Consider the following 288358-nt stretch of genomic DNA (forward strand, 5'->3'; position numbering starts at 1 on the left):
CATAGCAACATGAACACACAACAACGTCGACGCATGCGTCTCGCTCTTCAATTATTTTAAAAGTGTTAAAACCAGGGCCTTGGTTAAAATTATGAATGGATATACTTGAATTAGAATAAACTAGAACTAGATATATTCCTTTACATTAATGTAATACTATAAAATAATAATGTAATAATATTAATTATAAAACTAGCATGCAGTATTCGAATCCTGATCGCTGATTTGTCGACGAAATATTTCTCAGAACGCATAGATATTTTCTTGTAAATATGCTCAATATTTCGTTGAACACATGTGGAGCATATGTCTACGGGTATATGCTCAACATATTTCGTTGAACACATGTGGAGCACATGTCTACGTATATATGCTCAACATATTTCGTTGAACACATGTGGAGCATATTTCTATGAAAATATGCTCAACACATCGTCTGAACATATGCTGGAAATATTTCGAGCATATGTTGAAAACATGTGGTATTAAACATCTGCTGAACATATTTTCAGCATATGCTAATGTTGTGTGCAAAACATATTTCCCTGACATAATCTGAGCATATGCTCAACATTTCTTGTGCTACTAGGGTAATAGCACAGTTACTTAGTTTGTAGTTAAATTAGTTTATAGTTTAGTAGGTTAGCAAAGTTTGGCAGAAAAAATATATTAAACGCAATAAAGTTACGTCGGCATTGTAATTTTTTAATCCCTAAGCCTTATCTTTACTGACTTTGACTGATCATTTATTTATTTAGGACCTAAAATTTTTAATTATTAACCTAGTTCCATCAAACAGATAAAGAGTATAAAAACTTTTTGTAAAAAGGCTAAACATTGGTGGTTATCCTATCATAACATTAATGTTCTTTTTCGATGCGTGCGTGAATATACATATCGAAAGAAATCACACGGTGTAGTCCGATTTCAAAGAATTAATAATTTACGTGAAACCTATTAATCATACATGCGTGTTGCAAAATCCCCCGGTTACATGCAAATACAATTCCTAGTTATATTTATTGCCAAGAACCCTACTTGATTTGATTTAGGAACGGAACCAAACGGACCGTTTGGACTTCAAAACAAATTCAGCCGTAGCCTACGTTATCAAAACAACAGGTTCTATTTTATACGCTAGCACTTACATTATTTCCTATACGTTCTCGCGTACAGAGACTATAGTACAAGAACTTCCACTTTACATTATATCATGTAAACAAGGAACAAAAGCGAAAATTTCACCATGAACAACGGAAAAAGACGCTACCTTTAGTTGCCAAGTAACGGTTTTACCCAGACGGTCATGTTGTTCCAAGCAGAGCCATATTTTTCCTCGAGATGTTACAGGCTGAGTTATAAGAAATATAAGGAGCATGCGGAAACACTATACTGCCGCCAGTGAACGCCAAGAAAAATTATTTAGATGTCACATCAAACTTACTTGGAATTCAGCTGCGTCTTTGTAACCGCCAAACCACCATGCTGTCTCCAGTATTCCGTTCCGGTTCCTCTGTTGGAAAGGAGGAACGGAGGAATGTGGAGAACCATGGGAGAACACCTTCCTGTATCGCGGAGTAGCGGTAGATTCAAAATTCGTTCGCCACCAAAAAAACTAGAATTTCAATATAAAGTAAAGGTACGGCAGTACTTACCTTCTATTGCCTATCCTTAAATTGGACAATTACAATGTCTAATCTGGGAATGAGGCCATCGATGCCGTGATAATTTTAGGAGAATTCTTACCATTAAAAATTAAAATAAATTTAAAGCGTTATATGTTTCATTAAAATACTTTCCAATCAATCGCCTCTGAGATTTTTTAATCCCTAGAGAGTAAATATTAATAAATCAATAAGTTGAAAGAGTTCATTTAACCTGTAGGAATGGAATGTCCCCGAGACGGCTACGCGACGTCCGCAGGACATTGGTACATAATATAAAATTTCAGTAAAAATCGATAAATTCCATTATTCCTGTTGTTAATTTTTGTAAAAGTTGCTAAATTTGTTTAAATTTAAGTAATTTTTATAATCATGAAAGAGTACGGGTTTATTGTTCATCCAACGCTTCTCAATCGTACAACATGCGGAAATTTTTAATTTTTTGAAAGTTGCTAAAATTGTTGCTAAATTTGTTTAAAATTTAAAAATTGTTATAAATAATGTAGAGAATCATAAGTTCGTTCAATTGTTGTTGTTCAACCCGTAAGGCATGTAGAAATTTTTAACGCTCGTAAATGTTACTTAAATTGTTGCTAACTTTGTTTAAACTTAATTAATTGTTATAAACAATATAAAACTTAAAAATAGCGTACATTTGTAGTTCTTAAACTATAGAAGCGGTAAAAATGTCAAATTTTATTTTTCGTTAAATAGTTTATAATTTCCTCCCAGAGTCCACACTCCAACAAGAGGATTACATTTGGTTACCTAAAATAATCCTCAAAATATCTCTTCCTCCACGAAAAATTTCCTCTTCCTCGATCGGGAGGAAGTATTCTGGCTTCAGAAACGAGAGAGAGTTTTTTTTCTTTCTCCCTTCTCCTATACTCCCTACTCGGAGGAGGATCTCGAGACTTTCTCTCGGAGTTCCTCCTTGAGGAGGTGAGTGTTTTAAGAGGAAACCAAAACTCCCAAACCCTGCATAATGGGACACTAGCTGGACGTCCGCTGGACATCCGAGATAGGACAGTGTGCGGACAGATGGCCAGGACAGCCGGCGGATGTCCTCTGGCTGTCCTGAAAATCCGCGGACACTGAGAGGACGCGACGGACGCGCAGCGGACGTCCTCTGGCAAAGATGTGCTGTGTGGGTTGTAGGACCAATATATGAAATCTCGATTTTATGGGGTTATGCCGCCACCCAGCCAAGGATGGCGGCATAACCCCAGAGTGATGTGGCGGCATAACCCCGGTAAGACAAAATGGCGTAGATGGCTTGTTTAGGGGAAGGTAGCAAGCCTAGCGTCCAAACTAACAACTTCAAAACATAGCCAAATAGTTGCTCTTTTCAACTATATATAACTGATTTATCTAACTTAAGGATGACAGTCACTTACCTCTTAGTTTCAGAAGACGCAAAATTAGATGACACTCACTGAAAATCGTATTTTTTGTTATAACTGTACACCAACACAACGCACGGCCATAAGCGTCTCTACTACCCAGACGGCACAGGAAGTTTTCGTACCTGAATACGAGGGTGGACCATCAAGATACAAAAATCGCGCTTAGGAAGTTACTAAAAAGGTTTTGTTTCTTTATTTCCTATAATGACGAAAAAAGATGCAAGAGGACTGGCAAATTCATATGCATCGATAAAATTGTATCTCATCGATAAAACTGTATTCGGTCTGGGACTATTTTCTTTCGCGGGTGGTGCCATCTGGTGCCATCGTGCCATATCCTCCTAGAAAGATCACATGCCTTCACAAGCTGGCACCAGCCGTTGGAGATCGCATCGTTTACGTCACGTCTCACCACGTTTCAGGAATTTTTGTGGTTAAGTTTGTGAAAAATAGAGTGTCTGGTAATAGTGAAGTTTCCCTTATTCTTTAATTTCATTCACTGGGCTTCAGAAACGTGTTTGTGAGATATTTTTGTTAAAAATGCCTTTCGTGTGTTTATTGTCGGGATGACGTAATGGAAACTCCGGGACATGGTTCAAGGTTTTAGCTTTCCAAAAGATCCTGAGTTGAAGAAGAAGTGCATTTGGGCGATAAGAAGAAAACATTTCACCCCTACGAAAAGCTGTGAGGTATGTACTCTTTCTCGCTGTAATTATTTTAATGTAATTTTAAGTTAGAAGTGGCTTCGGGATGTTGATGCATCAACATCCCGAACTATTCAGTACTATAGTACTATTCAGTACTAAAAATGGTGATTGAAAATATTGTAGCAGCAATAGGGAAATTGCATACTTTTTATAAACAGTATGCTGATATACTACAGTAAACACTTAGTACCGCAATATACTTTTTTCCGCTTAAAATTCAGTTTATACCCAAGAAAATGACTCCCAAAAGTCGCCCGAGTTTCGCGGGCTAAAAAATACCGCCCCCACTAATCTTTGGCTGTGACGTCATAGTTCAGTACGAGTCCAAGATCCAAGCCCAGTAACTGCAGGTTTGGAAGAGCCACGTTGCGTTTAAAGGAGAATATGGGTGAAATAAGGAAAAATTACAACTGGTGCATTGTTCCTCTGTGCAATAACACCCAAGAAAAAATTTTCGTCTGCATTCCCACGGAGGAGATTAGAAGAAAAGCCTCGATGCATGCCGTCTGTCGGGATGAGCGTTATGGAAAAATAAGAGTATAATAAACGAAATGATAAACCCGTGTGCTATGTGAGCGAAGATAACTTTATTATAAATAATATTTCCATATTTCATTGACTGAATAACTTGAAACTGAGATTTTTCGATAATTCGGCCGCCGTAGAATAAAAACTCAACTTCCGAACAAAAATCGAGATAGGTGTTTCTCGATGGCTACGATCGTTACGATGGACTCAAATTATTAAGGCACTTGTTCAGTTTCAGTTACATAGAAAATTCCATGATGTTTAAAATCAAGGGAGGAAATATGAAAATATAGAGCAACGTTGATCCTCATGCATTCGAGTGCCAGCCAAGAAGACAGCGTTTTCTTCTACTATCGGCGTCAAAATGATGTGCCGCTGTACTTTGCAAATTTATATCCTGGCTTCACTGCATGCTATAATAATGAACTATTCGTCATTTTAAAGGAAATTTTATCCTAAATTCTGATTTATTCTATTACAAAAAATTTCAACAATGTAGACACGGCCAGTGCAATAAATGACTCCGCGTACCGAAAAATTAGCCGTTCTGTCAACTTCATGAACTTTGCAACTCAACCTAGGGAAAACTAATACGTCTACAGCATTCATCTTCCACATTAATTTACACTCATTAGTGCGGATTAATAAAATGACTTTTGGGTATTTTTAGAACTTATATTTTGTTATAAATTAATGAAAATATTTAAACATTATCTTGTCCCATAGTTTATCCCGAAAGATAAAGGAAGTTGTAGATGGAAAAAGAATGGAATCCAGAGGTGGTCACAAAAAATTAATCGCAGCATTCTTTGATTTTATTCTACGCCGTTGCTTGCTTTTCAGAAAAAGTTGAGTCACAAGAGGAATGTTCCGCGGCCCTTGATTTGGAAACTGTGGAGATAGAGGAAGACGTGTGGATCAGCAATTTCCATTTAGTTGGTTGTCAGGATAAACCAAGGATCCATTTAAAGGTTGTCAGGCCATCGTGTAAAGATAGGGAAATGGGGTGTTTGAGGGAAAGTCAAACCCGAAGTTGCCCAAAGAATGTGCAGTTCTATGTTGCTCTTTCCCCAGTTAAAACCAAATAGAAATTGGATTGGGATGATATTTTCACCACGGGTTCCAGTGATAGTGAGAGTGGAGGTGATCACGGACATCGTCGAAGGTCATCCCTCTAGGATTTCCGATACGGAATTTTTAAGTGACAACCGATCGCAATGACGATGAGCTCGCCTTTAGAGAAGGTTTCAGATATATCGTGAGAAAAGCTCCCAAAATGTATTAAAGACTCTGTTTGGAAAACATGCACATTTTAATGCTAATTTAGGAAGTATTTCATTTCAAAAGTAACTCATTAACACCTGAAGACGTTGTGTTTATTATATTGAGCGAAGGGCGGTTGACCGATTCTTTCTGCAGAATAGGAAGTGGCTTCGGGGTTTTTAGTCACAAGATGGTAGATTGTGTTGAAAGTTCGTCTATATTATCGCTACTAAATTGAAACATTAATAGTCTGGCTTCCTCAGAGCTTCCTATCGCCCTCCAGGCAAGGTATTTTTAAGTTGAAAGTATCATCGACAGCTTCGAGGTGGAAATAAGTTCACCATAAGACTCTACCGGACTGCCAAAAGAATACACATTTCGCATGAGTATACGCTTTCGCCAATATTATACGCAAGTCTCACTTTGTTATGAACTATAAAACATTACAGATGCACATCAGCTACCTTTCCATTTCTCGGCATCGACTTTCCGAGCCGACGAAGTCTACAGTTTCACTAAAATTCCCTGTTATCATGATGGAATCAGTAACAGGAAGCTTGCAAGGATCAGCCTAAGAATAACCATATGCCTTCATCTTTACGCAATCTATCGCTTTCAATGGAGGAGAAATAGATCAAATAATAGCCCTGAAGTCACAATGAACAACTCCGATACGTCTGCACTTCAATAAATGAATCATAACCTCGCCGTCGCATTTATTCAAGTACGCAACTACGGCCGTGCCGCCGTGCCTCGTACTGAACTATGACGTCACTTTTCTACCAGCCAATCATCGGGCGTTTTCCCTTCTCACTTGCATTTGAAAATTCTCGTGATCTTTGATGCATTAAATATCGCAAACCACGTCATAAAATAATAAAAAAACTTTCACCGAGGTATGCAAACATATATTTTTAAATAATTTTGGGGCTATTGATTATATCTGAGATATATGCAAGTTCCCTATTCTTTTGAAAATTCTTGCATTTTAGTTGTCTTTTTTGTATTAATTCATTCGGTGAACGTGTGGTTAAAAGGAGAAACTAGGAATAAGCTGCCAAGTTTATAGGATCGAATATTGCTTCTTAGCTTGCCCTATGGTGTATTACACGTCGGCTTTCATCATTTCAAATTATCTTATGCTATAGTATAAAACAATAAAAATATCAGGCATACAAACATTTACTATATTTACGAGCCTAGTAATTTGATTTCTCATGCAGAAATACCAAAAATTGGAAATGATTTGACCTAATAAGTTACATGGTATTTTATTATTTATTAATTTTAGGTGTGTGAGCTTCACATCGCACCATTGTAATATCAGAAAGTAATCTGTGGCCTTGGACGAGAAGACGAGGAGAAAATTCTTGCTGAATTGAAGGTGCCCAGATTGGAGGAAGGTACCATTGCTTCACTGTTACCTGTCGCCAAGAAGACAGACATTGTGGCAGAAGTGACATATTTGTGGATGTGGATTTGATTTGTGCAAGTTGATGCTGTGATAGTGGACGTTCATCGGAGAAAGTATTGAAGATAGTTTTTATGTATCGACCAGTCCTCTTTTAAATAATTTTTTATTCGAAAGAGAATAAGAGTAATTGTTTCGCTAAATTAGATGTGGGATAGAAGAGAAAATTGGAAATATTATTGTGGTTGACAATAGAAAATACATAATACAGACATTGTGGCAGAAGTGACATATTTGTGGATGTGGATTTGATTTGTGCAAGTTGATGCTGTGATAGTGGACGTTCAGCGGAGAAAGTATTGAAGATAGTTTTTATGTATCGATCAGTCCTCTTTTAAATAATTTTCTATTCGAAAGAGAATAAGAGTAATTGTTTCGCTAAATTAGATTTGGATAGAAGAGAAAATTGGAAATATTATTGTGGTTGACAATAGAAAATACATAATATATGTATTGTATTTCTGTGGGTTTTTTCTTTCCTGCCTCTTTAAAATTTCTTGTGGTGGTGACTTCATGCAAAGTAAGTATAAAATCGGAGGTGTGATCTAAGAGATACCATGTTTTATTTTACAAGTGTTTATGCTGGTGATTTGGCAGGACTTTCATATTTTTAATAGGTTGATACATTTACTGCAGTGACCTAGAGACTTTTACTCATCCCAAATAATTTTTCAAATACTTTAGCGCCTGATATGGGTAAGTTTTAGTAGCTGAGACTGAACTATACGTTAATTTTTGCTTGCATTTTGATGAATTCGATCATACTAATGGCAGATGTGTCAGCAATCCTGTTTTATCGGCAATTTTTATTTAAAAATTTTATTTCGTCAGGCTGTACCCCTAAGAAAAAATTGTATAAACCTGTTTCAAAATTTTATACAATCTTATACATTGCCATGGCAATTGTATAAATTGTATAAAATTTTGAAACAGGTTTATACAATTTTTTCATAGGGGTAGGGTAAGCTTTTTAATGCTCGTGGGCTATGTGATGTCTTATTTAGTGTCAAAATTAATAAGAATTTACTCTTATTAACATCTCAAGGTTTCCAAGTAAGTACGAGCCACTTAAGAATGCTGGATGCTGGGGATGCGTGAATTAGCCTTGAGAATCTCATTTTTCGCAGTTATTTAAGTGGCCGAATAAGTTTTGTAAGTTCTCAATGGGTAAATAATACTATATCATGAATTCTAATTACCATGAAAAACTCACAACCGACAAAAACTTTGTCGGTCGTGAGTCTTTCATGGTAATTAGAATTCATGATATGGTGTTATTTACCTATTGAGAACTTACAATTCATAATGATTCGTATCAAGGTTCTCGCTACGGTCGGTAGCTATCGATTGTGTTGCGTTCGATACATTTTTCGATCGTGCGAGTTACGATATCTAATTTCGACCTAATCGATTGAGATTAGCCTGAGTGCCGTGTTCCTGCGCGCTTCGTATCCAATCGTACGTGCTTAGTAGCGGACATTCACATGCTGCGTACGCGCTTCGTCGACAGGCCGCGAATGGAAATTATCCATCGACGAAAAGCGACGGAGCGGCACAGTATCCCCTTAGTCAATGGGTACTATGTACATACGAATTAGATACGGAGGGTTCTGTGCCGTCTGGGTACTGATTGTTGTGTTTCCCGCTAGGGGTCAGCACTCACAGCCCCCCTCCACACTCAACCGCTGGCGAGATACAAGGGGTGGCGGCATTGCCCAGTGTGGCGCGATTCCCCCGGTCTCCCCCATCGATTAAATCATTGAATGCCAGCACTTACCTGAAATAACAGCCGTGGGTTCTAGAGTTGACACGGGAGCTTGTAGCACAGATGACCTGAGAATCTATTAAGGCTCACTAAATATCGCAGAATGGTAGGAAATAATACAGTATTTCACTGTCGCAGCCGTAGTTTAACAACAACGAAGAGTCCAAAATCACAACGAAGCCGGGGTCAAAATCGTGAGAATAGTCCAAACCAAATGAAGCAGGGGGCAAAACCAAGAGAAAAAGAATCCAACACGGCGAGGGGTCAAAGCAATCTATAAAGCGAACCAGAAAATATGAAGAAGAACTCTATCTACCTTCTCAGCACTTCTCATAACGAGGTATCAGGAAAGTGAGTTTTAGCAAGTTCGACGATACGTATTCCATCGTTCTTTTGTTTTCCGGGCGGGTCTGTATACAAAACGTTTGAATACAACTGTAATACAGTTGTATTACAAAAATCGGTACAATTTGTAAGGGTACAAAAGAGTTACCATTTGTATACAAATGGTTGTGCTGTCTGGGTAGTTATCTGAGTTAATGCGTCCAGTAGCTGGTTTTGTAATGGTATCCAGGAAATGATTGTTGAAGTAGGTGGCAATTTGCTCAGGGTCATGAATTGAAATGTTATTGTGGAGATTTGATTTGGTAAAATTAATGTTTTTGGATTTCCCATAGGTATTATTAATAATGTTCCAGGCGGTTTTAGATTTGTTATTGGAGGAGGAAATTGATTTGATGTTAACATTTTTCTGGTGCTGTTGATCACACTGGAGCAGTGCTTTTTAAAGTCAATATACAGGCATCCCACGAGTTACGTATGTCTCGACTTACGTAAATCCGTACTTACGTAAGTGATAACCGTATTTCAAATGATTACGTTAATTTTCGAATGCGAGCGCGAAAAAGTAGATATTCGCTCGTACAACCTATGGTAGAAAAAATATCGATTAGTTATCGAGTTTTTTACGTGCTAAAAATAACAAAGTGACGCATATTTGTCATTCCTCGAAGGAATTTTCATTAATTTCTGTAGAAAAATTCGCTTGTAAATCCCAAGTCAGCAATCAACGTGAAAATTTTCGGTTCTAGCGATGGATGTGGTTGCGCTCATTCCTGGACGATACAACTAGTTATACAGCATGCACACCCGAACTGCGACTTTCAACTATTTAAAAATTGTATCCTTAAGTTTGGACATTTCCATCTGTGGAATCAAAAGAAAATGAAGTTCAAGCAGAAATCTTTATTGCGGAAAAGAATTGTTTAGTACCCACGTAACGGCATAGAAATTTTGAGTGTTGGCAATGAACGCCGCGAAAAGTTAAGAAAAAGTTGACACACGATATTAATTGCGTAATTGTTTACATGTTTCTGGCGGAAGATTTTATTAAGATGCATTTTCTCGTTCTCTCATATTGTGTGAAACTGTAAATGAATATTGCGTCATTGAAAGCTTTTCCCCACTAACTTTGTTTCACGTTAATGACGGAGTTGGCTGAATAAAAGCTCACTTTTAATTAACTTCGTGCTTTGGAAATACTCTTCGATGTTTCCAGCGAAGTAAATATTCAAATGATGATATTTTCACGTTATTTTATTGAGATATGAGAGAATGAAAGTATGTTTCCGTGCATGAAAGATTGAATGAATGTATCTAAGAATATAGCAATTTACTGGTATTTTTTGTGTGTCATTTGCTTGTAATCCTAGACACTCCTTCTACGTGCATTATCTGTGACAGTGAAACCACCAGATTCATCGATAAACGTAATATATAAAAGGCAGAAGATATTATGATTATAGGTAGGTAGACAATGCATTCTTTGGGCCCTTAGATCGCAGTATAACATAATGAATCAATTTAAGTATTCTGTTCAGTAATGTAGCGTTGAGACACCGTACTTTCCCGAATCCACGCGATCGGTCAACTCTGGGAATAATATTACGCATTTTGATTGGCAATGCTCGAGTTGCAACTCTCAGACTATATTAATGTTTATCGATTTTGTATCTAATAACGTAAGAATACGCGGTAGAGTTCATGAATATCGCAGTGAATTGAATGAAACTTCACCGAGAATTTACCGCCCATTTCTCCGCTGAGAATTTCACCGTGCCGATCGAAATATCTGAAGCCCTAACGCAAAGGTTCGACTTACGTAAATTTCGACTTACGCAGAGTCTGCCGGAACGCATCTCTTACGTAACTCGGGGGATGCCTGTACTGATGTTTTAATTCACTATCATTTGTAGCTTTATAACTAACCCATAGAGATTTGAGAACTTGTGCATTATGGATAATATCAGGAGTAATCCAAGTTTTACTAGGAGACCTACTTGATTGAGAGTACTAATTAGTACCCAGTCAACACAGTTTTCGTAATGAGGTACGTCTTATATGAACTCATACGTAGGACTCCTTTAAGATTCCACATTAAGAGACATGAAAGGGTCTTAAAGACCTCAAAATTTATGAGGTCACATGAATGAGGTCTTAAGCCGATGTCCCACGGTCAAATTTGCGTCAAAATATTTTGATCAAAATTTGATGCAACTGACGCGCACCCTGTCCCACGGTCAAAATGTTGTCCAACTGGCTTTTGGTCCTATCGTTTGTACAAATCACCGATTTGTACAAATGGATAGGACAGGTTCTAAATTTTCATCCAATTGGATGAAACCAACCAATCACAGGGCCTTTGACAAAAAAGCATCGCCAAGCGCTGACACACAGGCCAAATACGCTAAACTTATTTATCGTCTGCATCAGTATTTTAATTAATAATTATGTATATTATGGACACAAAAATAAACTTTGTTGTATTCCACACAGTATGCATTAAAAACCCTACCGGTTTCCACATTTTCAGGTCGTTATCTTAATCGTAAACCTCCAGATAAGGACCTGAAAAGATCGAAACCGGTTGAGTTTTTTCATTAGTATTGTATTGTAGCGGTACGGACCGGAGCCGGCCCGACGTATCATGTTTAAACATCGCGGCTGGGGGGGTTACGTCTGCGCGCACACTCACAATTTTAGCATTTTTTTTGTTTAAGGAGTTCTATACTAGATTTATGTAAAGGGTTTATTATTTGTGTTTATTGTAGTATATTTTTTTTGTATATGAAATTGTGTGAGAGTGGATTTCCGGGAGAGGCGACGCAGTGGTTCTCTCCCGGAATACGTTTGAAAACCCGCCTTTCGGCCGGGGAAAAAGAGGGCGTTGTGGTGCACCAGAGGTGATTGTGGGTAGTGCAGAGTTTATAAAAGGGAGAGACGAGAAGGATAGCTCTCTCTCTCCTACGGTCTGACACGAGATAAGTCAAATAGTGGCGTTCAGTGACAAGCAGCAGCAGCCAAGCTACGGCACGTGGTGGAGGCAGATACGAGGACAGCTCTTCAGGGGTGGCGAGAACATCGGATAAAGGAAGTAAGCTTGGAAATTACCAAAGCCCGAATAGATCCTTTTGTGTCCAGATTGTTCCCTCCTTTGAAAGTCCCAAGTGTGCTCCCCACAATAAGGCCCTAGTGAATTTACTGTTGGCTGATTTTTAGTCACGGCCCTGCAAGACTTAAGTGCGGCACGTGGTGAAGCTTGAGCATAATATCTGAATGTTAGTGTCACTTGGCGAATCATTGAGCCCGACTTCAAGACGGGTGGCCACTTGAACAGACTAACGCCCAATTTATACTTGCTTTGCACGGAAAGTTTTTTTTGTGTAAGTTTGATGTCACTATTTTTTACGTTGCTTATTCGCCAAAGAGCGTGGGTATATTTTGTTGTTGGAAACATCAATTTTTTATAATCATTGAGAAAGTGCTTTTGTAATTTTGAAGGAGAAGCCGAAGGTGAATATTTCATGTTGGAGGTGACGCCGATGGATTTTGGAACGGGGATTTATTGTGTGTGTTTGGGGAATGCTTTAGTGTCAGTGTAAATTTTGGAACCTATGGTAGTTCAGTTATTAAAAATCAATTGTAAAAGGGATGTCATTGAAGTTATTTGTTTTGCTATTGCCACGATTTCCTTAAATCCTGTTGTAAGTGAGTGTGCGTGCAGGCACGAACAATTGGGGAACTTGATTTTAAGCCCGGAAACGGTAAGTCTCCGTACGGGCAATTTTTTATTTTGGGGGAGTGGAGAGTTAACAATCACATGTACGGGGAGATATCGAACGAGAGGCGAGCGGGCGGCTCTCGCGGTTTGAACCGTTACATATGAAAAATGGCGCTGCGGACAGGATCCCAATTCATTCATTCACTTTTAAAAGGACAGGATCCCAATTCGTTCATTCACTTTTAAACGGACAGGATCCCAATTCATTCATTCACTTTTAAAAGGGCAATTGAGGAAATATTTTCTGGCAGAGTTGATTCGTTATGGCAAGCGAATAGTTCTTGTATAAAAATTTTTGTTTCAGTTACGGAAAGACTATTTGTCAAGTGTGGAGTGCTGGGCTCATTCAGGTTCCTAAACCACGGATGCATCGTCGGCGCGGAGGGTTCTTTGGTGAGGCCTGGGCACGCTTTGTAGGGGGTGTATTTGTGATTAGTGTGGGGGAGAAGTTGGTTTTCGACGGGGACGTTTTGAGAAAGAACCAAATCGTGTTAAGATGGCAGAGAGGAGTCAAAGGGAGGAAAGGTTCATGCTCAATCGTAATGTAGGGGATTTGACTGGGTTGGCCATTATGGAGGAAGTGGAACGGGACGCAGAGTCACCGGTTGGTCAAACGGAGTCCACTATAGAGTCGATTTACCAAACGCCGATCGCGTTGAACCCGGTGCGTGAGTTATTGGAGGAAATGCGAAGGGAAAGGGAGAAGGAGAAAGAGGAAATGCGGGAGAGGGAACTCCTACGGGAGATGGAGAAGCAGGAAAGACGTAAGGAGAAGGAACGAGAGAGGGAACTCTTATGGGAGGAGGAGAAAAAGAAGGAACGGGAGAGGGAACTCTTACGGGAGAAGGAGAAAGAGGAAAGACGAAGGGAGAAGGAGCAGGAGAAGGAGGAATTGCGTAAAGAAAGGCAATCCCTTCAGAGCGAATGTTTGAAAATGATGGGGGCGGTCAATAACCGAATTTCCCAACAGGAATCTACATTAGTAGAAGTTAAGGAAGTGACTATCAATGTCGGGGAGCGGATGAACAGAATAGAGGGTGAGGTTGAAGTTACGAGGGAACAAATAAAGGAGTCGACGAAAACAAAATTTGAAGTGTTGAAGGGGCGCTTGGAGCGTTTAGAGCAACAGGGGCCTACCTCGGTAGTGGGTGGAATCACATGGGCGAAGGACGCAATTGTAATGCCTACGTTCCGAGGATGTACTTACGAGAATCCGATTACTTTTGTGAAGGAAGCAGAAAGGTATTTTACAGCGGTATCTTGTGGGGAAAATCAAAAAAGTATAATTTTTGTTAACATGTTACGGGAAAAAGCAAGTCTGTGGGTAAAGACATTGGAATCCATCGATGAGGGATAAGAGGACTTGAAAGGGAAGTTTTTGGGTCGATATTGGGACTTGAAGGCCAGGTGTCGATCTCGAGAAAATGTAAGTAAAGGGAAATATTATCCCGGGGGAAGGGAGACAATGGAAGAATATGCGATGAAAAAAATCGTATTAGCGAAAGATTGCGAGCCACCACTAAGTGAGGAGGGGATTATTTATTTTTTGAGCCGTCAATATCCCATTGGGATACAGAATTTGTTGGGAAGTGCGAAGGTAGCGTCGACCCATGGGTTACTGAGTATGTTAAGAATCTACGACTCAGTGAATGACGAGGAGAGTAGGTCGGGGCCCCAGGCAGCCCAACAAAACAGGCGAGTGGCGTCTATAAACGTTTCAGAGGGAAGAAGGGGAGCCGTAGAAAGGAAGGGTGAGGGGGAGTTGAGAGGGTCTGAGGCAAGAACTCCGGTTTTGCCCACTTTTACAATCCCACCGCCGGCATTAGGTAATCCCCAGAGAACGAGAAGGGAAGCCGAGAAGGAGGGAGAAATTAGTAAGGTTGTAGGTGAGACGACCCAAGGTGAAGGCGCGGGGGTTAGAAGCATTGAGACGATACCGTTAAACGGGCAAGGTCCGAGGCGAGTGATTCCGTCGGCTCGGAAGGAAAAAAAGGGGAATCACGAGAAATAATAGCTACGTGCATCCTAGAGGGTAATCCATTAGACGACTTATTGTATGAGGAAGAAAGACAAGTTATGAGGAGAGAATGTCCGGAGATTCAAGTGGAGTGTGGAGGTCATAGGGTAGGGGCTCTGATAGATACGGGTAGCGAAGTCTCAGCGATAGACGAAGCGTTATTTGAGCAGCTGTTAGCTAAAGACCCCAAACTTCCAATATTTCCGATGAAAAAGTGTTTTTTGGTATGTGCTAATAGAAAGAAATCGCACGCAATTACCAAGCAAGCGTTAATTACGGTGCAAGTGGGAATAAGAGAAGTTGACGTAGTGTGTCTCGTGGTGCAGAATTTAATTCGTCAACTCATCTTAGGGACAGACTGGTTGGCGGAAGTCGGCGCTACGATTGATTTTAAGGAGGGAAAAGTACAATTTAAGGTGGGAGAAGAGGATGAAGTAGAGGCTGAGTTTCCCGTGTGTACGTTGACTTTGGGCGAAGAAAAAGGGAGAAAGGGCGCTACTGTCACGGACAGCGAAATTAAAGAAACAGTCCAAAGCCTCAATCATTTAGATATTGATCAAAGACGATCATTGGGTGCTTTATTAAGTAAATTCCAAGGGATTTTTTCTGAGGAACCGGGGTTAGTTAAAGGATTTACGCATAGGATTCAGTTGACGGAGGAAACGCCTTTCGTAATGAAGTCTTACCCCATTCCTCGCGTGTATGAACCCTTGGTAGATGCCCAGATTAATGAGATGGTGGAAATGGGAATCATTAGGAAGTCTCCTAGCCCATTTGTAAATCCACTGGTTGTGGTCAAGAAGGGAAAGGGAAACGTGAGGTTATGTTTGGATGCTCGCCGTTTGAATAAAGTTACTATCCCTGAGCGTGATAGGCCACCGCAGGTGGAGCAACTTTTGAGAAAATTTCATGGGAAGAGTTTTTTTTCCACCACTGACCTCACGTCTGCGTATTGGCAGATGAAACTCCATCCTAATGACCAAAAATATACTGCATTTTTGCATAAACATACTTCTTATGTGTTTCAGCGTGTCCCCTATGGATTAAAAAATAGTGGAGCAGCAATGACGAGGTGTATCGATGGGATTATAGGACCGGAAGCCGAGTCATTCGTAACCATGTATGTGGATGACGTTTTAGTGGCGTCTAGTTCGTTCGATGAACACATGGAGCACCTTAAGGTTCTATTTGAAAAATTCAGAACTGCCAATGTAACATTAAATTTGGGAAAATCTCGTTTCTGTAGATTGCAAGTTCCATTTGTAGGGCATGTTTTAACGCCTTAGGGAATAAAGGCAGACGAAGATAAAATTAATGCGGTGCAGCGAGCTCCTGTACCGACGAATCAAAGGGAATTACGTGGGTTTTTGGGTTTGTGCAATTACTATGCGCGCTTTTGTGAGGGTTATGCGCACCTCATAGTACCACTTCTTTCCCTCCTCAAGGGAAAAGCTGTGTGGAAGTGGACTGCAGAGCATCAAGAAGCGTTTGAATGTGTGAAAAGAAAGTTTTTAGACACGGTGATGTTACGCTATCCTGATTATGATAGGCCAATGTATTTGCAGACAGATAGCTCACATCATGGGATTGGAGCTGTTTTATTTCAAAAAGGGGAAGATGGAAGGGAGCAAGTGATAGCTTTTATTAGTCGTACATTGAAAGGCGCCGAATTAGCGTACACAACGACCGAAAAGGAGGCGTTGGCTATTATTTGGGCCGTTCAGAGACTCCGACCTACTATATTAGGAAGTGAGTTAACCATAATTTCGGATCACAAAGCTCTCACATTTTTGAAGAGATGTAAATTAAATAACAGCCGTCTGACAAGGTGGGTGTTAGCATTGCAAGAGTACTCTTTAAAAATTGAATATTGTCCGGGGAAGAAAAATTTAGTTCCTGACTGGCTTAGTAGAACGGTGACGGTGGGTCAAGGTGAGGCAACGGAGAACTTTATGGCCGCTGCACTTCGTGTAGAAGTCGCGGAATTTCCTAAAGAATCAATTAAGGATTTAGCGCGTCTGCAGAGAATAGATGGGGAGTTAGGACCACTGTATAGGAGGATAACAGGAGAAATGCCTACGCATGATCCGAATTTCCTTCAGGCGACCAGGAAAATACAAAGATGTCGCGTGATAAATGGGGTTCTATATCGGAGGATAGGAGAAGGTGAGGACGGGTATAGAGTATGGGCTCCGAGAGCGGTTTGGGTGAAGTTAGTGTGGTATGCCCATAAAAGGTATGGACATTGTGGGAGCTATAAAGTCATTCGTTGGTTACAAGCCAAATACCACTGGGTAGGTATAGGAAAGTTCGTAAGAACTTTATTAAGAGTGTTCTATACCTCCGAGAAAAACGGCTCTGCAGACTTCAGTTTGCTCGCCATTTGCTCGCTTATTATACACTCTGGAGAGAACTTGTTTTGGATATGGTTTAAGCTAAGATTATTGTTCTCGGCTAGTGAAAAAGAAAATTTTGAAAAGCATTTGTTATTTAGTTTTTGGCGCTCTAAACACCATAAAACGCCTGTTTTCTCGATGTAATTCTACCACGTAGACAACGCGATTTGAATTTTTTTTTTCGGTAGATGAGAACATTCATCCTTCTTCTTGGAAATAAGATACGTTTCATGAATCTCATCTTAGTAATAACTACGCTGTAGCTCAAATTCCAGAGCATGTTTTCTCAACGTCAAGCGCTTACGATCTTTTCTTCCATGGCGCTGCTGTGTGATCCCCCACTCTCGAGGAAAGAGCTTCCCACCCCACTGCAGTCTCTCTCACTACTTCCCCTCCAACGTCTCTTGTGTCCCCTCCTCTCTCCTCTCTCACCCATCGTCGGACCCCAGCAGGCCAACAGTTTTTTTTCTTTATCATCCGAAGCCCTGTGTTGTGTTGCGAGCGGTGCGTTTGAAACGGGGGGAGCGCGATTTTTTCAAGTTTTCTGTTCTCATGCAAGGAAAGTGAAAGGAAATCTAAGAGGAAGAAGAATATGAAAACCAATTGAGGAGGAAAGAGGAAGCATATATTTTGTGGGAAGGTAGAAAAGGAGTACTAGGAATAATCCTTTTTAAGTGTGCTACGTTATTAACAGTTTTTATATCTTTAGACACGTATTTTCATCCACGTAAAATCTGTAGAAACGTGATGCAGCTAATAAATAGTCTATCAAATTATTTAAACTATTTTTGGCATTCCAAACCTACAACAAAAGATGCTATTTACACTGTAGAGGGAGAAACTGCTTTAAATTAATTACTTCTCGATAATGTATTGGCTATGACTATAATATATTAATTTTTTGTATCCAAGCATTGAAAATAAGATGAATATACTGCACATTATCAGTTAGGTTCTAGGTTACACCATTGCCTTTTAAGTTCTTGCCGACGCTAACCAAGAATAAATATTTCACCGAGTAGGTAATATATTGTGCATACCTTCATTTCGTGTCTAAACATTTTCAAAAGTAACCGTTATGTCATCAAAACACGATATGAAAAGTATCACGTTGGTTTATTTGTCTCGCATTTCCGACGTATATGTTTCTCGATAACTTGCAACCGGGGGAGAAAACTTCGATAAGTTATTTTCTTATAAAAATATTCTTATTATTAAAATTACTATTATTAATTATTACGTGAGTCACCCAAAAGAAAGAATTTGAACTTGAACCAACGTATCACTAAGCAGGGGTTGATGTTTGGTCGATGTAATACAGCGATGACGTCTAGATGACCAAATTTAATCGTAAACTATCTCCTATTTGCGTAAATATGCTTTTTGTAAGCAAAATTAGATACATGAGATCCAATAAACCTGCGAACCAGTTTTACAAGTATAAGACAATAATTTTTCTTGTGTAGCGGGAGTGACGAGAAAACAAACAATACACACGGATAAAACTCGAATTTGGGATATATATTTCGCTCGAGTGAAGTTATGCAAACTAACTTCGCGTTATATTTCTCACCAAAAACCTGTTTCACGTGCTGCTTACACTCTTCTGAGCGACTGATTCTCTCAATGAATGGTTCTCACTACAGGTCGTAATGAACCGAAACTCTGATGATGAATGCAACATTTCTCGGAAGTGGGCGGCAACTTCCGCGATTTTTCAATTCTAATTTTTGTGAGAATGACTGAACGAGGTAGTTAGTTTTTTTTACCCATCCATCGACCGAATTATTAACTAAAATTACGATTTCGTGTCAGAGTAAACGACCACATTGCGATATAAATATGCGAGACTTCATGTAAAATACTAGTGCGCAGGATCAGGTAGACTCATTTAATTTAACTGTTGAAATTCTTCGGCATAATAATACGTCTAGAAATTTATGGCAACTAAATGTAATTTCATTATAAATTCTTCAGTTTAAAATGATACTAACATCACCGCAGAGCGGTTGTAGTCATTGGGAAGAAACTAAAATTTCTCACGAGCATTACCAGATCAATTTTTCTCTACCCCTCAGTACACTGTATGACCCTTCCGGGATGGCACCCTGCACTGAAGTTAGGTCTTGTACTTGTTGTTTCCCATTTTTTTAATTTCGAAGGGAATTTTTGTTCTTATACTCCACTATTATTAAACATAAATGAGAATACATATATACCATGACTGTTATTTGCCACGAAAAAAACATTTCGCTAAGCCGGGATTCGAAGCAAGATCCTCCCGATTTCCGGTCAGTTACATTACCAAGTAATTTTTTTCTAGGAGAATCTTAGACACAAGGAAAAAGAGAATCTCATATTCAAGTAAAAAGGTTGCTTCGCTGTATAATTGGTAGCATATTTGACCGGCCATCGGGGATATCCGGGTTCGAATCCCAGGTTAGCCAAATGATTTTTTCATGTCGAATATCACACTTGGTGTATTTAACTATGCAAACGCGCGCGTGACTGCGTACAAAGCTGCTTGTTCGATGCAGTACTTTGTATGAGTGAGAGCACAAAACCTTTTGCATGTGACGCTGTAATATCCTCTTTCATAAATAACTCTAACCACTGAACGGAAGATAATATTTAGTTGCCGTTCCATGCTTAACAACTTTATTTGGTAGAATGATTAATGGTTTTCAAACGCTCTACATTAAAACATATACTTACTTCAATTTCCAAATAAAATCCGAAGATTCAAACGTGATGGAGCGGAATTTTTCAATATTGAAATAAACACTTGCAATTTTCCACGGTTATAAGAAAAGTTATTGTGGCCTGGATTTCAATGTTATAACAACATCTTCAACGTACAAATGGTATGTAATTAATTCAATGTATCTTCTTGGGACCAAGCCATGTCTGATTACGAACTAATGGATTCGACTTTGCCAACATTTGGCCCGCTTTAATTTCGTAGGGTAAATTATTTCTAATGCCTTTACTAATTTACTTTGAAAAACTGCGAGAAATATTCCTCCTTCCGTTAATTATATAAAAGATAAGGAGCATACGATTGAAATTCAGGGAAAAAGGTTCCGCCCTAAATAAATGGATAATTATGGTAAAGCTAGAGACTAAGCCGGTAGATACCGTAGTGGTACAAGTTTACATATCTATGACGGACTACTAGGATGAAGAAGTCAAAGGCGTCTACGAAGATATCACAGCAGTAATCAAATAGGTAAGAGGTGAAGAAAACCTTATAATTTTAGGCGATTGGAATCAAGGAGAAGGCTTTGGGTGTCAATATAAACGGAGAAAAATTAGTATGCTACTATTCTCTGACGACATAGCAATCATAGCCGAGAGAGAGAGAAGAATTTTAAGAAGCTTTGACGAATATAGAACGGAATTTGGAATCGTTTGAAAATTAACAAAAGGAAGACTACGATATTAGTATGCAGCAAAAGAGAGGAGGCTAGGACAAACATTAGGCTAGTAAATCAAATGCTAGAAGAGGTGAAAGCGTTTTCTTACCTGGGAAGCCGAATTACCAGCGATGGACGGAGCAAGAAAGAAATACACAGTAGAATAGCGCAGGCGAAGAGGGCTTTCTACAAAAAGAAGAATCTTCTTACAGCTTGAGATTACAAGAAAAGAAGTAAGGAAACAATTCATCATATGCTCAGCAGAGAAGTCAAAGAGTGGAAGCATTCGAAATGTGGTTCTACCGAAGAATGATGAAGATAAAATTGATCGAACGTGTAATTAATGAAGGAGTGCTAAGAAAGTGGGAGAAAAAATAAGTCTTTTAAAAACCTTGAGCAGAAGATGGGACAACTTACTTGTCCACATTATGAGACATGATGGCCTGATGAAAACCATCTTAGAAGTACAGGTGGAAAGGAAGAATGGCAAGGGACGGTCCCGAATGAGTTACATTGGACAGGTTATAAAGGATGCAAAAGAGAAGAAATATGTCGCTATGAAGAGGCTAGCGGATAGGAGAGAAGATTGGAGAGCTGCGTCAAATCAGTCTTAGGATTGTCGACTAATAATAATGATTTCATACCTATAATCCCTTGGTACCTAGAAGAGCAGAAATATTCAGAAGCATACTAGTCCAACGACGTTTACTATTGCCCAAACGTAGCAGTATGAATTTTGTCAACACATTGGCATTAATATCTATTATTGGAGTAAGAGAGGGATTCTTCTGTAGGACAATATTGCATGTAATTATTTTTTATTTTAAACTACATTTTCATAGCATTACAATTAAAATTCTCTCTCATTTCACAGGCCTGTATTGTCGCCTTTCGAACTCAAAAGGTCTTGTTTATTGAAGTGAGGAACAGATATCTACTGCTGTATTTGTGCGAGAAGTCAGGATACAAAGTCAGAGGGCTATGCTACAAAAATTGGAGCAAATCCTCGACAGCAATGGAAGCTGACATATTAGTCGAAGGGTTCGAACAGCAGCGTTACGAAGAAATTGTTTGAAGTACTGCCCTACGGTATCAACTGCCCAGTAGTTAAGAGTGCATAAATCATTTATAGTGCAACTACTGCAACAGGCTGAGGGACATCGCAAAGAAATCAATCATAATACGCGAAGGGTCGCTTTGCGTCAGAAAAGGGAGACAATATCCCACAGAAAGGAACACCTTTTCGTTCTTCGGCCGACACTAATTTGAGCAAAGCTGATCATTTGAATCCACACCCCCTTGATAGTATTGTAAAATGATACATTTTGTTACCACTTGAGGCAGTAATTCTTGCGTCATGGATAATGGTAGAAATAAGTACTTCATGGATTTTATTGAAACGTAGGTATTACAACGCGGAAGTGTCGGGAGTAGAGCCAAAAAGGGAAGGAAGGATTTAAGACAAGGGCGTACCCAGGGTCATAACTAGGGGGGCAAGCCATGGTCTAGACTCCTACAGGGAGGGCAAGCCAAGTTGTGACATTTTAGCATGGAAAAGGTGAATGAAACAAATATTTTAAGAAAATTATAGCAGCGCTTTTTTCGTTTATGATATTATTTCCTAGAAAAAATATTTTTATTTTAATTACATATCTTATGCTAATGCATATAATTTTCCATGGGTTAAAAGAAAAGTTGAATACTTTCGTTTTAATTCAGTACTGATTTTTCTTAAAGACATTTGCGATTTTTGCTTCTGGAGGGGGGGCAGCTGTCCCCCCTGCCCCTCGTCCATGATGTAAGGTTCTATTTTTTATTGGGGGAAATTCAGGAGGAACGTCTGCTTTATTCTTACTCATCGTCATTACTATAGCCAATCTTTTTTGAAGAAGTTCTACTGCTAAAGGCATGCTGGTACACCAACTGTCAATGGTAATATTTCTTCCTCTGCATTCAATGGGCTCTGCTAAGCGTTTGACAATTTCATGAGGTGAATTGGATTCTTTGAAAGGGCATCTGACTACGTGACCATATAAATTTCAATTTTTAGGTAAGATTTCCTAGCATCCACTACAGCAATGACTTCAATACCATATTTCTTTGGCTTTTGGATAGATACTGCGTTAAAGGACATCGGCCTCGAAATGGTATAAGTTGCTCAAGGATCGTGATGTACTGTGATGGTGTATTTGCAAATTCAAATTTGTTGGATATTTTATTTAAGAACTCAGTAACTGCGGCTTACTAGTCACTTTTCTTACTTTCTAGTCTAGGTGCTGAGGTCATAAAAACTAATGGACCGTAGAAAAAATCTGATAGCTCAGTGTACGGGAAAAACATTGATAGACTTCTTTGCTCCACATCTCCCTAATATCAACATGGGAAATTTTATACGCACCTGAAAGAAAAAAGAGACCAATAAGAGTCAGTTATTCATCTTCACTCAACTGCCTAGTATCACGATCCTTTGCATAATTTCCAGAAACAGAATTAAAGTAGAGATTTGTGATTTTCACAATTATAACTAATAATTCTGCGCAAAATGAGGCGAAATGCTGATGATTCATTACACACACTTTGCACATGGATGTATTCCAGAAAGATGAGTCATCGGCGATTTCATCAAGCCAAATGCGAGCGAATGAATTTTAATCGTCTTCACGATGGATCGGAAGAGAGCATAAATTGTAACACTTTCGGTCGCATCGGGTCAAAACGTCGGTTGCAGCAAAACTAGGGAACACTTTGAATATTAAACGTTACTTCAGTCAGAATTACAAGAAATTAGAGATCAGAAAAACTCTAGTTCGAACGGCATCATTTTGTTAAAAAAACATCGAAGAAAAAGTCAAACTGACCCGATGCGATATATTCAGGGTTATTGGCTTTATTAAAGCTGTGTGTGATGTCTAATGCAATATGCAATTTATGATTTTATTACCATATAAATCAATAAATATTAAAGATGATTAAAAATCAATGTTCGTTCATTCATTATTTGTCATATTTCTCATTAGTGTTCTCCCTGTAGCGCTATGATTACCGAATAAACATGTTTCGGAAAGTAAATGTATTGAATACACGTTTTCAAATGGACGTGGGTGATTACTATTTCATTCATACTGAGGAATAACGTAAAAATGTAAAGTTGTACGTTTAAAAAAAGTTTCACTAAGTACGCGCATTTCGGTTAGCGTAATTGACTTTTACCATGCTTTGAATAGCACTTAACAATTTTGTGATGTGAACGTTGACTAGCTCTCCCCTTCGAGGAGAGTCGAATAAGGAGAGAACAATGCAAGTAATCGCCTTTCTTCAAAGAAGCCGGACGTACTTCCCAGCCTCGTCGAGAGCGTGCGTATTTGGATTCTTCCGAGAAACGTCAACCGAGTGGCTGAGATGGGACTAATGCCACTAGAGAGCAAAAATTACCCTCCGAATCCCGACCACTCTCAATATCGCACCTCCGCAGTGAAATTTGATACAGCGCCGGGTGTTTTTTTTCGGTCGGAGCGAAGCTCGACCCCTCGTCCTTTCCTTTTTTTTCCTTCGAACAGCGACTACTCCCCTCCACCCAAGGAGGCTTCCCATTCCACTGGCCGTAGCGGCCGACTTCGCAACTAAAATCCGGCGACGGTTGAATTTGGATATTTGAATCAGGATAGAACACCCTTAAGGTCATGTGATTTGTGTCAGCGGACCAAGTATCCTAATCGGAGTTATGAGGGTCCGATGTTTAATATTATTCCGGAAGAACCGAGGGATTTGTATGCCGTAGATTTGTACGGACCTCTACCAAAGGGAAAGGGGAGGAATAGGTATATTCTGGTAGTAGTGGATGTTTTTTCTAAGTTGGTGCAGGGATATCCTTTGCGTAGACCAACAACGAAGAATTGCGTGAGGGTATTAGTCAATAATTATTTTCCGTGGTGCGGAGTTCCTAGGCGAATATTGACAGACCACGGAAGTCAGTTTACGAGTCGCGAGTGGGTGGAGGCTATGAGAGAAAGGGGGATTTCAGTGGTCTATTCCTCCATTCGCCGGCCACAGACGAACCCGAGTGAACGCATAATGAGAGAGTTGTCCCGGGTATTTCGAGCTTATTGTTCGGACGATCATGGAAAATGGGTGGAAGTTATACCATGGATAAATAAATGGTTTAATGAAATTGTGCATGAGAGTACGGGATTAACTCCTATGGAAGTGCATTTTGGGGAAAAACCATCCCGGGAGGATGATGAATTAGTAAAAGTACCAGGCCAAGCTGAGTATTCACGGGCTGATGTGACGCATTTAGTGCGAGGGAGACTGAAACGAGCCGGTCGCATTCGTCGGTCTAGACAGAAGGGGAAGACTCATAAGTTTCAAATAAATGACCGAGTCTTGATGAGAACCCCTCGTCCTTCGGACGCGAAAACAGGAAGGTTTCATAAATTCTTTCACTTATTCACGGGACCGTTCCGTGTCTCAAAGTTTGCGGGTCCAAATGCTTGCCATCTCGAAGAAGACTCAGGGGTGTCAATTGGTATACATAATGTGGGAAATTTGAAACCATATTTTGAACTTCCTCATGGGGAGTAGTTAGTCTACTGTGGGGATGAGACGATTGGGTAAAGTGCTCAATCAGTAATTAGTTTGTTGGATTCGTGTTATTGTAGGCAAAATTTTTGTTTTTTGGGCTGGTAAACTAACCAGAGGGTAATTTAATTGGAGATACCCCGTGTTTAGTTTAGTGTGGGGGTGTGTAGCGGTACGGACCGGAGCCGGCCCGACGCATCATGTTTAAACATCGCGGCTGGGGGGGTTACGTCTGCGCGCACACTCACATTTTAGCATTTTTTTTGTTTAAGGAGTTCTATACTAGATTTATGTAAAGGGTTTATTATTTGTGTTTATTGTAGTATATTTTTTTTGTATGTGAAATTGTGTGAGAGTGGATTTCCGGGAGAGGCGACGCAGTGGTTCTCTCCCGGAATACGTTTGAAAACCCGCCTTTCGGCCGGGGAAAAAGAGGGCGTTGTGGTGCACCAGAGGTGATTGTGGGTAGTGCAGAGTTTATAAAAGGGAGAGACGAGAAGGATAGCTCTCTCTCTCCTACGGTCTGACACGAGATAAGTCAAATAGTGGCGTTCAGTGACAAGCAGCAGCAGCCAAGCTACGGCACGTGGTGGAGGCAGATACGAGGACAGCTCTTCAGGGGTGGCGAGAACATCGGATAAAGGAAGTAAGCTTGGAAATTACCAAAGCCCGAATAGATCCTTTTGTGTCCAGATTGTTCCCTCCTTTGAAAGTCCCAAGTGTGCTCCCCACAATAAGGCCCTAGTGAATTTACTGTTGGCTGATTTTAGTCACGGCCCTGCAAGACTTAAGTGCGGCACGTGGTGAAGCTTGAGCATAATATCTGAATGTTAGTGTCACTTGGCGAATCATTGAGCCCGACTTCAAGACGGGTGGCCACTTGAACAGACTAACGCCCAATTTATACTTGCTTTGCACGGAAAGTTTTTTTTGTGTAAGTTTGATGTCACTATTTTTTACGTTGCTTATTCGCCAAAGAGCGTGGGTATATTTTGTTGTTGGAAACATCAATTTTTTATAATCATTGAGAAAGTGCTTTTGTAATTTTGAAGGAGAAGCCGAAGGTGAATATTGAAGGTGAAACGGATATCCTACGGATATCCGTTTCAGGTCCGCTATGTCCTATCTAGATCCTCCGGCAATCAGGATATCCGTCGGATCTCCCACGGATATCCGAAGCCGGATGATCCGAAAAATGTCCGAATGGGATGATCATAGGATATTCTGTTACAGAGCTATAATAACAATAATATACAATTGTAACCATTATTGCTTTCAGATTTGCACAATACCAATGCAGTTGTACCATATTCATTGATGAAAACTAAATGAATACAAATAACAACTCTGACTGCAAAAAAATATTCGAGTTAACATTTGAAGTTTTTCCTGCAATTTTTGGTTTTCGCTCATTTTTAATGCGGGTTTTCTGTCGAATGCAAGCATATAGCAATGCAAGCAGAATATCCGTTTCAGGTCCGCTATGTCCTATCTAGGTCTGCCGGCAATCAGGATATCCGTCGGATCTCCCACGGATATCCGAAGTCGGATGATCCGAAAAATATCCGAATGGGATGATCATAGGTTACAGAGCTTTAATAACAATAATATACAATTGTAACCATTATTGCATTCAGATTTGCACAATACCAATGCAGTTACAGCAAATTCATTGATGAAAACTAACTGAATACAAATAGCAACTCTGAATGCAAAAATTATTCGAATTGGCATTCGAAGTTTTTCCTGCAAGTTTTGGTTTTCGCTCATTATTAATATAGGTTTTCTGTCGAATACAAGCACCTATAGTTTGTAATTGGTGATTATAGCATTTACAAATTTCCTCCACAATGATAATTATTATATTTTTCGTTGGAACCATTATATTACGTACTTATCTAATAATAACGGATTAAAAATCGTATTTCTATTCTAGCGAAACTAAAATCTGCTCTAGAAAAATTTGCCCTTACATTTGATAAAACAAATAATGCACTGTTAAAAAATCTTTGGGACTACGAACCTCCGCTGAAACCAAAATACCGCCTCCCCAGATGTGCCCTCAACCCTTCCCATATCCCTATCCCCTAATTCCCTGTCAAGTATTATTATGCCATGACTCTTTTAATCTGTAAAACGTGATAAACTAATCTGCCTGCATTATTACTAAACGAACCCCCCAGGAGACAGCTGCAAAGCTGGGAACAGCGGAAAACAACCACGACAAATATACTTGGACTTGGAAAATCGTATTTCGAAACTTGCGCCATAACGACCGGCGGCCATCTTATATAACATGTGACTTACAGCGCCCACAGCCATCGCCACTAGAGTTGTGTTTACATTCGTAGGTACTGTATTTTTGACTTTGTGAATTTAGCTGTGCGGTAAAATATTATTTTACAAGCAAATTTACGTTGACGTACGCCATGGAAGAGGAAAATGATCCCTTTTTTGCAGTGGAGACTGGCAAAAAGGGATTAGAAGAATACAGTTTGTCAGCATCATTGACCCATCTACTGTTTACTGACCATTTAAATGTAAGTAAACGGAAAATTTTTCTCTATTCGATAGTAAACCAACGAACTTGTGTGTATCTAGCCTTTCAGAACTAATTTATTTCTCAGTGTAATTCATATTTTGTATGATCTTTGCGTGATAAAATACAATCCATTCAGACCGATTAAGTTTAAATATCAGTTCTCGCAGTAGAATCCATTTTTTAGCTGTTCTTTATGGCATTTAAGTATTATCTCAATGAACTCGTATATGAAGGGTTTTTCTCACAAATGAATAACTATTAAATGAATATGTCGAAGAATTATAGTAATTAATGAGCAGTTCAGGACATAGCCATCAATTAACTCTCTCCGATCATTATCATTTACGTATTGATTTACGACTTTAGTAAAATATTCTCTAATGCCTTACAGTTAGGAGAGGATGCAGAAAAATACATCTTCTGGAAAATGACGTGAGGTCCTCCGAGGATAAAAACAACAGTGTGAATGCCGGGATCAGAACATTCCAGTCTCTCCAGACCGCCCCGTAACTAGGAAGAGAAAAATTCTATAGCTACTGCAGGAGCATGAAGAGCCCAAGGAGGTGCAAATGTACCATGTAATCCCTGGAAATGGTAACGAGGAGGTTGATGAAGATAATTCGTATCTATTGATCCACATTCTTCCTGAAGGCATGTTTACACTGTACATTAACTCGTAGGAGTCATTGTCTAAATGTATGAATGCATCAATTTACTCGAAAATGCACCATGTTATAGGCACCCAACTTGTGTGAAGTTGTGTGCCTAACCATTGTGTGTTAAAAAAGGTAACGTTGGAATAGAAATACTTTGTCATTCCTCTTACTCAGGTGTTTATTATTTCGTTGTTTATCTCATTTTAGACTATTGTGCATTCCGTGAAAATAATCTACAAAGCATTGCTCTGCTCACATGTTTTCGCACTGTATTTACTTAGTCATAAGTGTTTTGGAGTTCAGAGATTAAGTGAATTCATTGGTCTTATCTATATGGACAGTTTATTTTGTGCCAATGTAAGCATGAAATTTGTTTCCATGTTATATATGTTTCCATAACTTATGTATGTTTAATAATTTTGTCTTTTAAAGCCATGCATGTTGTATTTGTTCACAGAGAAGTGCCATTTTTGTTAATTTTATAAGCTGAAATTTATATGATGAATCAAACGATTGTTTTATCTGGTTCTTGTCAGTATTCAACTGTAACCAAGTGGTAATCATTCTTAACTATTGTTTGCTACAATTTTTCATTAAGGTTACTTTACAAGGTTGAATTTATTCATTGATACGGAAATGCAAACCCAGAAATTGTATCATCTCAGGTTTATTAGTAGGCATAGTTGGAAGCTTGGGTATATAGATTTTACCTATAAACAATGCCATTGTTGATGTGATTCTTCAAACCATTGAAATCTCAAAGCATAAGATGTTACGTCTTCCTTGGAAATCATTTTTCTGAACTTTCCGGGTATGACCTGTTCCATTCAAATTCTTGGATTCACTAAATTTAAATTGATCCAATTCCTAAGAAGTAACATTAATTTTGAAAGTCAGTTTGCTTGAATGCAATAACTCAAATCATGTAAAAAGGCCTTACAAATGACAAAATAAGAAATATTAAATAGTTTTTAATGCAAATTTGTTTCTTTTCATTTAATCAGTAGTCACTAGTTAAAGCATTAATCATTCGAATGAAGGAATCTATTTGGTGTATATTGTTGCAACAATATGCAAAAAATGGTATTAATATCCGGATGGGGACGTCCTATGGATATCGGATTTTGGGACATGCGGATGGGCCACGGATATCCGAAGGAAATCCGGCGATATCCGTCGGACATCCGTCGGATATCCATAAGTCCCAAAATCCGATATCCATAGGACGTCTGCTGCTGGATATTAATACAATTTTTTGCATATTGTTGCAAGAATATCGGATTTGGGACATGAAGACTCTTCCACCTTGTTTTGGGTTGTCTATCATGTGCAGGAATCTTTTTGGTGTATATTCTTGCTACAATATGCAAAAAATTGTATTAATATCCGGCAGCGGACGTCCTATGGATATCGGATTTTGGGACTTATGGATATCCGACGGATGTCCGACGGATATCGCCGGATTTCCTTCGGATATCCGTGGCCCATCCGCAACGTCCGCCTTGGATATCCGACGGACATCCGTCGGATGTCCATGTGTTGTTAGGGTAGTGTCACTGTAAATTTTGGAACCTATGGTAGTTCAGTTATTAAAAATCAATTGTAAAAGGGATGTCATTGAAGTTATTTGTTTTGCTATTGCCACGATTTCCTTAAATCCTGTTGTAAGTGAGTATGCGTGCAGGCACGAACAATTGGGGAACTTGATTTTAAGCCCGGACACGGTAAGTCTCCGTACGGGCAATTTTCTATTTTGGGGGAGTGGAGAGTTAACAATCACATGTACGGGGAGATATCGAACGAGAGGCGAGCGGGCGGCTCTCGCGGTTTGAACCGTTACAGTATGGAATACTAAAAGGTTTAGTTTTAAATTTATAATATCACCATACCACGAAGTGAATTCACAAAATATTATTTCAAATATTCAGACGTTCGTGATCGTCTATTTCATCGCCTGCTGTGGCCCTAAAGGTAAATATGAGCAAACATTTGTCTTAGTGATAGGCGATGGAAGCTCTCAACTAGGAAATCCGTAATAATCAGTTGATCTTAAATAGAAAGGAAGCGATCTTTAGAATCGCAATACCAGGAGGGATGTTCTGGAAATAATAAAAGATTTACTTAAGGTATCGAGGCCGAATTTTACGCTTTATGGAAGGCATACAATGCGAGCGAGCAGCTGGAGAAATGACTAATATGAACTGACGATTGTACCTGTGAAACACTACAGCTGCCCGTTTCTATTACTATGATTATAGGATAAGGACCTTATTTTAGAAACTGCTAGATTAGGAGAGAAAAATGTGATTTAAATGCACGCTTACAGCACTATTCATAACATCTCCTCAACCACAATGTCCATCATTTATTAATAACATTTTCCTCGCGGGAATAAACTGCCTCACGTTTGTATCCTGGCGTTTTATTCTGCCCTCAACCTTGCTGATAAGGGACATGAAAATATCCTGACTTGTCGTCAATTATTATCGATAATAAACGGGAACATCGGCGACCAACTCCTTCTCCAACATGTTTAGCATGCTTATTCCAACGCTTTCATACCCCTTTTCCAGCCAAGGCCAAGTTCAGCATACCTTCTGTTTTCTTTTTTTCGCATCTTTAATGTTCAAGAGGCCTGTTCAAACAATTTCGCCTGCTTAAGAAGAAAGAATCCTCCACCTCCACAAGTTTCCTAGTTGTTTACATAAATATCGTCTTTCGTTTGTTTTTGATCAAAATGAGATGCATCGTGGGACACCCCCAGTCCAGTTGTATCATAATATTTGCATCAAAATTTTTGGACAAAAATTTTGATCAAAATATTTTGACGCAAATTTGACCGTGGGACATCGGCTTTAAAGACCTCATACACCATGAGGTCACATGAATGTCTTAAAGACCGCATACTTCATGAAGTCTTGAAGACCACACACTTCATGAGGTCTTCAAGATTTCACACGCATGATGCCTGAAAAATCAAGTCATGTATGTGATAATGAATTATAATTTCAATCGTAATTATATATTTCTGCGTATATAATATTTTTTAATCTTTCAATTAACTCTTTAAATTGGAACGGAACCAAACGGACCGTTTGGACTTTCAACAAATTCAGCCGTAGCCTACGTTATCAAAACAACAGGTTCCATTTTATACGCTAGCACTTACATTATTTCCTATACGTTCTCGCGTACAGAGACTATAGTACAAGAACTTCCACTTTAAATTATATCATGTAAACAAGGAACAAAAGCGAAAATTTCACCATGAACAACGGAAAAAGACGCGATGAGTTCGTAAACTTCTCCCTCCGATTCTATTAAATAAGCGGACACTTCCACTTTCCGCTAGGTCCGCCATTGTGTTGTCTTGTTATTCTACTGCCTTGAGCTCAGACGCATAGTTTATGATTAATATAGTGTGTACTCCATGGCCTAGCTCTTGCTCGTGTTTTTCCTTGTGTCGTCGAACGTGAATCAGGATTCCATCAGATCTGAGATCGGCACGAACATTGTGGACATCATGATGTGTTACGTGCACGGAGACTTGGAAGGTAAGTTTCAATGATTTTGTGCGTACGATTCTTTTTCCACTTGTTAATGAGAAAATTCATTAATATTACTATTTTCCAAGCTGGTTAAGTTCATGCTTATCATTGAGTATCGGTAAATATTCATGTAAAATATTTAGGTGGAACAAGTTTTGTAACGTGCTTTTGTTGTTGTTAATGTTTCATTTCATTCATTCATCGTAGGTATCCTTATAAATTTGCTGTTATCACATTTTAAATTATCTCCGCTAATATGCACTATCTCGGGTTCATAAAACAGTTTTCACCAAGATCATTGAAGTTTATAAACTTCTCATAATCATGACGTAAACAAAGAAAAGTGCTAACCGATTTTTAATTTGCTTTCACTTCGTAATGTAACTAATGGAACGATAAAGCATGGAAATAACGTTCACAATGTATTTAAGTTAACTTCTAAGTGCATTCTAATGCAAAAGTAATGTAATTAAGTGTAAGAGTTAATCAAAAGTAGTTCACGGTTACTCCTAAAATTAACCAAGTTAAAACGGTCATTTTCGGTGTTAAAACTGGCCCTGGGAGTGTTCAATGTTTTTTTCAGCCTCTGTTATGCAATGGAACCCATCATCAGCAAGTAGTGTCGCCTTGGAGAGAGTGGGGAGGCAGTGGCAGCATCAAGCGGAGACCGTGTAAAGTATGCAGTGAGGAAGAATTAAAAAACTCGTGATGTTTGTTTATTGACTTAATATTATGAAGAATAAATTGATAAATATCATGAATTTGTCTATTCCATTTTGTTTTTTCTGCCTTATTTCCACCAATGGTTCACATTTAATGTATTATTTTGCTTTATTTGTATTGGAAACGTCAGATACTTATGTCATCGGAGAGTGTTTTCTTAAATTAGGATGCGTAAAGTATTTTGAAATTTTAATAAATGGGCTGGTAGGGGCCCCGGCGTTTTTGTAGGCTATTTCAAAGCCATCTATCGGAATTATTACGAAGTGGGTCATTTTTCTGGTTCTCCAGGTAGTTCCATAATCAGACACGTGGAGGCGCCACATTTGCGCCTACGTCGCATTGAATATCGTATAAGAGTCCTTGAAGACCGCTTGTATGAGCTCTTTCAGAGTCTTGGGAGGCCTCAGCCAGATTTCCTATACGGTTGCTTATGACCTCACGGAGACGACATTATGAGGTTATGTGGGACTCATTTGCAGGAGTCGTACAAATTCGTTAGACTTCTTAATGAACTCATGCATGAGTCCTACGTGTTTACTGGGATAAGTAATGTAGTATCTAAGTACATACATACATATAGTCTCCATGGTACCTTGGAAAATGGCAGGAGAAGAGGTCAACTCAGGAGGCACTCTCAAAACATGATTTAAACCCTTGTGTGAATTTAATGTAAGAATCTTTGAAGAAGCTTCTTCAACACAAAACTGCAAAAATACTTCAGCTAAATCAATTTTGGCATACCAACTGTCACCTGCCAACTTACTTAGCACCTCATCAGTGGTAGCAAGAGCGTAAACCTGCCTCATACTTCGCAGATTGACTGTTGTACTATAATCGCCACAAATTCTTATAGATTTGTCCCCCTGAACAACATTGACAATGGCTGTTGCCCACTCAGAATAGTCCAGGACCCGGTTTACCATCGAAATTATTGTGATGGAAGCAGCCCTAGTAGCAATTGATATCTATACAATATCTATAATATCCAACTATAATATCCAAAGGATATCCAATTTTCATCCAACAACATTGCTTAGATATCCACATAATATCCGAAGTTGCCGCCAAATGCCATCCATATAATCTCCAACTTGGATATTACCTAATATCTAATTTTCATCCAATAACATTGTATGAACATCCACATAATATCGAAGTTGCCACCAAAAGCCATCCATATAATATCCAACTTGGATATTAATCCGATATCTAATTCTTATCCCTCATGGATATTAACCAGATTGGGGTCCCCATCCTCCTCTTAGGAGAATTTGCAATCAGGATTAAAACTATCAGTAACATGTGATCACTGTGCCAAATATTTTTAGCCTAAGCTTTTAACCCAGATAACACAAAACATGTAATACACCTGTATTACATGCATTATACATGGTGTATAGCTGATGTATACATCTGTAATACAGCTGTATTACACGTGTAAAAGTAGCTCAAAAGTCCTGCCATACAGCTGTAATACACATGTATTACAGCTGTATATGTACATATACACATGTATTACAGCTGTATATGTACATATACACATGCATTACAGCTGTATATGTACATATACACGTGTATTACAGCTGTACATGTACATATACACCTGTATGTAGCTGTATATCCTATGTATGGATACATCTAAATTATGTTTCTTGCTCAATAGTATTTATTCATTAGCTGACCTCATTATCTTAAACATGCTGATTCTTCTAATATTAGCTGCTCTGGGAATTAATAGAAGAATTTTCTCTGACTTATAAATGTAGTCAATGGAAAAATTACTAATCTGACTAAACCTTACTTATGCTGTGTATTTCTAATTTCACTTGATCACACATCATCTTACCAAGGCTACTCTAAGTAGCAGCTGTACTAGTTCAAATGCAGAGGCCCTCAATCTTCCTTGATAAAACGTGATGTCCCTCAAAACCTGAAGATCGAACATCATTGAGAATATAAAATGGACAGCCAGAAACAAATTTTACAGAGTAGTAAAAAAAGGAGGACCATATAAGATACCAGAGAGGAATAAAATGGATTGGAAAAACCCTGAGTGCATGAATAGCAAGATTGAAGGGAAAATGGAACAGTTCTCAATGGAAAATTTTTATGAAGTTCACGGATAAAAGAAAGGGAAGTACATAGGATGAGTTATCAAGCAGTGAGGACTAGCACAGGGAAGAGTGGAGGTTAGGACAATGAAGTAGTCAATCCTAGCAATTCCTGACCAATGACAAAGTGAATGTCATGCTGGGAATCCTGAATTCCATGAGAAAGGAATGCATCCAGTAACCATTTGTAATGCAAATTAAGAATATAGAGAAGACAAAAAATTCCTTCTTTTAAATTATCATTTAATGCACAATATGTGCATCATTAAATATAACAGGAACTATACAAATTCTTTCATATAAAATTATCATTTAATGTACAATGTATACATTATTAAATATCACACAAATTGTGCATATTCTGTCATTCGAAAATTTTCAATTAATTTAAAGTTCATTATATACTGAAGGAGGTACATCATAAGAGTCTTGGCTTCCGGGCATTCCTCCGCATTGAGTTGTCCATAGGTGACGACAGTTTCTCCAGCCATCCTGCTGGCATCTTCAGGTCAGAAGTAGCAATGCATAAAATTGGGAACCTGCATTCGTAGCAACAACATGCAAGTGATCATGCAAATCAAATTTATTAATGTATACCAATGGTAAACATAACTAATCACTAGAATATACCCAGTCAACACAGTATTCGTAATGAGGTCTTATATGAACTCATACGTTGGACTCCTTTGAGATTCCACATTAAGAGACATGAAAGGGCCTTTAAGACCTCACACTTCATGAGGTCACATAAATGATGTCTTTAAGACCGCATACTTCATGAAGTCTTGAAGACCTCACACTTCATGGGGTCTTCAAGATCACACACACATGAGGCCTGAAAAATCAAGTCATGTATATGTTAATGAATTATAATTTCAATCGTAATTATATATTTCTGCGTGTATAATATTTTTTCTTCCTTCAATTAACTCTTTATATTAAGAGATGGGTTCGTAAACTTCTCCCTCCGATTCTATTAAATAAGCTGACACTTCCACTTTCCGCTAGGTCCGCCATTGTGTTGTCGTGTTATTCTACTGCCTTGAGCTCAAACGTCTAGTTTATGATTAATATCGTGTGTACTCCATGGCCTAGTTCTTGCTCGTGTTTTTCCTTGTGTCTACGAACGTGAATCAGGATTCCATCGGATCTGAGATCGGCACGAACCTTGTGGACATCATGATGTGTTACGTGCACGGAGACTTGGAAGGTAAGTTTCAATGATTTTATGTGTCCGATTCTTTATCCACTTGTTAATGAGAAAATCCATTAATTATACTATTTTAAAAGCTGGTTAAGTTCATGCTTATCATTGATTATCGGTAAATATATCCATGTAAAATATTTAGGTGGAACACGTTTTATAACGTGCCTTTGTTGTTGTTCATGTTTCATTTCATTCATTCATCGTATCCTTATAAATTTGCTGTTATCGCATTTTAAATTATTTCCGCTAATATACACTATCTCGATCATATCTAGTGCGTGGTCAAGCAATGTTTTTATTATTTCGGGTTCACAAAACAGTTTTCCCTAAGATCATTGAAGTTTATAAACTTCTCAGTTCTCAAAATCATGACGTAAACAAACAAAAGTGCTAACCGATTTATAATTTGCTTGATTTCACTTCGTAATGTAACTTATGGAACGATAAAGCATGGAAATAACGTACACCATGTATTTAAGTTAACTTCTAAGAGCATTATAATGCAATAGGAATGTAATTAAGTGTAAGAGTTACTCAAAAGTAGTTCACTAATTCGGTTACTCCTAAAATTAACCAAGTTAAAACGGTCATCTTCGGTGCTAAAACCGGCCCTGGGAGTATTTAGGGACTGCTAATGAGATAAATAGTCTTTATCTGGTTTATTTGATGTTATTATGTTATCAATTATAACTCTCAACAAACTTAAGTTCAATGTTTTTTTTGCAGCCTCTCTTATGAAATGGAACCCGACATCAGCAAGTAGTGTCGCCTTGGAGAGAGTGGAGAGGCAGTGGCTGTATCAAGCGGAGACCGCGTAAAGTATGCAGAGAGGAAGAATTCAAAAACTCGTTATGTTTGTTTATTGACTTAATATAATGAAGAATAAATTTATAAATATCATGAAGTTGTCTATTCCATTTTGTTTTTCTGCCGTATTTCCACCTATGGTTCTCATTAAATGTATTATTTTGCTTTATTTTAATTGGATACGTCGGGTACTTATGTCATCGGAGAATTTTCTTAAATAAAGGTGCGTTAAGTATTTTGAAATCTTAATTAATGGGCTGGTAGGGGCCCCGGCGTTTTTGTAGGCTATTTCAAAGCCATCTATCGGAATTATTACGAAGTGGGTAAATTTTCTGGTTCTCCAGGTAGTTCCATTATCACACACGTGGAGGCGCCACATTTGCGCCTATATCATATTGGAACTGTTATAGGAGTCCTATAAAACCTCTTGACTGAGCTCCTTCAGAGTCGTGCGAGACCGCGAAAAGAATTCCCATACGAGTGCATATGACCTCACGGAGACATCATTATGAGGCCATTTGGGACTCTTTTGTAGGAGTCCTACAAATTCGTCAGACTTCTTTATGACCTCATGCATGAGTCATACGTGTTTACTGGGTAGGATCAATGCAAAATGAAATGGCAGAAAATCCCCCTACAAGGAAGGATAAACACCATAAATGGATTTAAGAGTACAATATCCAAGGTTTATCACAACATGTCGCTAAGAAATGCCTTAAGAAGTTTTAATTGCACATGAAATCTCCAAAATATCAATAAAACCATAATATTTTCACACAACACCACATCAGGTCTTGAATAAGTTATATCTAACCATTAACAATAAGCTTCCACTCTTCACAATCACTATTTACATGGCATTTATAAAAGCACACTTAAACACATAGGCTTAATAAAAGGAAATCTATAAGTAAAACAATAAGTCCTAGAAAAATGTATATGAAAAATATACACTGACAATAACGTTTTGAAATTGAAATGATGTACGAAGAAATAATGAAAAACTCCTAGTTTTCCAAAGCCATATTTTTATAATGACTCTACATTTTTAGGCATGAATGGCATCGTCCTCTTTGATAATCACTGAAACCATTTTTAAAAAACCTAATTAACTGTAAAATTTCAAATCTTATAATTAGTAACTATGCTCGAATACGTACCACAAGTAATTATTCGGCCAAAGATGTTGAAATTTCAAGTACACAGGAGCAGACAGCAGCATCAGCCCTGGACTACGACAAAATTTCGGTGTTGATGTATTTTTCCGTTTTAACCAGCCGAAGGAATGTAATCCTATTAATACAAAACTGGAATTAAAAAATTCGGAATGAATCAAGGAAAAGATTCGTCGCAAAAGCGACTCGTCGAGATTTTAATTGCATCTTAAAATTTAGCATTCATACTACTTCGAAATATGATAGTCAATCTTCTCATGAACAACACACAAATAAAGCAATGAAAAGCGAAGTTTCATCCATTAATATGTATCGGGATATACAGATTCTAGTCAAAAAACGTAATTGCCTTTATTTGTTGTAAATGACCGAAAGATTACTTCATACCCACACAGCACATCGTTGCCAGAGGACGTCCGCTGCGCGTCCGTCGCGTCCTCTCAGTGTCCGCGGATTTTCAGGACAGCCAGAGGACATCCGCCGGCTGTCCTGGCCATCCGTCCGCACACTGTCCTATCTTGGATGTCCAGCGGACGTCCAGCTAGTGTCCCATTATGCAGGGTTTCGGAGTTTTGGTTTCCTCTTAAAACACTCACCTCCTCAAGGAGGAACTCCGAGAGAAAGTCTCGAGATCCTCCTCCGAGTAGGGAGTATAGGAGAAGGGAGAAAGAAAAAAAACTCTCTCTCGTTTCTGAAGCCAGAATACTTCCTCCCGATCGAGGAAGAGGAAATTTTTCGTGGAGGAAGAGTTATTTTGAGGATTATTTTAGGTAACCAAGTGTAATCCTCTTGTTGGAGTGTGGACTCTGGGAGGAAATCATAAACTATTTAACGAAAAAAAAAATTTGACATTTTTACCGCTTCTATAGTTTAAGAACAACAAATGTACGCTATTTTTAAGTTTTACATTGTTTATAACAATTAATTAAGTTTAAACAAAGTTAGCAACAATTTAAGTAACATTTACGAGCGTTAAAAATTTCTACATGCCTTACGGGTTAAACAACAACAATTGAACGAACTTATGACTCTCTACATTATTTATAACAATTTTTAAAGTTTTAACAAATTTAGCAACAATTTTAGCAATTTTCAAAAAATTAAAAATTTCCGCATGTTGTACGGTTGAGAAGCGTTGGATGAACAATAAACCCGTACTCTTTCATGATTATAAAAATTACTTAAATTTAGCAACTTTTACAAAAATTAACAACAGGAATAATGGAATTTATCGATTTTTACTGAAATTTTATATTATGTACCAATGTCCTGCCGACGTCGCGTAGCCGTCTCGGGGACATTCCATTCCTGCAGGTTAAATGAACTCTTTCAACTTATTGATTAATTAATATTTACTCTCGAGGGATTAAAAAATCTCAGAGGCGATTGATTGGAAAGTATTTTAATGAAACATAACGCTTTAAATTCATTTTAATTTTTAATGGTAAGAATTCTCCTAAAATTATCACGGCATCGATGGCCTCATTCCCAGATTAGACATTGTAATTGTCCAATTTAAGGATAGGCAATAGAAGGTAAGTACTGCCGTACCTTTACTTTATATTGAAATTCTAGATTTTTTGGTGGCGAACGAATTTTGAATCTACCGCTACTCCGCGATACAGATTCTCCCATGGTTCTCCACATTCCTCCGTTCCTCCTTTCCAACAGAGGAACCGGAATGGAACACCGGAGACAGCATGGTGGTTTGGCGGTTACAAAGATGCAGCTACATGTATTCCAAGTAAGTTTGATGTGACATCCAAATAATTTTTTCTTGGCGTTCACTGTCGGCAGTATAGTGTTTCCGCATGCTCCTTATATTTCTTATAACTCAGCCTGTAACATCTCGAGGAAAAATATGGCTCTGCTTGGAACAACATGACCGTCTGGGTAAAACCGTTACTTGGCAACTAAAGGTAGCGTCTTTTTCCGTTGTTCATGGTGAAATTTTCGCTTTTGTTCCTTGTTTACATGATATAATGTAAAGTGGAAGTTCTTGTACTATAGTCTCTGTACGCGAGAACGTATAGGAAATAATGTAAGTGCTAGCGTATAAAATAGAACCTGTTGTTTTGATAACGTAGGCTACGGCTGAATTTGTTGTCCGAACGGTCCGTTTGGTTCCGTTCCTAAATCAAATCAAGTAGGGTTCTTGGCAATAAATATAACTAGGAATTGACCCACATCTCGTGATATTAAAATATATATATATATATATATATATATATATATATATATATATATATATATAACTAGGAATTGTACTTACGTGTAACCGGGGGATTTTGCAACACGCATATATGATTAATAGGTTTCACGTAAATTATTAATTCTTTGAAATCGGAGTACACCGTGTGATTTCTTTTGATATGTATATTCACGCACGCATCGAAAAAGAACATTAATGTTATGATAGGATGTTAGAGCGTAGGTTTCCGCGGCGATGGTTTGATCTCTGCATTTCTCCAGGGTTTTCTTCCGCGTCAGATTGTTGGTTGACAACAGTTTCGCTGGCTATCCTGCCAGCGTCTTCAGGTCGAAGGGTTATGATAGGATATGGCGATTAAGGTTATGATAGGATAACCACCAATGTTTAGCCTTTTTACAAAAAGTTTTTATACTCTTTATCTGTTTGATGGAACTAGGTTAATAATTAAAGATTTTAGGTCCTAAATAAATAAATGATCTATTATGTCAGTAAAGATAAGGCTTAGGGATTAAAAAATTACAATGCCGACGTAACTTTTATAGCGTTTAATATATTTTTTCTGCCCAACTTTGCTAACCTACTAAATTATAAACTAATTTAACTACAAACTAAGTAACTGTGCTATTAGTCATCCATGCATTTAATTTAGTGGAAACTATAGGACGACTGTAAGAAACTTGGGATGAATCTAAACAAGGTCTAATTATAAGTGATATATTGTGTTAACAAACCTTACGGCTATGTTACATGGTTCATTTATTTGCTCAAACTGCTGCATGAAATCTTATACCCAGAAAATAGAACTTGTGCATCTTTTCGTACAGCCATCGGTACACATTTTGGTGTAGAGTATCGTGAACCTGATATATTTACCTGGAGGCATTTACTGACTATAGCTTTCATGTAGTGGAGTTGAATAAAAATACCTTATCTGTATTTTATTTAGTTCCTATTTCTATTTATAAGTTTGTATGTCTCTCTTCTTATAATTGTCTGTATACTTATTTGTCTTCATTCTTTACAGATGTTGCTCTGAACCAGGACGATACAGCCACCAATTCTAGTGTGGAAGTTACAGTGAAGAGTTGGCTGGAACATGCTAAAGCAAGGCATGAGAGAGAGGTGTAAGTATTCGTTTGATTATTATATAGGTTTGGGCAAGGAGGAATAATTTTGGTCTGGATACTTTTTTCGCAAGTTGCTCCTGTTAAGGGAGCTCATATAAAGTAAATTTAAATAATTATTGAACATCTTGTAATACAAGGTTCACCCTTCCATGCTAAAGGTAGAGAAAATAGTATTGTTATGTATTATTTTCAGATGCAGATTCCACTACCAAGTAATTCAAACATTTGAAAACAATTTTTGTTCTGCATATGGCAGGTATAATTACCAAAAACATGGTTGAAAAGGATCTCATGCTCTATAAAAGTTCGATGTATAACACCTGTAGAACTTAAGAATGGGATAACTTATTCAACAGGGATGGTAGTTGCACAGTACTACAGAAGCTACTATTTTCTAGTAGCTCTAGCTAACTAAGATGTTTTGAAGTAGGTGTTGTTGTAGGAGCTATAGAAATTTCAGTAGCTCACAGCAGGCTTTAGCTGCTATTCACCTGTTATGTCTCTGTCGAAATGTGAATATTGCCAGTGAGCTAGGTTTTCACTTTTGCCTCGATACCAGACTACATTAGAAGATCTATTTTAATTATTAAGATTGGAAGAATTCGGAGATCTAAATCATGGAATGGCCTTAACTACAGCAAGTTTTTGCTAGTTTTTCAAAGTTTCTATTTTTTTAAGTTGCATCTCGGCCAATGCAGCTAAGTGGTTTGTGTGCCAAATCAGTGTGGCTGTTTTCACACTAATCCCAAGAGATCTAGTCCACTTAAACTTCCTCCTTTAAATTTTCTAGTTTCCTTTACTCCTATATCATATTCAGCTCCTCTGCATTAGTCTTCCTTAGCTCCAGCTTATGTAACACAATTCACTCTAGTGTAGTCATAATCTTCAAGCAGAGACCAATTGTTCAGAAATATTATCCTCCATTTGAATGCTTTTTCCAATATCTTTTTCGAGACCTCTACTTAGCTGTCTGGCAAGGATGGATCAAAGAATTTTTTTCTAGATGGTGCACCAGGGTCTAACAGGCAAACAGTCTTCTCATATTTGGGATTAAAATCTAGTTCAACAATTGTTCTATGAAAAATGTTCTTAATCATAATGTATACATTACTAACATATTAATATTTTTACTCAAAATCTTTTCTTATTTAAGAACAAGAAAAAGTTAAAGAAAAGTTTGTAAAATGTATTCAGCCTGTAATGGACAGGTTTCCTAATTTTGAAACCTTAAGAATGTTAAACACGTGACTAATAAGACTGTAGCGTCCTGTCTTATGTAATCTGCTTGTTACGTACAAGATACAATTTCTTGCTACAATGAAATGTTTATATACTTCATTATTACAGGAGCAGTGCAGGAGAGCATGACCGCTGAAAAAGATGTGGAGGTTGCCATCCAAAACTGGCTAAGGCACGCCAAGGAGCGGTTGCAGGGGAAGAAGAAAATTAAATAATATGTATGTAGTTTCTTGCATTGTATTATTTTAAGAAGCCAAATAAATATTGTGCATGGAATTGATGCCTTATTTATTTAAATTCTTGTCTGGACCTATAATTTATTTGTATCGAACAAAATGCAATCCTAACCTAAACGTGTCCTCAAGGTGTCCAGAGCGGACAATTTCAGGTCGTCCATAGGCCACCTTTTTTACTGACATGCGGACTTGCAGCGGACATCATTTTGTATGAATTCGGCTGTCCGTAGGATGTCCATAGGCCACTTGGCGGACAATCACCGGATGTCCGAAAGGTGTCAGTGTGCTGTGTGGGTACCGGCATTGACACAAACAAATATTTTTATTGAATACAAAAGTAGCATCATTAAAAAGTTATTGTTACACTTTCTGGTACCTACGTAGTAAACACTACGACAATCATCTCAGCAACCAAGACTAAATATTGTATTTTAATCACAAAATTTCACACATTGTATTGATGAATAGAAAACAAAGAAGCATTAAAACACTCGTCAAGAACCTCGCCGGATTATCTGAACCGGAATACATATTTTTAAAAATTACTACTTGTGCACAGTTCAAACCAAATGATTGAAATACGTGGATCAACACTATTAAAAATTTAAGGTAATTGTATTCAAGGAACCATTATGTGTAGAAAAACTTACCTCACGCAAGCGGGAAGACGTTGTCGGGTGCCACTTGTCCCTTCGGCATATTTGAAGCCATTTCGCTCTTCTTTCAGTATTTTGAGGGAAACTAAAATTTTTAAACCCGTCCTTGGTGCTAATGGAGCAATTAGGAGCCGAGCTACAACATATTGTGCCGTATTTCTTCTACAATTAACGGAAAATCTTGCCGAGCAACTGCCGGCCACACTTACTTTCACAACGTAAACAACGAGTGCGGAGAAAAAAAGACGACTCTGTCTAATAATATGGCGATTGAGCGCAGGAGGCCATGGCGCAGTATAGTACGTTAAGCATATTAATTAACAACAAAACATTACCATCAGCGTTCATATTTAAATATGGGTTCCAAAAAGGGTGCCGGCATTATAAATACAATTATAGATCGAAAATAAATCCTATTATGAAATGATTATTACCTGAATATTTGTTCAAGAATATTAGAGGCGATGATGACTTCATACTCGTGTAATTCAGCTGTATTTGTACATATGTAAAAATACACATGTAATACAACTGTAATACAGCTGTATAAATACATATGTATAACTGGTGTATACGTACAGCTGTATTACATATGTATGTTATTTCCACATGTAGAAATACACGAAAAATACATTTGTAATACAGCTGTATAGATACATATGTATAACTGGTGTATTCTTACAGCTGTATTACATGTGTATCATTTCCACATGTAAAAATACGCGAGTAATACATGTGTAATACAGCTGTATAGATACATATGTATAACTGGTGTATTCTTACAGCTGTATTACAGAAGTGTGTGTTATCTGGGAAAGAACATGAACAGAGTTGCTGACCTATAAAAAATATTGGGGGCCCATTCTGGGGGTCTTGCCCCCCTGATGAACTCCTCCTATTGTTGCAATCAATATTCAACCATACAAATTGTGCATATAATTGCTCTACCTAATTTTTAAAGTCTAAATTATTTACAGCGAGTGTGTAATGCATTTTCAAGAGGGAGATTGAAAATATATATTTCACTCTCTCACTGGAAAGAATTTGACAGGAAATACAGAGGACAGTAATTATATGCACATAATTTATATACGGTTCCATATTCAAATGAGAAATTCACTATAAATTAAGTAATGAACCCAATCAAGAGAATATAAAGACCAATTTCTTTGAAAAAGTCATGAGAAACTGGCATGGTTAATTTTAGACAGACTCATTTGGTTATTAACACAAAAATAAATTCTCGTATTTTTATGCATTTATGTAATCACAAATCTATTTATTTTCTAATGTATCTCAATTCCCAAAATGGAACAACCAAAGAAATAAATTTTCTAACAGAATTTTAAAACAAGCTAGACTAATAAACAGCACACTAAAGAATACTTCCACAAAGATATAAAATTTAACATTAAAAAGGAAATTTAATATTGTCATTCAATATAACTTAAAAGTTAAAACACCAATTGACGTAATATGGGAAAATTAATTCCACACTATTGCCACTAATAAGTGAGAACTGCAATATTGATTAGGATGATCAATATGATGGCCTTTCCTCTAGGCATCCCTAAATTTGGCAATCCTTTATGTAATTTTCTGGTTCCTTAGATGAAGCACTTAGGTGGTAACGTCGAACTGCATCTGTAAAAGAAGAGGTATTCCCTATGACAATGATATCAACAACATGTAGTCCAATTAATCATCACAGGTAATATATAAAATTTTTGGAGGAACAATTTATTGGAAAATAAGGAAGAGATAAGTAAAACAATAACTTATGTAGTGGGGATGAAGAGCTAAAGAAATAAGCCTTACTGAAGAAAGGGATAGATGTTTGTTCGGGCGTTTTCACAAATAAACATCCTTTTGATTTAGAATTGCCCCTGCACTATCTACCCTCTCATCTAATGATGAAAAAATGTAATATAAAACTTACCAAAAATTATTGCTTTCAGGCCAAGCTCAGCGAAAATACTCTTTTCTTTTTGTAGCCCATCCGGCTATAGTTTGCTGACAAGTTGTCTTTCATGACATACCGGAAAGTTCGTACAATCATTTCTTTAAAGTGTTGCCTCCAATGAGGGCCAACTCTGAAATCTGCAATGAAATTAACAAAGTAAATACATCCCTGTAAACATAAATAGCTGCTGAAGCGCTGCAGCAGCGCTACACCGTAGCGCTGCAGACGGTGCCCACGCGCTGCTGACGCGCGACAGCAACCTTCAAATTTCCGTTTTTTGAATGCCACACGCGCTGCTAGAGCGCCACTGTAGCGCTGCAGAACAGCTGCGGCCGCGTAACGGAGGAGCTTCACGAGCGCTGCTGAACAGCTGCAGCAGCGCCGTTCAGTTGCTGCAACAACCGTCTTGCAGCGCTGTAGAAATGCATTAGCAACGCTACACCAGCGGTGCTGCGGCGCCCGAATTTCGCTTTAATTGCGTACTGAATCAAGCTTATCCTTGCCAATTACTACCCGGTGGCCTATCCCCAAAAGCAATTCCATCATTCATGTGCAGGTCTGAATTATCATCGCTGCTATGCTCGTAGATATGTCTACTTGTCCGGGCACTAGTCAGCCTGGATGGTGAATGAAGAAATAGCTATTGGGCATACGCTATGAAAGAGTACTGAAATAAATTATTAGGTCTTGATTGAATTACGCAGTTCAATCAAGACCTAATAATTTATTTCAGTACTCCTTCATAGCTTATGCCCAATAGCCATTTCTTCATTCACCTGCCAGGTTGACTAGTGCCCGGACAAGTAGACATATCTACGAGCATAGCAGCGATGATAATTCAGACCTGCACATGAATGATGGAATTGCTTTTGGGGATTTACACTGAAAGCATACCATCAATGAAAAGGTCCGGAATAACCTGCATAACTATGGCCACAGGGTAGTAAACCAAAACGAAATTACCTTGACAAGAAGTTTGGCACACAGGGTAGAATTCTATGACGGTCATAACCTAGAAAGTAAAATTTCCATAGACTTTCACTCTAGGCTTACCATCAGTACTTCACTCAGCCAAAACAGCATTAGTTCTCAAATCTCGAATCAAAAAAAAGAATGCAAAATTTAGAACTGGTAACCACTCCATACAAAGCGTACAACAATCCTCAGAATAACTAAGCATACCTTAAACACAGATACTTACTCACCATTCGCTATATAGCATTATCCTTACAGCAGCATGAGTTTATGGTAGAAGAATGAAATCGCAAAAATTCAAAATATGCTTAAAAAAATTTATTTTCAGTGCATCTTTTTATTTGCATCCCAAAAAGTTACAGAACAAAGAGACAGTATGCAAGGCCAGATTAAAATAGCAATTAATGGCAGTGGAAGTTTCTCTGCCCCAACATGGCTAGGTATCGTTCTCAAAGAAGAGAGGCTCCTCGGAGACCCGTGGAGAAAATCATCAAGGATTGCACTCCCGTAAATATACCAGTTTGCCTTGTGAACAAATTCTTCCAGCTGGAGCTGTAAATGTGTGGGTTGCTGACACCATTGGACCAAACTTCCTTAGAAGTAAGTTCTTTAAAACAACTATAATCCTATTAATAGCTGGGCCATATGCCATCACTGGTGCTTCGATGAATCACCTAAAAGGCCTTAGTCTAAAAAACTGCCTTTTATAAGGTCTTAAATAATTTTCTTGGGGCCGATTAAGCTTTGGACAGAGTATAATTACAGGTTAGTTATTGTTTCGTTGGTTATTGCATACACAGTAATCTCAACACTAATGAAACAATGAAAGTCAAAACAATAGTGATAGTAAATTAATGGAGAGGATAAAGATATTTCAATGCTTTTATGCTTTCTCCATCCTTCATTTTCAGACTATGCAGAACACTACGCGAGAGCCGGAAATATAAAGGTGGAAGATCACAGTTATGTGAAGAAGCAATTGTACACGAGATTGTGCGAAATTCGAAAAAAGGCAAAGGCAAACTTAAATACGTCTATTTAATGAAATATTAATTCTTAATTACTATCTTTTTTGACCATATATCTTTCTATGTAACCGAATTATATGACTTTAAATAAACCTTTAAAATGTTTTTTTTTCAATGCGATTATTTTATTCGAATTTGATTATAGCACTAGGCCGGAACCAGCCCAGTACCGCTTGGAGCTGGCCCGGTACCGGCCCAGTAATTGCCCAGAACCGGCCCAGTAACGGCCCGGAACCGGCCCAGTAACGGCCCGGAACCGGCCCAGTAACGGCCCGGAACCGGCCCAGTAACGGCCCGGAACCGGCCCAGTAACGGCCCAGTACCGGCCCGGAACCGGCCCGGAACCGGCCCAGTACTGGGCCGATACTGGCATTTTCTTGCCAATTTTGGAAGTATCCCAGTACTGGGCCAATACTGGCCCAGTACTGGGATTTTTCCACATGGGTATAATAGGCAAAATATGTAACTTAGGTATTTATAACGCCAAATATATATTTCTCATGGTTACCAAAAGTTACGAAAATACTTGCTTGCCCCTGTTTTCACTTTTTGTTGCCTAAATTATATTTGCATTCCTTTTTCATTGCAACCATAGTATACATCACTAGCGCAGCGAGGGGGGTTTGGGGGATAAACCTCCCTACCCTTAGAGCTTAGGGAAATTTTAAAGTTTAATCCATTTCTTTTAATTTGATTAATATTACTGATAGAATATATAGTGTGAGCGATCAATAAAATATCCCTCAGAAAGCCGTAAAACTCACCTTTTGAGACATTTATCTGAAAATTATTCTAGGGGAGGGCCCTTGCATATCCCACTTACCCTAGCGGGTATTCCAGACCCTCAGATCCCCCAGTGTTAGTTGCGCCTAAAACCATTTATTCCTGGCTGCTCCCCTGGTGCACAATGTATTCACTAATTATGTTCAGGTATGTTTGAATGGAATTAAAGAAATGTCTATCATTCCCATTAATATCCAAAAGTCAATAGAAAATTAACATCATTACAATATCCACACAATATTACTTTTGGATATTATGCTTTTTCAAAAAGCCAGCACATATCAATATCCTCACAATATCCATACAATATTACTTTTAGATATAATGCTTATTGGATATTGGTAACCATCTATGGATATTATATGGATATCGATTGCTACTAGGGAGTGGCTTCTTGGTGTGATCTAGAAGGCAATGGAGTTGCACAGCTACTTTCTTATGTCCGCCAAGGGAAAGGTTGAGAAGCGACATATTAATAAATTGTTTTACAGGAGAGGATCACAATGGAGTCCAGCACATGATAAACAGTACTCAGAGAGCGACTACTATCCACTTTTCATCGATGAGCCTGCAGTGACTCCGAATACAGCCTTAAATGGTACATACTAGGTGAGAGTGACGGCAGTTCAAGTGCGGGAGAGGAACAACCATCTGCTCCCACTACAAGATGAATGGTTTCTCCTCCTCCTACTTGTGCAAGAGAAGCGGCTTCGAATAAAATGCTTGGAACAGGTAATGAAGGATCTGAAAGAGAAAAACTCCGTGAACATTTAGAAATTGGTTAATCAGTGAACTTACGGGATATATTTAAGGATTGTTGGCCGCTGATATATTTTTAGGATTATTCCTTGGAATTGTAAATTTTTCCAAAAATTAAATGAAGATTCCTTGATGGATACTCACATATCTCACTCACCCCTAAAAATTCAGCAAAGTCATTGGGTAAAATTGATACGCGGAGTTTTTGAAGTTTTCACCACGCCGGTACCACAGTGCACATGACAACCTCGTCGATTCGAAGGCGCGCCACCATAGTAAGCACCGTCACTACGCCGCAGCGCTCGCCAATGGTCCTTTTCCCCGGTACTTTTGAATCACCTTCAGCCAGCATAAGATTTTGAACTCCTACACCAAGAAATTATATTTTCGTCGGCCTCCACCAAATAAAGAAACGTATAACTAATAATTGAAATAGAAGAATCGCACACTGAATAAATGTTGTAAATAGTTACTGGGGGGACGATGGTTTTAGATTCAGGAGGAGTGGTAAATGAACACGACCACACGTGTTGAATAACATGGCGAAACTGCAATTTATTAAAAGAACAGACTTCCGGTGAAGAACAGAAAAACAAATGAATACAGTAATACGATAGTTGGGAGATTACCAGCCATATTCAAACAAAAACAATCACAACACTCTCCCTTAATCTACCAACTTTACATTGCATTTTTACAATTAACCATACCCAGAGGAATAATGCACTTGCGGTGTGCAGTCACATTAAGTGCCTTAGTAAACACATCGGCAATCATTTTTTCAGATTCCATGTAATTGAGGACAACCTTCTTATGCTTAACAAGTTCCCTGATGTGATGAAACTTCACTTCTATATGCTGAGTGCGAGCATGCAATCCATTGTCAGAGGCTAATTTTAGTGCACTCTGGTTATCATTCCATAAAAGAATTGGCCCCTTCCTACCACATAACTCAGAGAGTAACCCCTTCAAGTAAGTGGCCTTCCTACCTGCAGAGTCAATGGCAATATACTCTGCCTCGGTTGAAGACAAGGCAGTTACACTTTGTTTTTTACTCTCCCAGCAGATTGGTCCACCAGCAGACACAAAAACATACCCAGTCACTGATTTTCTGTTGACGTCATTAGCAAATGACGCATCAACAAAACCACAAATATCCGGATTATTCTCAGTCCTTCGGAATTCTATTCCTGCATCAATTGTTCCTTTTAAATACCTTAACACTCTTTTCACACACTGCCAGTGTTCATTTCCATAGCAGTTGTTGAACTGGCTGAGGTAATTGGTAGCATAGGATATATCAGGCCTGGTACACACTGATAAATACAGTAAACTTCCAATCACTTGTTGGTAAGGTACACTATCACACGTTATCGATTCACCCTTGGTCAGTCGAGTGCCAGGAACCATAGGGGTTGACACAGACTTACATTCTGCCATCCCCACCTTACTCAGCAAGTTCAAAATTACCTGTTTTTGGTTCAACTTTACTTTACCATTACCCATTTCTACCCTCATTCCCAGGCAATCCACGACTGATCCTAAGTCTTTTACCTTAAAACAAGAGTGGAGCTTTTGTTTCAGTTTCTCAGCTTGAACTTCATCATTAAAGAATACAAAAAAGTCATCAACATAGACACATATTATAACCATGGATGCACCATCTCTCCAAAAATAAACACAAGGCTCATGTTGAGATTTCTTAAAACCAACACTTAATACGACTTCATCCATTCTCTCATACCAGGAACGCGAAGCCTGTTTCAGGCCATAAATGGCCTTCTTTAACTTATACACTTTACTTGCATCTGAAACAAAACCTTCCGGTTGGTACATGAAAATGTCTTCACTTAGTGAACCATTCAAAAAGGCTGTGGAAACATCCAAGTGATGTACATGCAAACCATGAGCAACAGCAATTGAAAAACACAATCGTAAGGTATCATGTCTCACCACAGGAGCAAAAGTGTCAAGATAATCAATACCATAACGCTGAGAGAAACCCTTAGCTACCAGGCGAGCCTTATACTTGTCCACTTCTCCCTCCCCATTCCGCTTCAATTTAAAAACCCATTTGCATTGCACTATATTTCCACCCTTAGGTCTGTCTACAAGATCCCACACATCGTTATCCTGAAAAGAACTGATCTCTCTTTCCATAGCTTCTTTCCAATGAATTTTATCAGTACCATTTAATGCCTCGGTAACTGATGTAGGTTCTACCTTTTCATCACATGCTAAATATAACTCAAAACCAGGAAATTCCTTCCTTTGCCTTTCCCTCATAGGATACCTCCTTTCACCTTCATCGACATTATTTCCAGGATTTATTTGCACCTCATTTGCATCCGCAAAAGACAGATTTTCAATATCATTCTCTGCTCCATGAATGTGATTGACATTGGCATTTGTTTCACTCTGACAATGAACATCATCACTGACATTACACACTGAAGTAAATGGCAAATCATCATCTAAGTTTACAGGCACAGGCATACTGAAAGAACCCTTCTTCCCTTTACCAATAGCCTTAATTGCAGTGAAACTATTTTCAATGAATTTAACATCACGAGCAACAAGAATTTCTCTCGGGTTTTCAGGATTAAGCAAACGATACCCCTTGGAAGCTGAAGAGTAACCCACAAAGACCATTTTCTTGCTCCTAGGATTTAGTTTATCCCCCCTTATTTCCTCAGGGATTAGAGCATATGCATCAGAACCAAACACCTTGAGCTGATCATAGCTGACTTTCTTACCTGACCACAGGACCTCAGGGACATTGTCAGGGACACTCCTGTGGGGGCTTCTGTTTAATAAGTACACAGCAGTGTTAGCTGCTTCTGCCCACATCTCCTTAGGACTTCCTGCGTGAAAGAGCATGCATCGCACTTTCTCCAGAATGGTGCGATTCAGTCTCTCTGCTACACCATTTTGCTGTGGAGTATACCTTACAGTTCTCTGATGTGTGATTCCTCTGCTTTTAAAGAAATTCTGTAACTCATCACTCAAGAACTCAGTTCCATTATCAGACCTGAAAATTTTCAACCTTTTACCAGTTACATTTTCAGCCATATTTACAAAATCAATCACTCTCTGCTTGGTTTCAGACTTGCTCTTTAAGAAATAAACAGTCGTTCTGCGAGAGAAATCATCTATCAAAGTAAGAATGTACCTTGACCCACTCCATGACTTTACATTAGAACCAAAATCACACAGATCAGAGTGAACAAGACCTAGTACCTCATCTGCCCTAGTACCTCCTTCCTTAGGAAAAGGATTTCTGTGCTGTTTTCCAAGAACACAAGCATTACAATCATCAGCAGGTTCATACTTGAAATCAATGCAATCACTTAATTTATCCCGCAACAATATCATATTTTGCATACCCAAATGACCCATTCTTTGATGCCACAATTCATAATCATTAATATTGCACACAAATGCCTGCTTTGATTTAACATCCAAACGGTATAACCCATTACTCGTTCTACTTGCAGTAGCTAGTTCTGTACCATTACAGACAAAGTCATCATCATACATTTTACAACCCTTTTTATCATAAACAACAGTGATCCCTTTGTCGGCAACTTGACTTACAGAAATCAAATTTTCTTTCAATCCAGGAACATGCACAACATGTTTAAGTTCACAAATGTGATCACTTACATTTAGGTTCACAGATCCAACACCTCTGCTTTTAAGCTTACCGTTATTTCCGACAGTAATCTCAATATGACTGTCAACGTCACGACAATAATCATGCATACGGTCTTCATGGGGTGACATATGCACGGATGCTCCGGAATCTACAAACCAATCTGAGTCACACGATGCAGCCGACAGGGCACACAGAAGACTTCTCAGCGGTTTCCTATTTTCTCCTTTCTTCTCTCCCTTAACCTCGGCTCTGTTCTCGTTCGGATCCCTCTTCTTCTGCGACTGCGGGCATTGTGTTTTAAGATGCCCCTTTTCACCACAGTTCCAGCACTTCCACGCCTTCACAACTGATGAACTCCCAGCCATGGTCGAAGAGTTGTACTTCTTGCCCTTGGAATACAGGGCAGTGGTTTCGGGAACACTCGCATTTTGACCGGCACTCACGCTCTTCCGGTAGCTTTCGTCTAGCAAAATCGTCTTCACACGATCCAAATTTAAGACATTCTCCCCACTCGTGATGGCCATGACAAGATTGTCATACGAATTTGGCAGCCCCTGAAGCAACATTGCTGCAACAAAGTTTTCCGCCATCGGCTCACCGATACCCTCGAGCTTGTGTGCCAACATTATCACCTCGCTGATATAAGTGTCCATGGTTTCAAACTTTTCGAGCCTCATTTGGCACATAGAACGAAGCAGGGATACATACCGCCACTTGCCTTTATCCTCATATGCCTTGGATAAAGCATTCCAGGCATCCTTTGCCGTTTTAGCTGGCCTTACATGGGGATATACCACAGGCTGCACCATAAGGCAAATGTCTGCTAAAGCTTTCTCGTCCCTACGTTCTTTACCTTCGCCATTATCACTTCCCTGGACACAACTCCACAATCCATTACGACGTAAATAGTTCGTCATCGCGAACGACCAGTCATAATAGTTTTCCCGCCCAACGAGTTTTTCGAAACCATACGCCTGCGAAGTGACCTGAGATTCTTGCATCTTTGCTACCACACGGTTTACCACAAAAATAAAGAAATCTGAATTCAGCAGCGCAGTGGAAAGTGCGCTGGGCCCATAACCTGTTGTAAATAGTTACTGGGGGGACGATGGTTTTAGATTCAGGAGGAGTGGTAAATGAACACGACCACACGTGTTGAATAACATGGCGAAACTGCAATTTATTAAAAGAACAGACTTCCGGTGAAGAACAGAAAAAAAACAAATGAATACAGTAATACGATAGTTGGGAGATTACCAGCCATATTCAAACAAAAACAATCACAACAATAAAGCATCGATATCGTTAGAAAATTGACGATAGTTTTTGGGGAAAGAAAAACAAAATAAAAAATAAGTATTTAGAGTGAAATAAATGCAATGGAAACTGGAATATCTTTCTACTTAAATACATGTAAATAAACGCAAGTAAATAATATGACGATAAAATGCAGGCGCAGCGCACGCACACGGCCTGCAAATAGCACTGCCTGTACTTTAGAGTTAAAATCGATACGACAATGGCGTGATTTCACACGATCGAAACTCACTCCCATTCCATTCTCATCTCGGTTTCCGCTTCGAACCAGAGCTGAAGCGCTGTAGAGAATCTTCCGCGGCTCGTCTACGGTAATTTTTAGCGTATGACAGTTCCCCTCGTTTCCCTGTAGACGCCGTCCTCACGGTTTGGCGTATTCGTCGCTATTAAAATGATGACGAATGCGCAATAGGGAAATTGCATACTTTTTATAAACAGTATGCTGATATACTACAGTAAACACAGTACCGCAATATACTTTTTTCCGCTTAAAATTCAGTTTATACTCTAGAAAATGACTCCCAAAAGTCGCCCGAGTTTCGCGGGCTAAAAAATACCGCCCCCACTAATCTTTGGCTGTGACGTCATAGTTCAGTACGAGTCCAAGATCCAAGCCCACTAACTGCAGGTTTGGAAGAGCCACGTTGCGTTTAAGGAGAACATGGCTGAAATAAGGAAAAATTACAAGTGGTGCATTGTTCCTCTGTGCAATAACACCCCAGAAAAAAATTTTCGTCGGCATTCCCACGGAGGAAATTAGAATAATAACCTCGATGCATGCCGTCTGTCGGGATGAGCGTTACGGAAAAATAAGAGTATAATACACTGAATGATGAACCCGTGTGCTATGTGAGCGAAGATAACTTTAATATAAATAATATTTCCGTATTTCATCGACTGAATAACTTGAAACTGAGATTTTTCGATAATTCGGCCGCCGTAGAATAAAAACTCAACTTCTCAACAAAAATCGCGATAGGTGTTTCTCGATGGTTACGATCACAGTCTAAACATGTTTAGACTGTGGTTACGATGGACTCAAATTATTTATGGCACTTGTTCAATTTCAGTTACGGAAGGACATAGGAAATTCCATGATGTTTAAAATCAAGGGAGGAAATATGAAAATACAGAGCAACGTTGATCCTCATGCATTCGAGTGCCAGCCAAGAAGACAGCGTTTTCTTCTACTGTCGGCGTCAAAATGATGTGCCGCTGTACTTTGCAAATTTATATCCTGGCTTCACTGCATGCTATAATAATGAACTATACGTCATTTTAAAGGAAATTTTATCCTAAATTCTGATTTATTTTATTACAAAAAAATTCAAAAATGTAGACACGGCCAGTGCAATAAATGACTCCGCGCACCGAAAAATTAGCCGTTTTGTCAACTTCATGAACTTTGCAACTCAACCTAGGGAAAACTACTACGTCTACAGCATTCATCTTCCACATTAATCTACACTCATCAGTGCGGATTAATAAAATGGCTTTTGGGTATTTCTAGAACTTATATTTTGTTATAAATTAATGAAAATATTCAAACATTATCTTGTCCCATAGTTTACCCCGAAAGATAAAGGAAGTTGTAGATGGAAAAAGAATGGAATCCAGAGGTGGTCTCAAAAAATGAATCGCAGCATTCTTTTGATTTTATTCTACGCCGTTGCTTGCTTTTCAGAAAAAGTCGAGTCACAAGAGGAATGTTCCGCGGCCCTTGATTTGGAAACTGTGGAGATAGAGGAAGACGTGTGGATCAGCAATTCCCATTTAGTTGGTTGTCAGGATATGTCAAAGTTTATGGTACTAAAATTATTGCAATCGAAGCCCTTAGGTTCTATGAGAAAAATTGACAAATCCTATTCTGCACATCAACGGGCACTCAACATAAAAACCACCAAAATTTACTTCAGTGCTATTTGTCTAGTTGCCACAAATATGCCCACCTTGATAGTTTTTGTTGATGAAGTTTCAGTACTAACGCCGTGGAGCACAATAAATGACAATAAGATATGAAAATAAAAGAAATTTATTAAATAAAAATATACTCATGATTATAAACATAAAAATGAAAGTCTTGTTAAGGAATGGCCGCTCAATTCATTTGCCTCTTTGGCTTCCTTCCTGAAATTAAAAGGAAAAAACATTACATACTGATATCTAATAAAGTGTTACTTCAAAATTTGACTGTTTAAGTTTGTCTTAATTTAATTTTAGAGAAGTTGAGTACTTACCTCCAGCAGCAGAGTATAAATAAAGATATGTCTTTTTTTCAACTCTCTCGTGCTTCGCAAGGAGTAGATTGCGAGTCGTCGAAATCAATCGTGGAAAGTTGATTCATCGCGAACCACACGGATTTCAGCAAAATCGACGATATCACTTCACCCGCAAGAAAAATTCCCGGCTAAGTAGCTAATTTTGATGTAATTGAAGTAAAGTTCACTTCTTCATGTTCTTAGCGTCGATCTTACATCGACGTATCCATCGTACAGCGTAGAATTCAGAGCACGTAAACAAGTAATGTTACAACCGGTTCAACACCAATGCTCTAACAAAGATGGCTGAGTATCGGCGGAAGTTGTTCTTTTGACCATACTTTACCAAAATAATAAGCAAGCTGGAGCTATGCATTGCCGCTGTAATGTCAGCATAAATTTTTATATAATTTACGCATTCATATTCTCATGGAAATGATAGTTGATCGTAATATGAAATAATATAGGAAATACTTTCTCCTGTCAATGACTAGTTTAAGTCCAGCCCTGTCGCAGTGGTTTGAGCCATAGTACAGATCCAGTCATGTTTCCCAGCCCAGTCACAGTCCACTTTTAGCCACAGTACACTTCCAGTCATGTTTTCTAGCCCTGTCACAGTCCAGTTTGAGCTATAGTACAGTTCCAGTCCAGTTACCCAACCCAGTCACAGTCCAGTTTGAGTCATAGTACAGCTCCAGTCATGTTACCCAGCCCAGTCAAAGTGCAGTCTGAGCTCTAGCACAGTTCAAGCACAGTGATCCAGCACTGTTACAGTACAGTTCTTCTCAAATTCTAGCTGCCATAGTACAGTCTAGTACAGAAAAGTGTACTGTGACTGTGCTAAACACAGAGTTTAGTCCAGTTACAGTGCAGATTTAGTGCAGTCGCAGCACAGATTTTTTTGTATGGGAATACACATTTCACATGAGTATACGCTTTCGCCAATATTATACGCAAGTCTCACTTTGTTATGAACTATAAGACATTTCAGATGCACATCAGCTACCTTTCCATTTCTCGGCATCGACTTTCGGCGCCGACGAAGTCTACAGTTTCACTAAAATACTCTGTTATCATGATGGAATCAGTAACAGGAAGCTTGCTAGGATCAGCCTAGGAATAACCATATTCCTTCATCTTTACGCAATCTATCGCTTTCAATGAAGGAGAAATAGATCAAATAATAGCCCTGAAGTCACAATGAACAACTCCGATACGTCTGCACTTCAATAAATGAATCATAACCACGCCGTCGCTTGTATTCAAGTATGCAACCTCTACTATGGCCGTGCCGCCGTACCTCGTACAGAACTATGACGTCACTTTTCTACCAGCCAATCATCGGGCGTTTTCGATTCTCACTTGCATTTGAAAATTATCGTGAACTTTAATGCATTAAATATCGCAAACCACGTCATAAAATAATAAAAAAACTTTCACCGAGGTATGCAAACATATATTTCTATATAATTTTGGGGTTATTTGTTATATCTGAAATATATGCAAGTTCCCTATTCCTCGAAAGATTCCTCATTTATAAAAGAGCGACTGCATCACATGAATACTGACGTTTATTAATTAACCATGATCACTCTTCGCAAAAATATTAATGCCTCGACTTCCTAATATAAATGCACAAATACTAACAGAATAGTTATCGTAAACTTGACTGTTACCACAAAATTCGAAATCAAGGTAAAATTTATTAACTTTAATGATAAATTATCAATAATGGCAAGGATGGAAAAATTGCGACACCCATATATACGCTAAATGCAATGAAGTGTGCCTTTACGAGGCCTTAATTATCATCATTGATGCGCGAAGAACATGCGTCGGTTGGATCATATGGACGATATGGACCATTCCGGGATTCCGGATTCCGGTGCGTTTGGGTGCGTTCCACCGGTTCCACCAATGGGAATCAGATGCTTAGTGGACGTTTGCTCGGAATGAGGCTACGTCAAAGTAGGGTGTCTCTCGGTGTCAGGGACGTAACCGACGTTGGAAAAGTTAAAAACATGTCTTCCAATGACTTGATAATATCAAATTAATATGTATTACTTATATTTAAGATTTTATTATCTTACCTTGGAGGCTAAGTTGTCAGAAATACCTGAAAAATAGTAATTCAACATCACAAGATGGCTTCTAACGTGAATCCAAACAGACTACAAAGCCAAGGGACTCCTACTAAATCTCCGCAACACATGCAACAACAACAGAGCTCCGGTTTTGAACAATTGGATAAGTCCTCCAGCAACACTTTAAAGGTATATGGTGCATTTAACTCAATAGAAACGTAAAGGAGGATCAATGACACTCCTTTGCTGAGATCTGTAAATAAGCTGTTTTTTGTGTTCCTTTGAAGTTCAGGGACAATTTGTGGTAAGTTTTTGTACTGTGCACATATTCTCAAAGTCTGCGTCACTATTTAATATTTGTCTCTAATGAGGGGTACTTGATGTACTTAGTTTACTTTAATTGTAGTGTTACATTGAGGAATGGAAATCGGATGTTTACCTTGCGTCCTTAGGAGTAGAAGTATTGTTTTATTTATATATCGTGTCTATTTATTAGGAAGCACATATCGTTTCGAATGGAGCGTTTACGGAATTTGGAGTAGCAGATAAATACTTGTTTTGTGGGTTGCTAGATTTGTCCACCTTAATTTGTTTGTATTTGCGAAGTAGGTTGCTTGGGATGCCGAAGTCATTGTTTTTTTATTAAAATAATGCTATGTGGGGAGTTACAGTTCAAGTTGTAAACATATTCGCATTTATGCCTTTCCTATATCGATTTCTGCTGCTTAACGCATTTTAGTTGGAATCAATTACTACCTGATTGTCACTCACTCTTTGCTCAGTGGCTATGTTGGTAGAATAGAAATTTGGAGCTCTATTTTGGAGAAATTGATTATTTCAAGCTACCGCTTATGAGCGAATTAACTGCATTTTTTAGTCTTGCCGTAGGTTTGTTTTAGTCGATTCGCTTCCGTTACACATAGAAAAAAAATTTTAAAAGTAAGGTAACATGTTAAAGTTGTTGCTAGTTGGGTTATTGACGTTTGTATTCGTCACATCCGTGTGTTCAAATATCCAGGGAGTCTCTTGTAAGCCGTTATGATTAGGATGAGAACGACATCCACTACAATAAACCTACAGTGTGTCAGGTCTCACTGCAGGTTTTATTTTTGATCTCTCTCTAATGAATTGCAAAGGTTTTCCAAAATTAAATCATTATATGTCATTTTTGAAGGATATTTGTTGACATAAACAATTCATTTCTTATTTTATGGTACACTATAGAAACGATCATGTTCAGAGCATTCTTGTGCCATGCCTATAAACCTGAATTATCATGATTGATATATATGTATAAATTTAATACCAAATTTTGTGAAAGAATATTGATAGTGGTATTTTGGATAGAAAGAAATGTGTAAGGTATCGTAACCGAGCTAATCGCTTGAAAATCACTTCTAGTTAGCTAGTCAATCTTCCTGTGTTAAAGAAAAGAAAGAAAAAATTTACTCATTTTACAAGGAAGCAAGTACTATGCAATCATTAAATAAGGCGCATAAAATATAGGCGGGGAGAGCCTCCCTTGACTGGTGCAGGGGAACCAAGTTTTCATGATTTATGGAAATAAAAATAAAGGTATGAACACCAAGTATGCATAGAAAAAGAAGCATTTAGCTGACTGAATAGATCAATAATCTTGAATTGAATACAAACTATGGGATCAATGAAGCCTTTTAGTATATTGTTAAATTCGTTGTACCCTTTAGGGTTTAAGTTCAAGTGAAAGAAATGAGAAAATGAATAGACAAGGGTGTATCACAACTACTTTCTTCCTCAACCATTTCAAACGCTAATTCTGTTGAAATTAAAATTGAATATCTTGCAGTTCCTTTATAATACTCATATGTTTACAACTTGGTCTGAGGACTTCACCTATTACTTATATTTCATATTTATTTTCATATGTATTTGTCCATGAGCCAAGACCTAATTGCAAAGCAATATCTTTATAAAATGATGTATGATCTTAGGTTTTCCCGGCATATAAGATGTAGAAAAGTTTCTCAGGTTTTCCACCGGTTAATGTTCTCTATGTCTCCCGACTTTTCGAGCAGCGAATTGCTATTCAATCTGAGGGGATCATTCAGACTGAAACTGATCATTCAGGTGATCCCCTAAGGATGAACAGCAAGTTGCTGCTCGAAACATTAGGAGACATGGAGAACATAAACTGGTGGAAAACCAGAGAAAATTATCTGCACTCTTTATAAAATATGTGGTATCATATTAATGATAACCTAATACATATTGCACAAATTATGAAACCTTGAAAAAACAATAAAATACAAATAAAAACAATCACATTGTAGGGTGACAAGAAGTAAGTAACTGCATGGTAATTTGTTTACAGTGCTCTTGATCTTGATTATTGTGTGCTTAACCAGCTCCCTGCGATTATTTTGTCACTTTACAGTAATACCTTGATAAAAGGTACATAAATATGCAGACTTAATGTAGTACGTTATCCTGTTAATATAAGAATGGAACACCATGGTGAAGAAATAACAATGGTGATAATATTGAGACAAGAGTGTGAACTGTTCTCTAACTTTTGTGTTTAGATTGATGATTCTCCTAAAACAAAAGTCAACAAAGTGTCAAAGAGTGAAAATCCATTGGGAACAAATAGTATGTTGCAATTTGCTTATGACATTACTGTCAGATGTCAGCTTAGAAACAATGAAAGAACTGAGTCTACACTTATTGGCAGGAGGAGAGAACAGACTAAGCCATCCTTGGAGTATGAAAGAAATAATAAAATGACCAAATCAAAGACCTGATTCTAATAAGTAAATATATTTACAGCTCAGATGTATCAAGTGTGGAAAGAAGGATCAAAAATATACATGACGGTACAATTTGAACATTAGATGACAAATAATGGCATAAAATAATGTCTTTTAGTAAATGGGAGCCTATAATTTTTCCTGTCATACACAAGTAGTTGCTTATTTTTCCTAAGGACAGTTTTTGGTAGCTACTTTACTCCCTATTTTTAAACTAATGATCAATTCATTGACATTTTTCTTTGTGTTTGTAGAGGAATCCTAAAATGGAACTGAATAAAGCTGATCTTCTGAAGCTGATGAGCTACCTAGAGGGAGAGCTTCAAGCAAGGGAGATTGTGATTGCAACTTTGAAGGTGGGTTGTCCTAATTGTTTTGAAGCATAACGATTTTGCTCATATAACAGCTTGTCTGTCTGTGTAATCTATTGTTATTCATTTTAAAGTATATCTCAACTGTTATAGTTTACCCATTATTAATGCTAAAAGAGTTCGAGAACTGGAATACAATAAAAGTTCATTCAGTTTTACATTTGCTCAGAAAAGGCAGTAGCTACTATTCCTGTGTGAATGCATTCATTAGTGGTACATTGTGGAACGTCCATGCTTTGTTAATTTTGTAAGGAATTTAAAAGTGAAACCAGCAACTTGAAACATGTGGCTTTTGTTCAATGTTGGGTGTGAGAGACCCTGCTCCTTTAAAGTCCATTGAGTATATTTTTTACCTTAAGTCTTTGGAAGTGAAATGAATGCCAAAGCACCTCTAGTCATGTTTGTGTGAAGCAATATGGAAAATTTTATTCACCCATTAACGCACAGTTCCTTAACTTCATTTTTTAAAGGGCTTGGAATTCTGCAAAAATGCATTAAATATGTTGTGATGGAGGGTACTTCGTAATCAGTGAAAATTAATAGATAAAAAAGTGCCCAAGGAATCTGGTTATTATATCTTAGGGATCATAAAAACTTTTTAAGATCTGTATATGTTTTCAACACCTAATTTTCTTCCATGTTTCTTGTTAATTACAGTGCTACTTTTAAAATTTTGCCCAACACATTGTGTTACTAAATTTCTTTTGTTAGGTCGTGGTGAACTCTACTCATGTTTTTCACCTGTACTCAAATAGGAGTTTTTCTGTCGAGCAATTCTGTTGGGAATTGTGGTAGTAAACCCATCCTGGTGATTTACCTGTAAGAATGGATATAATGGTGCCAGGAATTCTGCTCTCAGCCATTGGTTGTGAAGACATTAACTCAAAACGTTAGAGTAGAAGTCCATCATAATGAGTGCTGAAGGTCTCTGGTTCATTACTTGTTATAACATTAATTGAGGGGGTAAGAAGCTAAGGGGTACAAGTGATTTTTTTCTAAACAGAGTTTGGCACAGAAATAAGGCAAAGAAAACAAAAAATATCAACTTGATATTCAGTGCAGTGGAACCCTGATCTATCGTTCCTGCATTGATCGTTTTCCCGCTTTCATCGTTTGCTGTTTGTGGTCCCAAAGAAAGTTCCATAAAGGCAATGTAATTTTTTCCAGCATCCATCATTCCCCTAAGTATCGTTTTCCCGCATTGGTCGTTTGAAGATCTCGGTCCCGTCGTATAATTTTCCCGCATCCATCGTTTGACTAAAATGAGAGGAAGTGTTTACAAAGTGTTATTTGTGGCTAATAACGACAGGCACCCCCCAGGAGATTTAATTACTATAGGGAGAAGCTGAGTGCCGTGGGATAGTTACATTAGCGCATTTCCCAAGATCCACTATCCCCCTCCATTCATCACTCGCCTCCCCCCTGTGAAGCTTTACTCTTCTCCAAAATAAAAAAAAGTCCCAGCTCACTCAGGGATCTTATTACGAAGACCTTAGATACGAAAAAAATATCAAGTTCCACGAGAACAAAAGAAACGTGTTTCACGCCGCCCCCCCCTTTTCTCACCCACTGACCTTTTTCAGCCTACCTGCTTCAAACTTCCCAGTTTCTGGAGGTCAACTGGTGCATGAATCACCTATTAGCCCAAAAGGTCTCTGACAATGAATTTCGGCAATTGGCATTAAGTATACTTTAATAGATTGAAATATTTGTAAAGTGCACGTAATTCAAAAAGGAATGAGACCAAACACAATGTATTTCTAATGTTATTTAAAGTTGCCCTCTAATTAGGACAAAAAATTTCATGGCACAGTCATATGTTTATGCTTCACCCTCTGCAGTATATTCTGCATAAGACGTACGCGTAGCATCAGTTCTGAACTTCATCTCGCACGAGTGGTTCCGTACTTTCCATGGTGGGTTGACTTCAAACTAGCGAGTGTTTTCCGTGTGGGTTTGATATAGTAAGGTTTCATTTTTATTAGTTTTATTTTTATCCGTCTTTGGACCATCGCCCTTCCGAAGAAACAAGTGAGTTCTTTAAAAGATGGACTGAAAATAATTGAATATGAAGAAAAGCATCCGGGATAGAAGCACGTGAATATTGGAGAACGCTTCGGGCTTTCTGCTAGCACATGATGGTAGGGGTGAGGGTAGTGCGAGCTACCAGGTGAAAACAAGAAGTGGGATGAAGCCGAGGCTCAGGTTGGCGTGCCGCTGACGATTAACGCAACATTGTTCATGTTTTACACATTGCCTAAATTGCATGAAAAATATATTTATTAGACAGGAACATTACAAATACACCCATGTCTCGTATAGCGCAAGGGATGCGTTCCTTGGGGTCTTTGCGCTATACGAATTTGCGTTATACGAGAGCGTTTTAACATTGAGAAGATAGGGATGCGTTCCTGGTAGCATAGGTCTTGGGTATTCAATTTCCTCTAAAACATATATATTCCCATAAATAGCCTTAGAAAACATTAATTATATAAATGTTTATAGTTTAAAACATCTTTAAAGATAGTATGCACGCATTTGAAGACTTTTATTCACGTTAAAAAAAATTCTTACGTGCTTTTGAAATTCCCTCCTGCCGTGCGGGTGGGCTAACATCTGCTATCTCAGGGGTTCGTAATGTATTGCCGGCAGTTGACGATTTTTCAAACCAGTCTAAAAACATCTATTGTGTCACCCAGGCCCTTTTGTCGCTCATCGGAATGACAGGCAAATGCTACTTTGAATGCCATTTCATAGCTAGCGGAGTTAAAGAATGATATATCATTTTAATTTGAAGTCCTCCGAGTCATTAGCAGCTACGTGAAACAGTCTTTAAATGCCTTGAAACCTGACCCAGGTTTTCCTTCCCTGAAAATGAATGAACGAGAAAGCATTCTTTTCCAATAGAATATCATCTCGTCAACACTAAAAACTAGTTGAGGGGGAAAGGAGCCACTTTCAATCACAGCTTGGAGTTCATCAGAAAATGTTGTGGTGACTGCGTTATCAACACTTGCAGATTCACCTGATATCGCCGCACTGAAAATACCTGCTTGCCGTTTAAATTCTGGAACCAACCAGAACTTTCACTAAATGCCTCGGAGCGATTACCACTCTCGTCTTTTTGCACTGATTCACTATGAACTTTCCGTATGTGTAGACCGCTTGGTTGAAGTTGGTGCGGCTGAGGTCACAGATGTTTTAACTTCGTCTTTATTCAGAATAAGGCATCGTGCGTTTAAACTTCCGCACTATATCGCTTTGACGTTCTCCATTTTCAAAGCAATTGACCTATGTCAATTTCTCTTCTGGGTTTATGGTTTTTCTTGATAAATTCTTGATTTTTCTACCGGAATTCCTATTTTTTTCCATTTTATCTTGGTTTTTACTCTGCATGGCTCTATCGACAACACCTTCTACTGCTGAACTGAATTCTTGAGACGCAGAGGGCCTACGACTGCGGGGAGGGAACGAAGCTATTGTGTTTGAGACTCTACAGCGGACCCTCTTATATGTTGATGCTATTCATGCGCAACTCGGCCACCGCTCCATTTCTCCCCCGTGAATACCGATGACCTTGAAGGCTTCAGCGTAGACTCTCTACCTGGAAGTCAATCGCCCGATAACCTATGACGGCAAAAATTACGTCTCAACCAGTATTGCTTAAAAAAACTCATTTCCACTAGCCCCACGCTTAATTAATGATCTAAATTAACTCATTCTGTTAAGGAGACGAGATAAATTACTTCGGTCGGCCGGCTATCTGGACCCAATGACGAGTAATACTTTTGGCCATTGCACAGCAATGGATTTCGATTAATATATAAACAAAAAAGAAGATTTGAGGCAAGCAATAATATTAATATGCGTAAAATGATAGAAATTTCGTGTGTACTTAGCGCAAGTTCACGTTTTATCACGAGAGCGTTTAAGATTTTTGATTAGGCTACACTGCGTTGCAATGTTTCCCCGAGGAACGACTTTGCGCTATATCGAAATTGCGCTAATCGAAATTGCGCTATATGAGACATGGGTGTATGTAATTGACTATTTTTGGCCTATATGATCCATCTCACAACCAATCACTGCACCGGCGAAAGCGGTTGTTTTAGGCATAACATGCACATTGCTCTTGTGAATAAATGTACTGGAAATGGCGTTTCATGGATTTTTACATCAGAGAGAAATCCATAATGGCAGGGTAAATGCCGAGTGGAGAGCAAACATTTTTTAGCGAGTTGGCGTGTTCCTTTAGGATATTTGAAAGAGATATTATTTGAATCAACAATATGACCTAAGTGTCTTGATATAGAACTAGTATTCCTGTAATTGGCTAAAATCTTGTTTGAATCCTTTAACAAATATCATAATCACCAGCCAAAATCCTGCGTTTCCCGGGACATAGGCAACCTAGCCAAACATTCCCACAATGATCGTTTTCCTGCATTCATAGTTTTTTTTTTCATCCATCCCCCTGAAAAACGATTGATTGAGGTTCCACTGTACTACATTTGATTTCCGCTTGATGCCAGCACAACATAGGGATTCACTCATATCCCATACCACCTTGTCCGGTATAATCCTCAAATTTCCACAGAGGAGAATGACACCTCAGTAGCTCAACTGACTTAAGCACTTGACTGGAAAGGGTAGTTTCCTTTATAAAAAAAATGAAAGGAAATATTCATATTCGAAATATTCATATTATACAAATTATTTTGTTTTAGAAAGCACAGTGTAGACGAATGTTAATGGTCAATTTTAACCTCATTTGAAAAAGGCCAGATTTGCGGCCATGTGATGCCACTCCACGTGACGTCACGGGGACCCAGATGCTATAAGAGTAGTCAGGAGTTTTACATCGTCTGAGATTACCAATACATGAGGTACAGAGCTCAAGGAAACATTTCTTAATAATCGCCTAATAAAGTTGCCCATGGTCGCAAAGTTTCCTTCGTTTGATAGGGTATTATACCATTTTTCTGAACTGATGGCGGCTGACCTTGAGCGCGCTCGAAACCCACCCACTCTTCTAGCCAATCACAGGAGAGCGATAGTAGAAAGTTTGTAGGAGCCCGCAGTCTCTCTCCGAACTCCGTGCAGTGCAGATCGCTCTCCAGGTAGCAGTGTTGCCTAATCGAATAGCTCAGCGTTCGTCCGAGAATCTTCCGCCGCCCCCAAAAGTACCGTTATTCTCAAGGCTGGCAACTCCGGTCGGCCGGATGGAGGGGAAAAGGGAAGGGGATGGAGGGGAAGGGAGAAGTGGAAGGGGCAGCGCTTCTGATTGGCTGCTTGCTATTTTCCACCCAGCCGCCATCAGTTCAGAAAAATGGTATAATAATCCTTATTTAAGCCAAGCGCTACCTGCCAGCAGGTTACTCTGCAACCTGCTAGCAGCCTGCATCGTATCAGCGCTCAAAGCCTCGCCCCAAGGTCACCTCACACGCCGCCAGTGGGAACCAGAATGATGTCACATGCGCTTTTCCCGGCATTCATACTTAGCCGTCGCGTTTTTGTGCACTTCAAAATTTTCACTTTTTATTAAATGGCTATAAATAGATATCGTCATTTAAAAATCTATGAGGATGAAATACCTACTCCAGGAGTAATAATCTTTCGATTTAGGCAATAAAAAAATAATAGGAAACCACCCTATTGGGGGATCCAGGTTTGAATTCTGGTCAAGACGAATGATTTTTTTCTCTGTGGATTTTTCGCTCACCTTTACCCCTTGGCTTCTCGCCCCCGATTTTGTTATTGCCAATATCTATCGAAAATCGTATCATTTTGGGTTATTATGTCATGGAGAGCAGTATTGTATTCATCCAGAAGCAAATTAATCTATATTACAACATTAATTTAAAAAAATAATTATGTTTCCAATACAAGTATAGCCGATGTCTTTTATAAATTGCCTCATTAGTAGCTTACAGCAGAGCCAAGAGACTAAATTCAATTTATTTTTGCAGATATATTGATAGATCTATCACTAGTCAGTTGGTAAATGTATTAAAATTCCAATTTAATGAAAAATAACTCGCTAATGAGTTGCTCAACAAAAACTCACTCCTCCTGTCAACTGTTGCTCATCACAGATCTTATAATTGTTTTTCTCATAGAATTAATTATTCTTTCTCTTAGAAAGTGATTATCACAGGAGCAATATATTACACAGCAAATTATCAGCCTCGCTGTCCAGGAGGAATAGGTTGAGAATTATGGTTGAGCTTTTGAATTGTTTAGCAATTCCAGTTGGTAATGTAGCCTTGCTATCTTTTTTCCTCCAAACCATAAAAGACTTTAATAAATATTAGCCATAATCTTGTTTGAGCATGTACTTTTTATATGTAGACGGCTGGTGTCCTAACACCCCCTGCCATACGCCTTTTTAGGCAGCTTGCGGGGTAGTATGTAGATGTAGTGTGGGTTATCCTGAATGTTATGCACCCCGGACGATATCAACGTCGAAATGGACTCATTAAACATGAACTAGCACTCATGCAGTTGTTTTAGACGGATCATTTCCCTATGCTTTTCCATATGGGCCAACGAACACAAACAAATTACTTGCTACACCACTACCCTTGCTAAAGCTGACCTTACTTGTTGTGATAGACTTCTACTGTGTTTAAATTTATAATTTCTCATCCTTTCTGTCTAGTGTTGCTGAACTGCCAAAGTGTTCATTGAGAGCCTATTGCCTTGAATCCTGTTGCTGAATCTCTTATCTTGTGTGATTTCAGTCTGAGAAAGTGAAGCAACTTCTCAATCTCGGTGGATATCGGCCTGCGTCTATCAATGACCCGATGGCAGCTCTTCAGAGGGATAGCTTTGCAGCTACTGAGCCAAGAGTCGATGAGTTACAAATTCGTGCATTAGCTGATCATCAAATGTCTTCATTAGACAACCTAATTTTACAGCAAAGAAAGACGCAACTTAGAATTAGCAGAGTACTCAAGGAAGCAGAAGAAAGACATAAAAAGGTAATTGGCCTTGGAATTAGCCATCTGCTTTTCATGAAGCAATCAGTCACATAAATTGATGCATATTTCCTCTAGTATTGGGAGTAGTTACTTGCATGAACAATTAGGTCATGAAGAATTTGGATCATGCTACTTGACATAAGATTTTTGAAGTGCTGAAGTTTGAAAAAGAATGAAGTATGTGCCTCATCTGACACCTTTTATATTTTGAGACATTGTCATCTGTGGTTTTTACTGTGTTTCTGGTATCTTGATGAGCTAGCTTATACTTACATCTTTCATGCACACAGCTGTTCAAGCTGGGATTTGGCTTGGGTCATTCCTAATTGGAATAATTATTTCTGGAATTCCCCTTCCTACAAATTTATCCATAGGATCTCCTGCATTCCTACTTGAACTTGTCATAAATTATCATCTCCAGTAATTATTTTTACATGAAATTGGGTGTGGAGCATAGGGCATCCTTCTCCCTTAAATGTATTTGAAGTAGCCAACTGGTAAGTATCATTTGGGCCCTGACATGGTTTGAACAGCTGTACACTGTGGCTTGTGGGCACTGTTTTCTTCCTTTTCTCCCTTATTCTCACCCCATCAGTGTTTTTTAATAGTGGAGCTAGCCAGTGGCTGTGGATGGCTTGCATCGTGTTTGATATCAAAAGCAGTGTGAAAAGTATTAAAACCGCTTTTAAAACTTTGAATATTCTATAAAATATTGATACCCTTTCTTGCATTACATTAGTAGGGCTATTCTGTATCTTGGGGGCGCTTTATTGCGCCGCCGCTATTTCCCTCTTTCAAATAGCATCTATTTTGATTCAGCAAATTGTATCGCGTTATATATCGCCGATTTTGGGGGCGTAATATATCGCCTCCGTGAAATCTGTAGTCTGTATGAAAATTAGTGTAGGGCAAATAATACAAGTCGAGTAACTCATTAAGTTATTTATAAATATCTAATTATTAGACATAATAATGATTAAAATATCTTTTTTTTTATTATTCCATCGTTATCTATCGGTCAGCAAAAGCTAATTTTAGGTTTTATGATATTACCTGCAAATCCAAGATCTCCGAGAGCAAGATACAAATGACGGTCGAAAACAGTTCCGCGCATTGGAGGCGATGAAAATTTCTTACAGTATTTATGATCAAGCTCATCAGCAGAGAATGGGGTTTAAAATGAAAATATCTCTCCTACCTTCATAAATGCCCTTGCGAGCATTCTATCACACAGCACAGACAGCACCGCTGCAATTGACAATGCATACAAATATATACTAATAAGTACTTACCGTGATTTCCAACGGAAGAAAGGGGCAAATAAACAGAATGATTGCTCGAAACAAGGAAACATTTAATGAATTATTCATCATAAAACTGCATACATTTCATTTCAACATCATTCCTCCGGCGGCATATCACAAATTTACACTGTACCGCAGTATATTTAGTCCAAGTCATATCAACGCTAAGTTGTTTGAAGTTACATGGAATTGGTATCAAAATGCAAACATGATAACACTTCCATAATCATTGCTCGAGAAATTGGTATTAGAAACCGTAAAGTATGTCACATGAGTTCACAATCACAACACTCGCCATGATTCCTTCCATGACATCCGTGTAATCTAGAAAACAGCTGTTTCCCTCAACGAATGTATTTAAAATGGCCTAAAATGTGATTTCAAGTGACAAAAATGTTTTATAATTAAATAATTACCCTTGTGGACAACTGTGGACATCGTAGAATTACGGCGAGCAATGAGGCAAACGATGTAAACAAGCCATGGCTGAAGATGAACGTACTAGTAAAAATAATTTCGTCACCACTAATCATAAGAGTATAATCATTATAGGCGTAGGTGAACGAATAGTGCGTAGCGGACGAAGTCCTCTTCAAGACAATTATACTTGTAAATTCCGATATATTAAGCTCAAAAATTTGCGATATTCTTCTGTCGGCGACTGTTTAACCCTTGAATATAGACGCTTATTTACTTCGGCTAGAAAATATCCGATAGAAAAAGAGCAAAATCTCCAAACACAAGCCACATCATATTTTTAACTTCTTCCCGGGCTGCCGAGTATCCTGCTGCGTTTTCGGAGTGTCTCATTTGTTTATTGCAAAGAATCGAGAAATATGATTGGACTTGTACAAAACTCCGCCCCTGGTAGGGGCCGCTATCGGAATAACGCGAGCCAAATGCTGGCATTATTGTCGATGCTGTAAAGCGACCCCAAATTCCGCTTAGGGGCCACTATTTTGAGATAGTGAATGGGGGGGCGTAATATTGCGCCAGAAATAGCATCTTCGTCATGATAGCGGAGCCGCTATCTGTTATAGAATAGCCCTGTAGGTGAAGCTACTGATGAAAATTTTCAAGGCAATGGAGCTAACCATTGGGTTGGTTCTTGGGTTACTTCCTTGTTTTTATTTCTCACGCTTTGCTCTAGGTGTCCTCAGGCTATGCTTAACTGAAGATGACTTGAAAAATTAAATAAGGGTGAGGATATTGAATCAGCCATTGCCGAAGGTGTCTCAGCAGAACTAACTCTTGACATAGATTTAGAAAAAACATAGAATTCTGACTGAAGGGAAATATTTTCCAAGGCTAATCTGAAAGATTGTGGAAAAAGATCAAACAGCATGAATCAAGAGGATGGTTACATCCTTTCGAAGTTTGTTTTCTGTGGCTGATGCCATTTCCTATCAGTATCCTATCAGGGTGAGCCCAGGCAGTGGTGGATTCCATGTCAGGGGGTATTGTATACCCTTGTGGCACCCTGGAAGGTAGTGAACTGAAAAGGATGAATTTGTCCATGGCCTTTGTGTCACTCATGTATGCACCACTGATCTCTTTGTGTGGATTCATGTGATTTTTAAGTCATCTCCAATTCAACCTGGCCCGAGAATGTCAACTGATAAGTAGCAGAAACATAGTCATCATGTAAATGGGGGCTTGACACAAAAGCCTACCCAATGGTTTATGCTCTGAAGGTTTAGATGTATTTGTGAATTATTTTATCTCTTTATGGCATAAGAAATTCAGTACACTCATGCCTTGTATAGCGCAAGGGATGTGTTCTTTGGGGTCTTTGCACTAATCAAATTTGTGTTATTAGAAACCATTATAACATTGGGAAGATAGGGATGTGTTCCCGGTAGCATAGATGTTGGGTATTAAATTTCTTTAAACCTTATATATATTCCTATTATTAGCCTTAAAAAACCTTATTTATATAAATACTTATAGTTTAAAATATCTTAAAGGATATTAGGCATGCATTCAAAGATGTTTTTTTGGTAAAAAAATTGGTACATGCTTTTGAAATTACCTCCTTTTGTGCGGGTGGGCTAACGTCTAGGAAAATATTTGTTGCTTATCTCGATGACAGGGAAATGCTGATTTGAATATCCTATCTTTGCTTGTGGAGTTTGTGAATGATAAATCATACCTGGCTTTAATTTGAAGTCCTCCAAGGCATTAGCACAAAGCAGCAATGTAAAACGGTCTTAAAATACAGTAAACTCTCGATTATACGAAGTCAGTGGGACCGGAAAATTGGTACTTCGTAAAATCGAGTTTCGTAATTTCATCATAAGTCGCGAAAAAATGTTCGCTTTTACTTCCTCCGCCCTTTTTTGTCTTTAGTGGCTTTGTTTAAATGTTTTAGGTGGTTATTCAGGGTAGAATTCTTAGAAAAGGCTTTTTGTTATCGATTTATGCTGTGAAAGATCGTTAAATCATACCACCATAAAATTCCCATTTTTTGTATATACTTCAATATCAACGATCGCTTAAGAAATTCCCGACCAGTTTAGAAAACGTAATCAAATAATGAATTGCAGAGTTTATTATAAGAATGTAATGTTATAAATTTGTGGTTAGGAGCGAATAGAAACTATTAAGTAAGCGTAAGATAGATATTTGTTTCCAGTACCCTCGGAAATATTAGCGGCAGCCGGCCCAACCATACCTAACCGCCTATTATGTCGCCCTCTATCGCTCAGTAACGAGAAAAAAAAGAAAAACGAGGGCCTTAACCCGTTTCCAAAATAACCTTCGTAAGTTAATATTTCGAGTTACTCCGTATTTTCAGCTGAATGTACTATCTTTTCAATTAGTTATTTTCATTGAGATTCAGTTACGATCATAAATTACGTAGGATATGATTATCTTCTGGTGAATATTTGAAGTAAATTCTATTTGAGTTCTCCGACCGGCTACTGTGCTCCATCATCTTTGCAGACGTTGGTTGCTATGAAAGACTTTATTCTTCCTCAGGACCATATTCTTCATACCGGGTGTGAAGTGCTATGTTTATATAGTATGTCTCTCTTCTTTTATGCCGACAGGAGCAGGGTTCCAACCGGAAAACGACAGGAGAAACATTTTCCATTATGGGAGAAGTAAAGAGAGAAACCTTATTATCCACATTGATTGTTTTCCTACTAGAGACGTTTCATCATTTCTCAATGTGTGTGAAGTATTGGTTCACTTGCGTGAATTCCCAAAAATGACACACAAAAATCTGTACCTTCACCTCATTTAGTTTTCGTGTTCCTTTCGCCGCCGTATTGAAAGTTATGCAAAGGATCATTGACATAGAGAAAAGATTTTCTTAGTTTTAGCACTAAAAATAGTCGTGCCATAATCCTAAATAAGTATAGTGTGGAAAGAGCAAAGAAAATAGACAATTAGAAGAAGACAACTAGAGAAGAAGAGAGACAATTATAAGCATGGCACCATTTCCCCGATAGTAGAAGATACTTCTTAAGCCTCTCCGGTTAAAAACTTACCCCCGTTGCAGGTAAAGATGAACCATGCCCTTCTCCACAGTCGGAGAACGTTCCCAGTGGGTGGGGTGAATAAGAGTGGGATGAGGAAAGAAGTGTGGTCAGCATAACGAGGGGTAAAGGGGCAGGAGAAAGAAGGGTGGGGAAAGGGCCTTCAGCTCTGCCTCAGTCTACATTTGGGGGGCGTATTTTTTTACGACGCACTGAAGCTCAGTCACCTTAGGGAGGGAGTGAATGGGAAATGCTGGGGAAGGAGGGGTTTGGGATGCATAAGGTCAGCAAGATCAGCAGATGGCTGCAGGAGGGAGTAAACAAGACTTTGGAAAGAAAGATCTCTCGGCATGGGAGAACGGGGAGGCGCGCGAGAAGAAACTTCATGGTTAGAGTTAGAAGTGCGTCTTCTTTACGAGTAGCCTGAAAAATAAGTTGGTGGTAAATAGAGCCCAATACTTAAGTTGCTTATTCAGGAAGGCTAATATATACACAAAAAGATATTGCCCAGAAAAATCCTGTATTTTTTTTGCTTTTTGCCCTTCTCCATCGCCGCTTCCACCTTGGTTTCTCACTTGCATAAATGGGAATTAAATTGGGTATCAAAATCGTTAGCCAGATCAAAATATCTTAATGTTTGGAGGGCAGCGTATTCTTCTTTTTTATTAGGTGAAATTACTTCCTCACTTTAATGTTTGTTGTCACTGCTATTATGACTAGTCCCGGCCGCTGCTTCATCCGACGTAGGTACCGGCGTCGCATTGACGCAAGTCTGGAGATCATCGTCCAGGGCAATATAATCGTCGAGGAAAGGGTCCCGGATTAGGGACCCTTCGAAGTGCTTTGGCGAAAAGTAGGCAAGTAGTCTTCGAAGTACGTTCACAGCAGCCTGCCTACCAGGTACGTTCACAGCAGTGCAAAGGGTTAAGTAGGAGTGTACGAAATACCCCGCGCGACCTTCCTGACATGTTAAACTATGAAGTATTGTCGATGCGATGTTTACGAATAGGCACGTAAATAGGGGCATTATGTCAGTCGCGATATTTTTACTGAACTCCTACTTCCCTTAAATTCCCTTCGTGTGGTTTTAGGCGAACCCTTTCCCTCCAAAATTGCACTATCATTTACAATTTCACAATTTTGATGGACCACAGTCGGAATCTCTGAGTTTTTTTAGCGACATTCACCGGCGTAACTAGTTTTACTGACAAATATTTCGCCGTAGTTCGTATAAACGAATGCCATTTGCTCCTGGGGACCGATCCGAGGTTCGTAATTTCAAAACATTTCGTATAATCGAAACTTCGTATAATCAAATAGCGCCATGTATTTAGCATAGGCTTTTCGCCGGGACCGCAATATCACTTCGTATAATCGAAAACTTCGTAAAATCCTGCTTTGTATAATCGAGAGTTTACTGTACCTTGAAACCTGGTGCACTTTTTTCTTCCCTGAAAATGAATGAATGAGGTGTCATTCTCTTCCAAAACAATCCTGTCTTGTCAGCATTAAAAACTAGTTGAGGGGAAAAGGAGCCACACTCAGTCACAGCTTGGAGTTCATCAGAAAATGTTGCGACGACTGTGGTATCAGCAATAGCGAGCAGCCTCACCAGATATCGCGGCATTGAAAATATGTACCTGCTCGCTGTTTAAAATTCTGGAACCTAGTGGAGCTTCCGCAAAATGTCTCGGAGTACCACCCTCATCTTCTTAAATATATTCAAAGTAAAGCCTCACCTTTTTCACAAATTACTGCCTTTGACTGAGGAACATCACTTGACTGGTTGCGATCAATCCAGGAAATTGGATGTCTTTCCATGTGCGGCTCTTCAAAATCAACATCAACCACTACTATTTTTATTTAATGCCTTTTCAGCACTGCAGGGAATATTTCTGCCAAAAAAGAATAGATAGGGGAAATTGTTGAATTTTTTAAATTAAAATCTGGAGAAAGAACTAGTGGCTGCCTGAGGTAATGTGACATTTTGGTCGATCATGCATTCTTTAACAACATGTATTCAAAACTTTTACTTGGCAAATAAAATTATGGTGATGATCTTAAGTTTTTTTACAGAGCTTTACTGCTAATTTACGTCTTTAGTGAAATTATTTTCATTCACTTCTTTTGGTTGTTCATTTAAATTTACTATAAATTCAGATAATCAGAATTCATCCATGAAACCAAGTATCAAGAACCAAGAACCGATGGGGGAGAACCGGACGGGTAGCGAGAACTGAAAAAATTTAGGAAATGAATCATCCTTAGTTTTAATCTAACAGTACTACCTTACCTCAGTGGCGGATACAGAAAACACTCAAGGGGGGGGGGGGGACGCAAAAGATATATTGAGTTGCATTTAATTTTATCGTGCTAAAAAATAATCATGTCACAGGTAGAGTAAAATAAAATTTTAATTAAAGTAATTATACACATATTTAAGGCAATGCCATCTTATGATATAAAAAAGTCACAATTATGGTTCTGCAATGTTTGGCAATACGGCCGGACCCGCAAGGGAGGGGCACGCGCCCCCTAGGCCCCCCATCTGTATCCGCCACTGCCTTACCTCTTCGTAGCAAACTTTTTGGGACCATGAAAAAATTTTGTTGTACGGAGGTTTTTCCTGTAGAGAGGGTGACCTTTTCTCATGTGCGAAAAAGCTATCTAAGCGAATTATTTACTGATTTGTAATAAATAATTTTGCTTAAGTTCCCTCAGATAAAAAGTCATTGATCAACAAAAACAAGAATATTTAAAATTTAATTTCAAGTGAAATAATTTTAAATTAGCATGCATAGGAATAGCAAGATCATAAAATCTCTGGAAATCTGGCCATTAAGGCAGGATATAAATACAATATGTACATTGATGTATATGCCCCAATAATGTTGTGTTAAAGAGTTACTTGTACATGGTATGAACGTTTGAAAATACCTAGCCTACGGACTTTATGTAATAAGTGTGAATTGTGGACAAACTAAAAGAAATAATGGAGTGCTGACTGACTACATCGAAGGAATGAAATGGTCTATCATACAATAATGCTCACATTCCTTGCCTATGTAAGTAAATATTCAGTGGACAGTTAAACTTCTGAAGGCAGAAAGTATGAAACTTGAAAATACTTATTTAAAGAAATCTATTATTTTCTCCTGGATGGATGGCTTTCCTCCCGTGGACCGTTTTGAACAGAGATGCCTCAGGTGACTGAAGGACACTAGATACTCTCCAGGTACATCTCTTTGAGAAAAAAAGATTCTTCAGTGCTTCAATGGAATTTAGGGCATTATTCGTTCTTCCCTTCAGGGTTTACGACATCATTATCATCACTTTTGGATGAATTGTTGCCTAACTCCACCTATAAAGTATTATAATTTTTTTAATTCTGGAAATACGGGAATTCCCTCATCAGCAGGTATGAAATTGTCAAGCATTATATCTGTCTGTGCCCCAGATCTTGAAATGTGCTCATCCCATACTGCATCAGTGGTGCCACTATCACTGCTTATCCTGGGGCATGGATCAGGTTCTCCCTTACCTTTACAGAACTCGAAATCTGCCTTTCTCCAGCAGTTGCTAATAGTTTGCTCAGTCATGCTCCACCAGCCACATGTCACCATTCCCATCCATTGTTTCACTTTAATAACATAATGGTTTTTCTGTCTTTCTCTCAATGTTATTAACTATTTGTTGTAGTAACCATGGTCAGTAATTCTCTTTCTTCATTTCATTATCAACATCTTTAAAAATGGCAATTTTCTGCTGGAATGTGAATTGCTTTCTTTTTGATGCCATTCTTGAGATGCTGATGCTAAGATGAAAACCATGATAAGGACCTAAAAAATAAGCTGTGAAGCACATTCTGATGATTCATTATTGGTACTGTTGGCATCAATTCTATGGAATTATTATTAATCTATCTCATTATGCACGGGTGACACTTCAAGTAGTTATGTCTGCGACAATGTGGATAAGAATTTCCAGTACAGCCATAGTCTCTAGGCGACTCTAATTCAGTATAAGTACATAATCAAATTGGAATGATGTTGTAGTCAACCAACATATTTATGGGGAAAATGTCTGAGGTAGAAGAAGAAATGTGATTTGAAAGTAGTGCCTCATTGGCAGAAATGATTATTCAATATTTATATCATTTTTATTAATGCATTAGCTATCCTATTTTCAGAAAAAAAATCTGGGCTCTGCGATGGCAATAAAATTAAATATGCTCTTAAATGACGTTAGCTTCCATAGACTTCTGCTGACATTACTATCAGCTTTCAGAGTAAACCCCATCACTTATAAAGAGGACTTATGTGCAATGAAATGCTTCATTATATCAATCTCAAGAGGTGGAAAATTGACTCGGGACTGTAAAAAGCTTTCGTTCATCTGTATTTTTCATAGTAAAGAGGTTTGTTCCATGGAGGTTTTGTTCCATGGAGGTTGAAAATGCATAATTCTTATGGGAGGGAAATCAGGACTTAAAATTTTCATTGTAGGGAGGACTTATGTTCTATTGAGGTCCACTCTGAAGAGGTTTTAACCTTGGAAAATTATGTATTGTCCAAGTAACATTATTTTCTGCACAATTTAGAAATATTAATTACATCTTGTCAGAGGAGACCCTCTCTCTATACATTCACCACATATTTATTTACTTTTTGATTGATGGAAGCCTTCTGCATGTGAGGAATTTTGAGGATGTATGTAGTGCTGATTTTGCATGCTCTTTTCATCATTGAAATTTTGCTGATCATTTTCACTTGTCATCCATTCAGTATCCTAAGCTGTTAGTTGGGTCTGTAGAATATTATTAGTAGAAAATTCATGTGTTTTAGTTCTACCTTGAGAGAATATTTCCATCAATTCCATATTGTAAATGCATAGTATGAAGTTTGAAATTGCTGTAAATTTAAAATACCCTCTGGGTATTCATGGATTTTAATTGGCAAATAGTGTTTAAAAGATTACATTTCATTTGTACCTGCAATGTAGTGTATGCTGTATTGTATTTGAAATTGAAGGTAATCTGCTGCTTATGTCTAGTAAGTTTACCATGAATCAGATTGACCCTTGAACCAGATTACTCCGATATCGCATGTATCTCAGTTCAAATCAAAACATGGCTTGCAGTTCATGTCTACAGTGACCAGTGTAACAAGAACAATTCAGCTCGCTGTCAACAATCTGAATGAATGGGTCAAGAAAAATGGATTTTGTTTTTCCAATGAGAAAACTGTTTGCGTCCATTTCCAGTGAAAGAAGGGCATCCACACAGCACCGGTGCTACGCTTAGGTAGAGGCGAGCTCCCTAATGTGGAATCAGTTCAATTTCTAGGCATGATGTTAGACTGCAGATTGACATAGCAAAAATAAATTCGCTACATGGCCCAGAGGTGCCATTGTGACCTGAATATATTAAGAGTTTTAAGCAGCTCTACATGGGGTGTGGACCGCACCACCTTGATTTTACTTAATCCATCTCTGATTCAGTCTAAATTGGACTCTGGGTGCTTCGTTTACTCGTCTGGATGGTAGTCTTGTCTGTGACCGTTGACATCGGTCTATAACACATTTCTAAAATGCTCCGGAGCGCGCGCTAAATTTACTGCCACGAGTGGGCATCCCGCGGCATTTATACTGCATATAGTATCAAACGTATAGAAACGCGTAGTTTTGAAGGACATACCTGATTCGTCAACATCTGTCTTGCCGAGCAATTTCCATTACGCTGAGCTCCTGATTTTTCAAAAATTATCTTCAGACGCTAATATGAGGATTTTTGCAACTGAAAATTATATTGGTGTCAAAACCTGCGGTTTAAAAAATTCGAACGAGTGTGTTCATTGTTGGACTAGCGCTGAAGGAGAGGTCGAGGGGAAGAAGCGCGCTCCATATTTCAAGCTACGAGGCTATGAGCGAAGGAGCAAGGGAAGAACACGTCCGATCTTGCATGTGACGTCGTTGCCTTTAAAGTGAAGAGGCGAAGACACAGCAATGTGATATACGCAGTTTGCGTTGCCTGAAGTTTCCAGTCCGTCTCGTCTTGTTTGAATGCGCTTATGCTACGCTTGTTTCTTCCGAAATTGTGCTTTTAGGACTAAGTTGAATATTAGTAGCCTTGTTTTAGCCATAAATCTTTGTGTCAATCAATTAGAGCTCAAAAAACTTAAATGCTGTCAGATATACGTCGCGTTAGGTCTAATTCTTTTTATAACCTCGTGCGTGTCATACAATTGCTGAAAGATATCGAGATATATTTTCGAGCTCAGAAGGTGACTCACCTAGCATTTGACCTCCAGAAACTCCGAGAATTGAACCTGGTAGACCGAAAAAGGTCAGTTGGTGAGATGGGGTAGGGATGAAACGCGTTTCCATTGATAATTTCCTATTTTCCTATGGAGTCCCGGAAAGGAAAAAAACGGCCCCTTGCACACACACCGAATTTGGACGGCCGGTAAAATATCGGCCGATATTTTACCGGCAAAGCGATGCTTGCACACACGCCGGATTTTTACCGGTCAAACGATAAGTTGCTATGTTTTTAAGCCGGCGACGGCGATCCACAGTGACAATGGCCGGCAGCTAACCGGCATTTAGCCGGTGCCGGCGCGTGTGCAAGCTCCAATGCTCTCCCATTGTTCACTATTGGAATGTGGACGGCCGATATTTTACCGGCCGTCCAAAATCGGTGTGTGTGCAAGGGGCCTTAAATCTACGACGTGGTTATTATCCTAAGTCGCTGAGATTGCCCCGATTGTTGTCCAATATCTTGGGAAGGTTCATGCTATGTGCCTGTCGTGTTTTGCCTTAAAATTTTCCACGGCTGCAATTCTATTGCAATACTCCTGCGAGAGCTTTTAAACAAAATTGTTCGTGAGTAGGACAAGCAACGTAGAGCGATGACTTATGCGAAAAGAGGATCAGAACTCTTTCTACTCCCTCTTATGCTGCTATTACCGCCGCAATTATCAAAATTTCCTCTTTCAAATAGTACTGAGAGAGGAAATTTCGATAACTGTCAAAATTCCAGGCATACGTCTGCAACACCGCACAATAGGATAAAAAAAAATACCGTAAAATTTTATTTTATTTATAGCTTCCTTCATCAAAATAGGGGTGCGCCTCTTACACGTGTGCGCGTCTTACACAAGCTTATACGGTATATCCATTAGGGTTTTCAAAACATCCACCATGGTATATAACGTGACCAGAATGCCACTTCTTCCTACACAACCACCAGGAATCCCTATCTACACCCCAGGAATACTGGAGCCCGGTTTTGGAATTTCGGCATGTGCCTGTGCTGTATCCTCTGAACATCACAAGACTATCAAGACAAGACTTAATCCACTGTGCAGTATATTCATTGCAGAATTAATGGCCATTAAGATGGCTCTAAGGAATACAAAATGCAATTCCGGTTCTATTCTTATCTCTCTTTTAGCGCTGTGAAATCCATTTCAGCGTATTACCCAATCCACCCTCTCGTCCAGTATATTCAAGGAAGTCTTCTTTCCTTCAACAGCGAGGGAATTAACACTATAAGGACGGCAGGGGTCATTCGATCCATTTTCAGAATTGAAATTTATTTTTCTCTTATTAAAATATTTTTTTAAATTTTGAAACTTTGTCACTTTGTTCATTTTGGTCTATATTTTGATAAATTAGTGAAAATTCAACTATAATCTTTTGCTTTAAATTTTTATGACATGTTATACCTAGAAGGACGGCTGGGGGTCATTTGACCCACAACTTGTTTTCGCGCTATTTTCTACTTTTTGCTTGCCCGTGGGCTCTTCTGTGCTATGTATAGCATATAATTAGCAAGAGGCTAGTGTGGTAGATAATTTGCTTCATTTTGAACCAGCAAGTAACTGGTTCAATGCCAGTTTCATCCTACCTGTATTCCAAAATCAAGGCATAGTGATTTGTTGTGCTCAATCTTTCGATATTTTACGGGCAGCAAAGGGAAATAAAACGTTCTCAATCCTTGATGTGCGTGAAATTCAGGCAATTATGATGTTTTAATTTTGTATTCCTTTTATTGTTCAATTGTATTGTTCATCAGGTTTACGAATAACTGTTTCATTTTTCTGGCCTGATGGCACTGTCACTCGGCATTGCCCCTTTGCAGTGAGTCCAGCCTTGATGACCCCTAAAATAGCCATGTAATCCATTCAACGCGAGTGTTCAAAAATACCTTAGACCATTTTCTTACGTAGAATCAGGGAAACTAGAACAGTAATGTACTTTTACTCAGCAACATGGTCTCAGACGACACTATTTCCGAAACGAATAAAAGAATACCAGAGACCATCCTATTTCATAATATAAAAAAAGCGGGAGTATATGTGATGGATAGCATGTATCAATTTATTTACACGTCTCCAAATCCAACAGCCATATCTCCATGGGCACAAAAAAGAAAAAGGTGCCAAATATCATTGAATCGCACCAATTTCCTTTCCATTTTCCAAATTCCTTTTCATGTGCAAATGGCTGGTGTCCTAACACTCCCTGCCACACGCCTTTAGGCGGCTTGTGGGGTAGTATGTAGATTTAGATGTAGATGAATAAATCGTCCAATGTACGCATTCAGTGCAAAAAAATATTTTGTGGAAACAGCGCTGAAAAAATACTGTGTGAGATTTTACAGCAAAGTAGTAATTTTAAAGAATTTAAATGCAAATTTTGCAAACCCAGTGTGCATATTGTTTAAATATAAATCACAAAATGTGTATATATTGTGCATGTATTTTAATGATTAGATTTGCAATCGACTACTAAATATGGTTTAATTCATGATTTTTTTAAATAATTGTTATTAACTTTTGAAAATGAAAATAATATTTAATAACACCAAATATTGTATTTAATGAACTGATTCAACAATGAATATGATTAACCTGAATATTGGATGAAAATGAGACGTTTTATTCCAAAATACATTTTAGGGGTCAAATGACCCCTGGCTGTCCTTCTAGGTAGCGCGGAACTCCCGTCCTCCTAGTGTTAAGGATCTCCTTTATGTGGGTACCCCAACTTACGGGTATACCTGGTAACGAGAGTGCAGATAAGACATCAAAGGAGGCACTAAATATAGCTGAAATAAAATAGGACATGGTGACTGTGGAGGACCTTGAGGCAGTGTTTCGAAGGGTCATAGTCAGCATATGGCAAAATTAGTGGGATGAGACTGATAAGAGTAAGCTCCGAGCTATAACTAGCGGCAGTATCAGCATGGCCCTCTTCCTTCAGGAGTAACCAGAGAGAAGTTATAATCACATGCCTGAGGATAGGACACACTGCCCTCATACACTCATACCTCTTTACAGAAGAGAAGAACCCTCCTTGGTGTGAAGAACGTGATTCACATTTGAATGTGAAACACATTCAGATGGAGTGTGATAAATATTGGTCCCCTCGAGACAAGCACAAAGTGAGCGTTACCTTAAATCATACCTTGGGTGATTCACCGGAGTGATTCACTTGTCATGAGTAAATGCCCTTTTTTAGGAAATCCACTTTTTTTTAACTGTATATTGATTTAAACAAATGCATGCATATTTTTTTATTCAAAATATTAATACCCATTATAATATGGCTGTAAACACCAAAAATTTGTTTTACATAAGGACGGTTGTGGTGCAAAATGACCTTTGCTGTTGATACACTAAAAAAAAAAAAACAAAACACGCACACACATTTTTTGAAGGTTATAGAAAAGGAATTACAATATCAGCTGCTGTTAAAGTATTACCTTTCTCATTATTGAAGGCTTGAACATCCATTTAAAACTTTATTTTTGCCATTTTTTGCCTTCTCAACGGGGTTGCTGAATGTGCCCAATGGTCCTAGAACAGTTCTACCCCTACAATTGTGTAATCATTAGATAGATGATACATCTTCTTCTCTTTGGAATTTGTAATGCAGTGATTAAACGTTGAAAATTATGCAAATTTTTATCTCTGAAACTGGATATTGATATGTTCTGAAGATTTCAGAATATGGATATGCTTAGTGTCCCCTATCTTAGTGTCCCCATCTATATTTTAAAAACAATGACAATATCTTCATTGCTTCTATTCTTGCACTAACTGAAGTTTTAAACTTTAGATTTGTTGTGTGAATAATTACAAATATTGCTTAAACTCTCATGCACCAATTGTTCAAGTCCTTACTATCCCTCAGATAATCTCGATGTAAAACAGCTTTCACCTCAGCCCTTTTAAGACAGTACAGTTCTCTCCTTAGCATGACTGCTGGACCAGAGACTCTTCCATCCGCTCTGTATGAAACATTTTTGTATGAATTGTGCGAAAAATCCACAGAGGAAAAATCGTTCGCCTTGGCTGGAATTCGATCCCGGGTCCCTCGATTTCCGGCCGAGTGCTTTAGCCAGTTAAGCTACCGAGGCGTCATTCTCGCCTGTGGAAATTTGTGGACTGCACCGGACAAGGTGGTATGGACTGCTGAGCATATTATGCGACTAGCAGTTCAGGTCGTACGCATGGCGCTGCAGCCGAAGAGTAAAGCTCGAACTTTGAACACAAGAGGTGTTCGCTCTAGACTTATTCAAGTATACCGGGACTATCCACGGTGATAACTTTTATGGAGTCACCCGCAATGCACAAATTGTGTGAAAAATCCACAGAGGAAAAATCGGGTAAAGTTCGGGCTTTGCTGTCTGGCTGTGGCGCCATGCACACGACCTGGACTGCTAGTCGCATAATATGCTCAGCAGTCCATACCACCTTGTCCGGTATAGTCCACAAATTTCCTCAGGGGAGAATGACGCCTCGGTAGCTTAACTGGCTAAAGCACTCGGCTGGAAATTGAGGGACCCGGGATTGAATCCCGGTCAAGGCGAATGATTTTTCCTCTGTGGATATTTTCCACAACTTGTGCATTGCGGGTGGCTCCGTAAAAGTTATCATCGTGGATAGTCCCGGTATACTTGAATATTTTTGCATGACAATTTTTAAGAAATGTCTCATGGATAATCACACACTCTTGGAACCAACCTCCTTTGACCCTTCCTAGCTGGAACTCCACTTTATCTCTGACCCTGAGGGAAGTTGCGCTCCCTCCTTTCCAGAGTTTATAGCCCTACCAATAGCATTGATTTGCGGTCAACTTTTGATTTGATTATACGAATTAGCTACATGGATAATTGGGTAGTTACTAGTGATGGGTCGATTCCAAAATTTTAACGATTCCGATTCTGATTTTGATTCTGACATTTCGATTCCGATTCTACCAATGCCGATTCCATCGATTCTGACACCATACGCTCCTAGAAAAATATCACTTAATTCCAGGCAACCACTTAAAAAATTATAACTTATGAGCAACATGACTGCATTTTGGAGTGTCTTGACAATGTACTCCCTGCCTTTGCGCAGGTGTGTGTTGCATCATTATACCACTTTCCTGGACGTGTGATCACACCATATGTGGCATTGGGGGTGTGGTTCTCTTTAACCAGAACCGTCGTCAACTGGCATGCAATCACACCATCACCTGAGCGGGCTGGTGAACAGTGGTAATGCTGCTCAGGTTATAGAGAGTATGACTCCAATTCCCACTCACGACCTACCATAATGCAATTGACAACTTTCGGGGTGGTACTGTTTCTTTCTTTCCGTTCAGAGCAAAATTTTTAATCACCATATGGAATCCAAAATCATCGTACGATTTTGTGGTGCACTCGTGCAACTGTCACATCAGGCCACCATAAATCCTGGCTAGTTACTTCCATAAGCTAGTCACTAATCAGCTGCAGTCTTTTTGAAGTGAAATTTTTTTTGAGTCATAGTATTTAAATTGAATTTTTTATTCGAGTCTTTGTCCCATTTAGCAGCCTTTGGTCTTTTTCGCACGTGAAGTTACAATGCCTATGAAATCGAAAATGGCCCTACAAATAAGGAAGGTACCACTCTCACTGGCAGGTTAATTATCAAGTGGGGGCTGGATTTTGATGCAGTGGTGAGACTAGAATTCAATGGGAACTGCAACCTTAGGTGAATAATGGGTGAGGCAGCGTACCACCTTCCTAACCGATGTTACCTATGGCATGGATGAGAAAATAGTGGAACCTGAGTTCCAACTGTCGTAGCAAAAAAATTAGGATTAAATAATAAGTATGCATCTTTGAGTGAGTAAATTTTGAGAATCCATTATATTATTTTGAGTAGACAAGGCGTCGTGGCATGGGTCAGTTGCTTGTTTCAGTGGACCATAAGCTAAGTTTTCTTTATAAATTTAATTACACAATTAAGTAGAGTTAGTTCTTTCTCTAATGGGTGTACATCACCTTTTTTGCAAAATGAATGCATGAATTATCAGTTTCTCAATCTTGGCTTTTCTTCTATGCATAATATTTCTTTCCTATTTTTTATGTAATGAAAACTTCTGTTTCTACCTTATTTTTGTTTAAAATTTTCAATTATGATTGTGCTACAGTGATAAGAGATGATGAATATAATCCTAAACTCCCCCCCTACCCTATTGGAAGTACAATTGAAAAATATTCAAATGAAGTGTTCAATTGAAATTTGGTGCTTTTTCAATTGATTTTTTTCAATTGAAAATAACATTTCATTTTAATCTTTTTTGACAACTTTTTCAATTGGAAATGCAAATTCATCTAATTTGTAAGGTATACTTAAAATCTCACTTTCATAAATTCCCACTTCTTAAGAAGCAACTTATGTAAATATAAAATTTACAGTTCAAATCTCATTTGAAGGAATTTTAGAAAAAGATTAACAGTGCTTTTCCACATCTTTCATCAGTTCTAACTATCTTGAATAGTTATCAAGAAGCAAATCTGTAGCCATGGCTGCTATTATGGATGGAATAGCATTATGCTATTCTTCATTATTGCAACCGATGTTGCTATAATATAGCGTATTGCAACGCCTATGCTATTTGGTATTACGAACGGTTGCAATTCGTGTTTTTACTACACCGGAAGACGTAATTCTCAGAATAGCATAGGTCCGTTGCTATTTACTATTATGAACGGCGAATTGCAACCGGTAGGCTTGCTATAATATTACGCGGTCTTCGATGCCGAGCAATTCGGTATTGCAACCAGAAAACGTGCGCATTGCGATGTCGAATTGTTTTTCTGAGGTTAAAGTAACCTAATCAAGCATTGAAAAATGGAATAATAGCCAAAAATAAAATGATATCAGCTTTATTTTAATTAAATAATAGTAGCATAAGTGATGAATATTTAACTAGTTAAGTGATTTGGTTAGGAATTAACATTCGAGCTTAATATATGAAGCACAAGCTTGCTTCATCGACAGTACGAAAACAATAAAAATTAATGCAAAGAATTACTACCATTAGCCCAAATTTTACGTGTTTTATTCATATTTACAATTCATAATTTTATTTCATCACTTGACTTGCTACTAAAAATATCCTCAATGTAGGCTATCAGGTCGTTTCTTGAAAAATTTCAAGCTTGTGTGAACACACTAACTCGCCAAATATATTAATAGTTATAGCTTTCAATGAAAACCATATATTACCATAATAATACCATATACTTTGATCAGCCGTTCATTTCCTCAATTGGACAGTATATACAAATACATGCAACGAGTCGAAATTGTTTTCCCCACTATTCGCTGCCTTCTACAATTAAAACTAAAAATTTACTAAATTATAAACACGGGCAGTCGACTTGAATTACTTGCTTGAAAACAAAGGATTTCTCCGAACAGCAATAAAGTTTCCGAACAAATATGATTCACCACAAACGTTTAATGGAATATCCATGCACTACATCATTAATGCAATATATATCATGTGGAATTGAATACAAATTGTTTCCTCTATAGACAAGTAAGTTATTCACACAATTAAGTTTCAGTTTATCGGCACAGTTCAGGGTCTATCAAAAATTTCAGTGAGCACATAATAAAATCAGCTGATACGAAAACAATGATAACTGACACAACAGCACTTTCCACACGATTCACTATTGCTAGATTCACTTTTTCACAGCTGTTCCATCCATCCTCAAATTCACCATCACCTCCCTCTGCTTTTTCCAAATATGCAGCTGAAATATCGATACTATTCCATCATAATACATGAAAGCACAGCTGTGACGTTGCCACCTACTTCATTTCCTAAACAGAGAATGAACACTGAAATTAGGGAGTCATATAATATATAGATAACATTAGAAACGAAAGCTTCTAGTTCATACAGTAAAACGATATCGTCACGAGCAATACAATAAAAGTTGATACATATTAATTCTGATATGCAACAAACAGACTTCGAAGCCTAACACATTTACGAAGAAAATCAAACATATTTAGCTTTCAATGATTATTTCGCATAGCATATATCTCACGGTAAAGGACCGATCGGATATAGGTAAATCATTGAATATTTATGTCCGATAAATCATCATTATAACAACGAAATTATGACCTAACCCACCTGTCTGAAGCCATTGGGAAATTATCACAACCACAACAAACAGCTGATTTCTTAAATGAGATTTTCAAAGCGTATTATATATTTCCAAGGTTTAATATAATTTTTAAATGTAAATAAAGCAATTATTTATAATTTCAAGTCAATATTCCGTAAAATACAGAAAAACATATAAAATATCTTCTCCCTCATTGGTTACGCAAACTGTTCAGAAAGTTTTTCATACGGGAAGAGGCGGAGCTTCCAAATAGCTCGCGCTAGAAATAGCATGCTGCTATTCCGAACAAAATTATTACTACGCTTCATTCATAATACGGGGTCGTTGCTATAATGACCCGCAGAATAGCGTATGCTATTTTTTGCAACGCTTATCCATAATAGCAGCCCATGATTAACAGAATAACCACTACATAAGAAAATATCTCACATGCCTTTATCAAAGAAAGACTTCTTTAAATGACTAATGAAGCCAACATTATATGCATGTTTCACAATGTAAACATGCCATCAATGTTTATACATGAACATAGCAGAATAGCATATGCTATTTTTTGCAACGCTTATCCAGAATAGCAGCCTTAGGCCCCTGGTTTTACGACGCAAAATGGCCGACCCGTTTTTCACGTGAAATTTGACATAAAGTAGACATTAACTTTCGTTTACGAAAAATATAACTCGGAAAATTTGAACCACAATATAAAGTAGAGATTTGTAAAGAGTGCTAATTAGAAATCTAGGAAAAAAAGTCTTCGACGAAGGAAATAAGAGCGATTTTTCAATCGCGCGTCAAGGCTCAGCTACACGCCGCGGAACTCTAAGGCTGCTATTCTGGATAAGCGTTGCAAAAAATAGCATATGCTATTCTGCGGGTCATTATTGCAACGACCCCGTATTCTGAATGGCGTGTAGTAATAATTTTGTTCGGAATAGCATCATGCTATTCCTTGCGCGAGCTATTTGGAAGCTCCGCCCTTTCCCGTATGAAAAACTTTCTGAACAGTTTGCACAACCAATGGGGGAGAAGATATTTTATATATTTTTCTGTATTTTATGGAATATTGACTTGCAATTACAAATAATTGCTTCATTTGCATTTAAAAATTATATTAAACCGTGGATTTATATAATACGCTTTGAAAATCTCGTTTAGGAAATCAGCTGATTGTTGTTGTTTTGATAATATCACAATCACAATGATCACAATGGCTTCAGACAGGTGGGTTAGGTCATAATTTTACTGTTATAATGATGATTTATCGGGCATAAATATTGAATCATTTACCTATATCCGATCGGTCCTTTATCGTGGGATATATTTTATGCGAAATAATCATTGAAAGCTAAATATGTTTGATTTTCTTCGTAATTGTCTTAGGCTTCGAAGTCTGTTCGTTGCATGTCAAAATAAATATGTACCAACTTTTATTGCTTTGATCGTGACGATATAGCTTTACTGTATGGACTAGGAGCTTTCGTTTTTAATACTAACTTTATATTATATGACTCCCTAATTTCTGTATTCAATCTCTGTTTAGGAACTGAAGTAGGTGGAAACGTCACAGCTGTGCTTTCATGTATTACGATGGAATAGTATCGATATTTCAGCTGCAGATTTGGAAAAAGCAGAGGGAGGTGATGGTGAATTTGAGGATGATGGAACAGCTGTGAAAAAGTGAATCTAGCGATAGTGAATCGTGTGGAAAGTGCTGTTGTGTCAGTTATCATTGTTTTCGTATCAGCTGATTTTAATGTGTCACTGAAATTTTTTATGGACCCTGAACTGTGCCGATATACTGAAAATTAATTGTGTGAATAACTTGCTTGGCTATAGAGGAAACAATTTGTATTGAATTCCACATGATATATATTGCGTTTATGAAGTACATGAATATTCCATTAAACGTTTGTGGTGAATCATATTTGTTCGGAAACTTTATTGGTGTTCGGAGAAATCCTTTGTTTTCAAGCAAGTAATTCAAGTCGACTGCCCCTGTTATAATTTAGTAAATTTTAAGTTTTAATTGTAGGTATTTAATGTAAAGGTAGCGAATAGTGGGGAAAATAATTTCGACTCGTTTCATGTATTTGTATATACTGTCCAACTGAGGAAATGAACGGCTGATCAAAGTATATGGTATTATTATGGTAATATATGGTTTTCATTGAAAGCTATAACAATTATTATATTTGGCGAGTTAGTGTGTTAACACAAGCTTGAAATTTTTCAAGAATAGACCTCATAGCCTACATTGAGGATATTTATAGTAGCAAGTCAAGTGATGAAATAAAATTATGAGTTGTAAATATGAATAAAACACGGAAAATTTGGGCTAATCGTAGTAATTCTTTGCATTAATTGTCATTGTTTTCGTACTGTCGATGAAGCAAGCTTGTGCTTCATATATTAAGCTCGAATGTTAATTTCTAACCAATTCACTTAACTAGTTAAATATTCATCACTTATGCTACTATTAGGTATTTAATTAAAATAAAGCAGATATCATTTTATTTTTGGCTATTATTCCATTTTTCAATACTTGATTATGTTACTTTAACCTCAGAAAAACAATTTGACATCGCAATGCGCACGTTATCTGGGTTGCAATACCGAATAGCTCGGCCTCGAAGACCGCGTAATATTATAGCAAGCCTACCGGTTGCAATTCCCCGTTCAGAATAGTGAATTGCTACGGGCCTATGCTATTCTGAGAATTACGTCTTCCGGTGTAGTGAAAACACGAATTGCAACCGTTCTGAATACCAAATAGCATAGGCGTTGCAATACGCTATATTATATCAACATCGGTTGCAATATCGGAGAATAGCATAATGCTATTCCATCCAGAATAGCAGCCTAAGGCTCGGTAACAGGCCGATATTTCAAGTTTTTTAAAACATTAGTCTTGAAAATCGTCATTTAAAGCATGGATAATCGTCTTCATTGACTTAAAACACTAAACTGAGGATGTTAAAAAGGATTATATAGAGATCGACTCGAAAATTTAGCGCATTACTCGAGTGAAAATACTAAGGATTGGATATTTTTCGAAACTATCCCACGCTTAAGAAATATGGCTCGGGTATTGAAGTAAAGTGAAGAGATTGAGTTAGCATGCTTAAGAGAGAGAAAAATGAACTGTTTCCGTGAAAGGCAACAACCGATACCCTTTTTCCCTTTCCACCTTCGCCGAGGTGAGTCGCGCGGAAGGGGGAGTTTTCGCACCACAAGGCTCTTTTAGCCTTTTTTATTACTGCGTCCGTCCGATGTGATATTCATTTGTAGCGTTTAGTTTCTTTTTTGAACTTAAAAAAAGCAAGAGATTTTAAGGTTGATTAAATGACGTGAGAAGTATAGAATTTTTTTGGCTCTACAAAACCAAAGTTTAGTTCTATAGTTCGTTCGCTTCGTCCAATTGAATTCCATGAAGATTCACGATCCAAAAAAATCGTTGATATAATTTTTAATAAAAATTCCAAAGTCTCCATAATCTTGCAATTTTGGTAGGAAAGTACTAGTCCAATCACACAAGTGTGTAGCAAAAGGCAATTATCTGCAGGCAGTAGTACTGTAACATGTGGACGTCAAAACCTGCTGGCTGAGCATGTAGAATAATTGGTTTTTCTGCTTGAGAATTTGTAAGGGCCAAATATTACATGATTCATATATGTAGTATGTAATCTTTATTACAGCTATGAAAATTTCTGTACTCAGGGCTCTCCTTTGTAGTTTGGATACATATATATGGTCGACATATTATGAGTGCCAATATTTTAAAGTAATACCTATCATGTAACACCACTTTTCAGGTATTTTCTGTTTTGAAATTTAGCTATTATATTTTAATTACATAGTAATGATATAAAAGATGCTTTTGTCAACTGACTCTTTTACAGAGTAATATTTTTTAAAGTAGTTTTCTTGTTTCCTGGAATTATGTCATATTTTTCTTGGAGCCTATGGCATCAGAATCGATGGAATCGGTATCGGTAGAATCGGAATCGAAATGTCAGAATCGGAATCGGGATCGGAATCGATAAAATTTTGGAATCGACCCATCACTAGTGATAATGAATTCCAGCAGAGACCTTGTGGGTGAAATTCAATTTAATATTTTCATAGAAATCAATTGAATTTCCTCATAATGAGTTGAATATGATGAAATTCAAGGGAATATTTGGAAATTTTTTCCAATTGCCCCCCCTGGATGCATACCTGCATCTGCCCCATTGTTTTAATAAATTACGATTTTGGGTGTCATTGAACAACCCCATTGAAAAGTTTCCATTGGAAATTGGTGAATACATGTGTTTGGGACTTGCTAGTCTAGCTGAAGAAAAGGAATTTTAAAGGGTTTCCCTTAAGGACCAGGGCGTTAACCCAATGACTAGAGACTTGCTAAAGACAGGTTTATTCTATGGCTAAAAGAGGGGTTATTTTCTCCTGAAAGGGGTGTTATTGTAATGACAATGTAGTGGATGCTAGTTAAGTGCCATCCTCGTGTAGGCACACACATGCTCCGAGTTTCATGTATTATTGACTGGAGTAAATTAAAGAAAAAATCTTCAGTAGAAACTGAAAGCATGTTATAAAATTTTCTTGGAAAAATCGTGAATGAAGGGTAAGTCACTATCCTCTGACTGTAAGTGAAGTAAAAAAGTGAAGGGTAATGAATCATAATGCATTATACAAAGGAATTACAGCATTTACTAATCATTTGATCACCATTTATGGAAATCTATTATTATGTTTACGTGTTTTATGAAATAGCCATGTGTATGAAAACCATAAATATTTCATCATTCGAGGAGAAAACAGCTGACAAGACGGTGGCATACCTTCAGTGTGTCACCCACAGGTGCAAGGTGTAAAAATTGTGCGGACGAATGATCATTTGTCTTAGCTTGGATTCTTACCTGTATCTCCAAAATCTTCACTGGATGTTGTACCACTTGAACTACCGAAGCATCTTCCTTGTTATAGGGTTGAGTCCAAAAACACAATAAAAGTGCATAAAAAAGTTGCTCAGTATTGGCCCAATGAAGCCAATAAATTACATAATTTAAAGCAAACCTTCAATATAATTATTTAATCATCTTCTATTGTTTGAATCGTCCACTTTGCTCAGTAGAATATTTGCTTTAGTGAAGGCCTCTGATGTTTCTTTCTAAAATGTGTCAGAGGTATATTTCCTCCTGGTTGCTTGAAGCAGTTTTGATGTAGATGCTTTTTGAGAAGTGCCGCTTCAACTTGCAGAATGTTTTCCAACATTAGACTTTAGTTGATTTCTCAAAATGTGCTTGGTGCAGCTGTCCTTCCCTTCCCACAAGACAGTAGAAAGTACTGCAAGTAATATTTTGTCATCAGCCCTATATGCCCATGTGGTTGAAATTGTGCTTTGTGTTGTGTTGTGGTTTTTTGCCTACTTGTGATACCTTGAAAGAAGAAATATGCTGTTGACTTTTGTGATGGTAAGGCACTTTAAACACACCATGTCTTTAGTCTTTCCGGAGATTTAAACTTGGAATTTTCTGGGAACCCTTTGATATTAATGTTTTGTTATTTGTGGATAGAAACTCAGAGTGCCAGTTGTCGCAATAATATGAACTACACTGTTAGAAATTACATATTATATGGCAGAAAGTATCTTTTTTTTACTTGAAGTAGTTGCTTTGTGTTAGGCATTTTACTGCCTGTTATTCTTTTACTTAATGTGTCACATCATTATCATCCCCTCGAGAAGAAAGGCATTTGCAAAAATTTGTTTGTGTATATTATTTTACATGGTACATACTGATATTTCTCTTAAGTCCTTATGAATCCATCAGATGAGTTTACCAGTTTTCTTTTGATATTCATATTTCATCATTTGTAGGTATATGTATTTCAAATGCACAGAAGTTAGAGCCTCTCAAAAGATGCATGCTGTTGGCAAAGACAGTGTCTACATATTGCATTCTTTGCTGGTGAAACACCATGAATCACCCAGAATCATTGATTTCTGTAGGAAATTTCTGTTCTTTTGCCAGGTATTATTGTGAAATTGGAAAGAAAACTATCCATGTCCTCAGTGTTAAGGAAAAAAATGGCATGTCCATTATGGCATTTACGAATGTTGAATGTCCCTACCTTTGACTTACCTGTCGGCAGCTCTGACTTTGTTCAAAATGGCTCCGGCCAATGTATCAGCATCTCTGGAAGAAAGGGCTGAAGAGTCTTAATTACCTTGCCTCCCTCTAACATTGCTTCATCAATTTTTTACAATGCAATTAATAATTTTCTTGCTTATTGACTTCGCTTTTGCTATTCACAGCACTGGTGAGTTTCTTTGCTTAACCTCTTAGTATGGCTGGCTGATGTATCAACTTAAGCACCACAAAAAGAACAGTGTACCAATGTATCGTCCTGCCCTCACATATTATTAAACTTAATAACGATGAAATAGTATCAAAAAAGCTTATGAATATATAAAAAATTTCATCAATATTTATTTTCCTAGTGCACTACATTTGATAAGATTTCCATCCTGATTTCTTGCTTGCACCCCAGGTTAGCATTAAAGAGGGTTAAGCAATGTAGCTTGTTAGGGAAGTTGGGTGCATGTCTGGCAGAGTTTCTTGAAGAAAGGATTTAATTTGGCTCTACCTAGTTCTGGCTTCTCACAGAAGAGCCAGGACTTGAGAAGTTTTATAATGTTTAAGTGGAATTTATTTCCGTATGTGAGTTCTGCATGGTAGGCACCACAAGTAAACTATACAATGGAATAAATGCAGTGGCTATGTTATAAGTGTGGGTATTGTGATGCATTGCATTAAGAAAAAAAGAGCCTAAGTTTGTCTCCCCCCACTACACTTATCTCCATGTATCGTCAAGGAAGATTTTTGGATGTGACGGTGAAAATGAGGTGCTATTTCACACTCATTAGGCTGCATGTTGAATACACAATGAGCATATGGGATCCTGGACAGAAAGATTTAATCCACGAATTTAATATAGTACAAAATAAGTTAAATATGTCAAAAACTGCTTTGAGCGAACAGAATGCATTGCACAGCTTTTACATGAATAAGGATGGGAGCCATTAGAGGCACAGAAGCTATGTACTAGGCTTTGAATGCTTGAGAGATTTCAAGAACAGATATCTTCAGAGGGATGCAGAGAACATTTCTTCTTCACTATTTCTTTAGGTCCAACAGAAATGATAAAGTATTTTGCTGGATGGATAGGTGTAAGAATTATAGAGAAAATAGGGTAGGAAAAATATCCCCAAACAATGAAGGGCTTAATTATGTACTCTGTAGGATTCAATAGTCAAATATCTACAATAAACTCATGTTTTTCTTTTTTTTGATGTTTGGTGCCATAACACATTTAGGTGGCTTTCTGGGTAGGATGTAGATGTTGATGTACGTGTAATCCACCCTTGACTAGTACACTTTGCATCACCCTATCCTAATTGTGGGGATTGACCCTGGCTATTTTTGAGAATGTTTCAGTGGAGTCTTCTAGCTGGGAAGAATTGGTTCCCAAGCTCTCTTCTGTGTGCATCTATGTCTGCTGGAAATTGTTACTATTGTGTTTGCTTCTTTTAATCTTCTGAAATGCTATCGCCACTTCAATAGACCAATTATCTCTCTCATTCCTTTGGTGAGAATCTTTTTAATTGGTCAATTAATGAAAAATTCTCTTCCATGGGCTCCGAGAACCTTCACTTGTGTTTTTTGACATTTATGATTTGGCCTACTCTTTGCGTGCTCTATGACTGCTTGGGGGCCAAATTGTTGATTTTTGTCAGCCCTCAGATTTTCTTGAATAGGACATGTCAATGCTGCTGGGGCCTGGCCAGTGGGAGAGTGGTCTTATCTAAATGACCATGTTCATTCCTACAAAATTATGTATCTGTTGGGTGATCTTTCAGTTTCAGGAGGGTTTATTTGGTGGATTTAATCTTTGTTGTTGCTTTTTGTCTTCAGAAAGTGATGGCAGTTTTTTCTCTGTTGTGCCACTAACAGACTAAAGGACTGTGTTTGCTGTGGTGGCTCCTTTTGGTTTCTTTTTCATGGTGACAGTGCAGTCCGACAAAGGATGAGCACTGTCCTCAGTTCTTTCGTTTCTTCCTACTTTGGGGATATTTTCTTACCGGCAATTTTTCTTCTGGAATGACCTCATTAAACTTTTATGTTGTCATCTTCCAATTGACCATGGACTAGTGTTGTGAGAATAGCTTATGACTATGTTGTATCAAAATAAAAGTTAGTTACCTGTGTACAGTACGGTTTGACATGTCTTGGGTTTCTCATCAGTATTTGCTGTCCTGAGTTTGAGAGGCTGTGTCCTCTTTGAGGGGGATGTACGCCATCTCACCTGACTGTTGTATCATATTTTCCCATCCTCCTATCTCACTCTTCCCCCCATCCCCTTACCACATCTTGTTTTACAAACAGTTGCCACTCTGGTCTAATATCTCCTTTGAGTTCAGCTGGGTTTGAAGGTATGACGAAGCTTTCCTCTTTGACTTTCCTTTACTGACTGTACATATCTGCCATTGCATTATAATTCCAAATCGGTTGGAAAGTGTTTATAGCATGTACATATTTATGCATTATTGCCAACATTCAGGTAGATGATAAATAAACCTACATAGCTCAATTTTGTCTGCTAGTGCAATCTGAATTCTACTTTACTTTAGCAGTTGCCATTCGAGGCATTATATTGACCTGGGAGGGCCTCAGTGTTGTTGATGAAAACCGTTTGAGCATATATATACTTTGAAGGAGTAATTTTAGGCTAAAGATTTTTTCCAAATCTAGGGTCTTCTAAATGATCAAGATCTGCTTATTGAATTTCATCTCTCGACTATTAAGGTTTTCATCTGGTTGGAAATAAAATAACCCAGATGATGATTTGGAAATTGATTGTAGAAATTTTTTTGACCAAGTGCAACCCAAGGCAAGGGGAATAGCCCCATTGAAAAAGAAAAAAAAAAGAATTCACTCTCAGAGTGCTAGATCACATTTTTGTGTGATCATTCAATGCATTGTTTTCTATTGTGACCAAATGACTTTGCAAGGAGTTGGGTGCTTTATTGAGTATATTTCTAAGTATGCCAGTATTTTTTGGCTTAATGTCATGAATTCCAGTAGTCTAAAATGGAGGATGGGAGAAGGGATGTATATGGATTACAGTGTCTCTAGCAAGTTATGCTAATGTTAAAATAACTTTTGTATATGATTTTCCATAGCAGTACTCTGGGCATTTAAAAGTTAAGGTTAACTATTTAGTACTCTTGCACCAAAGTTCCTGTTGTGTTTCATACTATGGGGGCTGTTATAAACTGCGTCACAATTATTTGTGAGACATAGGTTTTAGCACTTCAAATTTCATCTTCAGGTAAGGCATGCAAGTAATGTTAGCTCAGAATTACACAAATCTTTGAAGGGTAATTGGGTTAGGTTATGGGACTGTCTGAATCAATGGCCCGTGCATGATGCATACTGTGGCAAAGTTTAGTCAGAGATAGTATTCCTATTAATTTAATATTTCTGAAATCAATCAACCCCTTTACTGAATTTTTACTGAAGGAATATGTCTTACTGTCTGAAAAATAAGGTATGTGAGCTCATCAATATGTCATTCTCATCTAGATCCTCACAAGTCACTGAGAGTTTGTCAATGACCTATATGTGGCTACATTTAATTGTATCTGTGAATCAACTGTTTGAAGTCAGTGGTAATTAAAATTAATTTATAAAATCTAAATGTCTGCTCCCTACAGGTTGTGCAAGAATTAGATGAAGAAAAAAGAAAGCATGAACACGATACAGCTCAGGGAGATGATATCACTTATGGGTTAGAAAAAGAGCGGACGCGGTTGAAACAAGTGGGTATATTACTGCTCTGTACAAATTAATCAGTTTTTAATTATGACTTTATTTGGAGGTGCAAGATGCAGCTAAAGAGTGTCTATAGGTGCCAGGTTGACATAATTCTTGGTGCCAGGAAATTCTTGTCATTGAAGAAGCCCTTCCTTAATGCACTGTTGTTGAGTTGTTGCTTGTTGTAGTGCAGTTAAATGGAATGGTAACCCAGTGGGCTGAGCTTTGGGATAATAACCTGGGCTCCAATGTAATGTAGACCTTGTTGAGCATCTGGCTTGGTCCTGGCTGTGTCATCTCCGCTACCACAACAGGTTGTGGGGAATTGCTGGCAACCCTCAATCCCTTGCGCTGCAAATTTCATAGTTTGCAGTGGAGATAAATCAAGGGTGAGCCCTAATCTCACATTGAGAAGGACACATTACTCCTGCTTGACTCATCTAATTTTGTTTTGATTTCCTGTTGTTTTACTTGTTAAATGATATTGTTATCATCTTGAAATTTTCAGGGTATCTGGAGTTGGCCCTTGTTAATAATCTCCCTTATCTCAAATATTTGACAAGGGTTTACTCAATATAACCTGAACATTTCAAGAAAATGGCATAGAGTTTTAAGCAAGCAATTCAAAAGGAAGCCAAAAGTAAATACCTCAGGTTGGTTGGGAGTTGGTTGGGATCCTGTGAAGATCAGCCTTCAGGTATGAGGCTGTGAGGTATTGCTAGTAAAATCAATGAGTTTTTTAATATGCTGGCTGTTAAATATGTGTATATCAGTGGTGGGAAATCTTGGCCATGCGTAATTGCATCATTTCCACCCCTTTGATGTGTGTGGTGCCCTAAAGTAATCTCTTTGACCACTGTGGGGAATGAATATTTCCTTTCATGATCATCAGTCCCATTCTTTTGAGGATCATTTTCTTTAAATGGAGAAGTTTTTTTGTGATTTTATTTGACTGTAGTATAGTGGTTTTGGTCCAAAGCATAGAGCATAACGCATTCTCAAAGAAGTTGGCTTAGTCTCCAGTGTATCTGTGTTTAATTTTTGCTCCTCAGAGAATCCATATTATCCGAGTTTAATGAGCCCATTTTGATTTCTTCTTCAACCCATTTACCCCCAAAACGTTTCCAATTTTGATGCCCAGGAATATGTGCAGTATGACCTGGTGGCTATTGTCTTGGCTGCTTGGGATTTTAAGGGTTGAAAACTAAAAATTTTCAGGGATGAAAAATAAGCCTGAAATTAGTTCATCATTAGCAAGCCCTTTTTGAAAACACTAGCGTCTCGCTTAGTACTGGAATTATTTGAAGATGCTCCTGGTGTGTGCTCAGTCTTATGGAGTGTAGATTTAAATACATAGTAATTTTTTCATGTTTTTCATCAACCATGGATTTGGGATATGCCTATAATCTTTTATTTGCTGTAATAGCTGTTTAACACCTCATCCTCTTCATTCATCAGTTCACTAAATACTATAGTTTACTTAATTATATTTTCAATTTTTTCCTTTTTTGTATTTTTATCTCAGGGGAAAAAATCCAATGTATTGTAGATAATTTCTTCATAGGCAAAATTTAGCCTGGATTCTAAAATTTTGTACAACATATATGGCATTTTGTGCCATAAACTTAGAACGTGAATCCTAAATAATGTGTTTTATCCATGATAGTCTACTATTTTAGGTGTTACTTGGTGGAATATTGATCCAAAAATAATCCCTGTTAACTTTGGTTCTTTAATAGTCAATTTCATCAATGTTGGCCTTGACTTCTAGGAAATGGACCTATAAGGCATTATGTAAAGCATTTTTAGGCAAAAAGTTGTGAGCTTGCAGAAATAGTTTTGTTGGTCATGAAGGTAGCTTTTCTGTGTCATTTTGATGATAATCATGGATAATTCAGCCAGAAAGCAATCAAGTGAACGTACAAATAGCTCTATTTACTAGATGCTAAAATACCTTATTTAGTAGTTTTTCACTTTCAATCCAATGATGCCCAACCATTCTTCAATTTACTTGGTGTATCTTGAGAGGGAGGACAGCCTGTCTTCCTAATTGTAACCTCCGTTTCTAAATTAGTTTGATTAAAAATTAAGTCATATTTCTTTGACATAATGGTTAAAATGACAATGTTTAAATCCATTGAGTTTTATTGTATGACAAGTATCGATGCAAATTGTGTCAAATCTGTGGATTTATAGTATTTGCAGTTATTACAATCTCATAGTAATCTTTTAGAACATCACGCCGGAAAATATGGAATTAATAATTATTTTGTCTCTCTAAGTCTGTTGATCACAATCTCGGGGTATATCCTTGGCAGAAGCAAGGAAATGAAAGTAGAGAAAAAGCTGTCCTTGGTGCGAGGCATGGGAAACACATGAGATGCAATTGTGGAAGTGATACAGTAAACTCTTGATTTTACGAAGTCAGTGGGACCGGAAAATTGGCACTTCGTAAAATCGAGTTTCGTAAATTCAAACCTTTTTCATAAGTCACGAAAAAAATGTTCGCTTTTGTTTCTTCCGCCGTTTTTTGTCTTTAGTGGTCTTATTTAAATGTTTTCGGTGGTTATTCTCGGTATAATTCATAGAAAAGGCTTTTTGCTATCGATTTATGATGTGAAAAATCGTTAAATAATTATACCACCATAAAATTCCCATTTCTTGTTCATACTTCAACATCAACGATCGCTAAAGAAATTCCCGACCAGTTTAGAAAACGTAATCAAATAATGAATTGCAATGTTTATTATAAGAATTAACAGTAATAAATTTGTGGTTAGGAGCCAATAGCTACTATTAAGTATGCAAAAGATAGATATTTGTTTCTGACATCCACGGAATTTTAGCGGCAGCCGGCCTAACCGCCATTTATGTCGCCCTCTATCGCTCAGTGACGAGAAAAAAAGAAAAACAAGGGTCTTAGCCCGTTTCCAAAATAACCTTCGTAAGTTAATATTTCGAGTTACTTCGTATTTTCAGCAGAATGTGCTCTATTTTCACTGAGATTCAATTACGATCATAAATAACGTAGGATGTGATTATCTTCTGGCGAATATTTGAAGTAAATTCTGTTTGAGTTCTCCGTCCGACTACTGTGTTCCATCATCTTCGCAGACGTTGCCATAAAAGACCTAATTCTTCATCAGGACTGTATTCTTCATACCGGGTGTGAGGTGACCTATTCATATAGTATGTTTCTCTCCTTTTATGCCGACAGGAGCAAGGTTCCAACCGGAAAACGACAGGAGAAACATCTTACAGTATCGGAGAAATATAGATAGAAACATTATTATCCACATTGATTGTTTTCCTACAAGAGACGTGTTATCATTTCTCAACGTGGTTAAGTATTGGTTCGCTAGCGTGAATTTCCAAAAAATGACACGCAAAAACCTGTACCGTCACCTCATTTAGTTTTCGTGTTCCTTTCTCCGCCGTATTGAAAGTTAGGCAAAGGATCATTGACATAGAGAAAAGATTTTCTTAGTTTTAGCACTAAAAAATAGTCGCGCCATAATCGTAAATAAATATAGTGTGGAAAGAGCAAAGAAATTAATTTCAATTGAAAAGTCAGCTGAGAAGAAGAGAGACAATTATAAGCGCGGCACCATTTTCCCGATAGTGGAAGATACTTCTTCCGCCTCTCTCCGGTTAATAACTTCCCCCGTTGCAGGTAAAGATGAACCATGCCCTTCTCCACAATCGGGGAACGTTCCCAGTGGGTGGGGTGAATAAGAGTGGGATGGGGATTGCCTGAGGGAAGAAGTGTGGTCAGCACAAGGACTGGTGAAGGGGGCAGGACAAAGAAGGGTGGGGAAATGGCCTTCAGCTCTGCCTCAGTCTACTTTTGGGGGCAGTATTTTTTTGCGACGCACACAAGCTCAGTCTCCTTAGGGAGGGAGTGAATGGGAAATGCTGGGGAAGGAGGGGTTTGGGATGCGTAAGGTGGGTGTCAGCAAGATCAGCCAAAGGCGGCAGGAGGGAAGGGACGGCTTTGGAAAGACAGAACCCCAGCATGGGAGAACGGGGAAGCGCGTGAGAAGAAAGTTCATGGTTAGACTTGGAAGTGCGTCTTCATTATGAGAAGCCTGAAATATAAATAGGCGGTAAATAGAGCCCAGTACTTAAGATATTTAAGTTGTTCATTCACAAGGGCCAATATATACACGAAAAGATATTATGGCGCGGATTGCATGTATCAACGTCCATTTCGGGATGTTATTAATTTCTGTTCCCATTTATAAAAGTAGCAAATAGATTTGAAAGAATGATAATCATGAATAAAAATATCTAAATCGATATCCAAACGCACATGAGCAAAATAGATGAATGTATACATACCGATCCATCGCAAGTAATACCGCTCAAGCTTCTTCCGGTATAGGACTTTAAAATCCTGGATAATGCCTTGGTCCAAGGGCTGGGACTTGTTAGTCGAGTTCGGGGGTAAAAAAGAGGACTCGAACATTAGCCAATTTTAGATCTTCCACGTATTTATGAACGGTGGCATTATCCATTATTAAAAACAATTTTGCTGTTCTCTCCAGCAATTTTTCTCTGTAGACGTATAACCGTTTGCTGGAAAATTTCTCGGGTCATCCAGCTGTTTATATTTGCATGATAAAAAACGGGAAGGGCTTCCAATTTTACATGATTTAAGCAGCGTGGCCTTTCAAATTTCCCAATGACAACGGGCTTATTTTGTCCGTGCCCGTTTGGTTGACGCACAGCCCCACAGTAACACGCACTTTACTCTTTTTCCCCCCATGGCACCTTTGCCCTTTGAAACCCAGGGTTGCGTCAGGTAATGCATTAAAAAATAGCCCAGTTTCAGTGGCCAGCGAGGGTGAGCTCGTCGAGGAAAGGGTCCCGGATTAGGGACCCTTCGAAGTGCTTCGGCGAAAAGTAATCAAGTAGTCTTCGAAGTACGTTCACAGCAGTGCAAAGGGTTTATTAGGGGTGTACGAAATACTCCGCACGACCTTCCTAACATGTTAAACTACGAATTATTGTCGATGCTATGTTTACGAACAGGCACGTAAATAGGGGCGTAATGCTAGCCGCGATATTTTAACTGAACTCCTACTCCCCCTGAATTCCCACAGTGAGATTTTTGGCGACCCATTTATCTCCAAAGTTGCATTATCATTTACGACTTCGCACTTTTGATGGACCACAGTTGGAAGCGCTGATTTTTTAGCTACTTACGCCGGCGTAACTAGTTTTGTTGACAAATTTTTCGCCGTAGTTCGTATAAACGAATGCCATTTGCTCCTAGGGACCGAGCCGAGGTTCATAAATTCAAAACATTTCGTATAATCGAAACTTCGTATAATCGAATAGTGCCATGTATTTAGCATAGGCTTTTCACCGGGACCGCAATATCACTTCGTATAATCGAAAACTTCGTAAAATCCTGCTTCGTAAAATCAAGAGTTTACTGTATGATTAAAAAGTAAAAGTTGATATTACGCATGGGGTGCTGTGGTGGATTTTCTATATGAGCTCAATGTGAGCTGATGGGAAAGTGGCAATGCTAAATGTAGCTGTAAAGCAAGGAGCAAGCGAACAAAGCAAGAATCCTTATCAGAAAACATGAAATTCAGCGTATAATAATATGAAAGCATTTGTAAAATTTGTATTAATTAGCCTTACGATTTAGCCTGGGCCAGGTGTGGTGGCTCTACTGGTGAGGTGAGGGACGGTGTATGTTTTGCATTTGGAGAAGTTGTTGCTGATACAAATCTGATGAAAACCTCTCCTAATCACTTCTTTTGAGTATTGGGCAAGCTATCTAGTGGGTTGAGTGTCTATAAGCTATATTGAGGTTGGGGGTCTTGAGAGGTATTATCCGTTTAAATGGAAGTAGCTGGTTACACTGCCCAGATATGTAGTTTTGTGCACTTTTTTCCACCAAAAGTACTTAACACCGCACTCACTCATGGCCTTGGTTACTACTAATCTTGCTAATTTTACTTTAAACAATATCTTCCAAATGCTAATATGGTTTTCTAGGTGTACTTGATGAATTTTGTGTTTTTATTGATTATGGAAGGTTCCATAAGCTCTGGTCAGAAATCCAGTAAACAGGCATTTGATGTATAATGGTATTAATCAAGCGTCCTCATTTTTCAATTCAGTGAATCCTGTCTTTAAAGAAGTCATTTGGGCCAGAAAAAAATACAGTTTCATTGTGTGGAATTTCATAGTGCCGGAAATATCAATAGTAGAAGATCAATAATCCTGAATGCTTCGGACTAACATTCCAGATTAACAATATTTCCAGCAAATAGATCAGTTAACCTGGATATGGGCAATACTGTAGTACGAAAAATATTTTTTCCCTGAATTTGCGTTTGTGTCAGCAGAAATGATGCATTGTTGTGTAAAGGGTCAAGTAATGAGAAAAACCTAACCAGTTTCATGACATTTATGATTAAGGAAATGATTTAAACAGATTCAGAACATTTGAAAAAGTTCTTCGTCCATCTATTGCTAAGGCTTATCCTCAAAGTAATCTTGATGAGACCAACTGGAAATGGAAGGAAAATGGCACAAAAGTTTAACAATCTGACTAGAACATCAATAGTTCTTCCATCCATAGTTTTCAACGTGCACCTATCGCAAATTCCGTGGACTTTTCACGACTACTAACATAAACTAATCTATAATTATCAATTCCTCCAATTGGAGGCAATCCCTCTTCGAATACGTTACCCTAAATAATATCTGATTGCAAAATTTAACTCTTAATATGGTGATAGGCCCTTCAGTCTGCGGGCTTTGAGGTGGGGGTAACCCGCTTAATGACCAACTGTAGAATGTAATGTTGGGTGGCCTTTCACTCCTGTCACAGAACTGCTTATCTCAATCCCAGGTTTCAAGCATGGGCCATGAGAAAAGGTTAAAAATGTTTAGAGAACATCTACCGGTGAAAAGTCATTACCACATCCGATATAAAAACTAGTGCAAGGCTCTCGAGCTACTGCAACTGGCTATTTCACTCATGGATTTTCAACGAAAGACGAACTTCTGCTCAGAAAAGAGTGCTTTCACCTAGGAAAACAGCACTGTAGAAATGCGTTTGAAACAAAATATTGATTCTCACTGCTGCAAAATGAGTGCATGAAGGTAAAAGATGTCAGTAGAATTCCTCTTCATGATTGTTGAAAGAAATACACTTAACAAAACATAACCGGATTCAAAGAAACTTGAAAAATTATTTCCCATTTATCGATCCTGAAACATCTAGAATGAGATGCTTTCTCACCTGAAGAATTAGATATTAGATTTGGCCAGTGTGGAAATGATTTTTTTCCTCCTATCCTTCTGTTCCTTCCCTTCCCCCACTGCTAGCGCTTCGTCCTTTCAAATAACCATACGTGTCTATGGATGTCTTTTAACGAATCGAATCGGGCAGTTGACCGCTCGGTGCCCATTTCTATGTGGCCCGGCGGTGCGCCGTCTACGGCGTGAAATACAGGCAGTGCTACATTGAGGCCGCTTTCTGACGAAACGACTTTTTGCCGGCCACCGTTCACGTCACGACGCCGTGAAATTCAGGCCGCTTTCAGACGAGACGACTCTTTGCTACGCTGTGGGCCATGCCGTGAACGGCGACCCGGTCCCAGCCAGCGGCCGTATTTAAGTCAACGAAATTGTTACATTAGACCCACACTCAAGGTTTTCCTGCCACAAGTTATCCAATAACGCTGTCTAATGCGTCGCGGTGAGTCACCGGAATTACTGCTCGGCATTGACGCGTACCGGGCACATGAGCTTGTATTTCCGCTCTTCCGCGGCCGTGTTAAATTTCTTTCCGCTCATTTTTAAGTCATAATATCTAATTCTTCAAGTGAGAAAGCGCCTCATTCTAAATATTTCAGGATTGATACATGGGAATCGAAGAGAGAGGCTGTGATAAATTTAACGGCAAATTCTGGCGGAGAAATCACTATGGTGCACGATGTTATGTGGATGGGTTATGTGCGAGACTAAACGAGCCAATTGATCTTGCAATCGTAATGAGATAGAGCAAATGAACGTCGGCAGCGTTAAACAATGAAGACTTAGGCTTTAATAGATTATGACTCATTAGATGTGATTTTTTCGCTAATCCACCTTAAATCGCAAGAAAACGCAAAATTCCGTTTTTATTTACCGATTTCGCATTATTTCGTGTTATTTCGCCTTATTTTGCAATATCGCGTCTCGCGAAATTTACGGATAGCCAATTTGCTGATGACTGAAGTATTCGATACCAACGTCTACTGAAGTATCCGGTGGCATATTTCTTATTTACGAACAGTTGAAGGTGACTTTGGCGTGTAGTACAGCGCTGCAATGCTCCTAGTGGCATCTCACAGAGTTAAACAAGCAAGAATCGTGTGCTACTTGAAACGAGTGCGCGGGCCGGATGAAAGCCCTCCGCGGGCCCCATCCGGCCCGCGGCCTGTATTTTGGAGACCCCTGGTTTAGATCATACAATTTTTTTGAGATTTGTATGTTATAATTTTTTACTTTATGTGGGCTGCTCTACTGTTAGAGCTGCCAAGGACTTGCCCTGTTTCGAAATGCCACCTAAATAAGACTCCCATTGGCACTTGTGTGATTGGACCAAGTATTATGAATGTGGTAACCAGGAAACCATGCTTAATAAGTCAGCGTTCATACAAAAGAATGAAGATGAAAAGTGAGATACATTATTTCCTGGGGAATTAACACCTGATGCTCCAGTGTAGTAAATGCCACTGATACCTGGGCACCATTTATTCCTAAAGCATTTCATATATCCTGCATTCCATACAAAATGAAAATGATACTTTATGTTGGTATGGATTTTATCATATGTTTGACTATAATGTTCTGATAGCTGTAAATCTTGTTGCCCAATTCCATGCTGTTAAGGCTGAAGAATTTTTTAATTTTCAGAGTTGGATTCTTAGAATATTAATTGGAGAGAATATGTATTTTTTTCACATACAGTGCAACCTCGTTAAAATGAGACCCCACGGTGCTCAAATAAACACTCGCTACAGTGAATTGTCGCTTTACCGGATTTACCGGAAGGTGGAGCAAATAATAGCCAATATACCCATTGTGAACAGAACACAGGGACAGGAGTGGTGTGGCAACAGAGAAATTTCTATCCGATAAACGTAAGCATAAATCCAGATGAAAGGCGATGATTTTTTGCATCTCTAAATTTCCTTACATAACAACTAACTATTCAAATAATTTACAAGTGCCGTACTGAATAAAAATCTTGCAAAGCATTGCTTTGTCAATCATTATGCCAATGCACAACCAGCGAAGCCATTTTTCGATGTACTTAGTGAATTTACGTGATCATTCTATTATATTGGTATCTTCCACTGAAAATTCAAAAATAATTGATAAAACTGTATTGCGGTTATTTAATGCGATATTATGCTGATGTCACTTAAGTAAAACAAAAGCAAGCTCCAAGAAGCCGCGACGAATATAACTCACATCGGTAATATTTGCGACAAAGAAATGGAACAGCATACGCATCTTATGGACCCTAAGGCCAAAAAAACTTCCGATTATGAAGTTATTGATTTAGCATTCTCAATAATGACTGAGAAACATGAAAATAGGAATGCAGAATTTTTTTAATTAAATAAACCAAAAGCGCAGCATCAGCTCTTCTCATATGCCATCTGTGGCGGCACCGAATGCAAATGACATGGTGCCATATGAGAGTCAATTGTTCTTTGAGTTCAGCGGCCACCAGGGGATGCTCAGCCACCTGGGTGACAGAAGAGAGTGCCAGTACGATTCTGACCACGGACACGAATAGTTCACCCTTGTGAATAGTACATTGTGATCGTGACTGTTAATTGTAACCGCAACAGAGAATAAATACGTCCATCCGGACGATACAAACTGAGTATCATTGTATCGTACATCCTACACCACCGCTAAGGCACACTACCTACCTCAGAAGCATCTTAGCAAGAAATACCTCATACTGCAAGGGTTTTGTCGGGGAGTAGGTTGTTAAAAGATTTCTGTTTCGTCTATGTTATGTCACGTGAGGAATACTTCTTAGGATACTCAGGATTGGAGCGTTTTCTTCCACGACTTCGGGTTAACACCGCAGGCATCACCAGCAATTATGACGGGAGATAACGCTTTGATGCTTTGAATTAGTATAACCAACCTTCCGAACTCTTGAAGTTCTCGATTCGCAATCTATCCTTAAAATACTCCGTTATAGGCTTTGGCATAAACCCTTTCTGAGAAGTTCCCGTAGATTGAAGTGGGCAAAACCACCCAAACAAAGCTCCTTCTAACTCTTCATGGTCTGCAGCATTCCTTGGGCACTTTTGTTTTTTTTTTTAATTGTGAAGAGTGATTAGCAAGACAAATTAATTACGCCACTCTCATATTACTCTATTATTTTTATTTTCTTGCTTTGACGTGTTAGGCGTTTTTTGGCCATGGTGTCTACCATCAAATGCTTTCTATTCACGCAACTCACGGACGTGCGGGTATGCTACCGACTGCTTTCTGCTGCCCGAGGAGCAAAAGAAGATCAAGCATTCGCGAATATTAATGCCAAAATATTTTCACCGAAATGAACTACTTATTTATCGAACGACAGTTTAGTACATGAATTTGAGACTGAGCACTCCATGTTAACTTCATTTCTAACAAATCGCCAGAAATTACAGAGGTTGGGGACTCTTGGTGAAGGTTTTCCGGTGATGGAAACTCTCGCTATGATGAGTGCCAACATCAAAAGGGCCTCGTAAAAATGAATTTTTTTTAACATGCTAATCAAAGGGTCAATTGAGGGTACCTCGGCTATCTCTTGTAATAGCGGGGGTCTCGCAATAGCCCGTACTCGCTTTAACGAGGTTCCACTGTATTAAGCTTCAGAATGTGTATTGTAGAATATAAAATTGCCTCCTTATATTAAGTTAGGTCTTCAGAATCATTGAAAATATTGTGTTTAGTAACAAAAATCATGAATTTTACTTAGATTCGCAACTGGGAAGAACAATTATTTGTGTATGCTTGCGGTAGAATATATTACAATTAAGAATGTAACCTTGGTAATCAGCTATTTTGGGTAGGTTAATAGGGAAAAAAGTCTGAAAGCAGTCAATGTCTGATTATATATTTATGATCAGAGATATCGAGAGTGATAATGGATGATAGATATATTTCCAATTTCAGAAGTGGCCTACCTTCTTTGCACCATTCGTAAGCTCTGCTCCAATTGAAACCTTTCCATCTTTGCCAAACTACCACCCCTCTGTGTGTCAGTCTTTCATTTGGTGGCCATTCTGTGCCTTAAGATCTATCCACATCTGCCTCTGTCAAATTTCAACTTCCTCTTACCTACCGCCTTGTCAAACACTTTCTTCTACCTCTTCCTCTATTTCCAACTCACCTTCTCCATGTGTAACAAAACCTTGAACACTTTCAGCATCCTCATTCCTTGGCACCATGCAATGCTTCAATCAATATCAGATTCTTAACCAGCCATTTATAATGTACTCCTTTGCCCAAAATATTTTCTTTCTGACATCACCATGTACTACTGTATCTGTCTTGCAGGATAATACTAAAAAGTGAAATAACTCTCCTTGTTTCTGACCATTTGAATCTAAACTGAAATTTATTTGTGTATATTTAGAACAGGGGTTGAGAAACCTTTTCATGCCCATGGGCTGCATCTGGGCATGGCGACAAGGGATGCTATTTCTGTGCAATACTTAATTAAAATGTGTAATGTTGAGGAATTCCTTATTACCATAAGCTCCTGTATAGTTGAAATCGGTAAAATAACAGATTGGCAATAATCATGCTGACCTCAGGTTGCTGACCTCAGGTTGCTGACCTCAGGTTGCTGACCTCAGGTTGCTGACCTCTATTCTAGAGAATCTGCAAAACATCATTTCTTAACAATAGATTTTAATAATTGTCTGTGGATTTTGTTTGACGTTATTTTCAGCAAGTGATTAAATTACAATCTCATTGTATTTGTTCAACACGGTTATAATGTGTGGGTTTGAAACTTGGGCCGTTTTCCAATTTGCAATTATTCACCCTTCGTGCACTTTTCGATTGTCAACTTACGGATGTGGCAACAGCAAGGGTGGATCCAATTGGCGAGGGTGCAAGGGAACGAAGGGTAAATGAGCAAGGGAACGCGGATGCTCCCTCGCTACCTTCCCCTCGTAGGAAGTGGACGTGGAAATGGCGGCAATGGAAAACTCAGAAATCTTGAACTGGAGTTTGAAGTAATTTTGTGTTTATTATGTGAGCTCTTTTGCGTAATATTATATCGGCATTGTGAATTCTTGCTCTTCACATGCAAAAATATAAGTATAAAGGTGAAATTGATTCTTAAATCAACCACCAGATATTCTAACACTACCCTGTGCGTCACATTTTGTTACTGTCAATAGTTTGCATTATTTCTGTTCACACTTTATGGTGCCAGTATAGCATTAGTAAGGGAGCAGGGTGCAAGGGAGAAAGGGATCAAGGGAATGAGTGCACACTACGTGGATTGGAAAACGGCCTTGCTTTGTTGTAGAAAATGAATTTGAAAAATTTTAAGTATATAATTCTGGGCAAATATATAATACATTTTGTGTATGAAATAATACTATGTAGCTCACTTCAATAATAGGATCATATTTTACCTTAAAGTATCTCCGGTGAAGATAGGCCATCATCAAAAACTTATTTATATTGAGTAATGTGGCAATTGGATCATGTGAAATGATGTGTAATCAAGTTGAATGTTATCTTAAAGTTTTGCATGCCTAAATATGATGTTTTGGTGTAACTTTAGAGCTTTGGTTTACATGATGCATGTGCCAATGCATGTAGAATTGTGAGCACATTCACCTTTGAAACATTTTAAATTGTATCATATTTCTTCATCACATTCCACTCAATGACTCCTTGTTCTTATTCTGAGTACTGGTTTATTTCATTCCATCCTTTCAGACCCTGGTGTTCATGAATGGGCTGGCAGTTCCCCTAAAGTTTATTAAAAACCTCTGCCTGAAAATATGATCCAATCAAGTTGAAATTCTCTATGAAGTTTTATAATAATCACTATTTTAAAACTGTGACAACTAGCTACAGACTAATTGAGAAAAAAACCAGTGTTGCCATCCTTCCAATTGCGTAGTTGCTGCTGAGTTGCCAGTTTTTCTTTCCTCATTGGGTTGGATCAGGAATGCCTAGAAAACTTCTGGAATTTTTTAAAAATTTTTCCATTGAATGGAAATTTCTTATGCCTCATCCCTATGGCCTACTCAACAAACATTTTTTAGGGTAACAAAATTGTGTTGGCTCAAGTTCTTGACGTAAGGCCAATTCTCATGAACAACTCAATAAAACCCCGACCCTGTAAGGGTGAATCTGAGGTCAAGGCTTAAATGTGACTTTTGACATTTTTTCTCAAAAAATCTGAAATATAGAAAAACAACATGAAATAAAAAGTAGATAAAATTTTCCATAAATAAGGTCCTTCTTAATTTTTCTGTTGTTGTAGTTTACGAGTTTCAGAGGATGTAAAAAACCGAAAATGTACAGAGGATATAAAATGCAACGAAATAAGATTTTTTGAAAAATCTTATTTCGTTGTTATTACATCAATGTTTAAAGTAGAGATGTGCGAATAGTATCTGCAAATACTCGAATACCTCGAATACTAGAAAGTATTCGATATTCGAGGTCTCGAATAATTATGCTAAAGGTACGCTCTTAAATACTTCGAATACTTTGAATTTCGCGCCAAACACTGTCGCACACTGTCGTTGGTAGTTGACTCGGAAAATTGTGAAGAACTCAGAATTTAGTGCATGCAGCGCCGTCATAGGCAAGTTGACGAACTACATCAAATTGGTGGATTAGAGCGGTGAAAAGAGTTCTACGTGGGGAACCGAAAATGATTGGGTGAAAAAATCTGAAAATCCCCAGTTTCCCCCACCAGGAGAGCCTCAGTGCTGTGGGATAGTAACTACGTAGCACAGTTCCCAAAATCCGCTACCCCCTCCATCCATCAGCCCTCGGCCCCTCCTCCAATGCTTTCCTCCTCTCCAAAATCAAACAAAAGGCCACAGCTCGCGCGTATTACGAAGACCATAAATCAAAAGCTTCAAAAGAAAATATCTAGTTACATGAAAATAATAGAACTGTGTTTCACCCTGCCCTCTTTCTCACCCACTGACCTTTTTCTGCCTACCTGCTTCAAAGTTCCCCATTTCTGGAGGTCAACTGCTGCATGAGTACCGTGGGATAGTTACATTAGTGCATTTCCCAAGATCCGCTATCCCCCTCCATTCAGCACTAGCCCCCCTCTCTGAGGCTTTCTTCTTCTCTGAAATGAAAAAACGTCCCAGCTCGCGCAGGGATCATTTTATGAAGACCTTAGCTTGGAAAAAAATATCAAGTTACACGATAACAATAGAAACGTGTTTTGCGCCCCCCCCTTTTCTCACCCACTGACCTTTTTCAGCCTACCTGCTTCAAAGTTCCCAGTTTCTGGAGGTCAACTGCTACATGAATCACCTATTAGCCCAAAAGGTGTCAAACAATGACTTTCGGTAATTGATATTACACCTTTATTGGATTGAAATATTAGTAATGTGCGTGTAATTTAAAAAAAAGAATAAGACCAAACGCGACACATTTCTGACTTTATTTAAGCATTTAACGCGAGGAAATAAATGTCAAAGTACAATGGAGACTTGGCATTCTGGCGAGACTCGATATGAGCAGCAGAGCTTCTCCGAAGTTGATGCGGTATTTTTTTCCGAAAACATCTCAAGTTACAATTTATGAGTTGTGCTACAAATCTCTATTGTCACAGTCTCAGACGAAGGGATATTTTCTCAGGATATTTGGTTTCTCCCTGCTAGCAATTCGAACTCATCTTCTTATCTCGTAAGAACTTCCAAAGATGGACTGAAAATAATTGAAGAAGAAGAAAATCCGGTGGAGAAGCGCGTGTATTTTGCAAAACGCCTCAGATTGTCCACTAGCACTTGAAAGTAGGAGTGGGGGTAAAGCGAGCTACCTGTTGAAAATAAGAAGTTTGATGAAGCCGAGTATCAGATGGGCGTGCCGCTGAAATGGCATTTGGTAGATAAGAATGTATACATCAGACAGAAATCTATCGTAGCAGTGTAAATGCCGAGATGGCATGCAATTATTTTTCACGAGGTGGTGTGTCCCCCTAGAATATTTGAAAGAGATGTTATTTGAATCAACTAAATGCCCAATTGTTTCCATAAAATTAAAATATTCCATTAATCAGCTAAATTCCTGTTCGAATCCTTTGAAGGAAATCCAAATTACTCCCCAAAATCTTGTGTTTCCTGCTGCATAGGCAACCGAGTCAAACATCCCCGCATTCATCGTTTAGTATTCAAGGTATTCGAGGTATTCGAATATTCGAGCAATGATTTAATATTCGAATTCGATATTCGAGTTCGAGAAATCTGCCATTCGACCCATCTCCAGTTTAAAGTGAAACGGCCGTATTCATAGATTTCCGCTAAAACACGCTAGTAGGGCGACTAACTTAGTCGGCTACTAAGACCTTTTAGTCGCCTACTAAGATATGGTATTCATGGATTGTATTACGTGAGCTACTAAGAGCTACTAACTTAGTATGCTACTAGCCAGCTCGGCAGCCGATACTCGGTAGCGATTTGGGTTCAACCCGCTAGGCTACGCTTGACAACACTGCATCTGACTCCTCCGCGGCGCGGAAAATTCGTATCACTATCAAACAAAAGAAATTGATTCAGCAAAGTGCATTGAAATTTTTACTTCATAATGGATAATTCGATGTGATATCGCATCTCAGACATATTTTTTTATTGCTGTACACAAAAATTATGCAATACCTTTGGGAAAGGGTAGATTTATGAGTAATACCGAAGCATTTGTATGTTTCAGATGCAGTTATTGCTTTACAAACGGCCGTATATTTATTGATCATATAAATTGCGTATTGCTTGCACTTCCGATATTTGTTTCCATTAGTGAATGCGTGATTAGTATGGAAATACATAACTAGCAACGTCAGTATTATACATATCTGTATTCGGAAAGCAAAAATACACCTCAATGTCGGAGTAGAAACGAAAACTTTTGCAATGCAGAAATGAAACGTTAAGAAAATAACGTTGAGATAAATGTGTGAATGACACACATTTATTACGTTACAAACACCTACGTGCGAGCAATTAGTAACATATGTTTGCAACTCCTAAAGTGTTAGTCAAGGAAACAACAATCTGCTTCGCTACATTTAAATATTTCAAATATTGACAGCGTGTGGAAATATACGGCATATAGTTTACTAGAGGTGGTTAATGTAAAAAACAAAGCATAATTAACGTAACTTGTTTTACTTATTTATTGCTGATCATATCACAAATAGGACTACAACGCACACAACATTTCACTTCACATTTCACGAGCTGTCTTTATGACACTTATAATCCGTACATTCTGAATCAACTGGTTCAATGAAAAGCTTGACTCACACTTAATTTAAAACACTTTAACGTGACTCTAGTAAACAATGATAATCAGTTTTCCAATCACTCTGCACACACCAAAAGAAATAGCACTCGTTGACTTTCGAAAGAATTCTTCATATCTCACTTCCCACTCATCACTAATGATTTAGAATCAGTTGATGTTATTTCACATTAACATTACGTGGACAATGAAATAAATATGCTGAAACAAATTTTTAAACCAGAAATTGTAACATCAACATACTTCCAATCTCACTCTCCACTATCACTCGTACCGTAACCAAAACAAAAACAACAGCGCAACGAAATACGCGAAATGTAAATACTGCCGAAAGCTCACGATAAAGTGACTAGAATAAGTAATATAATCAAACACAAATTATAAGCGTACAAACGAATGAAAATTTATAAGCGTTTCCTGATTCCCTAAAGAACAACTGCTTCAAATATAAAACATATCCCCTTCGCAACAGCTAGTAGATACCTTTGATCGAAATGGTTAAACCAGTATGAAAGAAATAAATCATTTTGTCGAAGCTCATACACTCACAAATCACTTCACTTGTCGCTTCACTCTTTACTTCATCGTCTATATGCAATCAATTCACTTAGGGGCGCACTGAATGTACAAATTGTGTTCACTTACACTAGAGGCACAAGTTCACTGCAAGTCGTAGCTTCCTCGCAGCTACGAAAAACTTTCAATTCCTGTCAACAATTACACTACATACATTGCCTGCCTTGCTTAAAGAATGGATTCTCGTATTCCATTTTGGCACAAATGCATAAAAACTCTATAACAGTATACAAATAAAACCGGAGTTCGATCATCCACAACGGTCCGCCATATTTAGTAGCTCCCTTAAACAAGGCCGGAGGGCGACTAAGAACCAGCTACTAAGATAGTAGCATACTAGGCTTAGTAGCCCTTACTAACGATCTATGAATACCATTTTGCTAGTATGCTACTACTTAGAACGCTACTTAGGCGTTAGTAGCTTACTAAGGAAACTATGAATACGGCCGAAAGAAACTTAGAATTTACAAAAAAATTTCATAAGTTCATGATAGAGCTCCCACTGAATAAAAATTTGGGGGATCCCTGTTTGATTCCGGGTGAGGGCAAATTATTTCTCCTCTTTTGAAATTTCTTACTTCGTGTGCACTTACGGGTGAACCAATAAAGGTTTACCTCTGGTTATTCCATCCTGTTTCCCTATAGTTATTCTTCATCAAACATCACAGTGTTCTGAGCTTGGCTGTAGAGTTGGATCTTAGATTACTCCTGTTAGAAATAAGCTTTGGTGAAGGCTATTCAGGCTCTTTGCCAGTTAGGAATGTCGGCAGATGCTTTCCGTTGCTACTCATCATTCATTCTGAAGGCTATTTTGAACTTCCTATTTGTTGATATGAAGGTGCTGTGTATGTCACGTAGGATAGGTTGAACCCCATTGTTTTGCAGGGAGGCCATTGATCAGCGAAGGGTTAGCTCTTGCATTCTGGTTTCTTTCAAACACTTTACTGCATAGAATGGAGAGTGATATTTTAGATTTAAGAGTTTCAAGATTTTGGATTTAGGTGCATGATCAGCATATTTTTTTGTTGGCAGACTTGTCAGTAAGCTGCAGATTCACTGGCACATTTGGCTGTGCAGTGTGGGTGGAAAAAACTCTAGCCCACTGATTTCACTATGCATCATTTCTAGGGACATGCAAAAGTCGCAAATGCGATAACGCGAATTTTAACGCGAATTCCGGGATTTTCCCGCGAAATACGCGATTTCCGGGGTTTTCCCGCGAATACGCGAATTTCGTGTTAATTGCGATTTTCTCCAATTCATGGGCGTTTTTCACTAACTCAGACGCGATTTTCACCATTATTTTCTTCTGCTCATGCTCCTCCCACGAAATTATTTTTCGAGACGTACATTTAAGCCGTAATTTTTTCACTGCATTGGCCGCTTTCCGACGCGACGAATTTCCATGGGCCGCCGTTCACGGCACAGCGCCGTAAGATGTCTCGTTTGAAAGTGGCCTGAATTTCACGGAACCGTGCCGTGAACGGCGGCCGGCGAAAAGTCGTCGCGTTTGAAAGTAGCCTCAAGGTAGCACGATGTGTATTTCACGGCATAAACCGCGCACCGCCGGGCCGGATTGAGCCTTGACTTGCTGACCGTCAACAACGCCATGCCGTCAACGGCGCGATTCGACTCGCTTGAAGACATGCATTGAGACCAATGGTTATTTGAAAGCACAGTGCCGTGCCGTTGACGACGGCCGGAGCAAAGCAAAAGTCTGAAAGCGGCAAAAAGTGGCTGTGCGCCGTCTATTCCGTGAAATACACACGGAGCTACATTGTGGCAGCTTTGTGCCAAAACGACTTATCGCCGGCCGCCGTTCCCTGCACAGCGCCGTAAAATTCAGGCCACTTTCCGACAAGACGACTCTCTGGAATTTACGGCGCTGTGGCGGGAACGGCGGCCCGCGGAAATTAGTCGCGTCTGTGAGCGGCCAATGCCGTGAAAAAATTACGGCTTAAATTTACGCATCGAAAAACAATTTCATGCAGAGCAGAAGGAAAAAACGATGAAATTCGCGTCTGAGTTGTTGAAAATCGCCCATGAATTGGAGAAAATTCATGGTTTCCACAAAGAAACACCCTCGAGGAAATAAGGCGACTTGTTTGTCCGGATGATGTCTAAACCGAATTCACGATGTCTACAAAGTAGCAAAAATGCCATGGAATCTGATGGTTGACTTAATAAAATTACTGGAGGGTTCAAACTATCCAAATACTCACATTCTATAAAGAGTTAACCCTTTCGCTACTGATGACGAAAATATGCGGCAGGACGTTTCTTGACCCGGGAGACGAAAGGCGAAAATTTTCGTCTGAGATTTTCCTACGCAGGCCTAATGCCGAAAATACGTTTCCTTGCTCTCCTCCTTTTATGACATTCGTGGGTTCGCAAAATCTTAGTTTCGGGACCCAACACAGGCCAACACCATGGACTGGCAAAATCTGTAACTTCCGAAATCCGGAAGCATGAACCTAGACCCTCGTCTCTTATTACCCCTCTTTGTGGCAAGGGACCGCAGTCATACAATTGTTCATTCAGTTAGTTTGCGAAATAAATATATGGTTCTTTCTCAAAAAATATAAACGAAGAATTGAATTCTTTGTCTTTTGGCAGCGTTTACAAATTTTTAAACGAAATTCTACCATAAATATTAACTTATATCTCGATTTCAGTATAAAATCAACATGGAAATTGTTAAGGCATTAAATTCGTTAATGCTGACGGTAGAGCTTCATTCAAAATTTTAAAATTCTCAGAATAAATCGAGGAATTCAATTGAAAGTCTGCAATTTACGTGCAAGCAACAATCATCCATATAGCTATCCACATAAACAAAGCATGAGTTGACAGCGAACCAATGCTGCTGGTAGGGTTGTAAACCACTAAAGGAGGGAGACCAACTACCCTCAGAGTCCAAGATAATGCAAAATGCCCACTAGGAAGGATCAGAAAAGGTTGGTGTTGAGAGTGCTTGATTATCTGCAAGACCTTTCTTAACAGATGTCCAACATAAATGCTCCATACAGAGGGGACCGAAGAGTCTCATGGAGTGCAGTCCCGCATTCATGTTAAGGAGAGTACTCCACCATTTAGAAAGAGTTAAGGAAGTTAAAAATGAGCCTCGAGAAAATTCATAAAGAGTACTTTTTTATAGATAAAACCACTTATTACATCTGCAAAACATGAAAACCTCTAAAGCAGCTGCTGTAAAGTCAATACCTATGCAGATGGCTGAAAAAGCGTCAACCAAACTTAGTTCTCGTATGGTAGAAGACCTAAGCAGAAAAATAGGTATTTGAAAAGATCTCAGTTTTTGATCCCCAAGAAGTTCCGTCTACAGACATGAACCCTGACTTAAAAACAAAAAATTCTTGGCCTGGAATCAATGGAGACAGAGAAGTTGATGTTGGGGTTGGGAGAATTACAGAAACTACTACAAAAGCAAAATTCCCGCGGTTCAGTGGATGTAATTAAAGCAATCCAGGAGCTCAAATGTCTGAGACATCGTTTGCATCTAAGTGCCTTTAAGCAATTTGGATCCCTTCTGCAAACATGGACTGAGAAAGATTTCTTTCCTGCTATAGCACTGTGTTAACAGATCAGACAGAACAGAACATCATCAACAGAAGAGAACAAATGTAAAAGATGACAACTTGATCACAATAGCAATACATATTTCATTTGAAATTACAGACATTTAAAAGTAATTTCTCTCTATGTAAGCTAGATATATGTATACGCGAAGGATAAATATGTAAAATAGGTTAATTCAGTCAATACTCCATGTACATTATTGCTTTAATTATTCCCGATCAATAATATCCTAAATTTAGGGCAATGGGTGGGCCACTGGAAGGATGGCTCTCAATCAACATAAATTACTTTGCAGTTAAAATAACACCGATTTCAGGGCAAAATAACATCGCTTTTGTAGAAAAATAACACCACTTTTGGCTATAAAATAACCCCACCTTTTGCATGTCCCTAATCATTTCCATAAAATTTGCCCTTTCTCCTTCATGTCAATTAGTTACTTGAGAGTTACAGATATCTCATTTTTCTCTTCAACATGGTAACTGTGTCATTATGGCATGTGTTCCTGAACAAGGTCACTTTGAGAATTACTGTGAAATCCTGTTCTCACCCACCAAATTACAAAGATGAATGTAGGACTACCCTAACTTCTGTTCTGTTGATTTTACTTTGCCTAGAAAATCACAGTAAGCCCATTGGTTTTCACTGTGAAAAACTGTCACTGATTTAGCTGTCAGGGAGCAGTATCTCTTAATGCAGTATCTCCTTCAAAAGCTGCACACTTATTTTTGTGAATGAATATTTGACATGGAGATATTGATATCTCAAGAAGCAAGAAAATGGTTAAAATTATCCCTCAGAGCTCTGCCTGCCATCTGCCTCACTTTCTGATCAAATGAAGACAAAATTGATACCATTGAGATACTGTTCAGTAGATCCTGCAACTAACCACGACCCTCCTGTAAATAAGACAGACAGGAAGAATTTGTTTATCGCCATTTTTCAGTTCCCTGATGCACTCCCTCTTTGGAAGAAGTAAATGGTTTCATATCATTGCTGATGCTCTGTAGAATCATCGTACATGGAGTAAGGATAGTGGCAAAGTAGAGCTGCTACTGTCCAACATAGATCAGGGAAGCAGGATGACTTTCAAACCTATTGTTACCCGTAAACAACAATCACAGCTAGAGAGCCCAGAACCGTGCATTCATCATGAGCATTGCCCCTAAAACCTATGAAAAAATTCAAAATTCTGAGGTATTATCTCTAAGTTCCCCACTTTTATAGTATTTTCGTTTGATCTTGCAGGTTGGAGGATCAATTGAAATGTTTATTTATTTTTCTCTTAATACTGTCTAATTATTTAAATAGGTAATTCTTATCAGAACACTTTTTAACTAAGTAAAATTCTAGTGTAGTTCATGATAATAGATGGTGGCAGAACTCATGATAGTAAAATCAGAGGCTGTTGGTGACACATGTATACAATTAAGGCATTGGTTTAGGGTGGTATGGTTGGTTTTTCAGTTATTTGGTCGAGCGTGACTGTTTCTGTTGATCTCTATTTTTTGTATTTTTTTCTTCAGTAGGTGCTTCTCTTTTGTTGATTTAATCATGTTTAGTCACTCAGCTTCTAATGCAAACATGTTTTTTAAGTGATTATTTTGGCTTTGGCGACTGATGATGTAATCTTTTCTTCAACAGGAATTGGAGGCAGAAAGGCAAGCTAAGAAAAAGATAGAGAAAGACTATAAAAAAGCATTAGATTTAATGGAAGAAGAAAGAGTCAGAATGAAGCACATAGTACTACTTCTTTTAGCTGAAAGAAAGAAAATTATTACAAAGTATATAGAAGAAAGTAAGCGGTCAGAAGATCTTGCACAAGTAAGAATTATAATTGAGTATGGTTTTGTTGTTTCATTAAATTTTGCATGAATTGTTTTGAAATGTATTCAATTTTTTAAAGATTTTATCCGAAGAAAAAGGTCGTGTGGATACAATGGCGGAGGGTCTGGAAGAGGAGAGCAAAAAGTCTCTGCAGATGGAAGCGGAGCTGGAGAAGCACCTGGCTCAGTTTGACACAGAGAGGCAGCAGCTGAAAGCAGCTGTTTTCAAGGAAGAAAAAAGGTATCAGTGCCTCCATGGAGGAATTGTCAAATTTGGTTGGCATCTATCTTGCTGTTAATGCTATCGGAGGCATTTTATATTAGCTGTTACATATTTATGGTTTGTTCGATCTATTTTTTATGATCCATGTAATTTGGGTTATTTTCCCAGGACAGAAAATAATAAAAAATAAGTACACCCATGCCTCATATAGTGCAAGGGATGCGTTCTTTGGGGTCTTGGCACTATACGAATTTGCATTATACGAGAGCGTTTTAACCTTGGAAAGATAGGGATGTGTTCCTGGTAGCATAAGTGCTGGGTATCGAATTTCCTCTAAACCATATACAGTCAAACCTCTTTATAACGAAATTCTAGGGACCAAGAAAAAATTTTGTTGTATAGAGGTTTTTGTTGTACAGAGGTATCCCTTTTACAGAAGTTATGACCCATTTTAATGTACTGAAAAGCTTTTTAGCAAATAAAGGACTGATATCTATTCATAAATTCACTTAAATAAGATATGTTACCCACATAAATATGGTAAATTTTCTCAAATTTATTTTAAAAATGTAAAACTTTGATATGACCTCATTGGCAAAGCAAGAACTTAAAGCCAATCACTAATTGAACTCAATCATACAAAGATTTGATAGGAGCACATTTAGGGACAAGTGTAATTGATATTTTTAATTATTTGTGGCGTTAACAAATAACTTCCTTTATTTCACTCACAAAATTGAAGAATTCTTTGTAAATAATAATATGTTACCACTTCAGGTTACTTTGAAATTCAAGAAGATATATCCCAGTCTTCCTGTTAACAGCCAGTTAAGAGCATTATTAAATATTAAAGATAATATCACAATATGTGGGCATTCCATGGAATTTATGGAATTTGTAAAACTAAAGAAAGCTTTAAAACAAGTAACTCAAATGCTCTTTAGCAGACACAAGACTGTGCAAACAAAAGGATAGTAATTAACAAACAGCAAATTGACTTTTTGCATATAAATAATAACATATCCCACTATCAACATAAATAGAACTTAATAGAATTTAGATGGCTGATGCTCTCAAAATTAAAATAAAACTTATTTAAAGAAATCTGGTAATTTTTTCTGAATGGTTCGCTTTCCTTCCAAGGACCATCTCACACAAACATGCCGCAGTTGATCGAGAGAGACTAAATGCTCAACAGGTATATCTCTCTGGGGAAAAAATTTCTGCAGGGCTTCAATGTATGCAAGGGCCTCATTTGTAGTAATTTCTCTCAGGGTTACCTTCATCCTCATCACTCTCAGATGAATCGTTTTCCATAACTTCCTGTAAAATATCCTCATCTGTTACTTCAGGGAATACTGGTACGTCTTCATCAGCAGATACAAAATATTGTGGCGAGTGCGAAACTTTTCAAGCCAGCATGAATGTGATGCGCAAAATCCGTCTTCACCTAAAGTCACGGCCAATTGCTTGGCTTTCTGGCAAATTAGAGGTCCAGTGACAGGGATATTCAAACTTCGTATTAGTAAAAACCATTTAAATGTTGCTTCATCAACCTTGTCATAAGTTGCGGCCCATAATCGCTTCCTCGTGGGATTCACAGCGTTGTACATGGTGCTTATTTCTATTTTGTTTCTCTTTTTTAAAATTGTTGTCAATGAAGACGGCGATATGTCGTACTTCTTGGCCACGTCCAATTTCTTCATTCCTGTGTCAACGTCTTTTAAAATGGCAATTTTCTGCGTGAATTGCTTTCTTTTTGGTGGCATTCTGTGAAGTCCCTACGAGTTGGAGAAAGATTTGATAAAGATCCCCAAAATTAACCATAAAACACATTCTGATGGACTTCTAATGGTACCTTTTAACTTTTCGTTCACTACTATGAAGATTCTGAGACTTGACAATATATTTAACGTCACTTTTAAAAGAGTTATTGCTCCCGAGGACTTTCATCTGCTAACTCGGCGTGTGAAACTTCGCAGAAATAGCCAATATCGTCAGTAATCGATAGGTCGATAGTTTCAGTCGATACCTATGTAATCGATCCACTGCTGACGGCCGTCATGTGAAAACGAAATGCAGACGATGCTAAAATGAAAAATATAGGTAATAGTGCTTTGTTAGCGACAATGATCAATCAACACAACCTTTAACACTAGAACTACCGATGGAGTCATTTTGACTCCTCGCCATTTTTATTTCTCTACACTAACTAAAATATTCTGAATTCCGGCATGAAATTCCGTGACTTTTATTCATTTTTGACACAAAATAAGGTTTTGCGATTAAAAAAGTTCTAGAAATTAAAATATGTAGTACACGTTTTACAAAATTTACCTTTGACTACCAAAGGGAGTCATTTTGACTCTCTAATGTATTTTGCTTGTCTTTTCACCAACTTATTGCGCTTTTTGGCCAATATTTGCGAGACTTTGAAGGCATTTCTTATATTGCGGGTCCGTTTTTGGAACTACAAACCATGTGAATGTCCTGATATTACTGATATCTTGCGATAAAGTGGTGAATATGAAATTCATATTAAGTATTTTCAAATTCATGTGTTTAGAATCCGTCGATTCTGCCCCTCCTCCCTTACCTCTCCCCCCCTTCTCGCCGCCTGTCAGACTCGCTGCAGCGCAATGCTGTGTATTGCACTGTAGCACTTTTATTTCAGCTTTGACTGCGTGGAAGTTGATTTTCAAACCTGAAAAAGTACCTTTGTATCCTTCCATTGATATACTGATGAACCAGGAAAATAAATCAGTAGAATGAAATAAAGTTACTGTCCTGGCATGCTCGGCTCTGACACCGCTGGCTGCCGCTTGCCACATAGGAAAACCGTTCGCTATCCTTTGCATTAGTGAATCCAGTGAACTCTCGAGTGGACAGTAAAACTCCTGTGAAGTAAGGCTTTTATTTTTCCCGACTGGCAGAATGGCTAGAAGAAGTAGGCTAAAGCGTGAAGAAGTCTTTCTATGTTGCATTCTGTACCGAAAGGTGAATTGGAATGTGAAACGGTAGATTATTTCGACTCTGACGAAGGCGAAGATTTTATTCCTCAAAACGTTTCTAGCGAGTCTAAAGATTCACACAAAACATCTGCGAAAGATAAGCAGTAATTTACATTTACTTCCCCTTTCATACGGAGTCACAAAACAAAGATATTATCTACGATTATTTATCGATTTGTTTATACTGATTCACAGTGGCGTAATTGGGAATATGCTTTGGGGGGATGGGATGGCCACCCCCCCTCAAGGCATGTCATTTTTTGAAGAATACTTGAAATATATTTTACATCATTTTGGCGCTAAAGATGTAAATTTAATGAGATGCAGTTACTACAAGTCAAAACTAGACAAAAGAATTAATATTTTTTTATGAAGCCAAGGGGGGGATCTATCCCCCACAAGGCATCCCCCCATAGTTACGCCACTGCTGACTCACATAAGGCGATGTACAATTGTAAGCACGCAGGCAAAATTTGGAAGATTTTGCTCCTTCCGATGAGGAGCTAGATGCATATACAGTAAAACTTTGATTTTACGCAGTTGGAGGGGCCGAAATATGGGCACTGTGTAAAATCAAAGTGTGTAAAATCAAGAGTTGGTATTGAGGAGGAGTATAGTTTTCAGGATAACACTTGCTCATTATTTTTAGAAGGCTTAGTCATACCTTTTTGTACATATAGTTCTGATTTAAGCCAGAACCTGAACCAGAAAAAGTCTCACATGTGAGGGTTTACGGTAAAAGAGCATGAAATCCTTATCAATCGCATCAGATATATGTTTCCCGGATTCAATTACTCAATTGGAGGCAAGAAAATGAAGCCCAATAATCATATTTACTCACAAGCAACACTACAGATGACGTGTTACCTTAACCCATATATGCCTAGTGTTCCATTTTTGGAACACCTGCTGTGACTTTCTAATTTAATGACTACGACTCATTATATACAAATATGCCACGGTTTTTCTTTCTCTACCTCTTTATAAAGATATATTGCATTATAAGGCGGAAAGATTTAGTCAGTTTTGCCAACCCATCGCAGCCAGTGTGTTGAAAAATATCGGTCTTTTTTTTCAAGGCAGTTTTTCTGTGACCATCTCTAATGTTATATTAATAACTATTTGCCATTACGTGCAAATGTTGTAAATTTTTCCCTGCATGTGCAGTAATAGTTAACCTACAGTGCTTATTGAAGACATTTTTGAATCAGCGTATTTTGATTTAGTTATAAGCTTTTATTTAACAGTGTTCCATTTTTGGAACACTAGGCAAATCCACTACTATTATGCGTGCATACATGCGCACTGAAAAATTCACTTTAATTTTAAATCAAGTAAGTAATTAGGTGTGTAACAATTAATTATCTTCCCGGTTCATTGCTACGCGCTTCTGATCATCACATTTATGGTTCTTCTGACGAGAAGTTTTACCTTTTTCTGATACCGGATGGTGATACTATTGAAAATGGCGGTGAAAATCGGCTTCTGCTTCGCCTCAATTTCTTATAACTCAAAGAAAAAACGTAACCAAAGTTGTCCGCAAATGAAAGAAAGCCTATCTGACTGCCCAGCCAGTAGAAGGTAGAGTTTCAGAAGAACAAATCATGAAAATGAAAACCCCTACAGAATATTTAGAACTCTTTCTGGACATTGAAGTGAAACTTGAACTGGCTGTCGGTGTTTTTTGGGAATAATTTTCCTGAGTGGTTACGTCTCTGTTCCGAGAAGAAGTATGCTTTGGGAGCAAAGACCAGATTTGCGTAATTCTCTAGTTAGTGGTGCAATGAGACGTGACCGATTTGAAACAATATTTTCAAATTTGCATTTTGCTGACAACTCTAACGTGAACCACACGGACAAGTTTTCCAAGTTGCGGCCTCGAACTGAGCGTCTGAATGACAGGTGTATGGAATTTGTGCCAAATGAAATATACTTCATCAGCTTTGATGAAGCCATGATTCCGTATTTCGGTCGTGATGGGTGCAAACAGCTCATTCGGGGTAAGCCTATTCGGTTTGGGTATAAATTCTGGTGCGACTAGGCTACATTTGCTGGTTTCAGCCTTATCAAGGAAAAAACCGAACACTCAATACTAATAATATGGTGTAAGTGCTTCAATTGTTTTGCAATTCACTGAGGTACTCACAACGCAGCATCCCGGTAAATACCATTTTGTGTTCGACAACTTGTTTACAAATATTGCACTCCTTGATAAACTTCATTCAATGGTCCACCAAGCAACTGGCATAGCGAGAAAAGATCGCGTAGACAAACCTCCTTTGCTATCTGATGTTACTCTAAATAAAAAAATATTGGGGCACATTCGATTACCGAATTGATGGGAAAGACAATATTGTTTGTAGATGAAATGATAAAAGTGTTGTAACTGTTGCATCTTCTGGTGCCGGTGTCAATCCTTTGTAACAGTCAGTCGTTATTCTCAAAAGCAGAGAGAAGAAGAAAGATACCAGTTACTCAGCCAAATTCGATCAAGGTCTATAATCAGTATATGGGAAGAGTGGGCCGAGCTGATGAAAATATTGACAAGTTTCAAGCATCAAACCGTGGAAAGAAATGGTATTTGAGCCCTCCGGTTATTCTGCTTTGAGCTGGCTTTACAAAATGCTTGGTAATTGCATAAAGACGATAAGAAGCCATTGGATCTTCTTGAGTTTCGTCGCCGTTTGACCTGTCAATATATAGAGACATACAGTAATTCTATTGAGCCTGGTGGGAAAGAGAGACCGTGAAATCATGAAATCTATGAATCGTAAACTTGACTCACGTCATGACCTCATGAATCATCGGAATGTAACGCAGGGAAAGCAAACTCGCTGTGTCCAAAGCAACAAAAATACCACTTTTCAATGTAAAACTGCAATGTTTCCTTCCATGTTAAGTGTTAACCTGGATATCATTCTTAATAGTGGGTTAATAAAAGTCTGAATCAAATTTTTTACATGCTATCAATGAGTACGTCATAGTAGTGGATTTGCCTAGTGTTCCATTTTTGGAACACCTCGTAATTAATAATTGGCAAGAGATACATTATTTTTTCTTTCGGATATTGTGTTCATACGTATTTTTATGGACAAAATGTAAAAATCAGGGTAAAATTCGCATTTTTCAAACCTTCGGCACAAATGGGTTAAGAGAAACAACGTTGCATTCCTGAACAATGTCTCCCATGGTTGAACAAAATGGTTGAATTGCCAGCATTTCTGGCACTAAGATTACTTCTGTTGCCCAGGAGAAATTTCGGAATGGTGATACTAAATGCTCGCAGAGAAGCTAATTTTTGAAAATATTTTCATTAACAGCAGTTTTCAGGATATCCATTTAACCACCTGCAGACAAACAAAGATTGGAGATTGAAGAAATGAGATACCTGAGGATAGTCATCCAAATTAACCCCATTAACAGGGAGCAAAATTTCGCTAATACATCACAAAGGCTTTACACCCTGTGGGCCTGGGTTCAAGTCCTGGCAGTAGCAGAAATTTATCAGAGATGGCCCTATCCCCACTTGACTGTAATGTGGAGAGCACCTCCAGTGCACCACTCTGTCCATCAGATAGGACGTTAAGTCCTGGTCCCTTTTGAGCTTATCATTACAACCTGGCTAATGCCAACATAGGGTTCCTGTTCCCCCAGCCCTTACATCATGGCGCTAATGACCCCAACTGTCAGTTAACTCCTTCCAAATAGCATACCATAGATAATACGGAGCACAGAGGACCCGGGATATTCGGAAATTCAGATTTTTCCGGCGTTTAGATCAAAATTTTTTTAAATGAGCTATTTTAATAACCGCGCAACTACCGTCATGCCGCGAGTGATGAGTAAAATAATAATTAATAGTCCGGAAAAATTTTCCCACTTTATAATATTTACGCATTAAAAAAGCATTTTCCCATGAAAGTTTGGCATTAGTAGATTGAGTCTACCGGGAATGGCTTCTCTGTCGTCATCCTTCCGCGAATTCAGCGCCGGGACCTTCGACTCACAAAAACTCACCCCATATCTGATAACAACACCGGACACCTTTTGTATTTTGATTTAATGGTACTAAGCCATTCCTGAGTTTAAAGGGACTGCCTTATCACTCACGTCTTGAATTTGACTTCAATGATTACATGACGATTGACGACTCGAGTTATTCTCCGAGGGCATTAACTCCCGTTCCGTTAAAAATAAACGCTTGCCACCTAGCGGAGTTAAGCTAATAGCTATTCAAGTTCCAACCATGTAAAATTTAACCCCACTGACAATGAGATACAAGTTGAGTCAGTTCTCATAAGCGCGCCGCGCAAGCAAATTTCCCTCGCCTCCATTCGTCCCGTAGATGTGGGGTTAGCCCGCGGAATGAGGTAACGCATGCTGCTTTTACCATCTTTTTGAATCACCATCAACTTACGTCCACACTAGAAGTACGACTATCTTTTTTGGATCACCTTGGAAGCCAAAATTTTGGCACGGGAGGATTTTTAGCGACTCATTTGGCCGTTATATTTGGTTGGGGCGACGGAAAACATAGCGTTGGCAAAATTCTACAAATTCTTCCCTTAGGGATAGATATTCCACAGCTCATAATTCCGGATTAACGACTGTCTACAGTAATTACAATAAATATGTTATAAACAGCGTCGATCAATAGGTCGAATAATAAACGAAATGTGATAATGTTAATATCTCCGGCGATTATCTGCCTTAATCAAAAGTAGTTACGCATACACGGCGATTGCCGTGTGTTTTAGGTTTCGATATCCTTCTACGGAGAATTTGAACTAAGAGCGACATTTGCGTTCGTAAAGAAGCCTAAAATATTACTTTGAGGGCGCACTGGGAAGCAATAATTATATTCGCGATGCTTTAGTTTCACGCTCAACAGCGCGAGGTCATTTCAACCGTTCAAGTCACCGATGTAAAATGGAAGTTTCACCATTGGAATTCCCTATGCTTTCCGGCCGGACTTCAGTGTCGCTGCGTAAAAACGAGACTTGATGTAAAATCAAAGTGCGTAAAATCGAAGTTTTACTGTATAGCCATATTTTATGCCCGCGGAATATAAGCTACAAATGATTAGTCTATTGCAAGTATTTGGTCAAACGACTGGGGAATACCGTTTTCTAAAACGAATGTCTAGGAACCGGTTTGTAAACATTTTGCATTATCTAAGCTTTGATGGGAAATGTATTCGATTCCAGCGCACAGTGGTCCCAATTGCGAATCTAGCGGGACAAAATTATTTTTCCCAAAAAACTTAGAGCTTTTGTCGTTAAAATATTCAGAATTGCCAAAATATAGACAAAACACAAAATAACACTAACATAGGCCTTTTCAAGGTGGTTTTTACGAAAAAAAATAAAGTTTAATTGACAAAATAATTTCGTGTTACTTAGAAAAATATGCAGAAAATCATTTTAAAAATCTATAGTAATGCGCTTTTCTTAGTTTAATGAACTAATTACGTTAAAAATATACTCATAAACACAGGATTTGCACATAAAATCGTTTTTCACAGAATGTGAACTGCGGAATATTAGTCCTCTTCATCATTATTACTCTACCAGCTCCCTTCATCTCCGAAATTTACCGACTCCACATCCTCCATCTCTTTAACATTACTCATTTCATTAGGTACAGGTAATATTGGTTCCCTGAGAAGCTGTCTGACATCCATCGAGAGGAAACAACAATTCCTTGGGTGCAACGAACTAATACTGGAAACATAAGGATCAGATGTGACTAATAGTAGGTTAAAAATATCTCTCATTGTGTCCTTTCTTGAGTATTTTAGCGCGTGATTTTCTTTTAATTTCCTAATATGCTTGTTTCTTGGGCCTCTTCGGAAAGCATTCCGATGGGAACTGATGCAATGCAATTCAATGGGGGCAATCAATCACTTTTGTCTCATGAATTAGATTTCATGTAGCGTGAAAGGCATATAATACCATGAGTATGACGCATGTATATTTTTTCTGTTTTTTTGAGCATACGTCTCAAATTCACTTGTAGTTATGGAAAACCACAGGAAAGTGCGCTAAGAATTGCTCCAAGTCATTGAAATAATTCCACCTCTACTTCAGTAATGCCTGATGAAATGTCGGGATTCTTTTAACATCAAAATTCTGATACTATGTACAATTTCTTCCGGTTTATTTCGATGACCAAGAGCATCAGTGGAGAGATCTGCGCCTCTATCTTTTGCACTTCTTTCACAGTTATCTCCTAACTTTCATCTTCCAGAAGTAATTTAATGGGTCTACAATGCCTGATCGAAGGTGGCCTGGTATTCTGCCATAAGATGTTGTTTTTATCATTTGATTTTAGCTGAAGAGGCAACATAGAAATGGAAAACATATAGGAATCGTCCACTGGACCTGATTCCTTCCGAAATACAAACCTTTGCTTATATTGCTTGTGCCCATGACTCCCATCTTAACCCCACTTAAATATCATCGTTAGTTTGAATTCATTACCAGACCGAAGGAAAGCGGCCACAACATCTTTCTGAGCCAAAATAGTGTTATTCACTAGGGCCAGTAATTTGACCTCGGCCGAAGTATCAGTAATGGTCAGTTCTTGTGATGGGGGATAGCAAGACAACTTTGAGTTCAAATTAATCTTGTATGAGGGATAAATATCGCACCGTCTCTGGCCTCTCTTCTGATGTTTACGCACTTTTGCTTAGTAGGTTCTTTCCATGTAAAAGAACAAAGCTTTTAATTCTGAATATATTATTGGAATCAAAGGTGAAGACAATTAAGCCTTCTTATAGTTGGTAGCTCTCTTTGGTATGTTTTCAGTTATGTCTTTTATAATTGCAGCCGCATCTTTTTTCCCAGAGCTTGGCAATGAAATCTGGCTTGCAAAACAGGTTCTACTTTCGATATATCCTTCAAAAGAGACTACACACATCTAACAAAATCTGTCTTATTTTCTGGAGCACTGTTTCCACTTTTTATCAAAATTACTTTTAAATAGCATCACAATTTTCCTGACGTCCTTTGGGGTATCTTCATTACAACTTTCAAATGTACTACTCATTTAATAAATCATCTATAGCCTTTTCTTCCTCAGCAATTATAACAATTCCAATTACCGCCGGTACCTTGAATCGCTCAGAATGTGACATGATTTTCCCTATCGATATAAAAATGTAAAAAACTGTAAGCCATGTAATAACTATACCATAAATATCAATAAAAATTTATGCCGTACAAAACTACAATAGTTAAAATTAAAATTTTGTCTTCTCTAGCGAAATTTATCCCGATATTCCAGGCGTCGTCCGAGGAAATGCCCCCAGGCCCGCGTCTCAGCGGCTCTCGTTTGTTAACTTCATGGAAAAAAAAGGGCATTATTGTCAAAAAGCGCAAGTAGGCGCAAAATGTGATGAAAATATCTATAACTATAAGGACGTTTCCACATGTCTTTGTAGGTTTCGCAATCCTACCTCGACATATATTTTTTATAAGTCAATTTAAACAATTGAAGTCGATGAAAAACGATGTTATAAAGACTGAGAGATTGCCATTTGAAATATAGTATTTGAAACCAATTATATTTGAAGAAAATCACTCTAAATAATTCTATATACCGATGGCTATAAGATCCCGTTAGAAATTGTCGTTCCTTGCGTTATTGCTATCTAGCAGGTACGTGTTAATGCTAGCGAGTCAGCTACCGTCGGGGTGTAGGCGGAGGGTAGGCAATCTCAACGCGTGACTTTGCAGCTGCATAACATTGTTATAACTTAAATTAACGTTGTAAAAGTTACCAATCATGATGAAGCATTTAGTTGCGGATATCGCTGAACCTACGGCGACTTTATTTTTAAAAGTTGCAAAACTGACTTTTGTCCCGCTAGATTTGCGATTGGGACCACTGTGCAGCGGCCCAAAACTGTCAAGTTTGCCTTCTTTTCAATAGTTTAGGATAGATTCATAGATAATTACATTGCTTGTTACAAACCTGGTCCATACATTGCAGTTGATTAACAACTTTTCCCCTGTAAAATTATATACATTTCACTCAATACATTCCTTCTAATCCGGACAAATACGGCCATGAATATTGGCTAGCTATTTACAAGGATAGAAAATTTCTTGCAAATGCCTTCTCTTATTTTGTAAAAGATAATTCAACGTTTAGTAGTATTGAAACTAATGCAATCATTTCTGGAAAAGGGTGAAATGTTTCTGTAGATAATAACATTAACTAAGTCAATCTCGCTAAACAGCAATAATGCCAGGGTACTAGCATTGTGGGAAAGGTAAATAAAAGAGAATAGAAGAACCAAAAGAGATGAAATCACAAATATACCACAAGAACATCTACTCAGTGATGGCCTATACCCGCGTTGGAAAATACTCCTGACTTAGCAGGTATTCATGGATAGTGTAAAAGAAGACTACCTAAAACATTTCACGCAAGACGTTTTAGATAAAGCTCGTTACAGAGTTGGCTGATCCTCATGTTAGATGTAAATAAAAGCGTGGCGTGTCCAATGCAGCAGATTCTTCTGATGGGATTTTGCAAAAAAAATATTTCCAGGAAAAACGAAAGTGCAAAAAGAATCGATCAGTTGGAAATTGTATGACCTGCGAAAAATCTTTGTGTGGGCAATGTAAATGAACGACAATAACTGTAATAATAATAATAATTATTATTATAATTTGTAAATGAAAGAGCTATATAGCACCGTAGACAAAAGCGTGGCTTATTGACTGCAATTTTTTTGCGTTATTTAATTATCTTCCCAACTTCCGAGTAGCCTAGCCTAGAATATTTTTGATCATTCAAACAATATGATAAAATATGTTGAAAAATCTGTTTACTGTTTTATCCCATTTCCCTGTGATAATCCTATTAAAACAGCATAACATGTATGAAAAAGAATTTCAAAGCAATACTGTCGAATCTCGCATTTAAAAAAACAATATAATTTCTTGTGAAAACCACGTCTGATATATTGCAATAATAAACAAAAATGATAAACTAAAGCAATGTATCAATATAAACAGAGATAAAATGCAAAACTTAACAATTATAATGTAGGAGTCAAAATGACTCCATTCGGTAGCTCTAGGGGGGGTGTCAAGTCCGGTATTCCTAGTGTTAATCACATCCAAATTATTAAACTTATTTCAAGGAAACAAATTCATGGATTCAGCGATGAGGAAAAAATTGAAATATATACTCCCTTTTCGAAAAAATTAATGCGTCTATCTCGAGCGCAAATGATATCAATGAAATGGAGGATACGTAATCACAAACTTCATTATTTCGCTCTAAAGAGGTAAAATAATTGACTCGGGGCCAAAAGTTTATTTCGTTCTAGAGAAATTTTTGCTGTACAGAGGTTCGTTGTACAGAGGATGAAAATACACATAACTTACGGGAAGAAAATCGGGACCGTAACTTTTTTTCGCTGTAGAGAGAACTTGTCTTCTACAGAGGTTCGTTCTAAAGAGGTTTGACTGTATATATTTATTGAAAAACAAACTAACTACATGGATGTGTCAATCGATAGTGAATCAAGACACTATCGATATATATCGTTTTTGGTTCTAGTGCGGTGTGGGTTTATCACCATGTGCTCAGTCTGCTCAGTAGTCAATTCTGTTTCCTTAGAAGAAGTTCTCATTGTATTTCTTTTGTGTTTCCTGTTGAATCCAATATTAAAACGTTATCACTATCTGGTCGTCGATAATTTCAACAATATTCCCATAAACAGCCTTAGAAAACCTTAATTATATAAATGTTTATTGTTTAAAACATCTTTAAAGATAGTATGCACGCATTTGAAGACTTTTATTTACATTTTAAAAAAATCGTACTTGCTTTTGAAATTCCCTCCTGTCATGTGGGTGGGCTAAAATCTGCTATCTCAAGGGTTCGTAATGCATTGCCGGCATTTTACGATTTTTCAAACCAGTCTAAAAACAATTATTGTGTCACCCAGGCCCTTTTGTCGCTCATCAAAATGACAGCCAAATGCTTCTTTGAATGCCATTTCATTGCTAGCGGAGTTAATGAATGATAAATCATTTTAATTTGAAGTCCTCCGAGTCATTAGCAGCTACGTGAAACAGTCATTAAATTCCTTGAAACCCGACCCAGGTTTTCCTTCCCTGAAAATGAATGAACGAGATTGCATTCTTTTCCAAATCAATATCATCTCGTCAACACTAAAAACTGGTTGAGGGGGAAAGGAGCCACTTTCAGTCACAGCTCGGAGTTCATCAGAAAAATTTTCGGTGACTGAGCTATCAACACTTGCAGATTCATGTGATATCGCCGCACTGAAAATACCTGCTTGCCGTTTAAAATTCTAGAACCAACGGGAGCTTTCACTACATAAATGTCTTGGAGCGATTACAACCCTCGTCTTTTTGTACAGATTCACAATGAACTTTCCGTATGTGTTGACCGCTTGGTTGAAGATGGTGTGGCTGAGGTTACTGATGTTTTAACTTTGTCTCTATTCAGAATAAGGCATCGTGAGTTTAAACTTCCATGCAATATCTCTTTGACGCTCTCCATTTTCTAACCAATTGACTTCTTTCAATTTCTCTTCTAGGTTTATAGTTTTTCTTGATAAATTCTTGATTTTTCTACCCACATTCCTATTTTTTGCCATTGTTCCCTTGGTTTTTACTCTGTATGGCTCCATCGAAATCACCTTCTACTGCTGCACTGTATTCCTGTGTATTCCTGAGACGCAGAGGGCCTAAGACTTCTGGGAGGGAATGAAGCCATTGTGTTGAGATTCTATAGCAGACCCTTTTATGTGTTGATGCTATTCATATGCAACTCAGCCACAGCTCCATTTCTCCCCCATGAATACCGATGACCTTGAAGGTTTTAGCGTAGGCCCTCTACCTGGAAGTCATTTGCCCGATAACCTATGATGGCAAAAATTATGTCTCAAACCGTATTGCTTAAAAAAAACTCTTTTCCACTAGCTCCACGATTAATTTAATGGTCTGAATTAACTATTGTCATTCTGTCAAGGAGACGAGATAAATTACTTCGGTAGGGCGGCTATCTGGACCCAGTGAAGAGTAATGCTATTGGCCATTGCACAGTAATGGATTTTGATTAATATATAAACAGAAAATAAGATTTGAGGCAAGAAAAACTATTAATATGCATAAAATGATAGCAATATTGTGTGTACTTAGCGCAAGTTCACCTTTTATCATGGGAGCATTAAAGTTTTTAGATTAGGCTATACTGCATTGCGATGTTACCCCTAGAAACAAATTTGCGCATTATTGAAAATGCACTAATCGAAATTGCACTATACGAGGCATGGGTGTAATGCAAAATTGGATGATTAAAAGTTTTCGCAAAATCTTGCTTGTAGTGTATTTAGACCAGGCTTTTCATTTGGGCTGACAAGTTAGCTTCTTGTATTGCAAACTTCATGTCATTCTGATTTGCATTAATAAGGCTTTACCTTGTGAATTTTAGTGTTACTATGAAATTTCAGTTAATGTATAAACCCATTGGCTTCGTATTTTTTGGGCGTTTCCCTTACCGAGGATTACGATTTATTTCAGCCAAATTATTTAAATGAATAATATTTTTTATCCACGCATATAATGTTGCTATTTACTTGAAAATTTCACTTATCTACAATGAAACAATTTTGAACGTTATTTAAGTTTTTGTTACAAGAATTTTGAATTTACAAAGCGATATTATTAACAATAGCAAAATTGTAACTTTTTACAACAATTGTTGCAATAATGCAACAAAATGAAATTTTAAGGTAAAATTGGAAAAAGTAATAGTGATATGTGTGTTTTTATATATATTTCTTTTTAACAGTTATCAAGTCACTGATATGGAAACAATCAAACGTTGAATTCATTTCAGGAAATCTGTAAAAAAAATTTGACTTTTCAGTTCCTTGAGTGAAAGTTGCATCGTACTTTGTTTTATGCATATTTAATGTTAAATGTATTTTTCTGGTTGGTAGGTACTCTGAACAATTATATAAATTAATACTATTTAATGTAAATTTCGTTACCTTCATGGTTTTTTGGTATGAAAATCCTTGAAGCATTCGGATATTTGAAGAGCAACACAGCACTGATTACAGAACCACTGACTTTCACTATATTTCAAATTGGAGACAATATCCTGAGGAACTTTCACAAATGTTGTAAAACTTTATCCCAAATCTACCTCTCTTGTTGGGGTTATACTGTCTAAAACTAAGTATGCTGCGAAACTTCATAAGGCTTTCATCAACAGCAAGATTTTGTGAAGGGCAATATATAGACTGAAATTTTATGTTCACGTAGGTACTGAATGAAGGGAGAAATTTTTCTTAGCCTGTCATTTTCATCGAGAGTTGAATTATCAGTGAAATGCAAAAATTTAGACAGCAATAGAAAGCGTCGATAGGGCATTACTTTACCGAAGAAAGGAGTTTCAGTGACCGCTCGCGGACTCCATTACTTTTGAATTTTATTTTTCTTCACCTGTGCCATCAAAACACACAATGCAAAATATGCTCGTAATTCTTCAGCAGTGGTTGGAAACCATTCGCCCGTCAAACTACTTCTGAGATTCATCGCTGCATTCAAAAAAGTTTCAGCAAATCTGTTAGTCTGTTGGCAGATCAATTCCCAAAAGTCAAGTTGCAAAAAAGCGTAAAAAAGTCCCGTTCATTGGCATTTTCCGGTAAGCCGAAGCACTCTTGAGTTTAAGCCAGTTGCACCACAAAAATTAAACTTTTTCACGAGGTTATTACATGTATTCCACATGCAGCTGTTTTCCTTTACTTTTTTTCTTGACTGGTTGACGCTCAACCTCTTCTTCACTAGAGTCCTTGCTACCTGTCTCACAGTCCGCGGTTTCATTGGTGCTCCCCCGCTCATCGGACGAATCTTCATCACCACTACTCATGCTATCACTCTCAAACAGAGCATTCTCGATAACGGTACTCTCACAGTAATTCACTTTTCCGCTTGCCATTTTCGCAAGGAGCACAAACACCGACGAAACAAAGCCTTACGTGCTTCCGAACTGACCATCTGAATGCCAAACCCAGGGTTTATATAGCCGTTGAGAAGAGAAGAATGTCTTACAATGTGATTAGTTCTGATAATGAAACGTGAGCAACAAAGTTCTGAGTAAGAAGGAAATTGATAGTAAAAGCGAACGATAACAAAGTAATTGCTTCTCACCAATTTTCAACCCAGAAAAGAAGGTTCTCAAATAACTGCGTATTATAATGACAGAGACATGAATCCGATATCAAAACACAATTGTCAGCAAAGTATAAAGAAATAAAACACCTGTATAAGGATCAGGTTAGGCACCTGCAGTGGAAGTGAAACACAACACTACGTCAACATTGATAGTAAACCGATAGGAGATTTTGAAAGGGAGACGGGCCTCTGCGGCCATCTGCAGGAGAAAGAGAGGTTCATAATCCGAAATGAACTGCTCACTTGCAAGGCAATAATACTAAGTGAATCGTGAAATTGATAACTAGACATTAAAAAGTAATATCATTACAGTCGTCTGTCAGTCTTGTCATAAACGCACGAAGCAAAATTTCAGTCATTTCAATGGGTGCGTCATATTCCAAGAAAACGAAGTCGTCTCGTTTATGCGTCCTTCTTATAGTCGGCAGAGATGAATAAGCAGTCAAAAAAATCTCCTCCGATAAATACTAAAGGTAATCACTTTGAAAACAATTGCATGAACAGTGAATAGTAAGTGCCTATGAAAGGCAACGGGTAGGCCTTCATCTGTAAGTAAAAATAACTGGCGGATGCACCCCTAAAAAATTGCAGTTATACATTTCGAGGTAAAGAGTAAAAACACTGTAAAATGATGGCTGCAAATGAATTTGACCTAAAGAACAATGTTTCTGTGATACAAATGTTAAGATTTCATCTAAATATTTTATTCCGTTAATTAATTAGGCGTGTTGAAAGACAGCGCTGCATTCAACCGGCGAATCGCCGGCTCTTTAGTTTACGGCAAAGTCCCGCAGGCCGGCGAATCGCCGTCTCTTTAAGCCAATGGGTTAAATGAGATGTTTTTATCTTAAGTTTTCTTTTTTTAGTTTTCAATGAATAATTTTAGTCACCTGAATAGAAATGTTTGTGCTTATAAATCTGCAGTCCATGAAAACACTTCAAACATGAGAGCAAAGGGGTCACATCATACCTCGTTGTTCACTCTTTAAAATGTAATTTGTCATACTTGAATTTTTGTCCAAAAAGGTTTTTTTTATTAATTTATTTTGCTTTGTATTTGAAGAACATAATTTTTATGCATTGTTTCAATACTTGATGGAACGTGAGATGGACTCGCTTTAGATTGGAATTAAAAATTTGCTGCTCGTAGCTCCTTTAAAGACGCTGTATTTGGTTGGGGTTTCAGGGTGAAAGAGTTGGAGGCAGAGTTGGAGAAGGCAAAGCAGGAGGTGGAGAGCTTGAAGAAGCAACTGGCAGAAGCGCATCAGGTGGCCATGTTTGAGGCTGGTCCTCCAAGGGTGGCAAGGCCTGGAAGCACAGCAGCGACCCCACCACCCCCACCTGCAAAGCCAAGCCTCCTTGCATCTCACACTTCACCGAGACCATCACAACCCACAAGTAATTAATGCTCATGTGAAAATGATCTATTAAGCGCAGGGAATGACTGGAGACAGGATGAGCAGAAATTGTGTTTTCATGTCCAAAAATTGAAGTCAAGTCTTGATTCCTATTAATGCAAGAAGGTCATTGGAAATTATTATGCTAAGTATTATGTTATTTTTTGACTGATCATTTTAGGGATGAGTCGATTCCACTTTTTTTCGATTCCGATTCCAATTCCGATTCCTTCAAATCGATTCCCGATTCTCGATTCCGATTCCATCGATTCTTGTTCCTTCTAACAGGTGGGATTTTGATTTATCTGTAGCATTGCTGTCATTAAAATTTAAGAAATAAATAGAATAAAATAACTAGGGATGGACGGATCCAGGATTTTTGGAGCCTGATCTTTCGAATCGGATATTTTCGACTCCAAATGCATTTTCAAATTCCTGCCATTAAACAAAGTCATTATTCAAGTTTATTCTGGGAACACACAATTAATGGAATGCTTTTTAGATTTTCATCCACATTTTAATATTTTTATAAATTAAAAATCTTTTTTATAGGCCTTCATGTTGTTTTTTTTAAAACATCTTTACATGCTCAGGACCTAAACTGTTATGCTTGGGTTTTGAAATGAAAATAAGAAAAATCTTAGGATGAACCACTGACCAGTGGCATAGCAAGATATAAAAACACAATTACTTTCCTTCATAAAAGGAAACAAAATATTTAAAAATTATGAATTTACGAAAATGAAAAATGAAAAAAATGAATATTTGAAAAATGAAGTTTTTTCTATTATGAAGGGTGTTAAAATTAGTTTGAAACCCTCTCCTTTGTACCCTGTTGTTTAAAAATTTTCCCCACTGGTTTTGGACCACCCCTTAACAAAATTCCTGGCTATCCCCCTGCCATCGACTGAATTCAAATTTTCCTCACGCACATTTCCCCCGAATTTTATTTTCTCATTGCATACCGACTTGTATTTCACCCGAAAATGCTTCACTGTGGTGAGGTGGATTAATCACATCCTCGCGATAATTTATGCCACAGTGCAAGCACACGGCATTCATTGGTTCTCTTTATCTCAATGGAAATGTTTATAAACAATGAAAGAAAATTTTATCGGTGTATCATTAAATTAAATTGCAACTGCGCAATCAGCAACACAATTAACAGTATTTAAAACGGCATTAACGTCACGTGCGACGAGGTGCTCAACCGCTCAGCATGAGGAAGGGGTAGGCAGCAGAAGCGCGTAAAGGATAGGTGGAGGGGAAGGAGCAGTGGCTTAGCTAGGAATTTCGTTCGAAGAGAGAATCGGAACTCTTTCCACCATTACGGGGGGTTGCATTCACTGAAGCTATTATTTAAAATTTCGGATCCAGATCCGATGTCTTCCGCGACTTTGGATCCGATGAAGGGCAATATCCGCGGGCATTTGGATCCGAGGTATCCGATCCGACCATCCCTAAAAATAACATTAGCCGCGGTGGCTACATTCTCGTTTGGCCGCGGTGGCTAAACAATAATGTAGCGTTCATGGCGTCGATACATACCAGGGCAGCCTGGCGGGTGCGCGGTGGCGGCCGAACGCAACCTGTCGAGTCCGCCCGGAGGCCGCGGCGGCTTATGCCAAGCAAGTATCAACTTCCTCAAGGGTTGCATTGATGAAACTGGGCTATACAAACGTGAATGTGTCTAATTTTTTTATTATTGACGCAGGCGCGTGTTAGTCTAAAAAAGTTTCATGTATAAAAAAACCGCTCTCAGCGCGTATTTATAAGAAACTTTTTTCACAGGAAAACTCGCTATTATCATCAGACTTCAAATATCATTCGAAAGTAAAAAAACATATTTCGATCTATTATACTTTAAAATTGGTGGTCCAGTTGAGTTCTCCGAATGTGATTCATAATCTTAACAATTTGATTTGCCATGACCAGCGGTTAATAAAAGAACGAAAAACGCATGCAATGCTTCCCGAACCCGTGGTTTCCATTTTTTTTTTCTCTGAGAGTTGCTCATGAACACGCGCCATTTCAGGGTTCGTCGGTTTGTCGCTCTTTCCGACATTTTCATGTTTCCGAGGCCGCTTAGGCATGTTCGTCGCAGCTCCCGCGTGCTGGGCGTATCCTCCGCGCGGGCAAGGCTGACACCGCGGCCGCTTAGGTGTGTGGCAGCATTTATACCCCAAACTTATAGTCTATGCTCAAAACATTTATCTTCCTGGAATCGATGGAATCGGAATCGACTTTAGGCGATCGATTCTCGATTCCGATTCCGTGCCCGAGAATCGGTGGAATCGAGAATCGACATTTGGAAATGACTCATCCCTAGATCATTTGACTATTATGACATGGCCAATTCCACCCTGCTAGTTTTGGTTTTATTAATGTGAGAAAATCTCTAATCTGGTTCCAGTCTGTGTGATGTCTTTCTCTTATTTAAATTTTTTAATTATGCAAAATTAATGTCCTTTTCTTCAAATATTTTATTCTCCTCTTATATTTCAAAGTTTAGTGCTTCATTAGAATATGCATAATTTTTATTGTGTTCATTTTTTCTGTGAGTGTTAAATGATGAGAAAAAATGAGAGGTTTAGATATTGAGTGAACACTTAGAGTAGAAAAAATAAATTTTTTGGATACAGATGGCTTGCATGAAGGTTCACAATACCTCTTTAAGCTCAAAGTGTAAGTTGCCGGGCGCTCTCGTCCTCGTCATCTGCTGGAGAATAAGGAAAGTCGCGCAGAAAGAAGAAGTCACATGTCGGGGAAAATCACACTTTATTCTGCCTTCGTTTGCTTACACCTGTCGACTGCCCCGCGAACTGCCGTCTCCCTCTGGTCAGCGTTTTTCTGTTGTTCTCTCAGGTGCGTAGCATGCTCACGTTCTTAAGAAAGATCTCTTACCTTACGTGGCCATGCGAGCGCTTCCTGTCTACGTTGAGTGGTAGGGGAATCGTGGGAGTGAAAGGAAAGGAGTTATAGCTGAGCTGGTATGGGAAAGGAACTGAGGTAAGGAAGATGGCAGCCGCCTCTTACATCCGCTCCCCCCCAAAAAATTTTTAAATTTACAGGCCTGGAAATTTTAAACACAATCAGGTCATAATAGTGAGTTCTTAAACATAACAAAGAAAATCACATCAAAACCAATCATAAAAAAATGAAACCAACACAAACTATATCGTCCCCTTTTGTTATCACGGTCACATAGCACCCATCAGGACGTATAAAGATAACATGGATCATGTCTTATCACACCATTTCTAGTCCTAACCAATCCTTTAACTATTACACACTTTCAAAATCACACACGAAAAAACAAAGAACACAATTACACTGAGAACTGTAACCACATTATTTTCTGCGGTGATCGATGGTTACCCTAGCTCGACCTTAGTGGATTCAATTTATTAGCACTACTACCCATATAAATCTAACAAAAAAAAGTTATTGACTACTCTACAATGCAAAGCTCTCCTACCTCGGAGAGCACCAACCCATTACTAGCAGCATCTAAGAATTATTATCCTCACCATCGCTTGCCCCATCATCTCTCTCCTTATTAATCACTACGCGTGCATTCCGAGCATCAATAGTCCTCGTACGAGTGGACTTCTTGCCCAACCCATGGCATTTTCCCTTAATACTCGTACAAGTAAGTTTCCAATATATTATTCCCAAAACTACTATTAAAAGTACCCCTAGGCCAACAGGGATCGAGATATGATAGGTATTTCCCGTTGATGACTTTCTTTGCACCTGCTCTATCAAATCGCTTAAACCAACAGTCATTGACCCCTTCGTGACTTCCGCGTCAATCTCCCTTTTGAGCAAGCTTAGGCTGTTCATGTCCATGTTTATCAAGGTTTCTCTTTCCTTCCCAAACATTTCAATTTGAGGGGAAACAAACTCGATTAGACTTTGCGACACTTCAGATCTCCCCTGCCAGGCTGCTATCATTTTAAAGTTCTCACCCGTTTATCGCAATGGCTAACGTTAGCCAGTAAACCACATCCCTCCAATTTGCCTGGCTGGCAACATGGGCCTGGCTTCTCGTATTCCATCATGACACAAAAAGGTGGCGGAGAGTGTAGAAGGAGCAGTAAACACCCACCCCCATTCAACCTTGCGGAAGAAAGGCATTACCAGGCGCATTTCTTCCCGGATACACATTTTAGACCCCCTATCCATGAATAAATCATACTCACAGCTTACCCCTGATCCACTCAACAGTACGAAATCGCCCGGGCATGTATATATAGGTCCTTCCCGACATTTTTGGAGCTCATCCACCCCTGCGATAGCAAAATAAGTTCTGTCTTTTGAGATAAGCAGATATTCCCCCACTCTCCACTGACCATAGACGTCTAATCCAGGGTATTTAATAGGAAAAGTGTGGACTCGATACAACTCCAGAATACCGCCATCTCCAACCGCCGGAATCTTTATTATAACCCTCAACGTCTCACCCACCACTACGACCGTCACCCGTGCAATCTCATAATATACATATAGTGTCTCATGCTCACATGCGGACAACATTCTCAATGGGGGCCGTAAACTATCTCTGATTCATCTGAGGCACTCTAAATATTTATTTGGTGTGATTAAGATGCTACTAAGTCTATTATAAACACTACACTCCAATGCAATTCTCAGCCCGGTCAAGTCAATCCTAGCATTGACTAAGGCGTGACCCACCTGCCTCAGAGCATCTTTGATCATCACCATCTCCCGTAGTTCCCTATAGTTAGCCTCCGACTGATTAAACCTCAGTTGCGACTTGTTCCTGTAATCAATATACTCGTCAACCAAACTCTTCAAGAAGCGCGTGTTATTTGCCACTCGTCCTTCCATTCCTTTCAGAACCAACAATTGAGCACCTATAGCTGCATGAGCATCTCCCCCCTCGCTCTCAAGCTTCCCAATCCTCCCATTTAACTGTCTCAAATCCTCTGCGTCAGCCTTTTGGAGAACCATTTTTAGAAGAGATCCACCTGCATCAATCCAGCCTCTTCTTACTCTCTTTCTTTTTCACCAAATCCACTAAGGTCTCTAATTCCTCTTTCACCCTTGAACACTCCACTTCCATCCTATTTAGTGCAATTTTGTATTCCCTTCCCACGGATACTCCTTGATTTAATTCGGCTTTTTTCCTCAATTCTGCAAACGCATCAATTAATTTAACATACTCCTTCTGTACCTCTCCCAAATCATAATTGATAACTAACGCCCACGTTTTATCAGTTATCACCACGTCTTGCGCCCGCTCAAACACCACTCCACTCCCTGTTGGAATGACGTCTTGCCCACCCACAGAATCCATAAATATAAACAAAACACACATCACCAAAATTTTACACTGTATAGCTGCTCCTCTCCCCATCATGACGGAGGGGGATTCCTCTTGTGCAGGAAGTAACGGGGGGAAGGGGGGTATCGGGAGGGGGTGGCGGTCCAGGTGGGGAGTGAGACGGGGGATGGGATGAACGTGCTCTCGAACGGAGAAAATAAGGGGACCTCTGAGGAAGGGGCGTACTCCAAGTGTCTTCTTCACTCCCAACAGCGGCACGGCCTTGCTCGTTATCAGCAAGGTCCCCCACTTTCTCTCGGCAGCCTCCCCTCCACTCTCTCTCTCCTCGTAGATGGGTGTATCTTGCAGTGGATGCTCACCGCTAAGGGTAGGCGACGAGCTGTCTAGCCCTTCCGATAAGGAAAGAGATCTCCTACAATCCTCTCCCCCATCCTCGGCTCCGATGAAATTCCCGGAAGGCGAAGAGATATCCCAGGAAGGAGATTCCTTCTCAGCTCCTTCAAAGGTGGGAAACACCGTTTGCTTTTTGGGCCTCACCCGTCGCCTCTCACTGGCAGCGCCTGCAACTGCGGGAGAAGGAAGACCAAGATGGTGGGGATGGGGCTTTACTCTATTTTTATGTACAACTAACGTCCTATGAGGGAGTTGCAGCATTAAATATACGGGAGGAAGAACCTTAACAACGCTGTACGGCCCCTTCCACGGTCGGTGGAACTTCTTTCCTACACCTGTCTTCACACAGGGGTCGCTTGAATAGACTAAGTCTCCCACTGAATACGTCCTGTCCTTTCCCTTGGATCCCGCCCCCTTGAATTGCTGTTTTCGTGCTCGCTCATTGTTTCTAGCACACTTTTGCCACATCACTTGAAGTCTATCCCGTAACTGTTCCACTTGAGCATTGCACGCATCTCTCAGAGGTCTCTTCACACACTCAAACGGCGAGTTCATTTCATAACCAAATATTATTTCATGTGGGCTGAAGGCCGTGGAACTGTGAACGGAGCTATTGTAGGCTGTGAAAGCATAGCATAGCAATTTGTCCCAATTGTCGTTTTTAACATTCACATAATGGGATAGAACCTGTGCTATCGTTCGGTGCACCCCCTCTATCCGTCCGTTGCACTCGGGTCTGTAAGGGGATGTACGCAATTTGGTCACACCTAGCAACTCACATACACCCCTAAATAAGTCCGACATGAAATTACTCCCTTGGTCGGTTAGAACCTTGTCAGGGACACCGAATCTTAAGATCCACTCCTTCACAAGTGCAACGGAAACCACCTCTGCTGTCTGATTTGGCAAAGGAACCATTACCAGATACCTAGAAAAATGATCCAAAATTGAAAGAATGAACTTGTTTCCCTTCTCAGTCCGGGGCAACGGGCCAACTATATCAAGAGCGATAAAATCAAAGGGTCTATTGGTGGCCGGAAGGGCTTGTAATGGGGCCTTACACTTCCCATACGGACTTCTCCTATCACACGACACAGTTTTTCACATATGCCTCGCAATCTCTTCCCAGGTGCAGCCACCAATAGCGCGCCGCTACGCGGGCTTTTGTCGATCTGACCCCCAGGTGTCCCGCGAGGGCATAATCATGGCACTGTCTCAAAATGTCAGTCCTTATGCTCTCAGGGACAGCTATCACTCTTCCCCGCGGGCCGATTTTAAAAAGGATCCCGCCCACAACCTCAAATCCTGCCTTGCCTGCCCATTCCGCGCACTCTACGTCATTCTCTTGCGCACTTCCTATATCGACACTCGGCATACATTTAAATTGGCTCACCTTCCGGCTAAGTCCATCGGTGTTCTTGTGCAATACCCCTGGCTTATGCACTACCTCGTAGTCATATTCGGAAAGTTTAAGAGTCCATCGCATCAACCAGCTACTTGGGTCACGCAGGCCAAATAGCCACTTGAGGGCTGTATGGTCACTAACTATCTTAAATTTTTGTCCATACACGTAGCATCGGTATTGCACCACAGCAAACACGACACTGCACAGTTCCTTTTCGGTAACTAAATAATTTATTTCAGCGGAATTCAGCTGTCTTGATGCATATGCAATTGGATGTTCTTCCCTGTCGATCTCCTGAGAAAGCACTGCCCCTATTGGGAAGTTAGATGCATCGGTGGAAATAATAAAAGGTTTGTCAAAATCTGGATATGATAACACGGGGCTATTAATCAGGGAATCCTTTAGTTTCTCAAAGGCCCCAGCGCAATCTTTATCCTAGTTGAACACTGCACCTTTTCGTAATAATTTCGTTAACAGCCTTGCTAATTCTGCGTAACCCACCACAAAGCGACGATAGTAATTCGCAAGTCCTAAAAATGACTGAAGTTCCTTCACGTTGGTAGGGGTGGGAAATTCCTGCACAGTGGATACTTTTCCTGGGTCAGGTTGAACTCCATGCTTTGAAATCATGTGATCTAAATAGTTCACCTTTTCCTCCGCAAACTTACATTTCTCAAACTTAAGCGTTAGCCCGGCGTTTCTTAATCTGTCGAGTACGGCACGCAGCCGTACGGCATGCTCCTCTATCGTTGCACCGAAGATGATCACATCGTCCAAATACACGAGGCATTGTATCGGCTTCAAACCCCGTAGGAGGCCGTCCATCATCCTTTGGAATGTGGCAGGTGCATTCCGCAATCCGAACAGCATCCTAGTGTAGTGGTAATGCCTGCTGTCGACATTAAAAGCGGTCTTCTCTTGATCATCTTTATGCATCGGTATTTGATGGTAACCACTCCTCAAATCCAGCGTTGAAAAAAATCGCGATTTACCCAGATAGTCCAAAGATTCGACGATGTTGGGAATGGGGTACAAATTAGGGACAGTGACCGCATTCAAAGCCCGGAAATCCACACAAAACCGGTATGCAGGTTTTCCATCAGCCGATTTTTTTGGCACGATCACAATTGGGGATGCCCAAGGGCGATCACTATGGACAATGAGACCTGCTTCGAGTTGCTCGTCGACGAACGACTCCACTACGGGCTTCAATTGATGTGGTACTGGATAAGGTCTTCTGTAGATAGGAGGGGCTGCCTGTGTTGATTCGGTGAGACGTCAGGGTGGTAACTGGTAGTATATCCTTCTCTGTGAACAGATCCTCGAATTCTTTTAATAGTGGAAGGATGATCTCCCTCTCATCGGCATCCAGGTGCGCCAACTTTTCGAGGAACATTTCCCCGCTCTTAGCCGATGCTATCGTCCTCACCACCTTCCTGTGAATCTTGCCAGCCCCCGCTTCGTAGGGATCCAACTTTACAGCCATTCCTAACCTAGTCCCTTTATGTAGTACTACCTCCTCGCGGCCAAAATTGGTTACTTGCAGTGTGATTGACTGCTCCTTATCAACGGTGCACAGTCCCCTCGCAACATAACAGTTTTCCAACGTCTCCAATGCAGGCTCCACTAAATATGTCCCTGCACCAACGCACTTATCCACCGTAATTCTCAAAAGCCTCCCAGAGTGTGGCGGCACCCTTATTTCTCCCCCTAGGCACACGGAATATTCTTTACTCCCACCGACATTTACCTCCTTCCGTCTTATATCCCTTGATTGTTGATCCGAAGGAAAATTTAGACTTGGGTCGCCATATCCATGTCGCCTTTGTGCAAAATCCCATTACACACGTCCAACACACCTCGATGTTTTTCCAAAAAATCTAATCCCATGATGCCATCCACTCCGTCCAACTTGTCCACAACTTGCCTTTGCATGGGATAGACGTGATCATCCAAGCGTAAAGACACCACCTTTTGCCCGTATGTCCAAAGCATCCTTCCCGTGATTCCTCTCAGGTGGCACCCCGGCCTTGAGAGCCCATAACGGCCACTTATTTCACTTGATATTAAAGATACTTGCGCCCCCGAGTCAATCAAAAGTGCGCACTCCCGTCCCTCTATGATGCCCTTCACCCTTAAGTCACCCTCCGCCGCATTACAGTCCGTCACAGGGATTGTTACCTGTTTGGTTGTGAATTTCCCAGACAAAGTCGATCCTCGCCACCTGTTGACGATACCACGAATTGTCGGGTTTTCGTTTTGGTTTTGTTTTGTTTTGTCACTCCGAGAATGGGAGTGAATAGTGCAGTCGTCCAGTAAACTTCGCAAGCGCATGGTTGGAGAGCAACCCAAGGAGAAGGAGCCAAGTCGCACCCCCGACGGGAACAGCAGCGGTGAGTGGTATGCCACCGGCACGGCTCGACTTTGATTTTAACAATATACAGTCTACAATTATAACAATGTTCGAAAGTGATCACATGGTCCTTCCGGCCGGATTTTTCGTTGTAGAATCAGTGTTGGTGTTAGAATACTTTTGGTTTTCCCTTTTTTGGTTGGTTTTATTAGGGAACGTTGAAAATGCCAGCGATCGACGATGTAGAGTTTCGTATTGCATCTCTCTTAGCGAAGATGGGTCGTATTGATAATGTCGCTAAAGATTTCGAAAAGAATTCGAGTGATGTAAAAAAGAAGAATTTATTACGAGCTATGACAGACCACGATGATAGTCTTTTGGAGGAATTCAATGAGGGTATTTTGAAATTAGCCTCGTTGTACGCGAAACAGTCCCCTCCTGTCGAAAAGGACAAGGAATTGCGTAAGTCTACGGAGGAGTTCGAGGATATGTTTTTTAATACTAAGGCTATTCTTCTGACATATTTCCCAGATATAGAGCCACACTTAAGGTCAACGGGCCATCCTGCGACCGGTGAAAGTAATTCAACTCATACCGTAGCTCTCCCTAAGCTCGATTTAGTCGCGTTTAATGGCGATTTAATGCAATGGCAGTCATTTTATGATGTATACCTATCTGCGGTTCATGAAAACCCGTTCTTGAGTGACGTGCAGAAATTTTTGTATCTCAAATCTATTCTTAAGGGGGAAGCACATTGGTATGTTTCGTCTTTACCTGTGTCCTCGGCGAATTACTCGGTCGCGTGGGAGAGTTTGAAAGCGTGCTATATGGACTCAAACAGGTTGACTAATGCCTATCTGGAGGCTTTGTTCGATATCAACCCGATCACCCGGGAAGGTCAAGCTATTGGCAAATTTTGCACATTAATTACTGAGTATGTTGGTGCGTTAAGCGCTGTGGGGCACAATGTCGAAAGTTGGTCGGTCCCAATGCTTTTTATGTTGCGCCGCAAACTCAATTCCGTGTTACGGGAGCGGTGGGAAAAGGTAGCGCTCAACGTTGGTGAGCCTTCCCTACAAACATTTTTTGATTTTTTAAGTGAGGAAGCCAAGATTTTGGAAGCAGCCTCATCGTTTCATTCAGATACTGGTCTGAATAAAAGGCCCCATAAGCCAATGCAATCTTTAAGAAAGTCTACTAGTATGGTTGTTAATACTGATAGGCAAAGGGTCCAGAAATCGTGCCCAAATTGTTCGTTGCCGCATTCTTTGGAAAAATGCAGGAAGTTTTTGAAATTGTCAGTGGGATCTCGGCTAAGATTAGTTAAGGCTAAAGGGTGTTGTTTAGTTTGTTTCAGCCAAGACCATTATTTAAAAGATTGTGAATTCAAAATGCCATGCCCCAAGTGTAAATTGCCTCACAATGAATTAATTTGTTTTGCCAATCGTGAGGGCTCATGTTCGAAATTAGATAAAGATAATACTGCGGTAGAGCAGAAGCAGCAAAACCCTCAATTAGTGAGCGCAGACCCAGATGAGACGAAAGAAAATCCAGTTCGAGAGGTGTCTTCTTTCCAAACGTGCACTCATCGGTTGGGGTCTGTCGTGATGCTTGCGACTGCCAGGGCGATCGTATTGGATATTGATGGCAATGGCCGCGTAATTAAACTCTTGCTTGACACTGCAAGTCAGGGAACCTTTATCACGGAATCTTGCGTTCGAAAGCTACGGTTGAATTCCAATAAAATTAGAACTCCTATTTTTGGGTTCGGAAATAATAATTCCGTGATATCATCTGGAATTGTCAGTTTGAAAATGAAACCTTTGTCTGAAAGCATGTTGAAATTGGAAGTCAAAGCTATGGTGGTTCCTCATATTGCTCAATGCCCAAAATTATCAGTCTTTAATAGATCATGGCCTCATATAAAGGGGTTGAAACTTGCGGACCCGAGCTATTACGATGAGGAAGAAATAGATGTATTATTGGGGGCAGAATGGTTTGCACGCGTGGTAGTTAACGCGCCGATAATTGGTCCTCCAGGGACACCAGATATTTTGCCAGCTGTTTTTGGTCATTGCCTAATGGGGAAAATTGAAAATAAAGCAAATCAAATCCGAGTGTTCTGCTCAACACTTGGTGATAATATTGAAGGTTTACTGCGAAAGTTCTGGGAGTCTGAGGAACCTCCTAGGAGATATCAGTGTAGTCCAGAAGATGATGCTTGCGAGCAGCATTATAAGAACAATATTTCTCGTGAATTGAAACAGTATGTTGTTCGTTTACCTTTTATCTCATCTACCCCTGAATTGGGGCAAAGCCATGGTTCCGCGCTGCTAAGGTTCTATATGCTAGAACACAGATTAACCAAAAACTCCGCTTTACGCTCGAAGTATAACGAATTTATGAAGGATTATTTTGAGCAAGGCCATATGATTGTGGCAACGAGTGCCCCATTGAGAACATCCTATTACATTCCGCACCATTGCATTTATTGTTCAAAGGCGGAATTATCGCGATTTAGAGTGGTTTTTGATTGTTCTATGAAAACCACTAATGGCATATCATTGAATGATGTGTTGCATAAGGGTCCCAAATTACCAGTGGATCTAATCGACATTTTGATGCGCTTTCGATTGCATGAGGTTGTGGTGATCGCTGATATACGCCAGATGTATAGAAATATTAAGCTACACCCGGCCGATTATGATATGCAACGAATATTTTGGAGATTTAGTCCCGAGGAAGAGCTCCAAGAATATTGCTTGACCACTGTGACTTATGGAATGAAATCAGCTCCATTTTTGGCAATTCGGACACTTCATCAGTTGGTATGCGATGAAGGCGCAGAATTTCCACTTGCATCTCGAATAATTCGAGAAAATACTTACATGGACGACATAGTTTCTTCAGTTCGAACCAATGACGAAGCATTAGTATTGCAGAGCCAATTAAAGAAGCTTTTCGATCGTGGAGGATTTGAGTTGCGCAAATGGTTGAGTAACCAGTTGGAACTGCTAGAGAATGTACCCGCAGAATTTTGCATTCTGAAGCCCTTTTCAGTATGAAAACCAACCTGCCGCTGAAATTTTGGGTTTGGCATGGAATCCTAGGAAGGATAAATTTTCATATAAGTTTGATGCTGGATTTGGTGTCATCACGAAAAGAGCCATATTGTCGGAGGTGGCTCGCTTATTTGATCCACTTGGATTTATTAGCCCTGTCACATTTTATGGAAAATGGCTCATCCAGCACCTTTGGCATTGCGGACTTGAGTGGGATGACACTCCTCCCGAAGAAGTGGTTGTCAAATGGAAACAATTCCGACATGAGTTACCACTCATTTCGAAATTTGAATTACGTCGTTGCTTGAAAGTAGACTGGGCAATCGACCTTCAGTTGCACGCCTTTGCGGATAGTTCGGAGAGGGGATATGCGGCGGTGGTTTATTTACGAATTGTGAATTCTGACCAGACGGTTGCCACGTCATTACTGATAGCTAAGTCTAAGGTGGCACCGATCAAGCGGATATCATTACCTCGATTAGAATTATTAGGTGTGGTTTTGGCTACTAACCTTATTGATTACGCAAGAGATATATTGCTCCCTCACTGCGTAATTTCTGATGTTGTCGTATGGAGTGATTCAATGGTTGCTCTTAAGTGGATTAAGTCATCTCCTCACCGCTGGAAATCATTTATCGCAAACAGAGTCATTATGGTGCAAGAGAAATTATCTCCGAACAAATTTCGGTATGTTCCATCAGACTCTAACCCTAGTGACATAGCATCGAGAGGAGCCCTTCCTCGTCAATTGATCGAGGACGCAGGTTGGGTGATGGGCCCATTATGGCTAAGTGAACAACCGGAGGCATGGCCGAGGGCGCCCAGTCTATCTCGCCAAACGGATCGTGATGCCCTTGAAGTGGAAGCTCGAACAATTAATCACCATACGGCACTAGAGGAAAACACGCTGACTTGGTTGTTGATGTTTTCCTCATTTTCACGACTGAAGAGGATAGCAGTACATTGGCTGCGATTCATTCATAATTGTAAGCACCCTAACGAGAAACATATTGGTTATCTCACTACTGGAGAGTTGGACCAGGCTGAGGTACGGTTGGTAATCTTAGTGCAGCGAATTGAGTTTCAAAAGGAATTAGATTTGTTACGGAAAGAAGAAGTGCCTAGTCGCTTAAGAAAATTGAACCCATTCATCGATGAGGAAGGTGTCTTAAGGGTTGGAGGCAGATTGAAGCATGCCAAAATTGCATTCAGCCAGAAGCATCCAATGTTGCTTCCAAGTTCTCATCATTTAACGGCTTTGATTATCGATTATTATCATGAGACCTACCTACACCCCGGGTCACTTCATTTGCACTGCCTTATCCAGTCGAAATTTTGGATCATTAATGCTAGAGACGTTGTTCGTCGAAGAATATTGCACTGCATTAAATGTTTTCGTGCAAACCCCAAACCGAAAGAGCAGTTTATGGGCAATCTACCGCCCTCTAGATTGAAAAAAATGAATGCTTTCAGCATATCGGGTGTTGACTATGGCGGGCCATTTGCTCTAAAAATGGCTAAAACCCGAAATGCTAAGATATTAAATGGATATATTTGCTTGTTCGTTTGTTTTGCAACAAAGGCAATACATTTAGAGCTTGTTTCGGATTTAAGCACAGACTGCTTCTTAGCCGCGCTAAAGCGGTTTATCGCTCGTAGAGGCGCTGTGACAGAAATCCATAGTGACAATGGTACAAATTTTGTAGGGGCACAGAGAAGGATGGCGACTTGGAGGAAAGTAACGTCATCAACTGACTTCAATGACAGAGCCGAACGATATCTGGGTGGAAGAGGAATCACATGGAAATTCATACCACCGGGCAGTCCTCATATGGGAGGACTATGGGAAGTCGGGGTAAAATCGGTGAAAAGGCTTTTAGGAGCATCACTCGGCGGTCAAGTGCTGACGTACGAAGAATTTTACACGGTGTTAGTACAGATAGAAGCTGTACTAAACTCAAGGCCTATTACTCCAGTTAGTTCGGATCCTACCGATTTTGAGGCTTTAACTCCTGGCCACTTTCTCCTACAAGAGCCAATTTACGCACTGCCTGAAGAACTGGAGCATGGTAATAGTGGATTGGGGAGACGATGGAGTTTGCTGCAACAAGTAGTAGGGACATTCTGGAAGCGATGGCAAAATGAGTACTTAATGACTCTGCAGCGGAGAGGAAAATGGACCTCAAAAAGTGGTAATATCAAGGAGGGTGACTTAGTTGTATTGAAGGAACCGAATCGTAGCCCATGTAGGTGGAGACTTGGCCGAATAAACCGTTGCTTCTTGGGGACAGATGGCTTGGTTAGGGTTGCTGAGGTTAAAACTGAGCAGTGATTGTTTAGACGGTCAGTAAAAGATTTGTGTCCATTACCTCTATCGGGTAATTAACGTTTGAGGTCAGGATTTCGTTTTGTTTTTTTTTGTAATGTTAGGTTTAGTACTTTGGTTGATAATTAGTGATTCGTATTTGTGAACCTTTCCGAGGGCTACCCATTCCTATTAAGTCTCCTTGATGGCCTCCTTGGAGTGAAGAATAAGCAATCCTTTCCTTTTTGTTTTGTCTTTCCCTCTCCTTACCCAAAGTTGAGGTTGGTTTAGTTAAAGTTGGACTATATGATCACATTCGAAAGGTGAAGTAATATGTGATTGTTTATCTATTCGATATTAATTTAATTGATAATTACTCTTGTTTTTTTTGCTTTGGAACATTGTTCCAAGGGCGGGGGAATGTTTGGTTGTGAATTTCCCAGACAAAGTCGAGCCTCACCACCTGTTGACGATACCACGAATTGTTGGGTTTTCGTTTTGGTTTTGTTTTGTTTTGTCACTCCGAGAATGGGAGTGAATAGTGCAGTCGTCCAGTAAACTTCGCAAGCGCATGGTTAGAGAGCAACCCAAGGAGAAGGAGCCAAGTCGCGCCCCCGACGGGAACAGCAGCGGTGAGTGGTATGCCACCGGCACGGCTCGACTTTGATTTTAACAATATACAGTCCACAATTATAACAACGTTCGAAAGTGATCATTACCTTTAGAGGCACCCGGCGCCCGTGGCCGTGCCGGTGCCGTTGCCGTTTAGATCAGGCCCAGGTCTTCCACGACGTTGGCATTCGCGAGCGATGTGTCCCACCTTGCCATAAGCGTAACATTGATCCCTTCGTGGCAGTCTGCATTCCCGTGCAAAATGTCCAGGTTGGAGACAATTGAAACACTTCCTCTCGTTTGGCGCCCGAAAAATCTTCAGAGGGATTGGCGGTGCCCGCGATGCCACCTTCGCTTCAATCGCCTCAGCCCGCAAGGCACTTCTTACAGCGTCGTCGAGGGTCTTTGGCGCATCATGGCGGCATCTGCGCTCAACCTCACCGGAGAGTCCATTCAGGAACGCGTCCAGCGCCCTCTGCTCGGCTTCAAATAGGGTGGCCTCAAAAAACTCCTGGGATCGATTTCTCTCATAAGTGTTCACGTTAGCATTCCTTATCCGATCAGCGAAAGCCTCTATATCCTCCGTTGGGCCCCGCTTCATCTGAGAGACAAGCTCCTGATAGAACCGAGCGTATTGTTTCCGCTTTTATCTTTCAATAAACACTTTTTTAAAGTCTTCATAAGAGGCGGCGTCACGGCACTCCTGCTTCGAGCGGACGAATTCCGCTGCTCCACCCGACACACGCAATTTTGCAACCTGTAACTTATCCACAACTGCCCAGCCACTAATTACCGCTATTTCGTCTAAACACTCAAAAAATGCGAACACATTCTCGGACTGGCCACTCGTAAACACTCCAACAGACGATAATAACGAGAACTTCTTACTGTCGGGGCCTAAACTGGAATTAAGGGCACTATCGCGTTCAACCAATTGGGATATTAGGGATTGATTTTCACAGGCTAACTCATGAAGCCTCTCATGGACGTCCTCTATCACTTGCTGCAACTTCACCTCTTTTCCGCCAACACTTACTCGCCCCGCCGTAATGATCTTACCTCCTTATTCTGCGACGATATTCCGTCCTCCGGTCTGCTACAGCTAGATGGACGAATCCCACTTCTCGACACCAAGTTGTAAGTTGCCGGGCGCTCTCGTCCTCGTCATCCACAGGAGAATAAGGAAAGTCGCGCAGGAAAAAGGAGAAGTCGCATGTTGGGGAAAATCACACTTTATTCTGCCTTCGTTTGCTTACACCTGTCGACTGCCCCGCGAACTGCCGTCTCCCTCTGGTCAGCGTTTTTCTGTTGTTCTCTCAGGTGCGTAGCAGGTTCACGTTCTTAAGAAAGATCTCTTACCTTACGTGGCCATGCGAGCGCTTCCTGTCTACGTTGAGTGGTAGGGGAATCGTGGGAGTGAAAGGAAAGGAGTTGTAGCTGAGCTGGTATGGGAAAGGAACTGAGGTAAGGAAGATGGCAGCCGCCTCTTACTAAAGTTCCATTTTTATGACCAACTAATTGTTGGTTACATTGTTGAGGTTTTTTTCATTTAAGGTCACTGACGAAGAACTTTCTTAAACAATCCCTCTTCAATTTCGTTCAACTTTGGTAGGATGGTAGTATGTCATGACAAAGGAACAAGTGTTAAATTTCTGTTGCCCTTATGACCTTAGGGAAAAGAGAAACCAGCTTCGTAAGTTCCATGCTCACAACGCATTTCTTGGGGACCCTCCCATAGATTGTCCGGTGCATATATTAAAAAAAATGATCAGATTTCAGAATTCATAGTCTCAAATTGTGCCTATTTTAACATAGTAATATTCAAGTTGACTTTTTGTCTTTGGGAAATTGGTCCTTCCCCACCCCTTTGCTTCTTCCTGTCTCTGCAGTTTGGTTCGCATTCTCATTGTGACCATAGTGACTGGCTATAGTTCTTAGGTTAATGAGAACGTAGCTTCAGAATGAATGAAAATGTTGTCAAAGTTGCGGAAAGACAGTGAAATCGCCCTGATGGGAAGTGTGTTTGAGGTCCTACCACATTCCCTGGAACTACCTATGATGGAATGCGTCCTCAAGGTGTTTTTCTGCCGCATATGGAAGACTCATGATGTTAGGCATGGCACTAGAAGAGCGGTATGGATGGTGTTTGAAGTTTGGCAGTCAGCTAATGTGCCTCTCGTCAGGGAATAAAGGCTATTGAAAAGGTGCTAAAGATACTAAGTACAGTAAACTCTCGATTATACGAAGCAGGATTTTACGAAGTTTTCGATTATACGAAGTGATATTGCGGTCCCGGCGAAAAGCCTATGCTAAATACATGGCGCTATTCGATTATACGAAGTTTCGGTTGTACGAAATGTTTTGAAATTACGAACCTCGGCTCAGTCCCCAGGAGCAAATGGCATTCGTTTATAATAGTGATGGGTCGATTCCAAAATTTTAACGATTCCGATCCCGATTCCGATTCTGACATTTCGATTCCGATTCTACCGATACCGATTCCATTGATTCTGATGCCAAGGGCTCCATGAAAAATATCACGTAATTCCAGGCAACAAGATAACCACTTAAAAAATTATTACTCTGTGAAAGAATCAGTTGACAAAAGCATCTTTCATATCATCACTATGTAATTAAAATATAATACCTAAATTTCAAAATAGAACATACCTGAAAAGTGGTGTTACCTCATAGGTATTACTTTACAATATTGGCTATCATGTTTAAATTTAAAATAAAAGTATCTCCTTTAATATCTATTTTTTTATTGAAAATATCTTATCATTATCAATTATGTCTCACAAATTTAGTCTCCTTTACAGACTTTAAATTTTTTCTCAGAAAGCAAAGCATCTTCACTCTGTCAGGATAAAGCCTGTTGCGTTTTACATCACATATTTTTCCTACCGAACTAAAAAGTCTTTCACTGAACACAGTGGATGGCGGTCTGCCAAGAAACATTTTTGCTTATACTTTCTGCCTTGGGTACCATATACAAGTCTTCCAGTATTTCCCAGGGAAGGAATTTGGTGTTACATTCATCTCTGATAAATAAGCTTCCACTTCAGCTTCAACAGTGTTTGCTATGGTAACTTAGGGTACTTTTCCAAATGCATCACTCTATCTTGACCATATACCTGTCACAGGCTCCCTAATCTGAATTTTCTTCTTCGGAAGATAATAGGGAAGTCTGAGTAGCACTTTTTGATCTTGAGTCGAGTTAAAAATTACTCGCGAGTGACGAGTCGAGTATGATAATTTCTGAACCAGGCGATACAGCAATGCATACTACAATATATTCTACTCCAATTTTCTATGATGAATGTCTAGCGTAGTGTAAGAAGGAAAATATAATGAGGATCGTTGATGGTTATTGTCAGAAGTAGGAGATGAATGAAAATTAATTTGTCTTCAATAGTTCCATAGGCACAGTTGAAATTAATTAACCCCAAGTAATATGTTGACCATTTAAGTCATATATGTATCCAAACTACAAGGGAGAGCCCTGAGTATAGTAATTTTCACAGCTATAATAAAGATTACATACAATGTATATGAGTCATGTAATATTTGGTCCTTTCAAATTCTCAAGCAGAAAAACCAATTATTCTACGGGTTCCAACTATTCAGGTTTTGACGTCTCCATGTTACAGTATTACTGCCTGCATAAAATTGCCTTTTGCTACACACTTGTGTGACGTGGTAAGTACTTTCCAACCAAAATTGCAAGATTTCGGAAACTTTGGAATTTCTATTAAAAATTATATCAACGTTTTAATGGATCTTGAATCTTCATGGAATTCAAGTTCTCCAAGAATTCCATTAATTTTTCTCTCTCTTAAGCAAGCCGACTTAATCTCTTCACTTTTCTTCAATACCCGAGCCATATTTCTTATGTATAGGATGGTTCTGAAAAATATCCAATCCTTAGTAATTTCACTCGAGTAGTGCGCTAAATGATCAAGTCGATCCATGCATAATCCTTTTTAACATCCTCAATTTAGTGTGTTGGGTCAATGAAGACGATTATCCGTGCTTTAAATGACGATTTACAAGACTAAAGTTTTAAAAAACTTGAAAAATCAGTCTCAAGAGTTCCGCGGCGTGTAGCTCAGCCTTAACGTGCAATTGAAAAATCGCTTTTATTTTTCTCGTCGCAAACGTTTTTTTCCAAGATTTGTACTAAGTACTCTTTAAAAATCTCTACTTTATATTGTGGTTCAAATTTTCCGAGTTATATTTTTCGTAAAGGAAAGATAATGTCTACTTTTTGTCAAATTTCATGTGAAAAACGGGTCGGCCATTTTTCAATGTAAAACCAGACAGATGAGAGCTAAAATCTTCAAAAGTCATTGAAAGTATAGGCAAAGCCCCAGGTCAAAGGAATATTGCGTTTTTTATTCCATAAAAATCATACCAACGCAACACCACCTCGAAATTAAATTCAAAGATTTTCGAGGAAAAATGAGATCGCGCGTGGTTTTGAAAAGTTGGTCATGTTTGGGCCATTGTATCATCACTAAGGGCCATTGTATCATCACTAAGGGCCTTATTTATGTAAAATGGCATATAGATTTATATCTGGTAATAATTTATGAGTATTTATGCCAAGTTTCAAGTCTCTATCGCCAAAAAGGTCATTTTGGACTTCATTCCAGCTTTTTCCGATTTCGGACCAGTGTGCGCCGGGTCGGAAGACGATCGGCCGCCGCGGCTGGCGTAAAGGTATTCGGCGCCCACGTTGACAACTATAGTGTATTCGGCAAGCTGAAACTACGAGGCCAAGGCATTAGAATGACTTATCGGCTTTAAAAATTGTATTAATACATGAGTTTCATGATAGCGCTTCCTGTCAGCAGATTGCTGGACCTGCTAGCCTCGAAAGCTCTGTAACCTTAACTACTCGACTCGACATTAGTAATGCTTCTAGAAACGCTCGAGTCGAGTACCAACTAATCGACTCGACTCGAACTTTCGAGTACTCGCACATCCGCAGAAGATAACGTGTTTTGTTATTACGATTACGTGGCGCGAACATTCAAATGACTGTTGGAAACGCGGTCGTATATAAATTTGTGGTTTGAAGTACTACTGGAATCGGAATCGATTTTTCTCCTTGGCAAGTACTCATTTTCGATTCCGGTTCTTGGCCGAGAATCGAGGAATCGAAGAATCGAGGAATCTAACCGACCCATCACTAGTTTATAAGAACTACGGCGAAATATTTGTCAGTAAAACTATTTACGCCGGCGTAAGTAGCTGAAAAAACAGCGCTTCCGACTGTGGTCCATCAAGAGAGTGAAATCGTAAATGATAGTGCAACTTTGGAGAGAAAGGGTTTGCCTAAAACCTCACGGAGGGAATTTAAGGGAAGCAGGAGTTCGGTAAAAATGTCGCGACTGACATAATGCCCCTATTTACGTGCCTATTCGTAAACATCGCATCGACAATACTTTGTAGTTTAACATGCCAGGAAGGTCGCGCGGGGTATTTCGTGCACTCCTACTTAACCCTTTGCACTGCTGTGAACATACCTGGTACGTTCGCAAGGCAGGCTGCTGTGAACGTACTTCGAAGACTACTTGACTACTTTTTGCCGAAGCACTTCGAAGGGTCCCTAATCCGGGACCCTTTCCTCGACGAGCTCACCCTCGCTGGCCCCTCTCCTCGACCATCTGAGCGGGGGCCTCCCTCCCCAAAAGTGACCGCTCTGACTGCATTTTGAAAATCTATCAATCAATGCCATCATCAAAAAATAATTGTTTGCATCGCACTCCTGCCAATCAGACAATCAATTGCGTCTCTGAACCGTGTTTCTGCGATGAGAAATAACGATTTTGTTAACTTTGCTAAAATGGCCAAGTTAATAAAATTGTTATTTTTCATCGCAGAAACACGGTTCAAAGACGTACTTGATTTCCTCCACTACAATCGCAAATTGCTGGAAATCGGCCGGATTCCCTTTGATAGCGCATCATGAGGATGTTCTCGAGGTTGGTAATTGATACAACTAGCCTACTAGAAATTCTACTGCTATAATATCACGGCTGTGGTTGATTCGTTACATTATACCTTCAGGAAGCTGCAGCGGATGAAATCGTGGAGGAGATTAGAGGCTTAAAAGATGATTTTGAAAAATACTTGGACAAAGCAGGAGGAGCACTGTGCGCAACATCAAACTGTTATATTGCCCTAGACGATGATATCCAGGATTGTGACAATGCGTCGCTGATACCTACGTCGGATGAGGCAGCGGCCGGGACTAGTCATAATAGCAGTGACGACGAAGATGAAAGTGAGGAAGTAATTTCACCAAATAAAAAAGAAGTATAAGCTGCTCTCCAAACATTAAGATATTTTGATCTGGCTAACGATTTAGATCCTCAATTTAATTCCCATTTATGCAAGTGAGAAACCAAGGTGGAAGCGGCGATGGAGAAGGGCAAAAAGCAAAAAAATAACGGATTTTTCTGGGTAATATCATAGAGTAAGTATATATAGAGAGCTCACCACACGTACAAAAATCGTATACGTTTTTGGTGTAGTTCTAGAGCGATTAACCAGATGTCACTAGAAGAATTTTGGCAATTTTTTTAATTTGCTCGTTCCACAAGTCTAAAAATATATTCTGAAGCAGAAAGGGTTGCTACATTAAGTGGAGACATTAATTATTCGATTTTGTTTATAACAATTGTTATAAAAAATATTTTCTCGAATTTCGGCTAGTTACTTGACTTTTCCGAGTTTATATTCCTAATCCATTTTCCGGCAGACTGTTCTTAGTATAAAGTTGAAACTTGCAGGAAATGTTCATAGCACATTTTTTTCCATACTAGTAAACTTTAATTTGTTCATTACTCAGTTTCAACGTTGTTATGTGTGTTTATATATCTTTCGGACGAAAAATTTGGAATTTTGCAGGGTAAAAATCAATCGCCTGCTAACTTTCGTATCTTACGATATAGGTCCATATATGCTGCGTATGAAATTTGGACAAAACTATAAATTTATTTTTGGTGAAAGAGTTGTAACTTTATCTCAATTACAAAGGGAGTTATGCATTTTTAATGGCCGCACCTCGTCAGGCTTTCCTTACTGGCCTGGGTCTACGCAGAAAGCTCCCGCCTCCTGAGGAGTTCGTTTTGCCATCAGATAGGTTGGCGAGGCGAGGGTTTTGTTTTGACGAGGAAGAGATTTTCCGTGAGGGAAGATCTTTTCGCTTCAAGAGACAATATAAATCTTATTGATGGTCATCGCATCGTTGAACGATCAACATATCGAATGAAATACATTTCGCGTAGTGTGCTTCAGAATTTCAGATAGGAAATACCTCACTTTGGTGAAGTGTAAATGCTATTTACAACACCAAGTGCCGGAATATTACAATAAAAAAGGGAATGCGAGATTGGATCTCTACACTGAACAACAATGCACTGTTTGCCTTTCGCTAACGGTCATAGCCTCTTCACCACAGTTGGTAACTAAAGCTTAAAAGTATTTGTTAATGAATTCCTAAGTGCGCAGCTTCAAACGAACACAAAGAGGAATGGATCAGCAGTAGCATTTTTGGGAATAGGGGTGGTCGGTGACCTTGATTTGTTTGCTCGATAGCGGGATGAGTAATGGCCCATTCTGTTACCACGTCGAAAATGGAAAGGTTTCTTTCGGCTGTACCAGTTTTCAACTTCAGGTCTTACGTATGGGGCCGGGGATCATCTAATGCATGTTTTTGTCTTTCCTTGAGACCTTATTCTGATCATAGTTGTGATAATCGTCGTCTCGTCAATAACAAGACGCATTGTCGTTTGAGGAAAGTTTTGTTTTAAGCGTTAGCATTGAGTCGAGGTTCTTAAAAGTAAAACAAATAGCGACTGCGATTGGGCCCGGGTTCACTCATTGCTTAAATTCTTGCCTCATTATATGAATGAATCCCTTCTCCCAGGGGCCGAAAAACTAAATATCCAAAGATACATTTTATGCGGTGAGCATTTATATAGCAATATCGAATGGAGTATTTTTGGCATATTCTAATTGTAAGTTGCTGCGGCACTAGAAAAATATGGCGATTCAAAACTATCCGCCCTCCCCTTTTTCGGAATTAAACCTCCTATTATGCAGTTTTGCGTATTGAAACTGCGAGCAAAATTTGCTTCGTAGGCCTCATGGGGAATCCTAATTCGTAGGCTAAAATATGTTATCGCGTTAGAATCTTGAGTTATCCATTCATTAATTGTTAAAAAACATTTGATTCTATGTATATTAGATATTGATTGCTTTTCGTACACATTTTAACAGTCCAAAACCTATTTTTTTATCTTTGATAACAAGTTATTCATTTAAATACAGATTTTCAACACTAATACAGGATTTGTTATAATCATGCAACATAAAGTAGGTTCGAAGATTTTCGCGGCGTTGATCAGATTATCTCTGCATTCTCTTCGGGTTTCCACCGCGTCCGTTGGCTTTTGTCGAAACTGTGCTCGCCAAAAGGCAACGGACGCGGTGGAAACCCGAAGAGAAGGCAGAGATCATGCAACATAAAGTTTTAAGTCCAAACTTCGAACTGCAACCGACCTATTGACGAGCCTTTCCGGAAATACTTCCTCTGAGTGGCTGAAATGTCATCTATCAATGATTTTCCCGTTTTATGATCTCATTTCCTCTCAATGATCTCATTTTCCTCCATTGTTGGGGACTTATGTCCCGACGAGTAAAAACTAGTGATGTGTTTATAGAAGGTTAAAAAACTTCCATCTGATGTAAAAACATTTCGACGGAGTCTACGTGCAAGTAGCCCTCCGGCGCGAGAATGTAGGAAAATAAAATTGTGCAATATATATAATTATATTACCTTTGCTAATCCAAGTACATCTCACCGTATGAAAGTTAATCACTACCAAGTTGATTTTGATCAATCAATTATAAGGTAAACGAAGAAGATTTTATTATTTCCAAAGCAGAAAAAAGGAACAGTGTGCTAATCCGTAATAAGGTCTCATGCATCGCCAAATGTGATGATGTGTTGGAGGATACCTCATTCGTGATTCTCCCCCGTGATCCAACGGATAGATTCCAAAAAAGTGTTAAAAAAGCTTTATCTTCCTGCTGTAATTTTATAAATTAGCCCCTAAATTAAATATCATCTTTAGGCAATTGCCTGGTTTTTCACCAAAATATAATATTAATAGCCCCATCATTTTGCCACAGAAACTTCAACACTTCATACGTCACCATCCAACTCCAAGCTAGTTTCATTTGACCTAAAAAATCTATTTACTTCTGTACCTGTACAAACAACTTTGTTACTTATTGAGAGACCACAATATTAAAATCAGTGTGTCTTGTGAACTTCATTGCCTAATGGAACAGAGTGCCAGCCAAAATTATTTTTTGTACAATAAGAATATTTATCACCAAACAGACGGCCTTGCGATGTGGTATTCCCTTTCACCTGTAATAGCCGAAATATTTACGGACAATTCAAAACGCCAATTATTTGATTCGGGCATTCTATCTCATCTAACATCTTCTGGTACCGCTAAGTATGTTGACTACATCATTTGCCGCTGGACCGGAATTGTCAGACAATTAGATAATTTCACACAATAATATAATATGAATGATAATCCACATTGAAATCAATTTCAATTTCAAATTTCATTTTAACTTTTAGGACCACACCAGGCGATGAAATAGACGATCACGAACGTATATATATATTCGGAATAATGTTTTGTGAATTCACTTCGCGGTATGGTGACATTATAAATTCAAAAGTAAACCATTTAGTGTTCAATACAGTACTAATGAAAAAACTCAACCGGTTTCGATATTTTCAGGTATTTATCTAGAGGTTTACGATAACGCTAATGACCTGAAAAGAAGGAAACCGGTTGGGTTTTTAATGCATACTGTGTGGAATACAACAAAGTTTGCAAATGAGCATTTTAATTAATAAAATATATATTATGGGCACAAAAATAAACTTTGTTGTATTCCACACAGTATGCATTAAAAACCCAACCGGTTTCCTTCTTTTCAGGTCTTTAGAGTTAATTGTATTGTATTCGATCGCTTCTCAGAACGACTTCAATCGCGTTTTGGTAATCTATTGAAGTAAATACGATAGGCTGCGTGCTCTGCTAATGGGAAAATCCACTACCGGCTTCCCTTTCTTTCAATCCGAAGTGGCAAGAGACCCGTTTCCCGAACACATGCCGGACCTTAGGGACGTGGGAAGTGGTCCTTAGTCGGGACCTTTTGTTATCTTAACTTGGTGCACCACCCAACTTGAGTTTATTGCTTTCCTAGGGGGGGTCTGACCTGCAATTGAAGCTTCACGTGTTAATAGGTGAGGTCTTTACCCTCCACCCGCCTCCTTTTGGACGGGTTGTATTGCAGGTCCGCCGCTAGCATGCATTTTCGCACAAAATCTAAACATTTCACATTCTCTTTACGGGGTCCAACCCTACCCCTACAAGTTATCTGGGGGAATGGCCACATTTCCATGGCTCTTCTTTTTAACTCCGTCCAAATAGCGGTCAAAACATTTTGGTACCCTTCAGTTTCTCCTTTTCTGTCGATTTGAACGCATACCCATTACTAATTGAGATGTCCTATTTTGGCCACAGTTTTTGTGTTTAACAGTGATCTCACAAAGAAGTTATAGTGATGTGATAACTAAAAAAATGTGATTCAGTAATTTATTAGTTCCTGACAACCACATAAATAAGGATTATTGAGCAGGTATACTATGTTTCATTTATTTCCGTTTCTAGTTTCCGTTTTTTTTAAATTGGTCTGAGACGAGGCACGCACTATTTTTAATATTTTCCCTTCTATTTTATATTTAAACTTTGTAGAAAGAGGACTGTTGTGTAGCTTTTTACAAACCTGTGTAATTATTGTTGACTGTCAAAAATTTCATGGACATTTACGCGGCGAGAACTGCACGGAAAAATGCTGGAGAAAAAAGAGAAAACCATAGTTGCTCGAAAAAGAATTTGAATGCATATCTAGGGGGTTGTTTCAGATTACACGGAGATGAAAGGCAAAACTTGAGCTTATTAATTTTTTGAACATGAATTTTTTTTATTCTGACGAGAGAAGATGGCGAGCTAGTTCACGATCAATCTCTTTTTTTTAGAGGAATGGCAACTGGTTGAACAAAATTGTTGATTTCCCTGATGTATTTCGCAACCTTCCAAGCACCTCGGGTTCGTATTTTCCTAGTATTTTAATGGTGACATGGGGTCCCCTGGGATATTGTTCTAGTAGTCTCATTTTTTAACAGGTACATCCGATATACAAAGGGGTAGGCCAAGTAAACAATTCACTGACGTTACTACGCGCTCCAAAATTAGGAAAACGAAGCTGCTTGAAGTCAAGTAATTTGCAGGAGTAGAAGAAGAGTTAATCCTTCAATTCTCAACAATTTTGAGATCTCTGTCTTGCGGATTATTGATTGATCCGGTAAAACTTAAGAAGTTCTGCTTAGATACAGCGTAAATATTTGTGAGACATTATGGATGGTTTTACATGCCACCCACGGAGAACAAAGTGCATACATGGTGCATATGTAATCGAGTCGGCTCTTCTTCCTATTGAAGAACTATCGGAGGAGGCCCAGGAATCTCGCAATAAAGATATTAGAAAATACCGCGAGCATTACGCGAGAAAAATATCTCGAATTCATACGAATGAGGATATTTTCCGGTGACTGATCCTGACATCGAACCCTTTTATTAGCACATTAGGAACTGACTGAACAAATGTCGGGGCCTTAAAGATCTTTCGCAGGAGGTTCGTGATCTTGGTCTTGCTAGAGTCTCAAAATTCTACGAGCGAATGCGAAGAGAGGGATGGGTGGGATTGGGAAGAATCTGATGATGAATAATTATAATACATAATCCGTAAAGTAATAAATCATTAACCATGCTTATATGAGAATAAAAGAGTCACTTAAATACTATTTTGACATTTATTTAAAAATTACTTTTAGTCCATACAGAAGAACCTCACGAAATCTGGAAATCGCAACTCTTTAACGTAAGTCAATGAACCCAACAACCCTCTTTTTAGCCTTTTTTATTTATTGACTAATTTCAAAGATCATTAACTCATACTTCATAACTAATTATCATTTATTTTCATGTTTTATCATGATTTGCGTTCGTCTATGCAGTCAGCGTTACGATTAGCCATATAATGAGTTAAAGTTCCACGTATCGCCTAAAATAATATTTTTTCGCAAAAATAACTGCAGAAATGAAAGTAGCATGCCAAAAAACGTGTAGAGAGCAATTTTCAAAGACATCCAACGAAAATATGATTTTGGTCAAACTTTTTCGCGATCTGGGCCTTTGTGCGCCGCCTCTCCTTCTATGCTATCTCAGTCTTCCCTTCCTTCGATGCTTGGGGTACTGACAGAGTTTGGAAGACGGGGAGCGGGAAGGAAAGGGGATAGGCGAGGTGACCTTGAAGAAAAAGACCCTCTCGCCTCTGGCTAGCTACTCTCGTGCCACCTTCCTGCTTTTTGAGAATTAAAACTGTCGATACGATTTCCTCCTATGCCGTGAGCCCTCTATAATATACTTACTCTATGGTAATATCTTTTCGTGTATATATTAGCCTTGCTGAACAAACAACTTAAATATCTTAAGTATTGGGCTCTATTTACCACCAACTTATTTTCAAGGCTACTCGTAATGAAGACGCAGTTCTAACTCTAACCATGAAGTTTCTTCTCGCGTGCCTCCCCGTTCTCCCATGTTGAGAGATCTTTCTTTCCAAAGTCTTTGTTTACTCCCTCCTGCGGCCTTCTGCTGATCTTGCTGACAGCCACCTTACGCATCCCAAACCCCTCCTTCCCCAGCATTCCCCATTCACTCCCTCCCTAAGGTGACTGAGCTTGAGTGCGTCATAAAAAAATACGCCCCCCAAACGTAGACTGAGGCAAAGCTGAAGGCCCTTTCCCCACCCTTCTTTCTCCTGCCCCTTCACCCCTCGTTATGCTGACCACACTTCTTTCCTCATTCCACTCTTATTCAACCCCCCCACTGGGAACATTCTCCGACTGTGGAGAAGGGCATGGTTCATCTTTACCTGCAACGGGGGTAAGTTTTTAACCGGAGAGGCTTAAGAAGTATTTTCTACTATCGGGGAAATGGTGCCATGCTTATAATTGTCTCTCTTCTTCTCTGCTGACTTTTCAATTTTAATTATTTTCTCTGCTCTTTCCACACTATACTTATTTAGGATTATGGCGCGACTATTTTTAGTGCTAAAACTAAGAAAATCTTTTCTCTATGTCAATGATCCTTTGCATAACTTTCAATACGGCGGAGAAAGGAACACGAAAACTAAATGAGGTGAAGGTACAGGTTTTTGTGTGTCATTTTTGGGAATTCACGCAAGTGAACCAATACTTCACACACGTTGAGAAATGATGAAACGTCTCTAGTAGGAAAACAATCAATGTGGATAATAAGGTTTCTCTCTTTACTTCTCCGATTATGGAAGATGTTTCTCCTGTCGTTTTCCGGTTGGATCCCTGCTCCTGTCGGCATAAAAGAAGAGAGACATACTATATGAACATTGCACTTCACACCTGGTATGAAGAATATGGTCCTGATGAAGAATAAAGCCTTTCATAGCAACGTCTGCAAAGATGATGGAGCACAGTAGCCGGTTGGAGAACTCAAACGGAAGTTACTTCAAATATTCGCCCGAAGATAATCATATCCTACGTAATTTATGATCGTAACTGAATCTCAACGAAAATAACTAATTGAAAAGATAGCACATTCAACTGAAAATACGGAGTAACTCGAAATATTAACTTACGAAGGTTATTTTGGAAACGGGTTAAGACCCTCGTTTTTCTTTTTTTTTCTCGTCACTGAGCGATAGAGGGCGACATAAATGGCGGTTAGGCCCTTAGAGTATGGTTAGGCCGGCTGCCGCTAATATTTCCGTGGGTGCTGGAAACAAATATCTATCTTACGCTTACTTAATAGTTTCTATTCGCTCCTGACCACAAATTGATAAAATTAAATTCTTATATTAAATTTTGCAATTCATTATTTGATTACGTTTTCTAAACTGGTCGGGAATTTCTTAAGCGATCGTTGATATTGAAGTGTGTACAAGGAATGGGAAATTTATGGTGGTATAATTATTTAACGATCTTTCACAGCATACACAATAATGACACACTCCATTAGCATGAATCCAAAAGCAATTAAGTTCACATATCCAGCACCTCCCCTCGATCACAATTAATTTACAATACAAAAAAAAGGAACACTTCACTGACACAAACAAAAAAAAAACAAATTAATCAGAATGCAATTATCTTAATCCCAATTTGGTAATTACTTCCTTTATCCTAGGCCCAGTTAAAGCTTTGGTTAGGATATCAGCTAAATTATCCCTAGATGAACAATAAACAAATTTCACATCTCCCTGTTCCACAGCATCTTTCAAAAACATACAATCCTTATGTACATGCTTGGTTCTTTCAGATACCATTTCACGTTTTGTCTGACTAATAGCACCAGTATTGTCAGCAAAAATCCTACATGGCTTAGGCAGAAACCTATCTTGTCCGATCTCCACAAGCAAACTAGTCAGCCAAATGACTTCCTTGGTTGCCTCTATCATGGCCATTGACTCTGCTTCCACTGTGGACAAAGCTACTCTACCTTGTTTAGAAGTTTTCTAACTTACAGCACCACCCGCCAGGATTACAACATAACCACTGAAAGATCTTCTATCGATTCTATTGTTGGCCCAATCAGCATCAACATATACTTCAATAGGTTTATTTTTCTGGGAATAGTGCAATGCCAAGCGCTCGGTATACTTCAAGTACCTAAACAAATGCTTAACATCACACCGATTCTCATTTGCTGGGTTACTGTTATGCTGACTCAGTTTACAAACCGAAAACATGATGTCTGGTGTAGTGGAGTTTCCCAAATACAAAAGGCTACCGATTCCCTTTCGGTAAGTTGTTGGGTTAACCTGAATTTTCTTTTCATTTGGAAGGCCCAACTTATCATGGTCATTCACCACAAGGGGAGTTTTGAGCCCCTTTGCATCTGCCATTCCAAAATGTTCAAGAACACTCTTGGCATAAATTTCTTGATCTAGGTAAACATTCTTTCTGTCACAATAAGTTACTCTGAGGGACAAGAAATTACAAACCTTTCCCAAATCTCTAACTTCCAACATCTTTGACAATTTCTTGGCTAGCCATTCCACTTTGATTTTGGTGCCCCATATCCCAAGATCATCAACATAAACCACCAAATACAAATCATTTTCACAATGATAATGTAAACATGGATCATTTTCTGATCTTAATATACTACAGGATTTTAATTTGTCATCCAAAACTTTTTACCTATTTCTAGCAGACTGGTGAAGCCCATACATGCTTTTGTTGAGCTTGTAATAATAATAATAATAATTAGGGATGAGTCGATTCCAAATGTCGATTCTCGATTCCACCGATTCTCGGGGAAGGAATCGGAATCGAGAATCGATCGCCTAAAGTCGATTCCGATTCCATCAATTCCAGGAAGATAAATGTTTTGAATATAGACTATAAGTTTGGGGCACAAAGGCTGCCACACACCTAAGCGGCCGCGGTGTCAGCCTTGCCCGCGCGGAGGATACGCCCGGCACGCGGGTGCTGCGACGAACATACCTAAGCGGCCTCGGAAACATGAAAATGTCGGAAAGAGCGACAAACCGACGAACCCTGAAATGGCGCGTGTTCATGAGCAACTCTCAGAGAAAAAAAATTTGGAAACCTCGGGATCGGGAAGCAATGCATGCGTTTTCCGCTCTTTTATTAACCGCTGGTCACGGCAAATCAAATTATTGCGATTATGAATCACATTCGGAGAATTTCGGAGAATCACATTCATCTGGACCACCAATTTTAAAGTATAAAATAGATCAAAATATATTTTTTTATTTTCGAATGATATTTGAAGTCTGATGATAATAAAAACGTGCAGAGAGCGAGTTTTCCTGTGAAAAAAGTTTCTTATAAATACGCGCTGAGAGCGGGTTTTTTTTATGTAAGTAAGATTTTAGACTAACACGCGTCTGCGTCAATAATAAAGAAATTAGACACATTCGCGTTTGTATAGCCCAGTTTCATCAATGCAACCCTTGAGGAAGTTGATACTTGCTTGGCACAAGCCGCCGCGGCCTCCGGGCGGACTCGACAGGTTGCGTTCGGCCGCCACCGCGCACCCGCCAGGCTGCTCCAGTATGTATGGACGCAATGAACGCTACATTATTGTTTAGCCACCGCGGCCAAACGAGAATTTAGCCACCGCGGCTATTGTTATTTCTAGGGATGGGCAGATCGGATACCTCGGATCCAAATATCCGCGGATATTGCCCTTCATCGGATACATCGGATCCAAAGTCGCGGAAGACATCGGATCTGGATCCGAAATTTTAAATGATAGCTTCAGTGAATGCAACGCCCCATCAGGGTGGAAAGAGTTCTGATCTTCTCTTCGAATGCGTCGTCGCATGCGATTCTTGTCCAACTCATGAACCGTTTTGTTTGAAAGCTCTCGCAGAGGTTGCGAGTAGAATTTCAGCCGTGGCCAGGATTTTCAGCTAGAAAATAAAAATGGCAAAATACGACTGGCACATAGTGTGACTCTTCCCAAGAGATTGAACAATCATCGGAGGAATTTCAGCGCCGTAGGATAATAACCACGTCAAAAGTAACTACGTCGCAGATTTCAGAAAACCACCCTCGGCCGTCCACCAGCCCGTGCCTCTGTTGTTTTTTTTCGTATCCGAAATCACACGGACCAAAAATCATTGTCTTCTAAGGAAAATATCAAATCACACGAAAACAATTGAAGCCTGTTTCATCCCTAACTCGCCTCACCAACTGACCTTTTTTGGCCTACCTGCTTCAATTCTCCGTTTCTAGACGACAAATGCTAGGAGAGTGACTTTCTGGGCCTGAAGATATCTTGATAGCTTCGAAAATTAGATGATATGCACGGGATTTAAAAAGGAATTAGACCAAACGAGACGCATTCCTGACGATATTTCTGTTTATTTTTCAGCTAATTGATGGCCACTCAGTTTTCTATCTACAATTCTACAATTACACTTTACTGATATGCAACATTGTCCAAACAGCATAATTTTCAAAGAAACAAGCGCAGCATTAACCCCTCAAACAATTAGAGACGGATTGGAAACGCCAACTACATATATCACGTAGCGTGCCCGGCTTCGCTTTGAAGGCAACGACGCGACGTCACTGAAGCAAGATCTGATTTCTTCGTCCGACTCCCTCATTTGTAGCCTTGTTGTTCGAAATACGGAGGGAGCGTGCTCCTTCCTCTCCACCTCTCCTTTACGTGCTCCTTCCCAGTGGCGTAGCCATGGGGAGGGTCCGGACCCCACCCCCCGAAATATAAAAACATAGTTATTGTCTTTCACAAAAGAAAACAAAATATTGAAAAATCAGGAATGTACAAAATTTTTCTTTAACAAATTAAGTTTTTCGATTAGAAAAAGTGTTAAAATTAGTTTAAAACCCATTATTTAGTGCCTGGTTTTTTCAAAAAATTTCCCCCATGGTTTTGAATCCCCCCCCCCCTGGAATGAAATTCCTAGCTACGCCACCCCTCCACCTCTCCTTTACGTGCTTCTGCTGCCCACTTCTTCCTCATGCTGAGCGGTTGAGCACCTCGTCGCACATGACGTTAATGCCGTTTTAAATACTGTTAATTGTGTTGCTAATTGCGCAGTTGCAATTCAATTTAATGATACGCCGATAAAAATGTCTTTCATTGTGAGTAAACATTGCCATTGAGATAAGGAGAACCAATGAATGCCATGTGCGTGCACTGTGGCGTAAATTATCGCAAGGATGTGCTAAATCCACCTCACCATACTGAAGCATTTTCGGATGAAACACAAGTCCGTAAGCGATGAGTAAGTAAAATTCGGGGGAAACGTGCATGAGGAAAATTGGAATTCAGTTGATGGCAGGGGGGTAGCCAGGAATTTTGTTGAGGGGGGATCCAAAACCAGGGGGAAAATTTTTAAACAACAGGGTACAAAGGAGAGGGTTTCAAACTAATTTTAACGCCCTTCATAATAGAAAAAACTTCATTTTTCAAAGATTCATTTTTTTTTCATTTTTGTAAATTCATGATTTTTAAATATTTTGTTTCCTATTATGAAGAAAATTAATTATGTTTTTATATTTATATTCCTCTCGCTACGCCACTGGACAGTGGTTCATCCTAAGATTTTTCCTATTTTCATTTCCAAACCCTAGCGTAACAGTTTAGGCCCTGAGTATGTAAAGATGTACAAAAAAAACATGAAAGCCCATAAAATAATTTTTAATTTATAAAAATATTAAAATGTGAATGAAAATCTAAGAAGCATTCCATTGATTGTATGTACCCCCAATAAACTTGAATAATGACTTTGTTTAACGGCAGGAATTTGAAAATGCATTAGGATTCGAAAATATAAGATTCGAAAGATCTGGCTCCAAAAATCCTGGATCCGTCTATCCCTAGTTATCTTATTCCATTCAATTCTTAAATTTTAATGGCAGCAATGCTACAGATAAATCAAAATCCCACCTGTCAGAAGGAGTAAGAATCGATGGAATCGGAATCGAGAATCGGGAATCGATTTGAAGGAATCGAAATTGGAATCGGAATCGAAAAAAAGTGGAATCGACTCATCCCTAATAATAATAATTTTTTATTCACCGAACTGGCAATATACATTGCATGGTTTCGTCACAAAAATCACTATGATACAAATTACATAAATACAATAATACAAATTACATAGAATCATTTAAATAATCGCTAATATCATAAAAGGCTTTACCTGCTAAAAAATTACATAATTTAGCTTTAAATAGGGAAGGGGGACAGCTTTTCAATTCAGATGGAAGTTTATTAAAAATGATGGATGGAGTGCGATGAGGTCCCTTGAGAGCTAGAGATAGATGGTGACTTTTGAGGTGAACGTCACATTTTGAGCGAGTGTGGTAGTCATGCCATTCATGATTCCTTGGAAAATGTTCAGGATGCATTTTAACAAAAGTGGCACAATTCAAGATAAAAATGGAGGGAAGTGTTAATATTTTTATGTCCAAAAAGATCGGTTTACCAGGAGTCCTCTTAGGCACTTGAACCATAGCTTTCAATGCTTGCTTCTGTAGAGAAAATAATTTTTTTGCATGGTGTGAAATTCCCCAGAACATAATACCATAAGATATATGAGCATGAACATTAGCATAGTAGATAAGTTTGAGGGTAGAAAGAGATAGAAATGGGGCCAGCCTTCTAAGCATAAAAATACCAGTGCTAACTCGATTCATGATGGCTTCAATGTGTGGTGTCCATTTAAGGTCGTCTGAAACCAGAAGACCTAAAAATTTAACACAGTTACTTTGGGTAATGGGCTCATTCATCAGATTAAGTTGGTGATTAATTATAGGTGTAACACTCTTAGGGCGGAAATCCAAGAAAACAGTTTTGTTAATGTTAATTGATAAATGGTTGGTATTGCACCACTCAGCCATCCTGGAAATTGAAGTATTGACAGAATTTACCAGATCAGAAATATTTCTAGAATGTGACAGACATGAAGTATCATCAGCATATAACACAACATCCTGTTGAGGAAACAGGTTTGGTAGGTCATTAACAAAAATAATAAACAGGAGGGGGCCAAGTATGGAACCTTGGGGGACCCCAGTATTAATATCTAAAGGAGAAGAGAATGAGATATCATTACTATACTGTGACCGGCACGTATATTTCACAATTTGTTTTCTACCAGTTAAATATGATCTTATCCAGTCCAAGGTTTTTCCTCTCATTCCAATGTTGGCCAGCTTAAGTAAGAGAATATCATGATTGACTCTATCAAAAGCTTTTGACAAGTCATAAAACACTCCAAGTGAGTGTAAATTTTTGTCTCGGGCATTATAGATGGAATTTAACAATTGATATGCGGCAGTAATTGTCGATCTTGCTTTTCTGAAGCCATGCTGTGAATCATGTAAGATATCTTTTGATTCAAGATAAGAAATGATACGGGAATAGAACACTTTTTCGAAAATTTTGGAAAAAGCAGTAAGGACAGAAATTGGTCTATAATTGTTGGGGTCTGAAGATGAGCCTTTTTTTGGGATAGGAGATACTATGGCTAGTTTCATGCGAGAGGGAAATTCACCACTTAGGAAAGAGGTGTTAATAATATCAACTAGTGGACTTGCTATATAATGGATTACAGTTTTAATGATCGGCATAGGGATGTCATCAATTCCAGAGGACCAATTGTTGGGGAAGGAGTTAACAAGCTTAATGACTTCATGTGCATCAGTGGGCTGTAAGTACATTGAGCAGGGAAAAGGGGTGCGAGATGTGAAGGCCGCAGAATTTATGGTGGGGCTTCGAGGAGAATTACAAAAGAGTTCATTAAAACAATTAGCAATAACATGGGGATCAGATGTGGACTGATGATTGAAATTGATAGTTGTGTTGTTGACACAATGTGAGGTAGACTTAGTATTATTCTTAATAACTTCCCAAGTTGCTTTGGAACGATTTTTCGAAGTAGAAATGTAATTTTCATTGATTACCCTTTTGTGCTCAACCACCTTGAGTTTAAATCTTTTTAGAGCCATATTATATGATTCCATCTGGTCTGGATCAGTTGATTTACAGTGGTAGTAAATATTTCGCAGCGATTTACTTTCAGCCATTATTTCCTTAGAGTAGAAATTAGAGTTAAAAGGTCCATTACATTGTTTGATATGTTTGACTGGAAATGCAGCATTGAAATGGTTGACAAAGGTATTTAAGAAGAGATTAAACTTTTCATTTGCATCAGATGCTGTATAAATATCCATCCAAGATTCATCAGATATTAGTGTCAAGAAAGTGTGTCTGGAAGCAAGGTTGAAGATTCTTTTGCTAACAAATTTAGGCTTATTTTTTAGAACAATAGACGGAAAATTGACCAAGCAGGTTAATGCCATATGATCAGAAAACCCAATATTAAAAGTTGTAGTTGACAAGCAAGAGGGCAGTAGAGTAGTTGCAAGAACATCAATTAGGGTAGCAGATTGAGTAGTAACTCTAGTAGGATCATTATTCAGCACAGAAAGCCCAAAGCTTTGAAATAGATTTGTCAAGTCACATTTATCATGGGAGACACTTAATAGATCAACATTGACATCACCATATAATAAGATACCCTGTATATTGAGAGTAGATGCCAACGTAAGAGCATCATTAAGGGCTTCAAAAAATTCAAATACACAGCTACTAGGTGATCGATACACACCACGGATAACATATTTGTAGTTACCGATTTTCAGAATGGCACCACAGCATTCAAACGTTTTATCAGTACTATGAATTTGATTCAGACTGGTAACACTTACGTTAGGTCTTGCATATATAGAAACACCACCACCTTTACACTGAGTGCGACAGTAGGAGGATATTAGATTGACATATTGAAGTGTAAGAACAGAGATTTCATTCTCTCTTAGCCAATGTTCGACAATAATCACAATATCGGATTCAAGTTCTTGAATAGCACATTCAATTTGATAAGTTTTGTTCCACATTGATTGTGCATTAAAATAGAGAACATTTAGAGATTTTTAGTCACAACGATCATTTAGTCACAACGATTTTTTTTTATTTTCGTTCGCCTTCAATCGCGTGTTTGGGCCTTCTTGATTTCTTGAAGCGTCACTTCCTATTGACGATTGATCACTCACATTGGTGTTGGCTGAAGTTGAGTTTGAGGGAGGATTAAATGGTCTCATGAAGCGAGTGACCACAGCACCAGGGGGCCAGAGAGACAAGTTTTTTAGCTTGTTGCACAAAGTGTAGTCAATACCTATTTTGAAGGCAGCATGGGCACTTTTACCCTCGATTTTTTCGCAAGATTCACATTTTATGTTGAAATAAGCTTTCACGTGTGTAATCACTTCTTCACGTGTGGTCGCGTGATCCAGTCTACCAACATACATGTAGCTAACGATCTTCGCAGCACGAAGTCCATTTATATCATCTTTAAGTAAATCACCATTGCCGATGATACGGAAATTTCCTTTTTTCCTTCTACGACGAGATTCAACAAAACCGTCTTTCTTTTGTAGTTTCTCTTTCACCTCAACATTAGTCTCCGTTGGCGCAATTTGCTTCATAGTCACAGATGATTGATTTAAGGTACCTCAATCAGGAAACCGACTAGGCGTCACTGGTGGTTTCACATGGTTGGCGAGGTGAAAGGATGTACTCTTTTGAGTAGGAACAATCGGCTTAGAGGAGTCTTCAGTTGGAGTGAATTTCACGGAATCTGCAAAGGTGACAGTCTTTTCCTTCTCGGGAACGGAAATTCGTCCACTTTTCAATTCTACTACTTCCCGTTTCAAGATCTCAATGTCAGCGGCCATTTTCGCAACAAGAAATTTAGACGATCGACACGAAAGGCATGTCCAATAAATATCACGCGACTCGTAAAGAGCTTTTAACGATAGATCCTTAAGGCCCGTACATTTGGAGTGATATAAATTTGGGCAAGAGTCACAAGTAATGAACTTATCACAGGAATTTATCAAATTATCGCAGCCGCTACACGAAGGTAAAGTAGCACTGGCCGCCATCTTGTCCGTGTGATGTACACATAATCAGCTCTTTCAATATTCACAAAACCCTTTGGCTGCTCTACATAAACCATTTCCTTAATGTCACTCTTGAGAAATGCACACCTCACATCTATATGTTTAGAGTAGGTACCATTCATTATCTACTCCTAAAGCAATTAACAATCTCACTAACTTACGTCTAATAACTGGACAGTGGGATTCAAAATAATCAGTACCATATTCTTGATGGTATCCTTGTGCAACCAATCTGGCCTTGTATCTTTCAATCTTCCCATTAGCATCTCTTTTAACCTTTAGTACCCATTTAGTTCCTATTACCTTTTGATCTACTGGACGATCAACAAGTTCCCATACATTATTGCATGTGAAGTTTTTCATCTCCTCTGACATAGCTTCATGCCATTTAGATTTGTTCCCACCACTCATTGCCTCTTCATAATCTAATGGATCATTAATTTCTGGAATATCAAAGGTATGACCATGAACTGCACGACAATATGAACATGGCCAAGTGGCCTTTGGGATTCTATTCGACCTTCGTGCCACAACCAACTGATCTTCTCCCAGGTTTAGCATAGGCTGAGGGGGCTCAACCACTGCGATTGACTCTACTTTGGACATTTCTTCAGAAGCTTGACTGTCACTCTCTCCTAGACTACTATCAATTCCAAGTTGAAACCTGTTTTCAACAATTTCTGCCTCCTCCCCTGAATTCATTTACCTCCCAACTAATTGATCATTACCAGACTGTTTCCTAGCTTTGCCCTCTGACCATTCACATGTCTTTGACAGCATAGGAAAAACATTTTCTTCAAACTCTACATCTCGCGATTCAATAACACATTGATCGTCCATTACCCATACTCTATAAGTTTTTGTATGACTTGAGTAACCTAAAAATACACCTAACTTAGCTCTGGGATAGAGTTTATTTTTACTTCTGCAATGTACAAATGATTTGCAGCCAAAAATTCTCAATCTTTGCAACTCATCAATGGGCAACTTCCTTCCAGTCCACAATTCATAAGGCACTTTCCCACCAATAGCTTTGGAAGTACACCGGTTTTTAATAAAACAGGCTGTACTGATTGCTTCAGCCCAAAATTTCATAGGTAAACGTGACCCTATTAACATGCAGCGTGCTAAACAAAGCAATTGTTGATTTTACCGCTCTGATACACCATTTTGTTGAGGTGTAAATGGCTGAGTCAGATATCTCTTAATACCTTCCCTTTCAAGAAACAATTCAAACTCTTTGCTAATATATTCACCACCATTATCGGATTGGAAAGCCTTCAACTTACAATTTTACTGTTTTTCAGCAAAATCCTTGAATCTTTGAAAACAACCCAATACTTCAAATTTATTCTTAATTATATTTACCACAGGATACCTACTAAAATCATCTGTAAAGGTTATAAAATACCTGCCTCCACCAATACTTTCTGGATTAACATAACAAACATCAGAAAAAACCAAATCGAGCGGATGCTCTGACATACCACCCCTTTTACAAAATGGCCTTCTTTTCATCTTTCCAATGACACATACATCACATTTTTCATCTTTACCTTTTGGGATAATCGCAGCATCTGGCAGTGACTTAGAAAGCCCAAACCTCTTATGCCACGTCTCACAACACACAGCTATTCTAGATTTGGCTGCAACCAACTCTTCCTCTGCATCACTTTCACTATTATCATTGGTACCATACCATGAACAGTGGACTTCATACATACCACCATTTGCAATACCTTTTAGGAAAACATCTCCATTATGCATAACATTCAAGCAACCCTTTTCCATCACAGCCTTACAACCTTTCTTGTCAAACTGCCTCAACGACATCAAATTGTCCTGCAAATCAGGTACATACAACACTCTCTCCAATTTCACCCACCACCCTCCATTTTCATCTCTCAATTTTAACTCAGCACTTCCCTTTCCACAAATTTTTAACCCATACCCATTGGCCACATCAACTATTCCCTTTGTATTACCATCAAAATTGGTGAGAATTTCCCTATGAGGGGTCATGTGCTCACTTGCATCGGAATCCACAAACCACTTCATCACTTTCTTTTCATTCCCTCTATCTGTCACCATCAAGGCTTTCACTTTGACCAAACTAGTTTTTGCCAGTTCTATATCACCACCTTCCTTCTCCTCTACTGACGCTTTAGCTTCCCTAATTTTCGGATTGATCTTTGAACAGTTTGTGCCTTTCTTCTGAACGTGTGGGCAATAACTAGCAATATGCCCAATCTCTCGACACACAAAACACACCACAGTACCTTTGCCTTTAGCTTCTAGCGCACAAGGGCAAAATTTCGATATGTGACCTGGTTGCTCACAAATAAAGCAGATTTGAGATTCCGTCCGCGAACTGTTTTGACCAAAACGTACCCTTTGGTGGCTCTCTCCTTAGCCCTTTCAATGCCTTCGGGTGAATATCATCGCACTGATCTTCTCTTTTCAGTCGTTTTTCCTCCGTTTCCATCTTGGATCTCACTTCTTCCATGGTTAACACGGCATTGTTCGTGGTGATTGATCGCACGAATATTTCATATCTGTCCCTTGGGAGACCCCTTAACAAAAATATGGCCAAGGTATCATCATTAAACGTCACACCTGCCTTCTCTACCTTCCGACTCAAGTCTATCACTTTCGCCACATATTTCCTCATTGTCATATCATCTCCCTTTCTAATTATAGTTAGTTCCTCCAAAAACTCGATCTGATTATAAACGTCGAATTTTTCGTGCATATTCTGTAAAACTTTCCATGCCTTCTTAGCTGTCACGCACTCCCCAATATAATCAACGTATCTATCACTCTCCGATAAAAGAATGTGAGCAAGGGCAGAATGGTTCTTCTTCCTCTGAGCACTATCGAGTCCGGCCTCGGAATCTTCCGTGGAGAAGCCAGGATCGACGGCATCCCAACAACCTTTTTGCATTAGAAATGCCTTGCTTTTTACCGACCAAGGGAAATAATTTTCGTCCGTCAGCATAACTCCTTTCTCTAAATACCTATTTTCCTCCATTTTTACTCAAATAGGTATTCACTCCAAAAAGTTTGAATCACTGGGCACCATAACCTATTAGATATTCACTCCAAATTCAGGATATCGGTTACGAGGAAAAAGAAATAAACCATGCCATTCTCCAATCGTTTCCGGTTGCGTATCCAAGAAAACAAAAACGAAACACTTTATTCGTCACAAAAGGAAACAAAACATAATCATAACGTGTACACAATAATGACACACTGCATTAGCATGGATCCAAAAGCAATTGAGATCGCATATCCAACATTATTAAGACATGTTTCCCTGAGCTCTCTGTGCCTCATGCATGCATTGGTAATCTCAGACCATGTAAAACTCCTGTATAGAAACTAGGTCTCTGTGACGTCACGTGGAGTGGCATCGCATGGCCACCAATCTGCCCTTTTTCGAATGAGGTTAAAATTGACCATTGCCATTCGCCTAAACTGGGATTTATAGAACCAAATAATTTGTATATAATGAATACAGGCATCCCCCGAGTTACGTAAGAGATGCGTTCCGGCAGACTGCGGAAGTCGAAATTTACGAAAGTCGAACATTCTGCGTTAGTGCTTCAGAGATTTCGATCAGTGCGGTGAATGTTCAGCGGAGAAATGCACGGTAAATTCTCGGTGAAGTTTCATTCAATTCACTGCGATATTCATGAACTCTTTTGCGTATTCTTACGTTATTAGATACAAAATCAATAAACATTAAGAGAGAGTCTGAGAGTTGCATCTTGAGCATTGCCAATCAAAATGCATAATTTATTCCCCGAATTGACCGATCGCGTGGATTCGGGAAAGTACGGTATCTCAATGCCACATTACTAAACTGAATACTTAAATTGATTCATTGTGTTATACTGCGATCTAATGGCCCATAGACTGCATAATTGTCTACTTACCTTTAATCATTATATTCTGCCTTTTATATATTACGTTGATTGATGAATCTGGTGGTTTCACTGTCACAGTTAATACACCTAAGAGGGGTGTCGAGGATTACGAGCAAATAACACACAAAGAATACCAGTAAATCACTATATTCTTAGATACAATCACACGCACATGCACTCAATCTTTCACGCACGTAGGCATATTTTCACTCTCTCATATCTCAATAAAATGACGTGAAAATGTCATCATTTGAATATTTACTTCGCTGGAAACATCGAAGAGTATTTCCAATGCACGAAGCTAATTAAAAGTGAGCTTTTATACAGCCAACTCAGTCATTAACGTGCAGCAAAGTTAGTGGGGAAAAGCTTTCAATGACGCAGTATTCATTTACATTTGCACACAGTATGAGAGAACGAGAAAATGCAGCTTAATAAAATCTTTGCAAAATACAACATGGTAACCCAGTCGCCAGAAACATGTAAGCAAGTACAGTGCAACCTCAATAAATCGAGACCCCACCGTACTCAAATAAACTCTCGCTATAGCAAATTGTCGCTTTACCGGAGGTGGAGCAAATAATAGCCAATATACCTAATGCGAACAGTTATACAGGAACAGGAGTGGTGCGGTGACAGAGAAATTTTTGTCTGATAAACGTAAGCATAAATCCAGACGAAAGGCGATGTTTTTTTGCATCACCAAATTTCCTTACTTAAACAACAACTAACTATCCAAACAATTTATAAGCACCGTACTGAATAAAAATCATGCAAAGCATTGCTTTTTCAATCATTAGGCCAATGCACAACCGACGAAGCCATTTTTCTACGGACTTAATTAGTGCATTTAGGTGATCATTCTATTATTTTGGTATTTTCCACTGAAAATTCAAAAACTAACTGTTAAAACTGTATCGCGGTTATTTAATGCCTCAAATGCTTCCATTGGTGTATGTTTATTGTCCCCGTACGTTAAGCAGCAATTAAGTGAAATAACATATTGCTAGAGGTCCGTGAAAGTGGTTGAATTTTTTCCTAAAATTCGTTTTAAAACCGTGTGATTTCGGTGTTATAGAAAATCTTGGCGGTGTTATTATAATGCAACAATTTTCCCACGTTTATAGGCGTTTTATTATTTTATGGGGTGCGATTCATGAATACTTATACTTTTATTAAGCATATTACATAAAATTTAACACAATTTGGATTGTACAAAATTTCTGATGAAATGATTTAACTTATATGAAAGAAATGGTTTAACTTATATTGGTTCAAGGTGTATGAATGGTTCAAATATGTAGTCTTCGTGAATACAATCAGCAACCAGCAAATTCCCACTACCTCATATGTGTATGCTTCGAGAGCCATTCCAGATTTTTTGGATTGTCAAGTTTCTCTACATTAAATAAAGCCTTTACAAATGCTTCAGTAGTAGCAACAACAAGCTCCTCCTTTGCTTTCTTAGACTGAGTGACTGTGTGTTCAAATGATAGCTGTGGTTGTGCGAGTCCCCTTTCTTTTGATCATTTTTGTGTATCGCTACTGATGTGCTTTAACAGAGTGTCACATCTTTCAAATTAAAATGTTTTGAACAATAAAAAGTTATGGTTCCTTTTCACACGATGTATTCAATACGACCGGTTTTGTCGCAGAGGCGACATCATCAGGTACAGAAATCGTTATATTAACAGTTATTTTGTCGTTGTTTATCCGGTTGCTAATACGCGTTGGTAGGGGAGGGTTGCGTTGGGGTTGGAGCGTTACACAGCTTCAGGGGAATTTCCAAGAGTTGATAAAAATATTTTCATTCGCTAAAATTCCATTCTTGATGTGCTTCCTAATCTCCAACTCCTCCAAGCAGTCCATCCTTCTTCCCTTTTTCTCAAGGTGGAGAACTTCCGGAACAAAATCGCTCCTGTGGTCACTCTCCCATATGTGTTTCGCGAAAAGCAATTTGTCTATCTCCCCGTTTCTCAAATGCCTTCCGTGTTCCTATGTTCTTAATCGGAACGAACGACCAGTCTGGCCTACGTAACAGGTCTCACAGTCACTGCATTTGAGTTTGTAAATGCCACTTCTGTCATTTATGTCAATTTTATCTTTCGTATTGCATAATAATGCCCTTAAGTTAGATGTGTTATAATATGCAATTTTAAATTCTTCTCTGGGAAAGATGTTTGCAGTTGCCTGTGAAATATTTCCGTAATAACTCAGTTTGCACCAGCGTTTCTTATGCTCATTATGAATGGATGAATGGTATATCATTTTCTGTGCCCGGAGGGAGTATTTCTCCCTTAACAATTTATCTATGACACTTTCTTCGTAATCGTTTTTAACTGCAATATGTCAGATGGTTTTGATTTCCATGGCAAGGTTCTCGGCAGAGAAGGGGATGTTGAGTGCTCTGTTTAACATGACATGAAAGGTGGCTAACTTACGAGAGGGGTGGTGGTGGGAGTCGGAGGGGATGACATGGTCGGTGGTACTCTCTTTCCTGTAGATTTTGAAGTCGTAGCCATTCCCCGTGGTTGAAATAGTGATATCGAGAAAGTTGATACTATGGTCGGATTCTTTTTCACATGAGAACTTTATGTTTTTGGCTTTTGTATTCAGTCTATTCAAATATATGTCCAGTTGCCAAATAGTACCATTCCATACGGCAAACACATCGTCAACGTACCTGTACCAGCAGTGGATAAAATTGGTGTTCACTGAATCTTCACTGAACATTTTCTCTTCAAACTTGTCCATAAATAGTTCCGCTAAAAGCGGCGATAACGGAGACCCCATTGCCAAGCCTTCTTTGTGTCTGTAGAATTTTTTATTAAATTTAAAATAATTCTCTTCCTCACACGCTGTAAGTAATTTCACAAAATCGTCAAAAAACGCTATTTTGGAATTTTGTCCGGCTTTTTCCGATTTCGGACCACTGTGCGGCGGTGTGCCGTCTATGGCGTAAAATACAGGCAATGTTACATTGAGGCCGCTTTTTGATGAAACGACTTTTTGCCGGCCGTCGTTCACGTCATGATGCCGCGAAATTCAGGCCGCTTTCAGGCGAGACAACTCTCAGCCACGCTGTGGGCCGTGCCGCAAACGGCGGTCCTGGTCCCAGCCAGCGGCCGTATTTAAGTCAACCAAATTGTTACATTGGACCCACACTCAAGGTTTTCCTGCAACAAGTTATCCAATAACGCTGTCTTATGCGTCGCGGTGAGTCACCGGAATTACTGCTTGGCATTGACGCGTACTAGGTGCATGAGCTTGTATTTCCGCTCTTACGCGGCAGCGTTAAGCAATGAAGGTTTAGGCTTTAATAGATCATGACTCATTAGAGTTGATTTTTTCGCTAATCCACCTAAAATCGCAAAAAATGCGAAATTTTGTTTTAACTGACAAATTTCGCGTTATTTCGCGATATCGCGTCTCACAAAATTCACGGAACTCTACTTATTATTTATTTGTAATTAATCACAAATATTAATCATGAAAATAAGGATTCTCTTATGGTCATCATCATCATCACTGGTCAACAATCCTAGGATTGGTTTGACGCAGCTCTCCACTCAGTTCTCCTATCAGCTAATCTTTTCACTCCTACGTATTTCTTCTCTTTCACATCTCTCTTTACTTGTTCCATATATTTTGTTCGAGGTCTTCCTTTTCCATTCTTGCCTTCCACCTGTCCTTCGACGATTGTCTTCATCAGGCCATCATGTCTCAAGATGTGGCCTATAAGGTTGTTCCGTCTTCTTATTAAGGTTTTCATGAGGCTTCTCTTCTCTCCTACCCTTCTTAGGACTTCCTCGTTACTAACTCGGTCGATCCATTTGATTTTCATCATTCTTCTGTAGCACCACATTTCAAAGGCCTCTATCCTTGCTTTCTCCGCTGCGGTCATTGTCCATGCCTCACTTCCGTATAGGAGCATACTCCAGATGTAGGTTCTTATAAATTGTTTCTTTACATCCATATTTAAGTTTCCCGCTGTAAGCAGGTCTCTCTTTTGGTGGAATGCTCTCTTCGCCTGGGCTATTCTGCTGATAATTTCTTTCTTGCTTCTCCCGTCACTAGTTATCTTGCTTCCCAAATAACAGAATTCATCCACTTCTATCAGTTTTTGCCTCCCTATTTTAATGTTGGTCTTGACTTCTTCTCTTCTGCTGCATACTAAGATCTTGGTTTTCTTCGTGCTTATTTTCAGTTTTATATCTACTCATTACCCTAACCATATTAACCAGTATATTTTTCAAATCCTTCTCTGTTTCTGCTATAACGGCTATGTCATCGGAAAATCTTAGCATGCTTATTTTTTCTCCATGGATATTCACTCCCAATGCCTTTTCTTTGATTTCCTTAATGGCTTTTTCAATGTAAACGTTGAAAATTACGGGTGACAATGTACAGCCTTGTCGCTCTCCTTTCTTAATTCTTGCTTCTTCACAGCTGGGCCCTGATTTTATCACGGCTATTTGGTTTTTGTATAAACTGTGGATGATTCTTCTGTCATTATAAAGAACCCCAATTTCCTTTAGGATTCCAAGCATTGTGCTCCAATCCACATTATCAAATGCTTTCTCTAAGTCCACAAACGCAACGAATGTTGGCTTGTTCTTTTCCATTCTCTTTTCTATGAGCAGTCTTAGGGCCAATATTGCTTCCCTTGTGCCTTTGTTTTTCCTGAATCCAAATTGGTCCTCATCCAAGTACTCTTCTGCTTTTCGTTCTATTCTTCTATAGATGATCCTTGTCAGTATCTTTGATGCATGTGTAGTAAGGCTTATGGTCCTAAAATCTTCGCACTTCTCCTCTCGTTTCTTCTTAGGAATAGGGATTATAATGTTCCTCTCGAAATCCTTTGGTATCTCACCTGTCGTATACATTTCACTAATGATTTTGTATAGCTGGCTCAACGTCTTCTCTCCTGAATTTTTGATTAGTTCTGCAGGAATGTCATCAATGCCAGACGCTTTATTTATCCTGAGGTCTCTTACAGCCGCATCAAATTCCGGTCTTAAAATTAGGGCTCCCATGTCATCGGCATCCACTTCCCTCTCGTTTTCGATAGCATTCGTTCTGAGGCGACTTCCTTTGTACAAATCTTCCAGATATTCCTTCCATCTCTTCCCTTTTTCTTCGTTTTCAATCAATAGTTCTCCGTTTTTGTCCCTAGGGGTATTACATCTTACGCCCCTTTCCTTAAAGTGGTTCCTCACTATCCTATAAGCGGCCTCTACTTTTCCATGTTTAAGATTGTTTTGCACGTCTTCGCAAATGCTTTTCATCCACGTTTCTCTAGCCTTCCGCATTTTACGACATATTTCATTCCTTATCCTCTTGTAACGATTCTGTCCTTCCTCTGTTTTCGCAGCCTTGTATTTTCTTCTTTCTTCAATGAGATCTAATACTTCCTGTGTGATCCATGGTTTTTTCATAACGACTCTTCTTTTACCAAGAACTTCCTCAGCTGCCGCCTGCAGACCACTTCTAATGGTTTTCCAACTCTCTTCCATTGGTTTGTTGGTCGGATCCTCCCCTATTTTATTTTCTACAGCCTCTTTAAAAGCCAGTTGATGCTGAACCTCCCTCAATTTTTCAACCTGCCATATGTTTTTCACGGCTTTCTTCAACTTTTTAAATTTAAGGTGGCATTTCATCATAACTAGGTTATGGTCACTATCGATATCTGCCCCTGGATAGCTTTTGCAGTCCTTCACCTGGTTCCTGAATCTTTGTTTCACTAGAATGTAGTCGATTTGGAATCTTCTACGGTCTCCTGGCATCTTCCACGTGTATCTTCTTCGCAGGGGATTTTTGAATAAAGTGTTGGCAACCACTAGCCTGTGCTCCGTGCAGAATTCAAGTAGCCTTTCTCCTCTTTCATTTCGGTTACCCAACCCATATTTCCCAGTTATTATTCCGTCTTGACCTTCGCCGACGACAGCGTTCCAGTCCCCTAAAATAATAAGATTTTCTTCCCCTCTTACCTGCTTGATAACTTCCGCTATATCTTGGTAGACAACTTCTACTTCTTCGTCTTCATAATCTGACGTAGGCATGTAAACCTGTACCACTACAGTAGCTACGGTTTTAGTATCTATCTTCACCATTACTATCCTTTCATTAAACTGCAGGTAGCTTTTAACACGCATCCCGGCGCTCTTTCTAAGCATTATGCCTACTCTAGCATTACCATTTAGCGATCCCGTGTGTATCATTCTGTAGCTTCCACTCCAAAAGTCTCCTTCCTGGGGCCACTTCATTTCGCTGATGCCTAATACATCGAGGTTCATTCTTCGCATCTCCACCTTCAAGTTCTCTAGCTTACCGCAGGTACGAAGTGATCTGACGTTCCATGTTCCTATCCGTAACATTCTATCTCGTTTGACCGATGTACCCTCTCGAGTAATCCCCGCCCGGAGATCCGAATGGGGGACTAGTTTACCTCCGGAATATTTTACCAGAGAGAATTCCATCATGTCATTATATAAATTGAGTGGAGTAGCTGTGACTCCTCGGGATGATAATGTGGTGGTTTCCCCTTGCCTTCCACATCGCAGTACTACAGCCGTTAAAGTAAATGTTACCATGCCCGTAGTGGAATGTGTGTCGCTGTACCGACCAGTATGGTCTCCACCTTCGCACATGTGAAGAAGAGCTGCTGCCCTCTTCCCCGGGTGATGAGAGGCATAATTATTGGCGGCCCCCAGTCGCCAAGTCACGGTATCTTCACAGGTTTTGGTATCTTTTAAATGGCCTACCTTACCCAAGGGTAGCCCAATACCCCCTCAGAATACCGCCGCTTTTTGTCCACGACTGCTTATTCGACGAGAGAACTCGCTTATCTCGCAGCTAACCTCTATATCTAAAGGTCGACCCACCATCCGCAACCCGGTGGACGCACTCGGTGGCTTTAAGCTCAGCCGCGAGTCTCTTATGGTATATAAGCATTAATAATTTGAAATTATATATCTTGTAGCGGGCAGCAGTTGGTAATTTTGAGAAAAAGAAAGTATGTGTGTGTGAGGATACCTGCTGATAGAAGTGTTATAGAAACCAAAGTTTAGCTACCTTGCTGAAGTAGTATATACAATGAAGTTAATATTGCTTACATCTTATCTTCCTGTTGCTTAAAAATGCCATGAAACATGAAGCCTTTGAGATTGCGACTCAATAGGGTAGTTTCCTTTATCAAATAAAACGAAAGGCATCGATTGCGATTCGTTACCCACCATTAGTGTATCTATATTATACAAATTATTTTGTTTTAGAAAGCACAGTGTAGACGAATGTTAATGGTCTATTTTAACCTCATTTGAAAAAGGCCAGATTGGCGGCCATGCGATGCCACTCCACGTGATGTCACAGGGACCTAGTTTCTATACAGGAGTTTTACATCTTCTGAGATTACAATGCATGCATGAGGCACAGGGCTCAAGGAAACATTTCTTAATAAGCGCCTATTAAAGTTGCCCATGGTCAGAAAGTGCGGTGCTTGTAGTCTTGCACCAAGGTGGCCTCATTGGAACCAGAATGACGTCACATGGGCTTTTCCCAGCATTCATATTTAGCCATCGCATTTTTGTGCGCTTGAAAATTTTCTCTTTTCATATAGTCATGAAAAATAGATATCGTCATTTCAAATGGTAAAAGCATGTAATACATACTCCAGGAGTAATAATCTTTCGATTTAGGCAATAAAAAAATAGGAAACCACCCAATTAGAAGATGAGTAGTGTATTAAAATTTTGATGTTGCTGTTTATTTAAATTTTGTGCGGTGATCATTAAATGCATGTAATAATAATGATAAACTTTATAGTGCTTGGGAAAGGTTCAACATGGGCACAGCCGGGAATGGCTCACGCTGAGGACTCTGTGTCTCCACCTCCGCCTGCTGGAACACCCATGATGAGCAGTGTGGCCAAAGTGGTGCAACCCACAGCGACTGTTTCCAGTGTTCCTGTTTGTGGCCCTAGTAAGTGTTTAACTTGTATGAATCCTTATGGTCCATATATCTTATTCCCATATTGTGCCCTCAAACATTACAGAAGAGAATCCTCTAATCCAGGGTCTCCAATTTACTAGGCCACCAGGGCCACATTCCGAGTTCCAAATTGCCCTGCGGGCTGGATAGCAAATTTGCCGATGACTGAAGTATTCGATACGAACGTCTACTGAAGAATCCGGTGGCGTATTTCTTATTTACGAACAGTTGAAGGCGACTTTGACGTGCAGTACAGTGCTGCAATGCTCCTAGCGGTGTCTCACAGAGTTAAACGAGCCAGAATCGCTCGCTACTTGAAACAAGTGCGTGGGCCGGATGAAAGCCCTCCGTGGGCCGTATTATGGAGACCCCTGCTCTAGTCGGCCTCCAAATGTGTTGTCACCCACCACGCATTGAAATGGTTTTACAAAAGTCACCACTCGCATTGCTGACGGACAAAGTGATCCAAGTTTCATGGTGAATTAAGGTATAATTGGGTATGATAACCAAAATGCACACACATGGTGATGTGATGTATCAAATTCATAACTTTCCGATGCTATTGCTCCCAATCATAAACATTTAACTGCAAAATATTGGGAGAAAGTGCGCCATGGACATTTTTGAAAACTGATTAAAATGCGAGCAAAGTGACTACAGAAATGAGCCATGTGTGGGATGGGATTTGGTCTCCTCTCTGCATTCCCCTTGGATGTCCCCTTGGATTTAATTGATGTGATTATCATTGCCTCTCCAGCAGTAGAGTGCAAAGTGCATAAGGCTTATGGGGATGAATGGGGAGCGGTAAATTAGCCTTAATGAAGCAGCTGCCCTATTTATCCTAAGCATTCCATAAGTATGTATACATGGACATTGAAATGTGGAAATTAACTACAGTGGAACTTGGTTAGTACGTTTCTGAAGGGACCACGAAAAATGAACGTACTAACCAGGAAAACGTACTAACGAGGAAAGTAAATAATAGCAGTCCGGGTTATTGCAATCTGTGGAAAAGTCGTCATAATTACAATTACTATCGGTAGTTCTCGTAGGATCGCCTTCCTGAACTCTTTTCACATTTAAAATCAAGAAAATGAGCGCTACCATGAAAAACAAACCCTTTTCTGAATAAAAATCGCAATTTTTCATGGACATCCCGGAGACGATTTCATGATTACGGTGTCTATCTCCCGTGATTTATCATATATATATTTACAGAACGAGGACGAGTGAAGCTCAGACAAGTCATTTTTCTTTCTCACAGCGTACTCGGAGAATATAACAACAACCCGGAGTAAGTCAACTGGTTTTTTAAACATCATAAAAATTGGGCAAAATTATATTGACTTTCAAATTACGGCAACAGCCGTAGACATTCGCTTCTGGAATGATACCATTTCGATTGTAAAATCGATCGATATATCGACTGATGACACGCAAGATTATTAGATTACGACGTAATTACAAGAAAATTTTATATTAAACAGTTGAAATTTACATTCAAAATTTGTCTAATGTCGTCTGCTTTCGTTCCGAGATCAAGTATTTTTAAGCTAAGCTTCGCGTGGAGATCCAGAGGATCGTCTGCTCCTGCAACAGTAGTCAAGTAAATACGCACGACGTCGAGTTTATGGAGCAGTACTGCTTTAGATAATGTGGGAATTGTCTAATACCGTTAAGACTCATATCTTCATCATGATAACTCGTGCATTAGCAACAATTTCCCTCTCGAACTTCGTGCGCAGCAGTGGGCACTCCCAAGCGCTCCAAAGGCAACAGAAGGTGAGGAGCTCGTGGTGGGGAAAATTGGGGCTTCTTATTGGCTGTAGTTTTTCATAGTCAGACTCCCGAAAAATGGCCGCATTTTATTATTCAGCACGTCACAAGAATTCAGAAATGCATTTGGATAAATTACGGTAGAAGAAAGAGATGTGGAATGAATGGAAGAATGTTAATATGGCTAATAATAATAAATTAAATCATGAATTCAGACGTTTGCGACCCTTAAGAAGACACTAGAGAACGAATTGCGGGTTGCGTCACGGCAAGCAATTGAGCGTACTAACCAGGAAAGCGCAATTTTTTCAAACGTACTAACCAAATTCTTTTACCTGTATTTTGTTCGGATGGTACCGGGACCGAGGGAAATCGCCATACTAAGGAGGAAAACGTACTAAGGAGGAACGTACTAACCAAGTTCCACTGTATATGAGAATTAAAGTGCATTATTTTTCTGTTATCTATTAGTCAAATTACAATTATGAAAAAAGACCAAAATTGTAAAGATATTCTGAAACAATGGGAGTAAATGATTAATGTGTTAATTAGGGCTGTGTTTTTCAGTGGAGCAAGGTCAAGTGAAAATTGGAAAACATTTGAGAGTTTTAAATTGGAATGAGTGAGATTCATGATTTTCTTTCTAATTTGAGATGATTTTCCTCTGAAGTTATGGTCACTTCCACTTCTCAATAAATAGTAAGTTTCTATCTATAAAGAATATTCTATCCATGTCAAAATTTTGCGATTGAAGAAATGAATTTCAGAACATTTGAAAAAGTTCTTCGTCCATCAATTGCTAAGGCTTATCCTCGAAGTAATCTTGATGAGACCAACTGGAAATGAAAAGAAAATGGCAAAACATTTTTACAATCTGACTAAAATGTCAATATTTTGCCCCTCCATATTTTTCAGCATGCATCTATCACAAATTCCATTTACTTTTCACGACTACTAACATAAACGTATCTTTAATTATGAAATCCACCAATTCGAGGCAATAAATTGCAGAGGTAGATAAGTCGTCAAAGTAATCTTGATGAGACCAACTGTAAATGGAAGGAAAATGGCACAAAAGTTTAACAATCCAACTAGAACAATAATATTTTGCCCCTCCATATTTTTCAACGTGCACCTATCGCAGATTCCATTTGCTTTTCACGACTGCTACTATAAATTTATCGGTAATTAACAAATGCTCTAATTGGAGGTAATCCCTCTTCGAATACGTTACATACTGGAAATAATAACCGAATAATGAATTTAACTCTTAAATTGAATGAGCTGTCACAGATAATCTTACAAGTATAGCAAGTATTTTGGGAAAACTACTTGGCATTAACTTCATAAACAATCTTAGACTAGTCCACATGACTCGTGCAGTGAGATGCCCTTCCGGCTGCGGGCTTCGAGGCGGGAGTCTCCTGCTTAATGACCTCCTGTAGAACATAGTGCAGGGTGGCCTTTCACTCCTCTCATGGAACTGCTTATCTCAGTCTCAGGTTTCAGAAAGGGTTCTAAATGTTCTAAGAATATCTACTGGTGAAAAGGGATTGACATATCTGATATAAAAACTACTGCAAGGATCTCATAGTTGAAGCAACTTGCTTCTTTCACTTGTGGATTTTCAAAAAAGATAAACTTCTATGTATAGATACATTTGCAACTTTTTATGCTGCAATATTTTATCCAAAATTAACTGTAAAATGATTGGATGGCAGTTAACGGCATGGAATTGAGAAATTAATTTTTTTCATCGCTAACAGATCACTAGCAATAGCAGAGATTGAGCACTAATGTTGAATGCTTGCGGAAGATTGTCTCTCTCCCGATGTTGGGTTTATGCTCCAAAAGTGTCAAGCATACTTTTTTACATGCTACTTATGGGTCAATTGGCGGTGCCCCTCAAATCTCTCATTTTGGTGGGGGTCTCGCAATAGGCCAAACTCGTACTAATGTAGTTGCAATTTATTAGGGTTAGCCTGTCTTCCAAATGGCAATATAGTATTTTAAATAGGCTTAAAAAGTAATGGAAATAGCAAAGAATAACATTTGCGACGCTTTATACTTTGACAATGATGCTCAAGTTGCCTAAATAGTTGCTCTTGCTTGAGTATTAGCCCTCCCACTGCCTTTCTCACCAAGGTTTTGGGAAAATAGGGGAGCTGTATTCAGAGATTTACTGTGTTATTAGACATTTATGGGTTTGTGGTTCCTTGGCTGAAAAAATTCTTGGTCTTTGCCATGGACACATGTAAGGAGTATGTAGTTATATGTCAAAAAATTGGTGTCTGACACATAAATTTGCTGTAGTTGCAATTTCTGGTACTTCAATGGTATAAAACTTCTCAATAACCAGCATTTATGTGCTGTTTTGACTTGCCCATTATTTATATGGTTAAATGAATAGGGCCATGAATTATATTATTATTATTTTTACAAACTCCTTTGAAATGAAACTTTGCCAAAAAAATTTACTCACATTCGATATTCATTGTTGGTCTAAAGAGAGAAGCTCTTCTCTGGGCAAAATGAAATAAATCTTTGTCCCATTGTTGATTTTTCACCTCTTCAGAATGAAATAGTAAGAGTGGCTGCTTTAAGACGTTCCCACTTCTGCCATGTGCTATTCATGGCAAGACGTCTTCATTGTAGTAGACAGTGGACTTTGATGGTTGCCTTCCATGCATTGAATTTTCCTGGAAATGGTGCCACAGTATGTTTATCCCAGTGCCCACTTCTATTTGACTCAGTGCTTCACCACTTGTCCCCACCTTGGAATATACTCCGCTTCTACATGCACCAGTGATTTTTCGTCTTACTGTGTTCTCAATCTTGCACCCTCCGGAGTACGTAGAAAATACAGTGGATGGAACTCATTGGAAATTCAGATCCCATAGAAGTGGCTGAAGTAATGATGTTGATTTCGTTGTAGTGGTTTATGATCCAACTAGAATGTGAATTATAATAAGCATGAGTTTCATTGAGAGAGTTTGATTTTTAAATGATCGAAAAATTGGGTAGGATCATATCCTTCAAATGGAATTAACAATATCATATTAATTGACCAAGGTACATGGTGTGGCAACATAACTTCCTTTTTTAAAATGGGTGCCATTCAGTCAGTAGATGTCGTAGCGGAGCGCCAGTGGTCTCGTCCGAGTCGTGAATATGACGCTTTGTTTCTGCAAAATTCAATCGCCATCGTGCGTCGTTCAGTCTGCCCACGCTTCAAGAGCATAGGTGGCTGATTTGAAGGAACACTTCCCTGAGCGCTTCATCGCAACGAGTGAGTGGCCGGCCCTCTCTCCCGATTTGGCCCCTTGCGATTTTTTCAATGGAATCTTTTGATATCTCCTGTTTATGTGCACAGTCCAAGGACCCTGCAAGGCTTGAATACCAACATTCGGGGTGAATTTGCCAGAATACCACCTGATATGCTGGTAACAGTCATGGCAAATGCCAGAAAACAGTTTACTCAGAGTCTGTCGAATGGGGGACGTCACCTACCTGGCTTGGTATTGAAAATGGTGTGAAACAGAACTTTAGATACATGCCTACATTATAAAACCAAGTAAATAATTTCTGATCAATACAATGGGATTTAATAAGTTTTGAAAAAAAGAAATATGTTGGCCCACCCTATTCTAAGTAGAAATTATTGCTTTGAAGAAAGTAATTACATGGTGTCATGATTTTTGCTAATTTTTTCATGTTTCTGAAATCCTTGAAAAAATGAGTATTTACCAAGATAAAACATGTAGATTTGGGTTCCTTCCTGAGGATGTTGAAGTCTTGATCATCAGTGGAAAGGGAGTATCTAAAAAATGGTTTGCATTAGTGGTTGGTCATTGTGAGTCACTTGATGCATTACTCTAGCCAATACTGGCCAGGACAGTCAACATCTTGTGCCTTATAAATTATTCATGAAATGACATTACAGGCAAAGAGGACTGTGCTGAAGTCAAAATAAAATTTCTGGATTGTCTTCAGACTGTGTTAATTTGAGCAATTACATCCGTTCATTGAATTCCTCTCCTCAATATTTCCACTTACCCAGTAAAATATGTTTTTGCATTGTACCTGATCAACCTCTGTACAACAAATGTCTATTCATAACAAAGGTTTTTGCTGATGTCAAGAAGTTTTCTATGGAGAGGTTTGATTGTAGTCTTAATTTTGATTCTCAAATTTTATTGAATTGTAAAGTATGTGTACACAAAGGGTTTTGTTGCTTTCTCTGCTGCATCATTTGCATGGGCAAATATGGAAAATGAAATGATATGCTTAATATAATTTATTGTTACCTTTCTATTGTACCTGTTGAATTAGTACCAAACGAAAGTATCCCATTATGCTTGGTGGTAATATGTGGCGGCAAGTTTATTTATTATTTTGTGAAACTTGCAATCTCATGAATAACAGTTCACTTTTCTTGAGCATTGCATTAAAAATAATGCTGTCAACCATCTAAAAATGTTGGAATTGGGATAGATGGTAGCAGAAGTTAAGGAACCATCTAAATCAAAAGGCACTGGTTTGCTATCTTCAAGTGCTGCTTTTCTGTGTAATTGCCCAATGTTTAATTTTGAAATGTCCCATGTTGGAATTATAGTCAAGAAATCCCTTTTGATATAAAATTGTTTAATTGTCTGTGTGTCTCTTTTAAATCAATGCTAAAATTAAATGTTTATCAAATTGTATTGAGAATGTTTGATTGTCTGGTATGCCTTTTTGCCGATTGAGGGGAAAGCATTGTGTGATGAGATTTTTTCTCTTTGTTCTTCAGCCACGGGCATTGCTCGGTCTGTGTCTCCTGGCCAAGGAATCAGGAATGTAACCTATTCGGCAACCAATCCCACCGATTCTCGTAATATAGTTGCTGGCCGAGATGGAAGCACTTGGCCGCAGCAGCAAACTCCTGTGGAGCAACCAGCTCTTCCTGTGAGTAGCTGTCTTTGAATCGGGTTATGTTATACATTTTGTTGCTTACTAGTAGAGATGGGTCGTATAGCAGATTTCTTGCACTCGAATATCAAATTTGAATATTAAATCATTGCTCGAATATTCAAATACCTCGAATACTATAAACGATGAATGCGGGAATGTTTGACTTGGTTGCCTATGCTAGCAGGAAACACAAGATTTTGGCAAGTAATTGTGATTTCCTTTAAAGCATTCAAACAGGAATTTAGCTGATTAATGGAATATTTTAATTTTATGGAAACAATTTGGGCATATACAGTAGAACTTGTTTAGTACGTTTCTGAAAGGACCACAAAAAATGAACGTACTAACCAGGAAAACGTGCTAACGAGGAAAGTAAACAATAGCAGTCGGGGTAATTGCAATCTGTGGAAAAGTCGTCATAATTACAATAACTATCGGTAGTTCTCGTAGGATCGCCTTCCTGCACTTTTTTTACCTTTATAATCAAGAAAATGTGAGCTACAATGAAAAACAATACCATGTGAGTAAAAATCACAATGTTTCTTAGATTTCCCGAAGACAATTACATGAAAACGGCGTCTATCTCGTGTGATTTATCCTATATATATTTATAGAAAGAGGACAAGTAAAGCTAAGTCATTTCTTCTTTCTCAAAGCGTACTCGGAGAATATAACATCAACCCTGAGTATGACACATGGTTGTTTTTAAATATCATAAAAATTGGACAAAATTATATTAACCTTAAATTACGGCTACAGCCGTACACATTCGCTTCTGAAATGAAACCATATCGATCGATATATCGATTAATAACACGCAAGATTATTAGATTACGACGTAATTACAAGAAGATTTTATATTATACAGTTGAAATTTACTTTTAAAATTTTGTCTAATGTCGTCTGCTTTCGTGCCGAGATCAAGTATTTTTAAGCTAAGCTTCGCGTGGAGATCCAGAACATCATCTACTCCCGCAGCAGTAGTCAAGTAAATACGCAAATACTCCATAGCCCTGACGTCGAGTTTATGGAATATGTGCAGCACTGCTTTAGATAAAGTGGGAATTGGATAAGACTCATTTCTTCATCATGATAACTCGTGCAATAGCAACAATTGCCCACTCGCGAAATTTGTACACAGTGGGCACTCCAGAGGCAATTGAAGGTGAGGAGCTCGGGGTGGGGAAAATCGGGGCTTCTCATTGGCTGCAATTTAGTTAGTCAGACATTCCTAATAAATGGCCGCATTTTATTATTCATCATGTCACCAGAATTGAGAAATGCGTTAGGATAAATCACGATCGAAGAAAGATGTGGAATGAATGCAAGAATTTCAATGGCTAATAAAAATATATTAAATCATGAATTCGGAGGTTTACGACCCTTGAAGATACTAGAGAACGAATTGCGGGCTGCGTCACGGCAAGCAATTGAGGGTACTAACCAGGAAAGCGCATTTTTTTTCAAACGTACTAACCAAATACTTTTACCTGTATTTTGTTCGGATGGTATACTTTTACCTGTATTTTGTTCGGATGGTACCGGGACCGGGAGAAATCGCCGTACTAAGGAGGAAAATGTACTAAGGAGGAACGTACTAACCAAGTTCCACTGTAGTTGATTCAACTAACATCTCTTTCAAATATTCTAAGGGGACACACCACCTTGCGAAAAAATTATTGCATGCCATCTTGGCATTTACACTGCGACGATGGATTTCTGTCTGATGCATACATTCTTATCTATCAAACGCCATTTCAGCGACACGCCCACCTGATACTCGGCTTCATCCAACTTCTTATTTTCAACAGGTAGCTCACTTTACCCCCACTTCTAATGTCAAGTGCTAGTGAGGTGTTTTGCAAAATACACGCGCTTCTCCACTAGATTTTCTTCAATTATTTTCAGTCTATCTTTGGAAGTTCTCACGAGATAGCAGATGAATTTGAATTGCTATCAGGGAGAAACCAAATATCCTGAGAAAATATCCCTTCATCTGTGACTGTGACAATAGAGATTTATAGCACAACTCATAAATTTTAACTTGATATATGTTTTCGGAAAAAAATACGGCATCAACTTCCGAGAAGCTCAGCTGTGAGGATATCTAGTTTTGCCAGAACGTCTCTTTTTATTCTTCTAAGTCTCTTTTTATTTTCTTTTAATTTATTTTCTTGCGTAAAATGCTTAAATAAAGTCAAATACTTCGTGTTTGATAGTATTCTTTTTTAAATTATGCGCACATTACTAATGTTTCAATCTAATGAAGGTGTAATATCAATTGCCGAAAGTCATTGTTAGACACCTTTTGTGCTAATAGGTGACTCATGCAGCGGTTGACCTCCAGAAATGGGGAATTTCGAAGCAGGTTGGCAGAAAAAGGTCAGTGTGGGAGAAAGAAGGAAGGGTGAAACACGATTCTATCATTCTCCTATAACTTCATATTTTCTTTTGAAGCTTTTGTTTTATGGTCTGGGGCCTTTTGTTTGATTTCGGAGAAGAGGAAAGCGTTGGAGGAGGGGCCAAGGGCTGATGGATGGAGGGGGTTGCGGATTTTGGGAACAGTGCTATGTAGTTACTATCCCACGGCACTGTGGTTCTCCTGGTGGGGGGAATTGGGGATTTTCGGATTTTTTCACCCAATCATTGTACTATTTTCACCGCTCTAATCCACGAATTTGATGTAGTTCGTCAGCTTGCCTAAAACAGCGCTGCATGCACTAAACGACTAGATTTCTCCACATTTTTCCGAGTCAACCACCAGCGATGTGCCTGTGACAATGTATGACGCAAAATTCAAAGTATTCGAGGCATTCGAGTATTCACGGATACTATTCGCACATCTCTACTTACTAACCAATACCACAAGTGTCTTTTCATCAATTTTGGGTCTTATGCATTCCAGTCCTTATCAGATTAAATGGCAAATGTGGGTTAGTTTGGATTCCATGTAGCTTTGTTGGCAAATTCCAAGAGAAGAGATAGGCATCCTTAAATGAAGTTTGTTTAAAAGTTATGTTTATTCATTAATGAAGTCATTGTCTTGAATGTAATTACCCCTCCCGTTCTTGCCTCTATCAATGATTAAGGAAATCTTTTATTGAGAATGACTACTCCTCAGATTTTATCCTGAAACTTACGATTGTTAGAGACAAGGGGAAGAAACTTGATTTTATTGAGAATTTTGAAATTTTATTGTGAAATGAGAATTATTTTGTGAGAAGAAATTTGAATGTATATGAGGATGATGTGTTAAGTGGCCTAGCCCTCTCCAACTACTCAACCCTTCTCCTCAGTACTCGTCCCCCCACCACATAATCAGAGAAACTGATCCCCTCACCATCTGCTCACCTTCCTTTCCCTCCCCTGCCCCTGTTTTCATATCTTCTCAATCACAATCTCATCACCGTCCTTGGAAGTTCCACCTACCCCTCCCCTATCCCCTGTTTAATTGTTGTGAGATCCTATTCATGTATATATACCGCCCTGTCTGTCTATCGATTTGTTCATTTATTCTGTTACCTCTTGATGATGACCTGAAAAAGTGGAAACCGGTAGATTTCTATATTACTGTGTAGAATATAGCTACGTTCATTTTTGAATCTATCATGTCACCATTCCACAAAGTGAACTTGCAAACCATTGATTTGAGTGGAAGGCATTCATGGAGTAAACTTTAATCAACAGGTTCCACCAGATAAAGCAGTGAGTGCTAGGATAGTGCCAAGTGTGGACCGAAGTCAGCCTCAGGTGGTACAAGTGACACCTCGGGTCAGCTTGTCAGCGTCACCTGGGACGAAGGTTTTCACGACTACGCAGGGTGGGAAGGTGACGTTCCATGTGACCACCAACTCAGGCGGCTCACCGCTCACACCTCCCCAGGCGACCCAGGTGCCTGCAACTGTGGTGGCAACCCCTGCTGCGGCCATTACATCTCCAGCCATTGTGGCGTCCCTGGCACCGGCTCAGCAGCCCATGGCTGGTGTGGCACCGGTGCCACCAAAAAAAGTGAGCCCCCTGGGCCGTGGTGTGCCACCACCTGTACCCCCCAACAAGCCTGTGGTGCCCCCTAAGAAGGAGACGGTTCCACGGGCACCCCCTGCACCAGATGCATCAAGCGTGGCGGAAGCGAAAAAGGCCGTGCCAGGCCTTAAGTTTGGCACAGTTAAGGAGAAGATTCGGCTCCCAGGAGAGGCTGGCAGTGGGGATGTGGTGAGTGGTGGTGCACAGCGCCCGGGTGCAGCTGGTGCAGCAGTGGCAGAGGCTGGTGGGCGGGCAGGGAGGCGGGAGCAGCCACAGGTGGGTGGTGCAGTGCCGGAGGACGAGAGCCTCGGTGGCTCTGCTGAGGTGGCTGCCAATGGCGGTGTGGCACTGGCACACGTTGCACGACCCCCCGCCTTGCATGCGACACCCGACCTAGACATGCTTGGCCAGGAGCTGGCAGATTTCCAAGATTTACTCTCTAGTATGGTGTCAGGTAAAAAAATGCCTTCTTTATTTCAATTTTTTGCTACTTTAATATAATACTTGAAATCTGGGTGATAATATGGAAGTTGAGGTCATTGGCATGGAATCTCGTTATAAAACTTCAATGTATCATGACTTGTCATTACCTTCACTACTGCCTTAAATTCAAAGTAATATATAGTGGAACCTCGTTAAAGCGAGTACGGGCTATAGCGACACCCCCGCTATTACGAGAGATAGCCGATGCACCGTCAATTGACCCTATAATAAGCGTGTTAAAAAATTCGTTTTTACGAGACCCTTTCGGTGTTGGCTCTCGCCATAGCAAGGGTTTCACCGCCGGAAGACTTTCATCAAGACTCCTTAACCTCTGTAATTGCTAGCGATCTGTTAGAAATGAAGTTAATGGAGTGCTCAGTCTCAAATTTACGTGGTAAACTGTCGTTCGATAAATATAATGATTGACGAAACAATGCTTTGCATGATTTTTATTCAGTGCGGCGCTTATAAATTGTTTGAATAGTTAGTCGTTATTTGAGTAAGGAAATTTAGTGATGCAAAAAACATCGCCTTTCGTCTGGATTTATGCTTACGTTTATCAGATAGATGTTTATCTGTCACCGCACCACTCCTGTTCCTGTATATCTGTTCGCAACAGGTATATTGGCTATTATTTGCTCCACCTCCGGTAAAGCGACAATTCGCTATAGCGAGTGTTTACTAGTGCACCGTGGGGGGTCGTTATATCGAGGTTGCACTGTATATTTGTTACACCTCTGCGAATTATCTGTTTGTCTCTCACCCTATTTATTCTACTTACCCATCTGCCCCATCTTTCCTCATTCTATTTATTCTTTTCACAGCTATAGTTTTAGAAGTTTAATTTAAATTCCTATGAATGTTGTACCTTAAGGATAACATTGGGCATAGCATCTTGTCAAGAAAGGATGTATTACTTCCATAGCCATATAGCATTTACTAAGTTTTTATTTTGAGCTTTGGAAAATCTAAGGGTAGTATATTTTAAATTTCAAAGTAATTCATTTGTAGAGTAATGAGATAGCTGCAAAATTAACGTTTGAAGCTCATCTAGTGACAACATTTGAAATAGGTTTTGCCCTACCTCATCATGTGATAAGCAAAAAAGTAATGGTGGAAAAATAGTTCAAAATTGGACCCTGCAGAATATAAAATGGAAAAACTGAAGAAAATCATTATGACCCACTGTTTTACAGTGATGAGGTTTGAAGATTCAGTTGATTATCTGTCTTCTAATCATCAGATTTACGGTAATTCAGGGTATTTTCTCCTGCCTATGCATAAAATTTTGAAGAATAATATTAAGGCAATAACAATGAGACTCTTGATGTATCTCAATTAGGCTGCCCACCAATTTAACTGCTGTACTTGAAAGGTAAAGCTAAAAATTAAATTTTAGTTTTATCACTTTTCTTTTCTGTTTATTTATATCAAAGTATAAGTGTACTAAAAATGCTGCAAAAGTGGCAAGATTTTGTGCTGTGTTTGACTGGGGTATGGTGGTAGACTTTTGAGGAGTGAAGTCACCAGAGAGTATATTTCTATGTTGCCTTCCTATCCTTGTTGGGAGTGTTGTGAGAATTGCAATGATCACCAATCTAAAATTATCTATACAGGCATCCCCCGAGTTACGTAAGAGATGCGTTCCGGCAGACTATGCGTAAGTCGAAATTTACGTAAGTCGAACCTTTGCGTTGGCGCTTCAGAGATTGCTGTATAACAAGTTGTATCGTAAAGAAATGAGCGCAACCACATACGCCACCACATCCATCGCTAGAACTGCAAATTTTCACGTTGATTGCTGACTTGGGATTTATAAGCGATTTTTCTACAGAAATTAATGAAATTTCCTTCGAGGAATGACAAAAATGGGTCACTTTGTTATTTTTAGCACGTAAAAAACTCTATAACTATTCGATATTTTTTCTACCATAGGTTGTACGAGCGAATATCTACTTCTTCTCGCTCGCATTCGAAAATTAACGTAATCATTTGAAATACGGTTATCGCTTACGTAAGTACGGATTTACGTAAGTCGAGACATACGTAACTCGGGGGATGCCTGTATGTTTGTTGCTCCGCCGATTCTTACATTTTGTTATAATTTTTGATTCTCCTTGTTTATAATTTATCAAATCAAGCTCTATGTTTATCAGAGACTTGGGGTTTGTGTTACATCCAACTTATTAAATTCCAAAGTTATATCTTGAGAAAATGCTGTTTACTCCATATTACATACATATTTTTATGCTTAAACAGAAGATAAAAATGATTTTAAATTATGGGGTGATTTTAAATTAGAATAAAAGAATGTCACTCCAATTAGGTGATACATTTATCAAATGCAAAATCTAGCTCTTACATACAGCAGACTCCCGATTATCCGGCTGTGGTTAATTCGGTTTGTGGATTATTTGTGCATGAGTTCACGCTCCAACGTTTTCCAAGAATTCTATGAAAAATTAAAATCGGGAACAAAAGTACCAGGATATTTGCATTTTAATGGAAGGCTCCACTGGGCTAATCATATCTGTTAGAATCTATAACCACTGCTGCACAATGGCATGATTGCGTGCCCGTCGCCCTCACGGGATTTCCGGGCTCCTTTTTTAAAGGCATCTTGGTGTGCGATCGCGCTCAGTGATCACGGATCTGCGACTCGCAGTAGTTGCATCCTGGCAACTTGCTCGAGACGCGACTACGTGGCGTGTTGCTTAACATTGTAGTTTAGACATAGTAGTCACGCAGTGGTTTCGAAGCATTCGCATAAACCACTTTTCTGAATCCGCAATCCCGCAGCCATGGAAAAACTGGTTTTCGTGCCGCTTCTCTACACCATTAGTCTGGAGAATCAGGAGTAGGTATACTGCATGTCTTTTTGAGTTAAGGTCACAAGGTGCAACGAATTTATGATGTTACGGCCTGAGAATGTACAGTGGAACCTCGTTGAAGCGAGTACGGGCTATTGCGAGACCCCCGCCATTACGAGAGATAGCTGATGCACCGTCAATTGACCCTATAATAAGCATGTAAAAAACTTCGTTTTTACGAGGCCCTTTTGGTGTTGGCACTCGCCATAGCAAGAGTTTTACTGGAGAGATCGCCGGAAAACCTTCTCCAAGAGTCCCTTATCTCTGTAATTTCTTGCGATATTTTAGAAATGAAGTTAACATGGTATGCTCAGTCTCAAATTCATGTAGTAAACTGTTGTTCGATATAAATAAGTGGTTCATTTTGGTGAAAATATTGTGGCATTAACATTTGCGAATGCTTGATCTTCTTTTGTTCTTCGGGCGGCAGAAAGCAGACGGCAGCATACCCGCGCGTCCGTGAGTTGCGTGAATAGAAAGCATTTGATGACAGACACCATGGCCAAAAAACAATGCTTTGCATGATTTTTATACAGTGCGGCGCTTATAAATTGTTTGAATAGTTAGTCGTTGTTTGAGTAAGGAAATTTATTGCTGCAAACAAAACATCGCTTTTCGTCTGGATTTATGCTTACGTTTATCGGATATAAATTTATCTGTCGCCGCACCACTCCTGTTCCTGTATAACTGTTCGCAACAGGTATATTGGCTATTATTTGTTTTACCTCCGGTAAAGCGACAATTCGCTGTAGCGAGTGTTTATTGGAGCACCGTGGGGTCTTGTTTTATCGAGGTTGCACTGTATGTGAATAGGATGACAAGCAATGCTCAACTAAATTGATGGAATAGTGCTCATCATTCTTGATATCAATGCAATTAGATTGGATACTTACCTGAGGAGGGTGTGATGAAGAGCCATAGAGATAAAGAAATGCCACTTGTTTAAAATGCTCTGTCGCATGAAATTTTTGAGAGGCTAAGTTATATCCCGAGAGCAAAGTTTTTATCTTCTCGATCAAAAATTAAATTAATTCTAGCTGGTAAGGAAAAACAAAAAAAGTGACCGGATATAGTGAGAGCAAATCCTTATTCTTAGGGCTAATATTTTGGATGCGTGCTTCATGAGAATCTGTTCCTGGCCTATGGGTTCATCGGTACATTTAAACATATGAATAATGGGTGGAGATCCGCGAAAGTGGTTCTATTTTTTGCTAAAATTTGTTTTAAAACTATGTGATTTTGGTGTTATTATAGTGTTAAAATTTTTGCACATTTATTGGTGTATTATTATTTTTTGGTGCACATTTCATGATTGCTTATACTTTTTTAAGCATTTAAAATAAAATTTAATGCAATTTCACGAGTACAACATTTAATTGAAAATTAATTCCATTTCTTATAAAGATGGTATTCAATTTGATAACTGGCACACATGTGTACAACTTCATCTGTACATGTTGTGAAAGTAAATGGAAGGTTGGTGGAATGACTTGTTTAATTGGCTCAATTTTTTTCACATTCATCTTATGATGACATCAGATGTAACTTGTGATTAAGTAAGATATATCATACTCAATAGTATATTTTCTCAGTCTTTCCTGTGAAATGGTCCTGTTTTGTGTAAGTATTCATGATAAATGCTTCTTGAGTAGTTACTTTTTACTTTTAATTCCATACTTTTGGTTATTATAACGAGATTTTGGGTGATAAAAATAAAAGATCGCTAAGACATCATACCAGAGAAAATTACCTAAAGGATGCTTTTCAGTTCCTTGCATTTTTTTATTTGCATGCTCTATGCACGTGCATCCTTGATCCAGCTTGAGGTAGTTTGATGCATTTGGCGAGGTGAAGCTGTTTGCTTGTACATATTATGTTGTGACTGATGAGATCTTAAATGCAGAATGATATTTCTTTATTAAATGCCTGACATGCTTTAAGCATTCCAACTGAATGCTGTAAATTTTTTGTTGCCAATGTAATACCATTCTTAGCTTGTGGTTAATTTTTTATTTATCTTTTAATCTCAAAGGATTTGCGTATTTTTCATTTTTGGTGTTCCGTGGAAGAAGTGTGGAATTTCAGTGTAATCTTTTGCAGAAATGATGTATTTTTAAAAATTTGTTTGATCTGGACTTCAGGAGCATTTGCTGTGCCATAGATCCAAATAATGTCCAAATAAATTTAGTTTTTATCTTATGATATCAGTTTTGTATGCATAAGTAACCGATTTATATGAAAGTACTGCCTATTACGTTGATACAAATTAGGGTAATAGAGAAAAACAGCCTATTAATTGTCATTCCGCAAGAATATTTTTATTAAGGCTAAATATGACAGGCAAATATTTGATTTTATAAGTTGCATTGGACTATTAACTTGGCTAGAATTCTTTTGTTGTGACTGTTTTTGCCAAAAATAATATATTCATTTTATTACAACATGTAAAAATTATAATTTACAATTTATGTCAATTTTGATAAGCTAGACAGAAAAAATGCAGTGATAAAGAAATATGATGCAGTGATGCAAAAATATATTAGCGAAGGTTTAACTTCATTAGTATCATACTCATCACTCCAATTAGAAAAATCATTTAACGGGGAAATCACCTTTCGCCTTAATGGTAGGTCTGAGAGAAAATCTCATCCAAAATGCTTATTTTAAAGAGCTCAGCCAATATACAGTGGAACCTGTTTAGTACGTTTCTGAAGGGACCACAAAAAATGAACGTACTAACCAGGAAAACGTGCTAACGAGGAAAGTAATAAATAGCAGTCGGGGTAATTGCAATCTGTGGAAAAGTCGTCATAATTACAATTACTATCGGTAGTTCTCGTAGGATCGCCTTCCTGAACTCTTTTCACCTTTAAAATAAAGAAAATGGGCGCTACAATGAAAAACAATACCATGTGAGTAAAAATCACAATGTTTCATAGATTTTCCGAAGACAGTTACATGAAAACGGCGTCTTTCTCCCGTGATTTATCCTATATGTATTTATAGAAAGAGGACAAGTATAGCTAAGTCACTTCTTTTTTGTCACAGCATACTCGGAGAATATAAAAACAACCCTGAGTATGTCAACGGGTTGTTTTTAAACATCATAAAAATTGGTCAAAATTATATTAACCTTAAATTACGGCAACAGCCGTACACATTCGCGCTTCTGGAATAAAGCCATATCGATTGTTATAGCGATCGATATATCGAATAATAACACGCAAGATTATTAGATTACGACGTAATTACAAGAAGATTTTATATTATACAGTTGAAATTTACTTTTAAAATTTGTTTAATGTCGTCTGCTTTCGTGCCGAGATCGAGTATTTTTAAGCTAAGCTTCGCGTGGAGATCCAGAGCATCGTCTGCTCCCGCAGCAGTAGTCAAATACGCACGTACTACGTAGCATTGACGTCGTGCAGTACTGCTTTAGATAAAGTGGGAATTGGATAAGACTCATTTCTTCATCATGATAACTCGTGTAATAGCAATAATTGCCCACTCGTGAAATTTGTGCGCAGTGGGCACTCCAGAGGCAACAGAAGGTGAGGAGCTCGGGGTGGGGAAAATTGGGGCTTCTCATTGGCTGCAGTTTTGCATAGTCAGACATTCCTGATAAATGGCCATATTTTATAATTCATCGCGTCATAACAATTGAGAAATGCATTTGGATAAATCACGGTCGAAGAAAGATATGTGGAATGAATGCAAGAATTTTAATAGCTAGTTATAGTAAATTAAATCATGAATTCGGAGCTTTACGACCCTTAAGAAAATACTGGAGAACGAATTGCGGGTTGCGTCACGGCTAGCAATTGAGCGTACTAACCAGGAAAGCGCAATTTTTTCAAACGTACTAACCAAATACTTTTACCTGTATTTTGTTCCGTTGGTACCGGGACCGAGAGAAATCGTCGTACTAAGGAGGAAAACGTACTAAGGAGGAACGTACTAACCAAGTTCCACTGTATATAAGTGATTGAACGAACTACAGCCGTTGAACAGTTGAAAGAAAATTAATTCCCCAGGGCCGTACTCTTTGGTGGGCAAAGTGGGGGGTGAGAAGTTACAATGCTAACAAGGGGAGTAATACACGAAAACAAGATAAAACACTAAGCGATTAAACAAATGCGCAGCTCAAATTGTTTGTGAGTGGATCACTGTCGTAAGCCGTTGAACAGTTGAAAGAAAATTAATTCCCCAGGGCCGTACTCTTTGGTGGGCAAAGTGGGGGGTGAGAAGTTACAATGCTAACAAGGGGAGTAATACACGAAAACAAGATAAAACACTAAGCGATTAAACAAATGCGCAGCTCAAATTGTTTGTGAGTGGATCACTGTCGTAAGCCGTTGAACAGTTGAAAGAAAATTAATTCCCCAGGGCCGTACTCTTTGGTGGGCAGAGTGGGGGGTGAGAAGTTACAATGCTAACAAGGGGAGTAATACACGAAAACAAGATAAAACACTAAGCGATTAAACAAATGCGCAGCTCAAATTGTTTGTGAGTGGATCACTGTCGTAAGCCGTTGAACAGTTGAAAGAAAATTAATTCCCCAGGGCCGTACTCTTTGGTGGGCAGAGTGGGGGGTGAGAAGTTACAATGCTAACAAGGGGAGTAATACACGAAAACAAGATAAAACACTAAGCGATTAAACAAATGCGCAGCTCAAATTGTTTGTGAGTGGATCACTGTCGTAAGCCGTTGAACAGTTGAAAGAAAATTAATTCCCCAGGGCCGTACTCTTTGGTGGGCAGAGTGGGGGGTGAGAAGTTACAATGCTAACAAGGGGAGTAATACACGAAAACAAGATAAAACACTAAGCGATTAAACAAATGCGCAGCTCACTCACGTACCTCGTGGATTTGCTCCTAGGAACAAATGTCCGCGTAGGACACATGCACACACTCACACAGGTTTGTGAAGCTCTCGCTTACGACAGTGATCCACTCACACACAAGAAATAGACAAATTGAAAAATTAAGGAAAGCAAGGTGCGTGAATGAGAGCGTGTTTCCTTAATTTTTCAATTTGTCTATTTCTTGTGTGTGAGTGGGTCACTGTCGTAAGCGAGAGCTTCACAAACCTGTGTGAGTGTGTGCGTGTGTCCTACGCGGACATTTGTTCCTAGGAGCAAATCCACGAGGTACGTGAGTGAGCTGCGCATTTGTTTAATCGCTTAGTGTTTTATCTTGTTTTCGTGTATTACTCCCCTTGTTAGCATTGTAACTTCTCACCCCCCACTCTGCCCACCAAAGAGTACGGCCCTGGGGAATTAATTTTCTTTCAAAAGCTCAGCCAATGAATTATGATTCATTAAATCATCTCATAACTTGGAAATCAATTCAGTTTTCCATGTTTTATTTCCTGAAGTGAAACTCCTGATCTTTGATCACCAATTCATCAAGTGTAAATCCACTGTATTACTAGAATGCAGTTGAAACATGCGTACAGGCCTGGGGAATGTGGTGGGATTTAAAGGTAAAAAGAAAAATTGATTGAAAAACAAATTTAATTTGTTAGCTAAAAGGAATGGTCGTCAATGAATCCCCCTCGAATTGTGACCGGCTTAAGGAAAGCAACCAGACGTGTGAGATATGGAAAGATAGGGAGTTTGGGTACGTTTTTACTTTGGCTGTGGAGGAAGTGGTCTTCCTGGGATGGCTGTGGTCTTCAAGAAGGTGCCGTGGGTCCATCTCTTGCGAGTGGCTCTTTTGGCATTGAACACTCAAGGAGAGTCTCACCAAAACGAAAATGCTCTACACTTGCGGGACAACGCTGATTTATATATCTTGGGCCCATTTTCCCCCAGTTATCATAGGCCCCTATTAACAGGCGTCTTGCCTGGTACTGTGGTGGAGGATTACACCACCTGCCAAGCTGCTCTAACAACACCCTGAGAGTGAGGGATGACGTACAGTCTCAGGCGGGAAAAATTCATTAAGATGAACAGGTTCACTCACCAGATATATCTATGGACTTCCCTGGCATATTTTTAGTCAGAAAGCAGAGTTCTGAAGTTATTTTTCTGTAATCCAAATGCACAGATGAAAGTTGAAGCAAACACAGTGTTATTCCTCTCTGAAATAGCCTTGATAGGAAAGAAAAGGAGTCAGGTAAGCTTCATCCTTCAACTGTGGATACATCAAGCACTCAATATTGTCAGTGAGTTTTGGGGATTACATTCACTCTTGAAACGGACCCTCCTCCTCCTTAACTGGTAAAAGCTCACATCCTCACCTTTCAAACTCTTTTGCAAGCATGCAGCAAAGAAACTCGTAATGTTCTACACCTACAATTCTAAGAGTGGGAATATCTACAGTAAATATCGCTACATATTTTTAAGTAGTGAGGTAGTGATTTGCCATTAGGTCAGGTTACTCATTTTATGCATGAAAGGTTACTAGTAATTATATGAAACTGAAAAGGTAAAGGCTATGTGTGGAGACCATTTTCTCATTATAATACTTTGTATAAGACTGGGACTTAGCCATCATTTCTGTATCAAGGGATTTATGCTATAAAGAGGTTTAATAGGTCCAGATTTTGCTGTAAATGTATGCCATGGGATGGAGGGAGGATTTTGCAGTGGTAATGCCTGTTGTAAGCAATACTCTTGTTGTCTTTCTGTACCCCACCATTCCTTAGGTATCCCCTTTGGCTTACTGCTCATGCCACCTATCAGGATGCTTAGTTTACTAGTGATATCTATATTTTAGGGATGGGTTGGTTTGGTTCATGGTTCAACCAGGTCTTGCAGACAGAACCCTAACTGGAACTGGTGCTCGAAAGAATTGGTACTGAAATAATTGGTGTGTTAACCAGTTTAAACTGTTCATGTGTTTAAGTAGAGGAATTGCTACAAAACCAAGATATAGAAAAACTTGGACCCATTAAAGTTTCAGCTTATGAGCCAAAATGAGGTTTTAGTTTCTTTGCATTTATTTTAAATACATTGGGATATATTTTAGATGATTTTGTGTGCTGAACATAATTTTCACAATTCTTGCAAACTCACGATTCATTTGTTATCAATCACCAACAGCAATTATGAAAATTTTAAGGTTTCTCTTATGCTAGAAGGCAATAATTGTTTGAAATTATCTTGCAGCAGACATCAGTTGGCAATACTGCTCTCATTCTATTGAAGGCCAAACGTGGCATTAATAATTACTCACGCTGGGTTCACATGGATGGAGGAAGTGGGAGGTGGAAAATGACCCGTGGGACATGGGAGTGCATAGAAAGTAGACTGCTGTTCCCAGAGACATGGAGAGGTTGTGGGGCACGGAAATGAAATTAGATTAAATAAGGTCCTTTGATAGAGAGTATTGTGTCTAGAACAGTTAAATTTTGAGCTAAGAAAGTCATTGACTCTTGATTAAGTAGGTTTTTATATCGATTTTGGTTATGTCTAAAATGGAGTGACTTCAAGGGCATTGAAGTCTCTTATTATATTAGCTTTTATAGGAACGTAATTTGTTAATTTTGCATCTCAGGAATAGTTCAATTGTTCAGTATGATGCTTTCAAACAAAAAAAAGGAATGGACTGAATAAAAAAGGGATTAGCTTTTTAAAATTGGGCTTATGTATGCTCTATATTAGGAACTAAAACCCTGTACGAGAACGGATGTTTGGGTCATATAATGTTGCTAAGTATGTGGCCTATTGAGTGAAATTGGTGCTATCATAGATAAACTTAACACATAGGCAAAAAGTCTCGGGGGAATGAAAATTTTGCTTACGACATACTGAAATATGACATGCTAATGTTAGTGCTGAATTAGGAGCCATAATCAAGAACCGATTTCTTTTGGATCATTATACAGTAATAGGTGAGGTATTGAATGGAAACAGTATTGTTGTAGATGAGCTTAAAATTCAGGAAAAATTGCTTCTTTAGCTATTGAAAATTGAGCATAATTAGTAACAAAATAAAGAACCTGAACTGGGAATCAAAGCCAAGAACTGGTGACTTATGCTGGCAGTAATGCAGTTTCTGACTTGGTGGCGATCTGGAGAATTCTTCACCTGAGCTTATGCATTTGCCAAATTAAGGACTGAAACTGAGAACTGAAGCCAAGAACCGAACGTGAACAAAAAGCAATTGGAACTGACCCATACCTATTATGTATCTTTATGTAATCCCATCTTCTCCTTAGCTAATCTTACTCCCCACAGCTTAACACCCTTATTAACATGCACCACTTGTCACTGGTTTGCATTGGGTCTTTCTATGCAGCGCATGAGCCCTCTTCATGTCCATTCCTTTTGCTAGAAAGATATACATATATTAATAAAAATTTCTATAAAAATGTCAAGTGTTACTTAATTTAATTCTGTTGTATTAATTTACTGTTGTGTAATTTTATTGGTTTGTAAATGAGGTAATCATAATTTCCCTTTGACTTCTCTTATAGGTATTTTTTTTATTCTTCTTTTAATCTGAATTCACTAACCTTATGTTAGACTATGTATTAACATCCTTCCAATTGGCAAGGACTTACTGTGGAACAAAATATGTTAGAATTTGTGATGTCATAAGTACAAACTTATTTCTAGTTAAAGAATGAATGATGGATAAAATAATGATGAGTTTTATGCTCTTGTATAGTCATTCTGATACCTTGCAAAAGAGCATATATATTCCCAAACGGCTAGAAAGATATGAAGGTAGGCATTGATGGTTGTGAACACAAAAGAGCTATGCGTAAGTCATGAGTAATTAATATGTTCTTTTGCAAGGTATCAGTGGCTTACGCATAGCTGTTTTGTGTTCATAACCATCAATATCAACCTTCAAATCTTTCTTGCCGTTTGGGAGAATACTCTTTGAACCCTTAGGATGGCTGTTTAGAAATTTGCAAGCATTGGAGTGATTGTGCTCATCAAAATTACTTTCTCTCTCGATTGACAGGTGCTGACATAGCTTCTAGTAAATCTGCTGACCCTCCCAATTCCATAGAAGCCACCCCTCATTGTGTGCCTGTGTCTTTTAATGGGAATTTCAAAGATAATAATTTTGTGGCTTTGGGGCCACAAAATCAACAGGACGCTGTCTCAAATAAAGCATCTGATTAGTGAGTGTTTTAAATAGTTTCATTTTTTACATATATATATATTGTTTACCGTTGTTAACTTTGTGCCATTGCAAAAAAAATGATTTTAGGTTTTATGTTACCTTCTTTAAATGGCATAGGGTAAGGTTAACTGAACTTTATGTATGATGTGAAATAGGAAAAAAGTGACTTGAACTCTTGCCTATTTTAGCAAACATCACAGATGAATTGTTCAGAATTTAATCTTGAAAAAATACTTATCTTATGTATTAGAGGTCTAAATTGTAAATTGTGACTAGCAGCTATGTGTTAGACTCTGAATACAATCATGTTGTTGTAAATTGTGATTGAGATATTGTTTGAATGTGTGTGGTCACAGGCCATATGGTGCATATTTCTGCTGTTGAATAAATTATTCAAATCTGCTACAGACTAAGCACATCAGTGGATCTGAAAATCATGATTTATTGGACAGTGTGATTATTTTGAACATGGTTCAAAGAGGTAGCTGTACAGGACTGAAGTTGTCTGCAATTAGGGTGTGGATATATGTATTATTTGTATCTGATTTGGTACATCTGCATGCTGTTCTTTTCATGCTAATGAAGGTCATGAGAATCATTTGTATTTTTGGGATCTCAACGTTATCTATGTTTTCAGTAATTCTTCCGAGATGTGGAGGCTGAATGTGAATCCTATTATTTGTTTTCTAGCCATTCTGTTTTGTCATGGCGTCACTTCATCATCGGAATCAAGCACATGGTGCCAAAGAAGATGTGCAACCATATTTGGTGTTGGCCATTCCTGTCCCCTCCCCTCCAAAACTGTATTTTGTCGAGGCTCTTGCCAGCTTGTGTCAAGGGGTTCAAACCCAACCAAAATTTTTGGGAGGATTACATTGAACACCTTTATTCAAAAATGAATCCACCCCTCACCAAAATTATCCCCCCTTATTTTTTTTGGCTCTGGCCTTGTTGAATGTGTCACCCAGTTGGGAGTGTTTTGGGTGTGAGAAGTTAGGGGTTGGTTGGGTGAGTTAGGTAATCATCTATTAGGGCTATAGGGTGGATGGCATGTGGAGTGGGAACCACTGGCTGTCTCAGAATTGAAGTGACTTGAAATTGAATGCTCATATATCAGTAAGGAATCATTATGCTACTATAAAACATGCATCCTCGGAAAGCTTGTTTTTCATGCGAGAGAGTCAACATCTTTATCCCAATTTTATTAATTTTTGCTAAGATTGAAGAAAGATCCATGTTTCTCGGATTAACAGTGGAAGGTTTAACCGTGGAGATGCATAATCACATGACATTACTTGTAGTATATGCCATATAATTCCCTTGTATAATACAGAACTCTTTTATTTTTAATGAGTTATTGTATTTTTAATACATTGAAATACTCTCAAAATAAATTCTAAAAATTTTGTTTGGTATTGAAGAATCAGAAAAACTAAGTTATCTTCATAACTGGTTAGTTTATCGCCATGGGAAAAATGTCTGTCTACCAGGGTAGAATGATTAAATTTAAATAATTATCTCCAAAGATGTATGGTTATCTAAACTTTCATAAATGGCTCATCATTTATGTATGGCTGCATGTAGGTGTATTGAGAAGATTGTTTTTATCTGTACAGATGACATCAAAAATACTGTAAGAAAAAGGTCTGATAGGTACTGACAGGATTTCCTACTGAGATTTAAGTGTGTCACACTAACTGGTATGTATTTCCTGCTTTAATCTACAAAAGTCCTTTTGTAACTGTACTAGTTATTCTAATGCTTTGTGTTAATTAAGATAATGGGGTGGTTATGTTTCAGTAAATGGAGTAGTTGTCATTATAGTCTGTATACCGTAGGGTGTCGCACGGTCCCGCCGGCTACTTGAGTCGGTCATATAGTTTTTATGGTCGGTCCTTTCCTCTCCCTGGTGCTTGCGGTTTGTGGACCGACTCGGGTGGTTGGTGGGACGGTGCGCCACCCTACGCTATACAAACTGTAAGTCTGACAACTAAAATGCTGATGATGTGCCTCTCTCGATAGCATTTATTCTTACTAGTTATTCTATGATTTTTGGGTGCCCAGTATGATAACGCTTTGACTTGTGATCGTTAACTTCCTGCTATGCACCATTGCTATCCCTGCCAACCTTAGGGTTGAATCACTGAGTTGCGCCACCCTTTGGTATACAGACCATAATGACAACTACTTCATTTACTGAAACATCTCCACCCCATTATCTTAATTAACACAAGGCATCAGAGTATCTAGTCCAGTTAAATAAGGAGTTAGGTGGATTAAAGCAGGAAATATATACCAGTTGTGTATGAGGCACTCAAAACCTTAGTAGGAAATCCTGTCAGTACCTATCAGACCTTTTTCTTGATGTGTGTGCTGGCTTCCTATAAAATGGTGCCTCTCTACCAGGACCTTGAAGGCCTGTGCTGGATGAGGAACAATGTCCACAAAGACGTGCGTGCATCATATTAATTGCTGTCATGCTGAAACTGTTAGTTATTTACATCTACATACCACCCTGCAAGCTGCCTATAAAAGCATGTGGCAGGGGATGTTATGACACCATGAACTAAACTAACGTGAGCCATCTACATTTAAAAATTAGATGCTCAAACAGGATTACGACTAGCATTTATGTACCTTTATAGTTCGGGGGAAAAATGAATTCCCATATCTAGCCATCCAGCAAAATATTTTTCTTAATTTATTGCTTCTGTTGAACCTGGAAAAATAGTGATCCTCTTAGATGATGTTCTCCGTTTTGCTCCTAAATATATCTATTAACAATTGTTCAAGCAATCTAAGCCTAGTACGCAGTGTCTGAGTCTCTAGTGGCTCCCAGCCTAATTCGCTTAACATCTCGGTAATGCTATCTGTTCACCCGTTGCAGTTTTTGACAAATTGCGCAGCTTTCCTTTGTATTTATTTAGTTCACCGATTAAATGTTTCTGCACCAGATCCCATATGCTCGCTGCATATTCAAGATTTGGTCATTCTTTAACTTTCTCATCCGAAAATTATCCCACAATTCCCTTGACAAATCCTAACTTCTTCAGGGCTATGCTGCAAAAATTCCTGATGTGTGTGTATGTGATGTGCAGGGAAGGGAACGCAGCTCACCCTCTGAGATTGGAATGCCCTATTTGACTGGTTAAACCTTATTTCCCCATTTCTTAATCTCTTTTTCCTCCTCATGCTATGCAAAGTTTCCGCATTAATTTGCAAATTATTCTTGTGGAATTAAGTTTTTCTGTGAGTGTTGGCGACTGGAAGAAATTTAAAATGGCGAATGCAAATGAGAATAAAAAAAACTTTATGCTCTAAAACTTGTTAATCAACCTTTTTTGCCATTAAAGAATCAGTGATGTGATGTAATGAAGTTAAAGTAATTGAATTATTGTGAACAATTACATATTCGGTTTCTGTTTCTTATAATATACTTGAAAGGTCATGCATGTAACTGTTACATTTTGGTAATCAAAAGTGAAAATTTGTATTCCACGGGCTCTGATTGAAAGGCAGTTCTGGCTGCATTAACCTCATCCCCAAAAATTTGTGGCAGAACATATGTGTATTATTTATGCTTAACCCTTAGGTGCACGCACCTGCAAGTATAGGGCTAGTGCACGCTTGTGGCTTTTTTGCCGCACTTTTACATTTTTGATTTTCCCTAATATACATTCAAATTTGAGGGTGTTTTAACGTATTTGGGTAACTTTTAATAAATAAAAGCACTTTAAATATTTTTCCATTCATTTATAAACAAAAATATCGCATAATTATATGCAAATTTCTTGATAAATACTTAGACTAACTTTTCTAAAGGAATTGCAGACGATAATCTATACACTATCAAGCCACAAAACACACAAAAAAAGGAAATGGATATGCCAAAATGTTAATGCCATCATTAAAATTAATTAAATAACAAACGTTATAAATAAAATTAACTTTTTCATCCATATTGACCATCACTGTCTCTGTAATGACATTTTTTGACGCAGGTGGAATGAAAAGCGTGCATAACTTATTTTTCGGTCACTAGTTAAGTGTAAATAACACATTATTACACCAATGTAATTCATATTTGAGTATGAAGATGATATTTTTAAATTACGACATGTGGTTTGAGGTTGAGATAAATTATATAAATGATAATAATAACAAAATAATAATGCAAATGCTCACAAAAAATATAATAAGTACGAAACAACATATTAACATATTATTGGAAAAAGAATTATGCTTCCAAGTTTCCATGTTAGCGACAGATTATCAGAAGTCCATAGTATCGTGTGAACGCCATCTAGCAGTAAATCACACGAAGTTGTCGTCGTTCTCACTTTGTAAGATTCTAACGCAATAGATGGTCGTCACATTGATGCAAACATATTTCTTGGTAGAGGGAAAAGTATAGAAATAGAATACCAAAGTGTACCACCATTCATCCGTGAGCAATAAACGCGCTATTTCGAATTTTTGAAAAATGCAGCAAAATCCCAGCTTAGCGGGCATGTAAGGGTTAAAGTGCCTGAATGAAACATTTTAATTATTGTTTTATGTAATGACATTAGTAATTAAAATGCTGGTTTGAATCTTAGTACATAGTTGCTTCTTAAGAAAGTATTAACAGTAGAGATGGGTCGAATAGCAGATTTCTCAAACTCGAATATCGAATTCGAATATTAAATCAATGCTTGAATATTCGAATACCTCAAATACTAGATTTGCGCTAAGCATAATAAACGTACGTCTCTTCTTCTATTTCCCTTGATGAATGTATAAATAAAAAGATATCCAGTGGAACCTCGATCTATCGTTTTTCAAGGGGATGGACGAAAAAACCAATGAATGCAGGAATGTTTGACTAGGTTGCCTATGCAGCAGGAAACTAAGGATTTTGGCGAATAATTGTGATTTCCTTTAAAGGTTTCAAACAGGAATTTAGCTGATTAATGGAATATTTTAATTATATGGAAACAATGTGAACACATAGTTGTTTCAACTAACATCTCTCTCAAATATCCAAAGGGGACACACCACCTAGCGATAAAATGATTTCATGCCGTCTCGGCATTTACACTGCTACGATGGAATTCTATCTGATGTATACATTCTTATCTACCAAACGCCATTTCAGTGGCACGCCCATCTGATACTCGGCTTCATCAAACGTCTTATTTTCAACAGGTAGCTCGCTTTACCCCCACTCCTACTGTCAAGTGCTAGTGGACAATCCGAGGTGTTTTGCAAAATACACGCCCTTCTCCACCGGATTTTCTTCTTCTTCAATTATTTTCAGTCCATCTTTGGAAGTTCTTACGAGATAAGCAGATGAGTTCGAATTGCTAGCAGGGAGAAACCAAATATCCTGAGAAAATATCCCTTCGTCTGTGACTGTGACAGTAGAGATTTATAGCATAACTCATAAATTGTAACTTGATGTATGTTTTTGGAAAAAAATACGGCATCAACTTCCGAGAAGCTCAGCTGCGAGGATATCGAGTTTTGCCAGAATGTTAAGTCTCCGTTGTATTTTGACATTTATTTTCTTGCGTAAAATGCTTAAATAAAGTCAGAAATGTGTTGTGTTTGGTCTTATTCTTTTTTAAATGACGCGCACAATACTAATATTTCAATCCAATAAAGGTGTAATATCAATTGCTAATTGTAATATCAATTGTTAAGTCTCCGTCGTATTTTGACATTTATTTCCTTGCCTAAAATGCTTAAATAAAGTCAGAAATACGTCGCATTTGGTCTTATTCTTTTTTAAATTACGCGCACATTACTAATAATTCAATCCAATTTCAATCCAAGGTGTAATATCAATTGCCGAAAGTCATTGTTAGACAACTTTTGGGACTCATGCAGCAGTTGACCTCCAGCAATGGGGAACTTCGAAGCAGGTAGGAAGAAAAAGGTCAGTGGGGGAGATAGAGGGCAGGGTGAAACACGATTTTATTATTTTCATGTAACTAGATATTTTCTTTTGAAGCTTTTGATTTATGGTCTTTGTAATACGCGCGAGCTGTGGCCTTTTGTTTGATTTCGGAGAGGAGGAAAGCATTGGAGGAGGGGCAGAGGGCTGATGGATGGAGGGGGTAGTGGATTTTGGGAACTGTTCTACCTATCTACCATCCCACGGCACTGAGGTTCCCCTGGTGGGGGAAACCAGGGATTTTCGGATTTTTTCACCCAATCATTTTCGGTTTCCCACGTCGAACTCTTTTCACCTCTCTAATCCACCAATTTGATGTAGTTCGTCAACTTGCCTATAATGGCGCTGCATGCACCAAACGACTAAAGTTCTCTACATTTTTCTGAGTCAACTACCAATGACGTATGTGCGACAGTGTATGACGCGAAATTCAAAGCATTCGAGGTATTCGAGATGGTACCTTTAGCATAATTATTTGCCATCTCGAATATCGAATACTTTCTAGTATTCGAGGTATTCCAGTATTCACGGATACTATTCGCACATCTCTAATTAACAGCAACTGCATATTGTACGAGAGCAAAATTAAAGTAATTGTAATGGTTATTATCCTACAGATTACTTTTTCAAAGAGTATTTTGCTATTTTAATTAATTGAAAATTTAACTGTGTAATTGTAACTGGATCTCACTGCATTTTTTAATACCTTTCACATCACTGTAAATAATATACTAATAATATTTAAATCCATTTATTTGCGAAAAAATTTAATTTTTTAATGACACACATAATAGATATGTAGAGTGAAATTTTGAGCCATAGTTGACCGATCAATTTGACATTATTGGCATTCCTCATTCACCTTATATCTTTGCCGCCATGAGTCTTATGAGACAAATGTTTAGTATTTCTGAAATACAAACTTTTTCCTGTGGCTTTCCCAAGACCTAGAGGTTTTGGGATAACTTTAGATTTTCTAATTGTTTGATAACCAACAAAATGTTAGATCTTAAGCCAGTTAGTCTCTAGCCATGGGAAAAAGTCCATCTCCTGGAGTAGAAAAATTGGGGTACATATTAATATTTTGAAATATTTACCTCAATTTTGCGGGATGATTAATCCAGGGATTATTGTATGAAGCAGCACTTGGTAAATGAATGAAACCGTCTGCCTCAGCTGTCTTTCTTCCCTTTTTCCATGCACTCCCAAAACTTGGAGCATGGAAGGCCTTCCATCAGGAAAGTGCTCTGCAGCTTCAAGTTATAGAAATGTGAGAAAAAACCTTTTGTTGATCATAATCTTGCAGACAGACTTTTTCCTGTGTTGTTTAACATAGCAGTTTTGGAAAGAACTTTGTTTTGCTCAGGGCTCTTATTTTAATCTTAGAGCAAAAACATGTAAAACGTAATTAAGAATGGAAAAAATTGACTTAAGCTGATATACATCAAAATATATGTTTCAAAACAAGTTTTCCAATGATCCATGTTTTATTTTTGTGCCATAATATCCTCACAAGATATGCTTTTGGATTCTGGGTTGCTTTAATTTTGAAAGGGAGATTATATCTAAGTTACATTGACTCCCATGAGAATATTTTATGCATCTTAAGTGTAAGCTACCTGTGTTGAGATTGTGATAATAATATCTGTATGACCATTGTCTATGCTTCATCTTAGCAGTACTTATAAACTAATAACTTGCCTGTGAACCATATCAATTCCTATTTCATTTTCTTGGCCTGTTACCAAACTTTCTATCATATATTATTTTTTTTGTATAAAATTGAAAAGAAAATGGAGCAATAATTAATGCTTTTTTTTACCAAAGATAATCTTTAATTACTTTACCTGAATGTGGAAAATACAGGTGTATATGTTTCTGGTAAAATTAATGCCTTAGAGTGTGTATCTTGTAGGCAAGAATAAAGAGCAATCTTGCGATGAAAATATAATTCTGTACAGCAAAATTCTGCGGGTGCCTTTCTTTCTGTAGATTAGTTTAATGCAGTCCTTCATCATGAATCATACTCCAAGATGGTGGCTGTCATTGAAACAGATTTTTGGTCCTTAACTCTTGAATCCATTTACAGCTTACTACTCACTCACCCAATTCATCAACCAGGAGGCTGCTCTGGATCATTCTGAAACTCATGTGTGAAACATTTGGTGTGTGGTGATCATTTTTCATTGATTTGAGAAAAATTCAGTTTGAATTAGTTCTCTGCTTCAAGGATTCACCCAAATGACAGCATACATTTATGCACCTTTTCTGGGATATTACTATGTTGAATAGCTCAAATAATCATTTGAACTTTACTTGTCTTGACTCTATTATCAAGTGGCAGTGATTACTATCCAAATCCATCTTGTCTCTATTAGATCACTTTATTAGAGCTCTTTCAGCCTCTTAGTGCAAAATTGCACATTTATGAGGATTTTACGTGGTGAACAACATGGTGAAAATGATGGGAAAAGCTGTGTGCAAGTGGTGGAATAACAGCTGGCTGGACTGAATAAAGGCTGAACTGAGGGATTCATAAAAAAGTGTAACTTATAATTATAAAACCTCATACAGTGCAACCTCATTAAAACAGGACCCTATGGTGCTAAAATAAACACTCGCTATAGCAAATTGTCACTTTACCAGAGGTGGAGCAAATAGGTAATTGCCAAAAAGCCTATTGTGAACATAGGAACAGGAACAATAGAGGAACAGGATTGGTGTGGTAATGGAGTACTTGTATCCAATAAGCATAAGCTTAAATCCAGAGGAAAGGCGATGTTTTTTTGCATCACTAAATTTCCTTACCTAACTAACAATTGTTATTTTCAATAACTATTAATTGAATGGTTAGTTTGGACTAACCATTCAATTAATAAGCACCAAAATGAATCAAAATCATGTAAAGCATTGATTGCTTTGTCAATCATTATCCCAATGCACAAACTGACTAAGCCACTTTTCTATGTGCCTAGTGCATTTAAGTGATAATTCTATTATTTTGGTATTTTCTGCGGAAAATTCAAACAATTACTGATAAAACTGTATTGCGGTTATTTAATGCCTCCAATGCTTCCATTGGTGTATACTTATTGTTCCTGTAGGTTCTGCGGAAGTTAATTGAAATAATGCATTGCATTTTGTTTCTGCTAATGAATACGGTGGAAGGTGATATGTTGAAGGATCCTGCCTTGGAAGACTTTTTGTATCGTCCAATGTGATATCTTCATTATCTACACTAAAAAATCTGCTAAGCAGCATAATGATGTCATTAAAATTGCCGTTGCTTCAAAAAAGGTCTATTATTGAGTGTAATGCCCATGATGTTATTATTTATTAACATTGTGTACAGTGGAGTAACTGCTTTGGGGGAGATGGGATGGCGTAGGGTGGCAACAGAGGGAAGGGGTCAACGGCAAATTTTTGAACAATGACATGCCTGGAAATATATTTTACATCATTTTGATGCTAAAGATTTAACTTTAAGCAGATGCAGTTATTGCTGAGAGTATGTCAAGTGTAGACAGTGTGTGTGTGGAAACTAGACAATAGCTTTAAATTTTTTTTAAATTGTGGGGCTTTAAGGGGGCCTTTATAGTTACACCACTGATTGAGTGTATCCATGGCACTGCAGAAAATGATTTGAATTAAAATTGGTAATATAAGAAAATGTTAACTTTATATTATTTCACGAAAAATATAACACAGATATTATGCTATTGTCACTAAACTAAAACAAAACCAAGCCGCAAGAATGTGTGGCTAATATACAGACTGTCCCAAGTGTCGTGTGTCATTTTTGACCTGTAATTTTAGTAACTTTCCGTAGAGCTATGTTCATGAAAATTGGCACACTTATGGGAAAAGGTCCTAAGTTTTGTTGAGTGTAAGCAAAATTTTAAAATTTTGACCATTTGACCTCACAATTTGGGTCCAAACCAAAAATTTGAATTTGCCTTATGGGGTTTCAATGTAAAAAAAATCGAGATAGAAAAATGTCTGAATTTCATTGACCAAGGTGTCAATTCTTATGGTTTCGGACCCGAGAAACCCGAAAATAACAATTTTATTTACGAAAATTCAACCGTTGACCCAGTAAGGTCACCGTCAAGGTCATAAGGGTGGCAAAAAGAATAGCATACCGACAAAGGTGTCGATCTATGGGTTTTATAGGGTGCCCAAGTCATTGGTATTGTCCAAATACCCGTATTATTCACTAATTGACCTACGAGGGTCACAATGGGGGTCAAAGGTCATAGCGTTAAACGTCGGGCCATCGTGGCAACTAACGTGTCAAACCATAGGTTTTGAAGGGTCCCAAAGTCGGTTAGGCAGTTCATAGATCAGTATTGTTGGTTTTTTGACCTCCGAGGGTCACAATGGGGGTCAAAGGTCATAGAGTTAAACGTCGGGCCTTCATGACAGCCAACGTGTCAAACCATAGGTTTTGAAGGATGCCAAAGTCGGTTAGGCAGTTCATAGATCCGTATTGTTGGTTTTTTGACCTCCGAGGGTCACAATGGGGGTCAAAGGTCATAGAGTTGAACTTCGGGCCATCATGACAGCCAACGTGTCAAACCATAGGTTTTGAAGGGTGCCAAAGTCGGTTAGGCAGTTCATAGATCCGTGTTGTTGGTTTTTTGGCCTCCGAGGGTCACAATGGGGATCAAAGGTCATAGAGTTAAACTTTGGGCCATCATGACAGCCAAAAAGTGGAACCATGGGTTTTAAAGGGTGCCCAAGTCAGTTTTGCAGTTCATAGTTCCGCATAACAGATTTTTTTGATCTCCGAAATTCATAATGGGGATCAAAGGTCATAAAGAAAATATGCAATGCGCTTACCCCCCTTCCTTCCAAAAATTTTCCATTTCCTCGCAGTGCTTTCCGGCAGGCTTCCCATGCCATCTTAGCTTCATGCCGAAGTTGATCATTTATTTCTCTAAACATCATTTTGATTTGCAGCTCAAAGTGAAAGACAATACTCCGTTTAAAAAGATATTGGCTATGTTCGAAACCATAAGGTAAAACGTAAAAGAAATGGATAAATCCAGCTTTTATTTTGATTGTATCATGCCTTGTGATAAATATTTAACCATTAAAGAGAAATATCATTAAACGACAAAATTAATAGGATTATAAACTGAAATGTGAACATGTAGTTTACATTGGGCTTGTCAACCATCCAATTGCAGAAATGGTTTTGATTGCCATGCTCTTCTTCTCGAAGCTGCAACATTACACTTTCTAGGGCTTCAAGTTTAGAATATTTAAATTTTGTTATATCGCACACCTGAAATTGTCCAGTACACGCTGCGCGGACAATAGTGCTCAGCGGCAAAAGCATCTTAATGGAAAGGCCAAGACATAGCAATGAGACTGTTGGGTGTTATACCCAACCGATTTGCAAGTTTTAATGTGAAGTAAGGTCCTGATAAATTTGCTGCCGGTAATGTTTGCAGGACGAGGGACAGGCATTGGGAATTGAGGTCTTTACAGTCAGACTGGGACTTTTTCTTAACTATATTTAACATATTTTTAGGACTTTCATGGGAAAAACTCGCAACCCTTAACTTGAGTGCTACCAATGGAGGTCTAATACTTAAATGAAAAGCGGCATGAATGGGTTTTGCTATTTGCTTGTTGATCTTTAAAACCAATGGGATTTCAGCGTAGTTATAAAGAAAGTCCTATGTGGCGTTAGACCTCCTTAGGACCTTCTTTGAAGAGAGATGTAGTGGAAGAATGTGGACACAGAGTCGGGAAAAAGGATGTCTAGGAAAATAAATAATCAAGAACGGCGTGAAACTAAGAGGGTAAGGGAGGCTTGTCGGAAAAGGCAGTGGATATGTGTACTACACCACTCACTTGGTCACCCTTCAAAACCTTTAGTTGGGGAAATTATTTTTCCAATTATTATTTCAAAACATACATCTGTGACCTTTGACCCCCCTTATGACCCTCGATGGTAAAAAAATCGACAATATGCAAACTGCTACGAACTGCCACACTGACTTGGGCACCCTTTAAAACCCATGGTTCCACTTTTTGGCTGTCATGATGGCCCAAAGTTCAACTCTATGACCTTTGACCCCCATTGTGACCCTCGGAGGTCAAAAAACCAACAATACGGATCTATGAACTGCCTAACCGACTTTGGCATCCTTCAAAACCTATGGTTTGACACGTTGGCTGTCATGAAGGCCCGACGTTTAACTCTATGACCTTTGACCCCCATTGTGACCCTCGGAGGTCAAAAAACCAACAATACTGATCTATGAACTGCCTAACCGACTTTGGGACCCTTCAAAACCTATGGTTTGACACGTTAGTTGCCACGATGGCCCGACGTTTAACGCTATGACCTTTGACCCCCATTGTGACCCTCGTAGGTCAATTAGTGAATAATACGGGTATTTGGACAATACCAATGACTTGGGCACCCTATAAAACCCATAGATCGACACCTTTGTCGGTATGCTATTCTTTTTGCCACCCTTATGACCTTGACGGTGACCTTACTGGGTCAACGGTTGAATTTTCGTAAATAAAATTGTTATTTTCGGGTTTCTCGGGTCCGAAACCATAAGAATTGACACCTTGGTCAATGAAATTCAGACATTTTTCTATCTCGATTTTTTTTACATTGAAACCCCATAAGGCAAATTCAAATTTTTGGTTTGGACCCAAATTGTGAGGTCAAATGGTCAAAATTTTAAAATTTTGCTTACACTCAACAAAACTTAGGACCTTTTCCCATAAGTGTGCCAATTTTCATGAACATAGCTCTACGGAAAGTTACTAAAATTACAGGTCAAAAATGACACACGACACTTGGGACAGTCTGTGTAACACGCATAGGTAATATGCAACATAGAAATGTAAAACTTATTAAGAATACAAGTGATAGGCTGAAATATTAAACAAGTATGACTTTATTGATTTAAGAGTCTCAATAATGACTGTGAAACATGAGTAAGAATGCAGAATTTTTAAACTAAAAGAGCAGCATCAGGTTTTCAGGGATGTTATCGCTAGCAGTGCTGAAGCATCATTGAAAGAAACACCCAGTGCTGCAAGGGTTTTTGTTAGGGAAAGGGTTGTAAAAGACTTCCATATCGTGTGCGTTATATGCAAGGAGGTTGTCAATATCTGGAGGCGCTGATTCTAAGTTTTTAGCGTAGTCAAAGCTCTGCCATCTTGGTTTGACAATTTTTGGACTTAGTCTCCGATTGGTATTTTGAGGTAGCTAAGTTTTGTTCTGAAAATGAACTACATTACATGAAAAATGCTACAATAATCATAAGAATTTTGCTGGTGATTGTCATCGGACTTTTTTCCATCATTCGCTATACTTCTTTTAGTGTGTATGTAATCTCTGTGTCTGTGAGCCACTTTACTGGTGGGGGTAATCCTTGAAAATATACTTTATTCTTTATTACTGTAATTGTTAGATTTCTGTTCACTATAAAAAAATTAAATACCATTATAAGTGCAGGTAAATGACTAGTTTACTCTCGTAAATTTAATTTTCAACTGAGCTGGTTGTCGAATGTAATCATGATGGTTGATAATTATAATTTTTTCCCAGGAAAAGATGTTTGAGTCATTTATTCGCGAAGCCTACCAATGAAGTAAGAAATAGAAGTGGCTTTACATTGTGCGTTCCATATTTTATTTCAATGTATTAACAAGTTAGGACCTAAAATTTCATCAAATAGTAAGCATTGACCCTTATGTAATTGTCAATGTTTTGGTGAAAGGCTTGTCCTGCCCAAGCACCCCTATTCTGGCCACACATCGCTCCACACTCAGAACCAATTCTGCCCCTCCAGAGATTTACAACCTCCTTGGTTATAACACGTGTGGAATACTTATTAGGATATTCTGCCAGGAACGGAGTCCTTTCTCCCACAGCTTCGAGCTAACACCACAGGCATCACCAGCAGTTATGAAGGGATATAATGCTTTCGTGCTTTAAATTAGTTTTACCTACCTTCTGAGCCCTTGAAGTTCTCGAGTCTCAAACCATCACAGAAATACACTGCTATACAGGGACCTTAAGCCTATAGCCCCTTTCTCAGGAGTTCTTGCAGATTGTAGTTCAAAAAACCACCTGAACAAAGTTCCTTCTGACTCTTCATGTTCTGCATTCCTTGGGTGCTTTTGCTGTGATGGTTCGCCCTCCCACACCACTGCACACCTAATTCTCTCTTTGATTTTTTTATAATTCTGAAGAGCAAAGAATAAGTTAAATTTTTAAATCTAATTTTTAAATGTAATATTCAATTTTTTGAATATTACATTTAAAAATTTCATAATTTCAAAATTTTTTCTCTTCCTAGTGAAATCGCGTTTTCACAAGGAGTTACATTCTTATACATAAATTTAATTTTTTTCTATGTACGCAGGAAAATCGCGTTTATATAAACGATTTTCAATTTTAATCTTATATTATATTTTTCTGTTTTCACGGTAATATCACGGATATTGACAACAAAATGTCATTTTCAAATTTCACATTGAAATCAAGTGTATGACAAGGACTTTTAAATTAATCTAATTTTTATTTTTTTCTTCGCAGTGAAATCGCGTTTACTATAAGGATTTAGTTTTTAAATATTATTTTTAATATATTCACCCTTCGCAGTGAAATCGCGTTTAAACATGGATTTTCGTTTTTAAATGTTAAGTTTAATTTATCTCTCATCGTAGTGAAATCGCCTGCGTATCAAGGATTTTTATTTTGAAATCTTATTTTCAATTTTTTCTCTTTTCGCATATATATATCGCGTTAATAACAAGGATATTCATAATAAAACGGCAGTTTAATTTTTTTCTCTCTTCGCAGTGAAATCGGTGATATGACATGTATTTTTATTTTAAATCTAACTTTTAATTGCAGTGAAATCGCAAAAAATATTTTTTTATCGCAGTGAAATCGCGTTTATAAAAAGGATATTCATTTTCAAATCTTAGTTTTAATATTTTCTCTCTTCGCAGTGAAATTGAGTTTATAAGAAGAATTTTCATTTTTAAATCTTATTTTTAATTTGTAATCTCTTTGCAGTGAACTCACTTTTATATCAAGGATATTCAATTTTAAATCTAGTTTTAAGTATTTCTCTCTTCGCAGTTAAATCGCGTTTGTAACACGGACTTTCATTTTTAAATATTACTTTTAAATTATTTCACCCTTCGCAGTGAAATCGAGCCTATAACAATGATTTTCATTTTTAAATTTCAATTCTATTTTTTTCTCTCTTCGCAGTGAAATCGCGCTTATAACAAAGATGTACATTTTTTTATTTTATTTTTTTTTCTTTCTTCGCAGTGAAATCGCGTTTATGGCATGGATATTAATTTTTTAACCATATTCTTAATTTTTTCACCTTTTGCGTTGAAATCGCGTTTTTAAGATGGGTATTCATTGCAAAATCACATTTTCAATTTTTTCTCACTTTGCTTTGAAATCACATAGATAACAAGGATTTTCATTTTTAATCTCATTTTTATATTTTTTCATTGTACACAGTGAAATCGTGTTTATGACAAGAATTTTCATTTCTAAATTTTATTTTCAATTTTTTTCTTTTCGCATTGAAATCGCGTTTATAACAAGGGTTTACATTATTTAATAATATTTTTATTTTTATCTTAATTCGCAGTGAAAAAGCGTTAATTAAAAGGAAATTAATTTTTCAATCTCATTTTTAAATTTTTTCTGTTTTTCGGAAATATCGCATTTATAACAAGGATATTGATGACAAAATGTCATTTTCAATCTTTTCTCAATCCAGATATAAATAATGTTTATAGCAAGGACTTTCAGTTTTAATCCTATTTTTGATTTTCTCTGTCTTCGCAGTGAAATCGCGTTCAATACGAGGATTTTAATTTTTAAATCTTATTTTCAATTTTTCCGCTCTTCGTAGTTAAATCGTGTTTAATGCAAGGATTTTCATTTTTAAGTATATTTTAAAATTGTTTCTCCCTTCACAGTGACATCGCGTTTATAATTAGGATTTTCATTTTTAAATCTTATTTTTGGTTTTTTTCTATTTTCGCAATGGAATCGCGTTTGTAACAAGGATAGTAATTTTTCAATTTTATTTTTATTTTATTCTCTTTTCGCAATGAAATGGCGTTTATATTCATAATGCAAATTTATTTTTAATTTTTTTCTCTTCCTGGTGTAATAGCGGTTTCACAAGGATTTACATTCTCAAAAATAAATGTAATTTTTTTCTATGTACGCAGGAAAATCGGGTTTTTTAAAAACGATTTTAAATATAAATCTTGTATTTAATTTTTCGTTTTCGCGGTAATATCACGTTTATAACCAGGATATTGACGAGAAAATGTCATTTTCAAAATTTTCTCACTTCACATTATGTCAATGATATTCGAGTTTAAATCTAGTTTTGAAGTTTTTCTCTCTTCGCAGTGAAATCGGTGATATGACGTACTTTTTTTTAAAATGTAACTTTTAATCGCAGTGAAATAGCGTTTCTAAAAAGGATTTTCGTTTTCAAATCTTATATTTATTTTTCTCTCTCTTCGCAGTGAAATCGAGTTTATAAGAAGGATTTTTATTTTTCAATATAATTTTTAATGTTTTCTGTCTACACAGTGAAAACGAATTAATAACAAGGATTTTCCTTTCAGAATCCTATTTTTCATTTTTTTTTCTTCGCAGTGAAATCACATTTGTACCAAGGATTTTAATTTCAAATCTTTCTTTTTTTATATTAATTCTCTCCTTGAAGTTAATTCAAGAGTCTGAGAAGGATTTTCATCTTGAAATCTTATTTTTAAATTTTTTACTCTTCGCAGTGATATCGCATGTGTATCAAGGATTTTCGTTTTAAAATCTTATTTTTAATATTTTCCTTCTTCGCAGTGAAATCGTGTGATTAACATAGATTTTCAATATCAAATCTTATTTTTTTGTTATCTCTTTGCAGTGAAATCGCTTTTATATCTAGGATATTCAATTTTAAATCTAGTTTTTAAGTATTTCTCTATTCGCTGTGAAATCGCGTTGATTAAAAGGATTTTAATTTTTGAATCTTATTTTCAATTTTTTATCCCTTCGCAGTTAAATCGCGTTTGTAACACGGACTTTCATTTTTAAATATTACTTTTTAATTATTTCACCCTTCGCAGTGAAATCGAGCCTATAACAATGATTTTCATTTTTAAATTTCAATTCTATTTTTTTCTCTCTTCGCAGTGAAATCGCGCTTATAACAAAGATGTACATTTTTTGATTTTATTTTTTTTCTTTCTTCGCAGTGAAATCGCGTTAATGGCATGGATATTAATTTTTTAACCATATTCTTAATTTTTTTCACCTTTTGCGTTGAAATCGCGTTTTTAAGATGGGTATTCATTACAAAATCACATTTTCAATTTTTTCTCACTTTGCTTTGAAATCACATAGATAACAAGGATTTTCATTTTTAATCTCATTTTTATATTTTTTCATTGTACACAGTGAAATCGTGTTTATGACAAGAATTTTCATTTCCAAATTTTATTTTCAATTTTTTCTCTTTTCGCATTGAAATCGCGTTTATAACAAGGGTTTACATTATTTAATAAATTTTTATTTTTTTCTTAATTCGCAGTGGAAAAGCGTTAATTAAAAGGATATTAATTTTTCAATCTTTTTTTTAAATTTTTTCTGTTTTTCGGAAATATCGCATTTATAACGAGGATATTGATGACAAAATGTCATTTACAATCTTTTCTCAATCCAGATATAAATAATGTTTATAGCAAGGACTTTCAGTTTTAATCCTATTTTTGAATTTCTCTGTCTTCGCAGTGAAATCGCGTTCAATACGAGGATTTTAATTTTTAAATCTTATTTTCAATTTTTTCGCTCTTCGTAGTTAAATCGTGTTTAATGCAAGGATTTTCATTTTTAAGTATTTTTTAAAATTGTTTCTCCCTTCACAGTGACATCGCGTTTATAATTAGGATTTTCATTTTTAAATCTTATTTTGGTTTTTTTTCTACTTTCGCAATGGAATCGCGTTTGTAACAAGGATAGTAATTTTTCAATCTTATTTTTATTTTATTCTCTTTTCGCAATGAAAGGACGTTTATATTCATAATACAAATTTATTTTTAATTTTTTTTCTCTTCCTGGTGAAATAGCGGTTTCACAAGGATTTACATTCTCAAAAATTAATGTAATTTTTTTCTATGTACGCAGGAAAATCGCGTTTATAAAAACGATTTAGAATATAAATCTTGTATTTAATTTTTCGTTTTCGCGGTAATATCACGTTTATAACCAGGGTATTGACGACAAAATGTCATTTTCAAAATTTTCTCACTTCACATTATGTCAATGATATTCGAGTTTAAATCTAGTTTTGAAGTATTTCTCTCTTCGCAGTGAAATCGGTGATATGACGTACTTTTTTTAAAAATGTAACTTTTAATCGCAGTGAAATAGCGTTTCTAAAAAGGATTTTCGTTTTCAAATCTTATATTTATTTTTCTCTCTCTTCGCAGTGAAATCGAGTTTATAAGAAGGATTTTTATTTTTCAATATAATTTTTAATGTTTTCTGTCTACACAGTGAAATCGAATTAATAACAAGGATTTTCCTTTCAGAATCCTATTTTTCATTTTTTTTCTTCGCAGTGAAATCACATTTGTACCAAGGATTTTAATTTCAAATCTTTCTTTTTTTATATTAATTCTCTCCTTGAAGTTAATTCAAGAGTCTGAGAAGGATTTTCATCTTGAAATCTCATTTTTAAATTTTTTACTCTTCGCAGTGATATCGCATGTGTATCAAGGATTTTCGTTTTAAAATCTTATTTTTAATATTTTCCTTCTTCGCAGTGAAATCGTGTGATTAACATAGATTTTCAATATCAAATCTTATTTTTTTGTTATCTCTTTGCAGTGAAATCGCTTTTATATCTAGGATATTCAATTTTAAATCTAGTTTTTAAGTATTTCTCTATTCGCTGTGAAATCGCGTTGATTAAAAGGATTTTAATTTTTGAATCTTATTTTCAATTTTTTATCCCTTCGCAGTTAAATCGCGTTTGTAACACGGACTTTCATTTTTAAATATTACTTTTTAATTATTTCACCCTTCGCAGTGAAATCGAGCCTATAACAATGATTTTCATTTTTAAATTTCAATTCTATTTTTTTCTCTCTTCGCAGTGAAATCGCGCTTATAACAAAGATGTACATTTTTTGATTTTATTTTTTTTCTTTCTTCGCAGTGAAATCGCGTTAATGGCATGGATATTAATTTTTTAACCATATTCTTAATTTTTTTCACCTTTTGCGTTGAAATCGCGTTTTTAAGATGGGTATTCATTACAAAATCACATTTTCAATTTTTTCTCACTTTGCTTTGAAATCACATAGATAACAAGGATTTTCATTTTTAATCTCATTTTTATATTTTTTCATTGTACACAGTGAAATCGTGTTTATGACAAGAATTTTCATTTCCAAATTTTATTTTCAATTTTTTCTCTTTTCGCATTGAAATCGCGTTTATAACAAGGGTTTACATTATTTAATAATATTTTAATTTTTTTCTTAATTCGCAGTGGAAAAGCGTTAATTAAAAGGATATTAATTTTTCAATCTTTTTTTTAAATTTTTTCTGTTTTTCGGAAATATCGCATTTATAACGAGGATATTGATGACAAAATGTCATTTACAATCTTTTCTCAATCCAGATATAAATAATGTTTATAGCAAGGACTTTCAGTTTTAATCCTATTTTTGAATTTCTCTGTCTTCGCAGTGAAATCGCGTTCAATACGAGGATTTTAATTTTTAAATCTTATTTTCAATTTTTTCGCTCTTCGTAGTTAAATCGTGTTTAATGCAAGGATTTTCATTTTTAAGTATTTTTTAAAATTGTTTCTCCCTTCACAGTGACATCGCGTTTATAATTAGGATTTTCATTTTTAAATCTTATTTTGGTTTTTTTTCTACTTTCGCAATGGAATCGCGTTTGTAACAAGGATAGTAATTTTTCAATCTTATTTTTATTTTATTCTCTTTTCGCAATGAAAGGACGTTTATATTCATAATACAAATTTATTTTTAATTTTTTTTCTCTTCCTGGTGAAATAGCGGTTTCACAAGGATTTACATTCTCAAAAATTAATGTAATTTTTTTCTATGTACGCAGGAAAATCGCGTTTATAAAAACGATTTTAAATATAAATCTTGCATTTAATTTTTCGTTTTCGCGGTAATATCACGTTTATAACCAGGATATTGACGACAAAATGTCATTTTCAAAATTTTCTCACTTCACATTATGTCAATGATATTCGAGTTTAAATCTAGTTTTGAAGTATTTCTCTCTTCGCAGTGAAATCGGTGATATGACGTACTTTTTTTAAAAATGTAACTTTTAATCGCAGTGAAATAGCGTTTCTAAAAAGGATTTTCGTTTTCAAATCTTATATTTATTTTTCTCTCTCTTCGCAGTGAAATCGAGTTTATAAGAAGGATTTTTATTTTTCAATATAATTTTTAATGTTTTCTGTCTACACAGTGAAATCGAATTAATAACAAGGATTTTCCTTTCAGAATCCTATTTTTCATTTTTTTTCTTCGCAGTGAAATCACATTTGTACCAAGGATTTTAATTTCAAATCTTTCTTTTTTTATATTAATTCTCTCCTTGAAGTTAATTCAAGAGTCTGAGAAGGATTTTCATCTTGAAATCTCATTTTTAAATTTTTTACTCTTCGCAGTGATATCGCATGTGTATCAAGGATTTTCGTTTTAAAATCTTATTTTTAATATTTTCCTTCTTCGCAGTGAAATCGTGTGATTAACATAGATTTTCAATATCAAATCTTATTTTTTTTGTTATCTCTTTGCAGTGAAATCGCTTTTATATCTAGGATATTCAATTTTAAATCTAGTTTTTAAGTATTTCTCTATTCGCGGTGAAATCGCGTTTATTAAAAGGATTTTAATTTTTGAATCTTATTTTCAATTTTTTATCCCTTCGCAGTTAAATGGTGTTTAATACAAGGAATTTTATTTTTATGTAATTTTAAAAATTTTTCTCTCTTCGCAGTGACATCGCGTTTATAATAAGGATTTTCATTTTTAAATGTGATTTTGGTTTTTTCTCATTTTGCAATGGAATCGCGTTTATAACAAGGATATTCATTTATCAATCTTATTTTTATTTTATTCTATTTTCGCAGTGAAATGGCAATTATAACAGGGATATTCATTATGTAATCTTAATTTTAATTTTTTCTCTTCGTAATGAAATCGTGTTTTCAGAAGGATTTACATTCCTAAACATTAATTTAATATTTTTCTCTTTACGCAGGAAAATCGCGTTTATAGGGACGATTATAATTGATCATATATTTAATTTTTTCTGAGTTAGCGGAAATATCACGTTTATAGCAAGGATATTGACCACAAAATGTCATTTAAAAATTTTTATCGCTTCGCAGTGAAATCGCGTATTTAACAAGGATTTTCATTTTTAAATCTTTTATATAATTTTTTCTCATTTTGCAGTGAAATCACTTTTAAAACAAGTAATTTCATTTTTAAATATTATATTTAATTTTTTGTCTCTTCGAAGTGAAATCGCATTTATATCGGGATCTTCATTTTAAATCTTATTTTGGAAAATTTCTCCTTTTCTTTGTTAAATCACGTTCCTGCAAGGGTCCTCATTTTTAAATCTTATTCAGTATTTTTCCCTCATCTTACTGCAATTTTGTTTATAGCCAGAATTTACATTTTTAAATCTTTTTTAAATTTTTGTCCTCTTCGCAGTGAAATCGCGTTAATAACAACGATTTTCATTTTTAAATCATATTTTTAATTTTTATTCTCTTTGCAGTGAAATCGCATTCATAAGAAGGATTATCATTTTTAAATCTTATATTAAATTTCTTCTCTTGTCAGTGAAATCGCATTGAATAATTTTCTCATTTTTTATTCCTTTTTTAAATTTTTTTCTAATTTGCCAGTAATTCACGTTTATTAGAATGAATTTCATTTTATATGTTATTTTTAAACTTTTCCCATCTTCGCAGTGAAATCGCTTTTATAACAGGGTTTTTAATTTAAAATCTTATTTTTATTTTTCTCGCTTCGCAGTGAAATCGTGTTTATAAGAAGGATTATCATTTTGAATAGTTTTTTAAAATTTTTTCTCTCTTCGCAGTGAAATCGCTTGTGTAACAAGTATTTTAATTTTTAAAAACCAATTTTATAATTTTCCTTCTTCGCCGTGAAATCGAGTGAATTACAAGGATTGTCATTTATAAATCTTATTTTCAATTTTTTCTCTTTTCGCATATATATATATCGCGTTTATAACAAGGATATTCATAATAAAAAGGCAGTTTAATTTTTTTCTCTCTTCGCAATGAAATCGGTGATATGACATGTATTTTTATTTTAAATCTAACTTTTAATTGCAGTGAAATCGCAAAAAAATTTTTTTATCGCAGTGAAATCGCGTTTATAAAAAGGATATTCATTTATCAATCTTATTTTTATTTTATTCTATTTTCGCAGTGAAATGGCAATTATAACAGGGATATTCATTATGTAATCTTAATTTTAATTTTTTCTCTTCGTAGTGAAATCGTGTTTTCAGAAGGATTTACATGCCTAAACATTAATTTAATATTTTTCTCTTTACGCAGGAAAATCGCGTTTATAAGGACGATTATAATTGATCATATATTTAATTTTTTCTGAGTTAGCGGAAATATCACGTTAATAGCAAGGATATTGACCACAAAATGTCATTTTAAAATTTTTATCGCTTCGCAGTGAAATCGCGTTTTTAACAAGGATTTTCATTGTTATATGTTTTTTTTTATTTTTTCTCTATTCGCAGTGAAATCTGGCGTAGAACAAGGATTTTCTTTTTTAAATTTTATTTTTTAATTTTTTCTGTCTTCGCAGTGAAATTGCTTTTATAACAAGGATTTCTATTTTTAAATATTATTTTTATAATGTTCTCTTTTATAGTGAAATCGCGTTAATACATGGTTCTTCATTTTTAAATCTAATTATTTTTAAATTTTTTTATCTTCGAAGTAAAATGGAATTTATAACAAAGGATTTTCATTTAAGTATCTTATCGTTAATTTTTTCTTTCTTCGAATGGAAATCGCGTTTATACAAGGAACTTCATTTTTTAAAATCTTATTTTGAATTTTTTTCCTCTTCTTAGCGAAATCTCGTTTATAACCAGGTTTTTCATTTTTAAATCTAATTTTTATTTTTTTCTCTCTTCGCAACGAAATCGCCTTTATGACATGGATAATCATTACAAAAAAACGCCTTCCTTTTCTCCTTCGCATTGAAATTGCGTTTATAACAAGGATTTTCATTTTTAAATCTTTTATATAATTTTTTCTCTTTTTGCAGTGAAATCACTTTTAAAACAAGGAATTTCATTTTTAAATATTATTTTAATTTTTTGTCTCTTCGAAGTGAAATCGCATTTATATCGGGATCTTCATTTTAAATCTTATTTTGGAAAATTTCTCCTTTTCTTTGTTAAATCACGTTCCTGCAAGGGTCCTCATTTTTAAATCTTATTCAGTATTTTTCCCTCATCTTACTGGAATTTTGTTTATAGCCAGAATTGACATTTTTAAATCTTTTTTAAATTTTTGTCCTCTTCGCAGTGAAATCGCGTTAATAACAACGATTTTCATTTTTAAATCATATTTTTAATTTTTATTCTCTTTGCAGTGAAATCGCATTCATAAGAAGGATTATCATTTTTAAATCTTATATTAAATTTCTTCTCTTGTCAGTGAAATCGCATTGAATAATTTTCTCATTTTTTATTCCTTTTTTAAATTTTTTTCTAATTTGGCAGTTAATTCACGTTTAATAGAATGAATTTCATTTTATATGTTATTTTTAAACTTTTCCCATCTTCGCAGTGAAATCGCTTTTATAACAGGGTTTTTAATTTAAAATCTTATTTTTATTTTTCTGGCTTCGCAGTGAAATCGTGTTTATAAGAAGGATTATCATTTTGAATAGTTTTTTAAAAATTTTTTTCTCTCTTTGCAGTGAAATCGCTTGTATAACAAGTATTTTAATTTTTAAATCCTATTTTTAAAAATTTCCTTCTTCGCCGTGAAATCGAGTGAATTACAAGGATTGTCATTTTTAAATCTAATTTTCAATTTTTTCTCTTTTCGCATGTATATATCGCGTTAATTTTTTTTTTTTTTTTGATCTTTAATAACAACTTAATTGCAATATACAGCAAAAGAAAATATGATACAATGTCTTGCATGAAAATCATTACATGATCCTAGCTTTTGTTTTTTAGAATTAAATCATAAATACACAAGTGGAAAAATAATCCGAACAATAATACAATCTTGTATACATATTCATATAGCAAGTGAATAATTACATTTTAAGTCCTCCTGGGCCACTGGCTCGTCAGGAGGTGCTTCTATAAACGAACATATAGAGGGCAAATTAAAGTCATCATGACAATTGATCATTAATCTTATAACTAGAAAAATAACTAAGAAATTATTTTACACTAATTATACATACTTACAAAATTTGTAAGTAGAAAATAATGATTTTACATTAGTTTTTTGTATTATTTTTCAAGTAACATTTTCTTACAATTTCGTTTTAATTGGGAATAGGTTGTTATATTTTGTATTTTGTGGTTTACATAATTGATCAGTGTTGGTACTTTTACTTTTAACATTCTCATTCCATAGTTTGTGTAGGATTTAGGAATTTCATACAGCTCTTTACCTCTCAGAATCATTTCAAATTTGTTTACTTTCTTAATTTTATATTTATTACCAAAGTAATTTGCTGTAATTAGTATGTACTCATAAAGTTGATTTAAGGGTAGAACACCTATGTCCTTATACACCAGTTTAATATCAGGTACCTCTGTATAGTTTTCTAAATTATGTTTACATCTGTAGATTGTTTTGACTATTCTATTTTGGGAATTAATAAGAGGGATTTTATGAACATTTGCAGTATTACCCCAGACTGTCAGACCATATCTTATTAGTGATTCTACCAGAGCATAATAAATATTTAATAGAATATTAGAATTAACATATGGTTTGATATGGTACATTTGGTAAGATATATTTTTTAACTTATTATTTACTTTATATATATGTTCACCAAATTTAAAATTGCAATCAATAATTAATCCTAAGTACTTGTATTTTTCAACCTGGGTCATTTTGCAGCATCTACACATTGTTACTAAGTGATTGTTATGCATGCAATCATGATCATGTATTTTTAAATTGATGGATTTATATCTACCCATTTTGCTTACTATATGCATAACTTTTGATTTTTTATTATTAATTAATAAATCGTGGTCATGAGACCATTGAGAGATTGAACTTAAATCGTTTGGCATTTTTTGTTGTGCTATGTCTAAATCTTTGTGCGTACAGATTAATGCTACATCATCAGCATATAAAATTACCCTGCTATGCTTAATGCGTGAGAAAATACCATTTATGTAAATTGTAAAGAGAATAGGGCCTAATATAGAGCCTTGGGGGACACCATGATTCAGATTTTTCTTATAACTTGTAATATCACCCAACTTAACAATGATCTGTCTCCCTGTGAGATAACTTTTGAACCATTCGTGGATATTTCCTCTGATACCAATATTATAAAGAATGTGAAGTAAAATTTTTATATTAACAGTATCAAAGGCCTTGCTGTAGTCAATAAAAGTTAATAGTATTTCATTTTTCCTATCCAGGTTGAAATTTACAATTTCTGAAAAAAGTTCTAATGCATCCTTGGTCCCTTTTCCCTCTTGAAAACCAAATTGTAGCTTGTTAATTATTTCATTTTTATTTAAAAATGAAATCAGGTAGTTAGCAACATACTGTTCAACAATTTTACTCAAAGAGGGAAGAATAGAGATTGGTCTATAGTTGTTCAAGTCAATAAATGAACCCTCTTTATGAATTGGTCTTACTATAGCTGTTTTTAAAGCCTCAGGTAAAAATCCTTCATTAATACTTAGATTTATAAATTTAGCAATTAATGGAAACAACAAATCATTATTTTTTAGGTCAAACATTCTGATATTATCTAGGCCAGGGGCTTTCACTTTCATTTTTGACATAATCTTTTCTACAGAGTCATAAGAACATTCTGATATTACAATAGAGTTCATGTTTGTATCACTGTAATTGGTATTGAATTTTTTATTTAATATTATTTTTAAATTATCTATGCCGTCTGTAAAGTGGTCAACAAATAAATTACATATTACTTTTATGTCACTTCCTAGTCATCCAGTTAAATGTGTCAATATGATATCATCTCCTCTCCCACTTGTTTTTCTATCTAGCAATTCATTTATGATATTCCACATTTCTTTTGTATCTCTGATATTGGCTATTTTTTTATGATAATAAATCTTTTTATTTTTCCTGATTTCAATCAATACTCTGTTTCTTAAACTCTTATAATCCTCCTTATACTTTTTGTTGGAAATGTTACTTTTCCATTTTTTAAAAGCAAGATCTCTATCCCTAATTAGCTTTATAGTTGAAATATTCATCCATGGTTTTACTGGAGATTTATGTCTATTAACTGTTCGCTTTTCACTTGATACACTATATATTTCTTGTAGAGTTTTGACCAACAACTGGTACATTACCTCAAGATCATCGATACAATTTATATTCCCCCACTGACATTTTTTTATGTTACTTTTAACCTTATGTTCAACCAAGAAACAGTCATGATTAATGTCAGAGATGAAATCATTAGATTAAATTTTATGTTGTTCATCCAGGAAAGACAGTCCAACCATATAGTGATCACTAATTTTTGTTTTGTATAGGAGTCCTTCCACAAACTTTGAATTACCATTATAATAAATATGGTCAAGACAAGAAGTAACCAATTTATTACCTTTAATCTCTTCTCTAGTATACTCTGAAATAATTTCTTCATAGCCATATGCAGCTAGGAGATTCCTATATTTTGTACAGCTGATATTTCTTTTATTTTTTATATCAATATTGATGTCCCCTATGATAATGTTATGAGATCTACCATTTACTAAGAATTTGTCTTCTAGTTCATCTAGAAATGCAGTTATAGAATTGTTTGGGGGCCTATATACACCAATGATATTAAGATTAGTTTTACCAATTGAAACGTTTCCACTAATACATTCAAAGCTGTCAGTTTTGATATCTTCTATAGTGAATGCAAGACCACACTTAACGAAGAACATTAATCCTCCTCCTCTCCTGTTACTCCGTGGTTTACAGTATGTTGAAAAACCTTCTAAGTTATATAATGTTGTATCATTTGAATTTATATTAATTTCAGCCAGAATGAAAACATTCACATTTAAATTCTTAGACATAGCTATGAATAAATACTCTATTTCTTCCCAATGAGATTTTAATGATCTTATGTTAATAAAAATAATTGTGCCAGAAGAGCTTTTTCTATCAATATCATCTAACTGTTCATAAATTTTTACCAGAGGTTTAACACTTTTAATAATCTTTAGAATATCCATGATTATATCTCAAATAAAATAATATTCTGACAGCCTCTGAGGAGGATAAATCAGTATTATTTGTAATCTAGGTATTTAAATTAGAAATATTGTTCAATTTCCTCTATTTTTGAGATTTTAATAATTGTTGAATTTTCATCTTTTTTAATCAGTACTCTCCCATATTTATACCAAACATATTTATATTCATGTTCTTTTGCCTTAACTTTAACATTCCATAACAAATTTTTATAGTACCATGTAAGTCTATCATTTATGTATAACTGATGTCCATATTTTTCTTTTATAGTGTTTTCTCTTGTTAATTTTCTTTTGCCAATTACATTCTGTTTACATTTTCTAGAATTAAATTTCACTATGACTTTGTTAGGCTTTAGTGCATTCTTTCTGATAATAAATACTTCCTCTAAGTCACTTTCATTAATATTATCTACCTGTAAGTCTCTGCATAATTCAATCACTTTGTCCCGGACTTCATTGTTTGTATTCTCATTAGAACATAAACCTACTATTTCCACATCACAGTCATACTGTTTCTGCTCTAGCGCATTTACCTCTTGCGAAAGAACTTCAATTATCTGGTTTTTATCAGTAATTTCCCTTCTTAATTCTACAATAACACCTTTTAATTCTTGTATAGTTTCGTTATTACTATTTACTGTGGACTTAAGTTCTTCATTGGACACTGTAATATTACCAATTGAGTTGTGGCGGCGCATTACGAAACTCCCGCCACTATTTCGAGCGCCGGCCGGTCGCCAGATGTTGTCGCTGCCTAACTGACGCCGCCGCCAGGTGGCACGCGCGGCGACCCACGCCCAAGGCCATAGATAGAATCTATCTATGGCCTTGGGCCATTCGTGGGCAAGGCCATAGAATTCTATCTATGGCCTTGCCCACGCCACTACAGGGCAGCGCCATGACAGTCTTGACCGAGCAACCGACCCTGACGGACGCCTACGCCATTGTGTCTGACGACGACGTTATTATAACTCTGTAGTAGTGAATAAACGCTGTTATCGTTATCAAATCTTGACTTTTTGTGAAATAACGCAACCCACCTCAAGTGGTGACCAACCGACGTGATCGTTTTTCTTGGAGTGAATAATTCGTCCGTCCAGTGCAAGTTTTCCCCACGAGGTCAAGATGGCGACTCCACCTTCAGACGCCGAATCCGCTCTCCAGGTAAATCGAGTGTCCATGAAACTCCCTCCCTTTTGGCCCGATAGCCCTGCGTTGTGGTTCGCGCAGTTAGAAATTCAGTTTACCCTCGCGGGAATCACAAGTGATAAAACAATGTTTATGTACGCCGTGGCTCAACTAGACAATAAGTACGCCATAGAAGTAGAGGATGTAATAACTAGTCCGCCCGAAACCGGCCGTTATGCGAAATTAAAGGACGAAATCCTTCATCGCCTTTCCGCATCTCGAGAGACGCGGCTGCGGCAGTTGGTGGAACACGAGGAGTTGGGGGACCGGAAGCCATCGCAGCTTCTGCGCCACCTTCGGACGCTTGCCGGAGAATCTGTTCCGGACGAATTCATCCGATCATTGTGGATGAGCAGGTTACCCCCCAGCACCCAGACCATCCTGGCGACCCAAGATTCGGTGGAATTGAGCAGCGTCGCCAACCTGGCCGACAAAATTCACGAGGTGGGTCCCCGGTCACACGTGGCCAGCGCCTCGATGACGCCGGAAGTGGAAGCGCTCACGAGGAGGATGGAAGAGCTCGCCAGGCAAGTGTCTTCCCGATCTCAGGCGTTGGGGTCTGCGAATACTTCCACGCGTCGCCCCCGTTCCCGCTCCAGAGGACGCCATCAGAGGAACCGCAGTCAATCGGCGCCGCGGAACCCAACGTGGTGCTGGTACCACGACACGTTTGGCGCCAGAGCTAGTAAGTGCCGGGAGCCGTGCACCTACGCGGCGGAAAACGCGGAGGGCAGTCGCTGATGGCGGCAAGTGATGGTTGCCCTCGTCCCTGCCGCCTTTTTGTTACGGACGCCGCTACTAAAACCCAATTTCTTGTGGACACGGGGTCGGATTTGTGCGTCTACCCGCGCGCACGCGTCCAAGGTAAGCCACTAGCGACATCTTATGAACTTTTTGCAGCTAATGGGACAATTATTAAAACTTACGGTTGGATTGTGTTGTGCCTGAACTTGGGCCTACGACGTGACTTTAAGTGGCGTTTTATTATTGCTGATGTGGACAAGCCCATTATTGGCGCCGACTTTTTATCTTTTTACGGACTCCTTGTCGACATCCGCCACCGCAGGCTGCTCGACGGACTAACGTCCCTCTCAGTAAACGGCAGGGCAGTGCCACATTGTGTATATAGTATTAGTGACTAGTTTAAATTTCAAGATGGCAATTGTACACACTTAAATGTGTTGCGTGAGTTTCCGGGAATATCCCGTCCCACGGGGGCACCCAAAGGACGCAAGCACCCGGTGGAGCACCACATCCGCACCACGCCCGGCCCTTCCGTGTCGTGCAAGCCGCGCCGATTGGCACCCGCGATGCTCCGCGTCGCTAAAAAGGAGTTCGACGGAATGCTGCAGATGGGCGTCGCACGGCGCTCGGAAAGCTCGTGGTCGTCACCTCTGCATATGGTGCCAAAAGCGGGGGATGAGTGGAGACCGTGTGGTGACTACCGGGCGCTGAACGCGAGGACCATCCCGGATAGATATCCTGTGCCCCACGTAGAAGACTTTGCCATGTCCCTCGCCGGGAAGTGCGTGTTTTCTACCATCGATTTAGTGCGGGCGTACAATCAAATCCCGGAGAACGAGGAGGACATTAAAAAGACTGCTATTACTACGCCCTTCGGTCTTTTTGAGTTTCCGGTGATGACGTTTGGTCTTCGGAACGCAGCGCAAACGTTCCAACGTTTTATGGACGAGGTATTACGTGGCCTTGATTTTGCTTATGTATATATCGATGATATATTAATCGCTTCTTCTTCTGAAGAAGAGCACCTACGGCACTTGCGCCAAGTTTTCTCGAGAATGGACGAGTATGGTGTAGTGATGAATCCATCTAAGTGTGTGTTTGGTGCGAAGGATGTGCGTTTCCTTGGCTATTTGGTGTCTGGCGATGGCACGAGACCTCTGCTCGAAAAAGTGGACGCGATCAGAAATTTTTCTAAGCCCGATACAGTGCAAGAACTGCGACAATTTCTTGGCATGATAAACTTTTATCGACGCTTCATGCCACATGTTGCTGAAACGCAGGCGCCGCTTAGTGAGGTGTTGAAGGGCAGAAAGAAAGGCCAAGTGAAAATAGCGTGGACGCCATCCCTCGAAAGTGCTTTTGTGCAATGTAAGGACGCTCTCGCGAGCGCGACACTTCTCGCCCACCCCGACCACAACGCCCCCCTTGCCGTTATGACCGATGCATCAGCAGATGCTATCGGTGCGGTACTTCAGCAGCACACAAAGGACGGTTGGAAACCGCTAAATTTTTATTCGCGAAAATTAAGTGCCACGGAAGTGAAATACAGTGCGTATGATAGGGAGCTGTTGGCTATTTTTTGTGCTATTCGGCGTTTTCGCCACATGGTTGAAGGTCGTGATTTCTGTGTTTTAACTGATCACAAGCCAATCACTTTTGCCCTAAGACAAAACCCAGAAAAGTGTACGCCCAGGCAATTTCGTTGGCTAGACTTTATTTCCCAATTCACCTGTGACATTCGTCATGTGTCCGGCTGTGACAATGATGTTGCCGACGCCCTTTCGCGTTGCGTCGAGATCTCGCAGCCGATCAGTCATGAGCTGTTGGCCGAGACGCAAGAGACTGACCCGGAGCTCCAACAGCTTCTCAACTCAAACTCGTCCCTTCGCCTGGAGAAAGTGCCGATTCCGGGATTGCAAGTGAGTGTGTATTGCGACACTTCCACAAACACCGCGCGCCCCTTTGTGCCAACGTCATTACGCAAGCGCGTGTTCCGCTCCCTTCATGACCTTGCCCATCCCGGTGTTAAATCCTCATCGAGACTAGTGGCCTCCCGTTACGTGTGGCCCTCTGTGAAAAAAGACTGTCGCCAATGGGCAAGAGAATGTTTACAGTGCCAACGTTGCAAGGTGACTCGGCACGTTTCTTCGCCTGTGGGCACATTTCCCTTGCCTGAGTCACGCTTCGAACATATTCATATTGACATTATTGGTCCCTTGCCAATTTCCCAGGGTTTCCGGTACTGCCTGACAGCCGTCGACAGGTACACACGCTGGCTGGAGGCAATGCCGATAGCCGACATGTCTGCGGAAACCGTGGCACGAGCCTTCGTCTCCGGCTGGATTGCCCGCTTCGGCACGCCCTTGCGTGTCACGACTGACCAGGGGAGGCAGTTCGAGAGCCAGCTGTTCCGGCAGCTTTCCCAATTGGTGGGATGCTCTCATCTGCGCACGGTGGCGTACAACCCAGCCGCGAACGGGATGGTGGAGAGAGCTCACCGCCAGCTGAAGGCGGCCATCCGTTGCCACTCTACCGAAGGTTGGGTAGACGTCTTACCCGCCGTCCTCCTGGGACTCCGAGCGGCCTGGAGAGAGGACCTTGGAACGACATCGGCAGAGCTGGTGTACGGCGCCCAACTGCGCCTGCCAGGAGACTTCCTCGCCCCGACGACATCCCCAAGGGTGGAGGACCCCACCGACTTCGTGGTGCAGCTGAGAACGCACTTCCAGAAGCTGAGCCCACGACCGGGTTCCCGCCACGCTGAAAGGCGGACCTTTATTTTCAGGAATTTGTCCACTTGTCCGCAGGTTTTCATCCGCAACGATGCCGTACGCAGACCTCTGCAGCCGCCGTACGAGGGGCCATACAAAGTCCTCCAGAGAGGAGACAAACATTTCGTCCTCCGCTGCGGCAGCCGCGACGTCCGCGTGGCGATCGACCGTCTTAAACCGGCCTACGTGGTCGCCTCCGACGCGCCGGACGAGGGCCCAGCAGATCCATCGACCGAGGTAACGCCCTCAGCGGATCCGCAGCCCGAGGAAACGCCCCCCGCAGCAGCCCTACCGGACGAGTTGGTTATCCAGCCTCAACCCCCGCCGCCGAGAGACGTGGAGCGGCAAACGCGGGCTGGACGCCGCGTGCATTTCCCGCATCATTTGCGGGATTTTGAAGTTTATCTGCATGAATGTAACAAGTTTCTAATCCCCCCCTTTTTTTTCATTTTTCCATGCTCCTAGGTAGCATGGTTCTGCCGAGGGGGTGATGTGGCGGCGCATTACGAAACTCCCGCCACTATTTCGAGCGCCGGCCGGTCGCCAGATGTTGTCGCTGCCTAACTGACGCCGCCGCCAGGTGGCACGCGCGGCGACCCACGCCACTACAGGGCAGCGCCATGACAGTCTTGACCGAGCAACCGACCCTGACGGACGCCTACGCCATTGTGTCTGACGACGACGTTATTATAACTCTGTAGTAGTGAATAAACGCTGTTATCGTTATCAAATCTTGACTTTTTGTGAAATAACGCAACCCACCTCAGAGTCCTTAAGGTCCTTTAAGTCCTTGACAATAGTTGTAAGTATTGTCTTGATGTCTCCTTCTGGAATTGTGGACACTAACCTTGTATCGTTAGTAAATGCTCCATGGGAAGAAACCGCTCCCTTTTCCTCTCCCACTTCAGGCGTCCTTTTCTGCCGGCAAGAGATGCACTTCCAGGAATCTTTATTCTTACGAGACATGCATCGATATGAAGATTCCTTCAATCCAGCACACTCAAAATGTATGCTGCCGGAACAGAATCGGCAGATTACAAAATCGCCATCCTCGGGAAGGAGATCCTTACATCGCGAGCAGTTCATATTATTCACAGAACACTGATCTTTCAGAGAAAGGCACTTTGGAAATGCTTTTTACGAAAATCGATGCTATTTTGTTTCCTCAATAATCAGGGTTCCTCTACCTGTACAATGAAATTCACGGCTTTTTCCAGGTTTTCACGGTTATTTTTCACGTTTTCACGGTTTTTTTAAAAGGTTTTCACGGTCTCAATTTTGCTAAATTCACGGTCCGTTAATAAGCCAACAATAAGAAAATCACTGGCCGTATATCAACAGAAAATTAACGTACGCGAAAAACGCCGTGAATGTTAACGCCGCAATGAAAAGTGATATCTGTTATGACGTGATCTATCGTTTCCAAAATTCAGGGCCGACTAAAGGACCAGCCCAACCGCGCTCTTGCCCGGACGCCGAATACCCTTCGGACCTTCTTCCGTCCGGACACTCGAGGTCCTTTTTTAATTCCTCGCTGACAATGAGAGATTGTTTTTTGCGCACGTTAACGCACAATTGTTATTACTGCACAGTAACCGAATATCCCCCACCCCAATATTTCTTATTTAACGGAAAATATTTTATTTAAATTGTTTATAGAATATAATAAATTGATTCTTTCTTATTCAGCGGAAAATATTTTATGAAAATTGTTAATAGAACATAATAAATTGAAAAACAATTTCATACACCGTATTAGCACGAATCTAAGACGAACACGATTCTAAGACTACCCTCCTTTTTTGGAACTCCACTAGGGGACAATTTTTCTTTATTAATAACGATACGATTACAAAATGAATGCGGAAAAACGATCAATGTTTAATTTTTTTTGCTAGATTGCCTATGTCCCAGGAAACGCAGGATTTTGGCGAGTAATTAAGAAATTCATTAAAGGTTTCAAAACAATATTTTAGATAATAACAGGAATAGTAGTACTTTATCAAGACACATACGTCATATTGTTGATTCGACCCATATCTCTTTCAAAATTCTGAATGTTTGCTCTCCACTCGGCATTTACACTGCTATTATGGATTTCAGTCAGATGTAAAAATTCTTATCCATCAAACACCATTTCCAGTACACGTATTCACGAGAGCAATGTGCATGTTGTGCCTAAAACAACCGCATTCGCCGGTGCAGTGACTGGTTGTGAGATGGATCACGAAGGCCAAAAATAGTCAATTACTTGAATTGTTCCTGTCTAATGAATATATTTTTAATACAATTGAGGTAGTGTGTAAAGCGTGAAAAATGTTGCGTTAATCGTCAGCGGCACGCCCACCTGGATCATCGCCTTCATATCTCTACTTGTTTTCTCCAGGTAGCTCACTCTACCCCCACCCCTACCGTCATGTGCTAGCGGACAACCCAAGGCGCTCTGCAATATTCACGCGCATCTAGCCCGGATTCTTTTCTTCATGTTCAATTATTTTCAGTCCATCTCTTAAAGTTCTCAATAGTTTCTTCGGAGGGGCCATCGTCGGAAGACGACTAAAATTAAACTAGTGAAAATGACTTTATTAAACCCACATGGAAAACACTCGGTGGTTCGAAGTCCAGCCACCCCGGAAAGTAGGGAACCACTCGTACGAGGTTAAGTTCGGAACTGATGCTATCGCGTACGGGGGTACGCAGAGCACACTGCAGAGGGCGAAGCGTGACCATAGGACTGCGCCATGAAATTTTTTACCCTAAAGATGCCCATTCTTTTCTAATTAGCGTAGCGCCAGATGATCAGATGAATTCGGATTGTTAGTAGGGAGAAACAAAAATCCTGAGAAGATATCCCTTCGTCAGTAACTCTGACAAGAGAGACTTATAGTATAGCTCGTAAATTGATAACTGATAACAACCTGATATCATGTTTTCGGAACAAAATGCCGAATTAACTGCCGTAAGCTCAGCTACGAGGATATCGTGTTTCGCCAAAAATCACCATCGTATTTTTCCATCTATTTCCTTGCTTAAAATACGTCATGTGTGATCTCGTTTTTTTTACGTGCAAATTAATAATATTTCAATCTAATAAAAGCATAATAGCAATTACTGAATATCATTGTTAGATACCTTTTGGGCTAATAGGTGATTCATGCAGCAGTTGACCTCCATAAACTGGGAACTTCGAAGCAGTTAGGCTGAAAAAGGTCAGTTGGTGAGAAGAGGGGGGAGCGCGAAACACGTTTCTATTGTTCTCGTGTAACTCGATATTTTTTTCGAAGCTAAGGTCTTCGTAATAAGATCCCTGCGCAAGCTGGGACCTGTTTTTATTTTGAAGAAGAGGAAAGCTTCAGAAGGGGGGAGGCGAATGGTGAATGGAGGGGGATAAAGGTTCTTGGGAAATGCGCTAATGTTACTTTCCCACGGCACTGAGCTTCTCCCAATGGTAGTTCCATCTCTTGGAGAGGATTCCAACTACGTGCTTGTCGTTATTAGCCATAAATGACACATTGTATTTATTTCGTCTCATTTTCGTCAAACGATGGATGCGGGAAAATTCTGCGTCGGAACCGCGATCTTCAAACGATCAATGCGAGAAACGATACTTCGGGGAACGATAGATGCGGGAAAAAATTAAATTGTCTATAAGGAACTTTATTTGGGACCAGAAACGGCGAACGATCAATGCGGGAACGATAGATCGAGGTTCCACCGTATAACTTTCTTTTGAAAGCGGCAGTGTAATGACTTCTTTTCTCTGCTATTGTAATACTCTGAAACCAAAACTGAATAGATCTCTCTAATCAGAGGCAAATCATGTTCCCTTCTTACCGTTGCTCTGGGAAAAATGGAACGACTATGTAGCATAATTAATCGTAGAGGGCGTAACTTGGTGGAAATCCATAATATCACGAATACAAGGATCAAGGAAATAGCAAAGTTCTTGATCCTTGTATTCGTGAGACTATGTAGCAGTTTATATCGCGACGGCATTGAGGCTTTAACGACACAAACGAACAGCATTACCTTAGATAGCACAAAGCGGAGGAAATGGATCACCACCGACAGTAAATAACTCCACACAAACTTTCCGGTTGCGACGTAAAACTGGCAAGTTCCAGGTCGACGCATGCGACAATCGTGTAATGCTGTGTTGCCATAAGCGGAAATCTTCTCTCGTTTTCAGGGCCGCAATGCGCGAGAATTAGTAACGTCACGCCGAAAGCTCGCTGTCACCCGGTTCAAACGCAGGGAGCGTAGTGTCCACAGCTCATGGCAGGTTGTCAAGGCTAGCGATCTTCCAGTCATAGGATTGAGGGTGTTGAATAAACGTTCAAATTTTTCGACACAATGGCCATCTAGATTTAGTTTCGAAAGTGGTCGCTGCAGCCAGTGGGAAGGCTAATTGGGTGGAAGGGGGACTAAGCAGTGACCGAGGGAGGGGAAACCAAGCCAATTGAGGAAAGTAAACAAGCTGATGAGAAGTGGTGTCATATTTCAGGAGGGGGAGAGAAAAGGCCTGCGCTGGGGAAAGATGTTTTTTTCTTCAGGCAACATTCGTTCCCACGCTTTTCTGACCCATGCGACCGCATGCGACGATGCTCGCCACAATGAATGAAAGTGCGCTAGCTACGAACGAAGATGAAAATTTCTGGGAAGGTATTATTATCAAGATTGAGAGATTTTTAAGGTTTTAAGACGAAATTCACGGCTATTTCCCGGTTTTTTCACGGTAGAGGAAATTCACGGCTAATTCACGGTTTTAAGGTTTTCACGGTTGAGTGGGAACCCTGATAATGTAAACAAACTTATCATAACGGCATACTCTGCACAATATCTTTTTAGGGAAAGATATATCACTTTCGTCCACAATCTCAGCGAATACCCGTTCACAGTTTTATCTGATATTGCACTTACTATAACAGAGAACACTCAAATATCTGACAACTTCAAGATTTTTAGAGAGCCACTTCAGAACTACGCCAACACTACTTCCATAATAACAAGGATATTGTATAACAAGTATTTTAATTTTTAAATCCTATTTTTAAAAATTTTCCTTCTTCGCCGTGAAATCGAGTGAATTACAAGGATTGTCATTTTTAAATCTTATTTTCAATTTTTTCTCTTTTCGCATATACATATATCGCGTTAATAACAAGGACATTCATAATAAAACGGCAGTTTAATTTTTTTCTCTCTTCACTTTTATATCAAGGATATTTAATTTTAAATCTAGTTTTAAGAATTTCTCTCTTCGCAGTTAAATCGCGTTTGTAACACGGACTTTCATTTTTAAATATTACTTTTAAATTATTTCACCCTTCGCAGTGAAATCGAGCCTATAACAATGATTTTCATTTTTAAATTTCAATTCTATTTTTTTCTCTCTTCGCAGTGAAATCGCGCTTATAACAAAGATGTACATTTTTTGATTTTATTTTTTTTCTTTCTTCGCAGTGAAATCGCGTTTATGGCATGGATATTAATTTTTTAACCATATTCTTAATTTTTTCACCTTTTGCGTTGAAATCGCGTTTTTAAGATGGGTATTCATTACAAAATCACATTTTCAATTTTTTCTCACTTTGCTTTGAAATCACTTAGATAACAAGGATTTTCATTTTTAATCTCATTTTTATATTTTTTCATTGTACACAGTGAAATCGTGTTTATGACAAGAATTTTCATTTCCAAATTTTATTTTCAATTTTTTCTCTTTTCGCATTGAAATCGCGTTTATAACAAGGGTTTACATTATTTAATAATATTTTAATTTTTTTCTTAATTCGCAGTGGAAAAGCGTTAATTAAAAGGAAATTAATTTTTCAATCTTTTTTTTAAATTTTTTCTGTTTTTCGGAAATATCGCATTTATAACGAGGATATTGATGACAAAATGTCATTTACAATCTTTTCTCAATCCAGATATAAATAATGTTTATAGCAAGGACTTTCAGTTTTAATCCTATTTTTGATTTTCTCTGTCTTCGCAGTGAAATCGCGTTCAATACGAGGATTTTAATTTTTAAATCTTATTTTCAATTTTTTCGCTCTTCGTAGTTAAATCGTGTTTAATGCAAGGATTTTCATTTTTAAGTATTTTTTAAAATTGTTTCTCCCTTCACAGTGACATCGCGTTTATAATTAGGATTTTCATTTTTAAATCTTATTTTGGTTTTTTTCTACTTTCGCAATGGAATCGCGTTTGTAACAAGGATAGTAATTTTTCAATCTTATTTTTATTTTATTCTCTTTTCGCAATGAAAGGACGTTTATATTCATAATACAAATTTATTTTTAATTTTTTTCCTCTTCCTGGTGAAATAGCGGTTTCACAAGGATTAACATTCTCAAAAATGAATGTAATTTTTTTCTATGTACGCAGGAAAATCGCGTTTATAAAAACGATTTAGAATATAAATCTTGTATTTAATTTTTCGTTTTCGAGGTAATATCACGTTTATAACCAGGGTATTGACGACAAAATGTCATTTTCAAAATTTTCTCACTTCACATTATGTCAATGATATTCGAGTTTAAATCTAGTTTTGAAGTATTTCTCTCTTCGCAGTGAAATCGGTGATATGACGTACTTTTTTTAAAAATGTATCTTTTAATCGCAGTGAAATAGCGTTTCTAAAAATAATTTTCGTTTTCAAATCTTATATTTATTTTTCTCTCTCTTCGCAGTGAAATCGAGTTTATAAGAAGGATTTTTATTTTTCAATATAATTTTTAATTTTTTCTGTCTACACAGTGAAATCGAATTAATAACAAGGATTTTCCTTTCAGAATCCTATTTTTCATTTTTTTTCTTCGCAGTGAAATCACATTTATACCAAGGATTTTAATTTCAAATCTTTCTTTTTTTAATTTTAATTTTCTCCTTGAAGTTAATTCAAGAGTCTGAGAAGGATTTTCATCTTGAAATCTCATTTTTAAATTTTTTACTCTTCGCAGTGATATCGCATGTGTATCAAGGATTTTCGTTTTAAAATCTTATTTTTAATATTTTCCTTCTTCGCAGTGAAATCGTGTGATTAACATAGATTTTCAATTTAAATCTTATTTTTTTTGTTATCTCTTTGCAGTGAAATCGCTTTTATATCTAGGATATTCAATTTTAAATCTAGTTTTTAAGTATTTCTCTATTCGCGGTGAAATCGCGTTTATTAAAAGGATTTTTATTTTTGAATCTTATTTTCAATTTTTTATCCCTTCGCAGTTAAATGGTGTTTAATACAAGGAATTTTATTTTTATGTAATTTTAAAACTTTTTCTCTCTTCGCAGTGACATCGCGTTTATAATAAGGATTTTCATTTTTAAATGTGATTTTTGGTTTTTTCTCATTTTGCAATGGAATCGCGTTTATAACAAGGATATTCATTTATCAATCTTATTTTTATTTTATTCTATTTTCGCAGTGAAATGGCAATTATAACAGGGATATTCATTATGTAATCTTAATTTTAATTTTTTCTCTTCGTAGTGAAATCGTGTTTTCAGAAGGATTTACATGCCTAAACATTAATTTAATATTTTTCTCTTTACGCAGGAAAATCGCGTTTATAAGGACGATTATAATTGATCATATATTTAATTTTTTCTGAGTTAGCGGAAATATCACGTTAATAGCAAGGATATTGACCACAAAATGTCATTTTAAAATTTTTATCGCTTCGCAGTGAAATCGCGTTTTTAACAAGGATTTTCATTGTTATATGTTTTTTTTTATTTTTTCTCTATTCGCAGTGAAATCTGGCGTAGAACAAGGATTTTCTTTTTTAAATTTTATTTTTTAATTTTTTCTGTCTTCGCAGTGAAATTGCTTTTATAACAAGGATTTCTATTTTTAAATATTATTTTTATAATGTTCTCTTTAATAGTGAAATCGCGTTAATACATGGTTCTCCATTTTTAAATCTAATTTTTAAAAATTTTTTTATCTTCGAAGTGAAATGGCATTTATAACAAAGGATTTTCATTTAAGTATCTTATCGTTAATTTTTTCTTTCCTCGAATGGAAATCGCGTTTATACAAGGATCTTCATTTTTTAAAATCTTATTTTGAATTTTTTTCCTCTTCTTAGCGAAATCTCGTTTATAACCAGGTTTTTCATTTTTAAATCTAATTTTTAATTTTTTCTCTCTTCGCAACGAAATCGCTTTTATGACATGGATAATCATTACAAAAAAACGCCTTCTTTTTCTCTCTTCGCATTGAAACTGCGTTCATAACAAGGATTTTCAGTTTTAAATCTTTTATATAATTTTTTCTCTTTTTGCAGTGAAATCACTTTTAAAACAAGGAATTTCATTTTTAAATATTATATTTAATTTTTTGTCTCTTCGAAGTGAAATCGCATTTATATCGGGATCTTCATTTTAAATCTTATTTTGGAAAATTTCTCCTTTTCTTTGTTAAATCACGTTCCTGCAAGGGTCCTCATTTTTAAATCTTATTCAGTATTTTTCCCTCATCTTACTAGAATTTTGTTTAAGGCCAGAATTTTCATTTTTAAATCTTTTTTAAATTTTTGTCCTCTACGCAGTGAAATCGCGTTTATAACAACGATTTTCATTTTTAAATCATATTTTTAATTTTTATTCTCTTTGCAGTGAAATCGCATTCATAAGAAGGATTATCATCTATATTATATACAACCCGATGTGTGACAGATAGCTCACTGACTCATTCACGTATACAAATTCCCGACCACTTCCGGACGTGCTGGGAAGACGAAATTTTCACCGTGGGTGAAGAAAAAATATTCATCGGGGGGAAAAATCCGAAAACTCGAAAAAGTCGTTCGGTTTTCGAGATATATCGATCCGAATTAACATTGGAGCCTTATGGGACTAAAACTTTTTCCATTCATCGCCTACTTATATACGTCACTGGAACATGAAATTTCGCTGACGAAAATTAGATTTTTTGGCCGATTTTTTGATGTGAAACATTTTGCCATATTTTGTTTGTAAGTATTTTTTATATTTTTTTTAAAATTTCCAATGCTTTTCTTATGGGCCTATCTTTGAATTTTTTTAAAACCAACTTATAATCGTTGTAGGAATAAGTCCTTAACGTATGAGGTACTAGATTTTTTGGTTGATTTTTTGATGTGGTTGCCTTTGCAATATTTTGATTAAAAGTATTTTTTTTAGCAATTTAAAATTTCCAATGCTTTTCTTATGGGCCGAATTTCGGAATTTCTTTCACCAATTTGCAATAATCGTAGGACAAATTCACTTAAATGCAAGATACTAGATTTTTTATTCAATTTTTCGGCCATCTTCATGTATCCAAACGACGAAAGACTTTCGAGTTATTTACGATTATGTATTTCCATTGAAATTGCGACTCCTACAACGTTTGGTAACTTACAACACATCCGCCTTCACGGATTTTGCATTCCCTCAACACACGATTTCAAATTTTTCCGAATTTTTTTTTACCACTTCCCGACGTGGTACGGACACCAAATTCAGGTGATTGACGTCTTTCTCGTGCCCCTACGCGCCGCTACCAGGAGAACGCAGAATATTTAATTTTAAGGGGTGACACCGTCGAAAAAGCATGCTTACACTACAGCTACAGAGCCGAAAATTTTATCCAAGGTTAACGATGCCGCGTTATACAGATTAAGCACTTTAGGTCCCCCGAAAACCCCCTGTGACCCCCCCAAAAAAATAAAAATTACTTAATAAGTCGTATATTTCGTGTACCATTCATCCCAGTTGTATCGTTTTTATTGATTCCGAATGGGAATTGTGTCGGCTATATTTACCCGTCATGTTCAATTATCCTGCCCCAATTACACACCCGCAAAAAACTTCAAATTTTTAAATGTACATTTCTTAACAAAATAGTAGAGTAATAAAAGGGGTTCCAGGACAAGGACACCTAAAACCGATTTTTTTTAACCACTTCCCCATAAGGTACGGCTACGAAATTCACATAAGTTATGCCTTATTACAGCGCCTATGCTCGCTACGTGTAGAACACAGAATTGGTAATCTAAATGTGAGTAATACGGGAAAATTCATTGTTCCCCTACAGTAAGATCGCTGGAATTTTTACTGTAGGTAAACAAAGACCTTTTATGCAAGAAAACCTATCGATATTTAACGTGGCTTCCAAGAAGACCAGGGAAAAAATTATTTTTTTTTCTGTGAATAGCATGTTCTTCGGTGTTTTCGCATATTTTAGCAGTAATTCCCTTCTCCTATGACTCATCGCTAAGGAATTTATTTGGATGATTGCGACCGTTGTCAGTATACTCATAAAAAAAAACCCTGGAAACCCCCCGGACCTCCTTCAAAACATCGTCATAAGCTAAAATGCCACAATCACGGCTAGCATGCGTCTACATTCAGCCACATTATCCCCCGGCAGCCTTTGTAAACGATCGGGGAAAGCTGGTAGTACGCATTGCTCTGTGAGGAGTGAAAACCCTGGCGGCGAAGCTGCCCCCGCCCCAGGAACGACGGAGACATTCCAAGGAGTCAGAGGCGCGGAAAACCTCCGACAACCCTCGGGCGGCAAATCCGCTCCAACACGTGGAGCAGCCGAATGGGTGTCTTACGAGGGGGGAGGGCGCCGATAACCCTTGGGCGGCGAAGCCGCCCAAAGACGAGGAACGGTGAAGCCGTTCCGAGGAGTCGACGGTTCGGGGGGACACAGTAAACCTTGGGCGGCGAAGCCGCCCCATCACGCGGAAGGGCGACGCCGTTCCCAGGAGTCGACGCCTCGGGGGAACACGGGTAAACCCTGGGCGGCGAACCCGCCCCATTACGAGGAAGCTTACGAGGGAGGGCGCCGATAACCCTTGGGCGGCGAAGCCGCCCTCACGCGAGGAACGGCGCATTCGTTCTGAGGAGGCGATGGCATGGGGAAATAGGTAAATCTTGGGAGGCGAAGCCGCCCCATTACGACGAGATAACCCTTGGGCGGTGAAGCCGCCCACAGGCGAGGAACGGCGCAGCCGTTCCGAGTTGACGAAGGCGCGGGGGAACACTGGTAAACCTTGGGCGGCGAAACCGCCCCGCCACGAGGAAGGGCGACGCCGTTCCCAGGAGTCCACGCCTCGGGGGGACCCGGGTAACCCTTGGGCGGCTAAGCCGCCCTGACACGATGAACGGCGAAGCCGTTCCGAGGTACTAGCTGGTGTCTGTTGGTGGGCTGCCTCAATATATGGGCGGCGAAGCCGACCCACAACGAGAAACGTCGAAGCCGTTTCGAGGAGTCCCGGGTGGGACGGCGAAGCCGTCCGGTGGGGGTGGCGAGGAACGGCGCAGCCGTTCCGAGCTGTCGCAGTCTCGAGGGAACACCGGTAAACCTTGGGCGGCGAAGCCGCCCCGGCACGAGGAAGGGCGATGCCGTTCCCAGGAGTCCACGCCTAGGGGGGACTCGGGTAACCCTTGTGCGGCGAAGCCGCCCTCACACGATGAACGGCGAAGCCGTTCCGAGGAACCAGCTGCTGTCTGTCGGAGGGCTGCCTAAATATATGGGCGGCGAAGACGACCCCTCGATGAGGAACGGCGAAGCCGTTCCGAGTAGTCGCGGGGTTGACGGCGAAGCCGTCCGGTGGGGGCAGCCGGCGAAGCCGGATGCGGGGGGTTTTAGGGGGCGTAGCCCCCTAACGAGCGCGCGCAGCGCGGCGAGTCTATATTATATACAACCCGATGTGTGACAGATAGCTCACTGACTCATTCACGTATACAAATTCCCGACCACTTCCGGACGTGCTGGGAAGACGAAATTTTTACAGGTCTTGGAGAAAAAATATTCATCGGCGGGAAAAATCCGAAAACTCGAAAAAGTCGATCGGTTTTCGAGATATATCGTTCCGAATTAACATTGGAGCCTTATGGGACTAAAACTTTTTCCAATCTTTGCCTACTTGCAAACGTCACGGGAACGTGAAATTTCACTGACGGAAACTAGATTTTTTGGCCGATTTTTTGATGTGAACCATTTAGCCGTATTTTGATTGAAAGTATTTTTTATAATTTTTTTAAATTTCCAATGCTTTTGTTACGGGCCTATCTTTGGATTTTTTTAAACCAACTTTAAATCGTTGTAGGAATAATTCCTTAACGTATGAGATACTACATTTTTCGGTTGATTTTTTGATGTGGTTGCCTTTGCAATATTTTGATTAAAAGTATTTTTTTTAACAATTTAAAATTTCCAATGCTTTTCTTATGGGCCGAATTTCGGAATTTTTTTCACCTATTTGCAATAATCGTAGGACAAATTCCTTCAAATACAAAATACTAGATTTTTTTCTCAATTTTTTGGTTATCTTTATGTATCCATAAGACGAACGAATTACGAGTAATTAACGATTATGTATTTCCATTGAAATTGCGACTCCTACAACGTTTGGTAACTTACAACACATCCGCCGTGAAGTTTGCATTCCCTCAACACACGATTTTAAATTTTTCCGAATTTTTTTTTACCACTTCCCGACGTGGTACGGACACCAAATTCAGGTGATTGACGTCTTTCTCGTGCCCCTACGCGCCGCTACCCGGAGAACGCAGAATACTTAATTTAAACGGATGACACCGTCGAAAAAGCATGCTTACACTACAGCTACAGAGCCGAAATTTTTATCCAAGGTAAACGATGCCGCGTTATACAGAACAAGCACTTTAGGTCCCCCGAAAACCCCCTGTGAACCCCCCAAAAAAATAAAAATTACCTAATAAGTCGTATATTTCGTGTACCATTCATCCCAGGTGTATCGTTTTTATTGATTCCGAATGGGAATTGTGTCGGCTATATTTACGCGTCATGTTCAATTATCCTGCCCCAATTACTCACCCGCAATAACACTTCAAATTTTTAAATGTACATTTCTTAACAAAATAGTAGAGTAATAAAAGGGGCTCATGGACATGGACACCTAAAGGCGAATTTTTTAAACCACTTCCCCATAAGGTACGGCTACGAAATTCACAGGAGTTATGCCTTATTGCAGCGCCTATGCACCGCTATGTGGAGAACACAGAATTGGAAATCTAAATATTAATAATACGGGAAAATTCATTGTTTCCCTACAGCTAGATCGCTGGAATTTTTATTGTAGGTAGGCAAAGACCTATTATGCAAGAAAACCCCTCTAAATTTCACGTGGCTTCCTAGAAGACCAGGGAAAAAATTATTTTTTTTCTGTAAATAGCATGTTCTTTGGTGTTTCAGCATATTTTAGCAGTAATTCCCTTCTCCTATGACTCATCGCTAAGTAATTTCTTAGGATGATTGTGACCGTAGTCAGTACACTCACAAAAAAACCCTGGAAACTCCCAGGACCCGCCTTAAAAACATCGTTATAAATTAAAAAGATGCCACAATCACGGCTAGCATGCGTCTACATCCTCCAATATTATCCCCCGGCAGCCTTCGTAAACGATAGGGGATAGCCGGTAGTTCTCACTGCTTGGTAAGGAGTGAAAACCCGGGCGGCGAAGCTCCCCCAGCTCCAGGAAAGTCGGACGCACTCCGAGGAGTCAGAGGCGAGGAAAAACTCCGAGAACCCTCGGGCGGCGAATCCGCCCCGACACGCGGAGCACCCGAACGTGTGTCTTACGAGGGGGGAGGGCGACGATACGAGGGGCGTAGCCCCCTAACGAGCGCGCGCAGCGCGGCGAGTCCTATCTATATACAGCCCTTGTGGTGACTGACTCACTCATGGATACAAATTCCCGACCACTTCTAGAAGTGCTGGAGAGCTGAAATTTGGCACGCGTGCGGGGAACCGGAAATGATCCGGAGGAAAAATCCGAAAACCGGAAGTTTCCGCCACGTGTCGTCGCTAGGTCGACAAAATGGCCGAAATCGCGCTTTTTCGGGGGACCGTCTTTCGGTTTTAATTTTACTGCGCGCGAACCGTACGTGCTACAGGCATGGTTAATGCAGTTTTTGAAAGCTAATGAACGTGAGCACGTAATTCTGTAATGTTTTTAGTTTCTGTTAAAGAAATTTGCAGCCAAAATGGCGTCCAAAAATTGGTTTTTCGAAAATAATTTCATCCCTTCCGCTCCCCTCGACTTAATTTCAAGTGTATGATAACGAAAATGATTATTATATATGCTCATAACATCGTCTACGAAATGTAGGTAACAATTTTCTTTCGTCGTCCTTGGTTACTCAGAAAAAAATTAAAATATTCCGAAAATCACCGAAAATTACGATTTCCAAAAGATTAACACAAGATTATGTCAATTTTAACCTGACCGATTTCTTTCAAACTTTGTAGTTACATACACTTATTGATTGTCTTTCAGAAAACATGAACGTTTAATAAATGATTTAATGTGTTTAACCTTAAAAAAATAAAAATGGCGGGCACTACTCACTTTTTTTGGGGACTGGTTTGCTTTTTATTGTATTACTCTCGAAATATGGATGTCATAGGGCACACTTCTGTTAGATATGACAGTAAATGAATGTGACCATATAGTATCGTCATCTTTAAACCCCCCGAAACCCCCTAAAAAATTAAAATTTGCACATAAGTAACCTTTTCGGGTACTTTTCGTCACAATTCCGCCGCTTTTCCAATCCTTACCACTCATCGCTACGGAATTGATGTGGACGATTGATCACCGCTGGCAGTAAAAACCTATAAACCCCCGGTAAACCCTCATACACCCCCCAAAAAAATAAAATTTTGCATATAAGTCTACTTTTTGGGTACTTTTCGTGACTATTCCACCGCCCCCAACGACTCATCCCCACGGAATTTATGTAAATGGATGGTGACCGCCAGGAGTACGCACATTTAAACCCCCGATATCCCCCTGAAATCCCTCCCAATCGTAAAATGTGTCATTTAGTCTCCTATTTGGGTACTTCTCGCAAACATTACGCCACACTACCCGTACCCTCTGAGCTCTTGATCCGGAATATTTGGTGAGGGCGAGCAACCGTAAACCATACGGGAAAAATACCAGAAACCTTTCGCTTTTCCGCCGAGTCGCCATTCCGAGTAGTTTTCGTCACAACTTAACCGGTGCCCCAACCACTTATTAAAATCCCCGATAACCCCGTGAAACCTCCCAAAAAATGTCTAATAAATCGCCTCTCCAGGCAAAAGAATCGTCAGACCACTGTTCCGGACCCCTAGGACTTATCGGCACGGAATTTATGAGAACGATTTGTGATCAATGGTTTAACACAAGTATAAACCCCCCGGTATTCCGTTGGAACCCCCGCAAAAAATGAAAAACTTGCCATTAAGTCTTCTTTCATGGGTACCTGTCGCCACTATTACTCCGCATTGCACTATCCTTTACAATCATCGCTACGTGATCACTGTGGACGATTAGTGACCGCATGCATAACACATTAAAACCCCCGAATCCCCCTGGGCACCCCTCTCGGTGAGGAAGAGCATTAATGAAGACTAAGCGGAGCAGCCGCGGGGGGGCTCCTCGACCCCAAGGAGCCCCACAACGAGGAACGGCGAAGCCGTTCCGAGGAGTGACTGGCGTAGGCGAGGGGGAGCTTCAGTAACCCTCGGGCGGCGAAGCCGCCCCGATGTTCAAGCGGCGCAGCCGCTGTAGACTCCACCCATCTCAACTCACACTCAATCCCTGGGCGGCGAAGCCGCCCTTCAGCGAGGAACGGCGAAGCCGTTTCGAGGAATGAGTGGGGCGCCTCCTTACCCCTGGCCGGCGAAGCCGGCCCCTAGCTGAGGTGAGATTATTCCAACTTTGAAAGTCTTCGAGCGACCACAAATGTCGACGGCGAAGCCGGAACCGGGGTTTTTAAGGGGCGGAGCCCCTTAACGAGCGCGCGGAGCGTGCGAGTCTATATTATATACAACCCGATGTGTGACAGATAGCTCACTGACTCATTCACGTATACAAATTCCCGACCGCTTCCGGACGTGCTGGGAAGACGAAATTTTTACAGTTCGTGGAGAAAAAATATTCATCGGCGGGAAAAATCCGAAAACTCGAAAAACTCGATCGGTTTTCGAGATATATCGATCCGAATTAACATTGAAGCCTTATGGGACTAAAACTTTTTCCTTTCATCGCCTACTTTTACAAGTCACTGGAACGTGAAATTTCGCTGACGGAAACTAGATTTTTTGGCCGATTTTTTGATGTGAAACGTTTTGCCATATTTTGATTGAAAGTATTTCTTATAATTTTTTTAAATTTCCAATGCTTTTCTTATGGGCCTATCTTTGGATTTTTTTAAAACCAACTTATAATCGTTGTAGGAATAAATCCTTAACGTATGAGATACTACATTTTTTAGTTGATTTTTTGGTGTGGTTGCCTTTGTAATTTTTTGTTTAAAAGTATTTTTTTTAACAATTTTAAATTTCCAATGCTTTTCTTATGGGCTCACTTTGGGAATTTTTTTGACCAATTTGCAATAATCGTAGGACCAATTCAATTTAATGCAAGATACTAGATTTTTTTCTTAATTTTTTGGCTATCCCTTGATATCCACATGTTAATCGAACTTCGAGTAATTAACGAATATGTATTTTCATTGAATTTGCGACTCCTACAACGTTTGGTAACTTACAACACATCCGCCGTGAAGTTTGCATTCCCTCAACACACGATTTTAAATTATTCGGAATTTTTTTTCGCCACTTCCCGACGATGTACGGACACCAAATTAACGTGAGTGACGTGTTTTTCGTGACCCTACGTACCGCTACCCGGAGAACGCAGAATTTTTCATTTAAACGGGTGACACCGTCGAAAAACCATGCTTGCGCTAAAGCTAAAGAGCCGAAATTTTTATCGAAGGTAAACGATGCCGCGTTATACGGGACAAGCACAAAAAATCCCCCGATAACCCCCTGGGACCCCCCCAAAAAAATAAAAATTATTTAATAGGTGGTATATTTCGTGTACCATTCATCCGAGTTGTATCGTTTTTATTTATTCGGACTGGGAATTGTGTCGGCTACATTTACGCGTCATGTTCAATTATCCTGCCCCATTAATACACCCGCAATAAAACTTCAAATTTTTTAATGTACATTTGTTAACAAAATAGTAGAGATAAAAAATGGCTTCCAGGACAAGGACACCTAAAAGCGATTTTTTTAAACCACTTCCCCATAATATACGGCTACGAAATTCACACGACTTATGCCTTATTACAGCGCCTATGCACCGCTATGTGGAGAACACAGAATTGGTAATATAAATGTGAGTAATACGGGAAAATTCATTGTTCCCCTAAAGCTACATCTTTGGAATTTTTATTGTAGGTAAACAAAGACCTTTTATGCAAGAAAACCCCTCGAAATTTCACGTGGCTTTCTTAAGACCGGGGAAAAAAATTCTTTTTTTTCTGTAAATAGCATGTTCCTCGGTGTTTCCGCATATTTTACCAGTTATTCCCTTCTCCTATGACTCATCGCTAAGGAATTTTTTTGGATGATTGTGACCGTTGTCAGTACACTCATAAAAAAACCTGGAAACCCCCCGGACCACCTTCAAAACATCGTCATAAGCTAAAATCCCACAATCACGGCTAGCATGCGTCTACATTCTGCCACATTATCCCCCGGTAGCCTTTGTAAACGATGGGGGATAGCTGGTAGTACGCATTGCTCTGTGAGGAGTGAAAACCCTGGCGGCGAAGCTGCCCCCGCCCCAGGAACGGCGGAGCCATTCCGAGGAGTCAGAGGCGCGGAAAACCTCCGAGAACCCTCGGGCGGCAAATCCGCTCCAACACGTGGAGCAGACAAATGGGTGTCTTACGAGGGGGGAGGGCGCCGATAACCGAAGCCGCCCACAGTCGAGGAACGGCGAAGCCGTTCCGAGGAGTCGACGTCTCGCGGAGACACTGGTAAGTCTTGGGCGGTGAAGCCGCCCCATCACGAGGAAGCTTACGGGGGGAAAGCGCCGATAACCCTTGGGCGGCGAAGCCGCCCAGAGGCGAGGAACGGCGAAGCCGTTCCGAGGAGTCGATGGCTCGGGGGGAAACACAGTAAAGTAAAGAGGAGTCGACTTCCCGAGGGGACACATGTAAACCTTGGGCGGCGAAGCCGCCCCATCACGAGGAGGCTTACGGGGGGAGGGCGCCGACAACACTTGGGCGGCGAAGCCGCCCATAGACGAGGAACGGCGAAGCCGTTCCAGGGAGTCGACGGCTCGGGGGGACACAGTAAACTTCGGGCGGCAAAGCCGCCCCATCACAAGGAAGGGCGATTCCGTTCCCAGGAGTCGACGCCTCGGGGGGACTCGGATAACCCTTGGGCGGCGAAGCCGCCCACAGACGAGGAACGGCGAGGCCGTTCCGAGGAGTCGACGGCTCGGGGGGACACGGTAAACCTCGGGCGGCGAAGCCGCCCCATCACGAGGAATGGCGATGCCGTTCCCAGGAGTCGACGTTTGGGGGGATTCGGGTAACCCTTGGGCGGCGAAGCCGCCCTACCACGATTAACGGCGAAGCCGTTCCGAGGCACTAGCGGGTCTCCGTCACAGGGCTACCTCAATATCTGGGCGGCGAAGCCGACCCCGGACGAGGAACGGCGAAGCCGTTCCGAGGAGTCGCGGGTGGGACGGTGAAGCCGTCCGGCGGGGGCAGCCGGCGAAGCCGGATGCGGGGGGGCTTTAGGGGGCGTAGCCCCCTAACGAGCGCGCGCAGCGCGGCGAGTCTATATTATATACAACCCGATGTGTGACAGATAGCTCACTGACTCATTCACGTATACAAATTCCCGACCGCTTCCGGACGTGCTGGGAAGACGAAATTTTTACAGGTCGTGGAGAAAAAATATTCATCGGCGGGAAAAATCCGAAAACTCGAAAAAGTCGATCGGTTTTCGAGATATATCGATCCGAATTAACATTGGAGCCTTATGGGACTAAAACTTTTTTCATTCTTCGCCTACTTGCAAACGTCACGGGAACGTGAAATTTCACTGACGGAAACTAGATTTTTTGGCCGATTTTTTGATGTGAACCATTTAGCCGTAATTTGATTGAAAGTATTTTTTATAATTTTTTTAAATTTCCAATGCTTTTCTTACGGGCCTATCTTTGGATTTTTTTAAACCAACTTTAAATCGTTGTAGGAATATTTCCTTAACGTATGAGATACTAGATTTTTCGGTGATATTTTGATGTGGTTGCCTTTGCAATATTTTGATTAAAAGTATTTTTTTTAACAATTTAAAATTTCCAATGCTTTTCTTATGGGCCGGATTTCGGAATTTCTTTCACCAATTTGCAATAATCGTAGGACAAATTCACTTAAATGCAAGATACTAGATTTTTTATTCAATTTTTCGGCCATCTTCATGTATCCAAACGATGAAAGACTTTCGAGTTATTTACGATTATGTATTTCCATTGAAATTGCGACTCCTACAACGTTTGGTAACTTACAACACATCCGCCGTGAAGTTTGCATTCCCTCAACACACGATTTTAAATTTTTCCGAATTTTTTTTTACCACTTCCCGACGTGGTACGGACACCAAATTCAGGTGATCGACGTCTTTCTCGTGCTTCTACGCGCCGCTACCAGGAGAACGCAGAATATTTAATTTTAAGGGGTGACACCGTCGAAAAAGCATGCTTACACTACAGCTACAGAGCCGAAAATTTTATCCAAGGTTAACGATGCCGCGTTATACAGACCAAGCACTTTAGGTCCCCCGAAAACCCCCTGTGACACCCCCAAAAAAATAAAAATTACTTAATAAGTCGTATATTTCGTGTACCATTCATCCCAGTTGTATCGTTTTTATTGATTCCGAATGGGAATTGTGTCGGCTATATTTACCCGTCATGTTCAATTATCCTGCCCCAATTACACACCCGCAAAAAACTTCAAATTTTTAAATGTACATTTCTTAACAAAATAGTAGAGTAATAAAAGGGGTTCCAGGACAAGGACACCTAAAACCGATTTTTTTTAACCACTTCCCCATAAGGTACGGCTACGAAATTCACATTAGTTATGCCCTATTACAGCGCCTATGCACCGCTACGTGTAGAACACAGAATTGGTAATCAAAATGTGAGTTATACGAGAAAATTCATTGTTCCCCTACAGTTAGATCGCTGGAATTTTTACTGTAGGTAAACAAAGACCTTTTATGCAAGAAAACCCATCGATATTTAACGTGGCTTCCAAGAAAACCAGGGAAAAAAATTATTTTTTTTTCTGTGAATAGCATGTTCTTCGGTGTTTTCGCATATTTTAGCAGTAATTCCCTTCTCCTATGACTCATCGCTAAGGAATTTATTTGGATGATTGCGACCGCTGTCAGTATACTCATATAAAAACCCCTGGAAACCCCCGGACCTCCTTCAAAACATCGTCATAAGCTAAAATGCCACAATCACGGCTAGCATGCGTCTACATCCAGCCACATTATCCCCCGGCAGCCTTTGTAAACGATCGGGGAAAGCTGGTAGTACGCATTGCTCTGTGAGGATCGAAAACCCTGGCGGCGAAGCTGCCCCCGCCCCAGGAACGACGGAGACATTCCAAGGAGTCAGAGGCGCGGAAAACCTCCGACAACCATCGGGCGGCAAATCCGCTCCAACACGTGGAGCAGCCGAATGGGTGTCTTACGAGGGGGGAGGGCGCCGATAACCCTTGGGCGGCGAAGCCGCCCAAAGACGAGGAACGGTGAAGCCGTTCCGAGGAGTCGACGGTTCGGGGGGACACAGTAAACCTTGGGCGGCGAAGCCGCCCCATCACGCGGAAGGGCGACGCCGTTCCCAGGAGTCGACGCCTCGGGGGAACACGGGTAAACCCTGGGCGGCGAACCCGCCCCATTACGAGGAAGCTTACGAGGGAGGGCGCCGATAACCCTTGGGCGGCGAAGCCGCCCTCACGCGAGGAACGGCGCATTCGTTCTGAGGAGGCGATGGCATGGGGAAATAGGTAAACCTTGGGAGGCGAAGCCGCCCCATTACGACGAGATAACCCTTGGGCGGTGAAGCCGCCCACAGGCGAGGAACGGCGCAGCCGTTCCGAGTTTACGAAGGCGCGGGGGAACACTGGTAAACCTTGGGCGGCGAAACCGCCCCGCCACGAGGAAGGGCGATGCCGTTCCCAGGAGTCCACGCCTCGGGGGGACCCGGGTAACCCTTGGGCGGCGAAGCCGCCCTGACACGATGAACGGCGAAGCCGTTCCGAGGTACTAGCTGGTGTCTGTTGGTGGGCTGCCTCAATATATGGGCGGCGAAGCCGACCCACAACGAGAAACGTCGTAGCCGTTCCGAGGAGTCCCGGGTGGGACGGCGAAGCCGTCCGGTGGGGGTGGCGAGGAACGGCGCAGCCGTTCCGAGCTGTCGCAGTCTCGAGGGAACACCGGTAAACCTTGGGCGGCGAAGCCGCCCCGGCACGAGGAAGGGCGATGCCGTTCCCAGGAGTCCACGCCTAGGGGGGACTCGGGTAACCCTTGTGCGGCGAAGCCGCCCTCACACGAAGAACGGCGAAGCCGTTCCGAGGAACTAGCTGCTGTCTGTCGGAGGGCTGCCTAAATATATGGGCGGCGAAGACGACCCCTCGACGAGGAACGGCGAAGATGTTCCGAGTAGTCGCGGGGTGACGGCGAAGCCGTCCGGTGGGGGCAGCCGGCGAAGCCGGATGCGGGGGGTTTTAGGGGGCGTAGCCCCCTAACGAGCGCGCGCAGCGCGGCGAGTCGCTATTATATACAGCGCTTCGGGTAACTGACTGACTGATGGATACAAATTCCCGACCACTTCTAGAAGTGCTGGAGAGCTGAAATTTGGCATGCGTGCGGGGAATCCGAAATGATTCGGAGGAAAAATCCGAAAACCGGAAGTTTCCGCCACGTGTCGTCGCTAGGACGACAAAATGGCCGCAATCGCGCCTTTTCCGGGGACCGTCTCTCGGTTTTTATTTTACTGCACGCGAATGGTACGTGCTATGTGAATGGTTAATGCAGGTTTTGAAAGCTAATAAACGTGAGCATGTAATGATACAATGTTATTAGTATCTTTTAAAAAAATGACTGCCAAAATGGCGTCCAAAAATTGGTTTTTTGAAAATAATTTCATTCCTTCTGCTCCCGTCGACTTATTTTCAGGTGAATGATAACAAAAATGATTATTATATATGCTTACATAATTCTCCATTTAACCTAAGCAACAATTTGTCTTTGTGACCACTGGTTGTCGAGAAAAAAATTAAAATATGCCAAAAATCACCAAAAAGTAAAATTTCCATAAGTTTATCACAAGATTTCGTCCGGTTTTTCACGACCGATTTTGTTAGGACTTAGTATATACATAAAGCTATGCATGTCCTTTCACAAAATGTGAACATTTTTACAAAATTGCTATCGATAAACCAGCAAAAAATTAAAAATGGCGGACACTTCCAATTTCTCCCGGGATATTGTTTACTATTTATCGTTACACAGGCGAAACATTTCCGTCACACGAAACGTTGTCATATATATTGAAAGCCAATAAATGCCGCGACCTACTTATGTAATTTTTGAAGTTAATTTCTAAGTAAAACGCTTTCAAAATGGCGTCCAAAAATCGAATTCTTGGAAAATATTTCATATTTTCCACTGCCGTTGGCCTAATTTTGTGAGTAGGACAACGAAAATGATTATTATATATGTTCATAACATTCTTTACGAAATGTAGGTAACAATTTTCTTTCGTCGTCCTTGGTTACTCGAAAAAAATTTAAAATATTCCGAAAATCACCGAAAATTACGATTTCCAAAAGATTAACACAAGATTTTGTTAATTTTTACCTGACTGATTTCTTTCAAACTTTGTAGTTACATACAACTATGCATTGTCTTTCATAAAACATAAACATTTTATAAATGATTCAATGGATTAAACCGCGAAAAAATAAAAATGTGGGCACTACTCACTTTTTTCAGGGACTGGATTGCTTTTTATTGTATTACTCTCGAAATATGGATGTCACAGGGCATGCTTCTTTTAGATATGACAGTAAATGAATATGACCATATAGTATCGTCATCTTTAACCCCCCTGAAACCCCCTAAAAAATTTAAATATGCATATAATTAGCCTTTTCGGGTGCTTTCGTCACAACTCCGCCGCTTCTCCAATCCTTACCACTCAACGCTACGGAATTGATGTGGACGATTGATGACCGCTGGCAGTAAAAATCTATTAACCCCCGGTAAACCCACATACACCCCCCCAAAAAATAAAATTTTGCACATACGTCTAATTTTTGGGTACTTTTCGTGACTATTCCACCGCCCCCAACGACTCATCCCCGCGGAATTTATGTGAACGGATGGTGACCACCAGGAGTACACACATTTAAACCCCCGGTATCCCCCTGAATTCCCCCCCCCAATTGTAAAATGTGTCATTTAGTCTCCTATTTGGGAACTTCTCGCAAACATTACGACGCACTACCCGTCCCCTCTGAGCTCTAGATCCGGAATATTTGGTGAGGGCGAGCCACCGTAAACCATACGGGGAAAAATACCAGAAAACCCCCGATCACCTCCTGGAACATCGCCGAAAAAAAAAATAAATTTTAAAGTCGCCTTTCCGAATAGTACTCGTCACAATTTAACCGGTGCCCCTACCACTTATTAAAACCCCGATAACTCCGTGAAACCTCCCAAAAATGCCTAATAAATCGCCTCTCCAGGTAAAAGAAACGTCAGACTACTGTTCCGGACCCCTAGAACTTATCGCCACGGAATTGATGAGAACGATTTGTGACCACTGGTTTTACACAAGTATAAAACCCCCGGTATCCCGTTGGAACCCCCCGCAAAAAGTGAAAAACTTGCCATTAAGTCTTCTTTTATGGGTACTTGTCGCCATTATTACTCCGCATGGCACTACCCTTTACAATCGTCGCTACGTGATCACTGTGGACGATTAGTGACCGCATGCATAACACATTAAAACCCCCGAATCCCCCTGGGCACCCCTCTCGGTGGAGAAGATCATTAATGAGGACTAAGCGGAGCAGCCGCGGGGGGGCTCCTCGACCCCAAGGCGGCGAAGCCGCCCCACAACGAGGAACGGCGAAGCCGTTCCGAGGAGTGACTGGCGTAGGCGAGGGGGAGCTTCAGTAACCCTCGGGCGGCGAAGCCGCCCCGACGTTCAAGCGGCGCAGCCGCTGTAGACTCCACCCACCTCAACTCACACACAACCCCTGGGCGGCGAAGCCGCCCTCCAGCGAGGAACGGCGAAGCCGTTTCGAGGAATGAGTGGGGCGCCTCCCTACCCCCTGGCCGGCGAAGCCGGCCCCTAGCTGAGGTGAGATTATTCTAACTTTAAAAGTCTTCGAGCGACCACAAATGTAGACGGCGAAGCCGGAACCGGGGTTTTTAAGGGGCGGAGCCCCTTAACGAGCGCGCGGAGCGTGCGAGTCTATATTATATACAACCCGATGTGTCTATATTATATACAACCCGATGTGTGACAGATACCTCACTCATTGACCACTGACTGATTCACGTATACAAATTCCCGACCACTTCCGGACGTGCTGGGAAGACGAAATTTTTACAGGTCGTGGACAAAAAATATTCATCGGGGGGAAAAGTCCGAAAACTCGAAAAAGTCGATTGGTTTTCGAGATATATCGATTCGAATTAACATTGGAGCCTTATGGAACTAAAACATATTCCATTTTTTGCCTACTTAAAAATGTCACGGGAACATGAAATGTCACTGACCGAAACTAGATTTTTTGACCAATTTTTTGATGTGAAACACTTTGCCATATTTTGTTTATAAGTATTTTTTATAATTTTTTAAAATTTCCAATGCTTTTCTTATGGGCCTATATTTGGATTTTTTTAAAACCAATTTAAAATCGTTATAGAAATAAGTCCTTAACGTATGAGATACAAGATTTTTTGGTAGATTTTTTGGTGTTGTTTTCTTTGCAATATTTTGATTTAAAGTATTTATTTTAACTTTTTCTAATTTTCAATGCTTTTCTTATGGGCTCACTTTGCGAATTTTTTTGACCAATTTGCAATAATCGTAGGACCAATTCAATTTATTGCAAGATACTAGATTTTTTCCTTAATTTTTTGGTTATCCTTTCATATCCACATGTTAATCCAACTTCGAGTAATTAACGATTATGTATTTCCATTGAATTTGCGACTCCTACAACGTTTGGTAACTTACAACACATCCGCCGTGAAGTTTGCATTCCCCCAACACACTATTTTAGATTTTTCGGAATTTTTTTGTTCCACTTCCCAACGAGGTAGGGACACCAAATTCGCGTGAGTGACGTCTTTCTCTTGCCCCTACGTGCCGCTACCAGGAGAACGCAGAATATTAAATTTAAACGGGTGACATCGTCGAAAACCCATGCTTGCACTACAGCTAAAGAGCCGAACTTTTTATCGAAGGTAAACGATGCCGCGTTATACGGGAAAAGCACTTAACGTCCCCCGAAAAACCCCTGTGACCCCCCCAAAAAAATAAAAATTACCTAATAAGTAGTATATTTCGTTCACTATTCATCCGAGTTGTATCGTTTTTATTTATTCCGACTGGGAATTGTGTCGGCTATATTTACCCGTCATGTTCAATTATCCTGCTCCATTTACACACCCGCAATAAAACTTCAAATTTTTAAATGTACATTTGTTAACAAAATAGTAGAGGTATAAAGGGGATTCCAGGACATGGACACCTAAAAGCGATTTTTTTAAAAACCACTTCCCCATAAGGTACGGCTATGAAATTCACATGAGTTATGCCTTATTACAGCGCCTACAAACCGCTAAGTGGAGAACACAGAATTGGTGATCTAAATGTGAGTAATACGGGCAAATTCATTGTTCCCCTAAAGCTAGATCGCTGGAATTTTTATTGTAGGTAGACATAGAACTTTTATGCAAGAAAACCCCTCGAAATTTCACGTGGCTTCCTAGAATACCAGGGAAAAAATTATTATTTTTCTATAAATAGCATGTTCTTTGGTGTTTTCGCATATTTTAGCTGTAATTCCCTTCTCCTATGACTCATCGCTAATGAATTTATTTGGATGATTGTGACCGTAGTCAGTACACTCATAAAAACTCCTGGAAATCCCCGGACCGCCTTCAAAACATCGTCATAAGCTAAAATGCCACAATCACGGCTACCATGCGTCTATATTCTGCCACATTATCCCCCGGCAGCCTTTGTAAACGATGGGGGATAGCTGGTAGTACGCATTGCTCCGTGAGGAGTGAAAACCCTGGCGGCGAAGCTGCCCCCGCCCCAGGAACGACGGAGGCACTCCTAGAAGTCAGAGGCGCGGAAAACCTCCGAGAACCCTCGGGCGGCAAATCCGCTCCAACTCGTGGAGCAGCCCAACGGGTGTCTTACGAGTGGGGAGGGCGCCGATAACCCTTGGGCGGCGAAGCCGCCCACAAGCGAGGAACGGCGAAGCCGTTCCGAGGAGTCCACGTCCCGGGAGGACACGGGTAAACCTTGGGCGGCGAAGCCACCCCATCACGAGGAAGCTTACGGGGGGAGGGCGCCGATAACCCATGTGCGGCGAAGCCGCCCACAGGCGAGGAACGGCGAAGCCGTTCCGAGGAGTCGATGGCTCGGGGGGACACATTAACCTTGGGCGGCGAAGCCGCCCCATCACGAGGAAGGGCGAAGCCGTTACGAGGAGTCAACGTCCCGGGGGGACACATGTACATCTTGGGCGGCTAAGCCGCCCCATCACGAGGAAGCTTACGGGGGGGGCACCGATAACCCTAGGGCGGCGAAGCCGCCCACAGGCGAGGAACGGCGGGGCCGTGCCGAGGAGTCAACGGCTCGGGGGGGACACAGTAAACCTTGGGCGGCGAAGCCGCCCTATCACGAAAAGGGCGATGTAGTTCCCAGGAGTCGACGCCTCGGGGGGACTCGGGTAACCCTTGTGCGGCGAAGCCGCCCACAGGCGAAGAACGGCGAAGCCGTTCCGAGGAGTCGATGGCGCGGGGGGACACAGTAAACCTTGGGCGGCGAAGCCGCCCCATCACGAGGAAGGGCGTAGCCGTTACGAGGAGTCGACGTCCCGGGGGGACACATGCACATCTTGGGCGGCGAAGCCGCCCCATCGCGAGGAAGCTTACGGGGGGAGGGCGCCGATAACCCTTGGGCGGCGAAGCCGCCCATAGGCGAGGAACGGCGAAGCCGTTCCGAGGAGTCAACGGCTCTAGGGGGACACAGTTAACCTTGGGCGGCGAAGCCGCCCCATCACGAGGAAGGGCGATGCAGTTCCCAGGAGTCGACGCCTCGGGGGGACTCGGGTAACCCTTGGGCGGCGAAGCCGCCCTGCCACCATGAACGGCGAAGCCGTTCCGAGGTACTAGCGGGTCTCCGTCAGAGGGCTACCTCGATATCTGGGCGGCGAAGCCGACCCCGGACGAGGAACGGCGAAGCCGTTCCGAGGTGTCGCGGGTGGGACGGCGAAGCCGTCCGGAGGGGGCAGCCGGCGAAGCCGGATGCGGGGGGGTTTTTAGGGGGCGTAGCCCCCTAACGAGCGCGCGCAGCGCGGCGAGTCTCTATTATATACAGCCCTTGAGGTAACTTACTCACTCATGGATACAAATTCCCGACCACTTCCAGAAGTGCTGGAGAGCTGAAATTTGGCACGCGTGCTGGGAACTCAAAATGATCCGGAGGAAAAATCCGATAACCGGAAGTTTCCGCCACGTGTCGTCGCCAGGACGACAAAATGGCCGAAATCGGGCTTTTTCCGGGGACCGTCTTTCGGTTTTTATTTTACTGCGCTCGAATGGTGTGTGCCACAAAGATCGTTAATGTATTTCCTGAAAGCTGATGAACGTGGGCACGTAATTACGTAATGATATTAATTTCTTTTTAAGAAAATTGCAGCCAAAATGGCGTCCAAATATTCGTTTTTCTATTAAAATTTTATAACTTTCGCTCCCTTCGACTTAATTTAAGGTATAGGATAACGAAAACGATTATTATATATGCCTATAACATCGTCTACGAAATGTAGGTAACAATTTTCTTTCGTCGTCCATTGTTACTCAGAAAAAAATTAAAATATTCCGAAAATCACCGAAAATTACGATTTCCAAAAGATTAACATAAGATTATGTCGATTTTAACCTGACCGATTTCTTTCAAACTTTGTAGTTACATACACTTATTTATTATTTTTCAGAAAACATGAACGTTTAATAAATGATTCAATGTATTTAACCGCGAAAAAATAAAAATGGCGGGCACTACTCACTTTTTTCGGGGACTGGTTTGGTTTTTATTGTATTACTCTCGAAATATGGATGTCGTAGGGCACACTTCTGTTCGATATGACTGTAAATGAATGTGACCATATAGCATCGTCATCTTTAAACCCCCCGAAACCCCCTAAAAAATTAAAATTTTTACAAAAGTAGCCTTTCCGGGTACTTTTCGTCACAATTCCGCCGCTTTTCCAATCCTTACCACTCATCGCTACGGAATTGATGTGGACGATTGATGACCGCTGGCAGTAAAAACCTATAAACCCCCGGTAAACCCTCATAAACCCCCCCAAAAAATAAAATGTTGCATATAAGTCTACTTTTTGGGTACTTTTCGTGACTATTCCACCGCCCCCAACGACTCATCCCCACGGAATTTATGTAAATGGATGGTGACCGCCAGGAGTACACACATTTAAACCCCCGGTATCCCCCTGAAATCCCTCCCAAATGTAAAATGTGTCATTTAGTCTCCTATTTGGGTACTTCTCGCAAACATTACGCCACACTACCCGTCCCCTCTCAGCTCTAGATCCGGAATATTTGGTGAGGACGAGCAACCGTAAACCATACGGGAAAAAATACCAGAAACCCCCGATCACCTCCTGGAACATCGCTGAAAAAAAATAAATGAATTTTAAAGTCGCCTTTCCGAGTCGTTTTCGTCACAATTTAACCGGTGCCCCTACCACTTAGTAAACCCCCCGAAAACTCCAGACTCCACCCATCTCAACTCACACACAACCCCTGGGCGGCGAAGTCGTTTCGAGGAATGAGTGGGGCGCCTCCCTACCCCCTGGCCGGCGAAGCCCCTAGCTGAGTTGAGATTATTCTAACTTTAAAAGTCTTCGAGCGACCATAAATGTAGACGGCGAAGCCGGAACCGGGGTTTTTAAGGGGCAGAGCCCCTTAACGAGCGCGCGGAGCGTGCGAGTTTTTAAATCTTATATTAAATTTCTTCTCTTGTCAGTGAAATCGCATTGAATAATTTTCTCATTTTTTATTCCTTTTTTAAATTTTTTTCTAATTTGGCAGTTAATTCACGTTTATTAGAATGAATTTCTTTTTATATGTTATTTTTAAACTTTTCCCATCTTCGCAGTGAAATCGCTTTTATAACAGGGTTTTTAATTTAAAATCTTATTTTTATTTTTATCGCTTCGCAGTGAAATCGTGTTTATAAGAAGGATTATCATTTTGAATAGTTTTTTAAAATTTTATTTCTCTCTTCGCAGTGAAATCGCTTGTATAACACGTATTTTAATTTTTAAATCCTATTTTTAAAATTTTCCTTCTTCGCCGTGAAATCGAGTGAATTACAAGGATTGTCATTTTTAAATCTTATTTTCAATTTTTTCTCTTTTCACATATACATATATCGCGTTAATAACAAGGATATTCATAATAAAACGGCAGTTTAATTTTTTCTCTCTTCACTTTTATATCAAGGATATTCAATTTTAAATCTAGTTTTAAGAATTTCTCTCTTCGCAGTTAAATCGCGTTTGTAACACGGACTATCATTTTTAAATATTAGTTTTAAATATTTCACCCTTCGCAGTGAAATCGAGCCTATAACAATGATTTTCATTTTTAAATTTCAATTCTATTTTTTTATCTCTTCGCAGTGAAATTGCGCTTATAACAAAGATGTACATTTTTTAATTTTATTTTTTTTCTTTCTTCGCAGTGAAATCGCGTTTATGGCATGGATATTAATTTTTTAACCATATTCTTAATTTTTTTCACCTTTTGCGTTGAAATCGCGTTTTTAAGATGGGTATTCATTACAAAATCACATTTTCAATTTTTTCTCACTTTGCTTTGAAATCACATAGATAACAAGGATTTTCATTTTTAATCTCATTTTTATATTTTTTCATTGTACACAGTGAAATCGTGTTTATGACAAGAATTTTCATTTCTAAATTTTATTTTCAATTTTTTCTCTTTTCGCATTGAAATCGCGTTTATAACAAGGGTTTACATTATTTAATAATATTTTAATTTTTTTCTTAATTCGCAGTGAAAAAGCGTAAATTAAAAGGAAATTAATTTTTCAATCTCATTTTTAAATTTTTTCTGTTTTTCGGGAATATCGCATTTATAACAAGGATATTGATGACAAAACGTCATTTTCAATCTTTTCTCAATCCCGATATAAATAATGTTTATAGCAAGGACTTTCAGTTTTAATCCTATTTTTGATTTTCTCTGTCTTCGTAGTTAAATCGTGTTGAATGCAAGGATTTTCATTTTTAAGTATTTTTTAAAATTGTTTCTCCCTTCACAGTGACATCGCGTTTATAATTAGGATTTTCATTTTTAAATCTTATTTTTGGTTTTTTTCTACTTTCGCAATGGAATCGCGTTTGTAACAAGGATAGTAATTTTTCAATCTTATTTTTATTTTATTCTCTTTTCGCATTGAAATGGCGTTTATATTCATAATACAAATTTATTTTTAATTTTTTTCTCTTCCTGGTGAAATAGCGGTTTCAAAAGGATTTACATTCTCAAAAATTAATGTAATTTTTTTCTATGTACGCAGGAAAATCGCGTTTATAAAAACGATTTTAAATATAAATCTTGTATTTAATTTTTCGTTTTCGCGGTAATATCACGTTTATAACCAGGGAATTGACGACAAAATGTCATTTTCAAAATTTTCTCACTTCACATTATGTCAATGATATTCGAGTTTGTATCTAGTTTTGAAGTATTTCTCTCTTCGCAGTGAAATCGGTGATATGACGTACTTTTTTTTTAAATGTAACTTTTAATCGCAGTGAAATAGCGTTTCTAAAAAGGATTTTCGTTTTCAAATCTTATATTTATTTTTCTCTCTCTTCGCAGTGAAATCGAGTTTATAAGAAGGATTTTTATTTTTCAATTTAATTTTTAATTTTTTCTGTCTACACAGTGAAATCGAATTAATAACAAGGATTTTCCTTTCAGAATCCTATTTTTCATTTTTTTTTCTTCGCAGTGAAATACCATTTATACCAAGGATTTTAATTTCAAATCTTTCTTTTTTTATATTAATTCTCTCCTTGATGTTAATTCAAGAATCTCAGAAGGATTTTCATCTTGAAATCTCATTTTTAAATTTTTCACTCTTCGCAGTGATATCGCATGTGTATCAAGGATTTTCGTTTTAAAATCTTATTTTTAATATTTTACTTCTTCGCAGTGAAATCGTGTGATTAACATAGATTTTCAATATCAAATCTTTTTTTTTTGTTATCTCATTGCAGTGGAATCGCTTTTATATCTAGGATATTCAATTTTAAATCTAGTTTTTAAGTATTTCTCTATTCGCGGTGAAATCGCGTTTATTAAAAGGATTTTAATTTTTGAATCTTATTTTCAATTTTTTATCCCTTCGCAGTTAAATGGTGTTTAATACAAGGAATTTTATTTTTATGTTATTTTAAAAAATTTTCTCTCTTCGCAGTGACATCGCGTTTATAATAAGGATTTTCATTTTTAAATGTGATTTTTGGTTTTTTCTCATTTGGCAATGGAATCGCGTTTAAAACAAGGATATTCATTTATCAATCTTATTTTTATTTTATTCTATTTTCGCAGTGAAAAGGCAATTATAACAGGGATATTCATTATGTAATCTTAATTTTAATTTTTTCTCTTCGTAGTGAAATCGTGTTTTCAGAAGGATTTACATTCCTAAACATTAATTTAATATTTTTCTCTTTACGCAGGAAAATCGCGTTTATAAGGACGATTATAATTGAACATATATTTAATTTTTTCTGAGTTAGCGGAAATATCACGTTAATAGCAAGGATATTGACCACAAAATGTCATTTTAAAATTTTTGTCACTTCACATTGAAATTGGTGTATAACAAGGATTTTTATTTTTAACCATATTTTTATTTATTTTTCTTCGCAGTGAAATCGCGTTTATTACAAGGATTTAATTTTTAAGTATTATTTTTAATATTTTATATTATCGCAGTTAAATCGCGTTTTTAACAAGGATTTTCATTGTTATGTTTTTTTAATTTTTTCTCTATTCGCAGTGAATTCTGGTGTAGTACAAGGATTTTCTTTTTTAAATTTTATTTTTCAATTTTTTCTGTCTTCGCAGTGAAATTGCTTTTATAACAAGGATTTCTATTTTTGAATATTATTTTTATAATGTTCTCTTTTATAGTGAAATCGCGTTAATACATGGTTCTTCATTTTTAAATCTAATTTTTTAAAATTTTTTTATCTTCGAAGTGAAATGGCATTTATAACAAAGGATTTTCATTTAAGTATCTTATCGTAAATTTTTTCTTTCTTCGAATGGAAATCGCGTTTATACAAGGATCTTCATTTTTTAAAATCTTATTTTGAATTCTTTTCCTCTTCTTAGCGAAATCTCGTTTATAACCAGGTTTTTCATTTTTAAATCTAATTTTTAATTTTTTCTCTCTTCGCAACGAAATCGCCTTTATGACATGGATAATCCTTACAAAAAAACGCCTTCTTTTTCTCTTTTTGCAGTGAAATCACTTTTAAAACAAGGAATTTCATTTTTAAATATTATATTTAATTTTTTGTCTCTTCGAAGTGAAATCGCATTTATATCGGGATCTTCATTTTAAATCTTATTTTGGAAAATTTCTCCTTTTCTTTGTTAAATCACGTTCCTGCAAGGGTCCTCATTTTTAAATCTTATTCAGTATTTTTCCCTCATCTTACTGGAATTTTGTTTACAGCCAGAATTTACATTTTTAAATCATTTTTAAATTTTTGTCCTCTTCGCAGTGAAATCGCGTTAATAACAACGATTTTAATTTTTAAATCATATTTTTAATTTTTATTCTCTTTGCAGTGAAATCGCATTCATAAGAAGGATTATCATTTTTAAATCTTATATTAAATTTCTTCTCTTGTCAGTGAAATCGCATTGAATAATTTTCTCATTTTTTATTCCTTTTTTTTCTAATTTGGCAGTTAATTCACGTTTATTAGAATGAATTTCATTTTATATGTTATTTTTAAACTTTTCCCATCTTCGCAGTGAAATCGCTTTTATAAAAGGGTTTTTAATTTAAGAAGGTTTATAAGAAGGATTATCATTTTGAATAGTTTTTAAAAAATTTTTTCTCTCTTCGCAGTGAAATCGCTTGTATAACAAGTATTTTAATTTTTAAATCCTATTTTTAAAATTTTCCTTCTTCGCCGTGAAATCGAGTGAATTACAAGGATTGTCATTTATAAATCTATTTTTTCAATTTATTCTCTTTTCGCATACATATATGTCGCGTTAATAACAAAGATATTCATAATAAAACGGCAGTTAAATTTATTCTCTCATTGCAGTGAAATCGGTGATATGACATGTATTTTTATTTTAAATCTAACTTTTAATTGCAGTGAAATCACTTTTATATCAAGGATATTCAATTTTAAATCTAGTTTTAATTATTTCTCTCTTCGCAGTTAAATCGCGTTTGTAACACGGACTTTCATTTTTAAATATTCCTTTTAAATTATTTCACCCTTCGCAGTGAAATCGAGCCTATAACAATTATTTTCATTTTTAAATTTCAATTCTATTTTTTTCTCTCTTCGCAGTGAAATCGCGCTTATAACAAAGATGTACATTTTTTGATTTTATTTTTTTTCTTTCTTCGCAGTGAAATCGCGTTTATGGCATGGATATTAATTTTTTAACCATATTCTTAATTTTTTCACCTTTTGCGTTGAAATCGCGTTTTTAAGATGGGTATTCATTACAAAATCACATTTTCAATTTTTTCTCACTTTGCTTTGAAATCACATAGATAACAAGGATTTTCATTTTTAATCTCATTTTTATATTTTTTCATTGTACACAGTGAAATCGTGTTTATGACAAGAATTTTCATTTCTAAATTTTATTTTCAATTTTTTCTCTTTTCGCATTGAAATCGCTTTTATAACAAGGGTTTATATTATTTAATAATATTTTAATTTTTTTCTTAATTCGCAGTGAAAAAGCGTAAATTAAAAGGAAATTAATTTTTCAATCTCATTTTTAAATTTTTTCTGTTTTTCGGAAATATCGCATTTATAACAAGGATATTGATGACAAAATGTCATTTTCAATCTTTTTCAATCCAGAAATAAATAATGTTTATAGCAAGGACTTTCAGTTTTAATCCTATTTTTGATTTTCTCTGTCTTCGCAGTGAAATCGCGTTCAATACGAGGATTTTAATTTTTAAATCTTATTTTCATTTTTTCCTCTCTTCGTAGTTAAATCGTGTTTAATGCAAGGATTTTCATTTTTAAGTATATTTTAAAATTGTTTCTCCCTTCACAGTGACATCGCGTTTATAATTAGGATTTTCATTTTTAAATCTTATTTTTGGTTTTTTTCTATTTTCGCAATGGAATCGCGTTTGTAACAAGGATAGTAATTTTTCAATTTTATTTTTATTTTATTCTCTTTTCGCAATGAAATGGCGTTTATATTCATAATACAAATTTATTTTTAATTTTTTTTCTCTTCCTGGTGAAATAGCGGTTTCACAAGGATTTACATTCTCAAAAATTAATGTAATTTTTTTCTATGTACGCAGGAAAATCGCGTTTATAAAAACGATTTTAAATATAAATCTTGTATTTAAGTTTTCGTTTTCGCGGTAATATCACGTTTATAACCAGGGTATTGACGACAAAATGTCACTTTCAAAATATTCTCACTTCACATTATGTCAATGACATTTGAGTTTGTATCTAGTTTTGAAGTATTTCTCTCTTCGCAGTGAAATCGGTGATATGACGTACTTTTTTTTAAAATGTATTTTTTAATCGCAGGTAAATAGCGTTTCTAAAAAGGATTTTCGTTTTCAAATCTTATATTAATTTTTCTCTCTCTTCGCAGTGAAATCGAGTTTATAAGAAGGATTTTTATTTTTAAATATAATTTTTAAATTTTTCTGTCTACACAGTGAAATCGAATTAATAACAAGGATTTTCCTTTCAGAATCCTATTTTTCATTTTTTTTTCTTCGCAGTGAAATCACATTTATACCAAGGATTTTAATTTCAAATCTTTCTTTTTTTATATTAATTCTCTCCTTGAAGTTAATTCAAGAGTCGGAGAAGGATTTTCATCTTGAAATCTCATTTTTAAATTTTCTACTCTTCGCAGTGATATCGCATGTGTATCAAGGATTTTCGTTTTAAAATCTTATTTTTAATATTTTCCTTCTTCGCAGTGAAATCGTGTGATTAACATAGATTTTCAATATCAAATCTTATTTTTTTTGTTATCTCTTTGCAGTGAAATCGCTTTTATATCTAGGATATTCAATTTTAAATCTAGTTTTTAAGTATTTCTCTATTCGCGGTGAAATCTCGTTTATTAAAAGGATTTTAATTTTTGAATCTTATTTTCAATTTTTTATCCCTTCGCAGTTAAATGGTGTTTAATACAAGGAATTTTATTTTTATGTAATTTTAAAACTTTTTCTCTCTTCGCAGTGACATCGCGTTTATAATAAGGATTTTCATTTTTAAATGTGATTTTTGGATTTTTCTCATTTTGCAATGGAATCGCGTTTATAACAAGGATATTCATTTATCAATCTTATTTTTATTTTATTCTATTTTCGCAGTGAAATGGCAATTATAACAGGGATATTCATTATGTAATCTTAATTTTAATTTTTTCTCTTCGTAGTGAAATCGTGTTTTCAGAAGGATTTACATTCCTAAACATTAATTTAATATTTTTCTCTTTACGCAGGAAAATCGCGTTTATAAGGACGTTTATAATTGATCATATATTTAATTTTTTCTGAGTTAGCGGAAATATCACGTTAATAGCAAGGATATTGACCACAAAATGTCATTTTAAAATTTTTGTCACTTCACATTGAAATTGGTGTATAACAAGGATTTTTATTTTTAACCATATTTTTATTTATTTTTCTTCGCAGTGAAATCGCGTTTATTACAAGGATTTAATTTTTAAGTATTATTTTTAATATTTTATAGTATCGCAGTTAAATCGCGTTTTTAACAAGGATTTTCATTGTTATGTTTTTTTAATTTTTTCTCTATTCGCAGTGAATTCTGGTGTAGTACAAGGATTTTCTTTTTTAAATTTTATTTTTCAATTTTTTCTGTCTTCGCAGTGAAATTGCTTTTATAACAAGGATTTCTATTTTTGAATATTATTTTTATAATGTTCTCTTTTATAGTGAAATCGCGTTAATACATGGTTCTTCATTTTTAAATCTAATTTTTTAAAATTTTTTTATCTTCGAAGTGAAATGGCATTTATAACAAAGGATTTTCATTTAAGTATCTTATCGTAAATTTTTTCTTTCTTCGAATGGAAATCGCGTTTATACAAGGATCTTCATTTTTTAAAATCTTATTTTGAATTCTTTTCCTCTTCTTAGCGAAATCTCGTTTATAACCAGGTTTTTCATTTTTAAATCTAATTTTTAATTTTTTCTCTCTTCGCAACGAAATCGCCTTTATGACATGGATAATCCTTACAAAAAAACGCCTTCTTTTTCTCTTTTTGCAGTGAAATCACTTTTAAAACAAGGAATTTCATTTTTAAATATTATATTTAATTTTTTGTCTCTTCGAAGTGAAATCGCATTTATATCGGGATCTTCATTTTAAATCTTATTTTGGAAAATTTCTCCTTTTCTTTGTTAAATCACGTTCCTGCAAGGGTCCTCATTTTTAAATCTTATTCAGTATTTTTCCCTCATCTTACTGGAATTTTGTTTACAGCCAGAATTTACATTTTTAAATCATTTTTAAATTTTTGTCCTCTTCGCAGTGAAATCGCGTTAATAACAACGATTTTAATTTTTAAATCATATTTTTAATTTTTATTCTCTTTGCAGTGAAATCGCATTCATAAGAAGGATTATCATTTTTAAATCTTATATTAAATTTCTTCTCTTGTCAGTGAAATCGCATTGAATAATTTTCTCATTTTTTATTCCTTTTTTTTCTAATTTGGCAGTTAATTCACGTTTATTAGAATGAATTTCATTTTATATGTTATTTTTAAACTTTTCCCATCTTCGCAGTGAAATCGCTTTTATAAAAGGGTTTTTAATTTAAGAAGGTTTATAAGAAGGATTATCATTTTGAATAGTTTTTAAAAAATTTTTTCTCTCTTCGCAGTGAAATCGCTTGTATAACAAGTATTTTAATTTTTAAATCCTATTTTTAAAATTTTCCTTCTTCGCCGTGAAATCGAGTGAATTACAAGGATTGTCATTTATAAATCTATTTTTTCAATTTATTCTCTTTTCGCATACATATATGTCGCGTTAATAACAAAGATATTCATAATAAAACGGCAGTTAAATTTATTCTCTCATTGCAGTGAAATCGGTGATATGACATGTATTTTTATTTTAAATCTAACTTTTAATTGCAGTGAAATCACTTTTATATCAAGGATATTCAATTTTAAATCTAGTTTTAATTATTTCTCTCTTCGCAGTTAAATCGCGTTTGTAACACGGACTTTCATTTTTAAATATTCCTTTTAAATTATTTCACCCTTCGCAGTGAAATCGAGCCTATAACAATTATTTTCATTTTTAAATTTCAATTCTATTTTTTTCTCTCTTCGCAGTGAAATCGCGCTTATAACAAAGATGTACATTTTTTGATTTTATTTTTTTTCTTTCTTCGCAGTGAAATCGCGTTTATGGCATGGATATTAATTTTTTAACCATATTCTTAATTTTTTCACCTTTTGCGTTGAAATCGCGTTTTTAAGATGGGTATTCATTACAAAATCACATTTTCAATTTTTTCTCACTTTGCTTTGAAATCACATAGATAACAAGGATTTTCATTTTTAATCTCAGTTTTATATTTTTTCATTGTACACAGTGAAATCGTGTTTATGACAAGAATTTTCATTTCTAAATTTTATTTTCAATTTTTTCTCTTTTCGCATTGAAATCGCTTTTATAACAAGGGTTTATATTATTTAATAATATTTTAATTTTTTTCTTAATTCGCAGTGAAAAAGCGTAAATTAAAAGGAAATTAATTTTTCAATCTCATTTTTAAATTTTTTCTGTTTTTCGGAAATATCGCATTTATAACAAGGATATTGATGACAAAATGTCATTTTCAATCTTTTTCAATCCAGAAATAAATAATGTTTATAGCAAGGACTTTCAGTTTTAATCCTATTTTTGATTTTCTCTGTCTTCGCAGTGAAATCGCGTTCAATACGAGGATTTTAATTTTTAAATCTTATTTTCATTTTTTCCTCTCTTCGTAGTTAAATCGTGTTTAATGCAAGGATTTTCATTTTTAAGTATATTTTAAAATTGTTTCTCCCTTCACAGTGACATCGCGTTTATAATTAGGATTTTCATTTTTAAATCTTATTTTTGGTTTTTTTCTATTTTCGCAATGGAATCGCGTTTGTAACAAGGATAGTAATTTTTCAATTTTATTTTTATTTTATTCTCTTTTCGCAATGAAATGGCGTTTATATTCATAATACAAATTTATTTTTAATTTTTTTTCTCTTCCTGGTGAAATAGCGGTTTCACAAGGATTTACATTCTCAAAAATTAATGTAATTTTTTTCTATGTACGCAGGAAAATCGCGTTTATAAAAACGATTTTAAATATAAATCTTGTATTTAAGTTTTCGTTTTCGCGGTAATATCACGTTTATAACCAGGGTATTGACGACAAAATGTCACTTTCAAAATATTCTCACTTCACATTATGTCAATGACATTTGAGTTTGTATCTAGTTTTGAAGTATTTCTCTCTTCGCAGTGAAATCGGTGATATGACGTACTTTTTTTTAAAATGTATTTTTTAATCGCAGGTAAATAGCGTTTCTAAAAAGGATTTTCGTTTTCAAATCTTATATTAATTTTTCTCTCTCTTCGCAGTGAAATCGAGTTTATAAGAAGGATTTTTATTTTTAAATATAATTTTTAAATTTTTCTGTCTACACAGTGAAATCGAATTAATAACAAGGATTTTCCTTTCAGAATCCTATTTTTCATTTTTTTTTCTTCGCAGTGAAATCACATTTATACCAAGGATTTTAATTTCAAATCTTTCTTTTTTTATATTAATTCTCTCCTTGAAGTTAATTCAAGAGTCGGAGAAGGATTTTCATCTTGAAATCTCATTTTTAAATTTTCTACTCTTCGCAGTGATATCGCATGTGTATCAAGGATTTTCGTTTTAAAATCTTATTTTTAATATTTTCCTTCTTCGCAGTGAAATCGTGTGATTAACATAGATTTTCAATATCAAATCTTATTTTTTTTGTTATCTCTTTGCAGTGAAATCGCTTTTATATCTAGGATATTCAATTTTAAATCTAGTTTTTAAGTATTTCTCTATTCGCGGTGAAATCTCGTTTATTAAAAGGATTTTAATTTTTGAATCTTATTTTCAATTTTTTATCCCTTCGCAGTTAAATGGTGTTTAATACAAGGAATTTTATTTTTATGTAATTTTAAAACTTTTTCTCTCTTCGCAGTGACATCGCGTTTATAATAAGGATTTTCATTTTTAAATGTGATTTTTGGATTTTTCTCATTTTGCAATGGAATCGCGTTTATAACAAGGATATTCATTTATCAATCTTATTTTTATTTTATTCTATTTTCGCAGTGAAATGGCAATTATAACAGGGATATTCATTATGTAATCTTAATTTTAATTTTTTCTCTTCGTAGTGAAATCGTGTTTTCAGAAGGATTTACATTCCTAAACATTAATTTAATATTTTTCTCTTTACGCAGGAAAATCGCGTTTATAAGGACGTTTATAATTGATCATATATTTAATTTTTTCTGAGTTAGCGGAAATATCACGTTAATAGCAAGGATATTGACCACAAAATGTCATTTTAAAATTTTTATCGCTTCGCAGTGAAATCGCGTTTTTAACAAGGATTTTCATTGTTATATGTTTTTTTTTATTTTTTCTCTATTCGCAGTGAAATCTGGTGTAGAACAAGGATTTTCTTTTTTAAATTTAATTTTTAAATTTTTTCTGTCTTCGCAGTGAAATTGCTTTTATAACAAGGATTTCTATTTTTAAATATTACTTTTATAATGTTCTCTTTTATAGTGAAATCGCGTTAATACATGGTTCTTCATTTTTAAATCTAATTTTTTTAAATTTTTTTATCTTCGAAGTGAAATGGCATTTATAACAAAGGATTTTCATTTAAGTATCTTATCGTTAATTTTTTCTTTCTTCGAATGGAAATCGCGTTTATACAAGGATCTTCATTTTTTAAAATCTTATTTTGAATTTTTTTCCTCTTCTTAGCGAAATCTCGTTTACCCAGGTTTTTCATTTTTAAATCTAATTTTTAATTTTTTCTCTCTTCGCAACGAAATCGCTTTTATGACATGGATGATAGGGTGGGCCGAAAAAAGATTTTTTTCCTGATCAAATTTGCCCTGTGCGGGAAAGTTGCGAAATGATATAAGGATCTCGCACACAAAATTTTTTTGAAATCGAATAATATTAACCACTGCCGCCCGAGCTCTAAAGTTTAAAATTTTGCGAAAAATCAGGCTGATTTCAGAATCAAACGGCTATGAAGACGAATTTTATGAAAATATGGGATAATGGATAATATCAAAGAATGGATACATGTTTATAGTTTATAAAAATGACATTTGAAGTTTTTTTGACAAAATCTATGGTTAAAAAAATGTCTATGAATTAACAACAAAATTATAGTATAGTCCACCCGCACAACACAACTCATTTTTGCCTACATTTCTAAAACTCCATTATGGGGGCTAAATTGCAGGTAAATTAATATTTATTTCGAATGAATTTCATTTCTTATCAAATAAGTCATCATATGGTAGTAAATAATCCCACAAAAAGTAATAATAAGGTAAATTATTTGAAATTAACATCAATCATAATGACGAATAACGTACCTGTGGAGCTATTTTAAACAAGAAATTCAGCCAAGGCTGAGAAAAAGCAGAACGTGAACACCAAGCATTTCACTAAGTAGCTCTCTGCTAGTTTCGTAAAGAAACTACCCAGAACTCACCACGAGGAAGAGGTTACCATCGAGTTCCACCCGTGTCCCCCCCAGCCAACCTTCCGAAGGACACGATTGTGAAAGCACACCAATTACTCTGAGAAAATGATTCTATTCTATTATTATTATTATTATGCACGATAATGCCCATCCATGCCTGCGTTCTATACTGCACACGCATTTTGATGCTAACATTATCATTTGTATCATCCTTTCAACTGCTTGTGTATGGCAGGGAAAATGTACTTCTAATACAGATCTTTCCGTAACAAGGTCCTCCAAGTTTTTGTTTGTCATCCCAGCTACTATTGGTGGTTGATTAACTCAATTGGTTCACAGTCAGCCAAGTCGATATAATTTTGAGCATCGAAGTTTAGAAAGATTTTGTGCTTTCCCGGCGAATGGACTAAGTGAAGAGGTCTCGGGATCGCCACCTGGTCAGGAACTCCATATCTGCCGACGTTTCGATGACCGAGTCGGACATCGAAACGTCGGCAGATATGGAGTTCCTGACCAGGTGGCGATCCCGAGAACTCTTCATTCCATCGAAGGTTAGCTTTGGAAAATTCGAATTTCCTCAATTCCTCCTGCTGAGTTTCTCTCGCTTTCAATGTATTTGTGATGGCCATTGCACGAATTTGTCTGCGTTCATCGGCTAACATTGCAAGCAGAATATTCTCTGGGTGAGCAAAATTACATTTCCCTGAATCATAGAGTAGCGGCGTAATTTGATCTCTCTATCTATATATTTCATAAGAAGAATCATGTTCATAATATACTTCGGGACTTCTGTTCAATATTGTCTCAATTTTATTGAAAACCGCATTGGAGCGTAAACTTCGATAACAAATTTTGCCAGGGTCATCAGTTATTTTGACGGTTCTGAACGATAGTTCATTGCAATGAGGCAAACAAACAAGCCAATGCAAAGGTCTTCTTAGGGCCATTTCCATTCTCCTGATTACTCCAGCATGGCTTCCGGTGTTAACCTCAGTTCCATCGCACACAATTGCTTGGAGTCCATCGATAATGACCATTTCCTCCCCTAGAAAATTCGTTATGGAATCTTAGAGGCCAATAGCTTTGCTGACACATGGGGTGACATGTCATAAGTAGCGTGAACCGGGCTCTTGAACGAGAGTTACATGCTCCTCACCTATTGTTTTTCACTTTGATTGACTATAAACGAAAGCAGAGTCTTTCCTCTCGTCGAAGTAAAGAGCTTGCAGTTTAACAGTTCCCACATTCTTCCGAAGAGACGTACGCAATCTTTCTCTTTCCCTTCTAACTTTGTTCTTGTCAACAAAAAGTACATTGACTCCTTGAGTAACCAACCCGATATCTATTAGGTGCGCAGATGCAAGTGCTGCAGAGGTGTGGTTTGACACGCAGAATTATTCACAGGATGATGCAAATCTTGGCAATTTCAAATTACTTACACTAACCTTTTTCCATGAAATCCTCTCCTTTTATTGCATCACATAACTCTCCATTCAATGTCATTTCATCACTTGAGTCTTCCGAATAGAAGTGTTATGACAAAATAGGGTGGAACATTCGGGTGTTCCTTTTTTCCTTCCAACCTGCAAAGCCTCGTCTTCCTATTTTTGGTCTCCTGCACATCGATGGCGCCTATCTTCATTTTCCTGCCACTTCTCTGTCCTTAGGTAATTCCCATTCTAAACTAGGTTCTTTAGAAGGAATATCACAACACAATCAGTCCCACTAAAGCAATTTACATGCCGCAACATCAAAAACCTGATGTGCGTGACGAAGAAAGTCTTGCTTTAGATCAATGAAAGCATTCTTGTTGACAGATCGAAGAATATTGCGATTATTTCCATGATATTGAATAATTTGTCAAACAATTTGCCTATATCCAACAACTGGGATAGAGGATCTATGCCAAATGCCTTCAATGGCATAAGCCACTGTCTACGCGATTCCGGACAGAGAAATTATGGTATTTTCACTTTCTTCTTCAATGTACCGAGAGTACAAAAACATTTTCATCATCTCTTCATCAGTGTGCAAATCATTACCCATGAAATTTTCGGGTGCAACAAATATCACGCACTTCACTCCACACCTGGTACGCTTTCCCTCTATTCTAACCATTGCGTCAATCCTCCCGTAATCCTTTGGAAGGTTGGTTGGGGGACACAGGTGGAACTCGATGGTAGCCTCTTCCTCGTGGTGAGTTCTGGGTTCCATTTCAATTTTTCCGCTCTTCGTAGTTAAATCGTGTTTAATGCAAGGATTTTCATTTTTAAGTATATTTTAAAATTGTTTCTCCTTCACAGGGACATCGCGTTTATAATTAGGATTTTCATTTTTAAATCTTATTTTTGGTTTTTTTCTACTTTCGCAATGGAATCGCGTTTGTAACAAGGATAGTAATTTTTCAATCTTATTTTTATTTTATTCTCTTTTCGCAATGAAATGGCGTTTATATTCATAATACAAATTTATTTTTAATTTTTTTCTCTTCCTGGTGAAATAGCGGTTTCACAAGGATTTACATTCTCAAAAATTAATGTAATTTTTTTCTATGTACGCAGGAAAATCGCGTTTATAAAAACGATTTAGAATATAAATCTTGTATTTAATTTTTCGTTTTCGCGGTAATATCACGTTTATAACCAGGGTATTGACGACAAAATGTCATTTTCAAAATTTTCTCACTTCACATTATGTCAATGATATTCGAGTTTAAATCTAGTTTTGAAGTATTTCTCTCTTCGCAGTGAAATCGGTGATATGACGTACTTTTTTTAAAAATGTATCTTTTAATCGCAGTGAAATAGCGTTTCTAAAAAGGATTTTCGTTTTCACATCTTATATTTATTTTTCTCTCTCTTCGCAGTGAAATCGAGTTTATAAGAAGGATTTTTATTTTTCAAAATAATTTTTAATGTTTTCTGTCTACACAGTGAAATCGAATTAATAACAAGGATTTTCCTTTCAGAATCCTATTTTTCATTTTTTTTTCTTCGCAGTGAAATCACATTTGTACCAAGGATTTTAATTTAAAATCTTTCTTTTTTTATATTAATTCTCTCCTTGAAGTTAATTCAAGAGTCTGAGAAGGATTTTCATCTTGAAATCTCATTTTTAAATATTTTACTCTTCGCAGTGATATCGCATGTGTATCAAGGATTTTCGTTTTAAAATCTTATTTTTAATATTTTCCTTCTTCGCAGTGAAATCGTGTGATTAACATAGATTTTCAATATCAAATCTTATTTTTTTTGTTATCTCTTTGCAGTGAAATCGCTTTTATATCTAGGATATTCAATTTTAAATCTAGTTTTTAAGTATTTCTCTATTCGCGGTGAAATCGCGTTAATTAAAAGGATTTTAATTTTTGAATCTTATTTTCAATTTTTTATCCCTTCGCAGTTAAATGGTGTTTAATA

The 288358-nt window shown here is 38.3% G+C and overlaps 2 protein-coding genes and 1 long non-coding RNA gene across 6 annotated transcripts; all 3 read left to right on the plus strand.

The window, feature by feature from the left end:
* Positions 1-46942: 46942 nt before the first annotated feature.
* LOC124171486 lies at positions 46943-47647 on the plus strand. The gene is made up of 2 exons (XR_006867746.1): positions 46943-47108; positions 47420-47647. It is a non-coding gene; the product is annotated as an uncharacterized LOC124171486 (long non-coding RNA).
* A 10588-nt stretch (positions 47648-58235) lies between these two features.
* Positions 58236-215127, plus strand: LOC124171717 (CTTNBP2 N-terminal-like protein). 4 transcript variants are annotated; one of them, XM_046550987.1, is made up of 12 exons: positions 58236-58584; positions 61436-61537; positions 68296-68535; positions 97576-97680; positions 120047-120226; positions 120309-120469; positions 137884-138095; positions 188036-188191; positions 194766-194920; positions 198614-199403; positions 211224-211386; positions 212079-215127. In XM_046550987.1, the coding sequence occupies exons 1-12, from the start codon at positions 58456-58458 to the stop codon at positions 212341-212343; spliced, it is 2658 nt and encodes an 885-aa protein (XP_046406943.1). In that variant the 5' UTR covers positions 58236-58455; the 3' UTR covers positions 212344-215127. The 4 variants fall into 4 exon arrangements, with proteins under 4 accessions (XP_046406943.1, XP_046406944.1, XP_046406945.1 ...); XM_046550988.1 differs by lacking the exon at positions 97576-97680; XM_046550989.1 differs by lacking the exon at positions 212079-215127 and having other exon boundaries at positions 211224-211986.
* Positions 215128-240064: 24937 nt separating this feature from the next.
* Positions 240065-240868, plus strand: LOC124171260. The gene has a single exon (XM_046550402.1). It carries the CDS (start codon positions 240065-240067, stop codon positions 240866-240868), a length of 804 nt encoding a protein of 267 aa, XP_046406358.1.
* The last annotated feature ends 47490 nt before the right edge of the window (positions 240869-288358 follow it).

Source organism: Ischnura elegans, chromosome X (genome assembly GCF_921293095.1).
Source record: "Ischnura elegans chromosome X, ioIscEleg1.1, whole genome shotgun sequence".
Classification (NCBI taxonomy): domain Eukaryota; kingdom Metazoa; phylum Arthropoda; class Insecta; order Odonata; family Coenagrionidae; genus Ischnura; species Ischnura elegans.

Coding starts and splice junctions, on each gene's coding strand:
- LOC124171717 (XM_046550987.1), top strand. CDS start 58,456: ATGGCTTCTAACGTGAATCCAAACAGACTACAAAGCCAAGGGACTCCT. Junction 120,227..120,308: donor GGTCAGAAGATCTTGCACAA/GTAAGAATTATA, acceptor AATTTTTTAAAG/ATTTTATCCGAAGAAAAAGG. Junction 138,096..188,035: donor GAGACCATCACAACCCACAA/GTAATTAATGCT, acceptor TAAACTTTATAG/TGCTTGGGAAAGGTTCAACA.
- LOC124171260 (XM_046550402.1), top strand. CDS start 240,065: ATGGCGACTCCACCTTCAGACGCCGAATCCGCTCTCCAGGTAAATCGA.